This window comes from Eutrigla gurnardus (genome assembly GCF_963514095.1).
Source record: "Eutrigla gurnardus genome assembly, chromosome: 5".
Classification (NCBI taxonomy): domain Eukaryota; kingdom Metazoa; phylum Chordata; class Actinopteri; order Perciformes; family Triglidae; genus Eutrigla; species Eutrigla gurnardus.
The window spans coordinates 25522992-25794140 of record NC_139919.1 but is presented as its reverse complement, the minus strand read 5'-3'; the positions used below and the strand labels follow the sequence as shown (position 1 = coordinate 25794140).

The following is a 271149-nucleotide window of genomic DNA, read 5'->3' as shown; positions in this document are numbered from 1 at the left end:
CCCTTTCTCTGCTGCTGTTTCCCCCCATTGTGGGACTAATAAAGATGATCTTATCTCGAAAAAATTTTATTAATTAATGTATTGCTTTGTTTATAAAATGTAAATAAATAGTGCCCTTTACAATTAGTGACATCCCTCAAATATCTTTTGTTCAGACCTTAAATTATTCAGTGCACTGTAATTCAAGACAAGAAGCTGAATAAAGAGTACTTTGTTACAGTATACCGCTGAATATTAGGATTGCGGCTGGTATCGAGCTTGTTCTAAAAGAGGGACTAGATAGATAGATATGAAATGTGATCTTGTGTTTATATTCTACATGTGTGTCATAAATGCTCACACTGAAATGAGACCGGACTCTTTTTTAGCATCATATCGGAACACAAGAACACAAAAAAAGAAAAAGAAAAAAAAGAAAAAGTAAAGTTTAAATATCTGCACATAACAAAGTGTTGTTTTACACTTAACATACATTGGAAAAGAGATCTTAATCTCAATGATACAGCCTGCTGAAATAAAAATGTAAAATAGTTTATGCACGACTTTATGATGTGTTGAATTGTTGAGTGTGGGTGAGCTCTTTGGACTTGAGCAGGCTGGAGTGACTAATCTATCAGTGATGTTGTCTAAAGCTCCCCATTGCTGAGGGGCTCATCATATTTTCCCTGTGAGTCCTCCTTCAGTCTACTGTGCTGCCATTAACCACAGAGGTTCAAATATATCAGCGCTTCCGTGCACTTGAGTTCACACTCTCTCACACGCACCCGTTTGCATCTTGTCCTCTCCAACCTTTTAAAATGAGTTGTTCTGAGCCATCGCGTTTTACACTTTCACTCAAGGAATATCTGCGTTTATTTGTAACACGTAATGAAACAGCTATTCCAGTTTACTGCAGTCCTTAGTGCCTGTTAAGAGTTCAGAGAGATTGTGATACAGGTCAATAATTCACAGGATATATTTGAAAGGGTTCTACAAATAATGACGACTTCATATGGAATTAATGATGTAAATACAATGAGATCTATAGCTGTCGTGTATGTGCATAGAGCCAACTCCACCAAGGTCATGGACTCAGTTAGCCACCCGAATAATGTATGCACTTGTGGCAATGTATGACATTTCAGACAGGGAGAAGGGGGCCACATTACATATGTGTCATGCCATACATATAATAGATAGTTGGTGTTTCAGTGTTGTATCAACAGCTTGACGCGACACGTATAATATACCCTCAGTCACAGCCTTATGCAACATGCATATTCAGGCTGCAATCAAAGATTTTCCATTGGCTTGAATGAACGATAATCTCATGAGGTATTAGGTTAGGGACAGAAAGCTTATCCAAACTCCCTCCCATCGAACATGCCCAGACAGCCACAATGCGGCTCAAATGGTACTTCTATTATGGCAACAATAATAGATACAGTGAAATAGCACGATCCCTTTTGATCAAATTCCGTTGTGTGACGGGAAAGATTGAATTTGATGCATAACATATTTGGCTGGCGTGGTCCCGGAAAAATAACACATCTAGACATGAAAAGGGAAAACATGTGAGAGCACCTTACAGAGTGTCCATGCAGCAAACAGGAGTTCTGCATGTGAGCTGTCAAAGTTGGGTGGTCAATGTTAACCTTTGACCTGTTGTACCCAAGATACACTTGACAGCAGCATTTGCACATTCACACACACATGCAAGTGCATATTAACCACACCCTCAATGTTAAGGAAAACCTCATATGTGAGGTTAAGTGGGCAATGTGTGGGCTGTACACGGAGCTTTGTACTTCCCCCTTTCTTTCCCCACCAGTGTTCCCAGGCTAACAGCTAAAGCTATGGCTATCTGGCCCTGATAGTAAAGGTCTATATATAGAGGGACCCTGTGACTGATCTGGCTGTTAGTGTCAGATTCCAGACACACTCATCCGTCCTGGCTGGATCAGCACCTGCTGCTAACTATAAACCCACCCACCCCACCGCAGCCCCCAGCGCCGGCCCCCTTAGCACAGCTCACACAGGAAAAGCCACTGTCCAACCAAACCCCAGCCCAGAGAAGAAGACCCAGGTTAGACTCTGTAAGCAATTTCCTGGAGGCCAGCTCAGAGAGGAGGGGCAGAAATAGAGATGGGAGCGTTGGAGGATGTAAAGGGTCTGAGTGAGATGCCTCTCTTAGCTTTTTCTACTCGAGCCTGATGCATGGCCATGCCTTTTACATTCTGAAGTGTGGCTCTGGCTGTACAGAGCTGCACAGTCCTGGATGGGGTCTTGTGAATGTGGAACTTGCTGTGGATTTTGAGAGACACTTGCAAATATTGCAACACAGAGGAACTCCATGCCCTTGGGAAAACCTCATCATTGGCCGAAGGTACAGTACCAATCGCTCTGTCTTTCTAAGCTTGCATATGGGGGTAGGTTCTCTTTCTCTCGTCACCGTCACCAAGGAAAGTGGAAAGTCTTGACAAAGGGCATATATCTGGCAACGCTAACCTAGACATTATCAGTTTCCATTTATGTAAGATGAATCAATCTCAGTCTTTGTAATTCAAAATACGCTGCACCTTCTTCTTCTATTAAACACATGGAGATCAACGGAATACTTTTGGTCATCCTCCAGTGAATGTTTATTTTGTGTTAAATGCATTCATTTCCAGATGCTAGCTACTGCTTTTAAGGGCAGAGTGACAGCTATATTTATGATCTGAACCCCTTTTGGAGGTGTACAATTTCTCTGTGGGCAGTTATTCTAAATTTCCTAAATTTGCAGTTGCTAACGAAACCAGGAAAAACAAACCAGTTTGGCTTCGATATGATCTAATAATAAGCATTTGCCTCTTAATGATATTCATCAGTGTTACTGGTGATATAAATGAATGAGCTACACACCCTCCAGGTGACCATATCTTATTTCCAGTCCAGGATCAGAGCCCAGCGCAGCCTAGTGGAGCAGACTGGACTGGCCACAGTGAGAATTCGGAGCTTGTGGACGAGCGATGGACAGCTGGACTCTACAGGGGGACAGCTACTCCTTCCTGCGCAGTGCACCCCGCCACAACTTTTCCCTGTGCCATCGCGACGGCACCCCCAACCACGTCGAAATCTTCGACATCATCAACGTCCCCAGTGAGCGCAGTGCCATTTCAGAGACCACCTGCCTGTGTGACATTTTCGGAGACGACTGTGAGTCACCCTCCCTCTCGAGCAGCCCTGCCGCAGGGGCTTTTGTCCCTTCCCAGAGGGAGGTGGACGGGACGGCTGCTGCATCACCTCTGGTGGATGATCTGAACGACTCGGCCTCTTACCACACAGCACCGGGCTCCAGTGAGGGAGAGGAGGGCTTTGAAGATTCAAGAGAAAGGCTTTACAGCCCCCCGTTGCAGAGCGAGTCTTCAGGGAGGAGGCAGCTGGAGGGCGAGGGACTGAGCTCAGAGCATCCAGAAGTTTCTGAGGATAAAAGCGAACATTTTGAACAAAATAGTAAATCACCAGTACGTCAGCTTGATACAGCGAGCCCATTGTCTGAAGTCCTCTACACTGGTGAGAGCACCCCCTCTCCTGGATATAACAGTCCCTATACCCTCAGTACAGAGGGAAGAGCATCATCCTCGTCTGCTTCCTCAGTTGAAAAAAGATGTTCACCGTCATCACCTAGTCCGAGACAAGCTCACTCAGAAATTGAACCGGGGAGAACCAGTTCCACTCAAAGACCTCAGTCTTTATCTCGAAGTTCATATACAGAGCCTATAAACTGTGTCAGATCTTCCTCCTCTGAATCAGTAAACACCAACTCAGTGGCACAAGGTTCGCCCGAGCCAAGGAGCTACTATAATCGACAAAGCGACCCCTCACCTGACTCCACATCCATCTCAAACCAATCTTTGGATTTTACAGAATCACCCTTTGAAGCCAGAGCATCTCCTTCATCCAGTAGAACAGAGTTATCATCGCCGTCGAGAGGAACACTGGCCTCTCCTGAGCTGAAGAACAGGACCTACTCCCCTGATACTCAAGCATCATCTCCTTTTTCTGAGTTAAGAGGGAGGGTCTCCCTGCCCGATCTCCTCAACAGAAGCCCCACTCCTGATATTGCAGACTCTCCCCACACCCCGGAGCTGATTTTAGATCCTTCCACTGCAGGAAGAGGCACCACCACCACTCCTGAGGGCTACGATACAGGGTTATCAGCTGAACCTGCTCTATCTACACCTACCCCACGATACACACCTCCCTCGCCTGTCATTTCAATAGCAACATCTCCCGAGCTCACGGAGAGTAGCATCTCACCTGAATTGAGACACGCAGCTCCCTCACCCGGCCTGCTCAGTGCTGCCTCTCCGGCTAACAGTGGGAAGAGAACTCCCTCTCCCGACCCGTCGCCTATATTAAGACAAGTTTCAACCCCGTCTGAAAGCAGGACCCAGGTGTCCTCATCGGTGGTAAGTTATAGCTTATCTCCATCACCTGGAGTGGCAAGCAACAGCTCATCCATAGAGCACAGACACACTGCTCCCTCGCCCGAAATCCGGATTACAGCATCCTCACCTGAAGTCAGTAGGAGAGAGTGGTCTTCTGACGTGGAGACAACGTCGGCATCTCCTTTCCTCGATCCTGACTCAAGAAGTCCCACTTCGTCCCCTCACATCACAGGGATTTCTTACTCTGTTGTTCAGCCCGAGGACAGGAACACTCCCCCATTTCCTGAGCTCTCTCGTCTCTCCACCCCAGAGCCTGATCGGACGGCCGTGTACCCCGAAGCGAGGAGCCCTACCCCAAGCAGATACAGTGTACACAGCAGTACAGCAGAGTCCACGGGGTCCAGAGACTCACCTCATATATTAGGCTTCACAAGCTCCGTCCTGCAGCCTGGAATACCTCACCGACCCAGGTACCAGACGCCTTCACCTCAGCCAAAGCATCACTCTTCCTCACCTGTGCCAAGATATCAAACCCCTTCATCTGACAAGTATCAAAGTCCGTCACCTCGGCACAGAAGTAGAGATCCGTCCCCGGCCGCACTATCTCCTGGGAAGAGGTCCCAACCAGCAACTCCTCCTCTAAGAAATACACCTAAGGTTGAGGAGGAGACCTCTTCAGTTGCTTTTACAGATAAACAGTACCCAACCCATTTGGCAAAAGAGAGTGTGTCTCCCTCATTTGAATTAGGCGACAAATCAGCTGAAATCAAAAGCAGTTCACCAGCGGCGGTAGTTCAATCACCTGTATCTATTTCACCTTTCTTAGCTGAGAAAAGGGCAGAGAGTTTACTCAAACAACAAAACAGAGAGAGTGAATCAAGCCTTCAGGATAACTCAAGTGTAGCCTCCATCTTCCCAGAGGAAAAACAAAATATTGGCCCCACCTTTGTTCAGAAAGAAGACACTTTTAATAACACCCCCATCAAAATCAAGTCTCCCTCCCCGAATCTTCTAGTCTCTACGGACAGGAGTCCAAATATTTCACTTGTCCGCAGGGCTACATCTAACTCACCTGTGCAGAGACTGGAAACCCCCCCGCATCAATTCACCACTTATTCCCTAACTTCTGAAAGCAGCGGCTCATTAAAATCAGTTTGTACACCTGAGACTGCGAGAAAACAGCCGTCGGCCAAAGTAAGACGTGAAAACCGAGAGAGGAAAACGGACGACATGGCCCACCATGTAAACAGAAGGCGGACTCCCTCTCCGCCACTCACAAGGTTCACACCTGTCCACATCATAGCCCCAGAGAAACCGTACAGACAGTGGCAGAACATGAGCCGGAGCCCCTCTCAGGTCGTGGCATCCTCGCCCAGTGGTCATTTAAAGACAAACAGGGGAAGCCCCAATATTTCCCATGTTGACAATAATAGCCAGGCCCATTGGGTCAGGCAAGGTAGGCAATTGGAGATAGAGAGGGAAATGCGGCTGGAGGAGGATAGAGAGGTGGACAGGGTGAGGCAAAGGGATAGGGAGATGGAGAGAGAGGGGAAGAAGAGGGAGGAGCGGGTTCCTGAAAAGGGGAAGGGCATGCAGGGGGACGCCAGTTACAGAGGGGAACAGGTTGAGCTGTCATTCAATGCCAGGAATAGAAAAGGTCCTGTGAGTCGCAGTGCAGCTCCCACAAGCAGAGAGACCCGTCAGGGACTGCCAACAGTGCATTCCTGCTCAGAGAACCTGCTTGCCACCAGACAGCTACAGCAACAACAGAGTCTGCTCAGACCCGGCAGACGGCTTCAACCTCCTGCAACCCGCAACAAGAGCGGCGTTCCCGGACGCGTGGCCGCAAACAGGCCCTGCCGGAGTTCCAGCTCCAGCATGGGGAGCGAGCTTGATGAGGCGGACGATGAGGTGAAGTGGTTTACAGACTCAGCTTTCCGCAGCCTGTCAAGCCCGGAGGTAGATTACCTCGACATGTACAACTCCAGCCACCGCTCATCTACCAACATTTCTCAACCATCCACGCAGGAGAGCCCGGCTGGGGTCAGCGCCGCCTGGCCAGCCTATGCTGACTTCAGGGGCTCTGCTCCCAAGCTGGACAATGATGAGCTCTCCTTCCAGCATCCACCTTGCTACAACTCAGATGGTCTCGATCCATCGAGGCGCTATGAGATGGGCAGCTTTGAGTGCGTAGACGTGGCCGTGGAAAGAGAGGACTCCAGGCGAGCGAGAAGAGGAGTGCCAAAAAGACAGATCCAGCTGAAGAGAAGGAGTAATGCTGAAGGGAAGCAAGATGAGAGCAGTGAAAATAGCAGCCCAGGGTTACCAGTTATGGGAGAAAGCCCCTCTCTAGAGAGTCATTCCAGAGAGACATTTTTAAGACAACACAGTACACCAGCAAAGATGCAAGAATGCTATCCTTCCGAGCGCAGCCCTGAGCCCATTCAACAAAAAGAGAGAAAATCCAAACTCCAGAAATCGACTTCTTTGGATGAAACATGCACTAAAACCAAAATGGCCACTTGTCTCATCAAGAGCGTGTTGTCCAAGAAGATGCAGAGTGTTGACAAACAACCTGATGACCTGGCAGCAGAAGAAGGAGGCCCCACTTTTGAGGACAGCCCACCAACAGAGAGTGCAGCGGCACAGCTCAAAGAGTCCCCAAAACCTGACCCGCATAATCTGAGTTCCAGCCTTCAGTCAGATTGTAGTCTTTCATCCGAGGGTCTCCCTGCGAGAGGAGAAGCAAGCACAAAGGATGAAGCCAAGCCACCGAAAAGCTTTGCAGGGAGATCCAGTAACAGGCCAAGTTCATCTAGCAGCAGCCGAAGTGTTAACTTCTCACAGGCCGAGAGTGAGGAGGCAGATTCCCAAAGCAGAGCGGCAGCCTCATTAAGATATGAAATGAGATCGCAATTGAAAGTGCCACTTGATAGTAAACAGACGACAACTGGACGACAACAAGCAGATGACAGTAAATCGCGGGACGGAAGGAAGGGTCATGACTCAGCAAATACCACTGCCGGGACCTCGGGAGCTCCTTCTCCCCCGGCAGCCAGCAGCCCGCGGGTCAGGGTGACAAACAGAGAGCAGGAATGTGAAAACACAGAGGACCATAAACAACTCCAAGGCAGTGCCAAGGGTGCCTACATGTCACAAACACAGGAGATTTCACTCAAAGCCACGGGGAAAAAGAAAACCTCCCTAAATGTCTGTCTCACACCCGAGGCAGAGAGCAAACCTGAGGCTTATTCGCCAGATATAAAGGAGGAAATATTGGAGCCTGGTGTACATGAGAAGACAGAGGAGGAAGAAGGAAATAATAAAGCAAAGGCCCCCATTCACAAAGTTAGAGATGTGAGGCGGCTTGTAAAAAATAAATATAATCTGTCCTTCAAGGGAACTCGTGCTGCAATGCCATCAAATGTGGATGAAGAAAGGATGGACATTTTCAATGAGGAAAGGAGGGAAGAAGTCATAGCACAAGATGAGAGGGAGGTAAGGCAGGAGAAAAGGAGGGAGGAAAGGGAAGAGGAGGTCAGGGTGGAGAGGAAAGAGAAACCAAAAGAGGAGGTAAGAGACTCCATGCCTCCACCTCTTCAGAGCAAAGGAAGCCCTCTGTCTTGTCCACAGCGAATGCAAATACAATACAAGGCCGTTTGCTTGAAAGAAGACAAAAATAAAATGTTGCGCAGCAAGAAAGACTCAGAGAACCCAGGAGACAAACCCCAGGCCTCTCCGAAGCTCGTCACACAGGTAAGCAGGGAATCAGCCTCCAATGCAAACACACTGACTAACACAACAGGAGGTCAACATGATGAAAAAACGGCTGCAGAAACACAAGAGAATATGATAAATATGCATGACGAGGACAAACCCACAGTGGTTAGAACAGACAGAAAACCTCCGATGCTCGGGAGCCTCCCCAAACAGCCCAGTAAGGAAAGAGAGGTGTCCACTGCAGTAGTGTTGATACGGGATGGATCCACCAAGACCAAGACACCTGCATCTCCAGCTCAGGAAGAGATCCCCACCCTACTCCAGGCCCAAGCTGCCCCACCTTCACCTGGAACCCCCGGCAGCAACCCTGTCAGCAGTGGCCACTCAGTGTCCATGTTATTAAAGGAGAAAGGCTACCAGGCTGACATCGGAGCAGTGGTGGGTGACAGCCAAAATCCACCAGGAGATAAGGAGGTTCCGCGTAAGCATGTGAACTGCCTGGAGATCCCCCTTCAGACTCCTACAGACGGAGGTCGCATCGAGTCTCACAGAGAGAGGACGTTCTCTTCCTCGTCCACCATGTCCGGCCCCTCGGCAGCGTCTGACTACACAGACACCCCGACAAAAACCGGAGAAGATGAGGGAGTTAGCACTAGGCCTATAGTAAGAGATACAGCAAAGCAAAATAGTGCCTCTCCGCTAAGGAGTACGCAGGAGCTAACTCCGCCTCCGGCCAAACAGAAGGAACTTGGAGATTTTGAAGCTGTGAAAAGACTAGATCCGACTTTCCCCCCACGGTCCCCTGCAGTAAGGAGATTCAGACCGCAGCCGATTGAGGTTAAGTCGCTGTCTAAAGAAACACAGAAACAAGAGACGCCAGGAAGTAGCAGGCGTCAAACCATTGAAGTTAAATCCATAGCTAAAACCTCTCCAGCAGTGCCTCCAAAACCGAGCTGCAAATTTAAACCTGCCGATTTAGGAGGGATGCCGGGTGAAGCACAGAGACCGTCAGCAACAACATCGACTGTAAAACCGCAAGTTGAGGAGAGGCCTCAAACAATTGTAGTGTCCTCGCCGACAATTTATAGAAAGATCTCCAGCGAGTCCACATCAAACTATACAAGAAAGCTAGCTGTGTCTGCAGTGTCCAGCCTCAAACCTCCACCTTGCAAACCGGCAGCAACCGCCATCACCAGCCTCTCGAACCAGTCAGCAGCATCATCAGAGACGGAGGAGTCGAATGACAGAGGTCAGCAGCAAAAGCCAGATGCCTTGCCTCCCAGCTCTAGATATACACAAAGACCCACAACCTTAGCTACGGCTCCACCTTCATCCACGGGGCCAGGTTTAACCTCACCTCCAGGTCCCGTGTGTGACCCCAAAGCGAACCCTGTCCCTGGATCTGACTCAGCTGGAGCCAACCAGCCAAGCCAGTCAGCTATAATGGAACCAGAGAGCCAACCACAGTATCCCAGAACGGCATACGCTCATGAGCAAGCTATGCCGGTAACTTCACACAACACAATACAACGGGCAGCTGTTTCCACAACACAAGTGCCGGGATACACACACCAGCCGTGCCGCCGATCACTCTCCAGCGAACGCACCCAAAGGGCAGATGACTTGCATTTTTACGCCTCAGATGACCCCCCGAGCTACGATGAAAGAGAGAGCTTCAGTCCCCTCCTGCTCCCAGATCTGACCCATAGGAGGTCAAATCGCTATCAGCCCTCCTCCCGCCCTCCTCCTTGCTCCTGCACGGCTGGCTGCCCTTCCCACCCCGGTCTCACCCCTCCTCATCATCACCGCAGCCCCCATAACCTCACCCCTCCTGCCCCTGCACACTCTCCAGGCCAGGCGCTACCTTACCAGGTGGCTCAGCCCCCACTCCGCCCACACCAATGCAGACCTGACCCTCAGTCAATGAGCTACCAGCACGGCTCTCCCAAACCTAGCCCTCTTGGTTCGAGCCAGCCACCGGCCATGTACCAGCCTCTCCACCAGCCTCCTCCCTGCCCTCCCCACCCCTCACTTATGCAGGCCTGCCCCCCCGACCGCCCATTGCCCCCACCCCAGCATATTGACCCTCGACGAGCCACTGTCCACAGATCCCCCCAGCAACAGCCGCCAAGCATAGCTGGGGTTCCTTATGGCGATCCTGGCCACAGCCACTCTCCTGCCCTTCCCCCCATGGATCCCCAGTACCTGTGTGGCCCTCAAAGCCTGGGGCCTTCCTATGGCTCCGACTATGGGGGTGACAGCTCCAGTTTGTACTCAGAGAGTAACTATGGTCAGACGCCTCGCAGAGTGCTATTGGATCCCGAGACAGGGAAGTATTTTTACATTGAGGTGCCTGTGCAGCCGCTGAGGAAAATGTTGTTTGACCCAGAGACCGGCCAGTATGTGGAAGTGCTCATCCCGCAGCAAGCGATGTCACATTCAGGCCTGTATCCTCCCTCAGCGGCCCCCTACCCATCTCTCCACAACCCCAACATGTACGCTCCTGCTCCACAATACATGCCCTATGCAGCTCCTCCTCCCCAAGCCCACCCCCAGGCTCAGGCTCAGCCACAGCCACCCCGATATCCCGAGGCCTCTGCCGCTGCGTCAATGCACACAGGTGGGCCTGGGATCGGCTACAGGAATACCTCTGGTCAGGGGCCCAAGCCAGAGCCCCATAACCATCCACCACTGGACCAGAACTACCTGGACAGTATGTATTATGTCCCTACAGGGATGAATGCGAGCCCCAATCCGACTCCACCAGACTATTACCACAAACATCCCCCCAACCTGCCCCCATCAGGGGGGAAAAGGTCCTGAAATAGAGGACAGAGGCCGCCGTCCTGGAGCCCGTTGGGTTTTAAATACACAGTGTATAAAGGGGGTGTCTAATGTTAGCCTGTAATGTTATTTGAGTTTTCACATTGCATTTTAAGACAGCAATTCTTTGGTTGTTGTTTATTTGCTGCTGCTTGTTCCGTGCTACGCTGCTTTAAAAGATATATGATTCTTGCGTTAACTGTTTTGAAAACACAAGAGAGTAACAACTTTTTTTTATGAGGTTTTCTTAAATCTAAAATGATCTATTACAATTTTTTGTCACTTTTGATACAGGGTAATATCATATTGTAAGTTCACCAGTAAGGCTAAGGCACTACAAATCAATGGGTTTACTGATTTACTGGTGTGTGTACTTTAACAACAAATATCTCCAAAAAACTTGAAAACACTGTTTTGAAAGAACCTCATATTTATTTTATTATTGTGTTTCTCGATTCTTGGATGAGTGAGTTTGTGCACATGATGTCTGCTACAACAATGCCAATAAAATATGTCACATAGGAATGGATCTGTCCTCTCATGCCTTCGTCTATTTGTCTATAAATTTGTTCTATAGTTCACTATTTATTTAGTGAGATCATGTAAATAGGCCTAGGCTAGTCAATATAATTAAAGAGAGTTTTAAGACCTAATTTAAAGTGACTAAGAGTTTCACATGCATGTGCACAGAAAATGGTACTGTCACACTACATCAATGCACCACATTTACAAATATATGCCATATAAAAGAGGCTACAATGTTGCAACAAATATCAGTTTTAACAATCAATGAAACACTCTCATTTCCAATTACACCTGAAGATGCAAAGACTTCCGTGATAAATTGTGTAAGAAGAAGTTATTGCAAGATATTTCCACTATAATGCATCAAATGTTTGACCCCTCAGCTCTTTATCTCTTTGCCTTAAGAGGGCGCTATCACTATCACAACAGCAAAACTGCTTCATTAATGTTACTACATCAGTGTTTTTTTACACTGAATTGGAGTCACTAGGTCAAATGACATGGACATTATTGAAAAAAGTTATTAACTCATCATTACTATTGTAAGCCACAGAAACCATTAATATTCAGTATAGAAGAGGTGCTCCCTGTATGTGACTGTGAACTTGTAGCAGTGCATTATACCACCCTGACCACTCGAGGGTGCCACAGACCATCAGAGCAGCACAGGAAGTCCCATCCTGAAGGTATGTCAAAATCGACCAGCCTCTCCTGAGAAGACCCAGTTTAATGATCTCCTAATCAAAACCTGACCCTTTTAACTGAAACCAGAGCCCAATTTGTTAGCACAGAGGGACAAAAGTGGTCTCCCCTTTCTTTGATGTGGATGGCAGTAAAAATAATGAGAGGTCTGACCAGTAGCTGAGATGGGAGGGGGGAGGTGGGGGGTGCTGGTGTGTGCATGTGCCTGATTGAACAAACCACTGTTTCATGAAAGAAGTAACCCAAAGGGACACATCTGGAGGGGCCATAACACGGGCTGCACCTGGCAAAATGTGTGGTGTCTGTATGTGGTCCTGAAACCGCTTATCGTTAGGAATGCTGACTGAATCAGAAGAGAGAGGCTGTGATGTCTCTCACAACAGCCAATGTGTTACTAAGGAGGACACTGAACTCGTGTAATTATGGCAAATCATTAGTGAGAAGAAAGGCGGCCCCCTATATCATCAGTAAAAACATAATCATTGCTCAGCGACAGCATGTAACAACAAAAACACTAGCGATAGCACCACAGGTCCAACTAAACTCAATTCAATTCAAATTGTTGATTGATTGCTGGCAGAAAATAAACTTGGACTCAATCCAGCACCGGGCGACTTCCTGCTGGTCAAATGGAATGTTTAGCCATGTCGTTTATTGCCTTGATCCTGTATTGTCACAACCGGGATAATGATTACGGACACACCTTAGGAACACACACACGTATAAACCTAGCGGCACACCTAATGCTAAATCTTTTCCAGACACACACACTTCCACACACCTTGGGTCTGTTCCAAGAGGCCATCTTTTCTGAGTAAAACCCAAACCCAGACCCCTAATCCGAAAAAAAAAGACCTCTTCTGCAATAATTAACGAAAAAGAATCCACCAAACCTCCTCCACCTGTATGTATTTGTCTCCAAAATTAGACTATCTTCCCTTCAGGACAGTGCTGATGGCTTTAACTTACTTGTACTACAACAAGTGTTTTGCAAAATAGTATATCACTATAATAATGTAGCTTTCTCTCAAATAATAATTTAACATTAATCATCATTTTCCAGACGCATCCTCCTTCATCATCTGTGACTACGCTGAATTCCAATCAAATGCACACACTAAACAGACGCCATGACATCACCGGGACGGCTCTTTCCAGTGCGTCTGTTATTGTTATGGTTTTGTGATCGTTTTTTTTTTTTTTTCTTTTCTACCCCACAAAGTGAGGACACACGCGATGTAGGCGCCCCATCATGCATGCCGCACCCAGGAGTGAGTGGGTGGGTTTGACTCCCGGAGCCAACGTTTGATGTGGACCCACTGGGGGGGGCTGATTGGCTGATGGAAAAAAGTCCTCTCCACATTGTCTTTCTGGTATCAGCGATTTAGAAAAGAGTGGGTGGCATGGGCCCGGCGACTAGATAACAGAGCAGAGTTTTCAGTGATGATAAGTAAGTTGTTTGGAATAAAATGTGTAATGTGCTTCCTGACATTTTCCAGCGGGTGCCCTCTGCTTGTGCGGCCAGACATTCGATGTCAACAGTTAATAAAAGTGAAATTCTAACCGATGATGACTGTGTCTCCGACTCACAGACAAATGAAGGAGCGTGTTGTGTGTCAGTCAGTCTGTCCGTGACTGCCTGCATGTGTGTGTGTGTGTGATGTATAAATCAAAGGGAGGAAACCGGATCATGAGGTGAGTGTGTCCCTGTCAGACGTGGATATTAGTAACCTCTGTCTGGCTGGAACCCTTAACAGTGAACATAGAGAGGCCGGCTCAGAAAGGTCACCAACAAATAAATACATTTTCACAACACCTGTGCTGGTTTGTAGCGGCGTCCACTTGTGTCACAGGCTGTGTGCATCTATGAGTTCCACCTGAGAGAAATGTTGCCCTCTTAGCATCTCAGATTTATGAATAATTTTAAGTAATTCAAGAAAAAAAAAGAAGAGAAAATCAGAGTAATCTTGCAACCTTTGGATGTATCTTGTGACCAACTGGGAGGGGTCCCGACCCTGAGGTTGGGAATCATTGCCATAAACTACATAACTTGTGTGCAACCAAAGGATCACCGACTTTCATCCTGAGGAAGATTGCATCTGAGTTATGAGTGTGATTATGACAGACCATAAAAAACACATCTTTGTGAAGTGTCGTTTAACAAGAGACCCCAAAAAAATAACTCCACTGTATCACAAAGGTTACCTGAGCGCTCAGATCAATGCCCATAAAAGGCCATTTACTCCAGGAAGGAAGTGGGCGGGGTCACGCGCAGCGCGCACGTGTGTGCTGATTGTGACAGCGGTGAAGCAAGAGGAGCGGAGATAAGAGAACACCTGAAACCGTGCCTTCCGGCATTCACCGCGTTGCATAGCAACCACCCAGCATAATACTCCGTGTTTGGCGGTTGGACGTCAGACGTCCCTCTCTCCACTAGGTGGGGCGCCTACCTGTCTGACTGTGCAGATTTCTACCTGTCATCTCCGGTGTTTGCTTCAGGCCAAACTCCGGTAGTAATATTCATCATCCAGACATTATTAAGCTTTACGTGACTCACTGCGGCTACAGTAATTACAACATGTCTTCCTAATTGAAGAAAAAATAGGGAGTGTTTACTTACTTTTACTGTCACAAGTAAAAAAAATCAGTCATTGTAGAAACGGAGTAGAATCAAAATGAAAAGTCCTGATAAAATGCAGCAGAGCGGAAGCTGCAATGACACAGCAGGTGATACCGGAAATGATACCTCATGAATGTCACTGGGCCACTTCAGGCCCAATCAAGCACTAAACAATTAAGGATCACAGGCGGCCTCGTCATTAATCAGCGTTACTGTACCTGGGAAGCGGCATCGACCTTAATTAATGACTGATTCCTCATGACGCATCACCACGGTATCTGTGAGCTGAACAGCTGTGGCACGGCGGGTCTGGCTAACGTGCTAAATGCTAACATGCTCCTGTGGCCTCTAACGGTGACGTCACCATAGAATGAAGAATTTGTAACCTCGGTGTGGTTTGTGGATAATCCCGGATGTGATGGTAAAACCTCATTCAGCTAAAAAAATAAAATTCCACTGGTTGTACTGGGAGTGGGACCAGAGAGGCCAAGTGGACTGTTATACTGGGACCAGAGAGGCTGAAGTGGACTGGTTCTACTGGGACCAGAGAGGCCAAGTGGACTGCTTATACTGGGACCAGAGAGGCTAAGTGTACTGGTTATACTGGGACCAGAGAGGCTGAGTGGACTGGTTCTACTGGGACCAGAGAGGCCAAGTGGACTGCTTATACTGGGACCAGAGAGGCTAAGTGTACTGGTTATACTGGGACCAGAGAGGCCGAGTGGACTGGTTATACTGGGACCAGAGAGGCCGAGTGGACTGTTATACTGGTACCAGAGAGGCAGAGTGTACTGGTTATACTGGGACCAGAGAGGCCGAGTGGACTGGTTATACTGGGACCAGAGAGGCAGAGTGGACTGGTTATACTGGGACCAGAGAGACCAAATGGACTGTTATACTGGGACCAGAGAGGCCGAGTGGACTGTTATACTGGGACCAGAGAGGCCGAGTGGACTGTTATACTGGGACCAGAGAGGCCGAGTGGACTGGTTATGCTGGGACCAGAGAGGCAGAGTGGACTGGTTATGCTGGGACCAGAGAGGCCGAGTGGACTGGTTATACTGGGACCAGAGAGGCCGAGTGGACTGGTTATGCTGGGACCATAGAGGCCGAGTGGACTGTTTATGCTGGGACCAGAGAGGCCGAGTGGACTGGTTATACTGGGACCAGAGAGGCCGAGTGGACTGGTTATGCTGGCACCATAGAGGCCGAGTGGACTGTTTATGCTGGGACCATAGAGGCCAAGTGGACTGGTTATACTGGGACCAGAGAGGCCGAGTGGACTGGTTATTCTGGGACCATAGAGGCCAAGTGGACTGGTTATACTGGGACCAGAGAGGCAGTGTGGACTGGTTTGAGCATGGACGAGGAGCAGACTGTGGAGGACTTGATGGTTCTGTTCAGACAGGTGAGTACAACGATTATGCTGAACTGATGAGATGCTGAAGAGAACTTTAACATCCAATTTGTTGCCTAGCAACGTAGTAGTTTATGGACGCTGCTTTGCCTGTGTCTGCTTTAGTGATGTTTTATTGTTAGTATCTATAACCGTCTATCATGTATCAATGAAGGATTAACATTTTACAGTGGGGTGCTTTATGCTTTTATGACTGCCAACCATTCCATTAAAATCAAGCTGGGCAGTCTCTTTTTTCTATTACTGATTATTGATTTTGACCAAATGCTCAATTACACAGAGAAGCTCCAGCCTGAGATTGCTGTCATATGAGCTACAACGGCTACATTCTGACAGACTATAAAAGATGTTTTCATTTATAGTGGAATTCATTAGTCTAGACTAGTCTAGTCCCTTTAGTGTCCCAGGACCCCTCATGTCTAGGGAGGAAATTGTTGCTTATAGTAGGCCTATGAGTCTAGCCTTGTCTCAGAGACCGGGGAACACACACACACTCACACACGCCCACTCACATACACAGAAACACACTCGTCGAGGATGAGGTAGCCAGAAAGTGATGTCATAGCCTGATCACTTTACCCGTCCTCCTCCTCCTCCTCTTCCTCGCCGGACCTGGATGGCAGATCAATGAGGAATGGAAGGAATGAGAAGAGGAAGACTTGAGTGTGTGTGTGTGTGTGTGTGTGTGTGTAAATGGCGAGAGAGACAGAGAGACAAGCTGTTTGCTGCCTCCATCCTGAATCACTCAGAGCTGATGACATGTCTGAGTTCATATTGATACCATGCCATGTCAGCTATTTGTTTCTTAAAAAGCATCTTCATATTGAGTTGGACGGCGGCGTTCGCCCACATTGGGCTGCAGCCAACTGCAGAGAGGTCTGGCAGATATTAACCATGTGGGGAATCTCCTGGGAATCAGCCTTTGGTCTCGTTCACTGGTCAGGTCCGTCATAAGCTGCTGCGCGGGTCACTGCATTCCTCAAGCATGAGGTCAAAGTTATGAGTCATACAAGGGTGGCCCTGGCCTCGCAGGCCATAGACATTATACTTTTAATAATGTAACTATTAGAGGTTATAATCACAGTTTTCAGTATTCATGTTTCCTTCTTCTCTCACTTGAGGAATGCTTTAGAGGACTTGACGCGTGACGAAGCTGCGCGGGTCATCACCGAGGTGTCAAACGGTAGAGAGGCGGATGCCGGCAGAGATAGAGGGTGACACATTGCCGGACGAGAAAAGGCACAGAGGTGGACGTCACGCTTTGTACTTTGTACGGGTCATAAAGTTTAACACTCATTGATTAAGTGGGTCAAAGTTAACGAGTAGCACTTCTTCAGGAATGTAATTTTGTGAAATATCTCAGTTATAAATATAAACACAGAAGTCAGGATCTAATTAACAAACCCACACTTTTACGAGAACAATAGGAATAATAGATTGATGGAGCCTTGTTTTAAAGAACAAATCATTTCTGATTTCTGTTCCCCATCCGTGTTGGTGCTATGAGGCAACACCTGTCCTCTTGTAGAGGGCATTCAGTAGTCAAGCCTGCTCTCTCACTCCTTATAAGTGTGAGCTTGTGATGCTTCTTTATTTGGTTTCCTTCCCAGCAAACGGTGATGCAACCAAGAACGGTAACATAAATGTTCAAACACATCTTGTGACACTCATGAACATTTCTTCAATTTTTGGATTGCCAGATTTGTTTTGTGGGGCGTCCAATAGATAAGGAGCAAACACCAGCCTTTATTTGGAGATGTGTTTGTGGCCAAATTACATTTAAATCCTATATTCAATTTAATTTTAGATGTTTTCCACCAGCTGGGTGCCACCTTTGTCACTCCTGTGCGAAGTGATGTTGTACATAGTGTTCCTGAAAGCTTTTTTCTATGGAAATGTCACTGATATAACAGCAGTAAAACCACCCGAAAAAGAGCTGAAGGACACTAAAAAGGCTCCGTAGAACTGAGGCAGCCCGCCACACTGATAAATTCCAACTTTAAGTGACTACTGCTCTTAAATGACAGGAGTGAGCCCCTCAGATTAGATCTAATAACCACTCTTATCCTGGCACTCGCAGTAACCACAGGACCAGCAGCAAGCATTCACACAAACAATACATGCAGGAAACTCCACTTAATAGTTTTGTTGACTAGATGATTTGTCATGCAGGGCTTTGCCTCTGGGTTGTTTGTGGTCGTATCACGTAGGTGTTGTGTGGTGAGTGGGGGGGTTCCATTCCTTAGCCACACTGATGTTTTTTGTCAGGCAACATATCAGAAAAACCCAAAAACACAGTAAGTAAATGTTTTTATTCTGAAGACGTCACACATAATCTCCCATTTGAGGCCTGTGACGGTGATTTTCCCCCCCAGAAACCACAAGATAGAATGCAGAACGTCTCCTATCAGGGTTTTGAAGTCGGCCTTGTGTCAGGCTTGTTATTGTGTTGATGGGTGGAGGTTCAGTGTGATAACAGATTAATAAGCTCTCTGTCAGATCTTCCCCCTCGGCGCTAAGTGGCATAGCTACGGCTTTGATCATTTTTTTAATATGACATTGACGGAACATGCAGTGCCAAGCGTGGAAAAATAAACACCAGTCAGAAGGGTATGTTTTGGAAAATGTTATGCAATTTGGCGCGTGTCCATACAAACAATAGACCCTTCTGATAGTTTGAGACCTAGTACAAATAGCACAGGTACAGATAATGATCATAATGGTGGCTGAATTCTATTTAAGCTGCCTCTTCGTCACACTGTCATTGTTCACTGTGACACCTGAATGAAATGTTAGTAACACCTCTAACTTCCCTACTACAATAAGTCAAAATCTGCTGTATAAAAAGGCCATCATCTTCTAAGTTCCTCCTACTTTCCGGACATGTGTATGTTGAATAAATTACATCAAATATATACCATGCCGTCGTCTTCAATGCACTATTATTTATGCAAAGTCTGCACTAATGGATGTCAATGCAGCTACAAGATCTTATTTCAAGATTCTTAAGGGTTTCTTTTGGTTGTTTCACCAGATTTGTGGCGCCGTTGTTAAAAAAAAAAAAAAAAAAGTCGAGCTCCTCCGTATTTGTTCCTCTTTACACTGTATTTACCATCAACAACATACCAAAAAGTTGGGTAACAGTATTTTGCATTTTGCTACAAATAACCCTGTGGAATTTTTGACCACTAGTGGCACTGTGGAGCATGTTTTAATGGGCGGGTTTGTTTGTATCATGCATGCATTCATGTACTGTGTAGTATTTTTTTTTTAGTGGCTTGGTAAATGTGTTATGCTTGTGAAAACTGTAAACCCTCAATGTAAACATAACTTTTGTTTGTTTGCAAGAAAATTCCACAGGGTGCCTTTTTATAAAATGTTTTTTCCCTTCAGAAGATAACATATGAGTCTCGTAAAATGTTGATGTGTCTATACTTTCTCATGCGTTTGTAATCATAGGTGATGATGCAGTATACAAGTCAAAACAGCAGTGCAGGGGGAAAAAAAACTGAGACATGTTTGGGTGTAGCACTGCGAGTCAGCAGGGTGAGTGCAGGCGGAGAAGGCCTTCTATTGTTGTGGACAGAATGGAAAGTCTCACAGAGCCAGATTCCATCCTACCAGTGCGGTCATGGTGGCAGCACTCCGATAAGCTTCTTCTGAACCATTCTCAAAGACTCTGTTGTCCCGTTCTGCCCGATCAAAATTATTTCCCCCCTTTTGAATACCTCCGTGGCCTATTTTCAAACAACAGCGCACAGATTCGACGGTGGCGCAGTGTCCCGGGGCTCGTCAATGCGCACATTGATGCCCGTTTGATCTGATAAGGCGTCTGTATTGACAGGTCACCAGGTGGGAAGAGTGACTGTTCCTTTTGTTTGTATCGACTGCATGAAGCAGATTTAAAGTCACAATCGCACCTGAATGAACTCTTGAGCGCCACACCAACATCACCGCCTCTCCACTTGCGTCACGCTGGCCGTCTCATTCCACAGTATCAGTGCATTCGAACACAAAATCAGAGTTTGGATGGAAACCATGGCAATGACTTGCTACCACAGCAGTGACTCGCCACCACAGGCACCGCAGCGCTGGGCAAAGCTTCTGTAGACAGTTGCACAACCACAGTGTTTTCCTCCACTCGTCTCTTAAAAAAAATAAATGTATTGCTCTATGGTTTCTATGCTTTGGACCATTGCACTTTGTTTCATTACAAAATGCTTTTCTAGCCCCTTTTTTCTGTGTGAGATATATGCTACAGCCTGTCCAAACAACAGTTGAGAATTGAATCTGTAAGTATTTATTTTGGATATATATTTAGCTCGTGACCACCGGCCTGGATCATGCCAACCATGCTAACTAGCTGGGGCAGGGCTATATTTACAGAGTGCTGGGCATCCATCATCGCAATGCAAAAGCACAGACAGGCCGAGAGCGAGGAAGGGAAAGTGTGGCCCATCAGTCACCACAGTCCAATCCCAGGGCTTGCTTATTTAAAACACCTCACAATTTGACCACAACAGTGCCACAGCTCATGCCGTACTACCGGACCTACAGCCGCGCAGCGCTGAACTCCTGCATCCTCCACTTTCCGTCATGCTGTCAAATGTGCATACCCTTCCTCGTGCTCACACTGCATGTTTTTGCATGCATGCAGATGTGCATGCAACCCAGACTGGAAGGTGTCGGATGACCGAAAAAAAGGGCAGGAGGGAGGGGAGCGGGACGAAAGCTGATGATGAGACCTGGGCTCTCTGCCCTGGCACACTGCACCTGAATGACATCACTCACAGACAAAAAAACACGTCAACTGTCAAATACAAACGGGATAGACTGTCTGAGACTGCAAATAGACGGCCAGACAGACAGCCTGCTATGACGGATAGTATGAAAGCAGACAGACAGACAGACAGACAGACGGACAGCCACAAGGTCAGGCAATGACTGACATACAGACATGCTGCGTCACTAGTCGAGACAGACATTGGCTTTCCTGCATTATATGTTTTACCCAAACATATGTGCATATATGTGTGTTGTTCACATGGTGGTTGTGCCTTTGCTTGGTCAAGGGACGCTGACTGTGCACACATGCTCTTTGTTAAAGTTCATTTCTGGGAGATGCCCAGTACAACCACAGTCTCCTGCTGCTGACCACTGAACAGTCCCAGTGGAGCAGTCGGGGCTTAAGTACCTTGTTTGCCACAATAACCATTGTTGAGGTAGATGACAGTGGTTGTCAGCCATCCCATGCAGATTTTCCCAGACCGTCGGGGGACTTGAATCGCATACAAAAACAAACCTGAGCCCCCGTCCTGTCACAAGTTGCCCAGGTTTGCGTCCAACTCTCCGCTCCTGAGAGACCGCTTGCCCTATGTGTGGACGTGCACGTCTGCTTGCTCAGGCAGCGGATCGTATAGGTTGCACCAATGCCCCTGCAGCATGGGGTCCGATGGGTTGGCATTTTCAGCATGGGGCCCAAGTCGTTAGCACATCGGAGAGTGGAGAAGAAACCCGCCATGTAGGGACTTTTGTCTGTGAGCTCAGAAACACTGAAACCAAAGAAGCCTCTCAAATCCCCCCAACTGACCGCCTCTGGGGTATTAATAACACACACCCATAGACACACTCCCCGTCCAACTACTGATTAACAAATAATCCCGAGCAATGTTTTTATCCCGATGAGTGCTGACGAAAGGTGTGATTGCATGCCCAATCGTTGGACCGTGAAAGTGAGGAAAAACGGCACCGTTTCCCTCCTGCATGCATACGGTACACACTTTGAACCCTGTGCATGGGGTTCATGTTAACGGCGGGGTCAAGTCTGGGCTGTGATAAGGGTGTGTGTGTGCAGTTTAATGACATCATGTAGATTTACACCCCTGCTGTCCGTCGTCCCCCTGACCATGTGAATGCACAAGCCTCCTGAATGGTGAGGTCATGATGGTCTGTAGATCCGTGTCATGGGGAGGGGGCTGCTAAAACCTTACGGCTGCTAAATGTGTCTGCTAAATACAGCCGTAAGGTCGGGGGGGGAAATGCTGTCTATGCTCACCCAGTATACTGTATGCTATGTTTGCTTACCCCACCATCACCTTTTCTCTCCGACACCTACTGTGTGCATGATGCTGGTTGCTCAACTTCTTGTGTGCTTTCAAAGCACTTCGATAAAAATTGATTGAGTGAAGTAAATTGAGCGTTAAAAAAAAAAAGCCAAGATTGAATTGGCAATAAACACGAGTCACAGCTGCTCCAGTCGGTGAGCACTGTTTTATTTTACGATCTCTGGGCTCCGAGCAGAGACGACACACACAGTGGCTCAGAGACATTAGGTGCTACATATCGTGCAAGTGTTGATAGCTGTAATCTGTGACGTGTGCGTTAGCGTGGTATCAGCGGTGTCACACAAACAAAAACTAAGAGCAAAAGGAGGCGAAGAGTAAAAGTGTGACGGCGAGCATAAGTGTTCCATAAAAAGTTTATTGTTAAATCTGTTGTTTTACGCCTCTTGTGTTACTTTGGAAAACTACTCCAGCTGTGCTGTTGGAAAGGTACCACAGACGGGCCTCCGGGAAGACAGGGGAAGCCTGCGCTGCATTCCTGAGTCATGAGGGGGTGTAAGCACTCGCCGTGATGTCATGACAGGTTGATAGGTTGTGCTCGCATACATGTCCAGACAGAGCACCGATGTCAACGCCTCACCACACACCTTCGCCAGAGAGGACCAGTCTATTACCTCTACACGCTGTCAGTGGTCTGATAAGAATTTATGTTTGCTAAGATTACAGCAACGGATATGATTAATGGAGATGCATTAAGACGGAAGTTTATCTGTAAATAAGTCAAACAAATTTAACATGATTTGACGTTCATGGTGCCCAGAAGGTAATGACTTTGGAACATTTTTCTTTTGTGTTTTTTGAGTGGAATTTTTCAACAGCTATTGGATGGATTGCCGTGGGATTTCGTAGCCTAGAGATAGTTATGTTGCCCTCAGGAATGACTGTAATAAGTCTGGCGGATCACTTGATTGTTTCCTCCAGCACCATGATTTGGTAATGCTATGAGTTAGTCAAATAAAAAGGGTTATTGCCAAATACCTGGAAAAAGTTCCATCTTCAGGGGTGCTTTTAGTGCTTATTAGCAAATGTGGTGAACATGCTAGCATTGTCACATGGAGCATGTTACCATGTAATGTATATAAGAAGAACCATGACATCCCCATTGGTTTATGGAACAAAACTGTTTCGAAGCCTTGATTTCGGCATTTTGGCCATCCCCATCCTGTTTTGTTTTTTTGCTGGAAGTGTCGCATGAAGGTGGAGCTAAGGTCAACCGAACACTGAAGAAAATGTTTTAAGGCGACCGAAATGTTAACGTTTCTGAATGGAAAACTCACTGTGAAAGACACCAACAACGCCATGGTAGCAATCTGTCAATAACAAGGTGGCCACACCCTGGAGCATACCCTTATTTATCGTCTATTTTATTGTAAATGGGACCGTAATTTACTTAACGAACATCTTGCCGCATTGTGAGAAGACTTGAAACCAGCCATTGAGAACATAAACTCATGTTTACTGAGGTAATAAATCAAGTGAGAAGTAGAGTTATTTTTTCATAGACTTCGATATAATCGGACTACTTTTTTTAGTCGCCGCCCCTTGATTGCTATCAGCACTTCAAAGTTAGCTTAACATTTCAGACCCGGAGGTTGCTGTCCGATGCTGACCTTAACATTTAGGTCAAAGGAATGCTGTGTTGGTGGCGATGGTAATCATACTGTATATTCACCCCAAACGTCAGATTGTTAACAGTATCATTGTAAGCCTGATAGCATGCTGACGTTTGTATTTAGCTCAGGGCGCAGCTGCACTTCCCCGAGCAGCAGCTCTTCTATATAGAGTGTTGGTGCTGGTGTTCGTGATGATCGAACGTGTGAATGTGGCTCTGATGGGTGTGGACTTATCGTTGTGGTGACAAGTGCACCGTGTAATATTGGTGGTCGAAGCAACATTTTGTCCCAATATCTAAAATGTCAAACCCATACCATTCCCACCCTCGTAAATACAGGCGCTGATGTGATGCGTGATGCGGGTTCGCCTCCGTCCCATCAGCTCCTGTGTGTCTGCTCGGATTGGTTTTATTTCCAGCGTCGTTCACGTCAAACAGAATATGTCTTGTCTCCCGCGCATCCTCCGCATATTTCACATGATCCATGAGGCGCAGCTGAGACCGCCGCCATATTCCCTCCCTCGCAGGATGTGAGTGTGGTCCACGGTAGAAAAACAAACCAACGCTATTTCATCATGGGAGGCATCACTCAGTCGAGGGAACCCAGGCAGACAGACTCGTCTTACTCGTCACAGATGCTTATTCTTCCCCTCTTTTCTCCCAAATCAACACACTTCTGTTCCATGTGTCCATCTTATGCTGGCTTGTGAAAGAGTAAAAGAAACCACACGGTCCCAAAAAAAGAGTCTGCAGAGTCTAAAGAGCACGCTTATGTTGGCAAAATGCACCATTTAATTATTGGGCTTGTTAAAAAAAAAACGCTGTGTCTCAGGGATTCCCCCTCTCATAGTACGCACACACACACACACACACACTGAGTGACTGCCTGGCTCGTGTGCAGAGGCATTTTAGTCTTTCAAAAGCAGCATTGTGTGAAGGTCAGGAGAGTCTGTGGAATGGAGATCTATCGTTGTGACATTCTCCATTCTGTGAGAAAGGCTGGACAGCCAGCTCCTGTTACATAGGCGACAGAGGAGAGCTGGATAAAAGGCAACGTGTGTGTGTGTGCGTGTATGTGTGTGTGTGTGTGTGTGTGTGTGTGTGTGTGTGTGTGTGTGTGTGTGTGTGAGTGTGTGTGTGTGTGTGTGTGTGTGTGTGTGTGTGTGTGTGTGTGTGTGTGTGTGTGTGTGTGTGAGTGTGTGTGCATGTATATGTGTGTGTGTGTGTGTGTGTGTGTGTGTCGAAGCCAGAGAGCATTTGAAAGACACTGAGATTCTGATCTTATTATGACTCTCTGTCTTTCAGACGGATCAGAGATGAGTAAGCAAGACACGGCGATAACGGTGATTTCATTTCTTCAAGGGATGTCTTCAGGGAAACGCCCATCCGTACTCTCGGAACACAAACTTTTTTTTTATCCCGATACTGGTTCTATTAAATATTAACGAAACGAGGTTATGGTTTCCCCAGCTTGTAACTGTACTCGCAGAAACATGAGCTAATCCCGATGATGCTATCGGTTCAGTGGATTTGTACAACACAGCGGCAGAACGCTGCAAAGTCCAGCGTGCATCCGAGACTGCTGCCACAGTCCAATGTGACATAGGTCAGGGTCTGAGATATTGCTTGTGGTTTGCTGGGTTTATTTCATAACGGCTGGACTTTGGGCATCTTTGGAGACAAACGTTTAACAAATGATGTGTCAAAACCTTGACTTTATTGTGTCTGCATGGCTAGATAAGTCTAGGGAAGTCACAACATATATTGTTGGGTAAAAGTTGATGGCGATGATGGTGATTTTCAAGAAATGAAACCACAGGAAGTATGTTGCAAAGCAAGTCGAAGGAGAACCACAACCTGCCCTTTTCACTTTCAGTCCCTCACTTCCTCTTTTCTTTATTATTTGTCTCTTTACCCTCTTCCACTCCTTTCCTTTCTAGATATTTCACCACGCCGTCTTTTCTAGTAAATGATCCCTCTGTATATTTCCAGGTTGGCGGCAGGTCAACTGCAAATATTTGCATAGGACTGTCTCGGGAATAAGTTACAGGAATGGCATGAGCAACGGAGAGCTGACAGGCGAATCGGTATCAATCTCTGTCACTGAGCTTCACTCCGGCTGCAGTTACGCTTTTCCTTTTTTTTTTTCCTGAGATCTGAATCCACCAAAATAAATATGTGGTCCATCCGCACATTATATATTCATGACCTATGCCATCGCTGTATTTTTAGATCAACGCCTCAATGAAACGAGTGTGACAAGATGGAGTTGTGCAATCCGGGAACGGTGGTGGCAACACACCGTTGCATGGCCAGCGGTGCTTCCTGTAGGTGTGTCTGAATCCATTCAACATACCTGAATCACTGGCCGATCCCGCTCAGTTTAACACAACCCTTAACTGTAGATTAGTCCACTAGAGCCCAGACGAGTTTTGTGGTAGTCTATTTAAATATTTCCCCTCTCACAACGTTGACTTAAGCTACGATAGCTGATAAAGCTACGCATGTACCAGCTGGGCTCCACCCAGGAGTTAACAGTTTCTTAACAGTCAACATGGTTTCACAGTTGTGTTAAAGCTTATAAATAAACAAGGGGAAGCTGTAGATTAGGGAGTTTTTAAAGGATGATTACGCAGTTTGAATTATGGGCCAATGTTGAATGCAGTAATTCTGGTGCGGCATTTTGATCTCAATGCCAACAAAGAAGTATTCTCAATTAGCTTAACCTCTGATTTAGTACAGTATTGTACAATTTAGAGTCATTCGTCATACTTAATTGAAAGAAAAACATTGTTTTTACGAAACAAAGTGGAAATATGCCAGACTTTTTCAGTTTTCCGGGAGACTTTTATGTTTCTATATTGAGGAACATTAAAGTGTTGGTTAAAAAAAAAGTCGGAATTTAGTTCCGAGTGGTTCTTTAAATACACAACAAGTGGGTGAAAGGCAAATAAATTATGATTATTTGACTATGATATGCATCTCTGCCTCCGACTGTATTCCACCATTGTAATATCCCTCTGAATTGTGTCACATGGCACTTTCATAACTGTAACCGTCATTGCATCACATCCCTCTCCCGAAGTGATGCAATGACAGTGAGTCATTAGCTGTTTGTCGACGGCCACCGGGGACCCTGGTTCAGGTTTATCAGGTGCCCCTGCGATAGTTTCACTGATGTGGTGAATGGAGATGCCAGACATACCTGACATGCATATGCAAGGCCGGAAACCAACACATGTTATGGAAACTATTTAGATAATCCACGGATTGTAATTAGAGGAATGCTGTAAACCTCAAAAATATTCCATCCTCATGCAAGACATTCACAAGCGCTCTGCTCTTTGTCATAGTTAAGCGCGTGTGAACATCTTGTTTACGCCACGTTGTTCTTCCGCTACACTCACCAGCTGCATCAGTGTGAGATCAAACTTTAAAAAGCATTACATGACCACAACAGGCTCTTCACCTGGTCCTTTTTCACCCTGAAGAGCCAGAGAACACAGAGGTGTGTCAACAGTCATCAAAGGATTCACTGCTGATTCTCTTTCATGTCGGACAAAAGCGATTAAACTCGGCCGCCGACTCAAAGCTGCTGAAAGCGTTTCTGTGGCGGTGGAACATTCCGGGAGGGAAACGTGATAGGTTTTGTTGGAAAAAGGAGCTTTGAAGTTACCTGAGTGCCGCGGCCTCATCACACATTTACTCGGGTTACTCCAGCTGGCTCCAGAGGCCGGCACATACTGAGGCCGCACAGAGAGAGCACAACAAAACAGCCAGCTGCTTAAAAACTGAGTTAACTCTGTGAGTCATTCCTTCTTGTGTAAATTCTGCTCCATTCAGGACTTATCTTTTACAAGCAGTGGGCCCCTGGCTACCCTTAGCACACTTCCCGCCTCGTTTCAACGCCGCTCTTGCCTCCACGCCTCATCAGCTTCCTGTGTTTTCCTGTCACAACCTGCATTAGAACAGAAACACCGTGTGTCAGAGTACACGTGTGCGCTGTATGTACGACCAATAAAAAGGGTCAACCACCTGTAAAATCTTACCTTTCATCAAAAACACATTATCAAGATTCGTTCTTCCATTGATTATCAACCGCTTATCCCGTTCAGGGTCACGGGGGGCTTGGAGCCGATCCAAGCTGACATTGGGTGACTATCACTAGGGCTGACTACTAAATACTAAAATCCCAACATTTGTAAAAGTGTGTGCAATATCAATTATCCGAGTGTGATTGATGTTTAGTCATCTGCGGGGTTGGGCCTCCATTCAATATCAAGAGAACAAGGATTTAATCACAACCTTGTCCACTACGCTGTGAAGCCAGATGTTAAGTCACGTTGGTAGTTGGTAACGTCTGTGAGCCAACGGCAGTATCGGCAAGTAGCATGCTAAAGTTATTGTTAGCAATATCATGCTAGCTGGCTAGCTAGCTGCTCAGCTTACATTAACCAAGCAAGCTAATTGCTGCTGTTACGTAATCAATGGCTTGGGAAAATATAGCTAAGAATTGTATAGTTGGTTTGCAACAAGGCGAAAAATTTAAAAGGTGAAACTAACTAGGATCAGTAACGTTAGTAGAAATCTGCAGCAGCTTATTTTCCACCATCACCTCCAGCATTAACCCCACCTCTAGCCCGCGAGGTAAGCAAGACTTGGTTTGCGAACGGTTCAAGAGTTGTTGACGCTCTGGAACCAGTTTTCCTGACCGAGAGCCGGTGTGGTTTGGCTGTGGAAACGCGAAGAACTGGTTCGAGATTAGGCACCGCAGGGCTCTCAAGTTTTTAATTTAGTTTTGTAATTTAGTGAGAACCTTTTGGCAGAAGGTACGTGTCCACAAGCAGCGTTTTGTCCACGCTTCCCATTCATTGTCTATGTAGGAAGCCGCGCAATGCCTTCATGTCACGGCGAGTTTCGAGAGACGCGGCACCGCCTCCCGCAAGCTCTCGAAAATCTTTTAAATTGACCGTTGTTGATCTAAAATAAAGACGGATTCAGCAACTGCATAGCTTATGTCTCGCAAAAAATGATTTCAGAAACACATTTCGGTGAACTATTTTCGTAAAATAAGAGAAAGTTTTTTTAATTATCCCGGTAATTTGTCTGCGTGAGAAATACTAGATGTGGCGTGTGAGCCCAATGCTTGAGACTTGAGAGCCCTGGCACTGGCTCCTGCTCGGAGCAGAGGCAGATCCAGGTGATGCAACATTGCGGGCAGCTAGCAGCTAGCAACCTGAGAGGGCACCCATCCACCACTCACAACAGCCACGCCCTCTATTATGCATAATTTCAAGCCTGAATATAATTTAAAAGGGTGAGCCATCTGAAAATTCACCTGGGGAATTAGAGCCAAAAAAACTTTTTTTGTACCAGGCTGTAAACGTGTTCATTTCTGCTGTGAGGTTGGGCATTTTAACAGTGGGGCCAATGGGGATGGACTCTCATTTGGAGCCAGCCTCAAGTGGCCATTTGAGGAACAGCAGTTTTCGGCACTTTACGTTGACCTAATTTCTCAGAACTGGACGTCGCCGCTTGGTTAGTCACAGAAATTAAAGCCAAAAATGATGCTTAAATTTGCACAGCTCATAGGCTCTGTTAGACATCCGCATACCGCCAGTTTGTTTTGGTCACAATGACTTGTCGGAGCTTGTGTTTGCATCCTTTTGGGCTTAAGGCAAAAAGTAAAATTATTACCTAAACTGTCTCTTGTGAACTTCCATCATCATGAGTCTCCTGTGCAAGGGATTATTAGTGATAAGGGGCATGCTCACTTTTGATTTTACCTTCAAAAGTGGTTTAGATAATCTAACCCTCTCAAAAAATGAACCCCAAGTTATGATAAACTATGCTTTCCACTTAACCCCAACCTTCAGCTAATCCTTGAATATATCCTTGGCCTCTGTACATTCTGTAACAAACAGTCTCTTCATATTAATTGTAGCAAGTAAATTTAAAGAAATTACCTTAAGGTTGAATATATGATGATGAATATCAAAATAAAACAACAACATCAAGCCATGAAACAAATGGCAATCTCAATTCTATGCCGACGATGCTTAATGGCTTTCATTAAATTATAATTTTTTTTCCCATTGGCAAGTCTTTGAAAGGATCTTAATACATACATTTACCATCACTGAATAATGTATCCAGGTTTAAAAGCCTTGGTGCCTGGCCGTCTAACATAACACTGTTACATAGTAATGTTGCTTAGTAATGCTTGGCATGCCAGCGGTGTGTTGGCTGAGGTAGCAGCATACTTTAGGATATAGTAAGGCTCTCGTGGGATTTTACACACATTCCATAGAAACAAAGCAAAAGCTCGTAAAGCAAACCCTCCTTGACGGGAAGCTCAGCTCTTAAACCTTAAGACATGAGCTGCCTTTTGGCTTTGGAGACTAAGCCATCAAAAAAATGAAAAAAAAAAAAGTTTCTGACTGTATTTGTAAAAATACTGACATAAAACTGAAAATAGCCACTTCCCATCGCTTGTGCTGTACGTCAGGGGATTATGGGAAAGTGCTGCCACCATGCCAGTGGCTCCCCCATTGTGGCATTGTGTTTACGTCTGAGTATAGTGTGTCTGTCTTCAAATGCCCAAGCGGGGCTTAGTTTTTCCATGTATTCATTTAAAGGTCAAGAGTTCTGCAGTAAAACACAAAGATTTCTTCGAGCAGACAAAAACGCTGGTTGAAAAACCCCCCTCGCTTTTATCCTCACTACAATCCCACTTCCTCACTTCAAACACTTTGTTATTTCAGCTTCTTTGTGTTTATGGAGGTCAGACTGAAGATCCACTGCTGCACGGGGAGCTCCTGAAGCCATATCCTCTTAACTTGTACTCTACTATTAGCTCCAAAAAGTCTATAAACATCAGCCGTGTTGGGTTTATAGGTTTTTAGCTCAAAATGATTATGCGTCGAGGGCCCACCAGCATTTCCATGGCATCGCTGCAGCGGTGATCTCACCGGGCCACCCTCTCTTGACGTCTCTCCGTTTGTCACCGCTGACGGCCTCGGCTCCTCCGCTCTGTTCTTCCCTTTCCTTCTCCCTTAGCCGGGGCTGTTTTCGAGACGACACAGGAACTGGTCAGGGAGGAATGCGGTGGCACAGCAGCGTGACACAGACGGAGCACCCACGCGGACACAACAGAGGGAGGTGGAAAGAGCGAGGGGGAAAAGGTGCTGTGCGGTGCGGGGGGAGATACAATGAGGACTCAATGAGGTCGCTGGGAAAGCGCGTTGAAGAGAGAACCACATTTTGCAGCGGGTGCCGTCATTGTACGGAGGAAGTGAGGACACTAATTCAACCACAAGGAAGTCATTTTTCTGAAGAATAAGTCTGAATGTGACACATCCAATCAGTGAACTATGACGTTTTATAGTCTGAGTGTGATTTTGAGGTGTACATGCAGGTGTGAGCATCCATGTTTCATTATATTATGGTTCGGGGGAAACTGAGAAATCACTTTTGCCTCATTAGTTTCTCTGCATCATCAAAGGAGGTTTGAGTTCAGCTCCTGTTGTGTCGAGTAGAGGCCCAATGTTTTCAGGAGTAATGACTTATGTGTGGAACAGGAACTGATGTGGTCATGTGGTGAGAACGTACTGACAACCACGGGTCGTTCAGCTTCTCATCTCATCACACATGTCTGAATATTCACTACAATGATCTCATAACCCCGAGCGGGAAAACAAGAGAGAACACTGGACTTTCTAGACACTTTCTGCACCAGCAGTTAGCAGTAATGACTTTTACTCTGTCGAGGTGTGGAAACCAATGGCAGTTTCTCCAACCACACTATAAGGCCTGGTCTATTTTATGTAAAGCATTTCCATGGCAGCTCCTCCGTGATTCCAAAAAAGGTTCAGAGTGCACATCTATTCTGGGGCAGGATCAAAAATTAAAGACGCAGAATCTGCACTTAAAGCCGTCGGCGTGCTCCCCCGCGAAAACCTGCCATGTCCTCTGCGGCCGTGTGTGCACTGACCGAGAAAATGTTGCACGCAACAGGCCTTATTAAGCCTCTTGGTGGTGTGTATGACAGATCATTAATGATTTTAACTTTGGGAGGACCAAAGTGGAGCCCAAAAACCATCACCTGTTGGGAATCAATGAAAAGCCCCTATAAGCTTCCATTTTGAGAAAGATGGAGATGGAGACTTCATTCTCTGCTCAGGTAGACATAACTCCACAATATCTTTAGGTAGTGCATATTGGTTTGCTGCTATATTAATGCGCTCCTTTAAATGAGTACGAACAACTTTAACCATTCGCTGAAAATGTAAATCTGTTCCTGCCAATTCACCAGCCTGCAAGCTTTTTAATACACTAGTAAACAACTGGGAGCTAACTTGTGTGTATAATTTAGTTAGTGCTTAATATACTGTGTGTGTGTGTGTGTGTGTGTGTGTGTGTGTGTGTGTGTGTGTGTGTGTGTGTGTGTGTGTTGATGTCATACGCGACAGCTGTGCACATAAACAAACACAAATGTTCAGACATTAGTTTCTATCCCTCCACATCCTCTTCTTCCCCCGGTTCCCTCTTTTGTTTATTTTTAGGTCATTTCAAATTTAGTATTTTTAGTGTGTTCACCGGTACTTTAGGCTGCTTACACCCACTCCTAAAAAGAAAAGCCTCTTTAAATAGCACCACTGACAGACAGACGGAATAAAGAGCGCAGCTATGTTGGTACGCGACATGGGTACTGGGAAAGAAAAATGAAAACAAAGAACAATCTTTGTGTGTATGCAAGAAGAGGCTTTTCTTGGGTGTGTAAGGTCAGCGGTGTAGCAGCAGTGTGTGTGTGTGTGTGTGTGTGTGTGTGTGTGTGTGTGTGTGTGTGTGTGTGTGTGTTTGTCTGCCTGTGTTTCCATTTGTGGTGCTTATGACTGTGCAGTAATCAGCCAGGAGGAAGAGCCTGTCAAAGCGCAGACAGTGTATCTCCCGCTGGCCAGAGGATCCACCCGTTTTCTCACACAAAATAACACACACACACACACACATACATACACATACATGCATGCAGGCTGTAGACAACAATGTGTAGCGTTCAGATTACAAAGCATAAAACTGAAAAATGAAACCGTTCACCGAATGGAATGGGTGAGACAACAGTGCAGCACTGTTTACCGTGGCACAAATAGACACAATGATCTTGACAGAAGAGTTATTTTTTGCCAGCTGCGAAGTAGCCTTGATATGGAGATAAGAGAGTGGAAAGCTGTGTCAGAGAGGACAAAGTGGAGAAATGTGCAGGGCAAGTGATTAGGGAGGGGTGAGATAAATGTCAGTGAAACAAAAAAAAAGAATAACCAAACAAAAGTTTAATGCCAAGTTTTAACAAAGGCTGCTGTTGTTGGAAAATCATAGGGTGTTCACTTTAAAGTCTCAATCAAAGTTTTCAACCTCGGATGTTTGAGGTTGTCTGACATTCATAAATTGGAGCTATAGCTGCAGAATCTGTTGTTTTGACTGTTTATATAGTGGTTGTGACTTAATAAACGTGAGAGGGGAATCAGAAAAGTTGATTTACTTTAATTGTTGTCAAGTCCTTCCGCTCTACAATTTAAAAGAGTGGTTCCAACCTTGTGTTTTTTGGGATTATTATTTTTTTGAGCTCCGTTTTTGTTCACTTTTTGGATTCTGGAAGACAATTATGATTAAAATGTGGTGCTGTCAGTCATAGACATTAATTAATTAATTAATTAATTAATTAATTAATTAATAGATGCATTAATCAGTGTTTGGGCCTCCTGGGGGCTGAACTTCCCAACAAGCTAAAAACCACGTACGTGTGTCACCATATGGCCTTGAACAGTTGATATGGCTAACATGATGGCAAACATCCAGCAGACATGGAGCAACATCCGCATTCATTTCATATGTAAGTGCAATATTCACCGTCCTTGTTGCTCTGTTTTCATCTCCTCCAACTCCGGAAGGAATGCTGCTAATTACTCTACTATGATGATTCTGAGTCTGTCCCCTTTTTAGGTACATTTGATGAACTTTTTTTCAGTGCAGTTTTAAATACATATACATTATTCATCAACTTAACACTTAAAAATCAACAAAATGCATTACATCTTGGGAAATGTTGCTGTTGGGGATATTTTGTCTCCGTCGTTGACTCACAAACTCCGATAATGTCGAAGGAAAAATGCAAGACAAAGGGAATATTATCTCCCAGCTTTCACAAATAGAAAAATGATAAGAGACCGACACAATTGGAAAGAGTGTGTGCGGTCCCAAAGATGGCTGACTAACCTTGACCAGGAAAACGCTAACCTCACCCTAACTGTCTACTGTAAGCTGACTATGACACACGAGCACACACAACATTTCTTTTCAGTCCCACAAAGGGAGAAACATCTGCAATCAATTACTTCCACCCACCCAGCTATAGAATTCAATAATGACTGTGAAATGCAACTGCAATTTGATTTTATGGTGTTGTTTTCCCTTTCGCCGCGTTGCTCTCAGTAACTATAGCGATGGACGGCAGAGGCTGGCATGGACACGGTGTTCGATTCGCTGGTCACAATGGAGGAAAGAACAACTTCCACCATTACTAAGTCCGCTGGATGCTCGGCCGCGGGTTTACCCTCCCCTGCTTTCTCTATATAAGGTGCTATAATGAGACACTACACACACAGGAGTGACAGGAATGTCAGTGCTGGACAGTGGCCAGTACCTCCTCACTCTGCTGTAACCGCTCCACAGAGCCGGGGCCCAGCAGGGAGCCAAGTGAGTCCACGTTGAACCCAGCTTTCTCAAACAAAGAAACTTGCGGTGCGGTGATGTTACTTCCTGGCAGGCCGCAGCTTCCCTTTGATGTGGGGCCTCCGTTTGGTGGACGCGGGGGCGAGGCGATACCCCACCGGGGATGGACTTAGGTCGGAAGAGAGCGGAGAGGAAAGAGGGCCTATTAATGAGCACAGAAGCAGGAGGATGTTGTGGTCTGGTCGCAGTGCGGCCGCCTGGTTTACCAAACTCGTTTCCTTACAACCCGGGGCTTCTGCAGCGCCCGAGTTGTAATCGCTCGGCGGCTCCTGACCCGAACGTGAGGTCAAAAAGGGAAAATAAACAGCGCAGATATGTACGGAGTGTTTGAGGAGGGACGGACGTCAGTTACATGTCAGTGAGGAGTCTGTAATTAGGGTGAAGGAACTCCCAGAGTCGCAAACACACCTGCAGTCTTCAACAATCACACCACTGTCTTAGAAAAGAGAAGTGAGGCTTTATGCGGAGGCAGCTCACATGTGTGTGTGTGTGTGTGTGTGTGTGTGTGTGTGTGTGTGTGTGTGTGTGTGTGTGTATATGAGATAAAGAGAAAACGAAGACAGGTGTGGATGACTGTGATTTAATTCCAGAGGGGACAGTTCTGAACTTTATAAAAATAGCTTTAAAAACGCCCACAATCCGTGCGGTTTCAAGTTTTAGTGCTCTCAATGAGTCCTGGAGACGTCAGTCAGTGTCACTGCCTTTTGTAAAAGGGACTGAAAGAGGCTTTCACTGCAATTCAAAGACCTCCAATGAGGGTTCAAGGGTTACATTTCACTTTGAACCTGAGACACAAGTCAGCCCAAACAACCAACCACAACAAAGGTTGACCTCTTGAATGCTTTTGTTGACCCCTGATGCCTCAGGTCTTCTGAGGTAATAGTCTGTATCCTTCTTGTAAAACAGAAGTTCCCTCTCAGCCAAGTTGTCTTTTTTAAGAAGCGCAAGCTCCACAGAACTGCCTCCTCCGTCACTTCTCGCTCGTGTCAACACAAGTTAAGCGTCAGCCAACTTTTGCATGAATGAGGAGAACTAATGACATTACCAGCAGTCGCCCCGCCTGTACTTTGTGTCTAGCTCTAATGAGCAAATGGTAAAATGCTAATATGATTTATATAATTAAAAATAAAAAAAGAAGTTATTTGCGTCGTGTGGATAATAAACGCCGCAGCGCTTCAATCTTCACCTGGAGGACTCCCGTCAGCTGCTGGCGTTTGCCAATTTGACACGCTCAATCAGCCAAACCGCAGCTGATAATAGACGAGGGTTTGCAGTGCCAGACGCGGCCCGATGGTCAGCCGCAGACACTCAACAACAACCCCGCCGCATCACCTCACAGACCGCCGTCGGCCTTGCTGTGCCAGGGGCTCTTCGGATGTTTGACGCTGGTGTCGAAGGTTGTACCGTTTCGATTGTAAGAGTGACTCCGGCTCATCCGGCTCACAGGAAGAGGATCAGAGAAGGTATCAAAACAACAACTGCACCCACAGGGATGTGTCACATTCACATGGGGGCCCTATTGTCCCCCGACAAAGCTTTGGTGCAGTCACATTCCCGAAATCCACGCTGGGGAAGGCAAGGGGGAGGGGGGGTGAAGATATTTTTCACACCGAGGCACAAAGCCTCTGAGCGTCGGCCTCCGTGACTCACGCATGGGGAGGAAAAGGGGCTGAGTAATCACAATAATAACCGCCATCATCCTGCTGTCTCGACAGTTGCCGCTAACCGGGACTCCTCATCCAATCGGCACACTGATACACAGGCAGATCACTCCTCGAGATGACACTCTACTGCTGTTGAATCAGCTGTGTTGTTGCGTGCGTGTGTGCTGAGCACGCTAATAGTGGTGTTAGTAATCACTCCCGTCTCTCAGCTAGTAATGGAGGATGATTTCTTTTCCAGCATGGGGATTTCACATGCCGTGAGTCCACAAAAGTGGTCCGCTGGGGGGGGGGGCTTGACTTCACCGGCTGCGTGCGGCTTGTTGATAAAGACGGAGGCCAATCTGGATTGGGAGATTAGCTGCTGTGTAATGGGCAGAGATGAAAACTAGATGTCATCTGTCAGGCCGAACGAGTGCTTCCATGGGCTCAGCCCTCTAGGAGTGTGTGTGTGTGTGTGTGTGTGTGTGTGTGTGTGTGTATGTGTGTGTGTGTGTGTGTGTGTGTGTGTGTGTGTTGGCAGAGGGAGGTCAGGGGCGCGTCTGCCACGAGCTCAGCTCCTCGCTCTGAGAGAAGCCATCATCCATGACCTCATCTAAGGAAAAATCCCCCTCTCTCTCTCTCCCTCTCCTGCCTCCCTCTCCTCCCTCCTCTCCTCCCTCTCCTCTCCTCCAGCAGCTGAGCTGTGAGCGTTGCCCCTACATTCCTGCTCTCTGAACAGCTCCCACACTGTCTCGAGGCTGCGGCAGGAGAGAGGGAACACACAGAGTAACAGTGGGTGGATGGACAGATGGAGAGCAGCAGAGGGGAAAGTCTCACTGAGGTCACGGACCCCGCTAATAACCCGTGGGCTGCTTGGGGGGGATGAATGAAGAAAGTCAAAAAGAGGGAAAATCTTTCCTCCGTTTGCTTTACATTTTTCCGGTTCTCGTCATAACCGTTCAATCATACATTGAGCAGAAGGCCGGGTGACACCCTGGACACCTCGCCAGTCAGTCCGACACGTTCAAACAGCGGCGGCTTGGCGGTCCACCGCGTTGGTCTAGACCAAAATAGGTTAGCATTTGAGGTTTTTAGTGAAACGTCTAAGCTGCTATTTGAAATTTGGTTATTGGACAGCTGAATCAGTGTTCTGTATGTGTATGTCTGACACTGCATTATATGGTGGACTATTATTGGGTCATTCAAATATAATATGCACTTTGCATTTGCAATTTCTTTTAATCAGAGAAGCAGGAGGACATGATTGAAATGTTATTGCAATGCTTTTCCATTTTTCACATTTTTATTAACATTTGAAGCAGATTTAATCTTTTTTTTTTTGTCAGATGAATTGATATTGACCTTTCCATTTGTATTTAAATTGTGACTTAAATGATGCAACTTAATGTTAAATAGCTTTTCCATTTTCCTAGGAAGGACCATGAATGAATGAACAATTTGAATTCAAGATTTGACCCGTGATGAGAAAATAAAAAGTCAATGAAGTGTTTCTCAATTTCATTTAGTCCACCAAATGCTTCCACGGCATTCTTGTTTTATGGAAAAACATTTTTGGGAGGGATGGGAGCATTCCTCTCACATAACTAAGGTACATTTAGGTATTTTTCCACAAGGGAAATCCCTCCAGTCTTCCCAGCAATACTTTTAAGGATCAAACTGAAACCATGAAGATGAATGTGTTTGTCTTGAGGGTGAGGGGGTTGGGACGGTGGGTGGGTGAGGTGTTCTTACAGTTTCAGCAGCAGCCGACCACAGAGGAAACACAGCAGAGAAGAATGCATGGGAGCCCACTCCTTGTGGTAACCAGAGCACGCTGCCGTCTGCTCTGACATCCGTCCGCCTCTCCTTTGTCATAAGCTGCGGTATCGGCCCGCTCGACTGGCCAGCACGCGTTGGGCTGATCCTCTAAGCCAACATTAGGTGCTTCTGCACACACGCACTGGGCGGATATGGGAGGAGTGTTGGACTTTTTTTCTCATATATTTCAGAGAACTGCAGGGCATACTGTAAGCAGAGAAAACAGATGAGTCAAGCATGCAGTCATCCAGCCTTCCTGTCTGTTTGTCGGCCTGCTGTTGTTTGTGTGTTATTTTTATAGCTTCTGTGTGTGTGTGTGTGTGTGTGTGTGTGTGTGTGGTAGAGATCATGGCGATTAAGAGAATGGTCAATTACATCCAGTTTCTCCCCATTGCTTTCCCCCCCCTCCTCTCTTCCTTCCTGCATCTTTACCTCGTCCCCTCTTAACCCAACGCCGGCCCTTTCTCGCTCTTCACTCTTCTCCTCTTACCCAGTAAGTAACGCGATGCCACCATCAGCCTCCTTGGGGCCTAAATAGACCTCAGTGAGAATTTAATAGTGTGACCATGATACATAACAAGTGTCTGTCCAGCAGGGTGACATCAGCAGGGGGGAATCTGCCGGTATCCCTGCCCAACTGCCGCTGGCATCGGGAGCGAGCGGCACCGAGCCGAGCTGCTTTTGCAACATGACGAACGTAGCGGGCAGCAGCAGCAGCGTCGAGCTGCCTGGGCAGACCCCGTCTTTTGGGGGATCCTAAGCAAAGTGAAGATGTGAATTTTCTTAAAACGACATCCTTTCAGCAACAGGCGTTTGGTGCATTTACATTCTGCGATGCAAATACGTTGCAGATGGCCGCCATTTAACTTGCTAAACCCGCACAGAAGTAAATTACAAGGCATAATGCACCATACATAATGCACTTATCATTAAATCTGACTGTCTTTAATCTTTTTTTACGCATGCTTTCTTTTCTTTTTTTTCCATCCATAGACCACCGCAAAGTCAATTATGATTCTTCCTATGTTTTATTTTTTAAATGCATTTCGTTTTTATATTTAAACTTTCCTGGAAAATCTGTGATTTCATCATCATGTAAATTCTATGGGCCGAGTTGTAACTTGCAGCTGGGGCCAGCAGGGGAAACACTTCTGCACATGTTCAGTGGACCACGAACACCGGAAGTAAACTCGGAAGCTTTAAAACCACTAAGTCTTAGCAAGAAGGCCGATAAGTAAATGCACCAAAAAGTATTACTTTAATGGGGTATAGATGGAACTTGGTCAATGCTTTAAAGCGTCAGACTATGATGCTCTACGTACCCAGTTTTGCACGTGTCAATATACGCTTGTTATTAAAACCGATAAGTTAGGTTTAGGAAAAGAGTGCGGTCAACGTTAACGTGACTGACTATAGACTCAGGTGACCAGCATCTCATCCGGTGTCATGTCACTAATGACACTGACTAATTGGCCCCTCCGCCACATGTGTTGACTCTCTCTCTTTATATGACATCAGTCGCTCTGCCCGTAACGCCACAGATGGGGTGCGTCACACGCACGTGTTAAAGCGAGCGACCTAGCCGTGTTACTTGGAGATACAGTTTGGTGTTACTGGCAGCCCTCGGAGGCAGCGGTTCTTTTACGAGGAGCAACATTTTTCATATTTCCTTTGTAGCTTTTGCTGCACTAGTTAAATAAACCCATTTGAGGTTAAGAGCTGCCGTAGTGAAGGGAGTGGGCATGACTCAAGAATGACCAGTTTTTAATCTAACAAATGAGGGGTGTTGGTCAGTAAGTAAATATAGTCTAAATTAATGAAAATTAACTTTCATTACTTTATTTATTTTTTCCATTTGTAGGCTGCAGATACCTTTTGTGGCTTCCTTTGCCCTCATCAGACGGCCTCTGAGCACGTGTCTCCTTAGGGAGAAAAAAAACGGCCGACAGGAAAAGGATGAGGAAGCGGAGGAGGGAATAAGGATGTCAGGAGGACAGGATTACAGCATAAAGAAGGTAGTTCACAGGAACTGAAGGGTAAATCAAAGTAAAAGACCAGAGAAGGAAGAGCTATAATAGGCAGTGACAGAGTGACGCCGCTCCTCTTAACTCCTTAATCTTTTTTATCCACATGCAGGCGAAGACAAGTCTGCACCTCTTAAGCAGAAGTTCTCACCTTGACCCATTCTCCATCCTCCCTCCGTCTCTCACTCCCGCTCTCGTGTTACCATGCCGACCTTATCTCTCACTCCCTCTCTTCATTCCTGTCATCCACGCCCTCCTCCTCATCCCCCTCCTCCTCCTCTTTGGCCCGTCCCTCAGCACACAAACGGGATGACCGGCCGTACAACACACTGATCCGGTCGCAGCTTCTTTTTGTCCTGTGGACAATGACTGCATCACTCTCACCACCTCATCAATCAGGCGTGTGCCGGCATATCAACTTGACAGGAGTCGTTATGGATCGGAGTTACGTGCTCGCGTCAGGCAGACACACACATAGTTCTGGAACTTCAACATCCAAACAGATTCAAACACACATTAATTTCAGGTAATAACGTGTTCCTGTTGATCAAATCCGGTCAGAGAATAATTATATTTCCAACTGTTGGCGTGCGCACTTCCATATCAGTGGAAGAGGAAACTACCCATTGTTGGTCCTCAGCGGGGCAGGAAGCACCTTTCACAACAAACTCACCCTCCTCTCACTGATTCGACCCAATACCACCACTGCAGCATCGGATATTACTCAAGTCTTATTTGGAAATGGATCTCTGCTTCTGGATTAAAATATTTTCAAAAAGAGGGAAATCTAGAAGTATACAACCTAATCAGTACAGACAAAACACCGCACTGGTGCCGAATCTGTAATCAGCAAAGTAGGTGATTCTACTCTGAAGAAGCTTCCAACATACAAAATATACTCTTTATTTCCAAATACCTTTAAAAACATCACGACACACAAAGGAACCTACAGCTGAAGTTTGGTGTTAAGATCTGGTGCCAAATCGAAAACAATAGCAATCTTTGTGGTGGTGATTCCCACGGCAAAAACTGCCACTTCCGATAGATTTTGGCCACCCTGCAAGGAAACGCCTCCCGATCCGTGGAAATATCTTTTTGGAGTATCTCTAGGAACGTTTAACGCTCACAGAGGAGAAGTGATGGCGGAGCCGTTACTGTGACCCTACAAGGAAAACTCAGGGAGCGGTGCGGCAGCACTGATGCCCGATGATGGGCCATCACGGCGGACGTTATTTCCTGGCTGAGGTCCACGAGGGCCAGTGAGATGGAGAACGTAGCGAACTCCCTTCTCTCCCAACATTCTGGCTCTTTGGTGGCCATCAGGCCCGGGAATAGAAGCTATGTGAGCATGACTGCACGGCACTATTTCTGTGTGCTCTGCTACTTGACATTGAGAGGCCGGGATTAGGTGGCTCCACTACTGTAAATGACTAGCTCGCTGTCACACATACAAACACACGCAGCACGCATGAATGTGTACGTGTGACAAATACAGAATGGAAAATGAACTACGTTCATTTGGAACTGAGAATCTGTCATCGTCGGCGTATCGACGCCGTCGCTGTCTTCTCAAAATCATACGTCTGCAAAATATCAACTTTTCATGAGTTAATTACAAAAAAAAAAGTATCTTTCAGATAATCCAATGGGTTTCTACATGTTTTTCCTATAACTATAACACTTCAGCCTTTTGAGGCTCCAAAAGGAACTGTGCAAAATATGAGAACATCAAGTGATGTCACTCGGCTCCAGTTTTGACGAGCAATAAAAGCTTGCAGAAACATTATTTCTCTAGTTCTGTTGCATCAATTTTGATATATATATTTTTAAATATATAATATGTGGCTCAGTGGGACTTGTGGGTCTTTCTTTAAACCCGGTTTGAAACCCTGGTTCCTCCTGTTCGTTGAATTACTATTTTCGCAATCCATCCATTTATCTGGAAAAACAACTAAATCATCAAATTTGGAGATACATAGTTTTTAAAAGACAGCATCTATATGTGAAAGGGGATATGTCATGCTAATGTTCAGGTTCATACTTTGTTCCTTGGGTTTCTACTAGAAAATGCTTACATTTTCAAAAACGCATTATTTTTCTCATGGTGTCTGTTTGAATATACCTGGATTCACCTTCTGTCTAAAACGCTCCATCTTAACAGCTGGCACTTTAAGACCCCCTTCCCTAATAAAGCCTGGTCTGCTCTGATTGGCTTGTGAGAAAAACATGGAGCAGCTGAGCAAAGGTAAGTTCTCAAGCCATGGGTGACATACTCAGTATAGGCTAATGAGAAATCACAATGTTTTTTGTGGCCAGATACCCAAATGTATGTTCACAAGCATATAGACTGACATATAGGCATCATATTCTGTGTTTTTGATCGGTTTAATTCATGTGAACAACTATGCTTGCCTCAAGTTGAAAGACAAGTCATTTAAATGGAATATCGGCCATTCAGTGAGTTTATCTGCTAGAAGTGCAAACTGAGCAGCTGTTTGTTTTTTAGTTGCGCAGTGCTTAAGTCCTGAATCAGGTACCACACCCTTATGGTTCGGCTGAACATCTGTCTTTAACTACTCCCATTCCACCAGTGTGAACACTCGAGTCCGGCTGCATCGTGTTTGTTCAGTATATATAGACGGTATGGGAATCAAAGCCACGAACAACCATCCCATAGCAAACATGTAAACACTCCTGTTTTGCTGTTTGTAATGTTTTCGGTTAACCCCCTGAAGCTCACACATACCCAGAACCAAGGCACCCCACACACACACACACACACACCCTTACCCACACAGTGTTGGCGTAACAACATCCGTGTAGGAGGTGACTTCAAGGGGGTGACTAACATTTGGCTGGGTCTCAGCCTGCCTTTGAGTCCAGCTGGGTCTTTTGACTTTCCTTACCCCCATTAAAGCTGCGTGCGGCATACATGACAGCATTGTTGCATCCTGCTAGTATTTGCCGTATGCGGTCTCTCTGAACTCTGCGGCACTCCGGGGCTGGTTGAGTGTTTCAGATGTTATACCCTGATGGTGCGTCTTTGAACGCGACATCTGTTGGCTGTGTGAGTAATGGCGTGCGGGCGCTTGTGGCACGATGTGCTGTGGCTGAAACATCAGGTGTTCCCCCCTGTCCCCCCCCGGCCCGCATGCCGGACACATCTGCTCCCCGCGGTGGCGGCGAGCAAGTGGTGACCACACTTCATTATGATTGATCGGTCGATGAGTCGTGTTGTTGTCAACACATGAAACTGATGATGTCTCCTTTTACATTCGGTCCACATCACACACTCTTGCAGCTGAAGCCTTTTGAGGATCGGGAGGGGACTGCGCAGAATCGGATGAATTTGCTAGAGTGATGTAACCGGGCGCAAGTTTTGAGGAGGAAGAAATGTTTGCTGAATAAAAAGGTTGTTCCGCATCGATTTTGATCATTTGAAGGACATATTATGGTGCGGTTGTGGCTTTAACGGGTGTTTTAAACCACATTTTTGTGCTCTCTTAACATAATCATCTAAATGACAATAATTTGTTAAACAGTTAAACACAATTGGAAATAAATCATGATAATTAGATTTAAACAAAATAGACTCGGAAGGCTTTCTGACTTTGTATCTACTAAAAATATTTGTCTCGTGAGCACTGAATAATAGCACTAATGGCCAGGATGCAGGTGCTTCGGTTAAGAGCGGTTGCACACATGTCAGACAGGGGAAATACAAATATTACGTTTACTATAATTAAAGCTCCTGAATGGGCCGAAAGAACACACTGGTGTTATCATTATCCGGCTACTCCGACTCAGGAAGCGAACCGAGGGGCAAAAAATAAACTTGACCTTACTAAACAGAGCGGTTTGACCTTTTTATGAAGTAAAAACTACTAGGAGTCAACAATATACTGATAATCTTTTTCTTTTATTTTTGCTCTGGAAAAAAAAAAAAAAAATCACATAAATAAAAATCACTTCAACACTGCGGGGACAGGATTTGAAAGGGTGGAACACTTGAATTCACATTTTCTTTTTTTCTTTTTTTTTTTTGCTTGACTGACAGCTTAACATGGATCTGAAGGAGTTTCTCCTCTAAAAGGGTGATAAGACAACATGACAACACATTCATACCAAATTCTTGCTACAGTGCATTCGATAATCAAGTTGTTTTTAAAGGTTTCTTAACAATACAGTCGCTGAGTGCAGTTTTTCCTTTTGTGTTGCCATTTATCGATACAACGCATCGATCTGATCGTATGACACAGAGGCAGAAACTAAGCCTCGTGTGGCTTTAAGATCCTCAAACCTGAAGGATCAATTAGGCTGGGAGAGAAGCCCCTTCCCCATTACCACCACTGATGTGCTTTTGAGCAAGGCCCTGAGCTGCTAAGCGGCTGACAGATCCAACTACTTGCACGGGGCAGCTTCCAGCCGTGAATGTGAGTGTGAGCAGGGCTTCGCTCTGAGAATAACTTAAACAAAAAAACAAAAAAATAACGATCATGTCTATTCAACGATCAATTTATTCATCACAGTGCTATTGATCATCTAAGTGCCAAATTCAAAAGCCAGAAATTAGATATAGTTACGCATCATACCTCTTTTCATGAAATACCGAATATATCTCAAGGAGCTTCTGCATCGTTTTTGCTTTTTTTTTTCTCTGTTTCATAAATAAATATCGTCCAATAAGAAATATAAAAACAACTGTAACATCATTATTTTAAAAACGGTTGAAGGTGGTTAAAATCTCTATAAATACAGTTAGCTTAAATAAATAAATTAAAATTATAAATATACCGTTTACTGTACACAAAAGAAAAGAAAAAAAAAGAGGACTTGTGCAGGAAAATACAAAATGCTTTTGTTAAAAATCTTTTTTTCAGTCTGAATCGGCCTCTTTTCACACAGTCAAGAAGCAGCAAAGAGTCTAGACGTGTTCCTTCTTCTTCTTCTTCTTCTCCTCCTCGTTCCTCTCCGTGCTCATCACATCTCAAGTCCATCCTCTGGGCCGTTAGTATTCCAGTTTCAGGTGGGCCGACTTCTTCTGAGGCCTTCAGGAATATATGTTCACCCGCCCATTTTTTTTCATCTGAACGTCTAGCAGAGGGGTCAAAGGCGGACAACAACCTCTGTTCCCTTCTTCATGTACGATCCTTTTTCCCTCCAGGACCTCCTTTTTTTCGCAGTTCACTTCTCTTTTTCTATTTTGAGGTAGAATTTCCACATCTTTGCCTAGCGTGACAAAAGAAAAGAGACTCAATGAGTAAAAAAAAAGGCGTATTTTTACGAAGAAGAAATAATAAAAAATGAAGGTGTTTGTCAGTTTGTAGCCCTATTTCTCACTACTCACCTCTCTCTTGTGTCTCTTCAGTGGTTGGACGCTAACCCTAGTTTGACCTTCTCTTCATTCTCTACATCATACGCGCCTCGCTTGTGAAACCTGCAATCAAAAAAAGAAAAAAAGGAGCTTGTTTAGACTATTTGCTGTGTCTATCTATGAAATAAGTCTCTAGAAAAGCCCTTTTCCTGTGTGTGTGTGTGTGTGTTGTTAATGTTTGCCAACGAAGCTTTGAAACGTACCTGAGCAACAATAAAAGGCCGATGATGGTGAGGCAGACGGACGACAGCACCACCGCCACCACGGCCAGCGCCGTGGTCCGGTTGTAGCCCTCCGGCCGCTTCTCCAAGGGCAACGTGAAGAACTGACACCTCTCCCCAGAGTAACTCGGGTGGCACCTGCACACAGGAAGTGAATGGGTTAACATGTTGTTGGATCCTGATCTGGAAGACGGTGTGTGCGGGCAGGTTGCATAGACACTTACACACAGGACGGGGCGTGGACGTCCCTCAGGTACTGGCAGGTGCCGTGGATGCAGAAATCTTTATACTTCCTCATGCAAGGATTCCTCTTCTTCCCCTTGCCTTTCCCCCTCTTTCTTCCCTTTCCTCTTCTTCTCTTTCCTTCCGTGCTTTCAGTCTCCAGGATGGGTGACGGGTCTTTGGGTTTGCTTACCATGGCGACTAAAACAAAACAGAGAACATCATTTATTTACACCCTTTTAATAAAGGAAGCAGGTGGTGATAAATGTGAGAAAAATGACAAACTTACTGCGTGGCAGTTCCAGGTAGTCTCCAGACGCGTCGTCTTCGTACTCGTCTTCGTAGTAGTAATCCCCGTACTCTTCCGCCTCGCCTTCCTGACCGTACGACGCCGTGGTGGCGCTCATGCTCCTGCTCGCCTCCTCCACCCTCCTGGCTTTGGTCGTGTCCAGGTTGATGACGGCCGTGTGCCGCTGCCTGTCGCTCTCATACCTGTCGACCGCGGCACCGCTGGTCGATCTGGACACCACTGGAGGAGAAAATGGGGGAAAAAAAGGGGTTAAATTCTGCAGTCTTTAACAGAATCAGTAAACTCTTCCTCCAGGGGGACGATCAGTGGATGCAGGTTAAGGTGCCAAGGTGGGATGAACCTCTGTTGGCAAGTTGAAACATGCACAAGTTGCTCCAGGCAGGAAGCTTTTTTTTCTTCCTTTTTTGGGGGTGGGGGGGCTTTTAGTGCAATCATGCTGATCCCTGTTAGGAAACGCACAAGCTCAGATACAGAGCAGGGGCTGCTGGGTATTCACTGCCTTGCTCCAGAGCACTTCGGCAGAGTGGAAGCTGTCTTGAACTAGAAAGTTAGCCCCTCCCTCAGAGAGGGTTAGATTTGTGGGCTTTGGAAGTGAACTGTAGTGTGTGTGTAGGGGGGAAATAGAAGTTGGCATATACTCCCTGTGTCTACACACACACACACACACACACACACACACACACACACGAAATGCATGGACAGACAGTTAGCTAATGTCAGGCAAGAATACGAGTTAAAAATAAATGTATCCAGTTACATAAAGCATGCTCTAAAATAGAGGGATGACCACAGGAGCTCCCGAATAGCCTGGCATCGTGAAAAAATAAACGCGTCGCCTTAAAGGTTACGAGGTTTACGAGAAGACGCGCTGGAAGCGGCGCGGCCACGCTGGAGACGTTTACGCTGAAAGCCGAGAGAGGAGGCGGACAGGTAGACACACACACAACACAAGCGAACATAAGATATGTTTCACTCACCCAAGGTGTGAACCAGCAGAAGCACAACACTGAAAATCCTCATGTTGTTTCTCCCAAAGAGGAAAAATCCCAGTGATTTTTTTTTTATTCTTTTTTTTTTAAGGTGGAAAAATAAGATGGTCTACAAAGTTGTATTCCTCCCACTTGTATAAATATTCCGTCCTTTTTTTTTTTTGTTCTTTCTGTGCGTGAAATAATTCCGCCTGTTTTGCGAGCAGTTGGCGTCGCTTCAGAGGAGTGGTGCGTTCAAGGGTGTTCCAGTTTGCGAGGAGCGGAGCGAAGGAGCGTCCCGACAGAGGCACCGCGGTATTTATGGCCCTCCTTCGCGTCACCACGCCTACAGAGGCTGCTCTCTGCACTGCAGGGAAGATACACACACATGTGGAGCCCATACTGTACAAAGTGTGTTAGAAAGATAGAAGGACGTCCATTAATGGTGTATTATAGGCTGGACGCAGTAGTGTATCTAGGGTCACTTTAAATAAAATTAAAGAAAAGTACTCCCCGAATACATTTGGAAACTAGTTGTATGGCTATTTTAGCAATGATGTAATGAACCTGTTGACACCAGGATTTTCTTAAAGCTTTCATCAACCTGAAGTTGTTAAAACATTAATTTCTCATTTCAGTGTGTGTTACTCTGATTTATCTTGAAAATAATTCAGTATTTCATGTTTGGCAATATAAAACATCACAGTGCTTTCGGATGGATGGATGGATGGATGGATGGATGGATAGATAGATAGATAGATAGATAGATAGATAGATAGATAGATAGATAGATAGATAGATAGATAGATAGATAGATAGATAGATAGATAGATAGATATGGTCTTGAAAGGTTTACTATTACTACAATGTAACAATAACAATAATAATGATATTATTATTATTACAATGACTTAATCTTTACCCATTCATTCACAATTGCTGTCTACACTATGGCTCTTCTTCAGTGTTGTTGAGTCCAGTGATTTAGGGATATAGAAACTCACACAGCAATCTCGCTCTCACACAAACGTGATGTAAAACAATTAGGGTGATGTTGTAAACTGGCAGACACACCTGATAACACAGTCTAAACTGGGCTGGTGGATTTCTTTATGCCTAGAAATGATAAAAAAGCACCTTGTAACAGGAGCCACAGGCGAGGAACGCACAGATTGTCTGCGCCACCCCGTGGTTGATTTAAGAACTACATCACATCTGAGAGGACTACAGAAGAACTTCACTGGGACTTGTTTGGACTTGTTGAAGAACTGGCCCGAAGTCACTAATCCCGTTTGCTCATATATTGAATGAAATGTTCAGGAAGTTCGGAGATTCCTTCAAGTCTTTAAAAAAGTCTTCATAAATTTTACTTTCAACTGAGAAATGTTGATGGTTTCTTAGTTAAATGACGATATGTTATTATAGGAATAATGTAATGGATGAAAAATGTGTCACTATAGTCAAAAAGTCGGTAAAACTTTCACTTTTGAGCCAGGACGTCTTTATCCACCATAACCTCATACGCATTAAAACTTAAGTAACAAGAATGTGATTGAGTTGAAAGTTAAGATATACATTTGTTTTCATATCGGCGACCAGTGCATCATGGAGAAATACATCCACAGTGAGAAAATTATCACGCAAGAAGAGGTTGCAGGCGTGACTCTTATCACCCATTTTCCAACCAGAAATCCCGGCTGTTGGTCATTGGGAAGCACAACCAAACATCACACCTGCAGTTTTCCTACTGCAACATGTCAAAATGTCTCCTGAAGGCCTTCTGTGCTGGCTTTAGAGTGGGTCATGGCCTCAAGATTAGATAAAAATGCAGGACTTTTTAATGCCTGCCCAGTGCGCCACCGCTCCAGGGCAGTAGGTGGCGGTAATGCGCTTTGCAACCTAACTTCGTAACCGCTAATCATTTCAAAGAAGAAGAATAAAGTTCTCACAGCGCGCGTGATTGCTCTGCTGTGGTCACGTGGTTTAGTCGGTGGGGCGAGGGGAGGGGGCAAACATGGCGGACGAGGCAGGGGAGGTAAACACAGCTGTGGAGGATGGCGAGGCTGGGAAACAGCGAGACGAACCCGAAGTTTCGGCCGCCGCGCCCGACGGCGAGTCCGTCGAAGACGACGGGCGGGACCGGACAGAGAAGCCGGCTCCGGCGGCCACAGAGAGCAGCTGGTCGGCGCCTATCCTGTCTCTGGCTCGGAAGGCCACGGAGACGATTACTAGCGGAGTGAGCTACGCTGCTGGTCCGAGAAATCCCTCACAGGGATCCGCTGCGAGCTCCACGTCGGGGAGGGAGTCCGAAAGTGAGCTCAACGACACTTCAAAACGGCTTCCGGGTAGGCGCACTCCTCGGTTTGACATACTTAAGTTATACGACGTTACAAAGTTCATCTCTCTCTCCCTCGACTTCCTCTTGGAAACGAATTGTCAGCTGTCAAGACACATGACTTGAGGAGCAAAGCATCGATTTTCATGGTTTCGGTGACTGTGCAGAAGATCGCGCTGCTGACTCCGGCTGTTTTCCATTTTACATGTTGTGTTTATTCTGCATGTCATGGATACGAACTCTCCTCCAAGCGCCTGCGTCTGTGACCGATGCAATTGCAATGCTTCTCTTTTTGTTTTGCTCTGTCATTGACTTGCAATAACAGACTTGACTCAACAATTGTGCAACAACTGCTGTGTTTTCATATTTATATTCTTCACATTTTTTTATATTTGTTTTTTTTCTACTTGCAATGACAATATCTATCTATTCTTTACAGTTGTGCCCCCCAAAGACCCCATGGCAATAGAAAGATCCAACCTCCTCAGCATGATGAAGCTGAGCATCAAAGTGTTAATCCAGTCCTCCTTGAGTCTGGGCCGGACGCTGGACTCGGAGTACCCTCCTCTGCAGCAGTTCTTCGTCGTCCTGGAGCACTGCCTCAAACATGGGCTGAGAGGTGGGAGACATGCTGACCTTTTCAACACTATGACATTTTAGGAGCGCCGTAGCAATCAGGAAATTACCTTCTACACCATGTTTTTCAGCCAAGAAATCCTTCATTGGCCAGACCAAGTCTATATGGGGCCCTCTGGAGCTGGTGGAGAAGTTGTGTCCAGAGTCTGTTAACATTGCCACAAGTGCCAGAGACCTGCCCGGCATTAAGTATGCTATTGCAAAAAACATTTTCCAACATACCTACAATATAAGATATGCTTAACACCCATTTGATTAATGGCTGCTTTATTTTTTTCAATATTTTCTCCTTTCAGGACCGGCTTGGGGAGAGGTAGGGCGTGGCTGCATTTAGCCCTCATGCAGAAGACTGTAGCTGACTATATGAAAGCCTTGCTGGATCGCAAAGATCTCCTGAGGTTAGTAACCATGATAAGATGTGTGGGCTTAATGTAGCCCGTATTTCATACAAGAACTATAAAATGTTCACGTGTACTTCATGCGAGTTAATTTCCCACAATTTCAATTCATTATTTTTCTTTCCAATGTCGTCTCCTAGTGAGTTTTATGACTCTGGAGCATTGATGATGGAGGAGGAGGGAGCAGTGATGGGGGGACTGCTGGTGGGCCTCAATGTAATCGACGCTAACCTCTGCATCAAAGGGGAGGATCTTGATTCTCAGGTGAGTGGCGACAGGTTTTGTCAGCTGTTGCACCTACAAATAATTTAGGATACACAGTGATCCGTTTTTCTTTCCCATGTAGGTGGGAGTCATTGACTTTTCCCTTTATCTGAAAGACCCTGTCAACAGCGAGACTCCAAAAGAGTGAGTTCATGCTTTTCAGATGAATTGAGCATCTCACCTGCCTCTTGTCATGCTTTAAACTACCTATTGTTCTTATACTAGTCTGAACTAAATTGCTTTGTTCTTTCTCTTTCAGTGATGCTAAGATGACAGCCATATTAGATCAGAAGCACTACATTGAGGAGTTAAATCGGCACCTAAGTGGCACGGTCACTGACCTTCAGGCCAAGATGGACTCTATAGAGAAGACCAACAGCAAGCTTGTGGAGGAGGTCAGTCAGTGTGTGAACTGCTCTGTGATTGTGCTTGTACTTGGTGGGTGTGACACATTCTTTTTGGATCGCGCCAATTATCGATCTAAAAGGAAGCCATTCCTCTCTAATGTGTCCTCTTTCATCATGGCATCTTTTGTATTCGCCTCGCTTCACCTCACTGACGAGCGTTTGATGTTCCTCAGCTGACGGCGGCGACGGACAGAATCAACTCTCTACGGGAAGAACAGGAGCAGCTAAGAAAGGAGAATGACACCATCTTGCAGTCCAGCCAGAAAAAGGAAGAGGTCAGAAAGCAAGTTACTGTAACTAGACCACTCCTGATCTTAAAAATAAATGAATAAAAAACACCTAAATTGTATGCTGCATTGTGTTTTTCCAGGCAGCCCTTCAGGACAGCCAGGTGGAGCTGGAGACGTACAAACAGACTCGACAGGGCCTGGATGATATGTACAGTGTGGTCTGGAAGCAGTATAAAGAGGAAAAGCGCATTCGCCAGGTCAGGTATCAACCGGCTCAACACTGATTGTCACGCATGTCAGACAGAAGCCAGCGGCGTGAGTGTTGATGAGACTGTAGAACTGATTTTGACTCATGCCTTTCTGTGTGTTTGCAATGCTTCAGGAGCTGGAGCGTGAGTTGGAGCTCCAGGTGGGCCTGAAGCAGGAGATGGAGGTGGCCATGAAGCTGCTGGAGAAGGACACGCATGAGAAACAGGACACGCTGGCAGCCTTGCGGCTCCAGCTCGACCAGGTCAAGACTCTTAACGTGCAAATGTTCCACAAAGCCCAGGTAGATACGCATGAACGCACCTTTTGATTTTCTCTTGCACAGCCACTCAGACAGAACGCACATTAACACAACTCATGTGGCTTTTAAGGATTCAAAACAAGAGGCAGAAAAAAAGCAGGCGGAGGCCGCGCAGCTTGAGCAGAAGATGGATGAAATGGAGAAAGCCATGATGGAATTAGAGCAGAGGTATGTAATGTGCGTGTTACTCTTTTTTGAAATGACATTCCTTTTAAATGAGTAATTCTTCTTCATGTTTGTTTGTGTCTCACAGACTCCAGAACTCGGAGCAACAGCGCAAACAAAGCGACCAGTCCGACAAAGACATGAAGGTTGAGCTGGAAGGAAAAGTGGATGCTCTGCAGAAACAGCTGACTGGCCTGGATACACAAAGGTTAAGACACACACAGTTGGGAAAATAACATGAATAAAGCACAAGTTCACAAACTATAAAAACAGAATGCATTATACAGAAGGAGAATTCAGGAAGTATGTTTGACTGATGTGCAGTTCATTCATAAAAGTATCCGAGCGTGCGCTTCATTTAAAGATCAGCTCCAAGAGTGACTTTATGTACTTCCTGTATCCTCTTAACTGGAGAGGAATTTGTCCTTCTGTGGTCATTTCCTGTCACGGTGCACTAGACGTGCTTGTGGCTCCTTCACATCTTGAGTTCCAACAATAAAAGTGTAACAAAGATCAAATATGATCAAAAAAACTATATGTATAATTATAAATCTGAATTATAGCCCAGGACCAATTCATTGTAAGTATCTGTATGTGGAAGCTGTTAGCTTTTAACTTACATCAATCTTACACACATTAAAACAAACTGGCATAACACTTTTTTTTACTTGCATATATCAAATATATAAAAAAAACGTTTGTACGGTGTAACTTGTCCCCATCTCTGAATTTTATATTCCAACAGTTCATATTTATTTCAACATGTAGTCCTGCACACACACACACACAGGCTCATCCTACCAGCTGGGGTCCTGGCAGATCCCACACATACTTTTTTATCAGATCTCACAGGTGCTTTATTCTGTCATTCCAATTTCCCATGACTTTGCCAATCAATCTGCTCCTAATTACTTCATATCATTCCTTTATATTTTTAATAATTAATTAATTAATAATGTTGTAATGAGTCCAGTCTTTACAGTCTTTCCAAAAAATGTTTTTTCCCCTTCAGGTAACATAATTACGTAAGCAATTTTGCAAAGATTTTGTAAGGAAAGAACCATCATGGGGTCCGCAGTAGTATTATGTAGTAGTAGCGGTATGTTGGCTCTAAGAACATGTTCCGTCTCTGTTTACAGGCTGGGTTTGGAGAACGAGCTGCGCACTGAGAGGGAACAGAGACAGAGCCTGCAGAAAGCTCTCCAGCGGGAACAGGACAACAGCATCGAGCTCCGCACACAGCTGCAACAACTCCAGGGCCTGCACGTGGTCAGTGTTTCTCACTCACACACACACACACACACACACACACACACACACACACACACACACACACACACACACACACACACACACACACACACACACACACACACAGGGTTCAGGTCAGTCAGCTCTGGAAATGATGAAAAACGGTGGTAACTAAGGAGTTTATACGTAGTATCTACATTCCCCATGCAGACGTCTTGATAATGACGGGTCAGTCAATCTGATTTTCATGAATGAATTGAGAACAGTCTGTATAACTTCCAGACACAGGCACAAAATAACCACTTCACAAAAGGGGCTTCTCATAGAAATGATTAAAAGCCTTTCTCAGAGCTGTCAGCACAATGTTAATCCATGTTAATTCCATCTAAAACCTATTCCAGGATTATTTTTGATAAGATGCTGTTTGTTCAGAGTCGTTCCTGTTTTAATGTTTGCATAATATTGCAAATAATATCAATATTTGCCTCAGCAAAACATCGCTAATCCGATTGAGGTTTTCTCAAAAGTGGTTTGAGCAAATGGTAATTCTGCACAGTGTCGTGATGTCATGGTGCTCGTCTCCTGTGAATGAATATTGCAGGAGCTGCAGGATTTGAAGCATGAGAAGCAGCAGCTGCAGCAGAGATGTGGGCAGCAGGAACAGGCTCTACAGGAGATGGGGCTGCATCTCAGCCAGTCAGTACTTCTCATTTTATCAGCTTTTTATTTTGTCGTTTAAAAAGTGTCTCATGTCAAGTGTGTCATCTTTGTCAAAGGTCTAAACTTAAGATGGAGGACTTCAAGGAAGTCAACAAAGCTCTGAAGGTAATATGACATGGTGAACATGAACAAATGATGCTATGAAATATGAACAGAATCCTTACAAATAACGTGTTGTGCGTTCATTGCTCCCATCAGGGCCACGCCTGGCTGAAAGACGACGAGGCCACTCAATGCAAGCAATGCGTGAAGGAGTTCTCCATCGCACGCAGGAAGGTTAGCGAAATAAACTCTACAGCAATCTGTATGTTCATCTTGCACGGCATTGTTAATGAGGAGTCCATGTTTGTTTCACAGCACCACTGTAGGAACTGCGGCGACATCTACTGCAACAGCTGCTCCAGTAACGAGCTGGCCTTACCCTCCTACCCTCGGCCCGTGCGGGTGTGCGACGTGTGCCACGCCCTCCTGCTGCAGAGAAGCTCCTCCACAGGTTCCTGACAAAACACCCACAAGCTTAAATGTTCCCACGAAAGCGTTCGAACTCATCCACTATGATGTTTAACTACTTGTAAAATGTCATCAAATCTGAGGAGAATGTGATTTGGTGTTCCGCTTCCACTGTTGCCTGAAATTCAGGAACATTAGTTCAGCTGTATTAAATAAGGGGGCGTGCCCTTTAACACTGATGGGGATGTAGTTTATGAAGACTGTTGAGTTGAGTTTGCATAGAGGTTGAAATAGTTTAGCATATTTATGTTATTAATGTTTCTTTGGGCCAGGAATGACATCAGTTTGACAATTTGATACTTGATCAACGGATCCTTTTAAAGCTTGTGTAGTTTTTTCTAATTTCTAATTCAAACAGTGAATGTAGATTTATGTTAATTAACTCCCATCAAGGAGAATGTTGGTTTCTGATGAACCAGCGTTCTACACTTTGTCATGCATCTACTCTAAAACTATTTTACCGCTTTGGCCCCACTGCTGAAGAAATGCAAAATTGTTGTGTAAATTACTGAATGTTAACAAATCTAACTATTTTAGAATGTATTGTTACAAATGGGGGGGGGGGGGGGTCATGTCAACTGCTACTAAGCCATTTTCTTAATTTGGGGAATGATGACCAAAAGTTTTATATCGATATTTGATAAATGAATAAAGCCTCCTTTTTTTGCAATGCTTATTTCAATTAGATATTCCAGACTAGTTTATTCACTTTTTGCACGGGAAATACAAATAGCATTTGAAGCAGTAGAAACCTTCATGTCGGCGGATTTTAAATTCACATGCCTTGACATAGCCCTCATCCAGAACAAAAACCCACCCCAACCGTCAGTCACACCGTAAGAAAACATAACATGCTCTGAACACGTGAAGTCTCAAATTCAGGTGAATTTTACACATTTTAACTGGAAATTAAAAAAAGAAAAAAAAAAAAAAAAAGGTCTAAACACTATGCAGAAGGTGAAACAAGGTCTAAAGAAGATACCAGACACTTTCTGATTATTTTTTTTTTTGTTCATGCACTCGCATGTTGAAACAAGTATTGACGCCACCAGCACATGAAGAGTGGACCTCGGGGGAACAGATTCTGGAGAACAATAACACAAATACGGCACACTTCTTGGTAATGAAAATTCAAAGCACGGTTTCTGTAAATGTGTCAAATGTGTTAGGAATGGGGAAGACAAACAACGCTTCTCTCCGACGCCGGATGATCTCACTTCTCTCCGAAGATCATCCACTTAAAAAAAATACAAACCCTACCCCCCCTCCCTCAATATTTTGGAAACAACCTCACCTGACCCTACTCTATGTTTACTCAGTGAGACTTTGCATTTCCAGTCCTTCCAGCAAAATGCTGAGTTTAAAAAAAACATCAAATTAAGAAAAAAGAAAAATCTACATTCCCCATCCCCCACCCAGTCCGTTCATCGATCCTCTGCTTCCTCCTCCTCCACCGCCGCCATAGTAACTGCTTCCCATTCCGCCCTGGTTACCTAACAAGAGAGAGAGAATAAACACTATAGGACCGTGGAGTTCATACACAGAAACAAAGTTTTGTTCACTGTGGTGCATATTGATACTTTAGTGCATTAAATATGAATGTACAAGAAACCTATTATAACAAGATATGACACTCACTGTAGTCACCGTAGCCGCCCATGTTGCCCTGGCTGCTGTACCCACCCGAATACCCTGAGCTCAGCTGGCCACCGCTGTAAGATGACTGGTTCCCTGTAGAGAGGACAGATCAATGGTTCAGGAGGACGTCACACAATCCTTATTATTCCACAGATGTATAAGATATGAAGATAGCCAAAGATCAAGGCCACAAGAAATGTGTCCAAGCATTTATCCAAACACAGATGCCACTAGTCTCCCAGCGTCCACTGAAACTCACCCATGCCACCCATCATTTGGCTACTGTAGGCTCCGTTACTGCCACCTGCTGTTGAATTCAAGAACAGCTCCACATAGCGGTGCTCTAATGGGGGGGGGGGGAAAGAGCGAGCGAAATCATGACCGTCATTATAAAAACGTCTTTATGCAAGGGAGGAAGTGGAAGAGATCGCTATTTCAAACTCACGCATGTTGGCTTTGTCTTTGGACATGGCGGCCACAGCATCCTCGTGTGTTGCAAACTCTACATCTGCCTCGCCGGTTACCCTGCCGTCTGGGCCGATCTCAATGTGGACCCGCACTGGATTCAACGGCGAGAAGAACTGAGACAAACAAATAGATTAATTAACACATTTGTTAGACACAATAGTGCTCAGCATTTCGGTAAGTTGGCCGCTAAGCAGATATTTTGCCGTCGTTCCTCTGACTTACATTGTAGATGTCTGTCTCTGTGGCTCTGTATGGCAGGCCCCTCATGTGGACACAGTGGCCTGTCGTGCTCTGGAAGGAGGAGCCGCCGCCATCGCTGTACCGTCCATCCGACACACCTGAATATTCATAAATCGAGATTAGCATATGGACTTGCATTCAAAATCATAGTAATTCCATTGCGCCATGTTAGCATGATGGGGTGCGTAACTATCAAAAAAAAATTGCACAATGTCACTCCATCTGATTTCCAGTCATTCAGTCACCCACCTCCTCCATAGCCGCCGCCGCGACGCATCCTCTCATAGGATCCCCCTCGGCCCATCATGTTGTAGCCACGACCACCAGAGGGCCGGTCGTAGGGGCCGGGTCTCTGCATGCCCATGGGCTTCCGCTGGGGTTCGTAATGGGTCCGCACCTCAGCGCGGCTACTCTTGAAGATCTCAATGTACCTGAGAGCATAGAGATACCACAGTGAGGGCATGGAGAAGAGACCAGCCCCGGCATGGCTGCATTTTCTCAATACTGATGAAACTGAGCTATGCAGATGCTGTCATGGTGGAGTCCACAGTAGTAATATCTTTTGAGTGCTTAATGCTAGTTGTAAAGAAAGTAGATTAAAAGGAACTTCTTAATAACTAAGCTGTCCAAATTGATAAAAAGCCTTATTAATTGTTTACACTATTCTCCTAGTTACCTGGAAAGTGAGTTAAATATCTGATGCAATCATCCTGTTTCCTTGCCATGACAGCCATTTTCCTGGTTTAGAGGGACAGAGAGGGCTCCAGCCTCACTCTAAGCATTACCTGTGACAGTGGGCTCCAGATCCACGTGTACAGCGGCCCTCTGATTTTACCACCAGGGAGACTCCTTACCATTAAATCAACCTGGACTGACGTTTAGTGCTGAGACACCATTTGTTCTCAAAATTAAGCATGTACTCTTAATTAGCGGTTCTTGTCGTACTTGTGAATGGTGCCCAAGCACTAATCTTCCCATTGAACATTGTGAGTGTGTGGCGTATTGGAATCCAACATAGCAATGTGTGTATTACTTACAAATATGCTTTAATTAGCCAAGATTCGTGTAGTGTCCGTTTTTCATTTAGTTCAGATGTTTAGGGTGCACACCATAAGAAAAGCAACTTATCCAGCCAACCAACCAACCATCCCCACCTGTGCCCTATTCTTTCCTTGTGTTTCTTTAGAGCCTTTTCAGCTATATCCTGTGAAGCAAACTGCACGAAGGCCTCCCCCGTACTCCTCCCCTGGATGTCCACCGGCAATGTTATCCCATTTGGCACGATTTCCAACCCTTCAACCCAAGGACAGATAACCCCAGCAGGGGACATATTAAATCACATGCCCAATCACAGAGAGAACTTTCTCTAAAGAGAGAGAGAGAGATAGAAAACTTATGGAAAACTCTACACATCATCACACATACCAGTTCAGTTTTTAACCAGTGACTGGCCATTTAAACGACCTATATTTACTGTATTTCGGGGATAAAATAGAAATGAGAGGATAGAGGAAGAGAATGGAAAGGGGCACTGTGTGGGACGTCGGGCTAGTATTGGTGCGTTGATGAAAGAGTAAGAGATCCTGGGGGGTGACATGAGTTAAAATTACCGTTTGCTCAGTAGGAACTAATCGAAGACATACAGTGTATAGAAGAAAGATGCATTTAAAAAGGTGTGAGTAAATGGGGGGGAAAAGAAAATTATATCAGGGTAAGAGACTGTCTAATCAGTGATGAGTGAGACCCATTCCATCATTAGTAAATTACCAGTAGTCAGACAAGTTAAACATTTAAGTACGCCACAACCAAAGAAAGGGGGACAAAAAGTGATTAAAATGTACTTATGATGGATATGATGGGCAAAGATGGGAGAGGGTGTTTGCATCGCAGTCTGCCCTTGATCTAAACATCAATAATTCCTCCATTTAAATGTCTAACTAGCTTATTTGTCTCACTGAAAACATGAAATTTACTATTTTATTATGAAAAAAATACACTAAGTTATAATCATTCTCCAGTTGCATATGGACCCCCTTGTTAAATTAGACGCAAGAATTGGTACGTGTCCATAGGAGAAAGGAAACAAGAAAAGGAAGATGAAAAAACAAACTAAAAAAACCCCAACTTGACACCAACATTACATTGAGGAAGTTTTACAGTGAACCACTTTTTCATACCTGAGAAAAACTGTACAATCTCCTCCTTGCTGCAGCCAAAGGGAAGGCCTCGGAGCCGGACGAGCCCATCTCCTGCCGTTTCTGGACAGTTTGGACCAGTGTGCTTCATGACCCAGTCCATTTCGACATTGTTGGATTTAAAAACTGCATCAAAAAAGGGACATAACCATCAGCCATCACAACAGGAAGTTCACAAATTAGTCACTCTGTAATGGAGTTCCCACTCAGATTTGCTAATAACTCAACTATAACATCATCTCTTGTTTTCTTCTTAGGAATTATGACAAAATGACAGAAATAGATTATAAAATCTACCACAGTTTCCAGCCAGCAGTGACTTGCATTCACATTCAAAGGAAAATGAGACGTACATTTAGAGTTTCGGCCACTTAGTTGCAAACGACATGTGCTACCATGTGATGTGGCTTGAGGGTGTGCTCACAGCATTTCCACCAACTATCATTTTGACTGTTACATAACTTAACCCTTTCAGGGGGCAATTGTATCTGATTTTGGTGGAGCTCTGATAGACAGACTAGTATTTCATTTGCAGCTTCAGGAGAAGGAAAACAATTTTAGTGTAAGCAGTTGTACACACCCTCTACATATCTGTGACCCATGGTTTCTCTGTCCTTCTTCACAGCAATCTTCAGGTCTTCCTCCGTCTCCATCTCGACAAACGCCTCGCCGCTGGGACGCCCCTCTCTTGTGTAGGTGAAGTGGATGCCACTTCCGTTGGTGATGATTTTGCACTCTGCGTAGGAAATGTATATATTATTAAAACATTTCTTCAATCGTATTTAAAAAGTGTAAATAGAAAAGAGAAACACCTACCTGAGAAAAACCTCTGTACTTCATCCACCGAGCAGGACCAAGGGAGACCCCTGATGCGTACTACATATCCCTCATCAGCCATGACTTTTCAAAAATACCTGTAGGAGAGCACATAATGCATTAAAATCATAGACACTTCCGGTTTCAAGTCGCTTTTTCAGTGAGTCGCGTGTAAGTAACGCTAAATGTTAGTTGGCAGCGCCCTCTTGCGGTCGTTTGCGAATGCTAACCGGTTACTACATTGAAAATCTCGATCAAATGGGTTTCCGCTGATACCAGAAACGTTGTATGAAAACATAAATAGCAAGCAATTGTCAGAATTGCCTAATTTCCCAGCGCTCTTCCGATTAAAAGAAAAAGGGCAACCACTTCATAAAAAGCGCGAACACGGAATAACGGTATTAACGTTAGCGCCACAACAACGTGTAGCAAAGTTAATTTAATTGGAAAGAAAACATTTCTGGCGTTCGTGTAAGAGTTCGCAGAAGTTAAATTACGAGTATGTGTAAAGGATCTCATTGATTTTCGACCGGGTGCGTGGCTCTGAGCACGCTCACTACCGCACCCAGACACAAGAACAAAAGCGGCCCCCTCACCCGACGCCATGTTATTCGGCGTTCACAGTTAGCTAGCTCTCGCGTTAGCACTCGCTAACTATCAGTATTATGAAAGAATCCGACATTCAAACCGATATGTTATGCTATCAAAGTATGCAACGTGAGCACTACATTTGAGTAAAACCAATCAAACAATCTTTGCATTCATCAAATTACCTGATACAAACGTAGATACCACACGCCGGAGTATGTATGACCAGACCTGCGTGATGCAGCTGAAACCTTGCTGTGGGTTGCCAGAGCTCCGGAACGTCCCCCTTTTCAGAGACCGCAAAACGACGCACTTAACTAATCATCGCCTCTGTTCCAAACTGCAACACAATTACGTTACTCAACAGGATCGAACATTTCTAACACAATTGTTACCCATATTGTTATCTTGTTGTGTTGTGAATGGCATCAAATTCAAATAACCTAGAGCTTGCTAATTATGCTGTAATGTGTTAAAAACGTATTGTTAAAATTGACCGAAAGTGTGGGCCTTAACATAAACCTGGCAACCCATGCGTCCACGCCCAAAAATGATGACGTTGCCACCCAAGGCCCTGGCTGGCCGAGTGCGTCTCCTGGCCAGGCCTTCAAATCCAAGTTAACCTGTTAACAGTGGTTAATAACTTGTAATGCTGTACGGCTTCTTTTAAGGTAGAACGTGTCTACGTGTACGTCACGTTTCACAACAAGGCCGAACAGGGATCATGCTCATCTCAACTAAAGAATCACGAACAGTAACCTAGTTAGCATAAGCATTATTAGCCTTGGCTGTTGGTTTTGGTGGCAAATGTGACTAAACGACCATCTCTTTCAAATTTGGAGGGGAACAAGCAGCACTCACTTTCTAAAGAGGGGTTTTTTGTGTGTTGTGTGGTGGCAGCCCCGAAAGTAAGCCACATAAACTGTAGGTCACTTGATGAGAAAATAAGTTTTCTCTTCCTCTAGCCACTTCAGGAGTGCGCCCTTTAGCAAGGCACTTTACTTCCTCCTGCTTGAGAGAGGCTGTTTAGTGGCCAATGGCAGGACAGTATATTAATTGTTTCTTCCAGGAATTAATTTGTGTAGGCCCATCCCAGAGGAAGAATGTCAGAAATTCAAAATTATATCAATCCAAGTCATGTAATTAAGTATAATTTTGAAGCACTGGTACTTAACTTGACTTTTTTATTTTATACGTTTCATATATGCTCCTAGTACACATTATTTTAGTGGGAATGTATTACTTTGCAGTAAGTCAAATATGATGCATTTTTGTATATTATGCTCCAAAAGAATATATAGTTAGACTTGCCAGTGTTTGGAACATCTACAAAATTACAATATTACATGATTATTATTAATTAATCAATTTTTTCACATTCTACAGTGCATTCACTCTGATATAGGTGCATTTGAGGTAATATGTGTTTACTTGTACATTAGAAAAACTTTCAAGTGCAGGTGTTCTTATGGGGTATTTTTATACTCTAATTCTGCTGCTTATTAAGGATACAAATAAATCTACCAATACTGAAACATGTATGACTATCAAAAAACATGTTGAAAAGAACTTGGATGGTCACACATAATAATTCAAAAATAATCAACAGTGTCAATTTGCTATATGTAACTGCAAATGCATGAAGCTGATTTCTGTTATCTTGTGTTTTCACAGAATTCAGTGATCTTTTTTTTTTAAATGCATCACAGATTTCCTAGGGCGAATCCAAACCCATTTTCAAAGACACTGACTGTTTGATTATGCAATCAGGACAGTTCCACTGGTCCATCGATGAAATGCACCTCTTTGAACACAGACGTTGTATTTTTAACTGATACAAAAATATAAGTAATAATATAAAGCTACAAAGGCGTTCTAGGAACATTTTTTTAATGAGACATTTTAGGGCCAATTGGTTCATGACAGACAGGTGCCTAAAGTCAGTGGCAATTAAACCACACAAAGTTGAAACCAAACATTTACCAGGGTCTGGGCAAAAAAATCTATACATTTTGGGTACTTTAAACTGAACTTTTGCACCAGAGGGCGAAGTCAAGGAAGTACTTTTTGGCCTTAGTGGTTCGGAAAGTTCTTGGTTTTTATTGGTGAAGTCACTGGTGAAACCCATGTGTTTTTCTATTACATACCCCAAATCACCTCATCAGGATATCATCGGGTTGTGCGTTGCTTATTTGCAGCAAAGCAGCAATTTTAAATAACAAGTGTGATCGTCATCCAATGTTTTTTCTTGTTTTTTTCTCTGTGCGGGTATATGTTTTGTCTCATATCATTGCATTTTAAAATATCCGGCTTTATTTCTTCTAATTCTAATCTTATTCATACTCACTAAACACATTAAATCCTTAAGTTACAGCATATTATGTACAGTGTGAGGTTCAGTTACTGATATTCATTGGCATATGAAATCATATAAAATGAGTCATTAACATTTACAACAGGTGCCAATTTATTCTCACCGTCGCTCGTCTGTAGACGCGATCTCTCATTAAGAGTTTAAACTAGTAACGTTAGCTACCAGTTAAGTTGGCCTACCATGTCTTGTCTTGACGTTCGTTCTACAGCCTCGTGATATTGGTAAACCTAACATGACGTTGCGGTCTCATGTTGGACAAGCGTTAACTTTGACCAATTGCAAACGGCGTTTTTTCCGGCTGCACCAATAGGATCGTCAGGATTTCCTATAGAGGCGGTCGTACTGAGAAACTGTGCGTATCGGGTTAGGTTGTTAGAAAGTTAATGGCTGGGGGAAAGAGATCCTCTTCAACCCTCGCTTCGGGAGAGTTTCTGGATTCCCTGAAGTGAAATCACACAAATATCCTTAAAGAAAGGGCCTGGACGGACGGTTAAGTCAACGACTAGCTCGTCAACACACGTATCGTGAACAGAAGTATGCAGGATGCAGTAGCCGGGACGGCAATGCTGACGGACGGCTTCGAGGACGAGATTGACTCGGTGACTCCTCGCTCCCCAGTGGCAGGGATGGGGGTAGGAGCGACACCAGGAGGAGTCGGACTAGGGGGCATTGGGATTGGTGTAGGTGGAAAGAAAGTGCGTTTATACGGCGAACCTGGCGGACCTGCAACAGAAAGACTGGATTTCAAACTAGCGGCCGCGGCCGTCCTCTCCTCGGGTCCAGGATCCGGCAGCGACGAAGACGAGGTTTCAGAGGTAGCTACGTTAAGCTAAGCTAGTTAGCTAAGCCTAACCAGAGAGCTAGGCAACATTCCTCTCCTAGCGCGAGCTGGCTGCTAGCTAGCGAATTAGCTCGTAGTTGGCAACCACCCCCTCCCAGGCCGCTGAAATTACGTAAAATAAGCCAACACTTTAACCAAACAACACCTCTTGCCGCTCCAGATGCTTATGGAGTGTTTGATACCGATCATGTTTGGTGAGACACGAGCAGTTGTTCACGCTGAGCGGCTGAAATGTTTTATTTATGCAGCGCAGGCTGTGACCAAGGCCTAGTTCGGGTGGAAGCGACGACGGCCTCGCTCGGTGCTGTCGTCTCGCAACACCCCATCACAAGTTTGCAGCTCTTCCAACAGCTTTCCAGCCGCAGCAAATGGAAGATACCCGTAAACCAGTGGACGTACACGGCCGGTTGACTATCTGCCATTTCGTAGTTGTGGTGCAATTACGTCACTTTTCCCAAATCATGTAAATGAACTCCGATCGTACCTCCAGCTAACTTTTCGATACGTATAGATTAGTAATGCTTTCCCCCGCGGAACTCCACCGGGTTTTTTTTTTTTTTTTACAGTTGGTGTTGACAAATACATTTTTTATTATTATTCCACTCTATCGGTCAGATAGCCACCATCACTGTGTCAACTTGATTTGCGTCGTCACAGTTGAGAGCAGCTAGAGTTCACGTTGAGGGGTGTCCAACTTTTCAAATGCTGGCAGTACACGGGGACAGGTGTGATGGCATCTCGACCCCGGCTAAACATACTTTTAAACGTGTTTTTAATATTTACTCGGATGGATGCAAAGATCACACAAAAATACGCGTCGCTATATCACACACGTGATATGTCATCCAAAAAACCCACCTTTTTTGTGACGCGACAAAACCACCTCTTGACGGTGACTTTTCACAGAATAGCCAAAAGGTTTCCGTGTCATACCCAAACCAGTTTCAATGCGCGTTTTGCCAAATGTCAATGGCTGTTTTGTGATTTTAAGACCTGTCACTCGTGCTATTGTCATGTAATTCTGTTTGCACGTGTGTAACTGTAGCAAACACAAGAAAGGGACTTGCCCGACTTGCCAGATAGCAAATGTACGATTTGCACAAAGGTCTCAGTTTAATGACATTCTCATGGTCACGTCACATTCATTGTGATCTAAAAGGTGTTGCAGTATTTACTGTCAGAAACGCTATCGTCAAGGCGTTATGGGTGTGGAGATAGAATTGGCACGGCTTGGCAGTGCACAATACCTGTTGAGCCGTCTCTATTATACATAACTAATATCTGACCAAAGATGTGTCTTAGCCACAACGGTCAGAATGTCAGCTGGCGCTAATGTCAATATAGTCTGGCCATTTCTGTCTGAGCATCAGCTGTGTGCCGGCAGGGGAAGAAAATATCAAGTTTGACAATTGCATCTCGTGCAGCTTAATTGAATCAAATTGCAAATGTGTGTCATGTTTCTTAGCTCGCCCAGCTTACTATATGAGCCTTTAAAGGGAGCGTTTGTTGTGGTGTTTTGCTCCAGTGGAGAACTCACTGCTCTGGGCAGTAGCTAAAATCTGAGCCCCAGGATTAAGCAGATGCCATTATAGGCCTTTCCAGCTCTCTGGATACCAACACTCTGGGAACTGTAGTTCATTAATAGTGGAGACTGATGGCCATTGTTGATTATAAAGGCCTTGGTAGAACTACATCCCCCATGGGTTGTTTTGCTCTGCGTCCCTATCGTATAGCTGAATTCCTGCACATTGCTGAATGCTGACTCTCTCCCAACATTTGCTCTATGGGCCAGGCCCAAAAAGCCTGCTGCAGCTTGTGGATGGACAGAGACAGTGATTGTTACTGTATTTGTCAAAGGTTGTTTTGCAGATGGTTTGTAATGTCTACAAAGTCCTATAATTGTTTTAAACTCACCTTTTATAGGTAGGCTGTCATATTTGCCATTCTCTTTACACCTAGTCTACTGTTTATTTGAAGTGTATTTTTATTTATTTAAAGTTATTAACATTTGAAACAAGCAGTTACTGTCAGTGCAAAGTTTAGTTGTGTTTTTGCTTAGATTTAGCAATGTTTTATCTGTTTATATTTACATCAGTAATCTGCATTTAGGACATTTCTCCACATTTAATTGTGTGCAGATGAAGAACACAATTGTAATTTCCACCTGTAAATTAACAGCTACACATAGAAGTTAATCAGTTATTGCTGTTCTGGTAAAATTGTATTATGTTGACACACTTAGAAGAATAAAATGTTTGTAATACAGACTGTGGCGCTGTACTGTGGCAGCTGACTCTCAGCTGAATCTGTGTGTGTGTGTGTGTGTGTGTTGGGGTTTTAATTCCTGTCTGTAGCACTTCCCATGCTTTGAATCTCTCATCCCTGTTCTCCTTTTTGCCTTTCCTCTGTTGAAAGAAACCGTAAATAAACAAGGGCAGCATGCCTGGTCTTTTTATAGGTGATGTGTGTGGGGCAACTTCTATACCGATTAATGGAAATAATAAGTGATATATTTAGCAACATACTACATGTTTCAATGTTTTTTTAACACTTTTTCATGATTTTGTTGATCAGCAACTAAAATGATAACAGCTGACAAAAGCTAATTATTATTTTTTCTTCCAGGTGGAATCATTCATATTGGACCAGGAGGACCTGGATAACCCCATCATGAAGACAGCTTCAGAGTTGCTGTTGTCCAGCGCCACAGATGGAGTAGATTTGAGGACTGTCGATCCAGAGACGCAGGCTCGACTTGAAGCTCTACTGGAAGCTGCAGGTATGACTGCTTTGTATAAGCTTAATTTAGCTGAAGACTTGACACATGTTAATTTGTAGTTGACCAGTATGTCATCATTTGGCCCCACCCATTTGCTCCAAGCCATCTTAATGGGTGCTTTAACATACAGTAGCTTTGAGTAAGTAAGACCACACCTTTCTGCCTCAGCCTTTCCCCCCCGTATCCCTTTCAAATCCCAACAATAGTTCAGGACTTCGTTTGTAGAAGGCTTCAGGCTGAAATGGCAATAAGAGAACCTGCTGGTTCTGAAGTGTCATATTAACACGCAGCGTGAAGGTAATTTGGGTAAATTAGTTTGATCAGAACTTGTAATCTAGGTGTGAGAAGGTCTGTGTAGATTAATCCATTAGGGCTGGGTGTCCTGGCCTCGTTCGGGCTTATGAACATTACCGGGCAGATTAACGCACACTTGAGCCTGCACAGCATGCAGAGAGCCTTTGTTGAACGGCTAATGGCTAATCTCATTCTATTCCCCTTTCTCCCTGACTATCTGGAACTGCTCTCAAGAGTTTATCTATTTATTTAAGATCTGTAACAACTTCCTTAATAATAATAATAATAATAATATTGATTTGTGCGGCCTCCTATAGTGTTATTGTATACCATAAGCTGAGAGAGAAGTGTCTGTGTGTCACGGTTGTGGCAGGACAGCCTCTTTTCATTCCATATATCAACACATTAGCCAAATGCCAAACCTGTCGAGACCATCACCATCGACGATGCCAAGCCTCTGGTGATGTTTATGGGTTGTGGATTAAAGGCAATTGTTTATTGCGTGAGATTCACAACCAATTATGTTTGAAGTTATTTTAATACATTTAGACCCCTAAAATTGGGAGATAAGTTATGAAAAGGGTTACGGTAGTGACAATGTTATTCTGTAAACATGCTGTAAACACCTTCAAATAAAATCTGAATTATGGCACACCTATTGTCATAGTTTCACTTTCAATCCACTGCGCTGGATTTCAGAGCCAAAACAACAAAACAGTTTGACATTGCCCTGCTGCTTACTTATAATTGCTGAGCTTGAGCATTTTGTTCTTGTGGGGAATGAAGAGAGGGTGGCCAAACCTTCGAGCACAAAAAATAACTCATACTCTTCTCTAAGTGGATATAATTTAAATAAATCGATTACAGGTCATTATACAAAGTAATACAGAATCAAACCTTTTAAAAGAAAGGAGTAGGTTTGCTTTATTTTAATGTGTAGATAATATTAATGACACCAATTGCTGCTCAAGTTTAGGCTGTGTGTACAGTGTACACCAGTGTGAGATGTGTAGGAAAATATACAGTAAATATCAGTTTAGGTGTCAGCAGATAGTCGATATTTTAAAAAATTGTGGTCGTGATCTGGTTAAAAACCTTGATAGTGACACCCCTAATCATTTGATGAATGAGGTTACATTTGGTGAGGGATATTTCTTTTTGATTTATCAAGCCTGTTGTAAGTGTTGTGAAGACTATTTACGCTCAGTAATACAGAATCAAACCTTTAAAAGAAAGGAATAGGTTTGCTTTATTTTAATGTGTAGATAATATTAATGACACCAATTGCTGCTCAAGTTTAGGCTGTGTGTACACAGTGTACACCAGTGTGAGATATGTGTAGGAAAATATACAGTAAATATCAGTTTAGGTGTCAGCAGATAATCGATATGTTAAAAAATTGTGGTCATGATCTGGTTTTTTGATTTATCAAGCCTGTTGCAAGTGTTGTGAAGACTATTTACGCTCAGCAGACCCAAATATAACAAATGCAAGATATGTCATAAAAGTCATCATAGATTATAAATGAGAACTACTGAAACTCCTTACCACACATGGACTAATATATTCTATTCTCTTGTTAATAAAGCTGTAATATGATGGAGAGAAGGTCGCCGAGGTGAACAAAAAAAACCCCAAATAAAACCATAACACGAACGATTAAAAAAAAAAAAAAAAAATCTGAAAATTAACAAATTATTATTGAAGATTGCAGAAGCCTTCATCTGAGTGTAGTTGTCTTAATACATGGATATATTTTACCTTTGCAATGTTTAAAATGCTTTTGTTGGCATTAAATATGTAAATATGTTTATTACTGAGGTCATAGTTAAAGGTGTTGACGTATTCAACGGCATTATATTGAGAGGTGTTTCAATTATTTTTGTCCTCCCTGTTTACATACATGGGAAATCTAGTCATCAAATCAATCTACTACAACAGCATAACACCTCCATGAGTGTCAAAAAAAACCTGAATATTTATAGGCTTCATAAAAATAGACTTTATGGCAGAAAAGATTGTGCAGGTGCACCTAATAAAGTGATCACAACATTTTTTTATAAAGGTATGTAAGTGTTTTTAGATTTTTCTTTTGACAATATCAAGCAAAAACAACAGTTGTTTAGATGTTTTTGTTGCTCTGCAAGCTGAAACCAAGCTTGCGTTGTCTGTAGATCAATTAGTAAGTCGACGTGCACTTCCAAATTGAAATGGTCCATTAAAATTCACACAATCTGAAAGCGATGAAAATATTCTCTAAGAGGATGAATATGGGATGAATATGCAGAGCAGCACTGGCCACTTTTTTTTTTGTAAGAATCCAGTGGTCATGTTGCTTTCAGCAGCAATCGACCAGGTGTGCATAGGTGTAAAAATAGGCTTTCCCCCGCATGTTCGGTCCTCAGTAATAACGGTCCTGCTTGCATCACTGTTTGTGCTCCCTACTGAGCTCCGTTTGCCTTTGTGTTGCCAGCATTGATATGCCATGAGTTTTCAGAGAAGTGTGACAGAAATCAGCATCATATTCTGGACAACAGCCCAGTTATACACTGATAAACAGACTCTCCCTGTCGTGATGAGCAATTATTTACCCCACCTTTTAAAGACAATTTGTATTAAAATATATATTTTACATTAAAATGTCCCATGTGGAGTTTGTGACCACTAGTGGTGATATAGAGCAATGTTATGACGCGCATGGACATGGAAAAGCTTGATAAATGCATTATCTGGTTGTTGAAGTCTGTTTGAAAAGCATGTTTTCTTTAAAATCGCCAAAATTACAAGCCGAATAAATCCTTAGTTGAATAACGCATGATTCCGTCGACAGATCAGTAAAACAGAGTTTCTTCACAACGAATTAAAAACAAAGAAAATTATTAAATCTTGTGTTTATCAGAGATGTGCTCATAAGAAATCCTAGGCGATAAAAAAACAAAACGACAGATGAGTCCTCAAAATGACACAATTTATCATAACAACAAATGCTTCTGAGGAAAGGAAGCCAAACCAAAGCTTAAAATAAGCCCATTTCACAGCAGCCATTTTGACAAGTCATCGCAGGGTAAAAACAGGAGTAATTAATAATAATGATTATGACCCTGTTGCAATTAAGTGGGCCAGGGCCCTGGTTTTGTGTATGCTGGCTCACTAGAATTGAACCCTTCTGAATTTGATCAATTACACCTGTGTTTACTCCGTTATGATTATCAGTTATCAGTTGAAAAGTGACCCATGTGAAGACGGCTAATGCCAGAATTAGGCTGTTCCACATTATGAATGTAAATGTCTCACTAACGGTTGTATGTTCTGAAACAAGCATCTGGTTTCTACACCTCGGCAGACACTTTATCGTATCCCACCTTAATACAAGATCATGTTGTCTGTGTAAACATGCCAAAGTTTTTGGGCGAGTAGTGCAGGAGCAAGTGCTTATGGGTAAACACTGTACAGCCTGTTCATCATGGATATGGATTTGAATCAATAGATTCAAACACCTTTGCCCTGTGCTGTTACAGGCCAAGGCAGGTCTCACCCAAGACACTTTATGTGGTCATTTTAAATAGCTGGAACCAGCAACAGATGACATATATTTTGATAAATATGATAAAAGATCTAGATCTTTATTCCTGCCTAAGTGAGCCACTGCTACACCAGAAAGTCCCTTTATAGATTGGCAAGTAATTCATTCATGTTAAAATAATAGATGTTATGTCAGAAATGCAATGAGGCTTAAAGGGGACTTGCTTACATTTTGTGCCGGTTGTTCTCAAATAAACATCGACTTGAACTTGTAATTAGCAACTTGACTGAAAGTGTTTCTTCAGATTGCATAGTGTGTGAGCAGCCTACTGTGGGTGTAGGCGGCGGAGTGGCTAGCCAGTAACGCGTTTCAGTTGGAGCACAACAAAAATATCTGCCTGTGCTCCAAGTCACAGTCTTGACCTCAGTGAGAGCTCAGTGTACATGTTGCTCTCTCAAAGCACCTCAATAGGGGAAGTTATTTTTGTTAAAAGTGTGATACACACCTTTAGACATTTACAAATAGGCCTTCCAAAACAAAAGGTTAGAAAACACGGATCCCCGTCAAATGGTTTTGTTTTCATTTGAGGTATTTACATTGTCAAACCCCAATTTTATGCTTAGTCTGTTTTGGTTCAGTGAACTACTTTCATGATACAGCACAACATTAATGATCAACTTCCTTGACCTCTTGTTTCCCTTTGCCTTTGGGACTATTGTGAAATTCTAGTCTGAGAGCCGTGCTAAGTTTAGAGAGACTCACAGGCCTAGTGGTGAAAACAGAGGAGGAGTGCAGGGACTGGAGCTCAATGAAGCTGGAAAGTTCAAAGCAAACGCTTTTTTTCTTCTCTCTTGGCTTCCTTTTTTTTTACACATGACTCAAAAACCTACTTTGCCACACAAAACACAAACACCCGAATGGTTTCACTAGTTGGTAAATGGTCTTTATTCTGAAAGAGATCTTTCAATGTCGGCCATGTCGACAAAAGCAGGTTGTTTTTTTTGTGTCGTCCTGCTTTTTTTCCCCCTTATGTTTCCCTCTTTGCCTTTTCTCCTCTTTCATGACGCACATACACAAACATATGGCATTTTGTTTCTCCCAGTTGTGTTTTTCTCTCTTGTTGACCACTGTCTTCAGTTTCTGTTTCTCCCACATTCACTCCCACTTACCGATCTGTAATTCACCCAGGATGAGGCTTTTCTTTTTCTCTTCGACCAATAACAGCCTGAGCCTAAGTCTACTAGACTATCAGACTAACATTACCTCCCTCACTGTATTCATCCAAGTTCTGGTCACAGATCTGTTCTTATCTGAACAGTCACATAGTAGCTCAGCAGATATTGTTTTGTACCGTTGGCATCATTTTGCAAAATTTTAGGAGTTAAGAATCATAGACGATGTATTGAAAGCAGTGGAAAAAATAAGCCATATTAACAAATGCTTGTGTGTGTTTTCTGTGTGTGATTTCCCCCCCCCTCCCCCCCTTTTCCTCCTTGTGTATGCTGCTACTAACCCTGGATTGGATTGGCTGGACTGGACTTGCTTCTTCATCTGGTCTGGTGTGGTTGTGCTCCCCATGTGGTTTGCCTTGCCCTATGCACCTCTGCCCTTTTGGTGTTCGCCAGGCATCGGTAAACTGTCAACTGCCGATGGTAAAGCTTTTGCAGACCCCGAAGTGCTACGGCGACTGACGTCGTCTGTGAGTTGCGCCCTGGATGAAGCTGCAGCTGCCCTAACCCGTATGAGAGCTGAAAACACACTCAACGCCGGCCAAGCCGACAAGTATGTATCTCTCCCATACCGACACTGGCGTTATGCCAGTTTGTCTTGTTCACGGTCTCATAAAGTAATGAATTATATCCTCCTATAGTCACTCTGTTCTCTGACAAACCTGCCTTGCAGATACACTACGTCTTTGTTTGTGTAAATGTCAGGCGCATGTGTGTTCACCTGTCACAGTGGCAGTAATTGTAGCAGTCTGGTTATTTTCAGCCGTAGTTTAGCAGAGGCGTGCTCGGATGGGGATGTCAACGCTGTACGCAAATTGCTCGACGAGGGACGGAGCGTCAACGAACACACGGAGGAAGGGGAGAGCCTTCTGTGCCTCGCCTGCTCGGCCGGCTACTATGAACTTGCACAGGTATGTGAAAGCAAGCTGGGAATGGGACTGGAAGATAAAATCATGTTTATTGTGGTGACATCCTCCATGCTTGTTTCTTTTAAATATCACTTCATCATTCATCCTCAGGTCTTGTTGGCTATGCATGCCAATGTGGAGGATCGGGGCATCAAGGGGGACATTACGCCACTTATGGCTGCTGCCAGCGGAGGTTATGTCGACATCGTCAAACTGCTTCTGGTCCATGGGGCAGATGTAAATGCACAGTCCTCTACGGGTAATTAAATTTCTCTACCGTTATGGTGATTTCCTTTACTGCCTGTGATTTGCACTCGGATTAATCCCTACGCTGTTTTTTCCAGGCAACACAGCTTTGACGTACGCGTGTGCTGGTGGCTTCGTGGATGTGGTGAAGGTGCTGCTGAAAGAGGGTGCTAACATCGAGGACCACAACGAGAACGGGCACACACCTCTAATGGAGGCGGCCAGTGCCGGCCACGTAGAGGTGGCCAGGGTACTCCTGGAGTATGGCGCCGGCATCAACACACACTCCAATGAATTCAAGGAGAGCGCTCTCACACTCGCCTGCTACAAAGGTCAGAACTCCAATATGGTAGCTGTCCCGTCGATTGCCTCGTTGAGGTTCTGTGCCAATGACGTTCTCTGTGCTGATACTTTGTGTTAAAAGGTTTAGAAAAGGGTTTTTTGTTTGTCCTCTGCAGGTCACTTGGATATGGTGCGTTTTCTGTTGGAGGCTGGAGCAGACCAGGAACATAAAACAGATGAGATGCACACAGCACTGATGGAGGCGTGCATGGTGAGCATCTGACCCAAACCGTTACCATTGTTTGATCTAATGTTGTAGTTTTATTTATTTATTTCCATTTTGACTCAGTTTTAGTTTGAATTTAATCACAAACATCATCAAAATTGGCATATTTCTTAGTCACATTGTAATGTAATATTCAGTAATATAATTTATTAATTTGATCAGATTACTGATCCAACATGAAGACCGATTTTAAAAGTTTCTTGGCATAGCATTCAGTGTACTTGGGCACTTCTTGTTTTTTTATTTAAATAAATGAATTAGTTTATATCATTTTTATCATATTTAAATATTCTTTTATTGACATTAATGACACTATTTTGAATTGTAAGGAATATCCTCTATATTCTGTATTCTCGGAGTCATGCAGCACGACTGTATTGGCTCAATGGAAGAGTGATCCCACATATTTATTCAGGTGCTTATCTCTACATTCTTTGTGTGTCTCGCTGTCCCAGGACGGCCATGTGGAGGTGGCACGGCTGCTGTTGGACAGCGGTGCGCAGGTCAACATGCCAGCCGATTCCTTCGAGTCACCCCTCACCCTTGCAGCCTGCGGAGGACACGTGGAGCTGGCAGCTTTGCTCATAGAGAGAGGAGCCAACCTGGAGGAGGTTTGTAAAGAGACTAGAGACTTAAACAAGTTTGATAAAAATCATAATCTACAGGTGCAGTTCTTCTTTCTTAAGTGTGAAAATATGGATAATTTAGCTCAGGGTTTGAACAGTTGAATCATATTAAATTGGATACTTAGTTGCTAAAGTTGACATGTGATTTCTAAGCACACAAGAGACAATTTTCATAGGTTAGTTCATACTATGTCCTGGTGTTATCTCTCGAAAAGAATGGGAGCTCTGGTCGCTGTAGACCAATTTTTGATTCCACACACACTGCAGTAGATATTTTTCTGTGGAGAATAGCCTTCGAATGTTCCGACTCATACTACCCTGCTACTATTGGAATACATTGTCCTGAATAATGTACCACCTATAGTACTAGAATATAGATGGGATTAGATTCAATGTGAAATAATTATTTATTATCTTAAATTTCATTGCTGTTATGTAAAGCTCAATAAAAAAAATGAACACGCTTATCGCAGCAGATCTGAACACAAGATACCCGGCCAAATATCATTGCTTCAGGTTATTGTAATCTCTCCTCTACCACCACACATTTTACATAAAGATGTCGACTACAGTGCCAGCAACATCCAACTAGTGGGGTGAAAAATTCCATCCGGAGGGAGCGTACACAGACACAAAAGACGAGCACAGTTCAACAATACAGAGTAATCTTGCAGTGAGTCACACTGGGCCCCTGTGTTTTCTTATCTGCGGCGCCTCTGTTGTTTCCAGGTTAACGATGAAGGCTACACACCTCTGATGGAGGCAGCTAGAGAAGGCCACGAGGAGATGGTAGCACTGCTGCTGGCTCAAGGTGAGCAACCTTTGCTCCTACATATTGGAAATGGAAAGTTAATGTTGGATTTTTGTGACGAAATAAGATAATCAAGAGTGTAATCTGTGAAATACTGACATGATTTGCAGCTTTTGTTGTAATTGCCAAAAAAGCATGCATGTTGTGCACTTTATGAAAGCAAATCCATCACTAATCACTAACTGTTCTGTTGTCCAGGTGCTAATATCAATGCTCAAACAGAGGAGACCCAGGAGACGGCTTTGACTTTAGCATGCTGCGGAGGCTTCTTGGAAGTGGCCGACTTCCTCATCAAGGCGGGAGCCGACATCGAGTTGGGCTGCTCCACACCTCTAATGGAGGCTGCACAGGAAGGCCATCTGGAGTTGGTCAAATACCTACTGGCTGCAGGTGAGCTTAAAGCAAAAAGGCAAGGAGCTGAAGATCTAGGAGATCAAAGAGGATGCGTAGCTACATTTAAAAAAAAAAAAAAAAAAAAGAAGAAAAAAATGGGCCTACCACTGTGGTAACAATCCTAATCTGTTGTTTTTGTCATTCAGGGGCAAACGTTCATGCCACAACAGCAACGGGGGACACAGCGTTGACGTACGCGTGCGAGAACGGACACACAGATGTGGCAGATGTGCTGCTGCAGGCTGGAGCCAATTTGGTACAACATACTCTTCAATCCTCTTTGTCACTTATAATTGGCTCTTTGTTATACACTTCTGCAGTGTCTGTTCAGAACAGGCCCAGTGCTTATACAAACAACTTCACACAACGCTGTGCTTTCTTTGATCAATACACCTACCATAACATTGTTGCATCACACACTCCAGTTGCAGCTGCTCCCGGTCAGAAAAACCAGCGGTTCAGGGTAAAACACACCAGGCTGGCGAGGGTCAAATCAGCTGTAGAGTTATCAGATATTTAGATATGAAAAATGTTTTTTGTGTTACTATACTACCTCAAAATAACTTTTATGCAACTCTGCTGCATATTTCTTACTGTGTTCTTCCACTTCAGAGGGAAACTCGTACTACTTTTATCTGACGGATACATTGCACTGGTTACTTTGCAGATTCAGATTTGACTCACAAAATATACCAATTCAAATATGATGCCGCCTTACTATTAATTATTCTATCAAGCATCATATTACAATTTGAAAGCTCCACCTTAAAGAGATGTTCAGTTTAATTAAGTACATTGTGCCTCTCTTTCACTCTTTACTTGAATTATAAATTAGAAAGCAGGACTTTTACTGTGCTGTATTAATAGTTTTACCATTAATAGTTAATCGCTTAGCCAAAAAAAAAAAAAATTGAGTACCTTTCATCTACCGCTGCCAATACTGGCATTCACATTTAGATAAAAGGTGAAACGTAAAGCAAGATTGCCTGGGCCCCTCAAATGATGAAATCTGCCTCTGAAAAACACACCTTGGTCGGTTAAAGTTGCAGTCAGACACATCAGTAAAAAAACACTTGGCTGAGGTAATTACTAAATAGCTGTATTAGTCAGTTGTTTTGAAATAACTACTGTGGTTATAAAGTAGAGCACGGGGCTATTTGTCTGGTGGGGGTGTTATTAGTGTTTTAATTTAGTATCAAGTCATAGATAGTCATATATACAGACACACACACACATACCAGGGAAATACAGTCCTGCTCGGGTTTAGAACCACTGGTGAAAGACTTAGGTTGTTAGTATCTACTAACATGCTGTGTCTAAACTAGATTTAAAAAAAGCCCTCCGTGTGGTCCCCAGCAATACACCCACCAAGCGTGAAGTAGATCAGATGAACAGTTCTCAAGATATGCCAAGGACATACAGACAGACAGTAAGCCCGGGCAATAGGGCCAAATCCTCTATCTCAATATAGGTAATTCTATATCTAAATAACGATTAATATACTGTGATATGAAAAGGTATTGGTAATTCAATAAATGAATAATCTATATGAAGTAACCACATGATTTCTTATACTTAATACTAAATACTTGAGAAAGTATGGTATCGTTTAAAGTAGAAAGTAGGGTTTATTTTGAATCTAGATAACATAATTATCAAATTATTTATGAGTTAAATTATCATATTTAATTATTGCCCAGCCCTAACAGAGTCTGTGCTTTATAGTTAGAGTTTATATAACACCAGAACCAGAACAGATGCATTATGAAGTCCTTTGTGTGCAAATGTTAACTGATCAAATTGAGCACAGTCTATTGTGTGAAGCAAGGCTTGTAATTTTGAGAGCTACAGCAGCAGTTTTCTTGTTGAGTCACATTTTTTCTGGACAAATATAACCCAACTCTTTTGTTTTATGTCCGGACCAAACCAAGCTTTTAACAGACACGTCTTCACTTTGCCTTCCAGGAGCATGAGTCTGAAGGGGGGCGGACGCCCTTGATGAAAGCAGCGAGGGCAGGACATCTCTGCACTGTACAGTTCCTTATCAGCAAAGGTGGGTTATTGACTAGCTGTTCAGAGGAACAAGTAAAATGGACTTTATTCAGAAATGGTTTTTGCCTAAATCCACCATCAATCAATCTTTCAAGCAGGTTTGTAAATTCAGTGCAGTGAATTTAAATATGCACTTTTCTTTACCTAGTATAATTATATGGTCAGATCAAAAGCTTAACATTGATTTGACTAGAAGATGCTTCATCCTGGGAGGATTTGCACTCGTGGCCTAATAAATGAAAGTGCTGAGGAACTTTTACAAGTTTTTTTCTTAATGTTCCCCCATGTATTTTGCACTGATGCTCTTACCTTTTCATGAGTGATAACACTAATTGAGTACTTTTATTGTAAAATGTGCACACTTAAATTTTCTTGAAACACATTTTTGTGAATGCTTCCCATCCTAATGCAGGAATACCTTTTCTTCTTCTTCTCTTGTGTAGGTGCTAATGTAAACAGAGCTACTGCCAATAATGACCACACAGTGGTGTCTCTGGCCTGTGCTGGAGGACATCTGGCTGTGGTGGAGCTGCTGCTGGCGCATGGGGCGGATCCTACACACAGACTCAAAGTAATGCACACTCTACATATAGATTAAACCAGTTGGTAGTTTGATGTGTGTAATAATAATAATAACGCATCATTTTTCTTTTTAGGATGGTTCGACCATGTTGATAGAAGCTGCTAAGGGGGGCCACACGAATGTGGTGTCCTACCTGTTGGACTACCCCAACAACATCCTGTCTGTCCCAGCCCCTGACCTCTCCCAGCTCACTCCCCCCTCGCAAGATGCCTCTCAGGTAAATACAGCAATACAATATACTTTTTAACAATGTTCTTACGGGAAATTGATCTGTTTTTAACTTAAAAGTAACATTTATTCTCCCCGTAACAGGTTCCTCGTGTCCCATTCCAAGCCCTCGCCATGGTAGTGCCCCCTCAGGAGCCTGACCGAGCCCCATCAAACATCGCCACGCCTCCACCCGTCTCCAGCAAAGGTAAAAAGTCCCGTCGCCCAGTCAGTGCACTCACAACATGGAGTTGCAGACGTGACACGACACTTAGCTGTTATCTCCCCAGTTTTAAGGTATTTCATTGTTAACCTATCCTCGTCCTCAACTTCTTTGATCGTGTTCGTTCTTCCAGGTGTGTCTAAACAGAGACAAGCAGCCCTTCAGCCCGGTGTCCCTAGCTCAGTTGGCAGGGGGCCTGAAGCGGAGCCTCTGCCGCCCTTCCACTTGTGCCAGCCTCTAGAGTGCATTGTGGAGGAAACGGAGGGAAAGCTGAACGAGCTGGGCCAGAGAATCAGCGCCATTGAGAAGGCCCAACTTCAGTCGCTAGAGCTCATTCAGGGGGAGCCGCTCACCAAAGACAAGATCGAGGAGCTGAAGAAGAGCAGAGAGGAGCAGGTATAATCCATCAACCATTTAAGATCTGATTGCCTTTTGAAATCTTGTTTTTAGGTCTTAAAGTAAGATGGATGTTGCCTTTACAACAAATTCACACTTTAGTTGGTATTTTGCATGCATAGCACTGTATCAGAAGTTAGTCAAACATGGATGTGGCTGTCCCCCCACTTAGGTGCAGAAAAAGAAGAAAATCTTAAAGGAGCTGCAGAAGGTGGAGCGTCAGCTGCAGCTGAAAACACAGCAACAGTTCACCAAAGAGTACATGGAGGCGAAGGGTTTAAAGGAGGATCAGGAGGCCGGACAGAGCCAAGGCCCAGGCCCGGGTCCTGGAAGTACGACATCTACTCCAGGGGCGCTTCCCACCATCACAGGTGCCCAAGTACACACCAGCTCTGACACGGATGAAGAGGCCAACAAAGACGGGGAGCAAGAGGAGCAGCCAGGGGAGGAGGGGGATGAGGTGAACCTCTCATTAATCTCGTTTTTTTTATGTTATGTTAGTTATGAAATACTGTTAAATGACACTAGAGACTTAAGGTGTTATCTAAACTTTTTCAGGAAGAGGAAGACGATGACGAAGACGAGGGCTCAGAGGAAGAGGGAGATGGAGATGGAGAAGAGGACGATTACCCTAAGCTTCCTCAGGTGGGCACAATCCTCTACAGGGATGGGCCTCAGCTGCCACAGCAGCCTCCTCTGCCCCCTTCGCCACAGGCCCAGCCCCAGCCTCTCCCGCTGCCTCTCCAGACTGCCTTTGTCCCTATCCAGCCACTGCCAGACTACAACCCTGCAGACTACCCGGGAAGCACCAGCCCAGAGCTGCAAAGGGTACTGGTGGGCCAGCAGATGCTGAGCCAACAGCAGCAGGGTCAGGGTCAACAGTTGACTGGGTTAGGCCCAGGGATGATACCTCAGCAGGCCCCAGATGGGCTCATGGTCGCTACACCTGCACAGACGCTCACAGACACGCTGGATGACATCATGGCAGGTAAGTGTCTTTGCAGAGATTCTTGTTGAATGGCATCAAATAAAATTGTGTTAAAATCCTAATGTTTTTAATGCCTTTTTTCTTTCTCTATCGCAGCTGTGAGCAGCCGAGTGCCCATGCTGAACACTACAACCTCGCCCACACCCCTGTCCCAGCCACCCACGCAGATGCCCTCAAACGTCGCCTCGCCCCCTTCAGTCCTGCCCCTCTACCCCTCTGTTGACATCGATGCGCATGTGAGAAACAATGCCAGTTCTGACATGATGGAGACCTTTAAAATGACAATACAATTGAGTACATGTATGCAAAAAGTACTCCACTCCAATAAGAGTTGTTGTTTTCCCCCCCACAGACGGAGAGTAACCACGACACAGCGCTGACGCTCGCGTGTGCAGGAGGACACGAGGAACTTGTGTCTGTCCTCATTGCACGAGGAGCCAACATTGAGCACCGGGACAAAAAAGGTATGAGAACGGAATAATAAAATAGGCATAGGGTATTATGAAAGATGGGAGATATCAATTAGATTTTAATTCATGTTAAGTGCCCCAAAAAAAACTCCATATTCTCTCTGATCTTCCCAGGTTTTACTCCTCTGATCCTGGCTGCCACTGCTGGCCATGTAGGAGTGGTGGAAGTGCTCCTGGACAAAGGGGGTGACATTGAAGCTCAGTCAGAGAGAACCAAAGACACGCCCCTCTCCCTAGCCTGCTCTGGGGGACGCCAGGAGGTTAACACATTTTCTTACAGTTTACCTTCATGATGACATTTCCTTCAAAAGATGTTTCCTGTCTTTAACTATGCAACTGTCATGTGTTGGTCAGGTGGTTGAGTTGCTACTGCTTCGGGGAGCAAATAAGGAACACCGCAATGTTTCCGACTACACGCCTCTTAGCCTGGCTGCTTCTGGGGGTTACGTCAACATCATCAAGATACTCCTCAATGCCGGAGCTGAAATCAACTCCAGGTGAGTGACGAGCCTCGTTTTTCACTTTGGCCCATTGGTACGAGTGAAAAATTTCCACACATATTAGGTTCATTATCAAGTTCATTATAAAGTCATTGATTTGAATATGATAACATTGTTCGCACTTTTTTTTTTAACCACACAGTGCTAAAGAAATAAATGGTCACCCCCAAAAGTTAATAGCTTGGTGATTAACTTTGTTATAAATAAGGAATAAGGCAATAATTTCAACACCAAGGGTTTATAACTGCTTCTGTTCAGTAAAACTATCATGTGTACCAAGGCAAATACTAGTTGAGTGTTTTATTTTTGTGTAAACATTTTTATTTATTTACTCTCTCACCAGGACCGGTAGTAAGCTGGGAATCTCTCCTCTGATGCTGGCAGCCATGAACGGTCACGTACCGGCTGTGAAGCTGTTGCTCGATATGGGCTCGGACATCAACGCTCAGATTGAGACCAACAGAAACACGGCTCTCACCCTCGCCTGCTTCCAGGGCCGGGCTGAGGTCGTCAGTCTGCTGCTAGATCGCAAGGCCAATGTAGAGCATCGTGCTAAGGTGAGGAGTTCGGATTATATTCACCAGAGCTTTAGTTGCCGGACTTATTTAGTTAAATGTGTGAATCTTGCGGGCCTTCACTGGCTGAGACTACGATGTAACTGGCCGTCTTGCTAAGTAACTTCTCACTTCATGCAGACTGGTCTTACTCCTCTGATGGAGGCAGCCTCGGGGGGTTATGCAGAGGTGGGCCGAGTGCTTCTGGACAAAGGCGCCGACGTCAACGCTCCCCCTGTTCCCTCATCCCGAGACACTGCCCTCACCATTGCTGCTGACAAGGGCCACTACAAGTTTTGTGAGCTGCTTATCAACAGGTGAGAACTCTTGGGTGTTTCTCTACAGAACCATATTCTAGTTTTGTCACAAAGCACCATATTAGCTGGTATCAATGCAACGACAGGTGCTTTTTTTTCCCACATCACGTTGTACATCTTGATTGCTGGTGAGGCAGAAATATATAGGCACGCTTACTTTTATGATTTAAACCAGGCCAATAGATTCAGCCTGATGCCATCTGCTAATGTATATTCTACCAGCCCTTTTAGCTGCACTACCTTTATGTGACTCATGTTCCGTTCTCTGCAGGGGTGCCCATATCGACGTACGAAACAAGAAAGGGAACACTCCTCTCTGGCTGGCGGCAAATGGTGGTCATTTTGATGTGGTCCAGCTCTTGGTTCACGCCAGCGCTGATGTGGATGCAGCCGATAACCGCAAGATTACCCCACTCATGGCTGCTTTTCGCAAGGTGCGGGTTTATCAAAACACTTGATTGTTAGTGTGTCACGCTACACTTTGGCAAGCCTCTGTTTTACTAACCGTTTAACTTCACATTTCAGGGTCACGTGAAGGTGGTGCAGTATCTCGTGAAGGAAGTCAACCAATTCCCATCAGATATTGAGTGCATGAGATACATCGCCACGATCGCTGACAAGGTAGCCTGAATTCCTTTTCAGTCATTGGTCTGCCACATCTGGAATTGACAGATAGCAGAGCTATAACACCCGCTGTTGGTTTCCTGTTGTTGCAGGAGCTGTTGAAGAAGTGTCACCAATGCATGGAGACCATTGTCAAAGCCAAAGACCAGCAGGCGGCCGAGGCCAACAAGAATGCTAGCATTCTCCTTAAGGAGCTAGACTTGGAGAAGGTAGCGTCAGACCCCATGGCTGTGCTTTGGGAGGTTAACGGTTAGTGGACAAGCATGGTGTTGATACAACTTTGTGTTGTGTGTTCCAGTCCCGAGAGGAGAGCAAGAAGCAGGCCCTGGCTGCTAAACGCGAGAAGCGTAAAGAGAAACGCAAGAAGAAGAAGGAGGAGCAGAAGAGGAAGCTGGAGGAAGAAGAGGGCCAGAAAACTAAGGAGGACTTCTCTGAGATGCTGGAGCAGAAGGAGGATTCAGCGGATGGTAACTTTTTATGACTTTTGCGATAAGTTAAGAGACTGCAACAATGTTTTTGAGTCGTCTAAACCATAGTTATATTGTACTAGTATTAAGAAGCTGGAAACCGTTCCTATTTGAACCACCTATTCTCCCTTTTTCAGAAGAAGAAGTTCCCATTGAGCCTCCGAGCGCAACCACCACCACTACCATTGGTATATCAGCCACCTCCACCACTTTCACTACAGCTTTCGGAAAGAAGCGAGCGAGTGTGGCCACTACCCCGAGCACCAATCGTAAGAACAAAAAGAACAAGACCAAGGACTCGCCCAACGAACCCATCATATTACAGGACCCGCAGGTGAGCACTGCTGCGTTTAACGATGATGTTGTTTATCTTTGCCGATTCATGATGTGCTTTCTAAAAGCACCTTTAATCTATGATAAATAACACAATCTGATGACTTGTCTTCCCTCTAGGTTGCACTAGCACAGCACAAGGCTGACAAGAACAAGATCCACGGTGAGCCGCGGGGCGGGGGCGGGGGACTGACGGGGGGCAACAGCGATTCTGACCCCTTGGATAGCACCGACTGTGCCAGTGAGAGCAGCAGCAGCGGGGGTAAGAGTCAGGAGCTCAACTACCTCCCTGACCTCACCTCCTCAGCCTCCTCCTCCTCCTCTTCCTCCTCCTCCTCCTCCTCAGTCCCCTCTTCAGGAGCAGCCCAGGGCCTCCTGCGTGGCCTAGAGAAGAGACACTGTCCTCTGCCGCAGACTGATGGCAAGGTGGACAACAAGGTCACGGTCTCCATCTCAAAAGCAACACAAAAGTGAGTCCCACGCGGAACAGAGTGAATTCATCAGCTGATTTATATTTCAGTACATTTTCCAAGATGTCAACCAACATGATAAATAACAGATTACATCTTCTATTATCTTGCCTGTTTTGTCACAGAGCTCTGGACACAAGCGACTCCACCTGCAACTCCTTGCCCTCACCGTTCAAGACCATGGCTCTACCCATCACCTCACCCAACAGTAAGCTCAGCCTCACAAGCCCCAAGAGAGGCCAGAAGAGAGAAGAAGGTTGGAAGGAGGTGGTCAGAAGGTACATTATATTTTTGTATTTGATCTGTGGTTCTTAAAATTCTGCATGGAACACGTTTCCTTTTGAGGGCCATCTGTTAATGTAAATTACCATAAGTCATGTTGACATTTGTATGGATGCATAGCTAATGAAATTTCACCGTCTCTTGAAGATCAAAGAAGCTGTCTGTGCCAGCCTCTGTTGTATCTCGGATCATGGGCCGAGGAGGCTGCAACATCACAGCCATCCAGGACGTGACAGGAGCACACATCGACGTAGACAAACAGAAGGACAAGAACGGGGAGAGGATGATCACCATAAGGTAAATATAATGCACTCTGGCGGAGCACTGCAGCTGGATTATAATGGTTGGTTAATCGCATAAAGCATGTAAGCCCCTCCTGGATGATGTCATTCGTTCCCCCCTGTGCTAGTCTTACAGTGCAACAGTCCAACGCTGGATTTGTAGAATTAAGGGAAGTTAAATATGTTTTTCCTCTCAACTTCTCTTTATGGCATTAAATGTGATGAAAAACAGGCACTATAACTGCTGAGCAGTGCAGGATGAAAATGATATAAAATAGGCCTAAAATTGTCTCAACAACGATGTTGGGGAACATGGACTCACTTCCACATGCAGATCAGAAATATAAAAGAAATGTTGACAGGGCAGCCAGATTCCATTCACACCAATGAAAGTGTAGCTCGTGGTGGATGTGGTGCCCGCATCTTTGTCCAACATTGTTATGGTAAACAGTAACCTGCACATTGGTTTTTGCTAGTCCATGACTCACAGCGTTTCCCATGTACTTAGAAACTAGAGTCGAGATAAGAAGGCTGATTGCACATGAACAATGAGGCAGCAACGATAGCTTAAACCCACTAACAGAGGCTTAAGGAACTGCGTTGTGGTGGACCATTGGAGAAACCGCTTTTTGGTTAAACTGAGGACCTGAAAAGGGACCATACTTGCACTCACCAACACTTTTTTTGGGTTGTTCTCTGGTCTGTCACAAAACATTTCCAGAAGAACATGTTCTGATTTGAGGTGTGCTTTGTTACAGAGGTGGAACGGAATCGACAAGGTATGCAGTTCAACTGATCAATGCTCTTATCCAAGACCCAGCCAAAGAGCTTGAAGACCTGATCCCGCGGAACCACATCCGAGCCCCAGGCTCTAAAACGACCTCGGCTTCCTTTGCCAGTACCGCAGGGGCCACCAGTGGGTCAGCTGCTGGGCCAAAGGCCCTGAGCTCGTTGGTCACCTCCACAGGCGTCTCGTTCCAGCCCTCTTCATCCTCGTCTTTACCTTCCTCTCAGGCTGGGGGAAAGATTGGGAAGGGGCTATCGTCAAATGTCAGACAGCCCTTCCCTGTGTCTCTACCGCTGGCATACGCCCACCCTCAGCTGGCTCTACTGGCTGCTCAGACCATGCACCAGATCAGACACCCTCGTCTACCCATGGCTCAGTTTGGTGGCACCTTCTCTCCCGCTGCCAGCACATGGGGACCATTCCCTGTGCGTCCTGTGAGTCCCGGCAGTGCTAACAGCTCCCCCAAGCACAACGGAGGAACCAACAGCACCGGAGGCCAGGCTAGACCCAACTCGAGCCACAGTGAGCACAGCAACACAGCCAGCTCAGGAGCCTCAATCACGACCACCAACACCACCACCACCAGTGCTCCTAACACGTCTATAGCTGCAGGCTCGCCTCATACCCCTAATCCTACTCCATACAACCCCCAGCCGAGCATCCCCACTCCTTCCTCTGTCAGGAAACAGCTCTTCGCCCCTGACCACAAGCCTGCTGGTGTCGCCCCTGTGTGTGTTTCTGCTGCTTCTAGTTGCAGCAACGTAGTACGAGGCACGGGTTCTCCTGCACACCACAGTTCTACAACTACCGCTAACGCGCCTCAGCAGACCGTCGGACCTATCACGCAGTCCCCCATCCAGCCTAAAACGGAGCTCAGTGCCGTCGCCACTCCTGGAAAAGACAAGCCCTCTCTGTCTGTAGAGAACCAGGCTGTTTCTGTCAGTGAGAGCATCAACTCGGTGGGTTTCGCCCCCGCCATGGCTTTACCTTCCAAGCCAGAGCTTCGACAGCAGTTACCTCCTCCCCCCTCCTCTGTACCATCCACTGAGGCTCCACCACCGCTCCTCAACCCACAGCCCAGCTCCCACCACCCCTCGGCACCTCCTCCTGTCCTCTCACACAATGTTGCACACCCCAACAACACTGTACCCCACTTCTCGGCACCTGCACCCAGAGTCTCCCATCGTATGCAGCCACCAGGGCCTTACTATTCCCTTCCTGAGCAGCAGCAACAACAGCAGCAGCAACAGACGCAACAGCAGCAGCAGCAGCAGCAATCTGTGTTCGTGCCCTTCAATCCTCAGCAAGAACCCCTGAAACAGACCCAAAACCAGACGTCCCAGCCCACAAATTTGCCTCCACAAGGCCAGAATCAAGCTCAAGCCCAGGCTCAAGGCTCCCTTCAGGTCTCTGCTAACCTGGGGATGATTAATGGTTCCCAGATGCAGCATGTGGCCAATACAGGCAAACCTCAGCAGATCCCCCCCAACTTTGGTCCTGCAGGGCTCTTCAACTTCAGCAGCATCTTTGATAACAACAGCCAGGTGAGTTGAACTGACATTTATAATATGGACATTAGCCTGACATCTTGTTGTACTTGACTCCACGATGTAGGAGGAGTTTAAATAGCTGAACAAACTAAACTGTTTATTTTCTTGCTGTTACATGACATAACAATTAATGCCCTACTCAGTAATTATAACTTGGTCATCAATTGTGCTCGCCTCGCAGGTCGGAAACAATCAGGTGTGGGGTGCATGCCACCTACCAGCTCGATCACCTCCAGAGCAGTCTTACTCGGCCCCACCAGCCTACATGAACATGGGCCAGATGGAGAACATGATGCCACCACCTCCTCCAGACAGCTCCAAAGCCCCTGGCTACCGCTCTGCCTCACAGAGGATGGTCAACAGCCCAATCGGTATGACTATTATTCATTATTATTAATGAATCCCTTTGAGATTACGAATAAGTTGTTAGGAGGAATGTAACTAAAATATGAAATCATGTACATGTGAGCAAGGTAGCATAGTAAACGCGTCTTGACAAAAGGCCAAATGGTGAAGTTTTGAGATAGTTTGCTTTCTCATGTGCTCACTAATGAGCTTAATGTAATTTTCTGCACCCACAGCGTTGACCAGCTATGCCACCAGTATCTCTGGCAACCCTGTGTATCTGCACGGTCATACACCAGTTGGCACACCCTCATTCAGCAGACAGCACTTTTCCCCTCACCCATGGAGTGCATCCACATCAGGTACTGGGCTCACACTTTTTTCATTGTGATTTTATTTACACAATAACCCCTTTTTTTAAATTCAGGAACTGTAGTTTTACTGGCATATTTTTGTTTTTAGCAATGCTTTCAAATGTGTAAATCGGATCTGTCCCTAACTATTTCCTGTACCGTCTTTCCTACATCAGGTGAATCTCCTGTCCCGCCTCCATCTACAGTGTCGTCCTCGGCCCTTTCCACCTCTGCTGTGCCCCCTCCTCCCCAACCTAAGCAGGGCAGCTCCTCGCAGCAGGACCGGAAGGTTCCCCCACCCATCGGCACAGAGCGACTGGCCAGGATCAGGCAGACGGGTTCCGTCAACCCACCTCTGCTCACCACCAGCTACACGGCATCTGTTGGACAAGGAGGCATTTGGTCATTTGGGGTCGGCAGTGCTTCGGGTAAAAGCAAATGCACATTTGGTTTTTTTCCTTTTGTGTTTGTTAGAATTAGGAAATGTGCCTTAAACACAACCACATACTTCAATCTGATAACAGATATCTATTAATAATGCCAACCCTCTGTGTGTCTTCATACAGAGGCCATGTCTGGTTGGTCCCAACCCCTGATGAGCAGCCACATGATGCACCCTCAGCTGCAGGCAGAGCAGTCGGCCTTCTCTCAGCACCAGCCCATGGAGCAGGATGACACAGGCATTGCAAACCCGGCTAACAACTACCAACCTCAGCATTTGCCCAACAGCTACATGGACTTCCCAAAGGTACCGCAAAGCCATAACTCTAGATGAGTTTATCCCCGGTCCATCCTGTGTACATGTATTTCACCAATCACGTGTTATTGTCTGTTCAGGGGATGCCTATGTCAATGTATGGAGGAACCATGCTGCCCCCTCACCCTCCCATGGCAGAGGGGCCAGGGGGACCAATGTACAATGGTTTGCACGCTGGTGACCCCGCATGGAGCCCAATTATCAAAGTGGTCCCAAACAACGCAGATAACCCTGACCCACAACAGCAGGTAATGTCCTCTTTTGTTACACTTAGGCCATCAAATTGTGCTTAGAATTAAACTGCAGGCTTGTATTTCTGCCATTCATCAGATAGATTATTTGGCTACTTTCTAACATACCCCTTATTATCCTCTCCTCTCAGGTGTGGCCTGGTACCTGGGCACCTCATGTGGGCAATGTGCACCTGAACCACGTCAACTAGACAGCGTCCACAGCAATCAAACGCACACAGCATGACCCACAGCGCAAACATGAAATACCAACTGAGGAAAATGACCGAAAATAAGACGACGAAAAAGAGAAAAACGTTAAAAACATGTTAACTTTAGTAGAGACCTGAGAGTGCAGAGCAGAGGTTGAAGAATTGGAAGTTCTCATGACGCCATTCTTTGATGTGCCTATCTCAAATAAATAAAGAGGAAATTGGGTGAGAGCTGTTATCAGTGGTCCCAATGATGCAAACAAACATGCGCGATCACCTGTCCAACAGGATCCATTCTCTGCGTAGTTTAGCGATTTTGACTTAAACCCACATACACCGTTCTTGGGCTGAAGGGGGCTCAACATGAAGTAGCTATTTAAACTTGGCCCAGAACTAGATGATGATTACCTAAAGAGAAAGAGAAATCAGAACCTTTTAGAGTGGTAAATACATGTATAATTGTTTACATACTAAAAAGGGTTAAAATGAGAGTAAATTTCATGTCGTATAGTGGCTCTACTTTATGTAGCCTGTATTAATGTGAAATATTTACCTTAATATTCAATAAAAAGATTGAAAAGTACGTGTGTGCTGTTTATGAAACGTTTTTCTTTGATACTTCTCTATTATTCTTTCATGTTCAACACTTTGTACACATTTCATGAATCACATTTATTGACTCCCTTTTTGGAGAAGCTGTCCAAACTGTATTTAAAGAACAATCATATTTCTATTTGAGCAATGTATGTAGTATTTATAATTTAGATGTTTTTATATTATTATTGTAAGCGTATAATATGAGAGAGCTGGGAGGACTTGACTGTCGGGCCCAATTGTGCTTCAATAGGATCCATCTGTTAATGTGATCTGACCTCTGACCCTGAACGCGGATGCTATTGGGGACATGAAATACATATACGCAAACGTTCGAGGCCAGATTACATGTTATAAATCCCTAAATACATCACTTGAGACTACTGTTATTTGAGATACAGTGATTATTTTGACTCTGAACTATTACCCAATACTGCCACTTAGTGGTAAGAGTGGGGATTTGTTATCCAGAGATCGGCAAACATTTCCACCGGTAAATTAGTATTCAGTAATCTTTCTGTCTGCAAGAAACGGCTCATGATAAGCGTAATGTGGGACAGGACATCATAGATTGCAGGCCTTTTTATTTTTATTAGTGACGTATTTGCAACATCTTTGTGTACTGTCGCTGCAAAATGTTTATCCCAGTTGCCTGTTTTATATTCAGTTATTTAGTTAAATCAAATAGTTGCTACAAAGGAATAATGTTTTTACATGGGATTTTTTAAATTATATCCGTATGATCTTCCTAAATGCTGAACCAAACTGGTTTTGTACAAAGACTTTAATGGACGTGTTTTGTTGCACGTGCAGGTGGCAGACGCCAGGGGGAGGTACACCGATGCAGGACTTTTATTGTGAAGTCCGAGAGAAAAGTATAACCGGAAGTGTAGGTCTCAGGTTCCATATATTTTGGTAGACATGGCGGGGGCAGCAGCAGCATCGGTCTCTGAGCAAACGCCGAAATCATCGCCACCAGCGTTCGTGCCGTTTGACTTCTCCCAGCCGCCGCTTATTGACGGCTTCAACCCTTCGCCCAAAGTCAAAGATGAGACCTTCAAAGAGAAGTTCTCCAGAAAAACTAAGGAGAACCCATTCGTCCCGATAGGTGAGTTATACAAGCTGGGGGTACACGGTTATACAAGTACAGTACAAAGCGTCCTCCTTGGTTTAAGTGTGGTCCGATCAATCGTATCTAGATCTACGTTAGCATTTAAAGCTCAACCACACTCACGGAAAATGCTAACCTAGCAAGATTAAATCGGAGAGGAAGTAGCGTAGCTAACGTCTTTCTACGTTTGTCACAATCAAATCAATCTGTGAGCGTCATCGATTGATGACTTGCTTATATTTTAAGGTGGAGGGAGTCGTGTTAAAGTTGTTTTTTTTGGCCGTGCCGTACTTTACTTTGAAAACCCGACGAGCCGCGTTGCCCTTGATGAATATTTTCAAGGTTCATGTAACCCAAACCACTTAAATTACATAGAAATGTTTTTTTAAGAACTGCCCGTTTCAAATAACGAGATCTCCTTTGTAATATAAAGTGTAGGATAACAATATTTCTAAATGGTTGAGTCTCATAACGCCCCTAAACTCAATGTATTCCCATTGCATTGTTTAGTGGATATCTGAAATATCAAAAGAAACCAACAAAACTATCTGCAATGCGGGGTAAACATAACTAGAATGAGGGGGTAAAAGCGTTTTCCCCCTCTATGATTTGGGTGAACTTACCCTTTAATGTCGAGATCCTCCATCTTTACAAATGTGACCCTGAGAGCAAGCAAGAACTGGATGTACTTATTGGAGTATTTGTTTTTGTTGACCTGCCCAAACCCTGGGAATTGTCCTGTTAATTAGTTGTTAATTTGCTTTTTTTTGTTCTCTAGGTTGCTTGGCAACAGCAGGAGCACTGATTTACGGCCTCCGTGCCTTCAATCAAGGGAAAACCAGACAGTCCCAGCTTCTGATGAGGGGACGCATCTTTGCTCAAGGCTTCACCGTCGTGGCCATTATTGTCGGTGTCTTTACCACGACTGTGAAACCCAGACAATGAAGACCACTTCAACACACCTGCCAGCGCCCGTCCAGCTCGGATCATAATCAGTGGATCAGACCAGGTGCAACTTGGATTTGGACTTATTTTACTGTCTGAATGAACTCTATAATAAATCATGTTTCCAGCATTGCTCAGATGTTAATGCCAGCGCTGTTTATTGTTGTTTGGAAATGGTGAATTTGCTCATGGCGAATGGAAGAACAAAGTATAACTGGCTCCTTACCAGACCGGGTAGGCAAGCTGGATTTTACTGTTATTGTGCAATGATAGTATTTAAGCCAAATGCTGATAAAGATAAATTATATGCTTCTTACTCTCCTGGAAGGATGGACATCAAATGTTCCTCGGTTTTGCCACTGAAATAATCCAACATAACCTTGCTGATTGTACATTTGAAGCCTTGTGTGTATTTTGAGATAAAGCATCACACTCACGCCTGTATTCAGGTGACATCTATTCCGTATAGAACCTTTATTTCACAGAGTATTTATTAAAAATCAGTGTGGAAATTCACTGTGAACAGTTTTTTTTATTTTTAATGACCCGGGGTGAGTAGATCTAATGTGAAGGAGGCTTCTATATGCGCAATATCCATCTTTAACACTCAACAGACTATTCAATTTCACTCAAATCATCCAGATGTTGTACTAGGAATGTGAAATCACACTCCGTGTTGCCAGTTTTTAACTTTGAAATGCTTACAATTGTGGGTAAATCTCACAATAACACAGCCTTCAAACAGTTTGAGCCTGAGGGCATCTAAGGATGGATGTTTGCGCCGAGCCACACATAATTACATCATTTTTGTTTACCCCCGCATCAACGGGACAAACTGGCATTCAAGTGATTATCTCCGGGGCCTTTAAATGGCAGCGGTCTACGCTGGAAAATATGTAAGCACAAATTAATTTCAGTGATCGTACTGATTATTTTTCCAGTTCCCTTTTTTAACATTCACTTGTTTCAGTATTCATAATGTCCAAATAGGCAACATGTGAAACAATGTGCAGACATGACTGTTGAAATTGACACCTTAGAGATAATTGTTAAAAAAAAAAGCCAAAAAAATTGATGTAACACAGAAATGGTGCTTAAAACGTATGCTGAGAAAATAGTTGAAATGAAAAATTGCACAAACCATCACGTGAACTCTGAAAGTTTAGATCTTTGGTTGTGATTTAAGTTTTTTTCTGCTGGAATCGTGCCTAATTGAAGAGGAAATCCTGTAAATAAGAGCCACATCAAAAAGGCCACAAGCTTATGCATTTGAAAGAGAGAGAAAAAAATATGCCAGCAATGTTAAATATGGTACTTCGGGATATAATACAACGAATGTGAACACAGACTGCTGATAACTACATTTGAAAAGAGGCAAAAGTGGTTACAATCTACTTCGCAATAGTGCTTAAGTGTTCGACATTGAGCAAAATGCAAATTTTATAAAACAACTAAATTGTGCATCCAACATTGGCAGAGGCATGCAAAAAAATTAACCTAATAATTTATAAAATAAAGGGGAAGGAAAAACTTACAGTAACAATATTTTCTTAAATATAGCAGTAATAAAATTGACCAGCCAAAGGATGTCGTAACAATAGAGCAGTCCTTCATCTTCTCACAAGAGACGGAGATTAAGAATATTATTTCAATAATATAGGCATCAAGAAAGGCGGGAAGTTGTCAAAGGTTATAAACAGACCAGGATTTTTATGGAAAAGGGCATACAAACTCTTCTGATGCATTAAGAGGTTAAAACTCAAAAGGCAATGTTTCTAGAGCAAAGCTCTCTCCTTTGCGACCTCCTCTAGCGAACTAGAGGGGTCTGTTTGAGAGAAATGAGGACAGAACGCATACGAGAAACATCCTTTGCCTGTTTGTTGGTTTTCGGATTGAAGTCACAGAGACGGGCTACTCTCTCCCACTCGGATCCTGGGCTGGTGCCATCGCTCTCTGCCAGGAAAGCCTCCTCTGATGATCTACGGGTGGGAAAGGAAACCAGGGAAACAAATGAATGAGCTTTAACGTTTCAGAAGAGCTTCCATAACAGCTAGTCCCGTCAGAGCCAAACGTGGTGCTCAACCACAAAGTTCAAATCACATGAGCAGCACCATCCACACCAACTTCATGCGTTGCTTTAAACCAATCAAACACGTTGTTGGAGACATGTTTTAAAATGCATTATAACCTAAAGCCCATCTATAACCAAATACATATGAAGGAAATACCAAATTGAACCTTCAAAAACACACTGGTAGGTTTAGTGTTTGGTCATGCATCAGGAGGAAATCAACTAATAGTCATTTTCTGGGGTCGAGCAGACAACATTAAAAAAGCGTAAGAATTCTAAACCTACACAAAGCCTATAACATCAGAGTTAGGCTGTTTGTAGAAAGCCTTGTCAGCACTCCTAGTAAGCAGGCAAGGCCAAGAAAGCAGGGGAAAAGGAGGAGAAAGGAGAACAGTTTCAGTGTTAAAGCAACAATAAGAGAAACGCTAGGGCCTGCATTAAAAGGATCAAGTAAGCGACTGAGAAACAGTTCTAATGAGATGGGAATACACGTTTTTTAAAAGGACTAAGACTGAATTGAAAATATATAACTGCAGTACAAGTACAAGCTTGGCTGTAGCGAGGATGAAAACTGTCTCTGCTGTTTGCATTCCTTCTCGTTAGCCAGTTTCCTGTTTTGTTTTCCCGACATTCTAACCGCACACACTGGACTAATATCTCATCAGAGAATTGTCTCTCAGTGCTTTCATAGACACCGGGGGGAGAAAGAAAACTGGCCAAAACTAGAGCAACAGATGCAGAGTAATACCGTGCCAGACTTGGACAGAGTCTGTTGGAAAGTGTGAGAGAAGAACAGGGTTAGATTAGTCAAAGAAAGGAAAGGCTGGAATGGTTTTTTTAATTGTTTTTCTTATCATAATGTACAATATTGACTGCAATCCAGACTAAAATAACATACTGTCTTCTTGTAAGGAACAAACAAATTAATTCAGCAATATTATCCATACTTTTAAACATTAAATTGTCACTCATTTAAAAAATGTTACTGGTTTTCACCGAGAAAAATTATAATTATAATATGCCGATACAACACTGAATCTGATAATGTGAATAGACTGTGTTCAGTGTAGTTATTACAACGCCATCACATCATGGCGACAAACCAAATGCCACGCGACACTAACCTGTTGTTAACCTTGTTCTTCTCCATCTGCTCATTCTGATGTACATGCCAGTCCTCCAGCTCCTTTTTGGCTTTGTCCCTCCACTCGGCCTCTGCCTCCTTGGATGCCGAGTCTTTTTCCAGGAGCGACAGCAGAGAGCAGTACAGTCAGAGAGTGTATAGCAGAATGGAACTGACATATCATCAGGTGTGGAACAGTTATACGTGCTGCCTCATTTGTCTTAATGAGGCTCATAGCTTGTAAAGCAGGAAGTGCATTGCCCCTTGGTAGCTCTGCTCACCTAGCGCTTCAAGGCGTGCCTTCTGCTCCTCCCTCCACTTGCGTAAACTCTCCGGCTCTTGCCTCTGAACATCCACCTGGGCGATGGCTGCATAGTTGTCTGTTGGGCCATTGGACTCCTTTTTGGAGGACAGAACACATTTACACTATTATATGAATATTTAAAAAAAAAAGTGCTATTTGACCCAAAATTTGAGAGGATGTTAATCGCATGACAATACAAAATAAATAAATAAATGATGTGATGGCGTTTAGAATAAAACACACACAAATGTATAGACTTTGCAAATAATGACACAATTAAAGGATCTGCTCCTTCTCACCTGGAACATGTCCCCATTCACTGTGGCGGGCTCCTCCTCCCCGAAACCGTCTGACATTGTCACAAGAAATAAACAGGGTTTAACGTTAGAATGGACTTCTTTAGAGTTTCCCCCAGTTAGCTGCCGCTCCTCATTGAATCTTATGCTCACTGTTTATACGTCACCAGATGAACGTTACAGATACACCTCAGGAAAAATGCAGTAGCACCTGTTCGGGCGCTATTGCTGCCCAAGAAGTTAACAGGGGAGTTTTTCCTTCCCGGAGAAGAGTACAAACAGCTAGCCATGTTTAGCTAAATCACTGATAGTAACATTAACGTACATACTTGGTCGTAAATCAGACGTTACATCGTTTGTAACGCGTAACAGCGCCAAATGTGTGTGTGTGTGCTGAGGAATAAACGTTACTAACGTACGTTACCGGCGTGCGAACAAACCCACTAAGTTACCCTTGAGTTAGCTAAGCTACAGCCGGCTAACTTTCTCATCGTAAATGAGCTAACTCCAGTGCCTGGTTGTATATGTAGCGATATGTTAGCACCAGCAAGCGATGCTGTTGTTAACGTGGAGGGATTGTTCTCTAACTGACGTTACTACAAGTACCGGCACACACACATCAGCTAGCTCTAGTTAGCTAGTTGCTAGCCGAAGCATCACATTAGCACTGACGTTAGCTCGGTCGCAAAACTTGCCATAGTTGACCGGCGTCGGCTCCGGCTCAGGCGGCTGTTCGTCGCCGCCCGCTTCTTCCAGCGCTCCGAATCCGTCCGCGTCCCCGTCCTCGTTTTCTATCCCCGCTATCTCGCTCTCCTGCTGGGCCAGGAAAGCTGCGGCGGGGTCCTCCTCGGTCGGGTGTGCGCCGTTGTCAGCCATCTTTCACAAAAGTGTTTACAAGTTTAACTGAGCTTGGTTTAGCTAGCTAACGTCCAAATACCCCCAAATTATGCCACCGGTACCGCGACGTTAATATTATCTCTTTTTTTTTTTCACTCCAACATCGGCTATTGCAAGTAGATGACTGCAGGCAACGGGGCAAATAATGAAATCGCCTGTAATAAACAATGCAAGCTTCGCTTTCAGGCCCTCACTGATGATTCATGATTTCTTCACTTGTTCAGCACTGTGATGATGGAACAGGGCAGCACCCTGAGGGTACCAGTTCCCTTTTGTTGCAGTTTGTCGCCATCTGCTGGCCGTCTGCTGCATGTCCAGTCACCAGGCCTACTAAATGATCATCGCAACTCAGGGTTATCTGTTTAATGTTGCTGTTACTTATACCAATGATAAGAAATATCAACACGTTACATTTTGTCAATGAAAATAAAGTTTAATTCTAATGTAATAGAGAAATCAAGGACAAACACGGCATTGTTTATCTATAACATCAGTATTGAAGAATTATACAAATCAACTACCTTGATTAAAGGTAGCAATTATATTGTCCATTACAAAGTCTGACTTTTTTCAAAACCTCGTCTCAAATCAACTTTCCAAAAAATAATTAAATAAATAAATAATGTATAGTAATATACTATTTTAATATAGTGAGAAACTTTATCACTTATTATCTCAAAATGGTGATTATAAAACTGACTTTGTGTCGCAAAAATAATGAGAGTATCTCAGAATGATTAGTATTTTGAGACATTAAGTAATTATTTCTGAGATACAGTCATTATCTTGAGATAAAAAGGCATTATTTTGAGATACTTAGTCAATATTTTGAGAAAGTTTGAGAATTGTGGCGGAAATGTCCTTCCATACTATTGTGATATTACTGGATGTCCACGCAACAGCCTCCTGCGGATCATTTCGCCCCGAGTATTGAAGCGAAGCAGCGGCCCACGTGACTCGTGACGTTCCAGGCGTCGTACCAAAAAAGAATTTGAGGGAATGATCCCGCTGTTCACCGAAGGGGATCCGCGGTGGCTTCCTGACGTTCGCTTCAAGGAAGTCCAAAAGTTAGCCTACTTACCGACCGACTCTTTTTTCTGTGTGGTATTAATCCGGTAGACTGACTCGTGATGTCTGGAGAGGGACAAGAGGTGAGCGAATTAACGTGTCAATACACTTGAACGCATTCCTTCGTGTGCGGAGTCACTCTTTTTTTTTAAACGGTTGAAGTTATATGTCTTGTGTTTGTGTTGAGGTTTACCCCTTTTTCTTGCTAGCTGCTTCCCAAACCACCATCCGGTCTGTTAGCGGTGAAAACTACTACTTTTTTTTGTTTGTTTGTTCGAGACACTTCTTTCTTCTTTCTTCCTGTTCTTCTGCGGTGAAGGTTTTAACGTATTGTGTCACCGGTCTGTCAATAATGGCTGACTTGAAATCAATTAAAAGTAAGCTACGTAAAGCTCACAAACGTCTAGCCAGACCGTTAAATTTCGTCTATTTGAGGATCTCACATTAACTTTAGCAATATTACAGTGACACCGTACATTATAAATAGCAAAACCACAAACAGGTTTAATATAGAAGGTGGTGTTTAATTAACTGAAGAGCTCGAAACGATCAAAATAATGAATTTGCTGTTACAAAAAAAAAAAGAAGAAAAAAATAAATCTAACATCCATTACCTGTTGCTGCCTTTTCTCCCTATTGTCTCTTAAGATGTCTAATCTTCTTATAATTAGATTTTCTTGGCTCCTGGATTTCACTATAGGAGGTATAATATGAGAAACGTTTGAGGATGATTAGGACTGTTTGTGCAATCTTGGAAGTGCATTGACAGTCTTGCACATAAACACAATAAATCGATACAAATGAAAACTCTGAAAATGAATTTAATTAAATCGGCAGATTTGCAGGCTTTGTGGACCGTGGGGTTATTTGGAGTGGTTGGTTGCTTTTGTTTAAATAGTATTTTTGACTATATTACTATTTATTTTCTTCCTTCTATTATGTATGGACCCCACTTCAGTTTTTACTATATGTGAGTTCCTCCTGTTGCTTTAAGAACTTGATGTTAAAATATAATTGCTGGTTTGGTTGTACTGTGCTTCATGCCCTCCATCAGGAATGTTGAATTCCATAAGCTTTGCTTCAGTTGTGGCCGCTTCTCGAGTACAAAATAATAATGCATTGACTTTGATGTTGAGGATTTTGCCAGCATATAGAGGTAGTTGACGTTACCTCTCCCCCGTCCTCCTCCTTACCCCCCTCTCTCTGTGACTCATGTGGGTGTTGGGCTGAAATAGTTTGGTGTAGTTTTACATTCCTTATATAGCCTCCGAGGAGGGAGGAACGGCTCGGGCCCTGCCTGTGTCACAGACAGCGTCGGGGTAGGGTTTGCCAACACGGAGAGAATCTGCTTGCCCTAGCTTACTGACTCTCTCGCTTTCTCCCAGGTCTGGGCTAACGGCCAGCCCTTAAAGACAAGGTAGGTTTGCGTGGTGGCGTCTTGGGAAGCCAGCTGTGTGTCTGGAAGAATAATGAAACCTGGTAGAGCTGAGGAGGAAGTGGAGGAGGTGGTGTGTTAGGGGGTGCAGGTACTGGGGTCAGTGGTACAGCCGTAACTCGCAAGTGACATAGCCCGATGTCTCAAGTTACCTTTGGATCCTAAAATTACCTGGTTATTTCATGACGTGACGATCTATGCCAGTAATCGGTTCTGTTGAAGTTGTTTCACACATGCTTTCACAAATTATGCAAAATATTTCAAAGTGTTGTGGGCCCATTATAGGTCACTTTGAAATGGTTGACTTATTAATTGAATACAAGAAGAAAGGAGATAACGGTTGGAAGCCACTGCTCTTCTTATTGGACAGTAGATTTATGATGCTGATGTTGCTCCACGGTAGTCCTTTTTTGCATTTTAGTAACGTTTATACATTCTGAGTTTGTATGATGAAACATGAACCTTGTGTCCCTGTGGCGGATGTGAAGTTTTATTATTTTGTGAGCCATGCCATTTTAGTTTTTTAATTAAGACTTGATGTAACATTATAAACGTAAAAAGAGACAACTTCAGTGTCTGTTTCTGTGTGGAATGTGTGATGGATATCATGCAGACGACCGGCAGCAGATAGGATCATTTTCTGGGCTTTCTGACTAATTAAGACATTGTTCCTTGCTCTCTGTTTCCCAAGGCTATGAGCGTTTACTCAGTGACCCTCAGCGGCCCAGCGCCTTGGGGCTTCAGGCTGCAAGGTGGCAAGGACTTCAGCATGCCCCTCACTGTATCAAGGGTAAGAAACTGTTTTGTTATTGCACTCAGCTTTTGTACTTCTCTGCATCTGTGCTCATTTGCATGTTGGATCATCTCATCCCTTTTAAGCTTCTATACTTCTTCTGACTGATTGAGTATCTAGTGATAGAAATGTGCTTTTAAGAGTTTGTAAATGAAGCATAAAGTTGAAGTTTTCTCACTAAGTGACTGGCTAGTTAGCTGGCTAACATTAGCTCGCTAATTCCTCCATGTTTTCATGCTAACTCAACACTGGTCGTTGCTCCCCAACACAAGGAGATTACAGCCATAAGGAAAGCAAATGGCCGCTCCAGAGACGGAAGTGCTCAGATTTTCTCTGGCTGAAGTCAAGTTGCTGCCCGTCTCTGTAGCTGGCGCCCATTCTCCTCCCGTTGAAGTAGTTTCCCTGTGGCACGGAGTGAGGCGGCGCGGTGTAATTCTTGTCTCAGTTGTCGTGTGAATATAAGTGAGTTAATCAAATTCAGTGCCCCATGCCATATCACTATTTTCACAGCTTTCGTCATACGGAAGTGGGTGTGGGTTTCACCCCCATGCCCTTTTTATTCGCCTTCGTCTCTGGACAGGATGAAACATGGCAAAAAGAAGGTCACATGAAAGTACAAATAACAAATCCCAAAAGACGTCTCCATTGTTCTTTTGTAGATGAGTTTAGATGGCCAAGCCAAATTATTTTGAGTCTGGTTCTCAACCTCTTCTTCTTCTCCTCTGGTTACTCGTGGATAACATCCATGCATAGCCAACTGTATTTGCTCCACACCAGTTGATAGAAACATGCCTAATTCACATTATCTTTTTTGTGTTTTTTATGTTGCAAAAGTTTGCTTAATATAAGTTTGATAGTCTTTAGACTGTTCATTTTCCTATCACTCACTTTTTATGATGCACGTACCAACCCCTGTCCAGTCTGTCTTAATATGCAGTACCTTAAGGATTAGTAGTATTAACAGTTCATGCCATGTTTTGTTTGGCAGTGCTTTGTACTGTCCGTGTTAGGTCACTATAACACTGGATAAATTACTGTTGCTATTGAAGAGAGCAGCGGCCGCTTTCCAGGCCTTATAAGTGCAGCGCTGCTTTGCCTGACAAACGCACAGACTCACACTTACAGCCACGCACGCATGCGCACACACAAAATGATTCCTACATTGCTGCCAGCTATTGCACAAGCAGATCCGACGTCTCCATTCCCCACTGTTACATTGCTCCCTTAGAGACTGATGTATACATTTTAGACTGCCTTGCATTCGTAAATAATCAATTATGTTCAATATTTGCAGTTTGAGTTGGTAGATTATGTATATCAGGCCCCGCATAGCCTTTCAAAACCCTTTTCAATTATGTTTATTGGTAGCTGCATAACAAGTCAGTTATAATGTAACATTAAAATAATAAAGCTGTGAAGGAATAACACTATTTTATGTTGTTTTTATTAGTGTGGCTTAAGGAGTCTACAGTGTGCAAGTAGCATCGCGTTTAGGTGTGTGCAGAGTTGACGTAATCCCGTGGCGAAGGAAGGAGTTATCACCAGCTTTGTCAGTACATGTCTTGTATCCGCTCGGCTCTCTGGCAGGCAGAAACACAATGTTCCTCTTGGATCTATGTCAAGAAACATATTCCCCGTACCCATAAAAGACCTGACCTAATTGAACCGATTTATTTGACGAATTGCTCGCTACAAAACAGGGATTTCTGGTGGGAAATAGCTGTTGACTTTCCGTCTAGTCGGGCAAGGTGTACTGTCGGGGAAGTGTCAGTAGGTGTGTCTGTAGTTGTTGTTGAATTATCTTGTTTAATCAGCCAATGCAAGATGCCAGTTTTTCTGCAATCCATTTCCATTATGCATGCTGATTATTTTCCTTGCTGACAGAAATATGGCTTACATTTGCTGTATTGCAAAGCCTTTACCTGCAGTCTCATTACATTTTTTTAAACCCAGGTTTGTCTTAGCAGCTGGGTGTAAAATTGATAATGGCCCCACAACCCTGTGCTGCTATGATTTGAGCCTTAAGGACTGGCCAGTGGCTAATATCTTCTAGCTTGTTCCAGCAGTCTTACCAGGCCGCAGGGTCCAGGAGTTATAAAGATGTGAAAGGTTGTCTTTCTTTACTTCTCAAGGACTGTTTGCTCCCTGTGCCTTTGTCATAAAAGACTGGACAGTAAATCACACGGTCGCGGAGGATGAAAACAACACAACCAGGGGATGTAAACATGAAAGATGTGCAGTATCCCTTAGTAACAGGAATAAAAGTCAGGCCTGGCCTCTCTCGGCTTGGATGAATTTAATGGGTGGTCTTTCCTTACTGGTCTGTAGCTGATGAGATAAGAATCTCAACCCCAGACAGCCGGTTTAAAAGCTATTGCACAATGAGGAGCATGTGGAGTGACGGGACAAAATGCTCATTAAAACACTGTAAGGAAAAGAGATTGAAAGCGATAACTCCGGAAAGATCAATGCCTATAAGTGTCTTTCGTAAAGATTAGATGACAGTTAGTGTTGTCGGGACCTCGTGGTTATTTAGTTAATTTGAGTTTGATCGCACTGTGGCAGATTGCATCATCAATAACCTCGTAGTACAACATTTACTCAGTTTTTTTTGTTGTACTGTAGAGGGAGATTCTGACCATCTTTGTATTGATTTGGAAGGTTGTGGGTCTGTAACGGCGTGTGAGAGTGTTGGTATAAAGGTTCCCATTCTCTATGGATGCTTGTTTCCTTCCTCCTCCGTCTGCAAGTCTAGAATGCTATGCTTTCTCAGCATTCCTGGGATTTTTCTTGTATCCACCCAGTCGCTGCCAACAGACAATCCTCTTGTCTCCTTCTATGTCTAATTTGTCTTCCACGTTCCCTTTTCTTGCGCATATAATGGACTCCTCAACAATCTCACTGGAATACTTTTCCACTGAGATCAGAGGAAACGAGACTTCGCCAAGACAAACTGTTTAGTCACTGTGTAAGGGGGGAAAAATAACTTTTTGACCTTAGCACAACAAGAATACACCCATTTATCATCTGAAAAAATATGTACATAACTTTAATTTGAATCTCTTTAATATTAATATCCCACGTTCCACTTTTTCATCTTCTTAGCCTTGTGTTGGTAGATAAACAGGAAAAACTTCAGAAAAATAATAAATTATGAAATGGAAATGTCTTTCTCTGTTGGTAAAATTACTGAAACGTCATTCTATTCCTTTGAATCCTACGCTGTGATACTGGGCACGACAGTGTGTCTTCAGACTCTCCTCCCAGACTGGGATGAACGTAGGATGGTTGCTGCTTGGCACTGGTAAACTGTCATTTCTGTTTGGGTTGGAAATGTTATGTTATTCATATTTAAAGGGGTACACCAGCTATTTAGTAGTGCACGTCAATAACGTTGGGAGGCGTGTCAGAGGGGGATCTAAAAAAATAATTAACTGCACTGATAGCCTGATTTTAGGTCCTATGGATCAAGCTCAAAAAACAGTGACTCCTACATTTCCCATAATGCAGCCCAATGGAGCAATCTATTGCAACTGTTGATTCTCACACCTCCAGTTGGATTTCTGTTTTTAAATTTGCATTATCTGAAACCAAGCTGAGATGACCCTTATGATGTCATCACTCTCTTTGAATGCTGAAGGCAAAACACAAACGTCTCCTCCTATGAAAGCCGACCTCTGAAACCCAGTTGAGTCGTTTGATCCTGCCTCCAGAAACCGCCCACTGTGTCTTAACAACTTTTGTGCCAACTTTTTTCTTGAATTTCTTAAGAACTTGAGAGGTTATACTTAAGTAAAATTATATATCTCTTGTCTCTTTATGTCTGTCCCAACATCCTGTTTCAAAAGGGGAAGCCTAACATTTAGGAAGCAAGATGTCATCGTAACGTCGTTTCATTGCTGTCTGAATTGAGTTTACCCGAGTCTGCGGCAGCCCTAGATCCTGAGTTTCTCCATATATCAGTCCCAGATCTTGTGCCATCGCAATTCCATAAACATAAGGATACCATAAAGGAGCCTCCTGAGCACCGTCTGGCTTCTATCTACTAACACATGTCACAACACAGAAATCAAATGTTCGGAGGAAATTGCGGATGATGTCAAGTCAATAAGTGAGAGACGAGATGCGATGTCTCTCCACCACCATAACTGGATGTGTCATCCTCTTTTATTCCTGTTTCTCTCTCTGTGTGTGTGCCTCTGTCTGGCTCGTAGACCATCTGTTGCTTTATCACTTGTATACTCCTTAAACACTCCCCCTCTCTCATACATGCACAAACTCTGGGAGGAAATGAGGCCTCGTTGGAGGGGAGAATTAATAATTCAGGGCTTACTGATTGCCCTCGGGGGACGTTTCTTGTGCGGCCAGTTGGATGCGAATGTCTTATGTTGTGATCGGTGCAGCAGTGTTTTAAGGTGACTTAGTGCTAGGTGTTCCACTGCAGCAGTTTCAGGGAGACCACATACGTGCAGGTTTGGTTTTCCATTTCTCAGAGGGATATTTATGGCTTTGCATCAGCTGTGCTGTGTGAGTGATGTAAGGACAGACTGTCTCTCGGCCCCCAAATAGCCGTGGAAAGAATAAAACTGAGTTGGTGCAGAGTTACACGGCCATTATATCGTGCAGCTGTAGATAAACTTTTTTTTTTTAATGCGTTTTACCAAAAACAAGGGTAGCCTGCCCGGAGCGAGCATGAGGCCCTGGCAGACCGTGTCAAGGGGAGCACTTCAAAGGTGAACCCAAGACGTTGCGTTTTGAAAGGTTGGACCATGCTTTGAAATTTGATAGCATACCAAAATGACTCTGCGACTGTGCTCTGCCAAAAAAAACGGCTTGACACAGGCTAACTGGTAGGCTAACCTCTGTGGTTGTTGCACAAACGGCATGCCGTCGTTGTGAAGTGACCTGCAATCATATTTGCACAGATCCATTTATGACGGGATGCTTCTCGTTTGTTTTTGTCAGAGGATTTGGCCAAATCTAAAAACCATCCTTGTAATATCTGCTCACAACTGCGACATTCTCTGGGATGCCTGCTTGTTGTGAGGGAGAAGTGCGGTGTGTTGCCTTAAGGGAACATGTTTTCCAGTGCCCTTCGTCATATTGACGAACTGCTGGGAAGGGTATAGGGTTTCCATCCGCCCCCCTGCCATGCAAAGGTCTGAGCACAGCAACTTTAACTGCTGCCTTCTCAAGTGAGGGGAGCAGCTGCACCCTGAACCTGAGCCAGGAGCACAGGTGTCTGCGTCCGTCAGTAACAGACACACTGCACTGTCAGATACAATCTGCATCTTGTTTTTAAGCTCTTTATCTCACCGTTGCATAGAAGTCAGCCGTTTAGGTAAATGTTGAATGATGGTGTGTCATTTTAGAGTACATTTAAGGCGGGTGATGAGTCGAATGCAAAATAAGCATTTATGAGTGAGGTGGCCTCCAGAACAGCATTGGTGCACCGTGGTAGAGATAATCAAAGTCTGAAATTCTGCTTCGTTATTTCCATATTCTGCAAAACATCAAGTGATCCTTGTGCTCTGAATGACAACAATCATGCTTTCCTTTGTTATAACTTTCTTTCCTGCATTCCTCTTTAATTCAAAGCTTACATTTTTACTTCTTCACCTGTCTGTATTTCCAATGTTATTTTATTAAAATAGAATCACTTTGGCTCTTTCCACAGACCAAAAGTCCCACATCACTTCAGGGTTGGCTTGCGATAAATTTAATTGCTCAATTTAAATCTCATAAAGAGTTTTTTTGTATTATTCTTTCTGAAAAGATGACAAACTGATGGGGTTTTCTCTTTTCTATGCTATCTATCTATTACTGCACTGGCTTGACATTGCAACATCTCTTTATATAACAGATTAAAAAGCTACAGATCCTCTGAGGCTTTGACAATGCTTTCGTGGCCAAGGCTCATGTGTTGTTGTTGTTTGTTGTTCACTGCTAATAAAAGCATTGTTTTGATTTTGGTCAAATGGCAATGTGTTCAAGTTTAACAAATCCAGTGGTAAAAAGGGGGTCTGTGGCTCTCTGTAGTGAGCCTCGGTGGCATTATGCCAGACTGTGCCCCGGCTCACAATGTCACTTATGTCATCTCTTACATGTTTCTCTCCAGTGCACGCTGTTCAAGCTCCTTCGATTTCTCCCTAAACTGGATGAATTATTTCTTTCTTAACTCTTAATTGCTTCCAGTGCATGCAAATCAAAGCAATTAAAGTGATGTTTGAACTCGGCTGTAAAATAAGTACAGCGTGGATTGCCCCCCCGAGGAATGCATTTCTTTCTATTTTTAGCTTTTGCTGCTTTTCTGATTCAGGGTAGGCTTTAACTTTGTTGTCTTTGTGGGGTGCGTAGTTGTATATCAGCCCCCGAACCCAGTTTACAGAGCATATTACCTCCCCGCAGTGTTTATGTTTAATGTGCAGAATCAAAGCGGCGAGAGGGATGGCTTAGCTGAACATGGCAGAAATCTATCGATTGAACCGCTGAGTCCTCCAAGCTTTTGATGAGCTAACATTTGCAGGGGATCCATGACATCAGAGAGTAATCCTAATAGTTTTTTTTTTTTTTGGCCAGAAATCCAGACACTTGCTCACTTATCGAATTCTGAACTCTTTGTACTCCAGTTATCTGAGACTTGGACACAAGTCTCGGGTTTCGTTAAACCGCATGGACAAGCTGACTAAGCCCTTACCAAACACAATTTGGCATCTCCGCCCTGTATATTAGTCTCCCATGTGCTCCAGAAGCACCGTGTGCATGTAGAAAACGATTGCCACCTACATAGATTATGTCAAGTTCTTCCTGTCGGTAACGAGACTCCAGCCCTCTGCTCTGACTCAATATGTCTGTGACGGCCCGAGAGGAGGATGTCAGTGACTTACCTGTCTTGTCTAGATGGGTTGTTCCAGTAAATGATGTGACTATTTGTAACATATGGCTCCTGTCTGCAGCTTTCAACATTTCCTTTCATAGTCACATCTGCGGCAAATCATACGTTGATGACTGATGACATCATGATGACCTATAATGCCTGTTCCCGACAGTGTTGAGTGAAATATCTCGGCTGGCTTGTCAGCTCCAGACACACCGACTCCCCGAGTTGATTATTAAGTGGCGTTAGCAGACCTTGGCTAAGCATGCATTTTGCTTTGAATTGCTGATATATTTGCGATAATGATGGGAAATGAAGTCCCACAATGACACTTTTTTCCCCTCATGTTTTCGTTTCGAGACGTGACCTGCTGACTGGGGCTGCAAGACATTTGGAAGAAATATTGCAGTATTTTTCAAAACTTTCTGCCCCGGTTGACAGTCTTGCATGGGGCTGCTTTAAAGCTCACAGTCGGAGACGCTTCCCGACTTCACCCTGGGCTTTTCCTCGCTGACCTAAAAGAGCCGGTTGGGCACTCATGGAGGAAATAATGCCAGCCAATGCCGGGGGAGAGGATCCTCTGACCCACTCAGTTGAATACCCTGGCAGACGCGGACCCCACCTGTTGAAGTGTAAAAATATATACGGTGCATTATGAGACCGTGGCAGGCCTACCTAGACTGTAGGTAATTCATGGGAAAACAACGTTTAAAATGAGATTTGACGATAAGAAAAACATCTCACATGACCTGCATGTACATATTGTGATGCTGATGCAGAAACAATACGTTGTGCAACCAAATATGTTGCATGTTTGTAATTGGCCAATTAAATGATCAGTAGCTGTGTTATTTTTTTTTATAGTTACTATTAGTGGACTTCTGTCCTTGGAGCTGCCTGTTTTCACCCCTCATGTATCTCTAACTTCTGTCTGGTTTCTGCCTGTTTTCACCCCTCATGTATCTCTAACTTCTGTCTGGTTTCTGCCTGTTTTCACCCCTCATGTATCTCTAACTTCTGTCTGGTTTCTGCCTGTTTTCACCCCTCACGTATCTCTAACTTCTGTCTGGTTTCTGCCTGTTTTCACCCCTCATGTATCTCTAACTTCTGTCTGGTTTCTGCCTGTTTTCACCCCTCATGTATCTCTAACTTCTGTCTGGTTTCTGCCTGTTTTCACCCCTCACGTATCTCTAACTTCTGTCTGGTTTCTGCCTGTTTTCACCCCTCACGTATCTCTAACTTCGGTCTGGTTTCTGCCCCTGTGTGTTCTCTTTTTCCAGCTGACCCCAGGTGGGAAGGCAGCCGAGGCTGGTGTCGGGGTGGGAGACTGGGTGGTGTCCATCAGTGACACCAATGCAGAAGACATGACCCATGTGGAGGCACAGAACCAGATCAGAGCAGCAACAGATGCTCTCACCCTCACCCTCAGCAAGTAAGTCATTTGACAATTTATTATGAAGCTAAAACACTTTATCTCTGTCAAACACAGCGGCATAAATCACCACAAAACGTATATCCTCCTTCCCTCTTTGGAGAGATAAAATGCCACAATGTCCTTGGAATTTGCTTTGGCTGCAAAACACATTATTGAAGTTATCAACACACACATTCCATTATTCCTTTTATCCTAAGGTTTAGTTTTAGGTTTAGACTTTAGAATTTCATTTTCCTCATAAGTCACAACCCCACTCGTATTACTGTAAAAAGTAATTATTTCTGCTTGGGGAGGTTATGTTTTCAATCCACTTTAAATTTCTTTAAACTTTAAATGGATTTTGATGAAAAGTTAGTCCATGATACAAAAAAACGAAAACTTAGTTTTAGTAGTATAGTATTACCATATGGTCATTTCTAAAGCACTTGCTTTTTATCCATTAATCCTGAGACTTAAAAGAAAAATAATTTTCCTCGATTCGTGGTCGCAGCACCTGTCTTTGCATAAAGGTGTGCCCGATTCCACCCACATAGATTTCAAATTTATGCACACTGCCTTTTTTTTTTATCACTCTTACAGATTGTATCCAGTCTTCACAGCATTGGTATTGTGCAAAGCAAATCTGGGTGATTTATATTTATGTTTTGACATCCCACACTGCTTTCTTACAAATGCTAATGCTGGCATGGCTTGGTTGAAACAAATTTGACAAACCTATTTAATTAAATGTGCAATTGCGACCATATTCATAAGGCAGGTGTGAATATAATGCAGTTTGGCTCTTAGATAACGAAAATGGACAATTAAACCCCCCGATTCTGCATTATCATCAATATGTATGTTGATTTCGACTCAAATCTAGATGAAAGTTAAAAACATCATAATTTATTAAAGTAACAGGAGGATTGTGCGGTTGGAGGTGTGTGCCCTGAATTCTCACTAACTTAATATTGCAGTAATATTCTGTTCTTAGCATCCGTAAGAAGGAAGAGCCGGGGTTAGTAGTCTGCACTTTGCAGTCTTCGCTGTCAGGCGGATACACTGAAAATGGTTTATTTAAACCAAACAAAGACCAGAGGAGCCATGGGTGCCTTAAATTATGCTCCCACTTATTATGAAATTACAGAAACTCTTTCCTTCAGATTAAAACACTTTGTTGTTACATGTGAGCCAGAATGGGGGGAAAAAAAACGTGTTATTTCTTTTAAATTTAGCTTGAGTTATTTTAATTAGCTCTGGATAACTCACAAAAAGACAGCACTCATACCTGCTCTCATTGCTACTGCCAGAAATCCCTTTACTGACAAGGCATCTCTATAGAGTACAAGCCAAATGTTTCATCAGGAGCCTAATTATAAGAGAAAGATTTTCCTCTCCAAAAAAGCTGGAACCGTGATGAGGCTTGGGAATATCAAAAATATCAAAAAGTAAAGAGGTTGTGATCCCTGCTTTAACACTGCTGTTTCCACATCTAGTTCATTTTTGTCATTGCCTGCCAAAAGATTTGTCTGTTCTGATTTTGTTGAGGTCGTTTTATTTGACTTTTCCAGGCGAAAACAGCCAGAACATAAACTAATAGTTTCAAATGTCGAGATCATAGTGGAATCATTTTGCTGCATGTTGTTCCAACACATGCCTGGCGCCTCTTGCATTCATACAACATAGATCTCTCTGCACAGAGCAGTAAATCCAGCGGGCCTCGTTAATGTCATTTTTCAAATGGGTTTAATGGTGTTTTTTTGCAACATGACACTCGGAGACAGGAGCTCGACTTTGGTATTTCTTAGTGATATAAAGTGGAGCTGCAATGATAAGTCATTGCTTATCCATTAGTCATTCGAAGGTTTTTTTTATATAAACAAAATAATGTATCTATAATGATAAATGATAGTAATAAAATTGCTTTCCTATTACAAAACAAATATTGATACAGACAGATAATGGTGGTATTGCGACATGATGTGTTCTCCTAAACCCCTAAAAAATGTAAAGGAGCAAAGATTTATCAATTTGGCTTGACCAGAAAAGCGTGAGAAGTATGATGGTGTTGGGAACATTGTAGGGGAGTGTTTTCACTTCATGTAAGCTAATTGCAACCCTTTTGGTCACCTAGAAATGTCTTATTCAGCATTCGGTCATGCTGAGCTCCCCCCCTACCTCTCGTGTTACTTCTGGTTGGCAAGAACCAGCCAAGACGGCGAGGAGCAAAAACCAAGATGCCAACAGCCAAAATGTCAAACTCAAGGCCTCAAAATGGCAGTCCACAAAGCAATAGGTGACATCATGGGGAATAAATATATATATAATATATACAGCTACAACTGTACAATTTAAATCTCAGTAATTCTTGTATTTTTCAGTATATAACCCCCTCCTGTGGCTTCACAATTATTTATTTTTAACCTGCAATGGGCCTAATTGTCGAGGTCGTAGAGAAGAGAGAGAATAATGGAGGAAAGATGAATTAGAAGAGGGGGTAGAGCGGTACAGAGGTTTGTTAAACTTGGGGGATCAAAGGCAGATTTTTGAGACGGGGAGTAAGATGCCAGGGCTTTGTAGAGAGCTGCTGCCACTGCAATCTTGTAAGTAATAGGTAGTCCTATAAATATTGCAGCACGTGATTATCATGCCCAGAGATAACGAGAGGTTGTGGTATTTGCTGTCAAATAGCTGCGAATTCCTGTACCGTACAGCCAACAAAACACATTGCTGATGTTGCATGTATTTATTTATGTATTTTTGCTTTTAAAAAGAGGTCACAAGCTACACTTCAACCTAGGAAATGCCTTAAAAGGAGTGTGTGTGAGGGAGAGAGAGAGCAGGAGACTCATGGGTGGGGTATTTTTTCAGAGTGGAAAAGCAAAGGAATATTCCGAGAAGAGACAGCGTGAATCTTGTTGGCCTTTGTGGCGAGGGGATAAGTGAAAGAAAAGTGATGTCAAGCTTTCTGCTGAGGGGTGGATCGGTTATCATACTTGAGCCAGATGTGCCCCCCCCGTGTGTCTAACAGATGTTCAGAGCTTTGATGATTAATGACACCTTGTTAAGATGTAGCCCATAAACCTAACTTGAACCTGGGTTAGGGTGATTCTACGAGGCCATACCCGGCTGCAGAATGGCAAGGAAGCATCCTTTTGCTGTTTTCTACTAAAACCTGCAAATAAATGATGTAAATCTTATTTTATGTTTAATCCTAGCTCTAATCATTGCACTGAAAGTTTTACTGCAGTTATTTCCCAGTAGGTGAGAGATTGTGTCTCATTTAAGCTGCATTCAGCCGTTCCATGTAAGAGGTCTTCTTCTTTAACCTGTATCCTCCATGGTGTGATGTAATGTTTTGATAGGCCTGAAGACAAGTCAACATGTTTGCTTAACATCAGCCATACTTTTCCGTACTCCTCATCTATTTATCATCTCCATGTGGAGTACAGCTATTGTAAACATTTCACATTCTTCCACTTGTTTTTATTCCCCAGTCTCCTCTTCATCTCACCTTCTTTTGTTATTATATTGTAAGACAGACGAATATTCTTTTCATGTAACACTTCTCAGAGAAGAGCTATTTATTTGTATTTTGGCTACCATCCAGTTGCCTTTATTATGTGGAGAGGAGGACAGCTGCACGGTGATGAGATATGGTCTATTGTTTGGTTTAGTGCCTCACTTTGTTCAGCACCAGTGATCACTTGGTGTCTCTTTTAAAATGGGGTTTATCCAGAGCATATTATAGGGAGTGGAATTAAAAAAAAAAAGGGGCCAATTTTTCAACTTCAAAGAAAGGAGATCATGTAGCAACTACAGGGACACACTAGGTCCATAATTCAATGTTCACTGTCAGAGATCGACCTGCAAGGTTGCGGTTGGAATTTTATCGGTGATGTGTGCAAAGCTGATTACGCTATCATGGGAGGTTTTTGAAATGAAATGAGGCAGAAAATGATCTCATAGTGTTCATATTCAGTTTCGGCACGGGTCAAACTTGGTCCAAGCAAACAAACTTATTCCGCGAAAAAACGGTGACTAAAAACCAACGAATGCGGAGATGATTAAGTCCAGTTTGCCGAAAATGAAAACAGTACGTAGCGGCTGTCATATAAATTCCTTATAGCCCTGCTTTTTAAGAGTGTGTGCGTAATCAAATTGCGGCTTAAGGCGAGCTGAAGCACTATGAATGTCAAATTGATTTGTCTCCCAGAAGTGTGACACGCACAGACATGTCAGTGTGCCTTCCCTTCACTCCTCTCCCTCTATCGGCACAGCCTTGTTGTCATCCGGTCTTTAACGTGGCTGTATCAGTGGTTGAGCAGGCGGCGGCGGCGGTACCGCTTATTCATTTCTGATTGACGCAGGAAGTGCTGTCCATTGTTTTGTTGATAGTGCAGGAGGACGGCAGCGGTTATATTCAGCTATTTGAGGAGCCAGCAGCAATGCAAAGCTGGTTGCCTCCATGTTTCAATGTGTGAAGAATCTTTTAATGAACCGTCTGCTCCAGTCAGCAAAGGCACCGCTGCAATGTGAATCCTGGGATTAGTAGTTAAGGAGTGTACCGCACCGTGGCATGTGCAGTATTCTTAACTGGGTGGGTGAATCTGCAGACAGACTTATGTGAAATGTAATAAGGTTTTGGGTGTTTATATAATGCCACCACACAGAAAACCTCCGTGTTTTTACTACGTGCTTCTTCTCTCCCGTCATTCCCGTTGCTTGTAGCGTGCTTGCTGATTAGGTTAAGTGTTGACATGTGGCTGTAAGGGGGACTCGGGGAGACGGCGTTGCTGTGGAGTCCATGGGGCATTTCAAACGCAAGCAAACATGAGCAAACAAGTCCACTTTAACCTGATTATCTAAACCACATGTTGAGATATGAAACAAAAAGTGAAGTTCCCACCAAACTCTAAATAACCTGAAGATTCAGGGCTACAGTTGTTTGTAATACCTCCTTGTAAAACAAGGTCTCAAGCTGAGTTCCTGCAACTCCCTATTTAATCTAATTAAGCTTGTACTTAGAATATTGTCTTAACTAATGGGAAGCATTACGGAGTGACTTTTTTCTTCATCTTTGTGCAAATTGAGGTGGATATTTGTATCTGTTTGACTCATTTATAATAAGCCCTAGATTTTGTCATTGTAATTTAATTTAGTAGAATGTGTAACACAAGAAACATTGTGTAGTTTTGTATCAAAAGGGGATTCAACATGACATTTGTCGACCATATTTTCCTTTCTAATTGAAACATTTCAGACTTCTGTGGTTTTGAAAATAACGGTGAGTGAAGTGAGTCTATTGTAAGTATGTAATAACCGTCCGCGTCTCTTCTTTCCACAGAGCTTTCAAAGCGGGTGGAGATCAGAAGGTAAGACTTAATTTGTCTGAAACGCTGAGCTCACCTCCGTATGAACACTCGGATGCTTCTTGGCACGGTCTGCTACGAGACTACAGTGACATTGATTGAATTTGAAAAAACGTCCTTTAATCATTGCTCACAATTGGCTTCAATAGTGTGTCGTGTCACTTTGTGTTTAAATTCATCTGATTCACTCGAGTCAACCGTCGAGCTCTCGCAGAGTCCGTGCACCGTGCGTTAGCGAAGCATCAGTGAGTCACTAAATGAGTTGTTTGCTGGATGGGGTGTTGTGAATATTGCTTTTGTTGAGTTTGCTGTTGGTTATTTGGCGATGCCTTGCACAATCCCCGAAGCCAGGGTATTACTGATGCGTTTAGTTTCACTGTCAAACCTCTCGAGTGCTACTCGCCCAACTGATTACAGAGCGAGTGCTACGACGGTGTCATGAACTGCTTTTTTTTTTTTAGTTAAACAGCAGGAGCGTAATACTTTTCACAAAGTCAATGTTCCATTTTAGTAGGTGCTCTTTTGCAGTCTGTGCATAATGCTCAGTGAGAAATCTCATTAGTGAGCCACGTCAGTCAAATATGACAATTTCTCACTTTTTTTTTTAAACCAGCAGTAGCAGATTACTTTGGCCAGTCTGTGGCAGAGTGCCAACACAAATAAATTGGCTGTGTTCACACTTCTCAAGCACTTCTTCTGTGCACGGAGAAAAGCCTGCAGGCTTTGACGGATCTGCTCCTTCAGCCCCGAGTAATAATTTGCAATAAAGAAATATCGGCCGGCGCTGGAAGCTTTCTTTATATAAAGCTTGGGATTGTGCAACAGCAGGAGGACCTTTTTCACTGTGTGTCAAAAAAAAGAAATGTCTAACCGCATGTTGTGCACTGTGCTGCATTGTCTCCCTCTCCCACACCCTCGTAGGACTCACTTGCTCCGGCTTCTGTTCAGCCAAAGTACTCCTTTGCCCCCAGCACAACCATTAACAAGATGGCGAGGCCATTTACAGCAGGTGGTGGTAGTGCCAACTCAGGACCTGCTATTAAACCTGTGGCCTATTCCCCTAAACTTAACACCCCGAGCTCACAGGGCCGTGCCAGTGTGACGCAGCCACAGAATGGGTAGGTGGAGAAATAAAACTCTATCCCCTTCGGTGCCACAATGTGAAAAATGTTGTTTTTAATGGTTTTTCTGATGTCTCATTATTCTGTTTTTTTTTTTTACACTAAACAGAAAATAACTCCTTCAGGATTTTCCAAACTGCATTATGTCGACAGTTTACTTCAGTTTGTTGCCAAAATTGTGTCACAGATCCTAAGAAACATTTCATAGAAGATAAACATAATGTATGCTGAGTCACTGCTGAAAATCTACTTAATCACGTCACTGTCTGCCAATAATGTAACAAACAAGACGGCAAGCAGATGATGACTTTTTTAAAAAGCGTATGCTATTGGTTTATTGCTTAAGACACCATTAGTAATGAGCTGCCATTATCGATTGTATCATGATAGACTGTAGGATGATTTGGAGGAGAAGGAGACTGTCAATTATTTTGTCAAAACAGACCTAAATAATTGTCGGCCTTTTTATTATACAGAGGAAAGCAAACGCTTGGAGCATAGCAGGGCATATTAAGCTGACATGTGCATTCAAGCTGGCTTCCCCCGGCTGAAAGACCTCTAAAGTGGAATTTATCGGATGACAAAAACTGTTTTACAGATTAGTGAAGGACGTGTCAATACAATCAGTTACAGTTTACAGCCCTGTAAAATCAGTTTTTATTTATTTTTCTCTCTGGTTATGTTTTGCCCTTTCTCAAGTTTTGATCTATTTTTGTACATCTAGATTATTCTTTTTGGGTTTTTATCATCCTCACTTTGTGTGAGTGTGAGAGAGAGACAAATTCCAAAAAGAAAGACTTTTTAAGCTTTGAGAAATGCATACTTTCTTGCAAGGCAATCCACCTTTTCACACTGATTTGCTGTTCCACAGATGGGTTATTGACTGACTGTGATTACTTGCATCTTGCGTCGCCATTCAGTGCTATGCTGGAAAGAAATGGCAGAATGCATTTTCAAGTCCAGTATCTCTCAGCAGTTAGACGCTGTGTTGTTTATTATGGTCCTCTATTTCCCTCTTTGTAAAGCACATTAGTCAGAACAGAAGTCATACCTCCGGTGATGCATTTAATCACATATTTTGATTTGCAGTATGCTTAAAAAGAATTAACTCTTGTGGTGATGATGAAAATTCTGATTTTTCTCTTAAAGTCAAAGCTGCGAAACCAACTAAGATGGAGCCCTTCTCATATGTCGTCCCTCAAATACATGTATCCGTTATTTTGTAAAAAAGGGAATCTCAAGTCCCTCCTTGAAAACCTAATTGATCGGTTTCATTGTGAATTATTGGAAAATCCAATTCCATCTGCCTCAAAACATTTAACTCGGAAACCAAGTTACTATCGTCTCTGCTGTGTATTAAAAATGAAGTTACTGCTCCCATGACAAAACCCCTGATGCAATAATTACATCAAACAAATGCCAGATTTTTATTTTGCCAGTGTTCAGGTTTTACGAGGACTCCAGGAATTGATCAAAATTAATTTAAAATGCCCCATTAGGTAGTAGTGTGGCGTGAAACGGTCTTCAAGGCTAGGCTGGTCTGGTTCCTGTAATCTGTGTCATGGTAGCGGCAGCATGGTCTGACTGCAGCCACTGAGCTGTGGCCCATCGGCTGCTTTTAGCCTCACTCACACACATTCTCAGCAGAATTTACTGCCCTGGTGCTCGATTATTTAAGCAGCCGTACTTGCTTACTCTGGAGAGGGCTCGCATGTTTGAAGCTTCTCTGCAGATGGCCGAGAGCCATTCCTCTGGCCACTTTTGAAAAGAACGGAGCCCTAATTATAACTGTCAGCCCACTTTTGATGAAGACATTGTTGGATTTCTCCAGACAGTAAACTGTTCAATGCACAGAGCACGCGTCTAATGCGTCTCGGCCTGTCATATTGAAACAGGTTTCTGTGTGATGTTGTTTGCCCAGCGCTTACCCTGACATCACGGTGCGTCACTGCTGTGGCATTTATCGCCGTGGATGCGGATTCAAGGAAAGAGTAGAATCAGGGGAAGGTTTCTTTCTTTTATTTTTGGCAAATGCCGGAGACTTTTACATAACTCTGTAAAGCATTTGTGCACATGGGTGAGAGGAGCCTTGGGCAAAATGTTTTGTGCCAGTCATTTTGGGTCAGGGTGACACTACATGATTTGACAGACAAACAATACCTTCTTTCTCTCACAGATTCTCTTGATGATAACCTCTTGCATGTTTTCTGCATCCGACAGCGTGTTTGGGCTTTTGTTGTGCACATCCTCCACCATATACTGTATCAAAAATGTTCTGGTTTTCCTTCTTCAAAGCTGAACTCTGACCTGTCTCTCAATTTCCTCCTCTTCTTTTAATGCCACAGATGGAAACTCATGACAAGTTAGTATATTTATTTCTCTATTAACGGTCCAGATAAAGTAATGTCTGCTTGATTGCCTTTTTAAATTGTCATTAATTCCATCAGTAATTCCCATCCTTTATTACAGTGTTTTTTGGGGGTCTTTTTTCTCTTTGTGTGCCTGCAACTCTTCAGTGGTTGCATATTTTTACTGGTTGTGAGCAAAAAATAAAAAATCTTATATAAGAATTACATTAGTGAGATATTATGCAAGTCATTGACTTATAATTATCCAATCATTTACAAGAAAAAAGCAGAGATTAGATCCCAGTTTATGTCACAACCCTGCAGGTTAGGAACCGTAGCTACTACAGTCTGTAACCATCTCACTCTTTTATCTCACAGTTGCAATCAGGAAAAAAAGCTCTTCATTCATCAGGATCTCTTGCTATTTAAACGTCTATGACCCCTCTTTCTGTCTGTCTCTCTATGGGAACTTAATACACTACTTGTATATCTTTATTCTACAGGGGTGAAACCACTTACTATGGTGATGTGTGCCGAGAGTCCAAGTAAGGGGCAGCTGCATGCAGGCTAGTTTGTCAGCTTATTATGTTAATATGGCAAGGCTAGATATAAAGAGAAGAGTCGACGCTCCTGGGTCGAGTCACAGAACGGATACAATAGGAAGCCAGTTTTATTAGCAACCTTTCATCACCTACTTGCTATTTGATTAATGCACGCTGTAGTTGACCTGCAACCCTCTTGAAACAACGTGTTGGAAGTGAAAAGCGCTTTTTTTGGTGCTGCTTCTTGATTTTTGCATTGAAATAAAAAAGCTTTTGTTTATTCCAACCAGGCTAGGTGCTTAAGTCTGACAGGTTTTCTCCCATAGATTACCGTGACCGTTACAAATATGATCTCTAATGTGGTAATATCCGTTTATGAGCGTCTACAGTGTGCCCATGAGAAATCTTGAGTAATGGATATCCATTAGATCGCTTATTGCGTGACTGTTCTGCTTAACGTTTAAGTTTGGCTTCATCTGTTCAGGATGTCCTCTATTTTCAAGGTCACCCGATTTAAGCTTAGGTTGGTGTGAGTGGTTGTTGGTCCCGAGGTGGGATTTGTGTTAACCTGCGCCTGCCGTGTGCTGCTGCTGGGTGTGTGTGCAGGCACGGCCTCAGGGTGGACCACCTGCCCGTCTTTATCCCCAACGACCGCAGCAAGAAGAGGCTTATCCAGGACACGGAGGACTGGCAGCCCCGCACCGGCACCACCCAGTCCCGCTCCTTCCGCATCCTGGCTCAGCTCACAGGCACCGACTTCAGTAAGTCTGGGGCGAGGCCTGGCAAACCCAGGGGAGTGAGGCGACGGAGAGCCGTGGGTTAGGGGTGCGCTCCTCTGGTCGTCAGGATTAGGTGTGACTGAAGGCCTGCAGAAATGATCAGATGTGCTCTGATCATAGTGACAGCAGAGTGACGGGCCTCAACTGTCACGTGGCTGCTGTCTTCAATGACGCAGCTTTCCTCATGACTGTAACCAGTCTGACAAACATATGTACATGTTTATTACAGAGGATGTGTGGGAAAGGCACCTTATTTTTAGTGCATACTATTACTTAACGTGTTTGTGTTGGCGTGCGATCAGCTGTTTGTCTTTTGAAAAGCGCCTTATCCATCATAAGGCGTGCTAATGTGTGTCTCTCCTGGATCTCTCAGTGCAGGACCCAGATGATGAAATCATGAAGAGGTCCAGGTAAAAACTTGAGCATCATTGATTTGAACACACGTTGGCCTCCTTTGGTCAGAAATGTGTTTGTGTGTGGAAGCTTGAGGTTGGCAATTATTTTAGGAATGATTTATTAAACCTAACGTGTTTGAATCTTGCTGTTTTTTTTAATTACTGGCATGTGTAGTGTGATGTACATCCTTTTGTATCATTAGAACTATAATCTGCTTCCTGGCGTAGTCATTCATATACACTTCTTTGTTTTCCTCGCTGTGAGACAGATTTACCGTCCTCTTGTTTGTACTCCAGCTAATAAGCTAGCAGCTGTTAGCTTAGCTTCGCACAAAGACCGGAAACCGCGAACCCCGTCTCCGTCCGAAGGTAACAAATCTCACCACCACCGATCCACTTCTTCTCAACCGCGTTAACTTCCTGAAGTCTTGTCATTACCGTGAGGTTGCCAGGCAACCAGCATCACCCTGATAAGATATAGCACGACACAACGCCTCTTGAAACCACAGTGTTTTATTTTTACACTTTTGTTTTTGTATGGATAAATAAGGATGTCATGTTAATTAGTGAACTTTAGAGGTGCTGATAGGTGGTTTGTGTTACCTTCCGACAGAGCCAGGCTAACCTTTTCCCCTCCGTTTCCAGGCTTTGCACTTAGCTAAGCAGCTGGCTGTTTTTAGCAAACAGATACGAGCGTCAATCTTCTCATTTAACTCTTGGCAATAAAGTAGATCAACATATACATAACACATACCTATCATATTCTGACTCCTGTTAGATTTCTCTGCTACTTTTTCCACCTTTTGTGCACTTTTCTGCTCTCATGTTCTTATTTATTCTCTCTCTCTCCCACTATCTTATTTCCTTCCTGCCTATCTCTGTTTCATATCTCCGTTGCCTGCGGTCAGGGAAAAGTTCCTCACTGAGATTCAGAGTCCCCGTTATGCCCGTCTGAGGGACTGGCACCACGACAGGTCCGCTCGCGCTCTCAATATCAAATCCTGAGCGACATCCTAGACGCCACGGGATGCAGAGCCCAGCCAGATTCTGCTAGCGATAGCCACACCGCAACGACCACGTGACGACGATGCCGAAGATAGCCGACCATCCGATGGCAGTTAAGCAATTCACCTTTCAGATACAGATGAGGTGAAAAAATAAGTTTTGTGGTGGGGAGGAAAAAAGAAAACCGAAAGTAGATGAAACCTAGCCTAGATGACACAGCCTAAAGTGGAACCTTGCATACTGAGCCTAAGTGTAAGATCTCCCTCTGAATCTCTGACTTGATGATTGTTGACAACCCTGTGGACCACTGTGTCTGTGGCCCTATTTTCCATTTCACACTGTGCTACTTGGAGTTAAGCGGTGGGAAGGTGGGAAAGGGGGGCCTCGGCAGTGGGAAGCGCCTTTCTGTTCATTCTTCTTCTTTTGATTGTGAAGTTCAGACCCTCCATTGAACTCTGTCTGTCTCTTTCTCTCTCTCTCTCTCTCACTCTCTGTTTCCATCTATTGAGTTCTTCATCCTAGAGTTTTCATTTGTGATCCCCTCATCTTGTAGGCTTCTCCAACTATTGAGAAAAAGGAAGCTAAATCTGTACTTTTGTTTTTTCTTTCTGCTGTCATCAAAAATACAAAACATCTGGAAAAAAACAACAATGCCTGCTTCTCTGTCCTTTCTTGTTTCCTTTCTTCTTGTTTCTTCAGTTTTCAAGCCTTTCAGGATAAATCTCTTGATATCCAACTCTTCTCTTTCTTTAGCTGACTCACAACAACTTCTGTATTTGCTTAGTTAACTGAAGAAAAATGATTTATGTAGAAGCAGGTGTTTCCTCGGTATTCAAGCAGATCTGAACTAATGACGAGCCTTCTCAAAGATCTTTACTTACAGCATCGTGCAGTCAGGCGTAGAAACAACACATGGGCATACACACATGTATCTGTATTCTTAAAGTGGTGCACGGTGAGGACTTGCAGCCTTTAGTCTCAGATAAAAGTATGTTCAAAGTTTAATTCCTGCAGTACGGTGGTCTTTAACAGAGAGAAAAGACTGATGCAAAACCACTTTTCATCAATACCAACGTATGGAGATGGAAGGCAACGTGTATATAAAAAACTGAATGAGAAATGCTCATTATTATGTTTTAAAATAAATAAAATGTGTGGCATCAGGAAACTATATAGTTGTTGCTATTTTAAAGAGGAAATTAGTATTTTTCACATCCAGAAAAATGGAAATAAATCTAGCTCTGGGTTTGTCATTGGTAGTTAAATTGCTATACGTGGTTGTATTACGGAATAAACAATTGTTAAACGTGTGACTGTATAAAGTGGCTTAAACTAAACTAGTCCACATTATTGTTCACACCTTTTTGTCAAATTTATCAAGTTAGCAGATTCAATAATGAAAAGCATGTACAATTACAGCGTCTATACACTAATAAGAAAGAAGGGTGACAGAAAGCTTGTTGCATAGATACATTATATACACTATATTCACTCGCCCATCCAAATCATTGAAATCAGGTGTTCCAACCACTTCCATGACCACAGGTGTATAAAAGCAAGCATCTCAGCATGCAGACAGTTTCTACAAACATTGAGAAAGAATGAAGAAGATGGTACTATGATAGGATGCCACCTGTGCAACAAAGCCAGTGAAATGTCCTCCTATATATTCCACAGTCAACTGTCAGAAGGATTATAACAAAGTGGAAGCGATTTGGAACGACAGCAACTCGGCCGCAAAGTGGTAGGCCACGTAAAATGACGGAGCGGGGTCAGCGGATGCTGAGGTGTATAGTGCACAGATGTCAGATGGCTTCTTTCTCCTAAAATAAAAACCCGCTCTCCTCTCCGCTGGATGCTGAGCTGCCAACAACCTCCTACTTTCCTCATTTCTCCGGTCGATGCATCCCAGGGGAGAGGAAGCCGAATAAAAACCCAGGTGAATCTGAAGTCAGAGATGCGAACAGGTGATGTCGAGGAAAACTTCCATAGGAATATTGAGGTGATGCTCCTCAGGATGTCCAAAAGTCAAAGACAAACCAAAAAAAAAAGGCCCTCCTGTCTGTGCAGGAGGGGGAGGAAGAGGCTGAAAATGTCAAGAAAACATGATGCAGGCTGCTCCAGGTGGGAATAAGCAGCTGTAAGAGGTGGTGCTGCAATTTGCACCTGCAACCTTCAGTGGAGCGAGGTGCAGACAAACACCTCTCAGAGGTGTTTGAGAAGTCGGCACCGCTGGCCTGTTATGTAGGGCAGCACAGCAAGGGGGTGTAGGGCTGCTCCTTTTGGACCAGGATGTGTGGTTTTTACTAGTTTGCTGGGGTCTCAGAAGGCACGCTAGCCAGTGTGTGTGGGGTGAAGGGCAGCTGACCCAGGGTCTGTTTGTTAAACAGGCTGAAGCATGTTTGTCCTGTGTTTGACCCCCGTCGCCAGAGATCCTTCCCATCCAGCCTCCTCTCTTATTATTTTTGCCGTAGTTTCTATCCTAAGATCTCCTGGCAGGAAAAGGGGTCTTACCATTGTTCATTTAGAAAGATTTTACAAAGATTCCTCCCCGTCAACAGCCCTGCAAGCCATATTTCTGCTGTTGCAGAGGGATTTAATGCCTTCATTATTCAGAGTATGCTGTTGGAAAATCAGACTGTTTTTTATTCTTCTTCTTGCGAGATCGCTCCCAGCTGTAAGTCTGACTTCTCCTGCCTCCGTAGCTTCTCGTGTCAGGTTGTTGAGCTACATATGGAAGTGTAATTGATAGACAGACGTATCCTGACACGGGCGATGCTGCAGAAAAAAAGGCTTCTTCTTTTTCTTCGCAAATGAGAAATGATTTCATCATCTTTCATTAGTGTAGTGTGGGTGGCAGAGTTGATGATGTAAACATGATGGATGCCCAAAGCAGTGTTATACCCCCCCCAAAAGATCAGAGGTCTCCAGAGCTCACTTCCTTGGCTCAGAAGTTGTTTTTTTTCCTTCTCAGTCATGGTTTGAAGATTTTCTGAATATAGTGACACATGCTGCGGGTAACAGGACTTAGAAATGTAGAAACAACTCTTCATTTCAACAGTTCTGCACATGAAGGCTCGACGAGAAACTCGCCTGCATCCAGATCTGACGGCATAGAGCGACAGATTTTTATTTTTTGCCCGTGAGTGACGTCAATCAATCCCAGATCCCTAGGTTTCTGATTGCTCTCGTTAGAGCGGCGGCTCTTGAACCGTTTGTTAATGTCTTTACAGAATGCACGCCGCGGTATCTACTGTTCAGCATTGATCACTTGAATTACACGATTGATTTTTCTCTCACAACAGCTCGTGTTGTCATGTAAAATGGCCTGCGAATCAATTCCAATTCTATTACAGTGTATCTTTTTTTTTTTTAACATTCACCTGAATCTATGCCCCCCGAACCCGAGTGTCTTGCCACAACAGGTGAGAAATCCATGCTAATCCTGTTGATACTGATTCATATTAATGATGATGATGATGATGCTTATGATCATTCACGCGGAACGTTATCTGTGGCTCAACGTAATGAAGACGGCCACGGCTGCTGATATCCAAACATGACGTTCGCTGAGTGGTAACCATGGTTACTGAGGGGTGTGTGTGTGTGTGTGTGTGCGTGTGTGCCTTTTTCTAATTAGTCATTTCCTCCCCACAGCCTTGAGCCAACTCCCTCACCTGCCAAGGCCCAGGCAGCAGATAAACCAGATGGTGAGTTTCTGCTCCCGCTGCTGCGTATAAAGAACCCCAGCAGCATCCAGCGCCGCCTGTGCTAATAGATTCTTATTAAGTGTCAATACATGAGCATCAGCAGCAACACCGTGACGCACAGAACTCATGCAACATACATCTGGAGGAAGCGTGGATATTACATAAAAGTGTCCCCATTGTGCAATTATTCACAGCAAAGTTTTTCTAAGTGCTGAAATTCCCAAACAAATCTCCATATTTTGTTGTTTTTTTTCCCCGTCCCAGGCTCCAAGACTGCTGCAGCGGGCCGTAAAGGGCCTTCCTCTCGACCACCGTGGGTCACTGACCCCAATTTCGCCGACCGCTTTCGGCCAGACAAGACCAGCACCGTCCTGACCCAGCACCAGCAGCCGGTCCAGCCGACGCCGATGCAGAACCGCAGCTCCATCCTGCAGGCGGCGCAGCAGGCGCCCGAAGACAGCGGGAGGACCCCGGTATGCGGCGCCTGCAACAAAATCATAAGGTGAGACCGCACAGCCGCATCCGTGGGTGACAGCTTGAGTTATTTCAGCGGAATAAAATGCTCCCAATGTTTGCTCCTGTTAGCTGCGTTGAGTGATGTGTCACTTCTCTAATATAGGCTTTGACAGACTGTATGTCTGCAGCAAATGTAGTCAGTCAGCATAATGAATACAGTTTGGAGATTTTATCACTGGAGACGAGCATAATGCTGACTTTGATATAATTGAAATCTCATTTCAGAGATAACAGAGAAACCTTAGTTGTCATTCTGGTCACTAATCCAAGAAAAACAGAAGAGCTGTTTCTCAGTAAGTGAAGGTACAAAGTTCCCAGTAGAACTAAGAAAGAAACAAAACATGTCTCCTGCTTTTGGAGAGCAATGTGCTTTTGATGCGTGGTGTAAGTCATGTTCCCACGTTTCCATTGGAGCTGTCTTTGTTTTTCCCTGTTGAAGTGGAAAGCGATAACAATGCCTCTGATGTGCTGTAAATGTGTGTGTGTGTGTTTGTGTGTGTGTGTGTTTTTTCCAGGGGTCGGTACCTGGTAGCGCTGGGGCGTTCTTGGCACCCGGAGGAGTTTACGTGTTCACAGTGTAAAGTAGTCCTGGAGGAGGGGGGCTTCTTCGAGGAGAGAGGCTCCGTCTACTGTACCAAGTGCCACGATAACCGATACGCTCCCAACTGCGCCAAGTGCAAAAAGAAGATCACAGGGGTAAGAAGCGCACCACTGTGTTAAAGCAAAAAAAATCAGAACACAAAGCAGAAACATGGAAGGATTATTTTTACACTTGAAAGGGGGCTGCTGTTTCAAAGTTGGCAGTCTGTGATTTCTCTGTACAAGAATATATGGATCTACAAGGTACTCCAGCAACACTAAAATAAACTAAATGTACAACCCTTTCTCCCCTTTTTCTCAGGAAATCATGCACGCCTTGAAGATGACCTACCATGTCGAGTGTTTCAAGTGTGCGGCCTGCAAGAATGCCATCAGGAACCAAGCCTTCTACATGGAGGAGGGCGAACCCTACTGTGAGAAAGGTGAGAAATTCAACTTTTACCAAACTCCCTTGGTATTTATTTTATATAACAATTGAAAATAATAAAACAAAAAGTCATATAAAACAATATTCAAGTAATTGAAATCTCTGGAACAATGAGAACATTATTTTCACCCAGATTTGCTGATTTCATTCGTTGTTTTAATGATCCAGCGATACCACGTGTGCCTTTAAATTAAATTATGTTAATATGATATGATATGTACCCTAAATACAGGATAAGCGGTAGAAAATGGATGGATGGATGGATATGATATGTAAATGTCCGCCATAGTTTTACAATGTCACGCTTGTGATCGGTCCATTGAAACCATCCAAACACCTGAAAAAAACGTCAAATGCTCCCGACCCAGGTATCTGGAGGAAAATAATACATATAAGTAATCATAATAATGTGAAGACATTAGGATCTAGTTGGAATAAACAATAATATCTCTGAGTTTGAATGTCCTTTCTCTCAAGGACTGCATACTGTAACGTCTGAATGAGTCAGAGAGACAATGTTCCCTGTCACACATTCTTGAGGCTTCATAAAAGAGATGAAGGAATCTCAATGGTGAAAAATCCTCTGCTGGAAACAAAGGGAGACGTCCTTTAAATGTGGTTTCTAGAGGAAGAATGGAAGAAAGAACAAAAAAAAAAACTGCAGCAGTAACCACAATGACTGGGCAAACCTTGACACCCACAGAAAGCCCAGTTTTAATAGAACATTTTATTCCCATGCTTGGATTAAATACAGGCAGGCATTAAAGGTAGTGCTTTAGCAGAACATTTGAAACACTGGCAAAAGAAAAAAAATCCTTAGTGTGCAGATTGATTTGTTCCGGTGGCAACTGAGAACATATCAACCCACGTAAGACCCCCATAACTTGGTGCCTAGTGGAGATTTACGATACATGTATAAGGCTTGATCCCTGTGTCGAGTGCATGAATGAACAGAGCGAGAATGCAAGTTTGTGATCGAACACATTTGATGAAAGATGTGCTCCGCTTTTCCTTTAAATGGATGCTGTAGCTTAGGTGTAGTTCAGGGTACATAAGAGGAAAAATACAGCCAGCGTGAGTCAGAGGTCTCCCGCCAGTGCATTTTTCTGCTAAAGTTATTGATTAAAAATAGAAAATAGCTCCAGTTTTTGCTTGAATCATTTTCAAATTTCTTCATCAAGCCATTTGTAAAATGCAGCGTTGAATGCGGGCTTTGACACGAGCCTATATAATGAATCTGCTGACGCGTGCCGCAGTCAATCATGAAGTGTGATGTTCTCATCTGCTCTAATCTATTTAGCTCCAGTTTACTTCATACGTTTCTCTATTGGATTTTATGAATGGTGTGATCTCTCCTGTTGCGTCGTAAATGATTTAGCGGGGCGCCTCGCTTTCTCTCGCTCACTACCGAGGCTGTGACGTGGCTCCGCCGCTTTATCAGAGGCGAAGCCAGAACCTGAGTACTCACACTCTGAATAATGCCTTCGGCGCTGATAAACATTCCGCCGCCTCAGCATCTTTCAGGGACTGTGCGGCTCTCACCCACTCACTCTCGAGGAGCGGCGGCAGCAGCATTATAACCTGACACTTTCCACCAGAGTCCTTGTGATGAAAGAGACTAGCAAATCCAGTTAAGTATCTGGAGCAATTTCCCCCCCCCCCCCCCCCCCCATCCTAATCTGTGGAACGGCCCTAACGTACAGTGGGTGGACAAAATAACACAAACAGCAAAGTATCAAATGCCCAATGAGGGGTGTGGTTGCATATGACTCTGCTTTAAGAGGAAAATCATCAGTTCTTTTTAAAAAGATGAGGTGAAAACCTGTTCCACAGGCCGGGTCCCAGATCAGCCTTCAGAGGGTTAAGCGTTTGCATACGTTGACTGTAGAGGATGCTCGACCTGATCTCCCGGATGATAAAAGCCCCTTTTTTGAATTTGTTGAATTATGGTTTATTTTGATGGATATCAATTGCGTATAACCTCTCCTCTCCTCTCACCTTTTCCTCACTCCAGACTACGAGAAGATGTTTGGCACCAAATGCCACGGCTGTGACTTTAAGATTGATGCCGGCGATCGGTTTCTGGAGGCCTTGGGCTACAGCTGGCATGATACGTGCTTCGTCTGTGCTGTAAGTCATTTTGATTGATATGGCTCCCTGTGGGTCTCTCTCTCTTTGCCCCCCCCCCCCCCGTCTCTTCTGGCTGTCCCAGCACAATGCCACCTGAAAAATCTCTGCCTCCATCTCTGGACCTCGAGCTTTCCCCCTTCCGTCTCCCTCTCTTTGGCCCTGTCACCTGCAGTCTATCACTCTCTCAATCTCATTCTGTGAAGAAGGGGAAAGTAAATGCAGTCAAGTAAATAATATGTGCCAGCTCTCTGGCCAGTAGGATGCAGTGTAAAATTCACATTGGTGGTTTGAGGTCTGATATCTACTCCGCCCTGGTTTCCCAATCTGTCTCTCTCTGTCTGTCTCCTTTCATCTTTAAAGCTCTGCCAAATCAACCTGGAGGGGAAGACGTTCTACTCCAAGAAGGATAAGCCCCTGTGCAAAGGCCATGCCTTCGCTCCAGTGTGAGAGAAGGAACATCATCTTCAGAGGAAGTAACACTTCACTCTCTCTCTCTCTCTCTCTCCCTGCTCTTTACACCCCACTCCACCCTCCAGCACACTCGCACACATTCCACATCTCCCCTTTGCCAACCACACACCTAGTCACACTCCAGTCTTTTTTCCTTTCTATCCTACAGACTTTGTTTCTATAGTTGAGGCCGACTGTTACGGATACTTAACTGTGCTGATAGGACAGTTCACATGCTACTGCCTGTAATACCAAATGCTGTGTTGTATAACTGGAAGTAGTCAAGGAATTGTTTCATGTCATCACTAACTTGTAGACTTTTAAATAATATTAAAAACGTTAAAAACTGCAGCTGGTGCATCTAGACTTAGTCGTTAGTGAGGAACTCTTACTAATCTCATTCTTGTTCAGTCAAGTCGGTATCTTCCAAGGTGACTGGAGTCATTTGGCGTTTTAATAATCTAACACATTGCAGTTATGATCCACCTCTACTCCTGGAAATAAGCGTGGCCCCATCCGGGCCCTGGCTCACTCACCGCGGTGCCTATTAACCTAATGGGGGTCCAGTCAAGCAAAAGAGGGGTGTCCTATTTCTGCTTGACTGGACCTCGGCACCTCTCCACAGAAGCACCGTGTGCTCAGACTTCCCCGGAGCCAAAGGGACAAGTGAAGTAGGTAATAACTGCAATTGTTAGTCGTGCAATAAACCTCGATTACTTGTTTAAATAGGCACACGTGAGTGACAAAGAGAAAGTGACATTCTTGTTTTTAAATGTCCCACTCCCTCTATCAGACATTAAAATGTAAGAAAATAAACCTTTTATAGCGGATTTTAATCCCTCATGTTACTACGATATTGTGATTATTCCTTAGAGTACTTTCAAGTCATGGTTGAATTTGTATTTATGTTGCTTCAGAACGGGCCTGGAAGTGTTGGGTTTAATTCCACTGTTGGACGTTACACAAATAATTTAGTAATGCCAAACACTGGAGCAGAAAAGTGGGCTGAACCCATCTGTAAGATTTTTTATTGACTGATGTTTAGGCTGTCTTTGCTCTGACCAACACCTGCTGCCCACCAAGAGGACAATGGACTTGCTAATGTTTTCGATATGTTCGAAATCAAATAAATAATTTTACAATAGCCTTTTAGTCGTCTGAATTAATTCCTTTTTTTGTTTTTTTATATATTCAGAGGGATGTCTAGTTTGAAGCTTTACAATATAAAACAAACCAGTGATATATAACATTTACTAGTACATGTATGGCCCTTTAAAAAAAAAAAAAAGTATACGCAACACCAGTGAATGCTTCAAGTGAGAGATCCAGTCCTTGATTTAACAATATATAATTTATTTACAACAATTTCAGGTTGAATTACTATACATACCTTTCTGAAATGTCATAGATAGATATATATACATAAGGCCAAGTAAATACTTGAAAGCACTTAGAAACGAATTTCCAAAATTCTACCCACAAATCCATATCATTGTCCAAAAAGTACAGAAAATCTCCTTTAGCAGAAGTTTTTTCCATCGCCACAAAAGTTTTGACAACAATTTACATTGACGATAAGGAACACAAAAGTTAAAAAAAAAAAAAAAAAAAAAAAAAAAAAAGATTATACAATTGCATAAGCTGTGGCATGTAATAAATACAGCATTTTTGACTTGCAGAAAGGCAAGGAACATTGAATCAAGGAACAAAATAGAAAAACCATTCACAAGTACAGAAGTCTATTGTTCTTGTGACAGGGAGGTATACACACACCCTGTCACACACACACACACACACACTCACACGTCCTTGACACTGAATAGTAAGGAATGAGACAAAAAGTACAGTTGTGAAATGTTAACAATGCCCCTCCATAGCTCGGGGATAAACTTAGAAGCCTTTTTAAACGAAGCGCGTGTGTTACAGACACAACTATCAGGCCCAGACTTCATCATGAAGGGAACTGTATTCATCACAGACACAGTATTTGCACATTTGTTAGAGTTGTTGGACAAGTTAGATGTGAAGATAGATGCTGAACATCCTGGCGGCTGGTGAATTACATTACTGAAAAGTGCTTCGACAACACATCCAAGACAATGACGGGGGGTGATAAAATTTCACACACACACACAGTCTGACTGTACAACTGCCATGGCTCATCTAAACGTGCTGTGTCAACGTACTGTCCCGAGTACGGATGTCCTCTTTTCCCCAATTAACCTCCAACACAGCCCCAAGTGTGTCGCTAAGCATTAGCGACTATTTCCACCTTTTGTAGTTAAATGCTGCGTAAAGTTGGAGAAATAATCAGGTAGACGTATGCAGGGTAAGGACGAACAAAATGTGTATAGAAACTTCCTGGAAAACAGTCTCTCAACCCTTAACACTGCAAAAAAGTCTTCACTGCTAGATCGCCAAAGAACAGTATATAGGCAAACACGTCACGGTTTAGACTTGACAAATGCTGCGCCAGTTAAGTGTCTTTTTTTTGTTTTTTTTTTGGCTTCATATTAAAATATAATTTACATTTCTTTACAAAGTGATAAACCGACGCACATTACCGCTTGAACAGACAGCATAAACTTGCCTCAGAGACAAAAAGCGAGGAAATGGAGATAAAGAAAGGACTTTTGGACTTTCAGTCCTGCAGACTTGCTCTACGCTAGCCGTGAGGGAAAACAACGCTGAAACAATATCCAATGGACACAATATGATCATGGAGTGGACTCAAATGATAGTCATAAAACTTTGGTTACCAATTCTGCTGATATACAGTATGCAAAGTGACAGCACACGGCCGGCATAGAAAAAGTATTTACATATTACATGTGACGATGATCCATTTCAACATGAAAAGATTTATTTAAGGTGATATCGTCATTTTGTCTCAAAGGGGTTTTGATCCCAGGGTGTTTTTTTGTTGTTTTTTTTAAAGTTAATTTAAAAAAAAAAAGGGGGGTAACATTTTATTTTATGGCATCTCTACATCAAATTGTACAGGGGCTCGTAAAAAGTTGTTGGTCAAGAGGAGGCGTGTTTTTAATAGGATGAAAAAGAGCTAAAGGGTGCTGAGATGCCAAACACACACAAGGTCACTTCTAAAAAAAAAAAAATAATAATAATAAAAGTGGGGGGGAAACGCAATACGTACTCTTTCTCCAAGGAAACATAGATGTACATTCCAAATATCTGACAATCGTAGAAGAGGCTCCAGTTAGTGTTAAAGGTTGAAGCCACAGGAGCTGGTGGGATGGGCGCTGCTAGCTGTTTGAATAAGAAGGGGTTTCATAAAAGGGGCTCTCGTTTCGAACTTTAACAGACAACTTCACATGCAACCCTGAGGCAGACGCAGAGAGAACTATGGCTAATTTGGAATCGCTCACACCTTTTTCCAAGTACACTTACTCAAACGGCTTTAAAGATACTACGTGTATTCATGTTGCCAGACCTGACAAATGCATACGGAAAAACAAATCAATTTAAAGGGAAAATTCACCATTTTTTTTAATTGCATCCATCTGTCAAAGTTAAGGGGTATAGGAGCGGGGAAAAAAAATAGTTCTCGCTGTTGTTCTCTGTATTTCTGGGACTCGGCTACACAATCTGTTCTTCCTTCATCCAGTGACGTGACGTTGCTGGAGGCGAAGGAAGAACTACACGGCGCTAGAGAGCATCGACTGGTGGAGCCTTTGCTCAAATTGCCCTCCGATGCCGACAGAAACGCAATCATTCAGCTGTTTTTTTTTTTTTTGTCGGACGCTAACCCGGAGAGAGGAAGCCGTGGGTTACTTTGGAGGAAAGTTTTATCTTCACTGGGAGAGACCTTAACGACCCTGAAGATGCACTGGAACAAGACGACCAGGACCAGCAGGGAGATTTTCTGGGATTGTTTTTGCTAATTTAACGACCAAACCAGAGTCGCCGATTGTCGGAACGTTGGAAAGGCTAACCAAGACATGTTTGGTGAGTTTTATTTAGTTTCTGTCCAGCACGGATTAAACGTTTTATTACGATCAGTTAACAAGGCAAGTAAGCCTGTAAGAATATTCCCTTCATCGACATTTTGTTTTCCGCTTACTCGTTCAATAAAGCCCTCACCGGGGAATTTGTTTCTTCAGTGGACTACATTTACCATCAGCACTGATTGGACATCCACATAAAAAGGTGGCAATTTTCCCTTTAATGCAAAATATAATAAGCAAATGCTTAGTTGCATGAATTCAGTTTTTGCCATCCTGACTAGAAATGGCAAAAAAAAACAAAAAAACAAAATCCTTTCAAAGCATCTTTTGTGAGCAGAGGCGTGACACTATGCATAAGCTACTCTAACTTTCTCTGAGAGACAGGCGCTTCTTTGATGTGGAAATACCGTTTGCCACACAGCAAATATAGAATTCCCACCAACATTGCTTTATGAATCATACAAACAAAGCTGCACAACAACCCCCTTTTTCATCGTGAGTAATCTGGTGAAAGATTTAGAAGAATTTGTTTTCTGATTTTCTGTGTTCTGCATTATTCATGTGGGATAATAAGCCTTTTGACCAAGCTTTTATGTTTAACATCATGTAACAGGGGGGGGGGAATGTCATTTCAGAAATGAGTTGTGGCGACATTCAGTGTTCACATATATGCAGCTAGAACGCCATTCGGCCCTATGGCTCCTTCGTTAGCGGTGGGATTGGAAACGGAGGGGAAAAAACGACACTACAGGACGTGGAATGAGCTGGACGGATCAAAAATCACAGGCTTGGAATAGAAATGGCTTCTGAAATATGACTTAAGTGAAGAGATTATTCACTCCTCCCTCCCAAAAAAAGTTCAAAGAACCCAAACCCCACATTTATTGATTTCGAAGCAGGGGAAGCTGCGAAGCGTCTCGCTGAATCAAGATGTTACATTCACAGTAGTGACACCGACTGGACTAAAAAAACAAACCAGATGAGACTTGAGGTTTTTGGTCCTCTGACATAAAATCTATTTTAAACACTAGGTCCATCCAGGATGGCCCACAAGCTGTCTTTATAAGGACACAGATGAGACGGAGACCTATATAGGCTCGCTGGGTTTGGGAGGGGACGTTCACAGACCCTAATAACGTCGGATACAACCAAACTGCCAATTGCATATGTCGCCCCCGTTCTCTTTAACCTGAAATTATATTTAATATTTAATGCATCTTATTTGGAGCACAATATTGGCCATCAGTAATAACATTTACCTTTTGCACATTTCTCCTTATTGGCCATAAATGGCCTATTTATATAATAGGCGTGAAGTCGTTCGATGTTAGATTTAAAGAAGAACCGGGGTGGACTAATTTAACTTGGATGGAAAATAACGGGTATTTTCTTGACTGAGTTCATGAATACATTTCCCCAACACACACAAACTGTCATTTGGTCTGTCGTTTAGAGATCTTTACTCTGTTCGGTGGGATTATAGGGACTCAATCCTACCTAAAGCCTTATATCTTCTAAAGTGACGAAGAGAGGGAAATGGGGACAGCTCTGCTCTTCGATTCCTGCTGCTGTGAGTGTTGTTTTTGTGTGTGTGTGTGTGTGTGTTCTTGTGTTCTGTACTTTTCCTCTGTTCCAGTCTCTCCCCCGTTTTCTGGGTTAGCACTCGCCGTCAGAGACCAGGAATATCATGGCTTCTTGTTTGCCAATGTCAGCCATGACCGTGGCCAGCTGGTTGATGTTGCCGCTGTGGAAATGCTGCGCCTCCCACAGGTCCAGGATCATAGAGGTCGGGCTCGCTTTGGATGCAAAGAAACTCATGTGTCTGCAGAGGGGAGGACAAACATTAAAAAAAACAACAGCCAGGGAACAATGAGTTTGTGCACATATCAGAACGGACAGTTTCTGATTTCCTCTACAATAACAGAGTCTTTGGAAAAACCTTTTCAGCCGCTGTTTTATAGCGGCCACTGCTTCTTGTAACTCCATCAATGTCAAGTTTTATTATGTGTTATATCGCTACATCCTGATATTCTGCGGTGGAGCACTAAGTAAAAAAATGATAAAAGGCAGAAGAACACAGCCGAGGCCCAGAAAGTGCCATCAAATACCGAATCTCAGGCAATTTTCATTCGAGGCTTAACGGCATAAGCCTCATTCCTCTTTGTTTGATGTTGAAACTGACCCTAAATCCCATATAGTAAATCCTAACGCGGACTTTTCACTGTTAAGTCGGAAGTGACCTTTTCCATTTTAGGAGCAGAACCTTTACGATCAAACCAAATCAATGACAACAAAGCTGTGGTCCCAGCCAGCTGTATATTTGATGTTGAGTGGGACCTGATCCCCTCAGTACCACGGAAATGCTTGTTTGATTTAATGGCCTTTTTCTGTTCTCCAAATGTCTGGGGCTTTAACTGTTATGTAGAGCACACATGACAAAAAAAAAAGAAGAAGCGAGAACAGCGTAAACCCTCAAAGAGGGATGTGTTGTGTGACGAGAAGCTCCCCCAAAAACACCCCTTTTCACCTTGAGAAAGGTCAGACAGAGTCCATTACTTCTCCTCGTATCTCCTGTTTGTCTAGTGAAGCGTTCTGTGATGGTTATAAACATGCGGCCGCTTCGGCAGCACTGAAAACGCAGCGCCACTCGGCTATTTTGAGTCGATTGGATTTTATAGTGCATGGCGTCTTCCCTCTGCGTCGGGAGCACGACAACAAGGAGTTGGTCAAAGAAAAAAAAAATATATATATATTTATAGTCTGGGAACAAACCTCTGTGTCATTATTCAGATAAAAAAGACAGAGCTTAGCGTCCGATGTGTCAGCCCCGCTTATTCACCTCTCTGTGTGAAACACGAGCTTATCTTGTATGGCTCAGACACAGCCGTTTGCTCAGTCTTAGGAGAGAAAAGATCAAATAAAAGGTTCTCGGCATTTTAAGTTTTATTGATTGGTCCCCGTTCCGCTGAGTCCGAACGCTTTACACAAACGCAGAAATGCGGCATGACAGGATGCCAAGAGGGGGGGGGGGGGGGGCTGCTGCCATTTCAGGAAAACGTGTTGTTAAGGACGGATCAAACGGCGGAGCGCTTGTTCCTTCCCGACGTCTAAATGAGAATTGATTATGTTGAGTAAAACATTGCTAATTAAACCTGTAGTGCATCAATTCAATTTGGGATTAATTGGGGTAAATAAAGTTGATTGGACAAATTAAGTGCACGGGGTAGAAATTAAATTGGTGGGAAGATCGATGCTTGGCTCCTTTCTGTTACAGGTACTCCGGGGATAAAGTACAGGAACTGTGAGGATGAATTGAGGTCGGCACGGATCCAAACCTATTTCGTCTTTTCTTCGCCGCTGATGGCCAGCGAGCGTGCTACCTTTCCCATTATAGCTGTTAAGCAGAATGGAGCAGGTACAAGTTTAGCTGCAGACTTTAAGCTGCTTACCGGTTCCTGAGGGGGGAGGGGAGGGGGGGGGAGAAGAAGAAGGGGGTCGTGTTTTCTCCCAGAAATGATAGCTGTATCCATCAAGTCCACATTAATCCTGTAATGGTAGCTGTGTCAAATGAGGATTAGTTTGCTAAAACCGAACTTTGTTTGTCTGTATTTTTTTTTTAAACTGACTGCTGTGACGCCGTTTATACCGACACAATTAGAGGAGTCTCATAGTAACATGTTAACCTAAACAAGCCGTGTGTTGAGAGTTGTGCTGCTGTGCAGACGCTATTCCCGAGGGGGTTTTGGGATAAATGAGGCTCTGCTGCATTTCTTACGAGCCTTTTGTGTGAGCTGCCTCTTTTTTTTCTCCAGCGCGCTCCACCGATCGGTGATCAGACGAGGCATTATGTCGTGCAGTCGGCGTGTTTACCTCTCAAGTTTAAGTCTTTGTGCTAGCATTCTCCAGTCGGCTCCGTTGGGACAGGGGGCATCCAGGCTGCTGCAGATCTTCTGCCTGATGAGGTACGGGATCTGAAAGGCGCTGGGCCCCGCCAGAGCCGAGGCGTTGCTGTCCATGAGCAGGAACTCGGAGTCCAAGGCTCGGGTGTCCTGGTGAGGAACGACAGACCACATAGGAACCACTCCTCTCATGGATAAATGAAAGATGCTGAATCATTTCTAAATCGGTTGCTGTGCCGAACGTTACCTTGGCGATGTTAAAGTCGAGGCTAAAGCTTTGCCCCTCCCCCTCCACCTGCCACACGCACAGCTGGCAGGTGAGCTCGCAGGTGCTGAGGCTGAGCCGCTCCAGAGTGAACGTGCAGTGCAGGTACCGCTGGGAACCGTTCCAGATGTGGTAGAACGGGATCTCCTGCAGGAAGAACACGGCAGCCGGCACAGTTAGAACATGTCTGAAGCACGCCGCAACAGGACCGCCCGCCCGCTATACGCCGAGATCATCATTAATTACACGGACGTGAGCCGCCAACGTCGGGTGAGAACGGCTAAATGTAAGACTGACAGCAGCCGGGGAAGTGGGCGGTTATTGAGGGAGGGAGTCATCTTTAATAATAACACCATATCTTTATCTCTGCATGCATTTTCTATCCATATTTTTCAGATGATTTCACATGAGTCAGCCTGGCGTTGCAGGTGTGTGCTGTGCGTTCCTGGACAGAGCTGAAATGCCACAGCTCTCCTTTTGAATAAACACATCATGTGACATACAGATGTATGTCAATGCATTATCGCTCCCTAGTAACGCTGCTGAACAGCACCTGCCGCTGTCCACCCGGGGGGTGTTCGGTGCGATTTATTCAAGGGTGACAATTTCTACATCTTTCTCTCTGTTGCTCCATATTCATGCCTCATTTGCATATCCCAAGAGGAGCAGAGCAGGAACCCTGAAAAAAACAAAAAAACAACCAAAAAAAGCAACAACGGGGGCACACCAACTCCTCACTTCACCCCTGGGTTCAACAGCTGACAACAACTCAGAGCCTCGGAGTGAAGTGGGGCTGCAGATCACCACGGTAACCAAACGGGGGCACTGTTACCCAGGGAGATCGGCGGGCGGAGGGAGCCGGGTGAAATGCGAAAGTCTCCCCGGGGAGACTGGAGGCCTTTTTGGTCCACACTGCTGAGAGGGGAATAACACTTCCAAATGAACAGGCACAGTCCGTCGGAATAAGCTTCTGTTCTGGGTGCATTGTTGCTGCCGCTGCCTGCTCGGCACGGTGTTCTCTATGGGGACCGTGGTGCTCATAGAGTTACAGCCAGAGCTTTTTCTAGTTCTTTTGATCGGTCCTCGTGTCGTTGCCACGGCTGCAGTGCATCGGGCCACGCGGGTGTGGGGCGGTTCCAAGAGTCAGGTTGAGAAGTTCAGGTGTTTACATACTGCTCTATATTTCATCCCGGCGGCAGAGAATCAATCAGCTTGCAGCTCTAGGTTAGTGAACACGACCCCAGCTCTAAACCTCGAGCACAGAAGCACGGCCGGACAAAAACATGCACGCCACAAAAGCTTCCCTCGACTCCCAACAGACGACTTAAGTTGCACGCGGCGCCGGGAATGGGAAGGTTATTGGTCGCGGGAGTCCAGCAGTCACAGACCGATAAACACTCCTTTTGTATGAATCTTTAAAAGTGATCAACTGAAGCCAAACCAAAACATATTTAATTAAAAACTCTGAAGCAACTAAAAATAAAAAAAAACAACTTTCCAGAGGGACCCTCATTATCAAGTTGTTTTCTGAAGAACTTTTGATTACGCCGTAACATTGCTTTTGCAGACACATAATTCATGCTTCTTTCATTTCTCTGGATGGCCAATTTAAAAGAACTTGAGACATGGATTTAAAATTAAGCATACAAACAAACACATTAGAAAAAAAGCCCTGGAAGTGCTGACGCACAAATTTGACCGATTCAGCCAGGCACCTTCTATTACATCTCCGTGCTCCCGCTCTGATCCGCAGCGACTCCCCCCCCCACCTCCTCCAGGGTCGCCCCCCAACACACCTGGTAGCCGGCGAGCAGCTTGCTCCTCCAGTGCGCCTGGGGCATGTCGTGGATGGACAGGCGCAGGTTGTGGTAGCTGTCTTTGAAAAGCAGGACGTGAGGCTCGTCAATCAGCCGACCCCCGAGCTGCCGCTCCATCTGCATCACCTCCTGATGAAAGAGGCAGGGAGAGGCGAGGCGTCAGGGCTCAGAGGAAACACATTTACCACCACAGGCGGCAGAGGTAAGTGAAAACGTGCAAAACAATCCATAAGTGTGTACGTCTCCCGTTTACAGCTCTTTTTTTTACAATGCATCACTCACACAGAACAGTACTGTTTGGAGAAATAATGTGTCTAGAAGCAAACACACAGAGAGGAATAGAAAAACCAGACATGGGTAATGGTGGGAACATAGAGGCTTCTCACACACAGCGTGAGCATGACGCAGGGCTACATCTTAGGAGAGGAAGATAGTGTCCCTGCATGCGGCCACAGCAGGCTGGACCGACTTGTCTCCGCGGCGCTTTAATGTCACCACAAGGTCGATCCCCCTGCCTCGGTGTGTGTGTGTGTGTGTGTGTGTGTGTGTGCGCGCCCTGGCTTCCAGCAACTGCATTAGCATGCAAATGCTGCAGCCCTCCCGGCCTACTAGCTACCTGGGCTGTGATGAAGTAACTGAACGAGCCATTAGTCAACTGCTCATTGTTCTCGCATGGTGAATCTCCTTAATTTCATTTTTGTTTTCGTGCCAGGAGAGATTTGTAAATGCATGCTTAATATTTTAATCTCTGTGGGACTTGCTCAGTGAACCATTTGTTGCCATCCAAATGACCATCTGGAATGGGATGATAATATCCGCTGCATTTTCCTCTGATCTGTCAATTCATTTCGGATGCTTTCGCGCTGCAACAAAGCGAGGCTCCCGATACTTTGGATGGCGTTCACATGTGCTAATTCTCGTCAGAGGAGCATATTACAAGAGAGGGGAAACAGAACGGTGAAATTAGGGGTGTGAAAAGACCTCAGAAATAAGATTTGTTCTTTTTAATCTGTCTTGAGGAGGAGAAACAAGATGGCAGCAGAGGCAAAAGAGGCAGCCAGAATGTGCCTGGGAGTCAAGGAGACGTAGACAAAGGCGCAGAGAGGGAGATGTGTATAGATAGCAGCGGCCTATGTTTTGCGCTGCGTGTCAGCATGGTTGCCCAGGATATGATTTCAGAAAAAGACATCTAATTAAGGTGGAGAATGGCAGTTATTTCTATCTGCACAGCACAGATTTGATTTTCTGCCCTCTTTCCCTGGAATGAGCTAGACTGATTCCAATTATGATGGAAAGGAAGCCGTTAATTATCCATTTGGAATCTCTACCTGCTTTTTGTTATTTCACGTGCCCTCTCCATCACCGAATAAGCACTTTTCCGGTTTCCCGCTCGAGAATTCCCATATTTGCTCAGTGCAAATGCTAATTTCCGCGCTCCTTGTTCACACAAATATTATGCCCCCCCCTTGTGATTATTCATCTTGATGCCGGCGTTTCGGTTCATCCCGAACACCCAAAATGCCACAGCGCATTAAAGATGTACAATGATCCGACTGTATGCGAGCTAGCTGGGAGACTGTGCTGGCTGTGCTGCCGCGCCGGAGCCTTGTGATGTTACCCAGCCCACTTACTCAGAGTGGGGAAGGTCAGACAATGACTCTGAATCAAAGCGTGGAGGTCTAATGAGCTAATAACAGGGGGCAGTGCATTCTCGGTAGAATTAAAAGCCCTCTGCTATTATGTCTCTTACGCAGACAAAAGGCACATTAAAAGGGCTTCCTGAGCAACACGGTTCTTAAGGACAATTATTTGTTGAGGCCGATTAGCATTGCAAATCGGGGGCCTGCTGGACTTTGATCGGGTCTTTGACCTATATCAGCAAATCTCCAGGTCTGCTAGCGAGGAAAAAAGCAACGCCGCATGCCAATGACGTTATGATCAACATATAGCTAGGAGAATGAATACTAACTCGGCTGTCGAGCAGCTTGTCAGGTTTGCCGCTGACGCGGCGGGATTACGATCAAACAGGGTCTAGGACATGGCAATCCTGCTACCTGACAGCGACACCGAGGGAGAAACGCACAACGCCGGATGATACACTTCCCCCTGTAAAGTGTGGACAGGTCCTCCTCGCCTGTGTGTTGTTTATGTGCGCCCGGGTGCCTGTGAGTGTGTGTTTCAGAGTGTGTGTTTTGTGCAGTGTTTCAGCATATGTTCTGGACTGAGAGAATAATGGCCCTCTTTACGCCCCATTATCCTGTTAACAAATGACAATGTGAGCGAGCTAATAGATGAGAAGCTAAATTTGACCGTATTATTTACTCTTTCTCGGGGAAAACAATGCACGGTTTTTGAATTAGTTTATCAAATCACATATTAATCACCAACTCCGGGGCTAAATTGTGTTTTTCAGCCCGGCGGAGAAAAAGATAACCAGAGCTATCCCCCTGTAGACACCCTAACCCCGTTAACAACTGTGGGAACATTAAGATGCATGAGATGGGGCGAGAAGTTCAAGTACTGCAGGAGAAAAACCCCTTTTGTTCTGACGGAATTCGAGATAGCCCGTGGTGTGTGTGAAGACTGTGAATTTAGAGTCGGACGGAGCCAAGACCACCCCCTGACCATCAATGAGGCTGGCTAAAGAGAGTGAGATAGAGCAGGGAGGAGTGAAATGAGTAGGAGCCAGAGAGAAAGGCAGCTTAACATTTGTGTCTGCAGGTCACTAGAGTGGCCAGCTTTAGTAGGAGAGATAACAGGATTACTGCAATCATGGCCACAGTTTTTCTATGACTTCAACCCCCCTTTCCCCCACCCATCACACATCTCCCACCCCGCTGCTCACCCGTCCCCTCAACCTCTCGGCTTGGACCGGAGCTGGGACCGTGATGGACTTGGGGGGGGGGGCTCCACTGGGGAAACAAGAGACACACATACAGCTAATCTCTTGGGGCTGGTGCTGACAGAAAGAGGTTAGTGGCTGCACCAAACTCTCCCCTCGCAACAAAAACAGCCATCGGATGCAGGAAATCAAAAGTATTAGCGGAGGCCGATATAGAAATATATAAAAAGGGGACTACTTTCCTCGCAGCAAGGTCAAGCTACTGCATGTGGTCTTGTATTGTTCTGGTGTTGGTGTGTAATAAACCGATTAACTTGAACTAGCTGTGGGATTACAACTAGCGCTTGATCAGTTAATTAGTCAAGCTACATGTCATCTGAAACGTGGAGAGATGCATGCCTTTAATATCCTCATAAACTCATCCTCACCCCTCCACTCTGAGCAATCTCCGAATCCCCGTGTGTTTTAAAAATGTGCGTCCGTGGCCACGATCCATTTCCAGAGCTGCTCTTTTCAAGCAAATGCGTTTGTTTATAGAGAGTAGCCTGGCTATGTGGGCTCCATAAATCTGTGTATTTGTCAGCAGGATGTGACAGGCTTTTCCTCTCTGACTGAGAGTCTATCAGTCTGAGCTCCAGTGGCCGTGCCCGCTACAGTCAACTCTGATTAATAACTACAAATAGAAGGGACTTGTCTGCTCAGTTATAAATGGGGACTGCGTTTGCAAGGGAAAAAGATGCACATTGGGCTTGATAAATCACAGGGCGGGACGGGAGGAAAACAGCACACGGGAACACAGAAATATAATATGGAAACAATTTCTCTGCTGGGCTCGGTGATAAAGCTGACTGTCTTGTTTAACTTAATGCCAGCAATTACTGGGCTTCCGTCCCCCCCCCCCCCCGAATGTCTTGCCAGTAACTTTTCTGATGGAGAGATCAGAAAACCTGTTTGTATTACACTCTGTCCATCCTGGTTTGCCCTCCTTTGATAAATAAAAGCAACAAAAATATATATATTTCTGCTCAAATGTAGCTCAGGAGTTGTGAAAGGAAAACGTCATGGCAGAGGGAGCACATAAACTGTTTATGAGCCCTTTTACACGCAAATGAGAATAATAGCTTGAGGTCAAACGCCATATAAAAGACTCCAGGGGTCACTGTTTAACCAGTTGGACATCAATTAAAAGCCTATTAAACACTCAAGCACACATTTTTACAATCGAGAGACAAAACACTGAATGTATTGGCCTCATTACGTGGCTATTGATGAAGGAGTAAATTCTGGAGTCTGAAATACAATACTTAGAGTACAAAAGGGAATTACCTCAAACATGTTCTGCCCCTTTAAGGAAATGTTAAGGCTTTTATATGTCATTTAATTCACTACAACAGGTGCTTAGGGTCTATAACAGCGCTAGCGGCTCAGTGAAGCTCCACGTCGGCACAGCAGTGCTTTGAGCTAAATGATGTTAAACAGGTATAATGTTTACAACAACTTAACTCATTTGTTTATTTGAGGAAAAAGTCAGAAAAGTCAGAAAGAGTGATCCTCTGGGGACATGCTAGTGATTATATATTTCAGTCTGAACCAATGGTGGTGGATCAATATGACTAAATCTACTAGATTAGTATTTATAATTGTCCCTCAAAAGCACTCGATATAGGAAAACAAACCGACTTTAACCTCTATTAAAAAAATCAATCTGACAGAAAGTGGGCGGTTTCATAAATCATTCTATGTTGTTGTTGTTGTTAAAGTACAGCAACACAAAACACAGACATGTGGGTGGAAAGGAAGAACGTTTGGTTATCAATAAGCACCGGGATATTTTGTTATTGTCCACCATGGAAGCGGTTTACTGAGCATTTTATCCAAAGTTGGCAGATTTTAAATATTGCAGCTAAATACATACATATACTGTGTGTATACACACACATACATATACTAAAAAGATGCCTGGGTTGGCACCCTTCCAATTTAATTAGAGGATGCTGTTAGGTCTATCTCTGTAGTGAATCAGAGGCTTGGTTCACTGCAGGTGTTTCAATCAGTCGTGTGATGGCAGAACATCAGTGACGCTTTCCCACAGGTCTAGCTGGGAACAACTGAGTGCACAGCACCAAATGCAGATCATGTCTCCTCTGCTGCTGCGCCAGCCTTGGCTGGGCCCATCAAGAGTGGGACACACATTAAATATTAACTTAATTGGTCCCGGCAGAGCCCTGCTAACATACGGCAAGCATCAGACGGAAATGTCACTGTTTCCCCAGAGCCTCCACACACTTAGGATCAAAGACAATAACATTGGTTCTAATCTGCTGTAATTGGGAGATAAGAGATCGCATGGTGCAGCGTGCATAAGTGTGGGGTGCATACGTGTGTGTGAGGGAGTGTGTGCACGTCATCCTCGCTGATGGAGGGCTTGTCAAAGAAGACTGACAGCCAGCTAGGGGACTGGAGGGAAGAGCTCACTATCCCGTTTGGTTTCCACACTCCTTCCCTGCCACTGAACAGCCAACAGGCAAGGCAGGGACATGCCTGTTCTCTAGTGGCTTTTCATCTCCCATCAAAAGTACAGCCTGCTCCATGCATAAAAAGTCGACTTCTCGTCTGAAAATCCAGTCGCGGAGCCTTAGCATAGCTGCTGTCATTACATTTACATGTGCCGAAGGTGTACTGTACATAAATTGAAATATATTTATTTTAAAATGCTGCAGTGCCACGCCGTCGTACCGCCGACTGCTTCCCCACACTTCGATTAACTTTAATGCTATCGTGAAAGTCTAGTCATAAATAGTACATTTTAAAGATAGCGATTAGTGATTAGGCTGAACCTCTCCAGGGAAGCTTAATCTCCACTCAAAGTGGTTAATGTACTCGCCAAATGAACTGCTCCCTCCATAATAGCACCAAGAGCAGTGTGGAGTCGAGATTACTAAAGAGTGCGGGGGCCACGTTCTAAATCACTCACTAAAAAAGTACAAAACCCCGGAGACGCCGTGGCTTACCGCAGGACCGGGTCGTGTGAGAGACGGGGAGCTAATGCACTCAAGGGCGTCGAGGGAGCCACAGAGTATGGCAGCACAAGTGCTGGAGTCAACAAGCTCAGATGTCCTTTTCCTGGCTAAGAGATCGGGAGAATAGCAGAACAAGAGCTAGCCAGAGGGGGGAGACGCACACAGGCGATAGAGGAGAGAAAGATTTTTGTACCAGCAGCCCTCCTGCATCCAATACAGGATGCGCAAGGTCATTTCAGCAGTCACACTGCAGCAAAACACCACTGGGTCACCAGACAATCGGAATATCTGAAGACAACTGGAGCATTACAACTGGTTTGACAGCAAGAAAAGGAGTGATATCTATATGGAAAATAAAGCATGTGCTTCACAGAGCTGCATCCAGGCTTTACTTCCTTTATGCTCTGTTTGAAATGTAGAAGACGGGGGCAGAATGGAGCCACAAAAAGACGGATGTGAGCTTGAAGAGTTGTTTTTTTTTGGGTAATTCTCACTCCACAGCCGGAGCCTGTGCGCACGTTCTCATCTTCATCTCCCTGAATGCGACAGTGCTAATTTCAGCTCGAGCCCCCTCTGCGATCCCGTTGTTTGTGTCCCACAGCCAACCGTAGATGAACCTCCGCACGAGAAGGTCAGCCATTACAGCTGGCAAAAGTGGACTCGAGTGGGAAGTGGCTCTTGTGACTGGTGTCAGACGGAGAGAGGAACAGCTTGTTGAGAGGTGCGGGGAGAAAAGAGTGAAGAGCACCGGGGGTTGCTGGGAAAAAAAAAAAAAAGATTGGGGCAGGCTCTCCTTTTAATTTACTAATTAACCATGCAAATGAAATCTTAACAGGCTACTCAGAGGCAGTCCTCGGGGGAGGGAGGAACGCATTAGCGCTTGATTATACTCTGTCCATGTGGAGAGCAAAAAAAAAAAAGAGAAGCGAAATATGCTGTTGAACAAAGTGATGGGAAACTTCTTGGCCCACGGCAGCCAAGCGGAACTACTGACAGCATGAAAGGAAATTAAACATCTCTCTCGGCACAAAAAACACACTCAGACGTTCTACTGTATATCATGATCAACGCTGACAAATGCATTGTTTCAATAGGCTCAGGAAATCACACACCATTCAACTGAATATAGTCTAATCAGGCCTGTGATATTGTTCAATTTTCCATGGCAACGGCGAACTCCTGCATGCCTGATTTCTACCAACCTTCCAACGTGACGAGACAATGCTATCACACGTAATAGTCCGCCCATCACTCACGTGATGCCGGAGCGCTCGACCCGTGCAATCTCACAATGAGAACGTGACAGGCGTCGCTGCATTCGACCCGGTTTACCTTGAAAACGTCTTGTGTGTCATCCATGCAGTAGACCCTGATGTTGTACTCCAGCGTGGAGCAGTACGCGTCGGAGAAGAGCACCAGCCTCAGGCGCTTGGCAGCGCCCATGTGCAGAGACTCCCCCACCATGGCGAGGGTGCCCAGCTGCTCCGAGAAAAGCCAGCACGTCTCGGCCTCGAGTTGGCAGTAATAGGGCTCCGACACCAGCTCCTCCCCCATCAGCAGGACGTCCTGGAGGAGGCGAGTGGGAAGGGAGGGGGGGAAAAAACAACAAAAAAACAAGGTGTAAATGGAAGGTCAAGCACCCAATTTATGTAGGAGGGAAGGGCAACGTGTTTGTTTGGGTACCTGATGTCTGTATGTGTGGATGTGTGTTTGTGAAGGGGTTGTTAAGGAAGGAGTTTGGCGCAGCAGCAAGGTCTCAAACTCTGTCCCTCCTGCAGCGTGACGAAGTAACATTTAAGACAAAGGTCTGTAAGGTAATGTTCAATACGTGTCTGGGTAATAGTTTGGATCAGGGGGGGAAAAGAACTCTTTGTTCTTGCTTCAGATTCCCATTTTCACTGCAGCACACTTACTCCATACTGACATAAAGACACACATTCTATAGAACCCCATCAATTTATTTAATAATGCATGAACGAGGTACTCAATTGACATGAAAGGAGACTCGAATGGATTCCTGGCAAGAATAGATGGTGCTGGAGAAAGAAAAAACTGTAGAGGTGCAGTAAATATCGGGTTTGTTAGGATTTTCCGGAATTTCCTTCAGCCTTTGAAACTTGTTAAGGAAGTTGAAAACAACCTGACTGCTTATCTGCACAACAACACTTTTGCCTGATGGTGACAAGTGAAAACACCAAAGAATTAATTGGCGCTCTAATTTGCCAATTTGGAAAAAATAAAGAGCGATATAAACATGTCAGAGAAGCATACTGTCTCACAACCGCGTCTCCAATAAAGATGACAGACCTGCAAAAGTATCCCATCACAGGACGGAATAGCTTTATGAGATAATTCCGCCGCTCTCCGGGCTAATTTGATGGGGACAAATTGGACCCAAGGTGACAACATTTTCTCTAAAATCCCATCATGCCAGTTGACTGACTCCTCTCATTACCCAATCAAGCTGAAGAGTGCATTCCGCCTGCCAAATGCCCGGCAAGCCCCTCTAGGATCGATTCAACCAGACACCATCTACATCAATAGAATTAGTATTGACACAATTCATTTGCGACGCAAACCACAATGGAGTCTCACTTTTTCCCCATCATCTTAATATTTCTTTCGAAGGTGGAGCGGGGGAAGCGAGGTGGCTCGATTACGCCGCTGAGCGCTCGACTCTACGAGCAATTCATTTCTCCGGCTCCTCCTGCTGCGTCTGCACGTCCACGTTTCGCCGTCTCTTTATGTCTTTCCCATTTTCGTTTTCACACTCTTGGAGTTGCTTCCGCTCTTAATTCCCCCCCGTCCACCTGCCGCTTTTTCCCCCTCCGTCGGTGGACACGCAGCCGGGCCGTTGGGCTATATTTGGTCTGGCGGATGATTAAAAGTGGTGGTCTAACCTCTGCCTCAGACAGGCCAATCCATCCCACAGACACCCCACCGCCGCCACACACGGGGAGGCTGAATAATTTATGCACAATATCGAACATGAAAGAAGACCTACTCACACTCCAAAGCCCACCAGCACCCTTTCCAATCTCTCCGGATTGCGAAGATGTGTATAGTGCCTCAAACCGCATTTGTTTGCAGGAGTCTGTGTGTGTGCGTGTGTGTGTGTGTGTGTGTGTGTGTGTGTGTGTGTGTGTGTGTGTGTGTGTGTGTGTGTGTGTGTGTGTGTGTGTGTGTGTGTGTGTGTGTGTGTGTGTGTCGACACCAAACGTTCCTCACAAGTCTATCCTATTGGACTCTGTTCTGGTTACTTTCAAATTCCATGGATGGAAAAAACGGGGAGGTAACGCTGTAATTGGAAGCAGCGGTCAAAAATGGTCAAGGAGCACTCAGGAGAGTACTTTGAGGATCAGTAATTTGCTTAGAGAATTTCTGTTTTGAGGAACATGTTGCCTAGCAACTCTTGAGCTGGAGAGAGCCAGTGCTTCCAGGCTTTTGTTCCAGCCCAGTGAGAAAAAAAAAAAACCTGATGGACAATATAATTTAACCACTATAGAATGGATGACGAACACGGCCGCCATGCAAGCATTGACAGCTTCCTAGTTGCAAGTCTGTACTTTTTCCCCCCTAAGGAGAGCTCCTATTGACTTCAGTAAGACTTAACAAATTCACCTGGTGTCCACTTTGTCTTTCTATGTGGGATTTGTGCCGGAGTTACAGCGCCGTCTCACCTCCCAAGTGCCCTCGTAGTTCTGCTTCTTGAGGCGGACGGCCCAGTTATCGAGGCATGCGTCAGAGCAGTGGTCCATGCTGAGGATAACTGGCCGGCTCAGGACCACCCCTGGAGGGCCACAACTCACAACGGGGCTGAGCAGGGTCTGGCAACCGGCCAGGGGTAACCTACACCAGGGAGGGAAAGAGCGGGAGAGGGGAATGACTCCCGAGTGCTTTTACTCATCGAGTTAGTAATGCGAATTTTACCGATCACCTGCTGCAAACGATCTAGCAGCTTTGAAACAGAGATTAAAGAACGTGTCACAACATGCTACAAACCACTGTGTCTTGTGAGAGTGAATGCAGCGGGCAAGATAAACAGCGTTTTTCCAAACAATTCATTTAAGTTAAATAGTGCACAGCCTGGTAAAAGGATACGTTATTTATTTACATCCCTCCTCCACAGGACTGGCACAGGCTCTTAAGCCTTTCTTAATGGAACAGTAGAGCATCAAAACAAACAGCCTAGTGGCATCCGGGGGAAGACTGCCAGTTAGGCAGTGTTAAAGAGACCCACCTTAAATCTTCCTTCCTCTGAACAGTGAGATAAATCTCATAGATCTTCCCTCTGGGGATGGCCTCGGGAGGAATGAGCAGGCTGATTCCTAATGCAAATAACAACAAAGGGAGAGAGAGCGTGGATAAGGAAGAGGGGGGGACAGGCTCATTTGTTCTGACTGAACAACCCTTTTGTCATCTCACAAAAAGGGAGCCAGCCCACTCAACAAAACTGTAAAGCTGCATAAAAAAACACAAAAACAAAGCGATTCTGAAGGTCAGAGGCAGCCTCCGTCAGGTACAGTAGATGCAAATCTCTGCACCGGCAGCCGAGGCGGCGCACGTCCCCACGGTCAACAATTAGCTGGGACAAAAGCGCACGCTGCATCGCGAGTCGAAATGTCCTCCGTCTGCCACCAAGTAGATAATTGAGACCATGGAACAGACTACTCAAGGAAAATTACACTTCCCTGGGAGAGTGTGGGAATGCACCTTGGAGGATAGAGAGAGCTATTGAGGTAGTTTGAATGTTGCGGCATTAGTGTTGTGATTCTCACGCCAAAATCATCCACTTAGAATCCTATTCAAAGTCTGGTACAAACGGCGACTGTGTGACACAATACGCACCGTCTCTGCATTGTAAACGGGCTCTGTTTACCATCAAAAACATCTGTTTGCGTAAGGCGAAGGTGCCTGAATGCTCACAGCCTTGTCTGAATCTATAAACTGTCTTGCTTTGAAAGTGTGCTAAATGACAGCGTATCTCCTCTGAGTGGAGGCAAGTGCTGATTTGTTTTTTTATTTTTTTGTTTTCTGTGTCCCAGCGAGGAGACGGGTGCCAATGCGTGGTATAGCCTACATGGCTTTGAGTTAATCCATGCATAAAATATCTGAAAGAGAGCGGGAGAGAGGTAGTGAGAGAGTGATGGCAAGGAAAACACAAGAAGAAAAGTACTTTTTTTTTTCTCCCAAAAGATGCTGGCTTACTGGCAATGTCATCGGCTAATCTGGACAGCAGAGAGCCAACTGAAAACACTGTCTTCTAGTATAATTATATAAGCTCTGTACTTAGCTAATGTGAAGATGGGAAGCTAAAGAGGGGACTAATGATGGTGGGCTTTTAATATATTTTATCAGACTAATCTTTTATGGACTATCTCGATTCCTCGGTCCATGCACTTAGTACACAACTGACACTTGTGGACATCGGCTACAAATTCAAAGCTCCGTTATAAGTGAGGTGGCTAATTGGAATACTTTGTTCAGGGTTTCTATTCCGGGAACCTGTTAGAGTACAGTGTGTTTAACTGCACACTCTTTTCTTTAGTTAGTCATCTATCAATCTTTTCAATTATTCATGCTGTAAATGTAACATTTTACATTTGCTTTTTTTTTTTATGAAGAAGTGAGCCTTTCACATTTATTTTTTGTCGTCCTTGTAACAGTTTTTAAACAGCTTTGTGTCACTGAGTGAAAACCAGATTTCACTAAACTGCATTGTTTGAAACTCTTTTCATTTTTGTTATCTTTATACTTTGTTTATTAAATGGTCCGGGTCGATTTCAACAATACGATGAGACGTTGTATTATGGGACTCAGCTGGTCAATTCTCCTTGTTTGGGTAAATGTTCTTTTTTATGTTTTAAAGCAATGACAATGTCTGAAATGTGCACTGCAAATAAAAATGTTTGGTGATGTGTTATTGTTTGGAACTTTTCTTGTTTGTTGGAAATATAAGAGAAAATCCTACAGAGGCTTAATATAATCTCCGGCCTTCCATAACACACACTTACAATGGTATCTCTACAGAGAAATACTTGCTGTCAGATTTGTTTTTTACTCATCTTAGAGTTTTCATGATTTACATTTACAAAGGGCAGTTGGAAGCAGCAAACTGGTCTGGATTAAATATTGTTGCCTTTTAGTTTTGGAGCTGTAAACAAAAATACTTTTGGGCTGGTAGGTTACTGCACCTAATGTGTATAAGACCATATCATAAAAGTAAATGGGACCAAAAGTAGCCTTGTCTTGATAGTAGATGTGTTTGGCAAAAAAAAACAACAACAAAAAAAACACAGTATGTCATGTTGAAAAAAGTCAAATTATATAGTATGTCGAAAAAAGTCATGAAAAAGTAATGAAATAGCATGTAGAAAAAAGTCATGAAGAAAGTCATCGTTTAGTTTGTCCAAAAAAATAATAAAGTCGTTGAAAAAAGTCCTGGAAAAAGTCATAGTATAGCATGTGGAAAAAAATGAAAAAGTACTGAAAAAACTCACAGGCATGTTGAAAAAAGTAATGAAAAAAGTCCAATTATAGTATGTCAAAAAAGCCATGAAAAAAAGCCATGAAAGAGCATGCCTAAAAAAAGAAAAAAAATCATAGTACAGCATGTTGAAAAAAGTCTGTCCGAAAAAGTCATAGTATTGCATGTCAAAAAAAGTAATGAAAAAAGTAAAATATCGTCTTCAAAAAAAGTCACGAAAAAAAATCATAGTATTGCATGTTGAAAAAATTCATGAAAAAAGTCAAATTATAGTATGTCGAACAAAGTCATGAAAGAAGTCTGTCCAAAAAGTCATAGTATCGCATGTCAAAAAAGGTGATGAGAAAAGTCAAATTATAGTATGTAAAAAAAAGTCATGAAAAGTCATGAAAGAGCATGTCGAAAAAAGTAATGAAAAGGTAAAATTATAGCATGTCAAAAACGAAAAAAATGAATGAAAAAAAACCCAGCAAAAAAAAAGCATATTCAAAAAAGTAATGAAAAAAGTCAAATTATAGTATGTCAAAAAAGTCATGAAAAGTCATGAAAGAGCATGTCGAAAAAAGTAATGAAAAGGTAAAATTATAGCATGTCAAAAACGAAAAAAATGAATGAAAAAAAACCCAGCAAAAAAAAGTAATGAAAAAAGTCAAATTATAGTATGTCGAAAAAAATTAATGAAAAAAAAACAGCAAAAAAAAAAGCATGTAAAAAAAAGTAATGAAAAAAGTCAAATTATAGTATGTCGAAAAAAAATTCATGAAAAAAGTAATGAAAAAAAAAAAACATGTAAAAAAAAGTAATGAAAAAAGTCAAATTATAGTATGTCAAAAAAAAGTCTTGGAATAGTATGCCTAAAAGAATGTGTCACTGCTTTTTGTGATGTGGTTGTACAATGATGTACATTGTTTGCAGGATGACATCACCAAAACTGTCCAATGAATGGGTTACATGTCAGTCCATATGACTTCATGTGTATAGCTCTTAGTCTTAGGCGTATAAGTATTTCTTGGTAACAGTAAATGAACCTTAGCAAAGAACCCACCTGTGTTGGGGATGGTCAGCCTCCCGCCCAGGAAGTTGAAGGTCCCGTAGGAGGTGTTGGCCACGTCGCGGGGCAGCGTTTTAAAGTAGCTCTGAGTGGACAGCCTGCTCACGAACTCAGCAGGGTCCGAGTTGAGCTTGCCGTTGTGCAGAGTGTGTGAGCCGTTGGGAAGCGGGTCCAGCAGGGGCCCGTTGGTCATGGAGAACTTCCCGGCGGTGTCGTGGCGAGAGCGCAGGGTGCCTTGGTAACTCGTGGTGGTCGTCGTCAGATCGGGTTGGATGGTGAGCAAATGGGAATTCTCTGTTTCGACATAAAAAAAAGAAAGAAAAAAACGGACAAAAGCAAAAACGTGTGAAACTCTGTGAGCGGCATGGGGGCAAGGAGGGGCTCGTACATCACAGCGACAGACCTCACACTCTCCAAAAGCACACACAGGAAAGACACATGGTGCAGAAAAACAGACGACTCACACTCTCACAACACAACTTCCACACAAAGACAGTCAATTTCCATCCCGCCTCTCTCTCTCTCCATCTCTCTCTGTCTGTCTGTTTAGCAACCACACAATCAATTCCAAACAGAACTCAGATACAGCTTAGCACAGAGAATGTATAAAGGCTTTTTTTTTTTTTTTTTTCGCAGTGAATCACAGCCGCTGTAACCCAGTTCCCCATCTCCATCCAACTCAGACAGTTGTATTTCTATTACTTGCTGGTAAACCTCAGAGGCTCCACACAGGCAGTAAACAGAGTGGGTACATTTACTGACAATGAGGTGGTGGCGAAACATAATGTGTCAGGCGGGCAAATAAACAGCTTGTACACGCACACACACACACACACTCACAGTATAACACATCTTACTTGGACTAAAATAAAAAAAAACGACTGAAAACACATCCACAGCACAACCGCAGACAAACAGGATCAGTGGTAGATGTAGATGAGTGCCGCACGGTCACGGTGGGCAGACGGACAGACCGACGGACGCACAGAGGAGGGTAGAACAAAGAACAGTGTCCTACTGCTGTGGGGGGGAGGCCTGCGTGGCCGCGGTGCCCACACACCTGGCTTACTGGGCTTGATGCCCATGGGCTGGAAGCCAGTGGTGAGGATGGAGGAGTCCGCCACGTCGGCGTCCAGGTCCTCCTTCTTGCGCCGGTAGACCAGGACCACCACGATGAGCAGCAGGGTCAGACACAGAGCCACCGCCACCATGCCAACGTAGAGCGCCACGTCCTCGGCGCCGCTCACGGCTGCACGGGAGAAACGGGAAAAGAAAGAAATCATTAAGCACGATTGTTGAAAAAAAAAAACTCCCCGAGGAAATAAATGGCAACAGCAATGTGGATTCTTTTTAAAATCCCCCCGTACAAAGGTCTCACTCGAGGGTCTGGTTGAGATGTTAATAAAGGATATGAAATTAATTGCACACTCCTCGCCCCACTACCTGATGCTGCTTGACTTTGATGCTTCTCCATGGTCGGTGTATTACCTCCAGAAGATAGCAAAGCAATGTACTGCTGCCGCGGGGGCAAAATGTATTTTAGCCTCCACAAAAATCTATATCTCTTTAAATGTACGTTATATTTAGAATGGTGGATACATGCTCTGCGCGGCAGTACAATACACTTTGCTCGCTGTCTGTTTGTGTCTCCTGTAGGTAATGCACTGACCTCATACAACCCCACTTCAAACCCCCTGAACTATCCCTTTAAGAGAGCAAGCACAAGCAAACGCCTAAAGTTTCAAGGCCAACCTGTGAACTGAAAAAAGGAGAAATACCACATATGTGAAGCAGGTCTGCAGCATTTCTGCACATATTTTCTCTCTTAGCACACCCTTGTGAGAGACAAAAAAATTAAGGATTTTAGCACCTCTCATTGCTCTCAAAAGCACGAGAGAGAGAGAGAGGAGCGGGAGCATCTTTCTCCCCCGAGAGTACAATGTGAAGATGATGATAGCTAAGCCCGGACATGCATCAGCGTTTTGTGTGTGTGTACGAGTTGTGTGTTTTGCAGCAGAATGGGATTTGCTACGGCTGTCTCCCTGGGCTGAGGGGAATGTGGTGGCGGAGGTGGAGGATGCTCCTGGGGCCTTTGTGTAGGGCCATTGTCCCCGGGAGCCACGGGGGCGTAGCGCTGTCAGCTGTAACGCTGTCAGGACGGGAGAACAACGGCAAAGGTTAAAGTGCCGCAGGCTGGCGCGTGGTGAGTCGACAACAAAAGGAGAAGGACAGGAAGCAGGCGGAGGAGAGCGAACGTACACTAGTGAAGATCGGAAAATTAACAGAATTTAACACTAACGGGGAGGCGGCATGTGCGATTTACATCAATGAGCAGCAATAATATGTGCAAAAAGATTTGTGTCAAAATTAACCTGATTAACATTAATAATGATTTTTTTTATTTTTATTATGATTATCTCCAAACTGGCACGGTGCCACCATTGGAAGCATTGATTTGACACGTTTTAATTGGTGTTAGTAAATCTGTGATATGAGAATGGCACAATTAAATTAGCAGAGTGCTAACAGCCAAGTTTTAAAGAGAAAATGGTAAAAAAAAAAAAAAAAAAGTATTCTTTTTCTCCGTTTCACTCTCATCTCTAGTCACTTCTTTTCATCCATTTGTCCTTGCCTTCTTCTTTTGCCTTGAAAAAAATCCATTTCTTTGGACAAAGCCGCCTGACAAACCCAAGTCTTTAAGAGAAATGCCAGAATCTATTTCATGGATGATTATCTCAGTACAATCTGATACCTTAAGTAGAGGGATTATATGCCGCCGGGCTCTCCGGCTGCATATTGTAATGCCACACATCTCTTGACATGCAATCAATTGTGAATGACTGGCTGGAGATAAACACAAGTGCATTTCGTTCTTTGCGTTAGCACATCTGTACAGAACAATACGTGGAGACTTGCTGGGTACATACGCCGTTCCTCCACCTCCACCACCCATTCTCTCCATTTATCTGCCTCTCTGACTCCCATCCTCTCCCCTCGGGGGGAGCATAGAGGTGCTTAACTGTAAGCAGCCGGGCTAAACCTTCCACCTTCCACAACAAGCTCCACAAAAAGGGGGGAGAGACTACGGTTGAACCCCTCATTAAAGTTCCCAAAATCCAATTGTCTTGGCGAGTCAAAAGGCCAGACGAGGCTGTGATATTTGGATTTGTAGCGCTGCGGTCTAACAAAGAGATGTGCGGCCTGACTGGAGACAAAACAACACCCGTCAGCAAGGAGACAGGCCAACTGGGTTCTGCTGATTGGATAAACATAGCCTCAGATTGGGCCAGTCGCTGTTTACTTTCTGAGGGCAAACCAAAGGCACCTCGCTAACCTCGGATGCAGAGATCCAGTATCTCTGCTCCTCCCTTGCACACACACACACACACACACACACACACACACACACACACACACACACCGTTCAACTTGCAGCCAGACAATAATGTCAGTCAATCAGACAACTCTCTCTTCCTCCCTGCCTCTCTCTCGCCTCCATTCTGTCTGTAATCTCTGGTGGCTTATCGGAGCATCGCTGAGTGAAGTTTTATCTGACCCACCAGGTGTCAGAGTGAAACGATCCCGATGCTCACTACAACCCCGACCAGCCAGTGCTCCCCCCCCCACCCCCACCCCCACCCTCCCCACCCATTGATTTTCATGATACGAGCCAATAATTGAAAGGACATCCATCACACTTTAATTGACATAGCTAATCAGGTTTTATAATTGGATGGGCTTTACTTTAGTCCCCCTCTAGCGCGCCCTCTCTTGCCCTCTTTTTCCACACAGATTCCACCAATTTACCTCTCTTCCTCTTCCGCCGCCCGTCATTCTCACTTGATGTAATTTGCTGCCGAAGAACTTTTGATTCTCTTTGTGTGTGACCTCCCTTCATGATTGACACCCGCCTGCGGATAATCTGTGGATGTGATGAGCTGTTTTCACAGTTGACCCCGGGCCAATCTCTGTTTGTTCCCCTCTCTCTGAGCTCTCGGTTCGGCTCCTCGGAATTCGCTCCAGGGCCGGCTGGTTAGGGATCAGTTTCTGACTTGAGATGGGGGCCGGGTATGGACTTATAATTCATCTCCTCCACCTGGATCTCGTTGAAGTTTGGACTTTTCGCTGCATTGGCAGTCAGCACGACGTTCCCCGCCCCGAAAAGTCCTCAACTCTCTCTACCTGCTCCCTCCTCTCTCTCGCATTGATAAATAAAAGCGTTGCAACCTCCTGTGCCTCCTCCCAGGGCATTTATCAAGAGAGCTGAGAATATATTTCATCCCATGGCCAATCCTAGTCACTCGCCTGAAGATGAATAACACAGCAGTTCTTAAGGTCAGGGAAATATGGCTACTAAAACTCTCAAAGTGAACGTGACCATTACTATCTCAACAATACAGTCGTCCCATCCCTCAGCGGCTCCCGGTGAAATACGGCCCCAAATAAATGTTCGGCCATTTTTCACACAGCCTGTGACCCCGGCTCTGACAAACGAACCCGTGACGTAAACATCAGCTCGCTTCCGCAAAACCGCGTCGCCTCCCAAAGTCAAAAACAGACCCGTTCATAATTTGATGGTTTTATCATTCGTGACGCCAGCAAAAAAATGGGATGCTGCCGCAAATTAAGATCGTTAGCTTCATTACACACATTAAGCCGAATAATTGTTTTTATGTTGTTCTCATTTTGTGTCTGAGAATATGAATTGTATCATTTTTCTCACTATCTTTTTTTTTAGTGCCCTCTAACACCTGTCTGCCATTTGGGCTCTGGCATGCAGCCATGTATTTATTATTTCCATGCACAGATTTTGCGTAGCTCCATTTTTGGCTTCGCTTGTTTGCTTTATGAAAATGATCCTGCCTCGGTCAGATCTGTTTGTTTGTTTTTAGCTGCTGCACATTGACTCTCATATATGCAATACCCAAAACAATAACCTCATTTAAAGTGCGCCGTTCCTGACTTAATGAGGGGAGATTAGAGATGTTTGTGAGGTCCAAAGACAAAGAACATCTTTAGTAGCGGAGTAAATACTGCTCACTCTGCAGTTGAATTGTTCGATTACACTGGAGAAGAGAAGGGTGCCTTTTGTTTCAGGGGGGGGGGGGGGGGGAGTTTTCCATCTCAGCTAATAGCCTGCAGACATGGTTGAAGTATGGGAGTTGCTGACAAGCCAAAACCATCTTGCTATTTTGCTTATTATAATACTTCACACAGCCGTTGTCTATGGAAACACATCTGCTGGGAACAGATTGGGACAGGCATTCTTCTGAGGCCAGCGCTCCGCTCTGCACTGTCAGTGTAAATACTGAGTGACTGTCTGTGTGTGTGTGTGTGTGTGTGTGTGTGTGTGTGTGTGTGTGTGTGTGTGTGTGTGTGTGAACAATGACTGGCATCTTTGTGTATATATCTTGCCTCTCTGGGGAGGAGCTGCTGACCTTTGATGATGGGCCGACTGAGCTCCCTGGTTCACTGCAGCAGCCAATATTCAGCTATCGGTCAACACACACACACACACACACACACACACACACACACACACACACACACACACAGACACACACACACACACACACACACACATACACACACACACACACACACACACACACACACACACACACACAGCATACAGTAGCTCTACCCAACCCCCCAGCTCTCCATGCATCGGTCCATCTGATCACGTCAAATGGTGCAAGATACATGATTCAGTTTATTAATTCACTGGCCCATGTTAACCAAATCCCCATTAAAACCCACTGTTTATCATGCAGATCCGCCACGGAGCACACTATTTATAACGTTTTTTCCTCCGTGAGACGCCACCCCGAGACTCATCGCTTCTCGTTGTGGAAGCTGCGATGTCTTTCCCGTCTATGATATATCTGCGAGGCAGTGACGGAGCTCTCCCTTCATGTCCATCTGGTCAGCTGTGGACCCTCGTGGAGCCACTCAGCTGCCCGCGCTTTGTGGGTTCCTCATCCCGACAGTACACATGCCCTATTAATAATAGAACACGCGGGGAGTGGGGAAACAGTACTGATTTACACAAAAGAAAACTAATTTCACATTGGCTTTGTAGTTATATAAACACAAACCGCATGTGTGTTTTTCACGGCTAATTTGACCTGCGACCCTCTACCTGGCAGGTTTCCCTGAGCTCGCAGAGCATCACGACAGCGACGCAGGTGAAAAGGTTGTGTGTTTTTCTTTAACCGCGGGTGTCATATCAGTGTTTATGAGAACTGATTGTCTAAAAAGGTCACACGGGTGGAATGGAGCCATTAATAGTCCAAAAGGCAATTCTACTGCCAAGAACAAGTGTCTTAGGAAATGGACATCTTTACGTCCATCTATCACAGGAAACTGGGGCCATAAGCAGGCATAAAATGTTTATTTGATCTCATAAAAAGAAGAAGAGGAGGACACTCCTGCTCCTCATGCCAAACTGGAAACTGTATTCAAAAACAAAAAAAAATCATGAAGGGAAAATCCTTTCCCTCCCCATCGCCTCTACCTAAATGCAGGGGCTAATAGATGCTAATCCTCTACACCTATTCTCCATGTATTGCTTGTGATCTACTTGTTGTAATTGATAAAGGTCACAAGATTGAACTGTTTTTTAAAATTTCGGAATACATTTTCCACATCGGTGTGTCGCAAGTCTTTTTCTTAATCAGATCAGCGTTTTCTAGGCTGCAGCTCTCAAATGTTTTTCCAGGCTCATTTATTGATTTTAAAATGTCGATTTTCCACTCATCAGCCCGGCTGTAATATGCTATAAATGTAGAACTAAACTGCATTTAACTCATCTGGTTGCAGAAAAGCGGTTTAAAAAGAACCAGTCGGACGGTGTGGTTTGTGGTGTGTGTGTGTGTGTGGTGGGTGCACTCACTCTGTGGGCATTGCTCGCTGGTGCAGTTTAGAGACTGGAGGTCGTGCCCCTGGCACTCTTTGCCCCCGGTGCCAGGTGTGGGCTGGGTGCACTCCCGGCTCCTCCACATCGAACAGTCTGCACCGCACGCAGACCACTTGCTCCACTCGCTCCAGCCTCCGTCTACTGCGAACACACGTAATAAAAAAAACATGGGTGAACACACACACACATTCACACACACAGCTGCAAAAACTCCAACTGATTTACTTCAAACACTTATATATTAGTTCACAGGAATAACTATCGATCGGAGAAACATGCTGAACAGTCTCAATAAAACGAGCTAGAACTCCTTCTTACTAACAGGGGGAACTGTAAAAACTCTACACAGTGAGGTTGAGATGGCGGCGGTGTAATTTGCGTGAGAGATGAGGGGAAAAACTGGTAGAATACTCGCTCTAAAATGGAAAGCTGGTCGGGAAAGCATCGTAAAGACATGCAAATCCACTTGCACGCACTCAAATCCAGCAGATACGCGGGAGAAACCAAAGCGTGTAAAACTGCTGAGGAGAGCCATATTGTCTCTATTCTGCTTCCTTTGTTTATTTTTAACATGGAAATCAGATGCAACCAAAGCTAAACCCCACTGGTGCTGTGGCCTGGTGGACCCAGCTGTCACCAAACTAAATCTGAACTGGGAGAGAGAATCTGACCCTCGGGGAAATCGGCCCTCTAGTCCGCCGCCAAGCGCGTGTGCTCGTATGTTTAAATGTTCTCCTGAATGAGAAAACAAATCAGCCTTTTGCTCGGTTTTCTTTGTCAAACACGCGGATGCCGTGGCAACGTGGGCATTACCTGCAGTGCATTCGAATGCAAGGCGCCATACAGATGGTATTACACTGAACAGAGGCGAATGTACATTACACCTGCAGCGCATTTCTGTCCGCCACAACTTCAAACACCACCATCAACTGGAGCAAAATGAAACAAATGGAAATGGGCCGGTAATTGTTCTGCGCGGGCCCGGCTGTAGGAAATATCAGCAGCTTTACCACACGCAGAGAGGGAGACCATTTCACAAAGGTGGGGGGTAATATGGCTTTGTGGCGGGTTAGGGAGTAGAGGGGCGGGGGGGGGGACTAAGGGCGACTGGGAGTGATATTGAGAGTGACACAGCGCCAGGCCTGGGGAAGGTTACCATGGGGCTAATGGGAAAAAGAGCAGTAATGAGCTCTCATGGGGGGGAAAAATGCCACTGTCTCGCTCTTTCTCTCTCCCAAATGTAAGGGTGAAGGAAAGCAGACAGGAATCACCAAAGCTGCACATACACATACACACAGAGCACCAGCACACAGCAACACCCTCCTCCTCCTGACTGACCCAAGGGCACGGAAACCTTAGTGCTCATTAATCCCTGCAGTAAACAGTGCAGGGGGCGTGACCCGGAGAGAGCAGGTCTGACCCGCTGCAGGTCAGACACTTCCCTTAATAAAACACGAGTGTGAGAGTGACTTCGGGCGGGATGATTATTATGGCATAACTGTACCAGTGATGAGATTATCTGGTTGGACAGCCAAACTGGACTGGCAAGGCTAAAAGGGTGCTGTGAGCGTTTTTAAGGCCAGAGGCACAGGTGTGTGAATTGGACTCCGTTTGTGTCCTCAAATGATTTCTAGACAATGTGTGTGTGTGTGTGTGTGTGTGTGTGTGTTGGGACGGGATGCTGACACAGCTTGGGCCTCTTTGCAGTCAGATCCGTTTGGCAGAGAGAGCAGAACCAATCAGATAATTGTCCTTGTTTGGCATTGAGTGGACCCATCCGTGGGCCAGTGGGCTGATTATCCAGGCTGGGAACGGGAATGATTGAATAGCGAATTACATCCTAATGAATATATTATGTCGCCCCTCAGTTTATCCACACTACTGTGAAATAAAAAGAGATGAGATCAACATCTGCCCTGATGAGGTGATGAAATTCTACTTCTCTTTTTCGCCACAAAGCAAGACTAATGGCCATGCAAATTCCATTTTCAAACACGGAGATTGAAGGGGGGAGGCGCCGCTCGTGACAATGTGGACGAGACACGAGCGCCGCCATCCAAGTCTGAGGAAAGTCAAAGAAAGATGTCGATGCATGAACAGTTCCTGATGGCCTGTCTGACTCAATCTGAGCACATGTTGCAAATAATTCAGGAACAGAAGGAGGCTTTCCACGGGAGCAGAGACCAGAGACGGTTTTGGACAGCATAAAAGGAAGTGGGGAGATAGTAAGTGGTTACAATAAATGCAGTGAAGCAAGAAAATTGACAATTTCCTTTATTTCCTTCTTTTTTTTCTCTTCGTCTTCTAAATTTAAGGCTGAAATCAGAACCAACCTGTTTGCTTTTTTCCCCCCAAGAATCCACACAAGAAAATTGTTATAGGCAGCCACCGTTTTCCTTATCAAATCCCCAAGAAAGAAATTGTTAGCGCACCGCAAAAGGTGCCACAGCTGATTTTCAATCATGCAGCACCACAGGTTTGAGGTCAGGCAGGTCCTCCGAGGAGGGAAAGTAATACAATAGCCCAGTTGCAAGCCCCCATTTGGAAGTGTTGTAAGGGAGGGGGGAGCAAAAGGAACCTGGCCATTCTTTACAGGTCAGTAGGAGGGCCTGTTTGGGTCTTTGCTGTTCAAAATGACAAGGGCTGCTGACGGACACAGTCCGAGATCATCAGACACCTACGGTGTTTTCTGTGTCCTTGAGGCGAACACGAGGAGGTAGACAAGTACCACTGAGACCAGCGGGCTGCCCCTCTGCTCCCACTGTCCTGTCAACACACATGTGCCCAGTAACCAGCCCTAATCCCAGTGTTCAAAGACCGACGGCAAAAAAAAAAGGCACATTAAAAAGCACGGACCCATGGAGGGGGTTGATGGCTTCGCCAGAGAAGTGGGTGATGCAACGGAGATTAGTAACACTTATTCTCTATTTCTGACACATTTAAAAAATCTGATTTCCGTGTTTGGTATGTCGGCAACTGCACAAAGCCGAGTCTACTCCCTTATGCTCACTAAAACCGCTAGAACAAACCAAAAAATGCGACAGAATGAGATATGAAAGGGGTGAGCCAAAACAAATGGCACAGAATGATTAAAAACAGCCCTGATGCGAGGCCGTCACCAGATGGCTACCGTCTTTTCGCAGCGAACTAAAGTGTTTTCTCTCACATTTATTAGCCGTGGCCTCTATTTATTCCTTGGATAAAATATGAAGTCTCCAGAACAATCTCTAATAATATCCAGGGACGCATGAACGCTCGCTTCCAAAAGCGGAATAAGACACTTGCCTGCAGAGCATCCAGTAGACATACGGCCGTTAACTTGCATGTGTACAACACAAACATGCACAAACACGCGCTTACAAGCGCCAATACACAAATGCACCAGCCGCGAGTCTGTTTATTTTCCATCTCATAGAAATCTCAAGGCTCCTCTGGCGAGCCTGAGGGATCAGTGCAGTATTTAAATAATTCACAGGAGTTCGAAATCTCTTTAGGTTGTTTGCTGCTCTCTTAACACATCAGCCACGCTTCCCCCGCCGTCTGTGTGATGCAGGTGTCGACTGTGTCGCATCCAGAACCGGGGACTCACTATTCGCTGTTGGCTCAGGTGGTGCGTCTTTGTTGGAAATGTTAGCGTGATCTGACATTTCGCCATGACTGTTGGCTCCGACCACAAGTCGGCGGCGGGGCAGAGTCAATGAAAGAGTGAGGGACGGACTGCAGATTTATTTTGGGGTGCTTCAGCCGCATATGATGAGATGGATACAAAGGGAAGAGGCAGAGAGAGGAAAGAGAAATGGAGATAAGCTCTTGCATGCTGTAGTTTGGCTACTCGCTGTCTCGAGTGTTGATTTGCTTCTGCTCTGAGCCTCGGGTTTTAGCCTCAGCCTCCTCATCCTCCTCCTCCTCCTCCTCCACAGCTCCCTGTGTCTCTCCCAGCATGAAGCCCATCTGATCTGCCACACAGGCCTCCATCAACTCTCATTAAAACACTTTGGAGACTTGGACCAAAATACAGATGAGCCTCTAGCTTCCACACTTTCCAGATGAGAGGTGGGAGCTCACGTTTGGATAAAAGAGTCGTTGTGAGCAGACGTGTGGAGGGTTCTGCTATTGAAGGGGCCGTGGTAGACGGGAGATGGGAGATGGCATCAGTCTGTGGAGGCTCGTATGAAGAACGTGTGTGGAAACGAGTCTCGGCTCCGAAGGAATAATGCTACTTTTTTAAATGTGGAGCAGCACATGGCCGTCGGCGTTTTCAACAAGAAATATATATAGACTTAGCCGGGCAACGCGGAGTCAAATTATAGCCTTTGCATGTTGTTGCTTCCAAATTTAAATTGATTTGTTTCCAGCGAAAATTCATTCAGTTGACAGCATCTCTTTATCCCCGAAGGAGAGTACGGCAAATCTGTGGGACCATCGATGTATTTTAGACAAAACAGAGTGCAACCGCAAATTACAAAGAATAAGCAGCCAAAACAACCAGATAGATTTTCCTGTTACTCATTTCAAAGACCTAATGCTGGCAGCTAAATGTACAAGAGAGCCTATAATCAACGAAGGATCGCAGTCTAGATAATTAATGAACTCTTGAAACAAGACCAGAATTCAATCGCATGGTGTTTAAAAAAAAAAAAATTCATCTAAAAAAAACAAAACAAAAGGCATTCAGGAAAAACACTCAAGGATGAATTAAAGCGATGGTTCCGAGTAAAATGCACCCTAGGTAATTTCCACCATGACATCCAGCCAAATACCCCCTCAGAAGCATTTTTAGCGATGGTCAGCATTGGTCAAGATAGCCGCTATCAGCTGAATGGCCTAGTACTAGCGCGATGGTACATCTTGTATATCTGGTAAATTACCCCAATAATAATGCATGGAATGTGACCAAACTTCTGCAGTAGTACACATAGGGTCTGTACTCACAAAACGAGGCATTTGAAAGTTTGGAAGTACACCAGGAGTTTAGTTAAAACAACACTTGCCTGATAGCTTCTATCCTCCGCTGCTAACGCTACCGCTGCGCCGACGCCACTTCCGTGTTTACCCAGCTGTTTCCGTGACACTTGTCAACACTTGTTGACCTGATTATACAAGCATTTATAAAAATTCAGTGAAACCTTTTCATACTCTCGCGTGAAACTCGCGTCACGGAAACAGCTTGGTAAACACAGAAGTGACGTCGGCGCAGCGGTAGCGTTAGCAGCTTAGGATAGAAGCTATCAGGCAAGTGTTCTTTTAGATAAACTCCTGATGTACTTACAAACTTTCAAATGCTTCGTTTTGTGAGTACAGACCCTATGTGTACTACTGCAGAAGTTTGGCAACATTCCATGCATTATTATTGGGGTAATTTACGAGATATACCTGTACCATTAGCGCTAGTGCTAAGCCATTCGGCTGATAGCCCTATCTTGACCAATGTTGACCATCGTTAAAAATGCTTCTGAGGGCGTATTTGGCATTTTACTCCGAACCATGGCTTTAAAAGGCTTTTGAATCCAATTGGCAGCCATCTAAATAAATAACATGATGTCTATCTGCAGCATTACACGCTCCCCATGTAACGAAGTCTTTTTCATCTGAAATGGGCTGAAATCAACTGTGAGTACAGTGGGTCCGACCTGCGAAGGCCACAAGCAAAGTGCTAATTAAAGTTGTTTTGGTTCTCTTTGCTAGGCTGACCTCATCTGTTCCCCGCTCGCCGACCGTGACTCCGTGTGAACGTCTGTTCATGAATTCAGTCTGGTGAGTCATACCTGTGTTAATCATGCATTTGATGAATCAACAGTGAGGATTCAGATGTATTGAGGGGGGGGGGGGCGTCGATGCTGGGCTCTGTGTGTGTGTCGGGAGGGTCAGTTCATTAACCGAAGGTACCACTTGTGGATGGTATCGTCCGCAGGTTTTGACCGTGGTGGATCCATCTCCGGGGTCCGACATCTGGGATGTCTGTGGCACTGCAGCGTCTCATCGAGAGAGAAAAAAAAAAAGAAGTTCCTTCCTTCCCAAACTGTGTTCACAGGATACAATGCGATTTCTGTCACAGCACCCTAAGGGTTGAAATTACACTCTTTCTCCTTGTGGGGCGAGAGAAAGACAGAGGGGGGCGGGGCTCAGTCTAACAATAGCGGCTTGGACTGACATTAATCTCTTTAAGCTCATGGAGGTCAGTATCCTGCTTTTGCTGTGGGGAGGGGGGTGGTGGTGGGGGGGGGATGTCAAGCATCCCTGGACACTCCTCTAATTCCATGACTCATTGCTCCCGCGCTAATAATTCCAAATCCATCCAGATAGCGTCCTGACGGAGTGCCAAGCGTTCGCCGTGTTCCCTTTGTCTTCCTTCCTCGTGCCGTATTCCAGCGGGCCGTGTTACTTACACTCACGCTTGACATCTAGTGATGTCTTTACATGGGAGACGTGTAACCCGACGCCCGTGATTCACTGAGGAAGATAACCTCTGTTTTAGGCAGGGAGATGCTGCCGTTGCCAGAGGTGTTGGATTCCCCTCTCTGCTATTTACCGAGCGTGGGAGATTCTCTTCTCCTGCGGTCAGCACTGCTGCAGAGCCCCGGTTATATGTTCACAGACAGATATCTGCTGGCAGCTAAAACAGCGAGCTCTTGTACACATTTCTTTCTTTCAGTTTTCTTCCCTGTCACTCTGGGCTTTGTTCCTGCATTCCTTACGCTGGATCTGATTCCATCTGTCTCCATCCCTGCTTTCACCACACACACACACACACACACCTCCATTTTCCTGTCGTGCCCGCTCTCCCTTGCCATCCCTCCCTCTGTCAGGGGGCTAATGCAGGACTGCAAATGAAGCAGCTTGACTTCCATCTCGAGCTACCGGGGATCAATATGTGTTGCTCAGTATCAGGCAGGACACTCTCTGCCTCTCCCGACGCTCTCACGAGGGAGAACAGGGCGGGCAAATGAAACACCCCCAACTCCTCGCACGGAAACGTGGCACGCCGGCCGCCATCATTCAGCCTCTTATTGCCCATATTTACTACGCAGCTTGCCCGGCGAAAGAACAACAAATGCACTCGCCGGTCTGACACCATGCCATGGCGGGGACCATGTCTCTTAAAGCAGACAGCTCTCTGAAATAAAAGCAGGGTCTGCATGCAGCGCAGCAGATAAAGAGGTGTGTGAACAAAGAGCGGACGATAAATCACTTTCAGGATGAGGCCTCACTGTGAAGACTAATAGACTCTGACATTGCAGTGTAAGCGTTCTAATTGCAAGAAACAACAGAAGCACTGACATCTAAGGAGAAGGACCTGGGTGCTGGAACAAAAAAAAAAAAGGCAGCCAAAATAAAGATGAATTGATGACTTCGAGATGCAAAAAAATGCAAAAAAAGGAAGCCACAGGAAGCCAAGCGCCACAGGACAAACAGGGTTGCCTGGGAGTTACCTGGACAGGTGGCCACGCAGGCACTTTTCTGGACGTTCTGCCCCTCACAGGAAGTGCCTCCGTTCAGTGGCGTGGGGTTGGTGCAGCTCCGACTCCTCTTCTGCCAGCCACGCCCACACACGGCACTGCAGGACGACCAGGTGGTCCACGTGGACCAGCCGCCGTTGACTGTCAGACCAGCGCCCAGGGTGGAGTGGGTGAGGGAGGGAGGGGGGGAGGGAGGGAGGGATGGATGGATGGAGGGACAGAGCAGCCAGGATTACCCGACATGCATCAAGGAAAGAAAGGTGTGCTGCGCTAGAATAACCTGCTGTTACACTCTTTGGTTCGGCGCCGCGATGTGAACTAATGGAAGAACGAGAGCAAAGAGGGGGGGGCTGCTTCCTGTGTCCGAGTGGGAATCACAGCCAACTGCAGCGAAAACAAAATGGCTTCAACGGGGAGCAGAAAATAACACGACAGCTTGCCATCTTTGACCTTATCTCTGACGGGGAGACACAATTTCGGCAAACATATCGAGTGGACATTTTTAAATATCGCTCTGAAATTTCCCCGAGGTAGGCGAGATAAACAAAAACAGATAATAATCACTGTTGAAGAATAAAATAAATACTATTTAAAAGCAACAACTGTCATAAACGCATAAAAAAAAAACATGGAAAGGCACAAACTTGTGAAAAATAATTCTCTCTTTGCTGTTTTTGTAATTAAAATCGTGTCTTTCACACATCCACCGCTAATTTCACACGTCATTATTCAGCTCGAGTATTCTTTGAATCATAGAGAACAACACTGTTGTTTATCAAATATTTATTTTTTATATTTCAGACACTGCAGAAGCGTGTCTGTTTATTTGCACATGGCTGATATCGCTCGATCACGTCAGGTGATTCCATCAAAACACGGCGTTTTAATTCTAATCAGCTCCTTCCTGTACACCCTGCGTCTGCCTCAGCCTACAAGATACCCAGATTCCTGATTTATTGACTTGAACATCACCGCCGTTCCCTCTCTGTACATACTCCCTCCTTAATTCCCCCCCCTCCCTCCCTTACTCTCCCCTGTGCGTGTCGTGGCTGAATCATTTCCTCGCCGTCTCTATGCGATTGATTGCCCACCACGGCGAGGTAAATTGCCAGGCAACTCGGCCCTTGATTACCTCTTAGCACAGAGTGCAGTCACACTAGCCGGGCCTTGTTAAAATACATCACCGACCCCCCGTTGAACCCCCTTTTGAAAAGTAGCAGTTATTATGACTTGCTACAGCTAGCAGGCTCGGCTAGCTCAGGTAAGGAAATTGTTCTTCTCTTGCTCCTCTTTTTTTTCTTTTTAAAGAGACCACTGCCGTTGACATTTAATGGAACTATTACAAGAATGGCAATGCATTAGTCATCTTGTCAAGAACATAGATTGATGTGAAGAAATGAAATTGCGCAAAGCAAGCCCCCCCCACAGCAATTTGTTCATAATTTGTCAGGTCTAAGAGTGAAAAGCATTGTTTGACGATACAAGAAAAGACTAACAAAAGCAGTGGGAATGCTCTTTGCCTACGCAATCACTTCTCTCGCAATTTCTTCATCTGCAGAGCGAGTCTTTCAACAACAAGCTAATCAATTATAATCACCGGTCGGAATTATTTTTCCTCTTCTTTTTTTTTTTACCCCGGAGGCTCGGAGGAGTGTATGATAATATGTGTTTTGACTGCATGCTCCACATGAGCACATTACATTTGAAAGCGTTCACCCTGAAAGTGCACCTTCATTTTCAACTATACTCACGGTCATACGCCGCTTTCTACATATTCTGTTTGTTGAATTTTCAAAATTAGTATAAAAGGAAATGGCTTGATGTGGTTTGTCAAAGATCTAAAAACACAGTGATCTCTCTTAATGTGGATTCCATCTACATTATTAAATATTGATTTAATAATGAATTAAAGTGAAAACACTGAACAAGTCAAAGAAAAAGGAGGTGTTTTCTCACTCTAGTTAGTCCATCTAATATATAGTGTACACACATTTTTTGGGGGATATCTTACAGGGAGCATTAAACTGAATTTTCTTATAAATTGCAGATAAATGAAGAAAAAAGCCACCTTTAAATCATTTTATAACAGAAGAAAACACTGAAGAGGTGTACATACTCCTACATAGTGCTGTACATTTCTGTCCGTCATGTAAAGATACAAGAACTCCTGTTCTGACAGCACATCACAGTATCGGCTTCTTCTGGCAGCCTTAACAAAAAACAGCCTTGGTGTCAGACATTGTGCCAGATAATACATATTTCATACGCACCAAAGTTGCTTTCATGATGCGTTCCCACGTGATTCCCCGGATTGCATGTAGCCGAGAATGAATTCTGACTGTAACATATTCAAAAACTTAAAGTAGTGCCAGCAGGTCAAGGAACCCTCTATGATAGAAAATATGCTGAATTTGAATAAAGATCCGTATTATCTAGCCAAGTCATTATTTACAGTTTGCTATTAATTCCATTCAGTGAAGAAGGAAGATGGCAACACTGAGATTGGCTGCTGCCAGCGTTGGCACAATGGCTGCCAGTAACATTTTTAAGTTGTGCTAATTAATGTGCCGATACACCGATATGTCAATATGTTACTATTTATGATAGTGTTACTCATTGTTAGCTGATGAATAGAGCTGACTCATCCTACGCAATATGCTGTAAATTGTGATTAAAACGACGCTGTACAATCAGAGTGTGATATTTCACCTGATAGGTGACGTGAATGCAGGTTTCTTCCATGCAAGAGAAAGGTTCATGTGGAAATGTGGGATAAAGGAAGCAACATGCGAGCAATACACGATTCATTTAAGGTGGTTGTATATTTAGAAGGTTGTTGGACCTCCAGACCTGTCATTACCCTCAGCTCTGAGATCCGCTGAATGCAGTCATCACCTACCGTAGACCAGGACCGTGGCGGAGGTGCTTTTGCGGCGAGCGACGATGTTTTTGGCCACGCACGTGTAGTTGCCCGTGTCCGCCAGCCGGGCCTTTTTGATGACGAGATTGTGGTCAGTCGTGATGAAAAAATTGGGGTCGGCCGCCGGGTTGATCACATCCTCGTTCCTCTGCCACTCCACCTGAAAAATATTTTTTCAGAGATGAAAAAAAAAATGTCAGTGTATTTCCATAGAAACCGTCTCCCACTCCAAACACAGCTGAACAGCAGCCTGCATGCTGGGGATTAGAGAGTTGTACATGGACAGGAGAAGCAGTGGGGTATTTCTGTTGTATTTGCAATCAAACAGACCAAAAAAAGAAGAACAAATGTAGCTTGGTATGATACCGATACGCGGATGGAATTAATACATCTGTAAACCCTACTTATTTTAATATTAATTCTCGTCGTCTGGGAAATGTAGCTTCTGCGCTCCTAGCTGCTGGAGATCTCTCAAGCTGCCGGCGGTCTGAGAGTGAAACTGATCATGCTTTTTGTAGTTTGTGTGCCCTCTTGCAGAAGCCAAAAACTGATGTTATTCTTTTTTTTGCTGTACTCTAAGATTGGTTTGCTTGTTTTCTTGCTCTCACTTGACCTTCTACCGCCTCGAGAGTTGCTCCGGTATGGCAACATTGTTGTTGGTATTACTGCCAGTTGTGATGCCGCATATAATTGGGCGTCTCTTCCTCTCGTGCTCCGCTGCCGTTCTCTCCCACGGTGACTTCTGCTCTGATGTTCTTTTCTGTTGAACTGCGGTTGGCACCTTCCTTTCCCATTTCGCTGCAAACTGTCCCCGCACTGTCGGGCTGTGATTGGCTAGTCTGCGCCTCCTGGTCTCCGAGCTGTCTGAGTGGCTGGCCTAACCTCCTCTTGTGTTGCTATTAGAGCGGTTAGTGCCTATCTGGGACTGGGAGGACACAGCAGACGAGGTGGCCCCGGTCTGGTCCTCTAAGCACAGACACACGGCCGAGCGACGTGGAGAGAGAGAGTTGAGCAGAGTGTATGAGAAACAGAGGACATGGAGGGACGAGAATGAGATTGGGAGAGAGAGGCAAATAGACCCATTAATTATGGATGGGCCTTTAGAGATGCCAAACGAGGAGTGAAGCCTCCGAGCCTGTTCGGAGTGATGTGACGAGACGCTGTGATATACGGCTTCTTAGAGATGTAAGAAAGATAATAAATCAATAATGGGGAATAATTAGAGGTGTAATTTATCCGTGCAGGATTGCCTTTTCCCCGGCGGAGCAGGGAGAGATGCTGGGGGAGCTGATCCGGAGCTACTTTGTTTGCTCTTTGTACTCCCGGCGAGGAAAGGGTAAATGGATGGGAGATGCAGGGGCCTATAAATATCTCCCGTAGCCGTGTCTCACCTCGGCTTGTGGCACTCCCTCGGGGGGATGGCAGCGCAGTAACACCTCCTGGTCCAACGCTACCTCTTTACCCTGCGGCTCCTCCTCAAAGTTCTTCCTCAGGTCTGAGGGAAGAGAGAGAGAGACGGAAAGAAACACAGCCAATTAGGGATATTTGAAAGGCTTTGTGAGGTTAAAGTGAAATACTTGGTGATGTTTCTAAACTTTCTTGGCTGTTGGAAATGTGCACCCGTGGCCCCGCTGAGCATGTTGCACTCCAGTTGGCCCCTAAGCTACACAGGGATCGGTGGCACCGACCATGTTGCTTATTACGGGCTGCCTGGCTGGTTTAGAGATGCTTGTCTGCTGCCAGAGGGGCCCAGCATCAAGCAAAAGCAATTGCATTACCCCCTCACTCCTCCCCAACCACCCACTCGCCTCCATCCAGCATCCACCAGCCTCCAAGCTTCCATCTCTATGTAGCAGCCACAAGAAAACACAGCCCCGAGGCTCCTGGACAAGAGCTCCTGCAAGCCCCGGCTGCCTGCATGGGGCTTTACCAAACGTCTCATTGGATACTGGTGCGCCAAGTCCTGCTATATATTTTCCATAAGCCCCGGCTGTGAATTATACAGGCAAAAAAAAAAAAAAGTGGCAAGGCTCATTTCTTGCAAGTGGAAATAAATGCAAGGCTCATGAGGTAGACAGGGAGCTGATTGCTGGCAGGTCGCAAATGTGATGTGTGCACCCCGGGTTTTAACTCGGAGCAGAGCGATGTGTTATTGTGGAGGAAGGGGGCTACGGGTGGGGCTGGGAGCCGCCGGTGATATCCTTTAAACAGATGTTGAGCCTGTCCTGACTAATCATACTGAGAGGAACGTTAAGACCAGCAGAGAGTTTTGCGACATTCAATTTAATTAAAGCCGATACAACGGGACTGGGGGAGACTTGAGACATAACAGTCCTGGAAGGCTCAAACGTATGCATGTGTGTGTGTGTGTGTGTGTGTGTTTGTGTGTGTGCACAAACGCGTTGTTAATGAAGCATGTGTCCTTATCTTACATCGAGCTTGTCGAGCTCTCAAACAAGGTCGGATAATGAATGTGTGTTTTCAAAACGTCTGGTGGTTTGGAGACGGTGCTGCGTTCAGCTCCGTCTGGAATGATGCATATTTATGGAGGAATTAATAGGCAGAATCTTTTAAAATAATCAAATGTAAAATGGCTTCTTCTAATAAAGCTTTTGAGGCTGCGGCGAGGGATGTGTCTGCGTTCCCCAGACAGATTTATGATTGCTGCACAGCAATAAATTTCAAATCTGTTTTTATTCCAGTTACTTTCATAGGGATCATTGCTGATATACTGTATCCAGTGAAAAATATGCTCATGAATACTCAAATTTAGTGTTCCACTTTCTTTCTCTCTTTTTTTTTTTTCTTTTTTTTTTAAGACTGCCTTCAAGCAGATGCATTACGCTCTGTTTCTCCCTGCCAGGGTTGAATATTTACTTCTTAAGTAGAATCGCAGGAAGTTGATTTAACTAAATTGTAATCGCAGTAATGCACTGCGGTGCACAGATCATAGTGGCCCCGGGGCTAATTGTTAAATGAAAGTTAGTCTCCACAACCGCCCAAAGTGGGGGGAAAATCATCACGGGAGTATCCTCTTATTACATCCCGACACGTGAGCACCTTGTTAGGCGGCGTTTGCATCGGGGGATGATTGTGTTTAAAGTGCACTCACAGGCGATCCTGATGAACGCTTTCTGGCTCTTCTGAGTTCCGGTGGTGCTCCACGCCACGCACTGACACCAGTACTCGTCCAGGCCGAAGATCTTCTCCACCTGCTGTCTGGTGATGTCGATCGTCACCTGCATTATTGGCAGCGCTGCGAAGCAAACACAGGAATAACTGTCAAAATGGTGAGCGGGGGGGGGGGAGAGGGGAGGAGAATGAGCTCAGGTTTATCCCCATCAGCTTGTTTGACGGCGCCGAAGAATGAAATGACCATTATACTTCTCCACGGAGAAGAAAACAACTGAATCCTTTAGTGCATTTTGTCCCTTGAACTAAACCGGTAAAGTAATTTTAAAAAAAAACAAAAAAAAGGAAGCCAGGCAGAATAAACAAGCGGAGAGCCATAATCATATATAAACAGAGTGCTTGTTAACTGAGGAAAATGAGAAGAGAGCCTCACAGCCATCCTCGGTGTAATTTGGAAGCCGTTAAAACACCCAACAGTTGAGAAGGAACAAGGAGGCGCTAAACAAACACTCCACCAAAACAACAACACTCGGCGCGTGCTGCTCCTCTATTAAAGCCAGGAGTGGGAGAAGAGAGTTCACAATCTATGGAGCAATCCCACAACAGTGTTGATATAAGTGAGGCTGCTGTAAAGCGCCGGCGAGAAAAAAAATAGCTTTATTGCTTTTCAAGAAGAAAAGTAAAGACGGCGCGTCTCTAAACAAAAGGAAGATTGGGACCAAATCCATTCTGCTAAACCGTCCAAACAATAACGTGTTGTCAGAGTCCTGTCTGTTTTGATATTCCAGATGCAATCCTTCATTTCATTTTCCCTTGACCTTTTATTTGGGACCTGTAATCCAGAGGTATTTTTTTTTTTTTTAGATATTGAGCTACGCCCTTGATCTCGGCCATGTGTCCTACTTTCTCCACTCTGATGAAGAGATTGCCGTGTTTCCCCCTCAGCCCTCTCCCCGTCTCATCTTTTATCTCTGGGGTCTTCTGGAGAGGAGGGGGTGTTGAACCTTTTATACGAACACAGAACATTTCACAGTCACAGAGGACACATCATCAAGACCGACCGGAGTACAGTGGCATATACAATGCCTTGTATTTAAGTCTCAATGGAGAGCCGCTTTTCCATTTCCATAAAAGGCGCTCTGTGACACTTTTACACTTCCCGAGCACACTTGATCCGTCTGCAGGGATCATGGCGAGCTCCAGACTGAAGTTTGGCTAAGTAGCACCTATCAGGCTATCAAACCTCTGCAGTAATTACAGAAAGCACTTCTGCTGCAATAGAGTAGTCATCAAACCAAAAATGGATTTTTCTTCTTTTTTTTGTAAACAATTTGAGGCGAACAACGTGAGCTGTTGGGGGCGAAACACGGAGCGGCACTAAGTAACGGGCGGACCGCCCACGTCTCATCATCTAAATGCAGCAGATTTCACTATATCACCACCAATGGGACTACATGTGCAGCAAACGTATCCCGTAGCGCCACTTGGTCCATCGAAAAACACCCCATGGGTGCAACATTTCCTCAACATGCTCGTCTCTGCAAAAAGGAGAACAAGTGGTATTTGTATGTTCATATTGGCTTTAAAAACGCAGCCAAAGAACTGTCGGGAAAGTCTGATTTCGTGACTTTTTTTCTCCCTCTCGGTCGCAGCTCTTCTGTTGGATGTGTGTGTGTGTGTGTGTGTGTGTGTGTCTGTGGTAGAGGCTGAGAGAGCACCTAAATGCTAAAACAAATGGCTAAAGTAACAAAATAGGCTCTACAGAGAATGAACGAATGGAGCAGAAGAAGCCCTTCCTTCCTTTGAAACATGGCAGCATTTTGCTTTCCTATAAAAAACATGCATCTTATACGTCTTACATACAGTATGCAATCCAAGAACAATATGGTCATCAGTTTGTGTATTCTCCACACAAAAAATCACCCGTAGCATCGACAGAAAAAAATGAAAAAAAGTCGAATGCAGCAGTTTCTTCTTGGTTTCCACTTTTATTTAAAGTACATGCAGCAATGTGCAATTTACATCTCGTACACAAGGGAGGTGTTATCTTTTGTTCGTTTTTTTTTTTTGCTTAGGTTGGTCATTAATAAGATCCTTGAAGAAGGTAATGCATGCTATATATAGACACAAACTAATAGTGTGGACGAGAGAGAGAGTGAAGCTCAATCTGCCCTCACGCCTGAAAGTGAAAGGAAACTAAATTGGGAGATAATGGCATGCTTGAATATGACAAATAATGGAAATAATGGCCCTGAATTAGTCTTAGCTCAGCAAAAAGATTTGTCTGAATTCCTTTTTGAGTACATATTTTGAATTTCGTCAATAAGCCCCGATCTACTTACAGTAGGAATTCATTTGATTAATGCAAATGTTCCCTTTTTCTTTGAGTTGCAGGGTGAAAGGAATAGATCCGTATGGAGATGCAAAGAATGAACAATAGGAAGCTGAAGTGAGAAATCCTAAGAGGAGCAATTTGAAGGTCTGCTTGCCAGGGTAATTGCATTCCGTTTCCTTATCTCTTCCTGTCTCCATAATTACCTGCTTTCTGTGTCTGACACCTTCCAGTAACACTGCTGCAAGTCACTGTCCAATTTCACTCCAATTAATAAGTAGAACAAAATAATCTCATCACATGGCGAAAGAAAATAGGACTGTAATTTTAAAAGCAGGTAATAATGATTGGACAGGCTGCTATTTCCTGTTGTCTTCCAAAGTCTATTTCACTGGGGGGGGGGGGGGGGGGGGGCTGCAAGCAAAACTTCAAATCACTCACAGGCGTCTGATACGGCAGCTACGCTATTGATTCATAGAAAAAAAGCCACGTCTTTTTAAAAAGCCACGACTCAATTATATCAATATCGATTCATTATAGTGAGCTCCGCTGCCTCCAAGGTGTTAAGAACTAAAAAGAGGAAGAATAATTTACACTTCTTCTCCTGCAAAAGATACTGAGCGCGCACTTAACATCCCTGTTAAACGCTAATTAAAACATGACACGATTCCCCCAGCCGTCGGTTTGATCCGCGGCCCATTTAGAAATGAGCTCGTGTCCCAAACCTCAGTGAAATTACAATTTTTAAAGGGTGATTATGTGATTGACACTGTGTGTATTCTGAGTTTACAGCCCCGGTGAGTTTACTTCTTTTTTTTATTATTGTTATTATATCATCCTAGTTGGCTACACATCTCAAAGCTTTGTTACGTTGCCCTGAAAAGAAGAGGTAATGTGTGCACGGAAACACAAGCAGAACCACCCATTCAAGTGTCATAACCTGAGCCGATATTACTAGTGAAGACTTTTGTAATAAATACCACTTGACACTCAAACTCCCTGTTTGGAAAGGCTTGATAAATAAGCGTTACATGGTCTTTGACACATTGATACCACATGGTAACTATATGGTAACTCTTAGTTACACACACACACACACACGCACACACACACACAAAAGTAGAAAAGCACAGAATATATAAATAAAAGAAGTAGGGGGAACATTCAACAACTCCAGTTCTACCTGGTTCGGGTATCTCTGAAACTAAACAGAAAGTATGGTTTATTATCTCTGCAGACAGCAGCTGTAACAACACTGAGTAGAATACAGAAACCAGAAACCATCTGTCATGGCAGAGGAGAGTGTTGAACTTACATGGATGTGGTTGTGAATCAAGGTTTGCATGGACAGAAATACATCCTGCAGAGTGATGATAAGTTCAACAAGTTCATCTCGGCCAAATGTCCAGGTCATCTTTGGTTCACTAGGTTTTATTAATACTTTTAATACACAAACTACTACAAAATAAAAGCTCATTGCCCTTCATCCAATGACTCTAGCATCTAAAAGCAGATTACATCACTTTTCTATTTTTAAAAACACGCACGGAAGCTTTTCAACCCCGGTCAGTAGTGCGTGCATACATGCTGCATAAAGTCCCAACAACCACCAGCAATTAGATAAACTCTTTGTTGCCTGGGCAAAACTCCGGGGGGGAAAACTACAAATCACTCACCCCTACTTGTAAAGATTAACTGCTGGAAGTGCACCGTAATAATAGAAGAATGCACCAGCACCAGCAGTAGACAACGTTTAAAGAGATTTCAGTGAGTAAATCAAACCGACTCGCACTGTAGAAGTGTGGGGGGAACGAGTGTAGTCGACACGTACCTCCCCCCCCCCCACATTCCCAAAAGACTCCCTTGATGTCCTGCGATTCCGTTCACACGCACATACACAGTTGTATTAATCAACAATGCGAGGGTAAAGCAGACGGAGAGCAACGCAGGGCTCGTGTCTCTCTCTCAGGAGCATCCGTAAAAAGCATCCGGGCTGTGCACTCCGACAGACTCCAAAGCAAACACAGCGTTCTGCCTCAAGACTTCCTGAGTTTCTACAAAAAGGGAAAGGAAAGGAATAAAAAAGTAAGTGGATAAAAAGACGGGAAGAGACGCAGAGTTGATAATCAACTGACCTTTCTATAGTAGGATGAGGAGACAATAGAGTGTAATAAAGTATTACTAAACACACACACACTTACTGTAATGTGCTTTATTCTTAACTGCAACAAAAAGAAAGAAGTCAGACTGACAGACAAGAACACAGACATCTTTGACACACATGTGCACGTCTGTCTGCACGTCTGTGTGTGGATAGGATGCATTTCCCCTTGAGCCAACACACACACAGGGTAAACATCATTGGACTCAATCCCGGGTGAGTCGATATTGGGTGCTCGTCTGAGTGCGGGACTTTATTTTTCCTCTCTCGCGCTCTTGTTTTCGCAAGACTGTGACCTCAATTCCATAGGGGTCATTTGCTTATCAAAGGCAGGGACTGGAACTTGCAGGTCCTGAGTGTGTGTTCATTGTGACCAAGGAAATTCAATTAGGCGGCATCCCTACTGTGTGTGGGGCTGGGATTCATCAGTGGATATAGGGGGGGGGGGGGGGGGGGGGGGATTAGGGTTTGGGTCTACATCAGGGGAATGCACCATTTCAAGGGAGCGAGTTCACAATGGTTGAGGGGAGACATCTCAGACGAAGGCTTTTAAGAACGCGCTGTCTGCACACACCCTGGCAACCAGTCAAAAGCATGCTCTAAGTGTTTCATTTCCTCCCGCGGTACTTCTTTGTACAGTATGGCATCAGTGTCATCACAGGCATTCGTGAGCGCAGGGTTTTCTTTTCAGGGAACCCACAATGCGCTCTTCCCCAGACCTATTACTTTGCCTTTTAATACACGGAAGTAAGCCTGACACCAAGCCAAGCTGTCAAAATAACTACTTTGGAGCTAAACAGCTGAAGTCAGGCTACGAAAACACAAGTTACACAACGAACCCGTGCAGCATTTCCACGTGTAAATAATCCAAAGTTAACCCCGGAGGTCACAGAGCCAAGGGCACAACTGCTTTATCATCAAGTGTTCAGACTTTCATTACCATGTAAAGCAGCGGGGTGATGGGTGGCCCACGCTGCCTGACGTGGAGAGCCGAGAATGGCAGGTGGCGCCATAAGCGTCTGTCTTCTAACAAGGATAACGTGGCCTTCTGAGTGAGGCATGGCTCTATTAAACAGCATGAGAGATGGCAGCAGGCGAGGGAGGGAGGGAGGGAGGGAGGAAAGGAGGGAGGGAAGGGGAGGCAAAAAGAAGCCCGAGTTCACTGGGGATACAGTCGTCGGGCCTTCCCATTCAGGGATGATGGGGAGGGTTGCCGCTCGAGTCAGTGGGACAGCGTTCTGGGTCAAGGCTCTGCCTCCGGTTATGGCCAGCTTTTCAAGAGCTTCTTTTGATTGAGCTGTCCATTTTCCACAATGAATGCACGCTGCAAGGCCCCTTCCGATGCTCCCGAATGTCGTTACAGATTATTCATGGCTGACAAACAGGCGAGCAGGTAGTGCTCCAATCAATCCGGGCTAGGTTCAATCCAATGCCACTCCAAGGAGACTGAGGTGAAGGCTCGACGTGACTCCAGGCCTCCATCCCGCAGTCAACAATAGGAGATTCGGAGCTCAGTCACGTGCATTACTGCGATTACGGTATTTGTGATTATCCATATTAACGTATTGATGTAAGATTAGCTCTCACGGTCTCTCTCAACCTCTCACAGCTTGCAGCTAACGGCGCTAGCGGCGCAAACAACGGCAACAGCTGTAACCGCAGTATGAGCGCAGCTCGGATCACAACACACACAGAGGGAGTGTGACTTCACAGCACAGGATGCCGTTTCTTCACTATTCACACTGCTTGTACTCGTTTGCTGCTATATTAAAGTTCGGAATATCATAAAGAGAACCTTTAACGTCCACAAATGTTTCGCAAAAATAGTGTTCACACACTTTTGAGGGTCTGAAACTAAACTAAATGAATACAAATATGCTTATTGAATGCAGAAACACCCACCATAAGCTGAGAGGTTGAGACACGCCTGAGTGAATTTTCTGCAGGCAACGTCTTAGCGAGAGGCCAGCTGAAAAGGGATTTTTTGATGGAGCCTAAACACACTTCATCCAAGTGCTGGATAAGGCTTCATCAGCTTAAAAAGGTAAGAATAACTACCTTGCAAAACAAGATATCAGAGCTCACATCCTGTCCAACCGGCCGTCTAAGGGTTAACGGTGAGTTTATTTAGACCTCAGAAGTGCACGGCAATATGTGAGGGGATAAGACTTTGAGTGGAAATCGTTTGAGCGCAGCAGTAATAATGAATACATAAAATGATGTACACACTTTGCATTCCCCGTGAGAGTGAGATCTTCACCCCGCGAGCAATCTTACTGCCATATTTGTCACAGACACAACGCCGCACGCGGGATATCACAACAACGCGGTGTACAGAAATGGTTTTAGATGCACAGGTGTTTCGCGGGTTTGCCGACGTGATAATGAATTGATGCATAAAATAGCTTTTTCTTCCCGCGTCACACGACAGACGAATAAGGGCATCCATTTGTACGTTTGTATCCGGTCGCCGTGGAAAGCCATAACGGATTACATCAAATGGACGTTAATTCAAAGCAATGGATTTTTCTATTTACATTGTCCCCCCATAATTAGTTTTCCTAACCTTTCCTTAATAGTGCAGATATACACACCACGCTCCCTCGCAGAGGCAGCGCTGTGATTTACCACAGTGCCCTTACCAAAGTGCCCTCGTTGTAATTACTCTCCATCCAATATCCTGACCCTGATGATTGGCAAGAGCTGAATGTTCTATACGCCACAGTCTTCAGGCTGGGAGCGACTGGGAACCCGCTCCTTTATCTCCCACACACACCTTGTCCTACCTCAAATGAGAACAAGTCGGAGGTGAAGGCCTTGAGCACTTCGCTTCTGCTTCCATTACATTCTGCAGAGTGGGAGGATCTGATAGAACGTTACCCACATGAAAGCCCTGATAATTTGCTTGGGCTGACATGTTTCTCGCCCTCCCCTCCCCTTCCTTGTCTGACGTGGCCTTGGGCACTGAAGTAAATAAGGAAAAGCGCTGCAGGTAAGTCAGCCGTGGATCCCATCTGGATGCCGAATGCTCTGTGCCATACAAATTGCATTAGGGTCCCCCCCTCCTCACGATTGGTTGGTCCCTCCTGGGCCTTTGGCCGGCACTTTTTTGGGGTAATCCAATGAGTGTGTGGGCGAATGTAAATATTAAGCACAACAACAAACAGCCTGGGGAGCATAGTGCCCCCTTCCCCCACCACATATTTGAAGTACCGAAATCGACGCCTGTTATTGTAATAACGCACGCCTAAGAGTCATGTTGCATGATAAATGAACATGTCTGGTTTCTATTAGCGCTAATTATTATTTCTCCTTCTATTTGTAGCTTTGATTTAAAAGATAAGACAATTTGTAACTTGTTTAAATTCAATATCCTTCTAAACATCTTCAGATAGTAATTTCTTTTGTAGATTTTTGCAGAATATTTTAGCAAGTACTTTTCAGCTACACTTCTACCTCAATTTGAAATCTCATTGCATGAAAATCACTTAACGTCCCGAAAAACCTCCACGTGGTCCGTGTCAACACTGTGCTGTGATGTAGATGCAGATAAAGGGCTGTTACGTGTCTCAGAATCAATCTTCCTTCAAGATGTGTAGGATAAAGTAAAAACCCTCATGTTTTAGCTCGCACCACCCTCGCAACCATGACACACAGCCGGAACAGCGGCTGGAATGGGACGTACTTGGTAGCTTTATTTTATAATAAAACATTTTCACAGTATAGCCTCCCCCACCCGATACAAGCAGACGCCAAGAGGAGAGCAAAAGGAAATGAAAGAAACTATTTTCACTGTGTAGCATATCTTGTATAAAGAAAGAAATAAAAAAACCTTCCCAGTTTTAATCTGCTATCTGTCTAAATCCCAACTTGGCCCCAGAGGTCATATGGTGTTGAGTCCACTTAGCTCTCAATCCAACGTGGACCACATTGTTGGGCCCTAAATCAACTATAATGCGACGCATGAGGGGTTGAAGTGCTACAGACCGAACACGGAGCGAGCCTTTAAATATTAATTTCTTTGTTCAAATGCGACTGGATTAATTATTAATACAGTAGATGCAACACGGAGAACTGTGGGCTTTATAAATAACCTGACGCTGAAAATTGAGAAAGTGGAGTGAAAGTAAAGAGCGGACCCATGAGCTTGAGTCGATATCAGAGGTACCAGATGTTTGGAGTTGGAATAACGCGAAGAGATTATTATTATTACTATTATTATTTTGCTAAAGGGGAGAACATGTCGACTTGAAAGTCATGAAGATAAGCGATGATGTTCTAAATATTTACAATTATTAGATTAGAATTAAAACGCAATTAATTGCCATTTTCCGTACCGATTAATCTCTCTCTTTCTTGATTAAGTAATTAACTATTTTGCCTATTAAATATTAGAAAATTGTGAAAAATGCCCTCAGGCCTTCATGGACAAATTCCCATTGCGTTGTCCAACCAAACCTATAGAGATATATAAAATACTATCATATAAGAGGAAGAAAATCATCACATGTGAGATGCTGTAACCAATGCAAATTCACTCAAAGTGACTCAATTAAATCTGTAAAATGAACGAGCTTGTAGGGAAGTTAAACGACCCAGTTGGCACCGACAACATGCCGATTTCTACTCCAGGATCAAATATGTACTTTGAATCGGCCGACGATGGAACTGAAACTCGAATCCCCGCCCTTTGACTGCCCTTTAACTACACGTCGCTTTGAGATCAAACAAACAAACATCTTCAGAAAAACAAACTCTGGATCTTAAAACAACGCGAACGAATGAATTATTAATTTGAAAAATCTCATAAAATCCTCCAGACTGCTTCCTGATGGCTCCCGGAACCAGGAGCGCTGCTCTTGTTGTCGGCACGCCTCATTGAACACCCGCTCCGCTCAAAAGGTTTCTCCCCCCCAAACACGTGCCGCCGCCACCGTCGCCTCTGCATTTTCATTCTCAGTGCGTTTGCGGTCGCCGCGGTGACCACACGATACCCGGCTTCGGAGTGTTACATGTGGGCAGGAACCTGCTGATAAGCTACTTGGGATTTCATTCCCTGAAACATGAGGCGGGGTGCGTTTGGCCTGCTTGTTTATTCACTCCGGCGCCCATCTGAGCCAAAGTCCAGCAGCCTGCACACACAGGCTGCTCCTTTAGACTGTAGAAAATAATAAAAGGCACAATCTAAAATAGCCTTTCGGTTAGAAACGCAGCATCTCACCTGTTATTTGTGACGTTTCCAGAGAAAAAGCTCCCGTGCTCCTTTTTCATTTTTTACACAGCACTTCACGGGGGACGTCGGAGCCATTCTTCTTCTCTCGCGGCATCGAAATAGTGTTTTTTCACGACGCCACCACTATATGCCATACCCAGGACGCCCTGCAGCTTCTGGTTTTAAAAAGGAGAACGGTGAGTTGCTGTTTGTTTGAGGAGTCTGTAAAATACCTATAGTGAAAGTCTCCTCGGGGGCCGAACACACAAAGCATTAACTGTCAGCAACCGAGTTCCTTTCGCCGATCAAAACATCTCCATGGACTATTTAGCTGTCAGCTCCCTCACTACACTTCCCAGCTCCACTATTTTTAAATGAATTTGAGCAGAGCAGGTGTTGATTGGCACCACAAACTCCCACTCTGTGTGTCTCTCTCTCCGTCAGCACGTCTTTCATTTCCAAAGGGACGTGGAGGTAAGCTGAGAGAGGGAGTTATATTGCAGTTAAAAATGTAAAACCAGGGAAATTGATCAAAGGTCACAGCATAGTTTACCTCTCTGGGTCCAAACGTGTTAAAACAAGATTTTTCTTTGAGGCTCATTGTGCAAATTTTTTTGCAACTTCGGCGTCTGTTTGCTCGGCACAAGGGGTGACGCATGGGCCGCGTTTCATTGCAGCATAAAGACCACATTTTATTCAGAAGCTTAGAGCACAATATTTCCATGTGGCTCCGCGGACCAAGACGCCTTCCCACATAAAGGAACAACTACCACTGTGCGCCTTTGGAAATGGGAGTCGAAAATGCATTTGCAAACTGCTCTCCCTCCCACTGCGAATATGAAATGCTGTGCACCGCGTAGCCGAAGACAACCATTTCAAAAATGCTGAATTCCACACGATCACACGGACTTGCAGGACTGTATTGATAACAGGTCGGTCTTTACCAAATGGGGTAAATAAATAAGTTACGAAAGAATGACGACTAACCGCGAACTAAAAAGAGTGAATGCATTCCAGCTTCCAGCAAGGGCACAGCCCTTTGTGAGGCCTGACAATACGAGAATTACTTTTGAGAAAGCGAAGCGCGGCGCTGACGCTGGATATGTTTTGCTGGGAGGACAAAGGCTGTGCGTGTGGGAGATTGGAACGCCAGCGTTGTTTGACAAATGGTAATTATCTTTTTTTCCACTTTTTTTTGTCCCACTAATTGCAGTTAATTTTTGAAATTCATTATTCCTGCATGTCAAGAACCGACTTCAGAAGTGGAACAAACCGCACCTACTTCAAATTTTCAAAATAAAACCTAAGAGTTGGCCTTAAAGCGGGTCTATCGGCGAGATCAATCGGCACAGCTGGTACATTTTTAATTCTGCCTGCCTCACTTTACTCCCGCTGCTCCGTACACACACGCAGTTATCTCAAGGCCAGACGAGCGCAAGCTTCAATTAAATCCACTTTGACTCTCACTCTGAGGCGCGCTGCTCTGCTTTAAGATGGGCCTGCATCCACACACACAGATGCAGACACACACACACACACACACACACACACACACACACACACACACACACACACACACAGTGTTGACCCGCCTGAGAAGCCTAATAGAACATGTTGGCAGATGTGTCACGGGAACAATTCACCTTGCCATCTGTTTTTCGGTGCTTCCGTCGCCAAATCCTTCCTCCTCCGTCCCGCAATCAAGGACGGGGATGAAATACAGGCCCCATTATGGGGAAGCAGCTAATAATGCATTATCAATTAGTCCCCTTGGCTACTGATCGATGGCGAGCAGGTGGTTCAAGGCCATTTTGTTCATTTAAGGGCTATATTGTCCTCTTCCCCCCTGATTCTCTTATTTGCGTCTGTTCATTACATCCTGGCTTACAGGGCTGTCAGGATTTTTGCTTAAACTGCAGCGGGGGCCGTTTCTTCAAGACTTCATTAAAGATCATGTTTAATCACCGTTATGAGGCCCCGACGCTATTAGGAAGACTCTGTCCTGAACTCAGCGCAATTTTGACAACAACGGAGCTGCACATGAGCGTTTTCTAAAGGCGTTTACCTGCGTCCATGTTGTTAACCTATACAGGACTGAGAAGAAACTAAATGTGTGCAACAGACGGAGCGGAGGGTGGGTGGAAGTTGGAGCCAGAGCGCTGATTGGCTGCTTTAATACCACAGATATTGAGGTATTAAAATAAATAAGTTGCAGATCATTTTAAGCTAAGCCGAGCTTATCTACCCCTCGGATCAGAAATTGAATACATCACCACATTACAATCCAGGATCCAGTCAATCAGAAAATACATATTTTATACAGATGAATCCCTCGGCGGTTTGCAGATGCAGGGGTTAGCCTTGTGGCGCCGTAACACATGATTAGTTCTATTCAGGAAGGGATGGTTTTAAAAGATTTACCGACGACGTCACAGCTGTATTTAGACCTCAAAAGGATTGACGGAGGACAGGAGCTGATAAAGCTGCAGGTTATAGGAAGGGGTAATATCCCCTTATAGGTGAAAAACATAAAACAATATTCAAGAGTTTAATTTTGTGTTCAATGATTCCACCGTGAAGCCTGAAAAATTCACTTTCACAACGTACAAGGCAAACGTGTGGCACGCGATTAGTTTTCTCCATCTTCTGCTCTCATTGTGGAAGCCTCGCCGATATCCGGTTCAATCAACAAAGGAAAATGTAATCTGCTCGCATCTTTATAAAGGCAGTCGTGGTCGCTTTATTGAAATAGGAATGTGAAATGCATGTATTTTCCACCTGAGAGGGCTCGCTGCCGGGGTGACGCCGCGACGCGCGGATCAACATCGTTTCCATCAATGCCGTGCAGATGAAATGCAAACACAATCAAAGCCGTCCGGCCCCCCGTGCGACAATCCTCCGCTCAAAATGCCAATCTCCCTTCTCTTCATCATGTGTCTGATGAGAAATCATAGTGTGGGAGAATCTCCTAATCTATGCAAACACACTGTCAGCATTGATTTGTTTGGAGGGGATATGTCTTTATTAGAAGTCGCCAGATGTCTCTCGTTCCTCCCGTCCTATAACGGATGACCTGGGAAAGACGCAGAGCTGGGCGAGGGGGGGGGGTGGGGGGGCTTCGGAAGGGGAGTCACAGCCATAACAATTGAGATAAGTTACTGAGGACAAGTAATGAGAACCGATAGACTCGAGGATGGATCGATACCGGACATTGATACCAGGAGAGGAAGGACAAATTGTGACATCTCTTTGCCTCTGCATGTTCAAAGGAGCTTCAGAGGCAAGTGTGTGTGTTACTACTAGTGTGTGTGTGTGTTAGTATAGACCAAAGCATTCACAGCATACAAAGGGGCGTCAGTAACTCTAACTGTAACCGGGCTGAACACACAGTCGGCGGCGGCAGCTCCTTTGTCTTTCCTGCGCCGACTCGGTTTCAATAAACAGACCTGTCTGATGAGGGCAGAGGTCGCGCCGGCTGTAGATGGTTATCCACATGTCTTCCAGAGTCTCGAGCGGCGGGCAGTCTGACGGAAACATGTCTGCACTTCAGAGCCGGGTCAGTTATTAACTCCAGACCCTTCCAGTTAGGTTGACTTGTGTCTGCTGGGAGCCAACGCGCACCGACAAGGATGAATATTGACTCTGCAGCGCGGCGGAAAACCGGACGAAAGGGCCATATTTCTGATATTACTTCAACCCAAGAAGGTGAAGGGATTATCGATTACAGCTTCCTCTCTCTTTGATCACTTTGTTTTCCCCCATTTGATATGCTTTGGTGAGGAAAACGTGCACGGAAGACACATTCCCAGCGCGGGTATCAGCAGCAGACGAAAAGGCTACTTAGAGTGATCGGGCGTTTGGAAACAGTCGAGTTTCATGTAACGCTGAAATTCATCAGATGGAGAAAAAAATGGTAATAAAAAACAGTAGTCAAACACTTGCAATGTTAGCAGCATTAGTCGCCATGTTGAGAGCCGTGTGGAGTCACTGGACAAGCTCTGAATTTCATATTTCATATTAAAAGTTGGACAGGGACTAATCTCGTTCATATTATTTTGTAGAAAGTGGTAAATATGAATAGAGCTGTCTATTAAAGTATGTAATGGTGTGGTATCAGCTTCTTGTTATATTGTAATATTTCTGTTTATTCCAGTAAATGAAATATGATGAATGAATCAGGATACATCACATCCATGCAAACATAATAAGTCCAATATTGCTATGAAGCAATCTGAATGCACATTCGGGTGATAAAGGGGAAGCTACCTATTTAATGTTATGATGGATTCATTCCTATCGTCTCAATGTGTATCATCAGACATTCAGACCTATCTGTAGAAATGTGAATTGTTGTTCCGTTCAATAGATTTGGAGCTGTAACGCTATTATTTTTTATATAAATTGGTCAAATGCAACCTTCCTCTGCCTTGAACTATCTGCATTCATCTTCATCTTTGATATGTAAGCATCTAGAAGTGGTGAAAGAGCTTTTCTGTACGCTGCTCCGTCTGCCTGAAACCTTCCACCGTTACTGTAATCTAAAATAATAATGTCTTATTTTGGTCTCCCTTTGTGAATTTAAACCATTGCTGTAGAAACTGGGTGTTCTCTCTTCTGACTGCTTTTTATTTATTTATTTCCTTCCAGAATCTCAAGGCATTCGTCTCGGTTATTGTGTTGTCTTAGTTATTTGTATGGTTTCCGACAGCTCTTGGCTTGATTGAAGCTATCTTACATGGTGGTATTAGAAATATTAAATCACAATTTCAGAATAGCTTTTCTGATTAATTCTGATTTTATGGCATATTTTTTTTGCCAGCCTCTTAGTCACAACACTCATAAAAATGATATTTTTAATCTTGATGAGGCTATCCCCATTAATTAAAAGATTCAATATAAAATAAATACTCTCTAATCCATATTTTTACCCCCGACATGTTTAATTGATGGTCATCAGGCAACTTAATGGCTTGAGAAAATCAAACAGAACATCTCCGTGGATTGTGAAACATTTTCTCGAACAATAATATATTTATGACATTTGGAGATACGAGACGTCTGCCTCTTTATAATCAAACTCTGGGTGTGCTTCATTGCTGGTCTGCTGCTCGTACATCAGAGTGAAGGAAAGATTATTATTATTAGCAGAGCACATGTGAAAACCATCTCCAGCAGAGACTCTCGACTCTGATGTGTCCACATGCCATTTCCATTATTTTACTGTTGGAATAAAGAGCATTAATTCCATCCACAGCTTGACTTTAATTAACATAACAAAGGAATGAGAATCCCAATCAGTTCGAACACGCCGGCCGACGAGGCTGAGGAGCTTTTTGGTCACGTGGGTGCATATAATTATTAATATTGTTAGCCGTCTGTGCTGATGGAGGGAACGAGCACCGATCCTGCTAAGTGCGGAGACACGGCGCGAGCGGAGCGGGACGTTTTCTTTCAGATACATTTTGAGAAGGTGTTTTTTTTCACACAACTTTGCTCTCCGAACTCCTCGTTCCTCGAGGCGTGGTGTTGATATCGGGCAGCTTCTGGTGCGACAGAAGTCCTGGTTGCTTGGCAACAGGTACGAGTTTAGAGTCCGGTGTGACTGTGACGACCAGGGTGAGAGGACAGCCTGCACACACACACACATACACACACATATACACACACACACACAGCATGTTTCATGCAGGAAGGGGGATTAGAAGAAGCCATCAGTAAACTCCTCAGGGCAGTGCTGACATTAAACAGCTCAAGTGTTTGAGAGATCGATGTGGGTACCTTGGAGCCGCCATAACTCTGGGCCGCCACGTGTCCCGTCATCACTGCCCCCCACATGTGACGCATTCCACATCAAAGGCAGCGAGACGGCAGAGTGGCGTGGAGAGCGGCGAGGAGGCCTCAGAACTTCACAGGGTTTTTCCGAGAGACGGAAGGCCCTCGCTGCTGCTGCTGCTGCGGGGGTCCCGTGGCACCCGACACAACAGATTTGTTTCACAGACAAATAAATGCTGACTCTAACGGCTCATAACCACATGGCAAATGGTCCATCATCATTAAATGTTGGCACGGCAACATCGCACTGGTGATGTGATGTTCCCATAAACACCGCAGTTTATGGGGCACAGCGTGTTCTTTATACTGACAAAACACAATTCATCTCGTCGCATCAAAAGTTGGGCAGCTGACGCAACAATGTCAATGCTTTTTTTAACTAAAGTGTTTCTGGATTTAAAAAAGAAAAACGTTTTAATATGAGAACGCTTCGCTCCGTGTGGAGAAATCTAACCAGATTCTCCAAAACCTCTTATTACTGAAACCTTGTTTCCTATTTACATGATGTTTAAGAAATCAGACTAGAAAAGTAACGAAGTAATGATGTCTTATTCCTGACTCGTTGTTAAACTCCACTAAACTATGAAAAACTACGAATGAAACAACACAAGGAGGAAGATCGCGTTGGGAATCGGTCAAAAGTGTTGACTCGCTGACAATTTCTCCTTTATGTTCTAAATCCATAAGCGCTCCCTTCTGTGTTCATTTTCTATCCTCCAAAACAGGAACAACAATCAACTCTTTTACTGCCATTTTGTACCGGGGCCTGATTCCAAAATGACTCTTGCAACCGCGCGTCCAAAACTGGTCGGTGAAAACCAATCAACAAATACAGCCGCAGATTTACACTCCTCTATCTCCCGCCGTACGAGGGGAGCTGCTCGCATACCGCAGAGAACTGGAAACGGAATCACTCGCCGTGCCTCAAAGTCATTCACGCAGCAGAGAATTTGGAAAATCATATATTTTCCTTATGAGACGGGAAAAGAGCAGTTGCAGGAGTGAGCAGGAACACCAATCAAAGCCTCAGTATGGGAGATGATTTGATCAGAAATACTCGCCCACAAAACTGTCGGATTGAATCGACACTTAAGAGTTACTTCCCCTCCCCGTGACGTTTTACAATTTATGCCTACATTTATATTGGAAACAGAGTGTCGTTCCCTTTTTTTTTGGGCTCCAAATCACAGCTTGCATTTGCATATCTTCGTGGCGTTTTATGTCGTTTCCACGTTTCTTCGTTCCCAATCAGCTGTCAGACTGTTGAATGGGTGGTTTTGAAATCGCAGATCGCTGCTGAATCACACCACATCAGTGTCATGCATGTTTACCACGCTGATGGCGGAGGCGGAGGTGTAGGGGGGGAGGGTGGGGGGGAACACAACAGAGAGAAAAAAACAAACAGGTCTCCAAGGTGATCGAGGGAAAACGTCTGAGAATGAAACCAATATGCTTATTATGAGACTGGCAGGCTAAATAGGCTGGAGGACGAGCCAAGAGCCTGATGGAGCACAGTAATCACCGGCAAATTGCAAACCTTACTTTCAGCACGCACACACACTTTGCATAATGCATCTATGGAGTCGCACATGTCACATATCCAGAAAGAAAAAGTGAGAAAAAAACACCCAGCAGGGAGCTCAATTTAAAAGAAGGAAATGTATTATTTGGATCATTATTTGGATCACTATTTGGCACGTACCCGTGGCTGGGTCGACGGTGCGCTCAATCAAGTGGTCGTCCTGGTGAACCCACTCGCCGTTGCACTTGAAGTAGATCTGCGTGGCGGGGGAGGAGCGGCAGGTCAGCGTCACCGGCTTGTTCTTCACGATGAACTCGTCCTCCGGCTCCACCAGGAAGTGAGGTAACAGGTCCGTGAAGGCGGCGGGGAGCGTCGCCGTGGCGTGCTCAGAACCTTCAGGAGAAAGGGGGAGAAAAAAAAATGTTTTAGAGGGATGTCAAATAAATAACGCTTTTAAGTTTTCAGGTTGTCATGAATTTAGTAGACATCAAATATCTAATGCAGGGAGGCAACGTCCTTTGAGAATGGCGACTCGAACGCTGCAGAAAGACGGATGGACAGACGGAGCGGAGGACAGACGGAGCGGTATTGAGGAGAGTTGGCAGTGACGGAGCTTGGCCTTGTGTGTGTGCTCTTGGCTGGTCAGGGGGGTAGCTAAGTCCAGGTCTTTACTCCAGCTCTTAATCACAGCCCTTTAACATCACCGCTGATTGACCGGCCGCCGTAAATCCCATCTCAGCGTCTAGGCCACTTCACACCGTGTTATACGGCTCCTCGCATTAAGCAAGACAGGGGGGGGCAAGAGGCAGGGGAGGTTAAAGATGACTGACAGCTATACTATTGAGCTAAAAATCCTATATATATAGCGGAGGCTGTTTTTTATCCCTCCAGAATCTGATGACATATAGGAGAGGTGGACGGAGGAAGGGGAGGGGGGGGGGGGGAGTCCTTCAGGGGGACAATGCCGCGATTTACAGCAAACTTTTAAGCTTGAAAAATGCTCGACACAAACGCTGAATGACACAATGGAGCCCGCAGTGCAAACTTCCTCCACGGACGCAGTCTCTCTCGCTCTAAACACATCAGCTTTGTGCGGGAGACGGCGAGACGACACGGAACGGAGAGTTGGAAGGAGGGAAATAACCTCTTTACACCACTGACACTCAGGGGAGACCAGTAAATCCCAAAATAAAACCCCTTTAAAAGGAGTGTAATATTAATTTACTGCCCTGAATCCAATATGGCTGACAGATCAGACATTAACAACCGTCTCCATCACTCCCTGTGCAGCGGGGAGAGGATGGGAGTCCACATCTCTCATAATGAAACTGCAACACTCGCGCTGACCTTTCTCGCCACTCATCCTCCCTCGCCCCGGCCTTTTCGTTCATCCTCACAGCTGCGTTCGCAGTCTGGCATAATATCACGTTGCGTCATAAACACCAATCTTTAGATAAAGACATTATCTGTCAGTTCCTCCCCCAGCACACATTATATTAATGCCTCTCTTTCTTCCCCTATTTTTCTTTTACCCCTGTGTGCTGACTTGCTAATTCATCAGGATGAGATAGTGAAGCGTGCCGCCGCCGCCGCCGCCGCTGAACCCCATTAATGTTTCGTGTACATGTTTAACTCTTAATGAAAACTAAATGTTCTGTGTCCAATGAACGACATACATCACTCGCTGACACTTTTCCCAATCACATTTTAATTTTTTTTTTTTTTGCAACACATTTGCAGGAGGGAAGAAAATGTCATTAATATGGCGGCGCCCTATTCAAGACGGCGTTATTTACTATGTATGCGAGTGTGCTTTTCTTGTCTGGCGGTGTCGAGGAAAAAGGCCACAGTTCAACATGAATGGTGAGTATAATTGCTCTAACGGAGAGCCAAAACTTTTGCTAATAAACAGCGTGGGGACCAGGAGGTCATGTTGTTTGGAAGTGTGCTGGTCCTAATGATGGCGGCTCCTTTTCTAATGGGCCGGCTTCCAGCTCCGTGACCGCGGCCATTAGCCCCGGCTGGGCTGACCCTCTGTACTCCCCGCAGACGCGAGACGACAGCTCACTAAAACAGTGGGCGAGACTCGCCTCGCACCTGCCAGGTTAATCATCTCATAGAGGACGGATGATGTTGAAACAGAGGGGGAAACAAGAGGCCACCTGAGACGCTGACGAGTCGGAGGGAAGCCTTGATGAGCTGCTGATTCTCGTTGAACTCGCCGCCGGCGGCTGATTTGCAGGGGTCACATTCAACACCGACCCTCAACTTTTGATGATGTTTGTGTGTGTCTGCATCACAAGGAGGGGAGGGGGGGGGGAGGTCAGCCTTCCATTTTAGTACATGCACTCCAGGTTAATGAGGTTAAACACGTAATTTCTTTAGAGAAGTAAATTGTCATTTTATGGGAGGGCATTCCAGTCACGCACCGCTTTATATCAAACCCTTAATGGAGGGCTGATGCGTAGTAAATTGGCTCAGATTATTGTCACGACACAATGTACTTCAAAGTCAACGTGCACGCGCACGCTCGCACGTGCACGCGCACCCGGGGAGTATCAGCCACTTAACAGACTTGTAGCGGGTCAATGCACAAATCAAATAGACATACAGCAGCACTATGGCCGCGGCATTAGAGTCCAGTGCATGTGATTGGTTAAAGCAGCTGTTAATTGCCTACTGCATCTCGGCCATTTGCCAGATTATGTAGCACACACACACACACACACACAGAGACACACACACTCCCTCGCTGATCATTGGGCCGATGAAGATGATTCGATTGATGCATCATGGGTGTGCCGAGGGCCCAGTAACCCTTACATCACTATCAAACATCATCGTGAAAAATAATCCAGGAGAATCATTTTGGTTGTCGTATTTTTTTTTTTCTTTCTTTTTTTAAAGAAACGCATCAGGTTGTGACCTGATATTTGTCTGCAGCTGCTCTTCTCTCCGGAGACGATCCAATCATTTGACTGACCTAAAACGCACACACAAGCACACAGACACAACAAGGGTGCACCAGCTGTCGGCGTGCTGAGCCTCGATGTCCGGGGCAGATTTCCCGCCACGCACAGACTCCCCGTGTGTCAAGCGTCCAGCTGACCACGTCGACTCCCAAAGCAGGGAGCGAGCACATCCACAGGAGGAGGAGGAGGAGGAGGGGATGATGAGCTTATGATGCTGTCAAAGACAAGCCACTCTAAATATATATTTACATTCAACTTTATTGTCATTGAGTACAATTACAGAGACAACGAAGTGCAGTTAGCGTCTAACCAGAAGTGCAAAAACAAGCAGAATAAATAAGGATATGCATGTATGAACAATATAGACAGATATGTGCAGTGTATTACAGTTTATAAAATATGTTTTTATATTTGGAGGGGAAATGTTACATTCCTGTAACCGATGTAACTGAATATACACACACCACTGCATTTTAAAAAGCATGCAGCTTTGTTAACGTCTTTTGTTACTGTCCATCTTCAATATTTCATAATGATTTTTACTTTTATGTCACTTACTGTATCACTCTCCTGGTATCTTTTCTGTGTATGCCCACTAATCTTATTTTGAGATGAAACTTGTTTTCACTTCTCTGCTCCGTGTCTTCCATACGGTGGGCTTACGTCGGTAAAATAAGCATTTATTCTTTCAATTCCCTCCTTATTATCTACGCGGAGGACGGGATTGTTGAATGCACCACAGTGTGAGGATGTCAGCAGGGACAAAACCATAGCTGGAGAGAAAATAACCCTCTTTTGTGTTTCTCCCTCATGGCACCAACACATCGTGTGCCCTTTGGAGCCAATTACATTTTTTTCTTTTTTTTTTTTCTTTTTACAACGTCATGTCCCCGAAGGAAAGCATCATTGAGCAATCACTGGGCATAATTTACATCACAGTGATGAACAGCAGCTATAACAAGTGCTTTATGACACCATCAGCACCTTACAATGTCCTCTGAAATGAATTCAATTAAAATCACTATCCGGAATATTAAACCATTTCATGTTTAGCTGCCATTAACAACAAAGCCCGGATCAAATTTGTCACAACCACTTTGTTGGTTGATGTTTTGTTTTTTTCTTCGGTTTGCTTAAGTGGCTCTCTGGATGCGTTCAAACCACTGAGTACCTTCGTTTTTGTAATCAGTCTAAATGTATGGATAAGGTCGTGGAAGAGGAGCGCTGTTCATGTGTGGCTACTTCCAACACGCCTCGGGCATTAACAGTGGCAGTGATCAAGAGAAGCAGAGATGGGATGTATGAGGCGAGCGGGAAAACTCCATCAACAATCATATATAATGTGGAGCACGGCTGACTGATGTATGTTTGTCCCCAGATGATAAATATTTACTCCTCCACATGTCTGGCATTCAGGAGAGATTTTTCAACGAGACAACCATGCTCCCTCAACCGCACACACACTCTCTCTCTCTGTCAAACACACCTCCTGTATAACATACACACACTTATTGAGCTGCAACACACACATATATAGACCGCTAGCATGCAGGAAAAAAAAGAGCTCCTCACAAACAGCTTTGTCTTTCTCTCGATCAATGAGACACAGAATTATGCATGCAAACAAAAACGCAGGTTTACACAGAAAATGCTCAAAACGCCAATACACAACATCCCCAGTTATTAAGGCTGGTCTGGAAAACAATCAATCAGTGACAGTGAAAATGCACTTGTCCTCTGATGCATTAAATAAACATGTGGGAGACGTGGCACCCATGGCAACCGAAACTTCATCACATCACGTTTGCATCAGCGGTGAGACTTAAGAGCGGGGGAAAATAAAAAAATAAAAAAATGAGGGAATGAAGGACAGGAGGAGAGGCGGGGGCCGGGAGGACTGAATAAGTAAATCAGTCTCACGCATGCCACACATGACGCTATTACAATCTTCTCTTATTTAAATGAATAAGGAAATTGGCTGCTTAGCATCCATAGTGATGCGCGGCTGTACATCCGTGTGCACATATTAATGCAGGACACTAATAACGTCCCCGACGTCAAGATTTCCATGAGAGATGCGTTCCTGAAGCTCGGGTCACGTTGTCAACTCTGAAGAAGGATTGTCATCAAAATCCGGCGACATAAATCATCTCCACTCAAACAGGCGGCACTTTAAATGATTAAATGTTGTTTTTTTTTCTGTTGTGATGTTGTTAAACCAAAAAAAAAAAAAAAATTGGGAGCTGTTAGTTGTGTAAATACGGCGCATAGCAACGCCATTAATGAGCCTGGTACCTTTGAACAGCTTCTGCTACATCTGCTGATTCCGGTTTGTTGATTTGTATTTCTTCATTTCTCTCCTGTCATCTATTTGAAGCGACGGCTCAGCGGGGGGGTCCAGGCAGGGGAAGGAACTCGGTGGCGTCTACCTTTGCCACCAGCGCTGACATTCCCCGACACCGTCGCTTGCCTTTCAAGGCGAAGCAGGTCTTGAAAAAAAGCGCATTTGCCTTGAAAACCCTGCGAGACCATTTTAAGCTCCCGTCACCGTAAAAGAGCTGACATTTTGAGAACTGTGTTTAGGTGACAGCAGGCTGCGTGTGTGCTAGCGTGTATATATATATATATATATATATGTTTGTCTGGGCAAAATGTGAGTAAACGCCTCGGCAGCCGGGAGACTGATTTCGTGCACATGAGACACGTTTATCTCTAACCGTTTAAATGGCGGGTCGGACCTGCGATTCAGGTGCCACGTTCCTATTCTTAGAAGCGCCATTAACACGCCGTGGACTCCAGATTGGAAGAAAACATTCGCATTCATCACTCAAGGGCCACAGCTGACGCTTTGTCTCCGTTCACTTCCAGATGTTTCACCTTCTAAAGCAGCGCTTTAATCTCTGCCTTTCGACTCCTCAACCTGCACGGCGTCATTCACGCCTTCACTTTATTAAAGTTGCACATACGCCGCCATCTTTCATTACACGTTTTAGAAAAATTAAGAATGATAGTGTTTTTCGCCGCTTTATGGAGAATTCGATTTTTGATCGTGGCCTCGTATTAAACAACAAAATTCCTTCCGGAGATCGACAAAGATCAAGTTGGAAATGTTCTTTGAGTGTTTGGGTCTAAAAAAAAAAATTATTTATCAAAACAGCTTTGTGAAGCTTCAGTTTAGATATTTTATGCTAACCCCGATGTATAAGGTCAGCACAAATGAGCAAAAATATTGAGCTAGAAAAACAACAAAAATCAAAAGATCCCTCTATAGAGGTTCTTAAAAAAAGAATCAAGAGGCTACAGAACATTCGGAGGAATCACAAAGCAGCGGATGTGAGACACACTTGATGGATGCGGCTCATTTTCGAGTTGGAGTCAAAACGTCTTACTGGAGAAAAACTGGGGATGTAAATGACTCAGATTCATCAAAAGCTTCGGCGCGTGTTTTTTTTCCCACAGTCACAGAGATTTAAACACATATTTGACTTATTAACTACACACAACCCTCTAAAGGAACCGGAGGCGACCCGAGCCGCCAGGAGGGGCGAACGCTCTCGCAGTCTTTGCCATCCGAGCACACGCTCGTGGATTTGTCGTCCCCTCGTGCCTCGCCGGAAACGAGGTTATCCGGCAGCAAGGTGATTACAGGAGCCGGCGTGGGCACGGGGAAGAAAAAACGGAAACGCAGGCAGGGAGGAAAAAGGAGGCATTCTTAAATCTTTGAAATGGAGGGAAAATACTTGGAGGATGGAGGAAGGAAAAAGACAAGAGACAATTTAGATTACCAAGTTAATCCTTTAATTACCGGATATGCCTGGAGCGAAAACGAGAGGTTTCACACACTGCATTTTATTCCAACTGCAAAGACCGGCGCAATGATCAAGAGCCATATAAACCTTAAAATAATGGAATGTCACCATCGCTGGTAATCTATATTGTTTATGATGCTGGGGGGAAAAAATGGGAACGAAACACTAGAAACTGTAATTGTTACTTTGAGAGCTTTCCAATTAGATAAAGCATGTTTTCTCTTCCAGCTGAGCCTTGCCCAACGTCCACATGGGGAAACACCAGTTAACAGACCGTCCCCCCCAAAAAACTCGTTCAATTTGGCAAAATTACAAAAACCAGCTGAGTGTATAACCGCTGATAGAAGTTACTCAGTCTGTTCTGAAGGCTTTTGACACAAACTGTTGGAAACGTGAAGTCCCGGTGCGACACTTGTCAACCACGTCAACCTGCCTCGTCCTCCTCCTCCTCCTCCCCGTCTCATCACTTACCCTCCTCCCAATAAAGATCCGGCTGCAGAGAAACGGGGGCCGACTGGCGTCGTCTAATTAGTGTGACGGAGCATGGAGGCTCCTCAGCATCAGACAGAGAATTAGAACACAACACGGAAGATGTGATCCATAACAAGGCTGAGATAAAGCATCACCTGTTCAACTATAATTACTGTAACAGTACGCCCGGCGCCAACTTTCACATCTAACAAACCGCCAGCACTTAACTGTGGCGGCGGTGTCACCGGGCTCGCTAACAATCTGGTGCAGAGGTACAGCAGAGAGAGGGGAAGCTGTCGCTGGTCGGGACTCGTGGTCGTTTGCTTTTACTCGACCTGCGACGCCGCCGTTAACAACCCGGTTAACGCCATTAAACTAATTTGCATACGGACATGTGATCACAACGTGGGAGGAATTTAGATCAAAGGTCTTCGACATTTTCAGGCCAAGGACGCCCGAGGCTTATAGACCCCCTATAACATATGGTATAATATTGTGTTTCTTATCAAACGGGGCCAGTGATAATGTGCACTGCCATGTATAACAGTACTTTAATGATGTATGTATACAATGCTAAGCCATTCAATTGACAGATTGATCGATTTTGGCATTTTTAGGTCACAATTTCACAACATAACATTAAATAAACATATGTTGTACTCATGTTAAGGTGTATTTTTGGACATATTTAAAGTTTTTTAGATATATTGACCGACCAAAAGGTGGACACCGCCAACGCCACCCCAAGAACAACGCGGCTAGCGTGGTGAAAAATCTGCTTTTTGCTCACTTAATGAGCCGTGAAACTACAAACGGATACGGCGCTGGTCTTTGTATTTCCTACATCTCCCACGTGCCGGAGACTAATATCAAATGCCAACTCCAGGCCTCGATAATCCGTGAATATGAAAGGGAGTTATGAATGCCGCAGCCGTGAGAAATGAAGACATGTGGCAGAAGACAAAACGTGCGAATCGCAGCGTCACATGTTCACAAGTGGCGGAGTCGGGATCCAGAGGCTCCGGACGTCGGAGGGAAAATATAACCGGGAATAATATAGATAAGTGTTGAACCAAGACAAGAAATAAAAGACGGAGCCGGTTATCTGATCTGACTTTCCCCCCGCAAAGCAAAGCACATCAGAACGCCACGTGTGTTTAGGGTATCAGTCAGAGGCAGACGCTGGCGAACGGAGGGGGAAACTCATTCCAACCCGAACAGATTTCTGATTATTCTCTCCATTTTTTCTAGTATTTATATTTCTCCAGCACCTTCCAGTTCCTGACATCACAACCAAAAAAGCAGAGACTCGTGTGCGTGACTTAGCGGTACATGAATACAAATCAGTTTTAGGAGAGGCACATCTTTCATCACTCCAAAAAAAAAAATGGGGCCCCGGAGTGTGTGACAGTAGCCACATGCAGCAACCGACAGCAGCTCATGCAAACAACAACAACAACAACACGACGCAGCCGGATAATGTCCCATCAAAATCCCAGTGACGGCAGCTGGTTCGACAGCTTTCGCCTCCTCACTGGAGCATGACTCACGTCACTTGGCCTTTTATTGGAGCGCCAGTAATCTCTCCTGTGACTCCTCACCGAATCATATACATTAAAAGTGCTAAAAATCCGTAGAACATACAGTAAAGTGAATAACAGCAGTAATCATGGAGACCAATGAGGTGAAATATACACAGAAACCCCTAGGGGGTCTTTTTTTGTAACGATTTGATTCGATTAGATTCTGTAAACCACGATTCGATTCAGTAACTTGTACCCAGAATTCTATATCCATGAAATAAACATGCAATAATGCGAGTGAGACTATCTGTATTCTTCTGAAAGGTGAAAAATAACATATTTATTCTAGAAAAAAGTAGTCCTGCATAATATTTTATGCTGAATACAAAAATGTAATGCTCAGTTATTTTTTTTAACATTTTTCAGTAGACTACATGCTGGCAGGGGAGAGAATGTCTTAAACATATTAAAACATTAATCATAATTAAGAATCGCGATTCATACGATTAAATGCAATTATATCGATTATTGGTGAAGCCAAAACGATTCATTCTATTTATTTATTTTAGCAGATCGATTTAGTTGAATCGATAGGACTGACAATCGATTAATCGATTGATCGAATGAATCGTTACACCTCACCTGGCGATCCCAATAAAAACAACCTCTCCCTAAAATGGAGCTGATGTTGCTACTTGTGTTTTCCACCCGAGCCGTCCGATTCCTTTTGCTTTAACAACGTGGAAGCCGGTACGAAGGAGACGAGGGGAAGACGCTGCCCCCACTTGAGCGCAGAGCTTGTTCTGCCTTAACCCGGCAGATCAGATGGAATGTTTTAGGCTTTAAGCTGCTTTAGGCTCCGACGGCCGATGCATACAGGAACGGGATTCCCCCACACCTGCGACACACAGAGTCCTGCGCTTTGTTTGGAGAAAATAGATATTATCTTACATCATTCATTTACTTTTAAGAGACGTCTATAAAAGAAAATCATGTCGGTGGGTTTATAACGTTTTAATGCAGAAAACCTGGAGGGAAATTACGGGCGATGAGAAACTGTGATCAGCAGGAGCAATTTAGTCAGTCACAGATGTTTTTATATTTCCCAGTGGGGGGAGACATTTTTAAAAGGATAAGCTGGGTGATATTCTTTAATTTGCTTAGTGTTAACAATTCCCCCCCAAAAAAACCCAAAACTTGACAGACTAACGTTTATAGACTATAGTCGTATAGTTTTTGGATACAAACATCCTGATTGGCCGGCTACACGATGCAAATGAGCACGATTCAGTGGGTGAACACGAGCTCCTGATTGGAGGAGAGAATGACCTGTAAAGTCCACTAGAGATGACTTAGCAAACATAAATGACATTTTCTAAAAAAGCTTAAGCGTTTCCTAAAGAAGCTGGGTAGTGTAGTTTTAGCCTAAAATGATTCAAACAGGGATAATTAGCGTATTTGTTGGGGGCTCCTTCCAGTGGAGGATGAATGCGGCTCAATGGAGGTGCTTAGTTCAACACGCTTTGAGATGAGAAGATTACTTGTTAATAGGATCAATATCGGTGGCTTTAGTTTCATATCTTTTGCTTTTGTTTTGGGATTTGTTGACAATAAGAAAGTAATGAAATTTAACACGTAGGAAGCACTTTGAAGGTTGCAGCCGGTCCACGTGGTCCTCAGGCTAACTGCTCCATATACGGCTACTGCTTACAATATTCAGTGGTTGGAATGGCATTGCAGGGTCTCCACGGAGATACTGGAGTATTGTGTACATCAGCACCACTCCGGTACCTGAGCACTCAGTTACTTTGCTGCTCTCCGGGGAACGCGAGGCTGCCTGTGTCGGAGGCAGATAAGCAGCTCGCGGGGATCCTCCTTCCCGGGCCGCTCCAGCAGCTGATGATCTCCTGACAGATGACGTGATGAGGCGGGACAGCGCCGCCACGCTGCTAATAACACCTCACCGCAAATAAGGGCTGAAGACATGCGCCATCTGATAACAAGGGAGCTGCTCTCGTCGTACAGGAGGTGCTGCGAATTTTAATCATCATCACCCCTCTTCTTAGTTTCTACTCTGCACTCTGAGCTAATATGATTTGATATTTTACCAATGCCTTTCTAAATACAAAGTGAGTAGCGGACATGTAATGGTAAGCTAGGTCTACAAATAATAACCTCTTGTGACCCGACTGACGATGTTTAAAACTCAAATTAAGTTTAAAAATTCTCCATGCAAACTTTTTAACACGTTATTAAGTAGTTTACTCTGCCGTGTGCTAATAATGTCAGGATGTAATATTTCCCAAAAAGTTTTTTTTAAATAGGTACATAGTACAATTACACCAGTATAAAGCAGGGCCGTCCTCAATTAAATCTCAGGCTCTCAATAACAATCTGCCTGAAAAATCACCACAAAGCGACTCCCAAACCGGTTAAATGTGTTCATGTCGCTGTCAGTGGACCAACGTGGTCAGTGCAGTTGTAACAACAGACCAAGCTGCGAGGGAAATGATATGAATCAACACAATGGTCAGCGTTTTCTTTCCCCTCTCACTCACGGAGGGGTTGCGGCCTTATTATGCACAATATACAAATTCTTCAAGCCGTCCTTGAGATCCTCCAATTGAGACTCCCTTTCAATGTGTTAGCCGTGTTAATAATGAATGCTAAGAAAACACCACGATGACAAATTCACACTGTTGCTTTGTGATTGTACATGTTGAGCACTAGACCTTTCTCTCCCGAGTTCCCTCAACAATAGCGACAATAGCTGGTCTGGATTTTTCCCCCTTCCCATTCTCAGTCCATAAAGAGCCTTCGTATCATGGCCACGCACTATATCGCAGTGACGGAAATGGCTTTCACATCCAACCCAATAATGTGCATGAACAATGGCGAGGCATTAGGTGACCGGCAATACATTTCTGAAAAGAGGCACTTTGCTCGAAGAAAGTACGCCGTTAGAATTCAAGCTCGTGGAGTCGTGGGTCGGTCAGCCGCTGCGTCTAAAAAATGAGAAGAATAGGCGGGAGGGGGGGGGGGGAAGATAATTATCTAAATTAATAAGACCACTTTTTTTTATTATAAATTCAGCATGTCACCTTGTTCTTTCAGGAGCGCTGTATCGAAAAAGAGAGTCCTTGTGACTAACTGCAATTACGTCTTTTCTTGTTTGACTGCTAGACTAGCAGGGAAATGGAGGTCTCAAACTATGGACTCACCCTGAGAGGATGTGAATGTCATTTGGATAATGGAGTGGTGCTCAAGTGTTTTGGGGGAACTGCTTTGAAATGCGAGGCAGGTGACGACCATGACAGGCTGTGTACAAAAGGGAACCTACCCATGGATTCGGTGTTAATAGCAGTTCAGACTAAACTCAGCATGACGGGCCTTATTTCACTCTAACATCACCGCTGTCTAAATTACAGCCCACTTCCTCCTATAAAGCAGGACATTGTATGACTTTCAGGTAACCCGCCTGCCCACACATCACGGAGAATGTGAAGCAGAGGAAACAACTGAACTCATGCAAAGTCTTTTTGTACTGTAGCAAACTGTGAACCAAACTAAATCCTGCTTGCCGCCCGCTTGATTTTTCCGGTTAATGACGGGCAAATTGTCCGTCATTAAGCCTCCATCTCTCGTCAAATCATCGAGTATCCATTTATTTTCCCCTCACTCCCGTTTGTCATTATCAGCAGGATGAAAGTCTCACCTCGAAAATCAGGCGACAGTTTGGAATATATTTTAATGCGCGTTTAAAAAACACAGTTGGAGAAATAGATCTGTGTTCATGTCGGCGTCTGCATCCGCTGTGAGAACAGAACGCAGACGTTTAGCTTAAAGCTCAAAGACGCCGTCGACTCCACATGCATGTTATTAGCTACAATACTAGAGTGACATTTTCCCCCAATTTAATCCACCGCCGTCTACATCAGACGGTTAGCAGAATAAGAATAAGAATAATAGAATAAATCAATAAAAAGTAAAAAATGACGGTAGAATGATAGATAAGACCTATTAATAAGGGAGGCAACAGAAACAACAAACAGCATACCTCGGGGCTACAGTGCTGCTGCCAACATTCAGAGAGTACAAATGAATTGATAGAGTACAAATTAAGTGATTTTATTATGCACACTAAAAAGAAATGTTGGAATCTATTAAACCTGGCGAGTGTAAAGTAACTCGAACCAACATCCATGGGTTTGTGTTATGCACGTCGGTCGGTATCAGCACACACTCGAGGGTGACCGAGACAAATTCCTCTTCACATGAATAACATGATGTTTCATATGATTAATACTGAAGTGTAAATGAAACGACTTTCTATGGTTAAATATGAGGCGCCGCAGTGGTTTAACACAAAGGGAAAAGATGGAGTGGTAAACAACAAAGTGCAAAATAAAGATATTTCAGACAGGATTATGTTTCACACACAGAACTGTCATGTTATTTTCCCCGATTCCTACAATCTCCTGGACAAATGACTGACTTTAAAAGCACTCGTCACCACGTCTCAGCAGTTAAAAGCTGATTGTATCCGCTGTTCTCAGATTTTAGGATCAGAGGCTCTCTCTTTCCCTCTCTCCACTTTTAATGACGAAACCTCACCGATAAAGAAATACTGCGGTATCGTCTATTAAACACTTTGCTGCTTTAGTTCCGTAATTAAATCCACATTTGTCATAAATTTCCTGTGGTTATTATCCCGCGAGCCGCATTAATTGAATTTCCGGGGTAAATGGCGAGAGCGTCAGATCCGCTACGCCGTTAAAAACGCACACCATTGTTATCATTACCGTTATTGAACTACTCATTTTGAAGATATTAGCAACATGTAGTTGAAAACTATTCACATCAAAGGGTGTAATAATCTGTTTGAAGTCACATGTCTTACATTAACGTTGTAATAACTCATTAACAAGTTTCATTTTTTCTTCCTGGAGAAATTACGACACACACACACACACACACACACACACACACACACACACACACACACACACACACACACACACACACACACACACACACACACACACACACACACACACACACACACAGCTTACAATTAAATTCCTCTTTGTTCCATTCTGATTAAATGAGAGCCTGACGCTACTTAATGATACACAAGGTCACCAGTGAAATGAATACGCTAAATGCTGACATGAGACTAAGTATATCTATATATGGTATGAAGCATCACATATCCCCATGGCAACCTGTTCTATGTGGTTGGTCAGCGGTGACACTGAGGCACGGCGGCCACCTGGCCGCTCCCTGCAGTCGTCGGAGAGAAACGCTGCTGGTCGAGGTTACGAATGTTAGTCTTTGTGTAAAACAGCCCCATTTTGTTTTTGCTGTTGTTGCTGTGAAGGATCAGAGATCCGATGTCCGGGGGCCAGCGACCCCCTCCCCCCTCCGCTTCCCCATACCCCCTCCATCGGAATGACAGATTGCCTATTTTTCCATCACCTGTGCCGGGGCCGGGGCCCATGACACCTGCTAGACGAGCACAGTTTAGTGCTCCCCCTGTCAGCTAACGTATGGGTCTATTGATGTGCTGCGACTGGGCCGGGCCGATCCCACCCAACACGCATTAGGGCCAGCTGTTGCGTCTCATCTGTCTCCGCGTGTGCCCTGATAGCCACAAACAGACAGTAAACACAGGCTGCTCCATCTACCTTCAAACCCCCCCCCCCACCGTAATTTCCCAGCCCCTCGACTAAATGACCGGAGAAGTGCCGGCTTTAATGGAGTCCGAGAATGTGGGGCTGATGGGGGGGCGGTAATTGCGGTCTTGATTCCACCCCGTCTGAGGAGCTAATTCCGAGATGTAAGACTCAGCGAGGCTCAACAGAACGGTCTGCCTTAAGAGTTAACAACGCGACGTAAACACAGCAAATTGCATGCTGCCGTTTGACGCCGATGATTAAGGTTACAGGAATCAATAATGATTATGGTGAGTGCATGAAAACAAACAAGGAATTTGATAAAATATGTGAAAACCAATCTAGACTCATCAAGTAATTACCTCGGGGGGAAGAAAAAAACAGAAATAAAAGCAAATACTGCACATTCGCCACCAAACGAGATTTCGTGGATTTCACTGCACTCATTACGTTGAACCAACAACATCAGGGAGGCGGGGAGACTTCCCACCCCGTTGAGAAAGATGAGGGAGACGCCCTTTTCAAAGTTTGAGCCCATGAACCCCTGAAAGGTCTGTTCATGCCCCTGCCGGCATGAATAATCACCGCCGGCTCCCCTGTAATGTGCTGCGGATGATGTATTGGGCCACATTTATTACTGCTCCGCTTCCACCTGGCTAGGAGCAGCTAGTCCTCCATTAATATAAAGAAAAAAACAGGCAAGACTTCTGCACAGGCAAAGACGACGGGCTTATATCCACCGTTAAGACCCCGTGACCTATTTGGTAAAATAAAACTATCACGCAGCGCTCTTATTTTATTTTGATAACACATCGTGATGTAGAGTTTCCTTCGAGTCTGTTCCGACAGTTCAGGTCCACTTGCGCTGCTAATCCTCGTCCACATTCACGTGTCTCAAAAGATTTCTGTCATCTCAGCAGGGAGAGAAAGCCAACAGTCCAATCAGGACACGCTACAGGCTTTAGCTCGTCGACACATGTGCGGGACGGCGTTGTTACCATTGAAGATTAGTCCTGTCCCGCTGGATAACACATTCTCATTTGAATGGTAATATGGGATTAAAATTACCAGCACTTCTCAGTGGTTTTTACAGGATTAAAGCACCATTACATGGCATCCTTTAGCTGTCAAACTCATTGTGCAATCGTGCCGTTTAGACAAACATGTCCGACGACTGACATAAGGGTCAAGCTGCCGTGTAAATACAATGTCGGCTCATGACAGAAAAACACTAAACCAGACGATAATGGACGGGATAAAACACCCAAAACAGCAGCCTGAGGTTTTATATAACAGAAGAAGAAGTGTGACTTTTGGCACCATTTTCTGATAATGACTGTTAAAAATGTATTCCAATTAACTTATGTGGAATGGTGTGTCAAAAAATCAGAACATTTGGTGAAAAGCAACACTATTTTTGTGCGGGGATGAATAGTTGGGAGCTGTGCTCCGCTGCAGGAATCCGTTCCAGCGTGTTTGGCAGACGCACAGCAGCTTTCACGTGGCCCACCTTCTCACGCCGCCTCTAAAAGGTTGCTGCCTTTTCTAGCTGTTGCTCTCCCTCCTTTCATTTCTCTCCCTCAGACACTATGAGCTGCAAGAATTGCAAATACAGCCCAGAAGTTGGATAAAGGTCAACATTGTTAAGTGCCTGCATGTATGTGGGAATAGCCTTTTATTACACCACCTAGTACTGGTGTGGAGAGCCTTGGCCTCTCACTATTCTGAACCGACGTACATCCTTTCCATTCCTGCAGCATGGGTCGCAACGTGAATCAATTTATGCCTATCCTCTGCACGGAAATGACTTATTTTGTCCGATTTATTACAGTGTCATCCTATTGCGAAAGGCCCGAGAATTCTTGATTGAAATCATCGCCACCGGGAGAACCTGGCCAACACCCTCGGAGGAGGCTCTATTCTGAAAGCGAGTGAGTCATTGATTTTCAGCCGGAAATCATCAAGGCAATTCCGTTGTAAATGAGAAGTGTGGAGACGGCGAACGGTTTAGTTCAGCAGGATATTCAGTTATCGCCGTATTCTGTGTTCTATTAGAGACGGGGCCGCGGCGTCCAGCTATTTTTTCGAGCTTCGTGGTTAAGTGAAGAGCGGTCACTCTCGGAGGGAGCTGCCTTCCTGTGCTCCGTTAAAGTGCAAATGGAAAGCACCCTCTAGTGAGCAAAAAAAAAATCCAGAAGAAATAATCTTTGCCAAATATAAAAACGAGACAAGAAGGCAATAACATCCTGAACTCGCAGAGAAATCCTATTGTGGGCTCCACGCCGAAGGGTTGCTCTATGAAAATGAGCCGCTTTGATGTTTGATTAAAAAATATTCTCTCTTCTTTGAATCCCTTAAAGAATTGTTGGAAAATTAATAATGCCCGATTTAGAAGATTTAATAAAATAGGGGCTAACAGCGCAAAGACAATTTAATAAAAAATACACAACATAGTACAATTTACAACAGTGGATTTGACATCTTCATCGGGATATAAACAGCTGCAAATTAAATTGTTGAGTGAAAGTTTTGTCTGTTGAGGACGACGCATAGCTAGACTGGAGTTACATCCAAATAGCGAAATCATTTCGTGCCAAAGACTCCAATTAATCACAACATTTCTTTGTCACATGTCAAATTACAAACATTAGTGGGGACAACACATTGAGTGATGACAGGAAGCTGCAGACTGGAGAATAAGGTGTCTGGCTGACAGCGAGAGGCAGAAACCCTGTTCTGGGTGTGGATGTCCTTGGTATGGAAATGTCGTTTGAGGCTAAAGATGATAACGGGCTTCTGCTTTGTCACCAGGTCCGTTTTCATCTATCTATGTAAAGCATTGGGGGGGTAAAAAAAAAAAGGTCAACTTGGAGCTATAAAATAGAAAATGATTTGTTTTCTCAGACAACACATGAAAAATGCAGGCGGCCAGCCTTTTATGATTATGTTTGAAACTCAGCCTTATCTGGAAAAATAAACTCTTTTTGGTGCAAAAACCACCAGTCGGTAATGTCTCAGACCTGTTGGGACTTCAGGCTGCTTTTACAACTTCATATGAAAGCACATTAACCCTGATGACTCGGAGGAATCCTGATTCACTGTAAACATTTGTGTCGGCCTCTTACACGTCCAGATTAAACAACTGATTGACTTGGCGGGCCCGAGGCTACTTGTTATGGAGCTGCGATGGCCCCGGCGCCAGAACCTGTCAGGAGCAAGCGAAGGATATTTGCCTCAAATGTCCAAACGCTGGAGCACATCAGTAAATAAAGCACTCGGCCGAATCGAGGTACATTTTCAATGCGAGAGGAGCCGTCGGCAGGACAAAGAGCCGGGCGCTGCACTGCTCTGTGGTTTATCCCCCGCCTGGTATGAACAATAAAAAAAAAGCTGCCACCGCGTTATGGTGTGTGTGTGTGTGTGTGTGTACACAATCTGAGTGCATGTGAGACTGAATCTCCCGAGCAGCTTAAGTGAAAGTGATAATCAGTAGAAACAGCGTTGGGCTTCTCTCAGGCCGCGTCCAACGATCGCTGGGAATTCATTGCTCTCTCTGGCTGTCAAGCAGGAAGAGGAGGAGGAAAGTGTATTTAAAGGATTTCCACAGTCCTTAATGCTATTTATTACATCTCACCGGCTGCAGCGAGGAGTGGTTACACGTAATTGCGGCCATAGATCTCTCGGCCCCCACGAAGACAACCAATCAAGATGGATCCCCCCCTTCGTCCGTTCGCTCGGATTGACCATGAGTGAAACCCCGGCGACTTAGAGGACGGGACGTTATTTAACATGGACCCGGAGTGACATTAAGGAGCATTAGGTTCCGGGGTTGTTAAAGCACATGTCACACTCTAAAGGCATCCATCTGCACGGCGCTGGCTTCAATCAATAGATAAGTAATCGGCTGCAATGAGAGCCAGCGTGCGGTATTACTCAGCGACTGTCCTGGAACAGCCCCGCCGCCGCCGCCCAGCAAGCCGTGAAGCTCCGAGCGGGCAGCTCCATCACCGGGGAACTTATCTTTCAGCCGAGCACGACGGTATCGACAGCCCACAACTGAGAGCACCTTTGTATCGGCACAATCAAGTCAGACGGATTGTGCTTTTTCATGTCGCAATCCTTCCCCCCTGCTGTTAAGTCAATGCGGCGAATTAAACGTACAACAACTTGCCTTCGATATATATATGCATCATTTCAATGTCGAGCTCCGTTAACAGAATGGGAAACCTTGGTAGCGGCTTCGCCAGATGTGGTTTCAGTTAGTGACTGTCATTTTTCAGAAGGCGCTGTGAGACGCGGCACCGGAAATGATGGGATTGCGAGCGGCGGCGGATGAAGCGGCTGCGTGGGAAGAGGACTGGAATCAGTGAAGTTGCAGAGGTTGTGGAAAATCGCAGCGTGGCGTTTATTTGAGGTCGCTCGTTGGAAATTCACTTTCTAAATATTAGCTCCTCGTTCTACAAGCATGTCTCATCATGCACAAAGCCAGCTCCATCCTTATATCTTAAAGCTTAAAGAGATCTTCAACAGGGGGTCCGGGACCCCTAGGGGGTCTGCAGAGTTACTGCAGGGGGTCTGCAAAATTATTTGATCGCAAAATTATTTGTATGTCCAAAAAAACACCTCAACATGAATACAACCGATAATTGGCAAATATAAATCTTCCTGTTTTTTTTAACATTATGTTGTTTAATTGTGACGTAGTAAGAAAAATAGAATTAAAATACTCTCAACAATTATTATTTAAATGGCTTAGCATTATACATTCATAAATACAAAGTACTGCTATACATTTAGGCTGCACTACACATTATTTTCCCTGTTTAATAAGCAACACACTTTTATATAATATGTAATAGGGGGTCCATCCAAGCCAGCTGGGTCCTTGGCCTGGAAACTGTTGTAAAGAATATGGCAAACGGTGTGCAAAATGAAAGTATTGCAAACTTCAGTCCACTTCTGTTCTGTTTAAACCTCGAGCTTAAACGGGTTAATCTAATCAATGCACCGCTATTTATAGACATGTTCAAATAAAACTTATGAGATCACTCTTGTACAGACACTAAAAGTAGGACAAAAGTAATTCCTTTCCTCTTTTGGGTAACCTATAAAAAAAGGTCAGCGTGTGTGGGAGATGAGTTTCCGACTAATTCAATTGCACACACTTTACGGCCGTACTTTACATCACGTAATACTACATACTCGCTAATGATCCACACAGAAGCTGCAAATGATTTGATAATGTTTGTTTTAGCGCCAACATAAGCGCTAACAAGCTCCTCGGCACAATGTAGCTTATTAAGAACAATGACCGCGTAGTGTCAGAGAGAAATAAAAAAGAAAAGATAATGAGTTCTTAAAAAGTTCAAAAGACTGGCTCCTCCGCTCCACTTTGACTGCACATTAAAACCATGTATCATTAAAACACAAGAGCCAGAACTTTGATCTCGACTTTTATGGAGAACAGTACCCGAAAAATAACAATATAATGCAATAAAAAAAGCAAAAACACTGTTATGAAACTGCGAGAATGCACTTTAGATGACATATTATTGATTATTTCACCACTGGACTAAAACTTTGTTCATGCAGCTTGTGGTATATGCGTATATATGAGTTTGAGAAAGCAGTTAACACGTCGTCGTGTTTGATTGACGCGACGGCCGTCTGACGGAGGTGGTGCCTCGGAGCTGAGTTCTGTGCGGATTCAGCCGTAGAGAAAATTGAATCTTATTCAGAGTAAATGGCCTCAGCTTTGTGGGAAAAACAAAACCCTGACATGAATTTAACAATCAAAACAGGGATATGAATAGCTTCTGAGGGGAAGGCAAAAGGTTGGCTAATGTGCTTCCCTGCATAAGAATGCAATCAGTCCTCACATGTTCTGCATACTAACGTCCCTCCCTACAGATGTGATTACGGCGAGCTGGAGCGGTCACACTTAGACATCAGAAGTCTCAAAAAGCGTTGCTCAGCCCTCGCCAGGATGCAAAGTCAAATCATTCTCTCAGCAGTTTGTGTCTTTTTGTCGAGAGATACGCCCCCTTCCTACGATCTGCATACGGCGTGCTGATAAATCAAATTAGTGCCATGATGTTGACGGGGGTCTCCCGCTGCGATCCCTCTCAACAGACGTGGACAACAGCACAGCTGGGAGCTGCTGTGCACACCAATCTACTCTTCTGCATAACAAATATATGCGGAAGATTCTCTGAAAAGAAAATGGAATATTTAATTTCTCATTTGAGTGGATTACCAAAGCCCGTGTAAAAACTCGCTGGATTATTCATGAGGCGAGCAGTGCCGAGTACAACGTGTACGGTTGCAAAACGAGATCACTTCTGCCTCGAGTGTCTGTGTCAAAGACACCACTTAACGTTTTGCTGTATCGCTCACTAATTGCTCTTTATTCAGTGTGTGTTTGTTTACTTCAAACAAGTTCGAGATAAAAAGTGCAAATTGTACATTTTAAGGATTTAGTTCAGGACTTCTACGATTAAGATCGACTGAAGAAGTGAGAAATCCTCATACTAATAATAGAAAACTTGGTCAAACCAAAGCCAGCAAGTGTTATATATTTAAGGAGATTTGAATTACATCATTTTAATCAAATATATTTGTAAAAGAAAATGCTTCACTTGACATTTAAACACTGTTTAAGAAGCCGAATAGTGAAACCCTACACCTTTAACATCGATCGGCCCTCTTAAACAAACAATCTGACTACATTTTTATCATGTGCTGCTCTATTTGGCATATTCAGTAAAGACGTGTCATTCTTCTGGGGACGGTGCAGATTGATTTTTTCGGCCGGCCTGCTCTAAATATCCGCCTCGTACAATAGACGGGCCACAAAGGTTATTCTCTGGGTAAGCGCGCCGCATTCAATAACCGCTTCAAGACATTTAAAGGAATTTCTGGGTGCGATTCTGAAAACTATTCAACGGGCCTATTGTTGCCCGTCTGGCAGCTAATGGAGGGTCTTCTCTTGTTCGGGAGGGACGCTGTGAAATTGCATTACGACGCGCTAATGTGAGGTCACGATTAACGCGAGACAGAAGCTAAAAAAGACCTCAATCCAGTTTCTTTCAGTAGAACACCCTCCTCCACCCCCCCTACACTCAGCTGGACAGTCTTACCTGAGCTCCTCTTCCCATACGTTGCACAGATTTGATCGCTGGCCATTTTTCCAGCTCATTAATGAAGACCTATGCTGCATTTGTAACGAACGTGTCCTAGTTGAAACACGATCAAGCTTCTGGCCCTCGCTGAGTGCTCTTCAGATGATTGCTTTCACCTCTGTGGTCGGCTTCCCTGGTGCGGCAGGACGAAGCCACCGTCGGAGATGGAGAACAGAAAGGGAACCCTAGCGCTGAAACCTAATTATGAAAGGATTCTTTTTGAAACACTAGATGGGGAGCGTCCAGCACGGGAGATGTAAACGTGCAAAGAGTACGTTTTAGGAATTAGATGTGAAGAATTTGAAACGCGTGACATTTCGAGTGTTTCATTTGATAGCAAACACTGAAGGCTTCTTCACAAGATTTCATATTTTGAAAACGGCACCAGCCTGAAAAAAAAAAAAACCCCAAAGTAAAATGGATCCTGATTCTTTATGATGCAGCAACAAGAGCCCTAAACAGCCGAGAAGTCAAACATTCAGAGGCGCCTTTCAGACTAAATCTAGCTGCATTCAGACTCTGCAGATGTGGCTTCTGCTGATGCACATCAGTAGCATTCACTAGAGGCAGGATATCAATGCTGACATCCATTTGCAGCCATACTCTCTGTGCCCATCATTCAGGGTTTATTGTCGCCAGCATGCGCAGTAATTATAGCTGCGACTGTGACTTTTCTTCAAGTTTTTATGGAGGTTTTTTCTTCTGGGTGAGTTTGGGTTGAAGTTGTACCACAATATTTTCTCAGATTTTTACATCCATTTTTGCAGTATTTAAATGGATAGTTTGACATTTTGGGACTTTGTGTTCTTGTTGAGAGTTAGATGAGAAGTTCGATGCCACTTTCTCTGCCTGTGTCTCACTGTAGATAGATTAAATTAGTTAGTTTAGACAGCTAGTCTCTGAGCAAAAACAAGTCTAAACCATTTTATCCCTTTTGTTTTATCCAAACACAAAAAAAGTGAAAAGAACAATTCAAGTGTCATCATCATTTTACCTACATATTGAGTATTCTTATACCCTTCATAAACAAAGGCACTCGTCTGTGGAGAATAACTTTTGGATATTATATATTATACAAGTATCTTAAGCTGAACAGGACATCAAGCCCACTTAATACCTCCAACGGGGCCATTAACGCAGTGAAATGACTATCTTGTATGTGACAGACCCGTCCAGGAACGCTCGTTTGCAACTTTTAATTCCACAAATGCACTCCAAAGCTGTGTTTACGAGCAGCCGACGCGCCTTCGGTGTGACAGCTCAGAAGCAGCTTCCTCACAATAAATAGACTAAGACTGCATATTGACATCAAATGTACGCTACAGTCTACTTGAAAGCTCTTTAGAAGTCCAAGTTAATGCATGAGTTCAATTAGAAATGTATCTCATGTGTGTTTCGTGTATCGTATGCCATCGACAGGGAGGGAAACACAATAAAATGCACATATTGTTGCGTTGCTCTAACATAGCGAACCACGCGCTTCCTCTCTCGTGGACACTCCAACGCCGGACATCGATACTTGCCCCCTCATCATCCGCCAAGAGCCGGCTGCGATCGCCAGAGATCCTTTTTTTCTCTGCTTTTGAAAGGAGTGGTCAGCAGAAGAATTGCCCAGTGAACATCACCGTTAGTAAATATGTCAAAAGGCCTCAGTAGCAGCAGCAGCAGCCAGAATAATAGAGGGTTGTTCTGTCATGACGGTCACGTACGCCACTCCTGCTCTCTCGCTTCTAAAAGCCCACTGAGTGTGGGGTCGAGCTGGAGGATGTTGTCTTATATGCATTAGTGTACGTGCATGTGTGTGTGTGTGTGTGTGTGTTGGTGGGAGGGGTGCTGATGTCAGAGTGAGGCACTGAAGAGGTGTTGGCATCCCACGCCGGAAAAAAGTGTGGAAATTTGCAGAGCGGAGAGAATTAGTGACTCCCTACTGGGCCAAACGGATGGGTGCTGAGAAAAACAGGGAGGAGGGGGGTGTAGAAAATGACCTCGGAGGGAAGAGAGGAGTGAAAAGAGAGGGGCGGGAGAGGATGGGTGGGTGGTGGGGGGGAGTAAAAGGGGGAGGGGGTCCGCTGGGAGAAACAGAGGGATCCAAAGGCAGGTCACCTTCTCCAGAGAGAGCAGCTGTGAACACTCTGCCCCTGGAAGGGGGGGGTCACAGTCGAAAGCTCTGTGTCTTCTACACACCGATGCCCAGATTCCCTCCCTCTCTCGCTGGCTTCACCCTGCACAGGTCTGCAATAACAAAGCCAATTAAGAAGCCCAGGAGAGGAGCTAACGCAGTCTCACAGTCGCCTCTCGCTGACTTGGCAACCAGAATTATAGCTCAAGAGAGTACCTTTCAACATCGAATATAGAGAATACCAGCAATTACCCGTGAATACCTCCATTCTCCAGCACCGTTCCCCGCCAGCTGACGGTGGTGACTCATAAAGCCACTTTCTTTCTTTTTTTTAATTTATCCCAAATGCATGCTAACCCAGCGTAATGAAATAATGGATGCAACAGCATTAAACCTTGTGTTTTAAAGTGTAGTAACCTTAGTGGAGAGTGTTATTTTGTCATGATTTGGTTTGCCGTGGGGCCGTTCTAATGTACCGTTTGTGCCATTTTCAGGTGGCGTTTGTTTCATCGGGGTTTCACCCTGTGATGTTGTTGCATTCGGCAGCGAGGATCGATACCGTGGTTTTGTCCTGCGAGCCACTTGATCTCTGCTGCGTGTCCTCTATTGTCCCGGACTACAGAGCAACATGATGTCACTCAAACCTGATGTGTGCAGACGAGGCCGCCACACCTGTGTGACGCACTGCAAGGAATCTTTGGAGTTTGTTACCTCAAGCATCCACTGATGGCTCAGGTCACAAAGGCTGGTTATCATTTCTCGCTATATATTCCTTCTGTTCCAGCAATTGCTTTCAGATTGTCTTTCTGTAGAGCAGCCGCTCCCGTAGAAGAGGAGTGATTGTGAACAGTGGATGCAGGCTTAGATCCTTTTCATGGGTGGCCAGGCTCCGGCTACGAGCTCCTCGGTAACTGTCATCTTGTGTTTTTGAAATCCCTCCCGGATCGATCGTACTAAAAGCTCTAATCTGATTGTTAAAAGAGCTGATTTGACAAAGCTCTTATCAAACTGATTTAAGTACCAATCAATACTGCATTATGTGTGGGTGTTTTTTTTTTTTTCCTTTCACGGATGTGGCAACTTTTCCAAGGACAGATTCGGGAATGTCTATCACCTCTAAAATCCAACACTAAAACATACCTGTGTGGGGTTAAACACACAGTTCCTGTAATCACAAACTCTTACTCTCTTCCAGGCTTTGATATCTGGCTTTTCGGAACGGAGCAGAAAAGTAATAATGCATAATTGCTCAAGTATGGAAATGAAAACCAAAATAGTGTCATTTTTTCCGGTCGCCGTCTTAACATTAACTGGGTATCTACTGAAATTGGCTCCATGTTCCTGTGTGATTGTATTTTTCAGGATTGGCGTAATGGTCCATGAAGAGTTGTGTAGTCCCTCTGAAAGGATCATTTCTCAGAAAGAACGCAAACGCACATCGACAGCAATTTCAACTCACTTTCCCTCCTCCATCTTTTTTTTTTGCGTCTTTTCCGTATTCATTCCACACACGTATTCAACATTAGAGGGCAAATAAATTGATTGCCAGCAGCTGAAGACACTTATCTCCCAGCGAGTCAGCTTTGCACTAGAGACCCCAATACCAAAAACCGGGAAGCACTTCATTACATTGATGCTTAACAGTAGAGAAAAAAAAGAGAGAGAAAGAAAACACCAAAACACTGGCACCAGCAAACTGTGGTTACAAAACACACCAGACGCACTAAGATCAAGACGGAGTGCGACACAATGATCAAGACCTCTGGGCTAAACTGTGTTCATTAGTGGCAGCAATGCAGAATAAATGGAGCTGCTTACTTATTCTGCGAGCGTCTCGGTAAAAGCTCACAGGCAGGGACAGGGCTAGCCTTAGCCTCATGCTTGCCTGGGTAGTGATGGCCAATTAAGCCCTTCTCTGATGAACCATGCACAGGCCCAGCAAGCAATTAGGAGGACAGGAGTCTCTGCTCATTACCGCCGCAGACTGCCGAGCATTGTCCTGCGTAACGCATATCTGCAACCATGATATTCCAGGGACGCCTTTTTAGTTGTTGGTTTAAATCACAGGAAAGTGAATTAAAAAAAAAAGACAAACTGTCCCGCAAATCGCTGCTATGGCAACGTCGGCGCTTGACGAGCACCGGTGGAGAAAAGCTGTTTGTGAATTGTCTGATTTGACATTCAGATTTGCCTTTTCAGACGCGATTCGTCAATATGGCGCTGATAACCGGTGCAGGAGTTTGACGCGCATTAATGCATCAGGAGTGGTATTGTCTTTTGAGTGACAGCTCGCTGCCTCCGGTATTGATTCGGCTCAATATTTTGGGATGCAACACTTTTGCGGGGAGGTTTAAAAAAAAACTCTAATCCAGGAAGCCAAGACAAGAGAGTGTTATTGTAAATGGAAGAGGAGTTTCAGGATGGGAGTCGGGAAGGAGAGGAGGAGGGATTCTTAGAGATAACGGTGTGTATTCCTACTCTGCAGCAAACAGACGGCAAGATTCATCTTCATTAAACATCGGGGGGGGAATCATTTAAAGATATGGAAACATATGCTTCTATACAGGAGCTTATCTGATCACATCATAAAAGCAAAACCATTTTTAACAAACACACCTACCGCTGACTAATGTTGTTTGAAAGAATCCTGTGATGTTTTCTTTTTAATGTATAAAAAGAAGGAATAAACACCTGAAAGTGAAGCCGTAACATGCCAAGACAGGAGATGACTTTTATACTACACGGCACTTACAAGTAATTGTATGCTAAGAAGCTGAAGTGCAAATAAGTGTGATTCATTTTTAAGTGCTCTGTGTTTATACAGTACTTTAAGGGTATTATAATTGTTTGCTTTTGCGCGGAGCTGGGGGCAAGGATGGGATAAAAGAGAGCCAAAGGTACACTAAATAATAGCAGTGTGCAGCAGAATTACACCGAGGCGCAGAGAATAACATAACCCCGCTAATGTCGCTGCAGACCCCAGTCTCGCTGCTAAAAGGCTTTCGCTCGAGCCAAAGCCCTCGTGCGGTACGACCATCCTTAAAACCGCCGAGCGCAGGAAGTCCATTAAGTCAGTTTGGAGATTTTCCTGCTCTCGTGGCAGCCAATCCCTCTTTACCCCCCCGGCAGCACATTCCCCATATCCGGTGGTTTGCACCAGAGGCAGGTGGCACTAAATACTAACCATATGGCTGCTGCTGTTAGAATAACAGTGAGGGATCAACTCTGATGGGCACCGACTTACGCCCGGACGCGCAAGCCGCCCAGATGTGCCGCGCTCGCTCTCTGTTAATACACATGTGGAACCGGGATGGCTCAGCGGTAGAGTTCCGACCCTTTCTGCCCCATCTCTCTCTCCCCCCTTTTCACTCTCACTCTCTCAATTAAAAGGCAAAAACGCCTTAAAATACACATGTGGAATAGGTACACTAATTACAACCACGTGAGAGGGGGATTGTGGGAATTTAAACTCTGGTAGAACAGCCGGGTAAGTTGTGAGGAAAAATCAAAAAGCGTGGGATGCTCATATAGATCATCATTAACAGAATGAGATCATTTATATCACAATAATAATGGATCATTTACATCGTTTGGAGGAGATTATCGGTTATTGCCAGATGTGCTTGTGTGGCGCGTAGGGGGGGTGGAAACACGTTGAAACGATCATCACTGAAGATCACGAGCCGGCTGCGGTCCGCCACGCGTGTGCAGGCGTTTCTCTGAAAAATCGTGACCGGTTGTCAACGCGGCGTTGCACTGTGATGGAGATCAATGAGAGGCATTCATCACCTGAGGATGGGCGCTGTGTGGGTGTACGTGTGATCTTTATGTACAGCCCTTTTACGACTGAGGGAAGCGTAGAGGGAATAAGGTCCACGCGAATAAGAAAAAGAACAACACAGAGTCGGCGTGCGGGGATGTGACCGAGCCCCGGCGCTGCGAGGCCGTCGGTGTGAATGTGCAGACCTCGTTAGATCCGACCGCTGGGAGTAATACGTCCAGAGAAGCCATATGTGAAGCAGAGGCATGCGGCCCCTCTCGCCAGGAAATTAAATATTTCCCCCTGGAGGCCGATTCACCAACACCCAACCTGTGGAAGCCCTCACATACATGCTTTTACGCACAAACAGATGACACAAATCACATTTACAAGCTGTACGGTAACCGGGTAGCTATTTGATGAGTAATTACACATGATTCTGCATCTCAAACACACACACATCGAGCGCTTGTTGGCTCTCCAAAAGCATCACAGCCATAAACTGGCGAATCATAAAATGCCTCTGTATTAAAGCTGCACAAAGACCAAGAGGGAGGCGGTCGGTTAAACAACTTGGAACACGAAACACTGGAATGTATCAAATAGCGGCGGCAAAGCAGCAACGAGCCGTAGAGCGATCCATCCGGCGACAACACGAGTGTCAGCCCGGCTGGAAAAGAGACAGCGGAGCAACTGAAGTAGGCTTATGTTGTAAACAGTCATCATTTTGATTAAAAAATACAATTCCTACCCTGAGAACCTGATGTAAAATATCTGAAAAATGAGAAGTAGGATGAAAGTGGACGGCAGCTGACGTTCATGCTTGAGCCACAGCATCTGTACTTTTTCATGGCACAGTGAATAAACTGCCAATTACACGCCGCCTTTTCATCGGACCTCATTATCTTCATTCCTGAGACTCCAGCGAGCATTTTTTTTTTATTTTTTTTACAGAGACTACAAACATGCAATTAATTTTTCTAAAAGTAGCCTCTTGAGTGAACTCACTGGGACGGTGACTCAAAAAACGCGGTCCCGATCGGCCCCTGCTAAGTTTTGATGGCTGGTGAATGACGTATGACTGAATAGCGGCGCCGTGTCCGGGGGAGATAAGAGCGGAGCGCATTCATCAACACACGGACATTAGCATAGGCTGTCGGTAGCCTGCTGCCTCTCCCACTGTGCGTTGGGACCGGCCTACCTGACGCCCAGCCCCGGTTCTGCTCGGACAACGAGCTCCGGAGGGCTGGCGTGGATCCAGCTCAGACCGGACGGCTAAGAAACTGGATGTTGGCCAAGGTCGTCTGTGGACACTCCCGTTAATTGACATATAGTTGAGTGACAGCACGCTTAATTAAAAAAATAAATGAGCAGACTTTTCAGCGTTTCTCTTCCTAATATTCACCATATTCCTCAATGACCTCAAAAAAAAAAAAGGATGTTTCGGTTAATTTTGCTTCAGATGGCCCAACAGCCATTAACCGGCTCATTTGCAAGGAAGAGAATAAATAAATGCAAATAGACGTGAAATACAAGAGGCTCTTTCCTCGCTCCGTTGACTCGATGAGCTTTGCCACGGCGCTATATCCATCCAGTTTTAATGTTTTGTGTTGCAAAATGTCTTTTTATTTCATTTCTGTTGGTTTAAAACATCCTGCCGCCCTGCATTAACGCCCTGCAAGAATTAAGTATCATTTCTCTTTTATGTCCTCACGTCTGGGCTCGTATAGCATGAGAGGCTAACGATTCAATTAGGAATCAATGTGCCCTCAGCTCGGCTCTTCTGATCGACCCTGAGAGCGAATGTCAGCTGATTGGCCACTGATCAGCTGATGCTCGTTCCCAATCAGCAGATATCGGTTTTAAAAGGTTGATCAGGAGAGCTGGCATTGATTCCTAATCGAATCATTAGCCCCTCAGACATAAGGGCGTAAAAGAGAAATTATACTAATTTCTGCAGGATATTTGATAGGAACATTAGTAAGAGACGCCTTCATTGACACCTTAATCAAGTCATTATGACAGCACGTATGGGTTATAACTGCTACTGGACATTATTACAGTATTTAACCATTTCCCCGTATACACAGTTCTAAAAATCAGACCGGCGAGAGTTCATTTTCTTATTTTAAAAAGACCGCAGGACAGATTTACTGAGAAAATGACGTTGTACTAAATGTGCGCCAAGGTTTTCCATTGATTGATTCAACCACAGTATGATTCACCGTCTGTTTTAAGGCATCAGCTCATTCTGCAGTCAGCTGCTGGACGGAGACCGTTACTGCACTCCAGACGCACTCCTGCCAGGGAAGCAGAGCTCACGAGATCAGGTCTACAAAATAAATACTCTGGCCAGCTATTAATCAAGATATTATCATGCTATTGTGATAATATATTCTGAGGTTAATATCTTAATATATGATTATTAATGCATCATGGGGAAAAATACGTAAATACAGCTGAAATATATAAGGAAAACGTATAATCAATATCTGTTAACATGTCTCCTCTTTACTGCGCCATTCTCCCTTAATTGCAGGCAGAGAGAGGGAGAGAGAGAGGGAGAGAGAGAGAGAGAGAGAGAGAGAGAGAGAGAGAGAGAGAGAGAGAGAGAGAGAGAGAGAGAGAGACTTGCAGACACTCTCACAAATTAAACTGCAACTCCAGTCTGGTCCACTAACTGACACACACACACATACAGCACGTGTGTTTGGGGGAAAATGAGTCACATCTGTGGTGGAAAAACAGCCTTAATAGCCTTCGCAAATGTGGCCCTAAGTCTCCAACCCCGCCAGAGGCCCCTGGAGGCCCCTAAACCTAACCAAGTTTGATATAAGCTGATTGAGCAAGGAAGTGAGCAATTAACACTGATATCCTCTGAGCCCTAAACTCCCACTAGCAGGGCCGAACACACGGAGTCGCTTTGTTGTTGTTGTTCTATGGAAGCTCCGACCAACAATTATTATCAATTAATAATGATATTTAAGTGTAAGAAATCCTATGTGCATACATTTTTAAAGGGCTTTTCAGATGAGTATTTTTTTAACTGCGTCTTTTTGTTTTGGTTCATGGATGTGGTAGAATTTAAAACTGCAAAAATAACATATAAAGCAAGTAACTATTTGAATAGGGGGTTATCATTTAAGCGCATATTTAAATAAAAACATTGAAATAAGTCATTCTTGAGAGAACTGGGCTAAATATTTGTGTCCTATATTTGATAAATATGACTTAATAGTTATGGAGAAAAGGTAGGATTAGACGAGTGCAAACGTCTTCCTGCTCCATTTTCGGACATGTGATAGTTAATTTGTTGTTTATGAGAATATAAAGCGTTTGCTATGTGTTCATTTTATTTGTCATTGTTTGTTTTCCATTTGCTGTTGGAAATAAACTGAACTAAATATTAGTCCTTAGTCCAATTAGTTTCAAAACTGTGATTTAGATATAAAAGTAGACATCATGTAAAGCCTGTTTTCACACTTACAGCAATGTAGTCATCAAACTAAAATCACTACAAATAAGTGCAGAGTTGTGGTAAAGATGTACAGCAAAACTATGATTTAATCTAACAAGTCATGAGGAGGTGAAACACAACATCATATAGAATCACAATCAGCTCCATGATGCAGTACAGTAGTGAGGATGCTTCCACAGTAAAGCAGCTTGCAGTAGAGAGAGTGGTCGAAGAAAGAAAAAAATCCATAGACGCACACTGTTGGGTAACACTGCATCTCAATGTCTATCACTTCATTGTGGCTGAGATTCAGTCAGAGCTGAAGACCTCCGTGTTCCTCTCCCAGAAACGGGACGCCTCGTGTCAGCGCGGTTTGCGTGGATGTCTAACGACCTCGGCATCCTTCTGACAGAGATGTCACTATGAAAACATTCGGCGCCGCCTACGTCTTAGAAATGCAGAGTTCATGTCTAGAATGAAATATTTATCTCGTAGATGTCTCGCAGGCTCAGCTTCCACCTCTTACCCCGCTTGATATGTTTGCTTAGCTGTACGGCTAAGCGCTCCATCCATGCCACATTAGGTGCTTGTGTGCCACAGACGCGCCGCTTTAAATATAGACATTTCAGCGAAGACGCTTCCACATCAGAGAGGCATCCATTCTGCCTGGCGCTCGCCCTCCCCTTCGACGGCGTGCTATCAGCATCGCAGGATAAACAGATACAACCCTGGGGTATTGAAGTGGGCAGGAATATTCAGTAGCACATAAAGGGCTGGAGTCGGCGAAGGCCTCCTTGGGGCTGGTGCGCCTGATCCACATCGAGCTGGCTTACTTCCACCTCTGGATCACTTCACATACCAAATAGAGGACGGCTACATTTCCAAATCCAAAGAACAATAATAGAGAGCTGGCAGTTCGGAGGGAGGCGAGGCAAAGTAGTAAAAGGTTGCCTTTTTCCCCTTTTATGCACACAAGCTCCGAATGATCCCGACTATGATCTCACCTCCTCTAGTTTCTCCAGCTCCGCTGTTCAATACTGCATGCAGAAGATCCCCGCCCCCACCGACCGCGTGTCACCGGGGTGTCATCTGATGTGCACCTGCACTTAGCCACCATGCGAAGGGCATGACTAAACGCAGGGCTTGATCCCGGGGTCCTGGTGCCTTTTAGATTTACATTCCATTAGACGGCTTGATTGAATCCACCTTCCCCCCTCCCGCGCGCCCCGGCTCCCCGGCCAAACTCTGCTCGAGCCATCAGCAGGGGGACCGACCGGGTCCGTCGAGGAAAACCAGACGCCACGAAGCGGATGAGCCACCTCTGCCCTAATATTATGTGATGCATTTATTTTTACCCTTCCCCTCCGTTGTGAATCAATGTCTTTAATCTGCCTGTGACAGAACTCTGCGGGATATTCATGTGGGAGGAACACAGTTCATAAATAGCATCTAGAAAAGTTTGCCTTCTTCTAAACATTTGAAGCCGACCTCAGTAGGAAGAGCTTCTTTTGTTTCTCCCCGCAGCCTAAACATTCTCCACAGAAAAGAATCACGCTCGGATCTGCAATCAGGAAATCACTACCGCGACTATTTAGCACATAAACTGGATTATTTGTCTTTTTTTTTCCTTGTTTGCAAAATGAAATGTCACCTTGAACTCAAGTCCGCCATCATCCGCCAGCCTGTCTCATGTTGCCTTTCTTTCACCTTCACACACTTCTGTTCTTACACACTCTGCTAGACTTTGATGGATCTCCTCACAAGGAAGGAGAACAACGGGGAGTTTTTACTTTGCCATCAAGTCAACACACTGCTGCACATTCCTTCATAAACAAAACAGTCACACAGTTCAAAGGCTCCTCTCAAGTAGGCACTGCGTTTTTACCTTGACAGTCAATATTTGCCATGAATACCTTGCTGAATAGCTATTAATTTGCTGGAACATCTTCACAATATCGTCTCGAAGCGTATTAAACTGTTTCCTCTTTAAATCCAGAGGACACAGGGCAGCATCATAGCAAACCAAGCTGTCCTCGGAGGGATTTTCCCTGTTTTATTAGTTTTCCCATCGTCTCCAATCTAACTATACAGCTATTCGACTGAACAGAGTTATCTTGTTTGCCGACAACGCTTTTGTCTTTTCTGACTTCTCCGTGAAATTTGACGAGTGGAAAAAAAATGATGTCAATCATATTTCATTCTCTTTAACCTCCATAAAGTTTAACTTGTGAATTATAGAAATTACTTTTTGAATAATGCAGAAAGGTCCCACTTGCTTCTCCCTCTTGGGCCAGACTCAATTTATTATCTTCATGCACCATTTGATAAAATACGTGGGAAGGTTGGAGCTATGCAACCCAGTTTAACCTTTTGAAAGACGGCGTTGATCTTTCTCTCGGGAATTTCAGGAGGTTGCACGTAGAAACCAGGACGGCATGAATATTCACCTGCCGGTGCTGAAGCGATTCCAAGTCGGCTGTATCATCGGCCTCGACCGCATCGAAGGACGCCGGTGTGCTTTCAGTCTCGTCTGTGTCATTAGTCTTCCAGTCATCCAATCCGTCAGTCAGCAGGGTCGGAACCAGTCAACATGGACATCTGTGTGACAATAACGTCTTTGTGTTCGCAATATAAATTAAATGTTTTATAATTAATAGCATCATACCTACAAGTATCTATCTCTCTATCTGAATAAAAAAAGAATTACCGGAATCAATTAATTTCCATGAAACCAGTGCAATCTGTGGATTCGCTCACAGAAACGGAGGCAATTTGTAGAGTTAAAATGAAATTACGAGGCCCAGCAGATGGATAGGAAGAGACTAAAAACAATCTATTAATAAGTTCAGTACTATTTGTTGCGTTTCTCAGTTTTGCATCATTATTGAATAAAGCTTTTTTTTATTTTCTCTGTCTTATGTGATGAAAGAATGAATGAATATCTTATGAATATCTTTGAATATATGAGTATATTTAGGTTTTAGGGTGAGGATCACAGAAAACATCCCCTTTAGGAAGTTGTGATGGATGAATTTTACGTTTTTTTTTTACAAAATGTTCACTCAATTAAAAAAGTAAAAGGATGAATCACGCATTTCTATGAGGTGAAACATTTTAGTGTTCATGTCATTGCGTCCACCCTTGTATATACAGTGAAAATCATTCCTTGCGAACCAGAAGTGGACCGTTATCGGGAGCCGTAAATCCTGAGGTGAATCCTACAAAACGGGGTGATATGACTTCGGGAGGCAACATCCCTCAGGCGAGAGCGCGGCTATGAGAAGATTATGATACACGGCATTTACCCCAGGGCCTGAATAAAAGATATATGGTGGCAATTTTGATTTATGATATTTTCTTTTACGTGGTTGACCTATGTGCATTAACAGGCATTAGGAAACCATTACTCAGTGCAGAAGGAAAGTCTCTTGCTCGCTGTTTGTTGGTTCTTTCGGGGAGCTGTAACGGACGTAAATTAATCACGGGCGCCTCGCTCAGACGCTCGCTCGATGCCCAGAATGAATAGCAACGTCACGGCGCCGATATTGAGAAGCTTGTTTTGTTTTTGGGGTTCTTAAGACGATGATTTCCTCTCTTCGCGTACAGTATATCTCCTTCAACTCCGATGTCACTGCCTTCATTAAAAGAGGTTAATTAAAAGACTTGGCTTTATTCTGAAGCAATTAACTTTACTTCGGTTTTATGCTATTTGCTTTCTCCGACTGACTGAGTGCAATTTGTCTAATTAAATAAAAAAAAAAAAGCATTATTGGAGACAGTCAATATTATGAGACGGTTTTAGCAGTTGTGCGTGCATACTGATCGGGTTAAATAACAGTCAACATATCAAAAGTGGAATCGCTGTGGAGCCGCTTGAGGTGACGAGAGCCTTAAACCCCCTGCAGCTTCACTTGTGTTACCGTGTGAATACCTGGGTGTCCTCCCATTAGTGTCTGCCTGCCTGCAAACATTTTAGCTAAACACTGGGATTAGTGGCTGTGAGTCCATGTAAAAGCAAATCCAGAGACCTAATAATAGCTTTAAGCTCAAATCCTTGAACCGGGTCCCAGTGGCTCAGAGCAACCCCCACCGAGGGTCCTGATCCCCAGGTTTGCGTCTGTAGGGGGGGGCGGACAGGTGCATCATGGTCCACGGGACCCGGGTAAATGTTTGTTCGCGGAGGCCGAGCCCGGATCACAGTCACGACCGTGGATCTCTGATTTACGACGCTGGATTTACTGCCTATCCACTGCAATTACATACAGCCAGGCAAGTGTGCAAACAAAGCCCCGACCGGCAGACATTTTGTGCCCTCGGTAATACGCACCATTGGTGATAAAGTGAGTGGGATGATCCATTTATGACTACTAAGTTGTCTATATTAAGTTCAGCATAAATGTATAAATAGAAGAGTGAGCTCATTAGTGGGACTACACAGTTTTCTATTAAATATTATCGCCCGTCCCTCTGATTTGTCCTTTCAAGTACTTACATAACCAGAGGAGGCACAAGACGCATCAATAAATCAATACATCTCTGCAGCACACGCGGTGCTATTCTACCCATTTAATTACCAGATCCTTTTTGGTGGAATTGTTCTACATGGATGAGGCATGTTTGCTGATCGTCTCTTGCCAAGAGTGAATAAACAGGAAGATCTAATCGGGTTAAATTGATAAGCCCTCTATTTCCTTCATGGTAGAATTTCTGGACTACAAAGCATCTGGCTTAGAGCTCAATGTGTCGGAACTGCAATTCTATTGAGTGCATTTTTTAAACAGCGTGCAGTCGCTGGAGAATAAAGAATCACATATTTGTGTGGATATCTACAAGTGTAGGCCTTCCTCCGGCTCTTATTTGTGAAGGTCACTGAAGGTAAATCACAGACAGATAATAAAAAAAAAAGTCCTCTTTGTAGTTGAAAAAGTGAACTTTTATTAAAAAAAGGGAAACACCGTTTGCTTGATCATTTCCATTAGGAGGAAAAGCAGCTGGAGGAGGAGAGGCGCCGCTCCTGATCCTTGGGCTGATTGAAATATGCTGCTCATTAAGAGTCCATTCACAAAATTCATGAATCACATTAAGACAGATGACAGTTGACTCACCTATAAAAAGGTCCCTCCTATTAACGGACAGATAGCCCAACTATTGTACTAAAGGAAAAATGGCTCAATTTATTACTCCCCCTCATATGAATGCAAATGGAACGCTAATCAATAAGTCCCAAGTTCTGACGCGCCGCTAATGTTAAGTGGCCAAAGAGAAAAAGTAACATAAGCATTAATATAATGGCAGCAATGATTAAGGATGTAAATTAACGAGTCTAGTGTAAATAGATGATAACGATCACATGCAGCATACCCAGTACTTTGTTATGAATCTGAAATAGGTGTCGTGCTAAATGACAACATAATGACAAAATGACACCATAATGGCTTCTGCACTTAACTGTTAGTCTGTTGTAAACATCCATGAAAGGACAATAAGTGCAATAAATTAAGGAAATATAGAAGTCAAAGTCAAATTTTGATCACTTTCCCCTCTTTTCTCTGGACATTATCTCCAAAAATATGAGTTTTTTTAATAAAAAATAGTTAAAAAGGACAAACAGAAGACATAATACTTCTGGAAACCTCAACAGAAAAAGAAAATGGTGACAAGCCAACCGGAGCACAACAGCAGCAGGAACGAGTGAATGCTGGGAGATTCAAGGTGGCTGCAGAAAAGAGGAGAAGTGAGAGATTTATGCTAAACGTGTGCTGACTGACAAAGCAATGTCTTCTCAAGGCTCGGCAGGAGATCGGCCTAAATCCTTCTCATAAATTTTATATTAATGCCAGAGGTAACCAAGGTTGTTTTTCCCCCGTATTTCTCCAGGTCCATTAAACACACCTAATATATTTCAACATTCTCCCATTTCCCCGTCTAAGTAGCTCAGCTGAATTGCAAAAACTTGTACATAAGAGAATGTTTATTCCTCGCAGAGTCTGATGAGACTTCAGTGGCTGTGCTTCTCTGTTGAGGTTGACTGGTTTAAAGATAAAAAAAAAAGCTAACACACTCGCCTTCCTCTGCACCTGTAGGTACTGTAACCTTGCCATTTCAGGAGATAATAAGACGAGCTGTCTAAGTGGGGAAGGGAGGGAGCGATCTCTCTCAGATCTCTGTTGTAGTTTATACCTCAGGAATAAGGATTCAGCTTAATAACAAGCAACGCAATCTTTTATCCGCCGGAAAAAAAAAGGGAGAGCTGTCTATCAGTGTGAGAGAAGGGGAAAAAAAGGTGCACTTGTGTGATTTGTTAGCTTCTGAGCAGTGCAGGTGCTCTCCTTTCACACCTTTGACTGGCCTATTTTAAGACGTGGAGATCTTCCCCTCCTCCTAACTCCCAATACAACGGAGTAAATCCCAATGCAACCGACTGCAGCCACTGCCATCAAATATAGTGGCTACCATGGAAACCACCCTGAACTTGAGTATCAATATACCGCATAACTAGATGAACACTAAAATAGTCTATATCCCCGGCCGGCACGCCGACTCATTAACATAATGTGCAACATGAATAATAGGGCGACACACAAGTAATGAGTTCTTCATCCCGTAGTGAGCAGATAAAGTGTGTTCCACTGTTGTTCACTGACAAACCGTATTAGCGGATCACTTAGTCACCGGATAGGAGAAACCAAAAAAAAAGAGGGCACACAAGATGCCGAATGTTTAAAAAGTATTCTGCAAACTGCGACAAAAAAAAAAGTACAACATGGATGTCAGACACATAACGCAGTCAAAATGGTGGCTTACTCCTGCCACGCTCACTGGGAAATGGAGAAAAACATGTCTCCCAGCTAGACAGGAGCAACAGCGGTGGTTTGATCTCTGCTTGAGCTCCACTTTTCAATTGCTAGTCACAAAGATGTAAGAGCGAAATGTCTGGCATTTAACAGCCATGAAAAATAGTCATGGAGGAAGCTGGGGAGGCACAGACGGGCGACTTTACTCTGAAACATCGCTGTCGCGGTTGTCAAAAACACGCTGATAGACAAAACATGCTAATAGGCACACACACACACACACACAATTAAAAGCAGCTCCGGAGACAGCAGACTGATTGTTTATCTGCATCGTAGCATAGAGAATTGAAATCCACAGCCCCAGATAAGACATCAATCTTCCTCAGTGGGCTGCGTAAATAAATCTGATTACGGACAGAATCATTTCCCCTTTAGAATTGTTTTATCTGCTCATTCCATGGCTCAGCACCAGATAACTCGGAAAGTGCTTGGCATAAGGTGGCTGCCCGTCTCACATCACCGTCGGAGGCCTGTTGCCAGTGGGAGGATATATATATATATACTCTCCATTCAAACCTCAAAATATCTGAAAAAGAAAAAAATCTATACAAATCTTGCATTGCCACAATTTTATAACATCTTAGAGCTGTTGAGATTGGAGATAATAATGACTAGCGACTGATAATCGGTGGAAATAAGGGTTAATCTGCCATTATTGGTTCAATTAATCAATCAGTGGTTTGGCTAAGAATTGAAATCTGAAATCAATTCTTTAAAAACAGTAAAAATCAATCGGATAAAAAGGGAATCCTGACAAATGAGGAGATAAATCAGCAGATACTTGTTTTCTTCTAGTTAATAAATCTTTTTCTTGCTGCAATTTGCTCACAATAGACTCACCGTTTGTGTATTTGTGAAAAGGGTACAACTTATTTTTATTGTCAGAATTTTCATGGCAACTATTGATTCAGAACGCCCTTCCAAAATAATATAGTACTATGAATTCTACTCTTTTCAAACACCAACCTTGGTTTTTTTGTTATTTATTTGAGAAAAGACCGGAACGGCGCTTTAAGTGAAAGAGATTTACCCATCTTAAATGAAGGGGAATACATCTCATGGACTAATTGAATCTCAAGTAAACTGATCACAACTCCGATAATGAGACATGGCGATGTCAAAACATATTCTGATTATGTGCATAATTGCTGTGAAGTTCCTTATTTGCGCATCTGAAAGAATCTAAATGATATGTACTGTAAGTCGTTCCGACTGAGCGTCAGCTCGTAATTTCAATACATTTCAAGCTTCTGAATATTTTATGGAAGGAAGAAAAAAACAAAACAAATTCCTCACAGATTTGGATAAATGAGATAATGTAATGCCAGAGTGTGCTAAGCTTTTACACACTTCTCAACAAATCCTACTGTTTGTTTTCCCATTGTAATGTGTTGGAATCCCTTTCATCCAAAACAGATTTGTTGGCGTCTCCCTGTTCGACGTGATGAAGCATTAAAAGGCATTCAGACTGACATCGGTTCACTTGTGTGACCTGAATAAGCCGAGAACAGTCACTAAAAAGGAGTTTGGGCGAATCAGACAAGCCAGCAGGCCGAGCACATCTGCACCCCACGAGCCTGCATTCAGCAGACAGCCACGGTGACAAAGCATTCCCTTAAAACACACCAGATAAAAGGCTAATTTGGTCCCAATTTTGCTGGAGGGACGCTTATCTCCAAATTCAAATAAGGTCATAAGGAAGAGAAAAAAAAACGTCACAGGGCCGCTGATAAGATTGTGGTGGAGAAAAAAAGGCAAAATAAACCCTGTAACCTCTCTGAAATGAGTTACGGTCCGGATCCTTGTAGATGTGGTTATGTCTCTTATTGCCATTTACCTTCCAGTGAGGACAAAACATGAGTCACCACAATAAAAAAAGGCAAATAAATAAGTGATGAGGGCAATAAAAAAGGAAATGCAGAAGTTAGGCTTATCAGAAAAAAAGAAGGAAAAGAAAAAAACGCCAGACACATTTTTTACTCTCAAACAACCATGATAAGAAAACTGGACTTCAGTGGAAATAATAAACATGAATCATAAATCATCACAGATTAGATGTTAGCATAATGTACTGTGGCGTAATCTCTTCCGCAGCAGGCGATCCTAGCGTTCAGAATTGATCAGAACCACTGCCGGGTGTGTTTGTAGTCGTGGGGAGAGAAATGTGTTGGAAACGCCTTCAGTATCAGTGCTATATGGAGGTTAATGGTAAAGAAACCAAAAAAAAAAAGAATGATAAAAGTTTAGGATTCATCAAACTATCTGATAAATGATGTCAGGAAAAGGACAAAAACTGTCAGAGCTTATGAACTAAACGACTCGGATCTCGTTCATGTCCTGCCAGCAATGAGCCGGAGCGGGGAAACTGCACCGTGAGACAGTAATGAAAAAAGTGCGTTTCCATCAGCTTACTGCTTCACCTGTCTCGAGATGAAGGGGGGGAAATGAACGATCGCTGCAACGGAACTGTCTATCACCCACCATCAGAGCAGGATACCGAAGACAATGGCGGATCACATGCTCACCTCCTCCTCCTCGAGTTATTGACATGTGAGAAGTGACTGATCGCCTCGGAGGAACCACTTGTTAAGTATCATGTGGAAAAATGTATCGCACGGGAAATTTGCTCTAGATTTTCCACTCCTATCAGCAGATTGACTTCTGGCGAATGTGTAGCTTTACTGCACCAACCAATGAGAAGTGATTAGGGGCTGACCGTTCTGCAAACATGAAAGGTTGATAGATGACTGATCGGTTCTTGGCGTTAAGTAACAACAACCCTAAAGCAAGATAAGGTCATGAGTGGTGAATAGAAACCGAAACCAAGGCCTTTATTAAGGTTGTCTGGTTTCAAACAGCGAGACGGTGGCGAAGCGGTAGACTTGAACTTAGGGCTTTAAAACTCTCTTGAGGTCCTTTTCTTTGACCTCGCAATTTGTCACTTGATACTTTCTGTGTTTACATTTATCTGCTTGAGATTTAACACAGCAGCTTGATTTCTCCCCAAAAGAATTGGCTCCACTTCATTTCTTTCCCCGTTCAGTTGGAGTTTACAATCATTTACAGACATTTGATTTAGCGTGTTTCCGAATCCTGGCACCAATTGGTACATTGAGGAACCAAAAACTATGTATAATTAGAAGCATAAACCATTTTTAGGACAGTACAAGTTTATGATCCAGTGATTACATGGAATAAGACACAAGAACATTTCTTGACAAATACTGGTTCCAATCATGAACAGGTACTCTCATAAAGATTCAGTCTTCATGCCGAACTCACAGCCGGTACTTTTGGAAAAGCTCGTGGATGACTCATCGATTCAACTACTTTGTTGGATCAGAACGGAAGTAATCCACCGACGTAAATACATTTTTCATAAGCATTGCTGCGGTCAATCACGTCTGCCTACTGTTTTGTGGAAAAAAAAATACAACCTAATTAGCCCACTTCAGTTTTTCCTACTTTGCACAAGTCAGAAAAGTTCAAAGCTCGATCGTTAATCACTGGCTGCGTAGTTAAACGCGTGCAGCTGCAGAAAAATTATAATAGATTACAACAAAACACACAATCACAGATGCACGAGGAGGAAGAGGAGGAAACGGCAAACTCTCTAAGCCGGACAATTTCTCACAGCTGCTGCTTGCTAGCATCGACGGCAACCGAGCCGGAGCGACGGCCCATAAACTCAGACGTGAGCGTGAGTGCTAGTTCCTCTTGTTTCGTGACGTAATACACAGCCCAAACACGAACCACTATAGAGGCTGCCACACCGTGCATGATAAATGATGATAATGTAAATGACTATATGCCAGGAGAGTGAATTGGTTGCACCTGTAGGCCCGTGGTCATTTGTTTTTATGATTGCCATGGGCTTAATGAGGAATAGGCACCCAAGCCTGGTTTGTTTTGCCCTTAGTGTCGCATTATCTGACTGAACTGTCGATGCTGTATCACGGCGAGGTTTATTGGATTTAGAGACCGGGGCTGTCGCGGTTTTACACCTCCACCTTCTGCCGTCACGGGTGCTGATCAGCATTTCCTTGCACACCGCGAGTCACCCACAGCATCCTCATCTTAAAAACCCGCCTGCTGCGGCGGAGACGGGACATGCTGGTGTTATGGTGACGATTAGCAAAACACAATGGGTGATTAGTGGGCACCCATCAGGAGTAAAGTAGGACATGCAGCAGCCTGTCACCCTGGTATTACAAGAAATACTGAGATACACTACATTCAACTGCTGCTGCAGGGATTTGCTCCCATTTAGCCAGTCAGCTATTAATGTAAAGCAATTGGTGTTGCAGTTCATTCCAGAGGTGCACGGCGTGGTAAAGGTCTGGTTCTATGCAGGCCAGTAAAAATCTTCACCACTAAACTTTTTTCGATCTCACTTTGTCATAAAAAGAGAAAAAGGTCCTCCAGAACCGAAGTCGGAAGTGCACTATTGTCTGTTCAGCGTATGGATTGCAGGATGATTTTTATCTTCTCTTGCCTCTAAACAATATGAAATAAAACAGGGAACAAAAATTGATTTAGCCTGGTCCTAACTCATTTACATTAAACCAATGTAATGGTGCCACGTTTCTCTGAATCCATGATTCGATTTTAAATTTTACATTTTCTTTCCAGCACTGACTGCTATGCCGTTGTTAGACGACGGAGTCTTGATTCAACTCTGATTTATGCTCCGGCACATTGCTTTAATTAAAATGTCTAACGAGAATAAAGGTTGCATATCCCCGTAAGCTGTAACATTACGATTCCTTCAATTAGAACTTGGGATGGGTTTCCCATTTTGCAGGTCCGGTCTACAAACTAAACCTGTTGCAAACTGTCTGAACCAGCATTTGTCATGGCAAATCATTCTGGCAAATCTAAAAAGGTGGCGTACTTAGCGACGGGACACATTGATCTGCATCTGGATCCATCCAAGTGTCAAAGTCATCTTCATAGCCAATTGCATAGCGTGGTAGCAAAGCTGCGGTAGTAACCTGTCAACCACACGGCCGCCACGCCCTCAATCATACCCTGCTTTATTGTCTATTTTACTCTATTTAACCATAATCATGCTGTATTGAAAGAGACTTGAAATGAGCGATTGAGAAGTAGGGTCATAATCGCATAGACTTGCATGTAATCGGACTTCTTTTCAGGGGAGTCGCCCCCTGATGGCCAGCAGAGAGAATACAAGTTTAAGGCACTTCGACCTTGGCTTCACTTTTCAGAACTGGAGGCTGCTGCCTGGATGAGACATGGCAGTTAGTCTCAAGATAAGATAAAACATTTTGGATTTGAAGATGACGAAAGAAAACCGAACAGGCAACGTGTAACATGATTCCGGATCCCTCTCTGCTTCTGATTCTTATTTAGTGTTGGAAACCCAGGTTAGAGGAGCATTACCACCACCAAGTGGACAAAAAGTACACACACTTATGTGGACAGGAGTGTCCACACTCTTCTGGCCACCTAGCACACATCCTTGCTTACCAGGTGCATAATGAATAGGTATTTTCATTACCAGGAAGACAACTCAATTTGCTGGACTCTGAACACTGCAGTCACCTACTTTTCAGGGCCACAGGTAAGCTGCTTACTCTAACTCCACCTCCCAAACCGGGACTACAAAGTGAGGGATAATTCAATAAAGTGCAGCGCTCAGAAAGATCATGGCTTCTGGTATTTCACCCCCTGCGGAGCCACGACACCGCCTGAAATCTACAATGACAAAAATGGCAGCTGTTGACTGGGGACGCTGCATTGAGGGGGAATCAGGTCCCCGACGCACAAACCCATCCCGGCGCTCCCGCATCATCGCAGTGACAGGACTCAGGAGGCGAGGACTGACACGGGAGGGAGAGGGAACGGGGCACATTAATGTATCATTCATCAGAGCTCCGCACCCTTGCCTCTGCTGCAGTATGAAAACATAACTGTAATGAAAATCTTATCGATCGGCGTCGCTTCCTTTTAGACAAATTGCACTGTTTTCTCTGCCTTTCAATTGTGCGGAAGGCAAATGTAAAGAGCAAAGTTGAAAGCCCTGGAGACAATGCTCCATCATGACAGGCGAGCCTCGGATCAACTTAAGCCTTCTGCAGGACCAAAGAAAAAACCCCCAAGATGGTCTTAAAGACATGAATCGGCTAATTCATTATTGTAGCCAATGAATAAATTGGCCAGTCAAGCTTGTTACGCGGGATACAATTGACTCAGATTATGAAAAAGAATTGCAGTCATTTTTTAAGACTTGATAAGATAATGGGTACAGCATGTGCCATTCCATTTAAAAAGGGGGATTTTCAGCAGATGTTAAATATGGGGCAAAAAAAATGGCATTTCTGCTGTGACCAACAGCTTTTCTGCAGTCTGTTTAAGTTAACGTTCCCTGTCACCCAGAATGAGGAGCACCTCCCTCCCCCCCCTTAATCCACCTCCATAACTCTGGAAGCAGGGGAGGCCTAGTGGTTAGACCATTCCTGCTTTGATATGCCAACACCCCTGCAGAAGTGTCCTTGATCAAGCAGCAGCTGTAGGGGAGCTGCTGCTGGGCTGCAATGCAAACACACAACTCTCTGAGGAAAAAAGCACAAAAGGCTAATTTCAAAACACCATCGCTCATGTCAGTGCATCTTTTTTTTTACTACTTTTACTACAATGTTTTATAATACTGGACTCAGAAGCATAAATCCTGAGACTCTCTCTCAGAACCATCTCCTCATACGAGTGGTCATTGGAGGGGAAAGTACAGAGAAAAGAAAAAACTATTTCAAAAGTAGTGCAACGCCGCCGGTTACGCAGGGCCCCGAAGGAGGCTTTTGCAGAGCTAACATGCATGAAGTGACGAGACAGACAGTGAGTGTGGATAACCATCTTACCCATGTGCAGTCCTCCTGCATTTCTAAATTAAAGATAGGGAGATAGCGCCGCCACAATCTGTGCTTGGCATCACCATTCACTGCTGAAGTAAAAAGGGGACCTGGGGGAAAATAGATCAGCCCAGCATCTCAAGGGGTCAAGGGTTTTTTAATGAAGTCATATCGGTGATGCCCGGGTGGCGTTTATGGAGACGGGCGGTGTTGCGGTTGCACTGTTACAACTGGCACTTTCATTACTCAATATGATAGAGGTATCAGGCATAGGGATACTTAAATATCAGTATGATAAATGAGATGGTTAACTGAGCATCTAAACCCGTAAACAAACTGCCAACTGGGGTGATTTTGTTTAACTCAGAAACCTTGAATCCTACCGCTGCGAGACCACCTGTTCATGGCGAACAACAACACGTGTGGGCGGGGACTGTGTGAACAATTCTATTTCTACAAACATAGCACGAATGCCGCTTTGAACCGAGAGACGCAGAGAGGATGGCAAACTTTCTGGATCTTTACTCAAAGACTTGATGAAACAGGAAGCGGTGATGGAGCGGGCGCGTTGTGGTCGAAGGCTCGGCCGAGGAAATAAAGGCATCAGGGGAAAATGAAAGAATAAGCCAGAGTTGAGGATAAACTGACACAGGAGCTTTGATAGCAATAACCCGACATGCAGGGGGAATTACCCGGGGTATTACAGCTAAACCTGTGGGACTCTGCCGGAAGAAACCTCTGACCAACATACAGCTGTGACCTGGGAGATATGGGAGGGCCACATCTTGTGGTTCTAAATATCTGCAGTGCTTCTTTTTTTTTTTTTTTTAAATGATATAATTCAGTGATGGGATAACTTTAAAGTCTGTCAGCTCCAGCCCAGAAGAGAGGACCTACTTCTCGACACTGGGAGGGCTTACGTTTCCAGGCTCGTGTTTTGACTCCGAGTGTCATGGAGACGCAGATTTAGTGTGACAACGCGGATGCCAAGTGTTGTACTCCCACAATGCTTTGCAGAAACATGGCACGCTCAACATTTCTGACTTCGCACACAATATTCCCCGAGACTTGAATTAACAATGTAGAAAAAAACATTACCACTCAAAACGTTAAAAGAAAACTGGCATTTCTCACATTTTGTTTTCGGAGGCAACCTTGGACAAAAACCGTGATGCTGTCGAACGGCGAGTTCGACTACTTCCTGTGGAGACTGACAGCCAAAGTGGTGCATTACTGTCAATCACTGTTCCTGTGTTTCTTTTGGTGCTGTTAAAATAATGAGAATGAAAAGTAATGAAACGTTTTGGCAAATGAGCTCGTCTTTGAATCCAATTAGCTTCGGCTGAAACCACCAATGACATTTCTTGATATTAGACATGCTAGCAAAAAAGACCACTGAGATCACCAAAAAAAACTGCTTTTAATGAAGTTCGTGGACTCATAATTAGCGATTGTAGTTTAAAAAAAATGTACTTAATGCTGCCATGCTTCATCACTGTCTTAAAGTGTTTTGTGTCCACACCAGAGAGAAATATCCAGCCGCTGTTAAACACATTTCGTTTGCCTCCCAGTGACTCTGTGACAGCGACTAAGATTAAATGAAGATCAAGTCAGTGCTCTCCTGCTGTTGGCAGCAGTAAAAAAAAAAAGAAAAAAAGATGCCATTATAGATTGATTACTGGCAGGATAATGCAAATTTGCATATAATAAAAATTAATTCAGAAGCGAGTGATTATCGGGTGAAAATATTCAGTTCAGTCAATTGAATTTATTTATTTCCATAGCCACAGGAAAATTACAAATTATTCTTCATAACATTCCATTTAGTTGTTATTCTGCATGCGGTTTTGTTTTGTTAACACGCTCACCTTTTGAATTTAACCTCATGAATAAAACAACGCAGAAAGAAAGGGGGGGGGAAGCAGAACACACTAACATTTGATTTCCCCCCTTATCGTTGCTTAATTTTAATGGTTTTAACAGCCGAACACAAGAATAAAAATGACAGTATGCATGTGAATAAACACTCTGTAGGTGTGTGTGTGTGTGTGTGTGTGTGTGTGCACTCAAGCGTTTGCTGTGCTATTCATTTGACACTTTTTTCTCTCCTATTTGTTGAAAGGAACCGCCAGCTTAGCTTCAAGCGCATCACCCTATAATTGTTCCTTGGTTCATATCTGTCATGACACTTCTATAGGTCTGCAGCCGCTGTCACAAACCGCAGCCTGCAGCCCCAAATGGGGGTCGCTCTTATTTTTTTCCCCTTCAGTATCTCATACAACCAGCCTTTGTTCCTCGTAGCGCAATCTGGAGTTGCCATTAGTGGGGAGGGAGACAGTGATGTTTAGTGACAGCCGACGACTCCTCTGGTCAAGAAAGTACCCTAGAGTCATCGGAGTGTCACACACACATGCACACACACACACATGCATACACACACAGCCTCGACTCCCTGAGTTCACCTTTGTTCTAGCTATCTGAAAAGCAGGGAGCTAATTGTGTGACAGGGGGTCGGGTGGGCAGCGCCCACGACAGCCCGAGTCGAGCAACGGCGTAAAGCTGCCAGCCTTTCTTGTTGAACACATTCCAGGAGAATCCAACACAAAAATTAGCCGAGTTGGAGTTGGGGGAGGGGGGTAGGGAGGGGGTCTCATTTTGCTGCAAGTGGCAGTTTTTTTTTTTGTCTTTGTGTTCCGTTCATGACTATTGTCATCACATTTTAGAGGGCTGAGCTAAAAAAAATAAAAAAATAAAAAAAACATGCAGAAATTCTGCAAGCGGCTGGGTAGGATGATAAGAGAGGAGCTACATGGCCTGTTTGGGAGCTGATAACTCAGACTCAGCGTAAATCAAACACCTTCTGGCGATTTCAAATAATTTGTACAGTTTGGGCATCATGTGTTGAGAGGGGATAGAAGAATTCAGGAGGAAGAACGGATCATGCCTCAGTGCCCCCAAATGAAAATGCTGCAGACTTGTCAAATTATATATTCCAAGTGAGACGCTTATGCTCTGATTTACCACCATTACTGTGTAATATAAAACACATTTTTTACACCACAAATTAAGTACAACTGCAGAGTCTCCAACTCCTCGCCGCCCCCCCCCCCTCCTCCCCGACCGCTTCCATCACAAATGTTACATAATATGAACACGTTTAATTTCCTCTACCAGCAGATCCACAATGAGTGAAGTGTTGACTCCTCTGTGGTTATTTAACACAGCCAAACAAACAAAGTAAATCAGCTTGTGGCTCATTTGTGGATAGCGTCATGTGGAGACAAGACCACAAACCACTCTATAGGCAGTTAATGGGTTTACTTGGCTGCCTCACACTTGTGGGACCTCGGGTCCAACTGTTTGCTTTAGGCGCTGGCAATTTCCAGGCTGTGGAGGCTCTATGCATCAGTGCTGGCTTAACACAAAATGGCAGCCTGTTACAGAGGATGGGCACAGATAATGCTTCAGTTTGTGTTGGGTGGGTGGGTGAGGGGGGGAGTCGACAAATTAATCTCCTCAACCAAAAGAGCGCTACTTAACTTGATGCTGGAAATGTGTTTTACCATTTGAAGTGTGAGTTTTACAGAGACGGGGCTGACATGCAAGAGCAGATAAAAATCATACTTCTAAATGATCCGCTGTCAAGTTTCTCAGCCGCTTCTAATGTGAGAGCTAAGGTGTGCTGTTGATTATTATAATGGAATCTGAAAGGTAGGACAAGCTTGATAAAAGGGAAGCGGAAGGCTTCCGGGGCAAGAGAAGAGTGCCTTTGTGAGATCTTAGAAACGTTATCCAAGTAGTGAAAGTCCTTTATTCATGCAAGGGACTGGTTTGTTTCACAGTTTCCATCTTGATCCTTTGAACACGAGTGCGAAAAAACCTCTCTTTCAAATCTGGACAGGGACTTGAAGACTTTTGGTAGCAGGGGGCGCAGAGATGAAATACTTTTTTTGTGTGTAGCAAATGATCTTCTTAAAATGATTACTCCGCTCGTGAGTAAAAAAAAAAAAAAAGCTTAGGATTTTACAGTAACTTTTCTGCAGAAAAATAAATAAATAAATTCATCAAAGGGGGGGGGGGGGGGGGGGGGGATAAGTTTCACAGTGACATGTTCAACAACAATCTGACTCAGCCAGAAAAAGTTATTATTTAATCATTACTTTAGTGAGAATGGCAGAGCAAAGCCATACGCGGTCTATGTTGCAGACCAAGAAATTAGAAAATAAGCCAAATTGCATTTGGCTTTGTGATGATTCAGCCTCAAACCAATCTGTCCAAGTGTTCAGACGGGTTATTTAAAAAAACAGAAATGTGATTTTAAAATAGCTAAGTGTGCGCGCCGTCCAATCTCCAAACAGCAGGACTGCCATTACACATCGCCGGGGCTGATTCAGGAAAGTGGTCTGAAGTCTGGCCCGGGGATCTTGTGAAAGACGGAAAAATAAGATGATTCACGGCACACTTGAGATTCCGACTGAGGGACAGCAGCAACAAAAAGGAAAAGGGTGCTCAGTCAGAGCCAGAGTCGAACACATTAGTCCTCCTCCTTTTGTCAAACGCAAGCTGGCTCCACCACACAAGTAGACACATGGCAAAACATGCTGTAGATATGTACTATATCATGATTTCAAGGGTAGGAGTGGTTGTGTTGATACCGTGTGCTAAAAAATAAAAAAAAGGTAAAAGGACACTTTGTTTTACTCCATTTCTCCAGCTCCTCATTAACTATTTTCTCTTGCCTTATTAGTTTCCGCCGTTCTCTCTGCTCATTAGACACCAACACAGAGAGGAGAAGAGGGATAACCTTCGTCCGACCCTCAGGTGGCTGCGGCCCAACGCAAGTCAGGCTCCGCATCCCAAACCAGCCAGAGAGAGCCTGTGGATTAACGTGCCTTTGTAAAAGTTGTTGAGGTTAATAGTAGTTGTTGGTGGAGATTAACTGGACCCGGTCCTCCCTTACTAACCCCTGCTGCGCCGCATCAGGCCGGCCCAGTGGAGCCCCCTGTGGTGCAACGAAGGTTGGACCAGAGGAGCAAAATTAAAATACATCTAGTAATGAAGCAAAAAGTATAATACTGAATTAATTATATTCATTCTAAAAGGACTACATAATTTGTCAGACCTTAAAAACACCGGCTGTTGACGTTTGCGTGGGTAAGAGTGTTCCAGTACATATAAGGACATTCCTGTATTACCAGCCTGTGTTCTCTTACTATGCAGAATAAAGCTGATGTTTGATTACAGGACAACCGGGGACACAACAGAGGACAACGTTTGAAATCCAAACCGTCTGTCAGGTTAGATCTTTATCAGCGTGTAGTTACATGAGACGCATTTGATAAAATGGAAAAAACAATGGGAGTCGCGCCGACTCGCGAACGTCGGGGAGCACAGATTTTCACATATTGACCCCGATCGACGCAGCTGCAGAGGGAAAAAGCTCGACCCCGTTTGCTCCAACTCGATATAAACTCCATTGTCTGGTGTCATTACCGTCACATTTACATCTCGTATCCAGAGTGACTTACAATGCTGCTCAGTATTCATGGTTAAAGACAACAGACGAAGTGGAGATTGGTGCGTACTTGGACATACTGCAAACGTCACAAACGTTTGATATGAAGCGATATTAAAATTTATCAGGATACTCAAAACCAAATCCACAAGGCTTTGGACTGGAGCAGATCATTTTTCACCGAGTCATAAACGGTTCATCCCAATTGACTTTTCAGCTCCAATTAGATTGTCAAACCTGGAATAATTGAGATGAATAATCCTCTATAGTGTCGTGGGTTTATGAGTGATGAGAGGTTCTGAATTGGGAGTAAAAAATGTGCTACGGCGAGTCGGAAATAAAGGATGAATAAAGTCATTAGAGGAGCCGTTAACAATATCGTATGAACTGCGCGAGTCAGAGGCCAGCGTGCGTTCAATCACTGCTGGAAATTGGACACCAACTCACATTCGTTTAAAAAACGACAGCCACGTCGAACAAATAACTCCCCATATTCTTGTTTATTGGTCACCAGATGTCTGCCCGCCCCCAACGCATGTTAGGCAAATTAATTAAACGAAATGAGCCTTCGTTGGTTTAACTGAATGAGTTGAAGAGCGCCTACTTCCGAAAGAAGCTCCATTACAATCAATAATCTGCAACAAAAAAAAAGAAGCACTTTCAAGTCTATAAGCATACCAGCAAAATACGCATTATTGAGTGTCCAATTACGCTAAAGGAGCATCTGCTCGGCCAGAAAAGTGGAAGCGCTACAGTATGGTGACATCATACTGTCTTTTTGACAGAGGAGGCCTGAACACTAACAAGAAGAGCGATATATCTTCTCCTATCCACCCACACCAAGTTTCTTGCTGATGTCAGTGTATATCCGTCAGCTGGCTGCACCCAGCAGACTTAACCCAGGACTTATTGTGTGCACTAATGAAAGGTATGTCAACATGCTGTATATGTGGCTGAGGATTCATTAAAATAATACACAAAAGACACAAAGTTTAGACACTTTTTTTTGGCGTGTGAACATGCAAATGTATTTTTCTAATGAGCAACATGTTCCACCGGCTATCAGATCAGACCGGGTGTCGGCAGTTACAAGCCTGAATTTACACACAAATATTAAATATTCACATCTGCTGCCAAAGACCGGCCTTGAATAGAGACGCGGATCTGATCGCCCATCTGAATATGACAACTGAACAAACTCAATGGCATGATGAAAACCATGAGATGCAGTTGAAGGTTCTGGTAGGAAAGCTATTAAGTGGATTGAGTCAAGTTTTTTTGGCTAAAAATACTGTTTGCATTTGAAAAACAATTGATGAAAAAAATGTATGCAGATGTACATTTATCCTTCTAGTACATTATTAAATGCATGCTTTAGATCTTGCAAAGACCACTAGTTTGGGTTAGTAATTCCAATTTAACGGAAAATATTACTCCGCTGCTACATCATCACATAAATCGCAGGTAGCGAACACAGTGGCCATAACAGCGAGAACTTAATTTCAACAAATTTATAATTCCAACAGTTGGTTTACGAGTTCCTCCCACAGGCTTGATCAAACATTCACCGGCGTCAGTTTTCAAAGTGGATTACGGCAAGATGTTCCCTCCATGAGAATAGTACATATTGGTTCTTGTTGCCTGCCAGCTCTTAACTGAAGAAATCCAATATGGGTGTCTAATGATACAGTAAATAGTGCTCGCAGTAGTCCAATAATTACCAACGTAGCCTGCCGAAAAACCACGAGGGGGAAGAGAACTTGACATGTTTACCAGGGTTGTATGGTGGAACAACATTTATTTGGAACAGAAAAGTTTTCAGATTCACCATTTGTGACATAACATCATATGTCTGGACCAGAATATTCAAATATTTGGATATTTTTATGTTGAGTAGGCTTTCAGCTTAAAATATAGCTATTCAGGTATTCATTTTTCAAGTTTTTTTAACCAATTTGCATTACAAAACATGCATTAAACACACTAAACATTCTGGAAAATTAAATCAAAATACAAACAAAAGATATGGTAGAATCCTTTAAAATTACTGCCTTTAAATGTAAACATGTGTGTCGTCCGGAGAAATGTCTGGCTGAGCCCATCCCGAGTCCTGTCATGGAGACGAGCTAAGCCAGATCCCTCACTGCCGTCCCTTTATTTAATTTGCAGATTGTGCCGAAAAAAAGGGGCAAGCGGAAGCCTATGCAGGCTGCATTACCCACATTACATTACACAGGCTTGCAACAGGGCACTGCTGAAGAGGCTGTGCATCATCCCCGGAGACAGGAAAAAAAAAAAAGTTTAGTGGGTGATGGAGGTACGTCTACGTGGCATGAAGCTCCTGAGCCCAAAAATGATAGTAAATGATTACTTATTGAGGTTCTATTGTTAATATTTTCTGTAAAATACTATTTAGAATACACCAGTGATGACTTCCATTCATGATGATAATCTTTTATTTCTCTCTCTGGCTATAAATCTGACTGAATGCTCCATATAATGCGGAGCACAATGCCCAAGGCCCTACACTATATTAAAACTGAAATCATGGTCATTCCAACCTATAACCCTTCCGTCACTCCTATCAATGATTATTTTAAATGAGAGTTCTGCTTTCTCTACTTCCACTTAAATCCTTGCCATAAATTCTGCCGGGAAAAACAAGATTGGTGGAGACAATGGCAACAACACTCATCTTTTTGAAACTCAAGCACTAGTAACAAGAAACTGCTGGTATGAAAACGCACTTTGATCGAACATGAACGTCTTGTCAGCGGACATTTAAATCTATACAAGATATAATCAAGTGCAAGGTATGCTGTAAAAAGGGAGGGGGTGTAGCCTCAATAGTGGCTGTATCGGCATGATTAATTCTATTGGAGTAAGGACCTGAATGTGTTTTCTGTGAGCCTGGTGTTCCTGATGGCCTTGCCAAGAAAATCTGCTGCTTAGCTTTAAGCTTTGAATCCGTAATGTTCAGACCTCATTTCACATCGGGAAATGGTTTGTTTGGGAAAAACAATAACAGAGGGACCTACATAGATCAGAGAGGCTGTTCTCTCGCTGCCACACATTTAGGGGGGGGGGCATGATAAATGGTTCATGTTTTGTGAGAATCAGCTTTTGCATAGTAAAATATCAGAACGACTCTGTGATGATTTCAGGAAGCAGCGAAAGGAGGCGGCCTGATCTTTCCTTCCTTTACACGTCTCCGGAGCCAAAAAAAGGTGACACAGATGCCATTAGTGATGTTTTTATCAATAGTGAATTAGTAACACGCTCGCTGCTAAACCCAGCATATTCTAACCTTACATCCCACGACATGCTGCCTGGGCTCCAACGTGCTCCGAGAGTCAGCGCTCTGTTGACTCAGTTAGATTGCTTGCCTCAGGCGTCGGTGCCTGGACACATACACATAATTAGGAAAGGTCACTGTGCCTCCTGTCTTGTCAACAAAATCACTTCAAGATGACAAATTCTAGCTGAGGCTGAGCCAGATCTCCATCGGATACCCTTGCCAATCAAGCACCAGCAGGCCCCGTCTGCGTAGCCTTAGGTGATTTCTAATTATGTCTTTTACATACCGCGCTAAATGAGGGGCGAGCATAACAATGAGCCATACATTCGGTTGGAGGTGTGTTTCTCTTCAAGGTTGAAGTAGCTGTCGAGTGTCGTTATTCCGTGACTTCAGAACCGCTGAGAATCATTTCCCCTTTATATTAAAACAAAAATGTTACCTTGGATTTTTAATGGACAAAAAAAAGGGGATTTTTACACGTTGACATTAAAACTGATAAAAATCCAGAAAATGCCAGTTCACATCACGTGACCTTCGCACCTTCTCGAAAAAAATGTCTTTCCCCACTGCATACTGGAGACTTTCCATCCAGTCTACTGCATGATGAAGTGGAAGTGGCTTTCACATCGCTCCCTGGTGGCCTTACTAAAGAACTATTAATCTATGGCGCTCCACATTGCATTCAGATCTGCTCTCCCCAGCCACCACCCAGCCTGAAGTAAAGGCCAGGAGAGGACCCAGAGGACTGGACACTCTCTTATTATGAGCTGCACCAAGACACCTCTGGGTTTCTAAGCGCTTCCTCTGACAGTGACTGATGGCCAATTAACCATTTGGAGAAGAGTATTGATCACTTAGAGAACAGGAAGGACTGTGGAAAGCCTTCGAACACACCACTATTCTCACTGTACAAAGTGTAGCGGCCAGACAGCACATCGGCTGTAATAAAAACAAACATTATGGGGCAAAGTGACAGGCTTTGGGTCACACAAATACTGCATTTAAGGCTAAGCGCACATGCCGAACGGTGTGACATATCTGTTTTCTGGGAGTGACAAAAGGTAGAAGATCATTTTCCAAGAGATGATGGGAAGGAAAGTACACTAATGTGCCTTTTGGCAGCCTCGGCATCTCTTCTATTGCGATCGACTTCAATGACATGAGGCTTCAAGTGTCACATGTTCTTTGCCGAGGTGAAATTGTTTGCCAGCAAGAGAACACGAGGATCAAGGTCAGCGTCGCATGTTCATTCTCTCCAGGAGAGTGTGTGTGAGAGAGGCATGACCCAGGAGAAAGAACATTCGATTAGACCCTCCACAGAAAGAGCTCGGTTCTCAGCTCAACGAGCTGATCCAGACCCCCACACTGGTGGCTCATGTGAGGTTATGCGAGCGCCGGCCCAGGATGGTTAGCAGCGACACAAACACAACAGCAGGGATTGAGGGCAATCTACCGACTGCTGATACCATGTCGGATACTGTGGTGGCTTTGTGAATTATGGTCCAGGTTGCCATTGAATGCTTAAAAAACCCCAGTCTCACACACTCACAACCCCATTACCCAATAGGATGGAGGCTGGATCAGAGAATGAAACCAGAATAGATGCAAGCACACGCAGCATGCCACACCTGTTGAGGAGTCAACATCAGGGATCATAGGAAGTAAATCCATGATAAATCAAGCAGAGACACCAATAATATATCAAGGCTACATGTATACAAATACAAAATGATAAAGAACATGCACGTCTTTAGAGATATAGATATATAGTATGTATGTTATATTCCAGAAGAGTACAGATGACAGGAGGGCCAAGCATTATGGAAGATATTTTAGCTCCAGATCATTTTGCATTTTGAGTACAACATTTAAATGTATAGTAAATTCAGCATGACGCCCAGGGCTAGTAGTTTGATTTATTCTCAAAAGTTCAACATTAACTGTTGACATTTTGTCTTCATTTAAATGCAAAAAAAAAAAACTGAAACAAAAATCCTCCTCCCACTTTTGATTTATATTTTCTTATGCCTTGCACTAAAGCTTAAAGTTCAACCTTATACTCGACATTTCAACTTTATGTTAACTTTATCCTCGAAATGCTACATTTTAAAAAGTCCTCACTCAGTTTCGTCCCCCTTGGCCACCGCTGTTACAACTTTTTGCAACTGGTGTGGTATGAACATGTATTATGCGTTTAAGGTGGCGACTCTGTATTTACAACATGTCTGAGGTCGAGACGGGAGATTAAATCGTTACACAGCATTAACATCCTGACGGGAGCTTCTTGGCGAGCGATTTATTTCAACTTTGCCACATTCCCATTGAAACATAGGTTAATCTCATTGCCCATCAGAGGTGAAAGGTCAAATTTAAGCTGCCCGGATAGAAAAGCCCAGATAGTGACTACGGTGTGCCGCATTCCTGGAGGGAAAGAGCCCAACTTCCGCCCTAAGCGCTCTCGCATAGACCTGAATCATAGAAATGGGGTAATTGAAACAAAAGGGCAGATTTTGACAGAGATGTAGTACCTTAGCAAGGCCTCTGCACAGACTGCAGAAAATAACACCTAACCCTCCCCTCCGTAAGGTTCATCCTCCACGTGTCCTCGGCAATGCCTGTGTCCTTCCTTTACTCCCAGAGATTGCCATTTGCAAATGATAAGCGCGGGGACATAGCCTTCTGAAAGATAAGGCGCCTGGGCATTTGTCACCAAATGGAGCGTGCTCCTCCATTGTTTAAAGCTGACCCGTGTTGACATGCACTGTTTACCTTTTACTCATTTATGCTGAACTATTATCTTTGCCTCCATTAATCACAGTAACTCAAACGGAAGAAATTGCATTTTGGAGGGAAGACGATTCATTCAATTTGTCCGTTTCCTTCAAACGAAGTGACAAGACGGAGAGTGATTTTTCAAAATAAAGCGATTCATTCGATCAGCACTGTCCTTCAAACAGGCAATTCCAACTTTTCCTTTTTTCCATCGTCACGTTGTCCCAATTCAAATTCTGTAAGCAGCATAAAACTCATAACAATCATTTGTACTCCTGAGGAGTGAAATAATTTAAATTTTTTTACCCTGGGTTTTTTCCCCCTGAAGTGTAATTGCCTCCTTGCGTGATATATTCTGCATTTGTACATCATGCTAATTTACTGGGTGAGTATAAGCCGTTGAGAAAATTATTAATTATATCGAAAAGTTCCCTCCCCCAGTGCACAAGTCTTCCCATTGTCTGTATCATTTGAATTCATCTCCCATGACTAGAGGGAACAAAAACTCTTGCTGGTAGTAAATTATCACTTCCGTCTGAAAGACCACATCCCCGCAAATACATGGCCATCATTTGCCATGCATTAGCTATGGGACAGAAACGAAGTGGTTTTAAATTCCTTTGACCAGAAGGCAATTTCCCTCAATAAATTATGTTAATTTCAGCTTTCGGTCTCCTTATCGCATTCTTTAGCGAGTCAATGAGGAGAGACAAAACTGGCTGCCAGAAAACACAACTCTGGGATGATCCACATTGGGATGATAAGAGACTTCTGGCAAAAAAGAAGCCCTTGTATTACTGTACAAATAAATGTGGAATCCCAAATTGCTGTATTATGCAATAGAGTTCTGCTTGTTGTCAGTTAATGGCCGTCTCCTTGCATCATCAGCGAGGTTCACGTCCCCGTGGGAATTGCTCAGAGGTGACTGTTCACACGATTGGATGGTACCTGATACCAAATCCCATGCTCCCTCGATGAACCACTCAACAATTGCTTGGCAACGCTCTCATTGGGCGACGGGGGGAAAACAAAAAGAAAAATCCAGAATTTATTCTCTCTGCATGGATAAGCCGGCGCTTTTGATCATCTTTACTGGAGTAAATAACAAGGGACTAACAACAGACTAACAGGGCCAGTTTAAATAAATGGGGAAACAGCAGCAACGTGAGATGGAATAATCTGCAGACCTCACACATGTAGCAGATAAGCATGCATGCAAATCCTCGTGGAACCCCCCGCCCCCTCTCTCTCACACACATACACACACATAGAAGTATGTTGCATACTGAAAACATCAAGCAGTGCACACACACACACATTCACTCACTCAGGTCAAGCAGTAGAGCTCTTTGTCCCCGAGGCTGAGAGCATACGACCCCCTCTGCCCGGCCCGTCAGATCACTCACAACACAGCGAAAAAAGGAAAGTGCTCTGCTAGCCCAAATCTAGATTGACAGGCCTACCTCTATTACTGACTGAGTTATGTTTCCACGCAAAAAAAAAAAAAAAAAAAAAAGACAAGTCGGCTTTTGGTAGAGACAAACGCCGAGTCAGCGCCCCTCCTCTCTGCAGGAGGATAGCTCAGACGGAGCTCAGCTGAGACCGTCCCGGCCCCCGATGTCGATAGAAGTGGCTACCAAATTAACTTGTGATCCATTGCAGGTCTGAACTCACGCTGTCCTATAAAGAAGTAGCCGGTGAGCTGTGGTGGGAGCTCGTAAGGATGCTTGTACTGGCATAATGTATGATAGAGAGTGACGGGCGGAAACAGGGCGGAGGGGAGCCGACTAGAAATGTGATAGAGAAGAGAATAAAACTTGATTTCACCCATATAACTATTCATCTAGTTTATGAGCTGGTTTGTTGCTATGTGGGGGTCACAGAGGGGCTGGGAACCCATCCCAGCATGCATTGCAGTGGAGGGCAGGAAAAGACCCTGGATGGAGCTCCAGTCCACCACAGAGTGAACAAAGAGGCAGACAAACAGTATGGGAACTGTGGGAATCGAGAGCTTTGGCATGAAGCTGGTCTTTTCGGAGGAAACGAGAGCACCAAAAGGAAACCAGCGTGACCACCATAACCGAGGAACTTCTCCCTGTGAGTAAACGCCCCCTGAACCACCAATCCGCCCCCCCCACCCATGCAACCCTATCTGAATGTATCCGTTTCAACATGCATCATAAAATGACTCGTGAATACCACCGCACTGGCACTTACTTAGCTTGATACATGAGGTCCCCCGAGCATGACTGTTTATTTAATCCTAATATATTCATAATTATACACTAATTAATGCGGGAGAAAAGCCCTCTTAATTCATCATCTCTGTCCTGAAGCAAGAGACACAATTACACCAACTTTAACATGTTTGCCTTCTGTCCAAAGCAAGGTTAACAGTTCGGAAACGAGCGCGGGGCAAATGATGTGTGAAATCCTAACTGGTTTTTTTTTTCCCGGATAGGCTCCTCACCAGCTGCTTCCAGCGGCAAGGGCGATATTTGATATAGAGCACAAAGGGGGGGAAGAAATTTGTTTTTTAAGATACAGTCAAATAAAAAGGTCTGGACTGTGAAATGGTGCATTGTGGGCATTAAGGGAAGTGATTGCATTGATCAAAGCATTGATTAAACCGACTTGGCGGTGCACTGTAAGAGTGACCCGTGATATTAAGGGTCAGCGGCCAGCGCTCTTGCTCGTTATGTTGAGTTGTGGCGAGAATTAAACTGTCATTTGCACAAGCGTCGTGGATACACAGCCCGGGATTTGATGTTTGAAGTCGAGGAAATCTTGAAACTGCATCACAGACTCACAAATGGCTTATGTGTAGCTGCTGAGAGAACCTGCTCCCTGCACTGGAGCTGATTCTTTTGTCCATCAACGCACATTTTGCATGCCATCACGTCTGGCCACGAGGCTACATCATGTAACGTAACTCATCGGCGCGTGCAGGGTGGGGGCGCGTGCAGGGGGGGGGGGGGGTCGTCCACCAACTCCGTAAAGCTGTCACCGTGCAGGGAATGCAGCAGGGACGAGTCCCGGTCGGGCAGAAACGTGGAGTTTGGATGCTCCCGTTCGGACGGATGAATGCGGGCTCTGAAGCCACGCAGCTCAAAGATGCAACAACACAGCCAGCGAGGTGATAGTGCACTCCTCCTTCTGATAGATTCGCCCCAATGATGTGTGACATATGGAAAAGGAGGATGTCACTGCGTTTTATTGTTCCGCGGGCCCCCGTCTTGTTAAAAGCACCAGGTATGGCTCTTAACTTACAGTCACGACAGTAGGGGGGGAACATACGCGTGATATCGTGCTTCAAATAAAGCCCCCCATTAGCAACCCGAGAAAGGTGGAGGACGAGACGTTTGGCACCCCAAGTTTTAACCTTGGTTGACACGTGCGAGGCGACACCGCGCCGCCTTGAAGGTTGCAAGCTAATTGGCGTTAGTGCTGCTAGCGAATTAGAGAACAATAACAAGCGACGCCAACAAAGACGCGCTCCGGCACAGTGGCTACATTCCTGCAAAAAGTGAAACTTGCAACCTTTTTTATTTTAATTTTTTTTACTGTTTCCCCTTCATACAAATATGCATCAGCAAAACCCCCCAAAAAAGGCGTAAAATGTGAACTCACCGGTGCAGGTGAATCCAGCGAAGAGGAGCCAGAACGCAGGGAGCGTAGCGCTGAACCCGCAGCGGACAAAGGGGCCCGGGAGTACGGGCATCTTCGTGCTCTTTTTATCGCCCCAAGTTTCGAAAAAAAAGACGGGGAAGCAAAAGAGAAGAAAGACTTCTGCCTTTTTTCTCTTGGATCTGTTAAGGTCCGGAGAGTTGTCCTCTAGTAGCACTTGTTCACACACGCCCAAGTCTGTTTCTCCTCCTCAACACATATCCGCGCGCCGTACCGTGGCCATCAGTATCCCGGTCGCGCGTCTCCGTTGCTCAGAACAACGCATCACAGGTGTGGTAAATAAACCGCCCGCCTCGCTCCCAGCTCGATCACCGTGCCGTATCTCTCCCAAAAAAGCCGCTATCCGTCCGCAGCTCTCTCTCTTATTTTCTCCCCCCTCTCTCTTCTTCCTCACTGAGCCGAGCAGAGAGGCAGTTTCTCTCGCTTCTTCTCAGTTTGCAGCCCCTCGCGCGAGAGAATGCCTTCTCCTATCGCAGGGATGGCGAGGATTGGCATCGGAGTAACAACATCTGCTTGCACAGCAATGCTGGACTGTTGAGAGTCAAGGCAAGGAGGGAGGGGAGGGGGGGAGGGAAGGTGTACGCGGCGACGGAGCGGCAAAACCAGGAGCGGATCCTGCACGCTCTCCGGGACCGGAGCCGTCCTGATGCCCCTGCTGCTATACGTTATTTCCTTCAGGCAAACATATTTACATATAAGCGCAACTAACCGCGCGTCGGCCACGCGCCACGGGATGGAAATGATTGCCGTCCGCGTGCTCGCAAAGTGTGCTTTTCATAACTTCTTGCCTCGCATGGAAATGATGGATATGACATCCAGCTCAGCGCGGTGGGAATCAGATGGGCGCTTTGCATACAAATCCACGCAGATCACATCTGCATGTCATTGAGTTTCAGTTGCATGTGCCCCTGCTTTGTCTTGGGGGTTTTGTGCGTGTGCGTGTGCGTGTGTGTGTGTGTGTGTGTGTGTGTGTGTGTGTGATGCTGCAGTACATCAGTGACGGACACACAGATGAAGAAGCAGGAGGATTAGCGCTCCCATGAGGGTGTACACCTGTCAGCAAACTCAGACCAGGATGTGACTTATGTTCCAGATAGCTTTTCCCTTATTTTCCAGGGGGGGTGTCAGTGGAAGGATTTTCAGACTGTTCAGCCATGCCTTTTTTTTATTTTTTATTCTTACTGCACTGCCAGAATCAACAACAGATTATTAATACACTTCAGATGGGGAGGGGAGGGGGGGGCTGGTTAGGGAGGGTTGTGTCTTTGTTTATCCATTTCTCCACTCCCACATAATAGTCAGCAGAATAATAAGTGGAAGTGCAGTGCCGGACCACTGTCTTACCAGCTAATTATGGGGCTCATGTAGATGGATGATTCCTCAGATAGAAGCTCAGCTATTATACAAACTCATTAAGCCTTTTCTCTCCATCCAGCCTCCCTTCGCTAAAGGTCAAAGTCGCAGACGGGAATGACAGAGGCGAGCTCAGACATGCATAAACACACACAAAAACCCCCACAAGCCATACAGTTCACCATAAAAAAAAAACCTGACGGCCACTGCCAATGTGAGGGGCTCAGGAAGGCGGGAGCGCGGCGGCAGCCGAACCCACCAGAATGACTCAGCCTTGGTCACTCGCGACGTTGTGCTCATAATGATCTCCCTCATTGTGCTAATCTGCTCTGTGTGCTATCAGGCGCTGCGAGTCGGAGTCCTTTCTTTCCGGGAAAAAAGGGCATCCAAGCTACATGCATTTCAAATGAGGATGTGAGAAGACATGTATAAATGCACAGTCAGTATTATCCTCACACAGGGAGGAAGTTCAGCTTCAGCTGTTTTAAAAGGAGTTATTCGAGTGTGGGGTTTTCTTTTTTCCTCACTATGATGTTTGCTGAGTCAAAGCGAGCCTCGGCCTCGTCCCTGACTTTTCCTCCACCGGTTCTTCTGGGTCCAGGATCCTGTTTTGCTCCCTCAGACGCGCTGCGATGAACGATCACGTCTCTTTGGGGGGGTTGACACATTTAGTTGTTTATCGATTTGTGGTGTTGTAATTAATTTTCTCCCACACCAGTGGCTTGAGTTACAATATCCTGAGACTTGAAGCCGCTTGTTCTCCCGCAGTCAATCACCAAACCAAGACAGAACCCCCGTTCCTCATGTATCGCCTTGAATTATTCACGGCGGCTGTGATCCAAAGAGACCGGGCTCGGTGACCCGTCGGTATTAAGAAACCATGAGGCTCATTCGTATGTTGCGGATTGACATTGACGTCGGGGGTCACTCCGTAAACTGCTGCAATTACAGGCGCAACATGCGCAGCCTATAAAGACAGCTGATTCACCCGCTCGATGGCTATCGATCCAATAGAGGTGTCTAGCATGAAATTAATATTATTTATTGTTTACAAACAACACAGAAAGTCCCTTGAGGAGGATGCAGTGGAGGCTCTGACTGTCTGCAATCCAGCACAGACTGGAGAGAGAGAGAGAGGGTGTATCATCTTCCACCATGACCACAGCTTCACAGCCTATTGTTTTGTTTATATCAAATTAAACTGCAATGCTACTCCAGAGAGATGTAATTGACCGCAGTCTCAGATTAAATGACTGTAAAGATCTTAATAAGCCATCAGCGGATTGCATATTACATTGCAAACCACTTATGAGGAATGCAGTCCAATGGGAAGAAAATTGAGGGTCCCCATTTGCATGCCACAGCATTTTTAGCCATTAATTACCATGCAAAATGATGCCGCGTGATGATCAATAGTGTTATCGGTTTAATTAGATATTATTGATATGGGTTGGTTGGCGAAATTAATTGGGATTAATGTTGAAAGAGTAGGTATTACTCTCTCTCTCTCTTATATATACACTCAACAAAAATATAAACGCAACACTTTTGTTTTTGCTCCCATTTTTCATGAGATGGACTTAAAGATCTAAAATTCATTCCAGATACACAATATTACCATTTCTCTCAAACATTGTTCACAAATCAGTCTAAATGTGTGATAGTGAGCACTTCTGCTTTGCTGAGATAATCCATCCCACCTCACAGGTGTGCCACATCAAGATGCTGATCTGACATCATGATTAGTGCACAGGTGTGCCTTAGACTGTCCACAATAAAAGGCCACTCTGAAATGTGCAGTTTTGTCTCACAGCAAAATGCCACAGATGCCACAAGCACACACATGTATATATATACACATTTATATATATACAGATCTGGTGGGAGCTTCAGCTCTCAAAATACCAATAAATATGTTATGATCTGGATATGCTATGCACAGCTGTGACTTTGTTTAATTAAATTATTTCGCACACAAGTGGAGATAAAATAGCCGCACAGTGCGATCTCACCGAAATCTTGTGCAGCTGAGTGAGGAGCAAAGCCAAATGAGAACGAGAGATGGAGATTTAAAAAAAAAAACCGGAGAGGCGGAAAGTGAAGGGGAGGGTGGATGCCGATGAAGGAGCCCACTGAAGGTCTCTCATTTCAGCAGCACAGACTGCTGATGAAGCCGAACTTCCAATATCCCACTACTTCAGCTCTGATGATTTCTCAATTTTACAGATATGGCCCGAGAATGTGATTTGATGAAAATGTCAAATGGGATAACCACCAAATCATATGAAATGGGCTGCATTTTATTCCACGACTATAAATCAAAAGCAGACACTCTAAAAATTAAAGTTGATTTAGTGTTTTTGATTCAAAGTACAACTCCGCCGACTTGAAGAGAAGACACCGTGTCCCGTCGTGCCCCTTAAATTAAGATTTCTTTTTTTTTCCTTTCACGCGGATTCTCCACATTCTCTCTCTCTCGAGTTCAAGAGCCGAATCGTTGGAGGGAACCCAGGCGATGTTGGAAAAGTACGGCTCCGAGAGTTGTTTCCAAAAGGGGGGAACTCGCACAATTTATTCATGGAATGCGTTTCCATCCCAAACAGATTCCCCTAATCTAAAACACTGTGTGAGTGTTTGGAAATATATGATGATTTCATTTTCTCCCAGTCTCAGGGTCATAAATAAATTTGCATTCCGTCAGCAAAATGGACTAACTGACTTGTAATCCATCAAACCCGCTGCTTAGCCCTTAAACAGTTCAACACATGGTATTCAGATTTTTTTTGTATTTGCCCCCCCTCGCTGAATTGCCTCACAGCTGCTGTTCTCTAATAGGTGAGGAGGAAGAAAAAGGAGCACTTACATTTTTAAGACCTCATAAAACAATGAAATAAAGACGGTAAATGAACCCCCGTGAATGGCACATTTCCATGCAGACTTTAATTCCGAAGGGATGCATTTGCACAAGGAATCCATTTTGTTTACCATTTTCAATGTAAATGTCACGAAAGCTCAAAGAAAGAGAAAGTCTTGCGGCGGCTAATCGCGTCTAAATGAGGTGTGATTTGCTCGGTAAAGATTCAGCAGAAAAACAACATTTGCATTCTTTCCCCCGTTTTTAAACGATATCCTATAAATTCAAAAATCCTGTACGCCTGATAAATAATAATAATATTACTTTATTGGAGCTAACTTGGAAACGGAGCTGCTGGAATACTCGCTATGTGACAGTCTGTCAAGCCAAAGGAAGTTTTTCTCCCCTCCTCCACGTTCAGTTTCTCAAACAAAAATAAAGGGTTTCCTGAAATATGCTTCCTGGGCCGACATTCTCTTGTTGTCGTGAATGTGACATTGTTTAGCGTGCATGGGAGAGGAGACTTTGAATGATGCTGAATGTTTTATGACTCCCTGCTTTTGTGTCAGTCCGTTTCCAGTGCCGCTCTGAGACTCCGAGAGGACGACGTCATCTACAGCTGCTGGGATCTGGCAGCCGACTTAACATTTCAGGGGCTTCGTTTCAAAATGCCACGTATCCACCCTGCGAAAATGTTACCTGAAATGTAATACTAAAGTTCAATCTTTAAAAAAAAAAAAAAGAAATATGAGAAAAGTTTTAGATCAAAATGCTTGATTCTGGGCAAAAACATAATGTCTCTATTAAAATGATTTATTACAAAGATAGATGGACTATCTGCCATTAGCAATGAAGTACATTTACTCAACTGTAAGTGCAATTCTGAGATACGATTGTGACTTTATACTACTTCCACTCCACTGCATTTCAGATGCAAACATTGAACTTTTTACCCCTCTAAATTTCAGTTATGGTTTCTTTTATTACGCCATTTTCTCCATAAAGAGATGATATTATAAATCGGGGCTTCGACTAATGACTTTTTTTCATCGTCATCAATCTGATGTCGGAAAATAGTCAAAATGCCAAATGTCATCTCTTGTCTTATCAGTTAAAAGTACGACGATAATAGAAGAAACACAGCAGAGAAGCCAGAGAATGGTTGGCTTTTCTGTCGAAAATTAATAAATCAGTTATCAAGAGAGTTGCCAAATAACTTTGTCATTATCAACTAGTCATTTAAATCCTATTATGAACATGATATATTGCTTTTTATAAAAAACTACCCCACTGAACAGAGAGTTCAGATTAGCTGCAACATTAAAATGCTGCTTAATGAATCAGTGATAATAAACTAATGAGAAACAAAATATAATGACAGTGACGGAGGATTTTCTGTCTCCATTATGAGTACTTTTACTTCTGAGAATCATTGCTTACTTTTGCTCAAATGTAGGACTTTAACTTGTCTTCTAACGTCTTCTACCACGGCCGTTAATAAACTTGTACTTGTACACACTTTAATGAGCACTAACTGTTTGTTGCAATTATGCTGGTTTTACAGAACAAAAATCCAAATAATCAAAAGTTGTATGCTAATAACTGTCACTTCACACCAGTTATCTATTTGTAACATTTTGTTTTTTTAAACCCAAGGTGTCACATTTTTATTTCAAATCCAATGAACCATTTAATTAACAGCAGAGACAAACGAAAACACTTGCTATCACGAGCACATGTTCAACCCTCCAAGAAGAAGAAGAATCAGGGCAGAATGTCATCTAAACAAGAAAACGACAGGTTCAAAAAAGAAAATGGTGCAAAAACATATAATCTTGACTCAAACTGAAAAAGTAGTGACCTTCGCTGACTCGAACTATCCGCTTTACGTGAGCACAAGTGTCGTATAACAAGAATGAATGAGACGTGTATTTGTCACATCACAACTCGATAATCTCTCGGACGTTTGACGTGCAAACAGATACAGTTACTACTTTAATGGAATGAATGGATTTTTCTGTCACACAACCCAGCCGGTTCAATGACACTTTAATTAACTAATATTTTCTGTAGCTACTGTACGAAGGGGAGGGGAAAGGGGGGGTTGATCTACGCCTTTTTTTGACGTCGCCCTTAATGTGATCCATTTCTGCCTCTGACTGCATTCGTCTGAAGGGGTTTCATAAAAAAAATAAACAGAGTGGACAAAAGCACGTATGTGTTTACACCTCTATTTTGCCTCCGGGGCGTCCGTCAGGGCGAGACGTCCAATCTATTTGTCGGAACACATTGTCGGAGAGATGTCGTGTGATGGTATTGACAAGAGACCAATCGGGAGGCGAGTGCACATATTGTTCACTCTGCACACATCCTGCTCATTCAATTCTGGGAAATTGCTCTGCCTCAAAAAAAAAGAAGAAAAAAAAAGAAAAAGGTTGTCATTATTTTGTCACTCAGAGTCCCAGGTGACATTTACAGCAAATAACCTCAGCGGCTTAAAGAAACACCACGGAGGAAAATATGAAGCTGCGTTTTCAACCCGAAAGAAGGTGTCCGAGGGAACGCGGTGTAAAGGAAACGCTAGAAATCCAAGGAAAAGGACTCACATCACTTTGATTTTAACCAAGACTTGTATAAACTTTAAATGAACATTAAATGTGTCTCAGTGGAGAATTAAATGTTTATCTTTCACTAAGCTCAGTTCCCCACAAAGACTTATGTCATGGGACATCCATTTCCTGTTTTCCCACAAACCACATGTTTTTTATGGCATCGCCTTGACAAAGACGACTGTAGCATTTTTTTCTCAAGGCCATGTGATTATTTTTATACTATGTGGTGAGTTTTACAGGTGCCATTAACTTGAATTAGCTGAAATAACAACAACAGATTCCTCTGTGAGTGCTGCGCTCGTCATTCCTGTCCGGTCCCTGCCAAGACGGCAGATGGCCGCGGCGCCCAATCGAGCCAATTCAAGAAGATGCAGCCTCGAATTTGATGCCGGATCATGGTGAGAGTGTTTTTTTTTCCCTCCCAATTTCTTCTTCTTCTTCTGTTATCTACACACACCCACTTACCCACCCACACACACTCAGCTTTCATAAGGTTATCACAGGAGGCGCACTCTCACAGATCACAGAAATTCTACAGTTAAAAAAGCCTCACGTCCCACTTAATATTGACATTGGTGAATTTTTCGAGCAGGGATAATGAGTTTTTTTTTCGCACACTGAACACATCACTCACGACTCTTAAACTAGATACATCATATCAGAATATTAATGGAAAGTGGAGACGCTGACCCCAGCTGAGCGGCTAAACCGCATGGTGCAGGTCAACAGGCATTGATGTTACAGGCCTCATTCATTAAAGGCAACACTCGAGCCTCCTTTAGGGGGCGAGTCTCTCCCGGTGTGAGTCACTGTAATAGACGGCGGCTCCACCGATTAAGACATTTCAGAAGCACATCCCCCAGTCGGATGAGGGATATAATATCCTTGGTGTAATGCAGCATGCGGATCCGTTAAGGCAAAGTGGTAGAAATGACTAATTCAATTAGGAGTGCAAAAGGACATAAATCAAGATGCTCTTTTTTATTTTGTTTTTGTTTTATAGAAGACATAAAATATATCGTTGACCTCATTGCTGCGAGGTTACGAGACACTAAATATTTTTTGGAACTGTAGATCAATTAAAATGATCTCTTATGTTGATTTTACGATGCTCTTAAACAATTCACTTTGTTTTATAACATTTTTTCCCTAATTTATGAGAATTGCTTCAATAAACGTGACTTTAAAGACGTTTCACAAGTCTGCTGGACAATGACACGTTGCTTTTATTTGGGGTTCAATGAACTCAAAGATATGATTAAATGTTGTTGTTTTTTTTCATTTTTGTCATTGATTTATTGGAGTTTTAAAGTTCTTTACAGTAACCTTCTGGGATTGTCTTTTTGTTCACGCATAATACATATTACACATAAAATATTTCCTTGATTGGTATGAAAATAATATGTTTTGTTTTTTGTCACCTGCATAAAATGTGCATGCCCAGTTTGTGGCAAAGTGAAGAGTTAACACTTCAAAACCAACTACATAGATTTACATTAAAAAAGTCTGAACACATGTATTTGAAGAAAAAAAAATTAAATTGCAAAATAATAAATTGAAATTGTTTTTTCAGTTATTGTCAGAAATAAACTTTCTCAAATCTTTGTTCTTTTACTTTATAATTGTCCATGCCCAAAACATAAATATATAAAATATACTATATACTATAAGAACATGCAGACATTGAATATTTTAGAAACATATCTAAGGAAGTGGTTATCTCCAAGAGTCCGGGAGTGGATCAGAAACAAATTAATAAATTCTAATAGTAGTAAAGTAGAAATCCGAGGCAGCAGACACACAGGGACCACAATTAAATGAAGTCTCAAACTGCATCTTTGCATCTTCATCTTTTCATTCACGGATGCATTCAAGTAAAACAAATATTCCATTGTTGAATTGAAACATAAATTACATTCTCATCAACACATAATAGGTAGACTGATTCCAACCCCCCCAACAGTTAGCCTATCAAAGCATCATTCCACATGCAGCCTCTTGACGATGAGAGCATCTTTGTTCCTAAAACTGGAACCATTCAGCGGATTCACTTAGTATGCATTTGAGAGTAAACATGGTTCACAGCAGACAATCAGAGAAACCGCACTGTACTACATCTCCATCCGTGAGTAAACCATCTTCACAAATTTTCAGAAGAGGTTGCCTTAGTCGAGTCGGACCTCCCAGCAATCATGAAAAATAAGGCAGTAAAAATAGTTCAAAGAGCCATACAGCGGTTCTCAGAAAATCCCTTTCATCATTTATCTGCTGAACCTCTCCATCAGCAGAAAGTGCTTCAGCCGCTCTGTACCATCATCACAAACAAAGACAGATTTAGCCTAAAAAAAAAAACATAAAGTGTGTTCCTTCGAGTTACAATCTCACTAGCCGGGAACCGTAATGACTATTCTGAAAAAGCTCTCCCCCGATGGATGTTGATTAAGTGTTGTTACGGCAACAATGGGGCGTGATGAGCTCCGCTCGACGCCTTAAGCGCTTTACGTTGTCAACACCTGAAGCGATGGATTAGTAAAAGCCTTAAGTGTGGGTTGTCTGAGGATGGCGGCGTGACATATTGTTAAACGTCCGCCAGCTATCGAGCTTGTGCGGTATCATCCGGGTGGAAATTGATGAATGATGCCGCTTGAAAAGGACTTGTTTAGTGAGTTCAGCGAGACAAGCTGTCCCAAATAGATTCAGAAGATCACATGTCAGCAGGATACAGAGATATTCTTACTGGACCAAGGTTGTATGTGTCAGAGAAATGTTATCCAGCTTCCTGACGGAGTTCATTTTTCTCCCTCATGCGTCTGCTCCTCCTTTATACGACGGGGGAATTCATGAGACGGCATGACATATCAGGACAGGAGCTGCAGTGGTATCTTATACTGCATATGCACAAAGGCTTCGGGGTGTGTGTGTGTGTGTGTGTGTGTGTGTGTGTGTGTGTGTGTGTGTGTGTGTTAATGTCGACACACGACAGTGAAGTGCTGTGAGCAAATCCAGGCTCAATGTGAAGCTAATTAACAAAAAAGAAAGAAAAAGGTGAAAGGTGGTTGGCTGCTTCTCAGAGTGTTAATGTGAATATACAGGTTACACATCTATAAATAAATAAGTTAATAACATACCTGTGTACAGTGTGACACAATGCAAGAATAACATTCCAATAGGAAATATGAGTATTCCGCCATTATTAGTCCTCAGTCTAAACAGGAATATTACGCCTCTGAGACGCCAACGGAGGTCGTCACAGAGCCGCATCAGAGGTGAGACGAGGCGTGCTATCTTAACGCTCCGAGCACCCGAGGCGGAAAAGACGTGACGTAGTGGAGTCGCGTTACCAAGGCGACGGCAGATTTAACCAGCTCAAATCGTAGATCCGAAGAAGATAATGCGTTGGAAGTTGCTCATACGAGGCCGCCGTTATACGCATCCACATGTTTATGATGCACTTCTTCACTTGTTGAAGAGTCACGTAAATATGTGAGACGAGCAAAAGTTCACCTTTTGTAGTTGTTTTGATGCATCGAGCGAGTCAGATTTCCTACGCTCATTGAATACGTCACTGTGGGACGTCCCACTCCTTTCACAAACGCAGACACACAAAGTTTAAGTTAAAGCATATTTTGACTCACTTTCCCGCCATTATGGCGGAATCGTCTGTGTAAAAGGGGCTTGTGTCTCCACACCATTTGTCGGGGACATTGTCTTCATCTCTCATATATTACACACTGTATATTTTCCAGTCGGACATGCAGAGGATTTTAAATTTAAAGTTGCTATGAGTCATTGATTGATTTATGGATTCCTGGTGCAGACAAATCTCAAAATTAAACTTAACAAAAGCCTGTCCGTGTTTTCCTTTTTCTAAACTTGGGATCTCATAAATCATATCAATATCGCTCAGACTTTATTGCAACCGATACAGTTTTTTTCTTGTGCGGCCTGCATGAATCACAGGGGTGGTGAGGAAAACACAATAGTTTGTCTGCTTACTGTATTGTGCGATAAACCGTGCAATGAATGGTTTATGGTACTCTTTAATGGAGTTGTAAGCTGCTATAAAGATAAGCATTTACAAATGTTCATGGACTCAATTATAGAATGTAATTCATTATTCACTAAATGTTCACATCCGCTTATGAATATATTATTATTTTAATTAACAAAAGGTATATGCTGTTAACTGTGGATGTGGTGACTTGACTTAATCAGTGACTCAGAAAGATTTCTCCACAACCTAAAGTTTTCTTATTAAAGTCTTTTTATTGCTGATTTACCAACGATTACTAAAAACCTATGAGCCTAATATTAGCGTTTCTAATGTATTCTCTCTCTTCTCCACATGTTAAAGTGAGATTAACAACACGTCTCAGTCAACACTTAAATACTTTAAGTGAGATTGCTTTCCATCACACAGTTAGTTAACATTCCAATCACTCACAATATGCCATGACAACAGAAAAGTACTCCAGTGATTGACGACATCAAACTGAGGGTAACCATAGCAACAACACCGTTTTCTTACATGTTACTTATGTGTCACGTTACGTTAAACTCACCGGTTAAACATAAAAAAAAAAAGTCTGCTTCCTGCTTTTCAAATGGGTGCAGTGTGTGTTTTTGTGTGTGTGTGTGTGTGTGTGTGTGTGTGTGTGTGTGTGTGTGTGTGTGTGTGTGGATAGATGCGTCGTCCTTGATTTGATGGTAAAAAGGAGAAGAAAGGTTGAATTCATCCCCGGTAATGTTGACTGTGAGCAAAAGCAACACCTGAGACCCGGAGCAGTAAAAGGCTGTAAATCAAAAGGATTCCACCATTAGTGACAGTTCTCAGTCTATTAAAACCAATATATGCCACTTAGTGTCGAAGTTACAGCCCCATCTGTGTGGCATTCCTGTGGCCTGCATTAACTCGCTATCTCATAAATCACATCAATACTGTCGAGACTTTAACACAACTGACAAACTTAAGGGCTGATTCAATCTTTATTGTGCGGGCTGCATATCACAATGAGTTATACGGAGCGATGCTAAAAACACTCCGGCGCCATCGTTTGCATACCTTGTGAAAAGGTGCTATATGATGTTCTCCCTCCGTATAGTTAAGAGTAGGTGAATGCAATATTTAACTTTGGTTAATGTTTGATGGGATGGTGGTGGTAACGTGTATAACGGGGGTTTTCTACATTCAGGCTTACGGGTTACATAATCATCAAATTGGCCAGTGAGGCTTGATTAAATGTCAAATTAAACGCATAAGAGTCACGTGACCCAATCCCAACAATGTTTACGTAACCTGACAGTCAGCCACGGTCCAAAACCCACAGTGACAGTGGTCCATTTGGTCTTATTTTGGTCTTTAAAATATAATATTTTCATTTTTATTCATGTAGCCTTCGGGTTCTAGCCTTTTTTTCATTTCTGAATCATGTTTGAGTGAGGTAATCTATCACCTCAAAGGCTGTGACTCACAGTGATTCTGGTTTTCATATTTTATCAAGAAAAGTGTTGAGGAGGAGGGAGGGAGGGGGGGGGGTGTCATTGTTGTGATTATTGTAACGCTCGTCTATAAAGCTAAATCCTGTCCTCTGTGCACGCTGCAACACATGAACTGGTGTGGGACTATTTCATGTGGCGGCGACATTGTGATACGTATGAATGTCCAATTAAAATTGTATTTAGGAGGCACGTAATCTTTGCTCTCAAATTAGTTTTATTGGACTGTCAAATGACTTTAATTACCTTTACAACTATATATCATGTAACACGTTCTAATCAGACGTCCTAATTTAAATAGCATTGGAGTTTAATGTGCTTGATTAAAAAGAAAGAGTAAACTCAGTGTTCGGAGGTTAGGCGGAAGGCGTTCTTTCAGATAAAGCTTCCAGCTACATATTAAACCCATGAAATATGTTGAAATGAAAGCGATAATAAAAGGTGCAGATGGTTGAGCATTGTCATGAATTAGCACTTTTAAGCTATAATGTTGCTTCATCCGTCGTGGGGATCGAGGGAATCGTGAGAAATACACCACAGTTTGTGTATTCTGACTTTTAAAAGACACTTACAACATAATCGATAATGTTTTTGTAGTAAATCACAACACAAAAAAATTCCAATTATCCTTCTCTCGCCGTATCAACCTTCCACATCGACGGCGTGTCGAAGGTCCTGTAAGAAGCCGTTGTGTCAGCAGCACGAGTGTGCGATTGTGATCTTTGAAAAAAAAAAAGAAACACTTTGTCCGGTGTCTCACTTTCGTTCTCATGCATTTCACATAGCGAGTGACCTCAGAGGGTGGATTTATGATTGAAGTCCCCTGATGGTAGAGGTGACTGGATATTGAGTCTGAAACGCGGTGACAAGTGAGTGACACGTGCTGCACACGCAGCAGGACGGCTCCCAAACAACATCAACAATGCATGCGACGGCGGTGACAACAGCGAAAGCCCCTCGGTGTCTAAAACGCCATTTTGCATCCCAGATTACACCATCCAGAGCTAATGACGCAAAGAATAAAGTGTTTTTAGGGTGTTATTATACAGCACAGTACAAATAATTGCTCTTCACATTACCCAAGAGCATGAAATTATGGTTTCGAAAAAAATATATGTTGGGAATACGGCAAAGTTATAAGATTAAGGGCTTTGGACAGCATCATCTATTATCCAGAGAGAGGGTGAGTTAAGTGAACAGAAAAATAAGTGCTGTTTCAAGCTCGTCTGAGCCAAGCCCAAATTAACTACTAACAGTTTGACCTACTTCATACCCAGCAGGCCTGATTTTTTTTTTTTTTTTTTTTTTTGCTGATGAGGCCAAAGAAAAAAGCTGCATTAAGTGCATGGAAAGAGGCTAGTCGTTTGAACAACAAATATTTGGAAAAAAGTGAATAAACACATAAATAACCTCAGATGACCTTTTGAACCTCGGCCTTTCGATTGGCCATCTCCTACTTGACAAATCACGCGATACGAAAGAGTATGATGCTGAATCGTATTGATTCATGTATTGTATGTATTGAGTCATATCTGCCTTAATATTCATGTTATGTATAGAATAGCACTGGTAGTTGTGTCATGGCAAACATTACCTGAAATAAAAAGACCCGACACAAACCTTGTCAGTCCGCCCCTCTGAGGATAATCTATTTTTCATGGAAAGGAAGCCGACGGGGATTTAATTTGTATTACTGCCAGGCACCCGGTTAGTGTCAGATCTATGAAAAACTAATATTAAACACAAATGTGCACACACACACACACACACACACACACACACACACACCCCAGAAAATAAACAATGTTTAGGAAAAACAAACACCGCCGCAAGCCCGGAGAGGAAATCGAGGCTCAGAACTAAATTCTTGGATGTGGCGGCACTTTCCCCTAACGGCAGCCCAATCTGCTGGAACCTATCCCTGTGGAGGATTTCTCACGAGCCGTGTGATGTTACACACACACACACACACACACACACACACACACACACACACACACAGACACACACACACAAACACACACACACACACACACACACGTATGCGGTTGTTGGATGTGTATTCATCAGACCGTGGTGCCATTAGGAAAAACAGGTTAGCGTTTTAAGGCCATCAATAAAGGCAGACATCCATCAGATGGATGTTATGCACGCCTCTCTGAAAGATCCCGTGGGGGGGAAAAAAAAACAACAGCTTTTTAGTATTCGCAATGATGTCTCACATCAAAGGATTTGTTTTACTCACCACCAGCGTGACAACGTTACAGTAAATAACCCCATTATGCTACCGTGTTAAACCTGCTGCTGGAATTCAGGTTGCAAACGCTCGTGGTCAGATGAGAAACGCTCAACTTTTTTTTCTGTGATATATTTCATCAAGGGGGGGAAGGGGGAGGGGGATCCCTCCGCCTTCAGCACATAGGCCAGGACGTCCTGCATTAACCCTGTTAACCTCCGAAGCAGCCAGGAACGGCACAGACCACATAGTGTGTATATAACAGGATGGTTTTTTTTTTAGCACCTGTCATTCATCACACAGCAGCTCATTTCAATATTGACTGAGCGAGTTGGGGCATGATTTACAGCACATGTCACTTAGCAACCACCTCATTGAGCTGCTGTTCAGGACCCGCAGTGTACTGAAAGTTACCACTCAATTATTGTCACCGCACAACGCCGTTTTACATGTCAGCGTTCCACTTCATTAGGCCACATATTAGCTTTATTATTGTGTAATACGTGCAAACATTGAGCTAGATGTGCTGTTTCACTTTTGACAGTGTGATTCGTTTATGTTATTAAATATATATTAGACAACCTTCGGTCCTGGATGGGCAATTATACCAAAACCCCTAAGAGGAGATCTAGTTGGTCCCTTTAATAACCTGTTGATTATAAGTGATATTGACAAATTACAGAAAGTTTCTGATAAGTAAAAGGTCCGTTTTCTTCTGACAGCATCTTCTTTGCTTCCAAACGAGACTAATCTGGAAGAAAGTCTTGCAAAAAAAAAAAACCTTTCCATTTCCATTCCAACATATTAAGACTAATAGCAGTCCTTCTAGACTCCTGATGATACAATTTGAAATGGGCATATCTTTATATTATATTTCCCCAGCATAGATTTATAGCTGCAATGGAGAGTGAATATTCATTTAATTGTAATTTTCTTGATATTGAAGCTTCACCAGTCCTGGTTTCTATGGCTGTCTAGTTTTAAAATGTAGGCATTGCAGAAGACTTTATAAAAGAAGTGGATGTAGTCATTGTGATGTCACCCATTGCTTTGTTATCTTACGGTCGGTTGGAAATGACCATATTTGGACTGAAGAGGAGCGACGGGCGGATCTGATGAAGATAATCGGCAGAGCAATGTTTACTGAAATAATGAATCAAATAAGAAGGAGGGTAATTTCCTCATAGACTTCTATACAATCGGACATCTTTTTACAATCAGAGGAGTCGCCCCCTGATGGCCAGCAGAGAGAATGCAAAGAACCAGAGGTTGGCGACTGAGTTAATGCGTTGACTGACAGATGTGGAGGGATCAGAAATAATCTCTGTGATCAATTAATTTTCAATTGATTTTACTCCTCCATGGAAGTGGAGTTTGGCGATTGAGCCCCGCTCCCTCTCTTTGACACGAGTTGCATTCGGAGTAGAACCTGAAAAATCGAAATTCCAGGGCAAGCTCACAACACCTGGGGATTCTGTTCTCACAGCAGTTTTTCTTTTATTCAGATCAGACAGATCCCCAGATCACACAATTCATTAGGTCTAATTGGCAATACTGGTATTAAAAATAAGACTTCACTGTGCATCTGAAAAGTAGATCATGAAGTGGACCTAAAGAAGAATGAACAGTGAAGGAAATGTTCAAAATGTTGTCGAATTAAAACTGTGTTTGATATGAAGAGATCTGGTATTGTTGAATATATTCACGTTATTCAGGTAGTATTGATCTAGTAGGTTTGTTTGACCTCATTTCAGCACCAGGAGCTGTCCAAAGCTTCCTTTCAGTAAGACTTGGGTCTTATATCTTTGTTGTTTGTCAGCTTGGATTTATGAAATCTTCTGCTTTGACGTCAGCTGAACAGGGAAAATTCAATACTAATTTCCAGCCCTCAGTCCACTGTTCTCTGACTTCTGCCTTAAGAATAAGATACAACTAACAAATCTGTGTCTGTCTTTTAGATTGATCTCTGGGCCTGATGTTTTTGACTCCCCTCGCCCGAGGCTGACCTCCACTTTGGCTCCAGGGCTTACATTAACTAAAGGTTAGGGATTCACGCTTGAAGATCACAGCTCAGGGTTAATATCAGCGGACCACAAACAGCATATGAACCGAGATGTTTTCGATCCATGCATTGCTTTTGTTTTACAGTGACAAAAAAGGCTAATTATAGCAGTCTTCCATTGACCTTTTGCTAAGCCCCACCCTCCACTGCTACACTGTCGAGCTGTCAGAGGTACAATGGAGCCCACACTGTCACTTACTGCACCACCAGAATAAATAATATCCCATTTTTAGAAAGAAAAAAAAAGCAATTTCTGAGAGAAGCAACCTCTCCTGGTAACAAGTATTACACAAAACGACTAGGTCGAATTCCACAAAACCAGAAAAATAAGAAAATCTGAAACGACTACATGAGAGTGTTTGGATCTAGTTGTCAGACCCTGGTTGGAGGTGGTCGATGCTACGCTATGTTTGGCTAGTCCGCTTTCGAGGTACGGGACTCAGCAAAGGGTCAACATGAGTTGGATTGAGTAAACACCAAGCCAATATTGAAACATCAAAATTCTGGGTGTATAAACAATCATCAGTTCCTCTTTATGCTGAAATCAGACACAAAAACAGACATTGGATGCACTGTGAGTATTTCTACTGTTGAATGCACTAGAAATATGTCAGCCTGACACAATGCCACCCAGAATTGGACCGGCCATCCTGGACCGCTCTTCTAGCGCCTGGCCAACCTGGACCGGCACACCTCGGCGAAACAAAGACTGGGTTCTAACGATGGGCCAAGGTGAGTGGGCTGCAGGTCCAACGCAATCCGAATGGAAACACATAGTCAGAATGTCTATAGCTTCTTGCTTTTATTAGATAATATACTGACAACATTGGTTATGATTGATTGAGAGGCCCTCTTTCATTCCCAGTCCATCCCCGTTGTCTTCCAGCAATCAAACAAGAAAACGACCCCATTAATGCCATTGTTGTTACCCGCTGGCTTTTTGCCTCCTTGTTTTTACCGTCGTAAATATCATTTGTGCTCAACAGGTCATAATTGCCAAACCGCTGAGCTGCTCACACCCACAGGGGCCGGCCGGCACAGCCACCAACAAACAGCAATGAAAATGTCGTTTTTCCAACTCAACAACAACTCAAATCACAGGCAATCTGTTCCTCACACGTGTGTCCTTGTTGATGTTGCTGTGCCAAACAGGAAATAGGGGTTTTGTTGCCTGAGCCCACAAAGTCACTAGAATTGATTAAAAATCAGCCTTAAATACTGCGATCAGTGGGATTCCCCTTATGTCGACATATTGGTAAAAATGAAATAAATAAAGGAACATTAGGTCCAGGCAGAAATATCCTTTCACTCAAACTCACACAACCCTGAGGCAAAACAAGTCATAAGAATATGACCTTTGAAAGTACTTTCAACTTAACTCCTTCTAAGTCCTGTCATGGTGTATTTCCCTGGGCGTGCGTTATTTTCTGCATCCACAGACATTTCTATCAAAGGAATCTGAGATAAGTAAAGCAGCAAAGACACCTGCCAAAATGCTGCGTAGCGCGTAAGTAAGCGATGTTTTCAGGGTGTGTTTTCCGTAACACGGCTGTCAATTTAGGCTGAGTGTGTGCAAACGGAGAGGAGATATGAGTCAGTGAATTGTTTTCACTGTTTTATTGTGTTACTGAAGTACTTAATGAATATAAATGTTTTTTTTTTCTAAGGAACATGGTTGGTGGAGCTGTCAAGACTCATATGAAATCTAAAGAGAACTTTCCTGTGAGATTTTTTTGACCTTGTTTTGAGTCTCTTTTTGTCGTTTTATTAGATTGTAACACTTTACTCCTCCATGGAGTCGTCTCATCCTCTCGCTCTTTGGCGAACGATCCCCGCTTCCTCTTTTGATATCCGTCGTATTCGGAGTAGAACCTGAAAAATCTGAATTCCAGGGCGAGCTCACCACACCTGGGAATTGTGTTCTCACAAGACACAGTTTTTCAAATTCAGATGAGTTCCCCCCCCTCTGGAATCTTGTGGCAGGGGAAGTGTAATGTTTTCAGTGAAAGTATGGGTTCAGGAGGAGCGGAGGACGTCTGGGGAATTTCCAATACGAAGGTAAAACGCTTGGCCTCAAAAAGAAAAATCCCGGATCCGTGTTCTGGAAGTCATCACAGGGGGGCTTATTAAAAAACATTCCTCTTCGGGGAATCAACAAGGATATGCAGCGAGCTATTTTCTCTCACAGAATTCAATGTTATGTGCCGCAGCGGCAGCTTGGAGCGTCTGGAATATTTGGCCTTGTCATTACGAGCCGACTTCACCAGCGCAGCCGAGAAACCCATCGTGAATAATCAATCGTGGGGATTTTTCCATTATATTCCATAAAATTCCTAAATGTAAATGTATAGATCACTATCACGGTGGAAAAAGTGGAAATCTAAATTTAAATGTATGAATCCTACACATTATTTATGCAACCATTTCATAGGAGACCATATGATTCGTGATTATCTTATTTAAAATTATTTTTCACAAAAAAAAGGATGCTAGCCTGCCTGTCCAGCAGTTAAAAAAATCCTTCCAAATCTTACTAATTCACGTTATACCTCCCCTATATATAAAAACGAAGTTTTTTTATGCTAAGCTAAGCTAACTTGTGGCTCTAGCTTCCTATTCGACACAGAATCTCTCAATCTTCTCATCTTACTGTATTTCCCAAAACGTCAATCTATTCCTTGAAGCACTGAAGGCTGTATTCTGTAAGAACGTAGTTTTAGATCTGCAACAAGGAAGGGAAACAGGAAAATCAAAACATATCTGGCCATGGTAAAAGCACTATTGTCAAAGCCTGTGGATGCTGTTGAAGTTGAGGACTTGACTGAACACTGTCATTAGACCCACACAGTGAGAGACTGGAGAGCTCCGGAGCCCAGCAAAACAAACAGACACGGATCCGTGTCCTGTGGACGTGTTATTACTCCTTTGCCTCTTTTGCAGCCAACCACCTGTTCCTTTGTTTACTTGCCAGACTCCTCATAGATGGAATAATCTTCGGAGACAAGGGGGCTTGTTCTATAGCAGACATAATACTCGGGCTAGAGCCTGCTGAAACTCAATCTGCAGCAAGATTATGGCACCAAAAAGTCAGCCGCAAACAAACAAAATACGTATTTCCATAATTAATCAAGTGCACATGGAAGAGCTTCACGTTCTCCTTGTACACAGAGATAAGCTGCCGCTTGTTGCAGAATTTCAATTTTCTGGCCTCGAATCTTCCAGTACATCTCTGTTGTTGCTTCACATGAGTGTCATCCAGCATTTCTAATATTTTATTTATCACACATTTTGTTTTAAACCATCATCCCAATGTTTGCCGACTGAATCGAGCAACATATTTGTTTAGTTTTTCTTTTAGAAATCCCTTGTACTTAATCTGCTGCACACATTTAATTAAAACCCTTTGTGACGTTATTTTTTTTTTTTAAAAACATGCCTCAGACAAGATTTCAAAGAACAAACAGTGAGTCGGTGACAGACTGCTGCTCATTGCTGCACTCTCTGGTTCTCCTGCAGAGTTTTAGAGTTTATCACCTGCCATGCCTGCGTGGCTTTTGCCGCTGAATAGCTGGGCTGTGATTTCCTGGCAGGGATGCATCAACACATCTCCATCTTTAGCCTTGTGAAGTCTCACGCATGGTGTTGGAGAGCACCCTGCAGGAAAACAGCACCCATGTAAACCCCCCCCCCCTCCACCCCCACGGCTTGCCTTGAGAACACCCTCCTGTTGTTGCTCCGGCAGTGAAACATCTTTAAATGCCAGAGAGATGTTTCTCATTGAAATGTCAGGAACACCAGCATTAATGGGGGAGTAAAGGTTGGACCATGACTTCAATAATACTTCTACTTCTACTGTATCACAGTCGAGCAACTTTTCACACAATTGTACAATACAGTATAATTATCAATCATCACTAACGTACGATAAAATGTCCTTTTATTTTAGGCCACTAACAAATGACAATAAGCCAAGTTCAAGCTGTTGAATACTTTTATCCCTTGCTGTTATTTCCTGAGCTTAAAAAATATGAATTTATGTATCTGAAGGTTTCTGGATCACAACAACAATATGTTGTTAAAAAAAAAACTTACAACAAAAAGATCACGTTCAGATATCTGTAAACTATTAAGCAAATAGTTAGCTGCTGTAATTTACTCACATGCAGTGTTGCCAGGTGAGAAATGTAGGGTTATCGTACCAGAGACATAAAATTATCGTATTTTGAGGGAAATTATCGTACACCCGTCATAACCAAAATAACAAGTCTATTGATGCGGTATAGTCACTCTAGTGTTGAATAGCGTCTAACATGTTCACTCATTTTCAGTGCTTCTTCTTCCAGACTGGCTCTGCTTCTTCTTAATTTTATTAATTTTTTTTCCTCACTCATGGGGCGGGCGCAGCCGACTATTCAGCCAATCATGGCCGTTGTTCTGAGGCAAACGCATGTCACTCGTAGCTCACATTTAGAAAAGCACGATTGGCTGGAATTTCCAGTCAATCGTGAAACAGATGCCTTCAGATTCACAAAAAAACTCTGACAGGCTGATTACAACCAATTACAACCACACATTCACGGAATGGTGAAATTATCGTATTTCTGGTCTTTTTTGGGATTATTGATCGTACATCGTACAGAGGGCAAAATTGTCGTACAAATACGATAATTATCGTACACCTGGCAACACTGCTCACATGTCATAATGGCAGCATGTGCATTCTTTTCATTATTTTTTCCAAATATCAATAACACTATTTTTATTATGGTCACCAAATCCCCTGAAAAGACCCGAACCATCGATCAATTCCCCCCGCTGACGAGAGCCTCCGCTGTATTGAAATGCTGATGTAACTACTTCCTCAGGGCCACTGACCTCCGCTGCAATTATGAAAAACACATTCATAACTGTTTGTGGTTACAATGATCATGGCCACTGCAGTTCATTTGAACTCAATCCCACATTAATAATCCTAATGCTGTAAATACTCCCTAGAGCACCAAATGTGTATAATTCTGCAGCTGAAAATAGTCCCCAAGGAAAGTACTATATCCTGTTTGGGTTATTGATTTTTTATTTTTTTTACTTACTACAGTGTGTGCCAATAATTAGCATAAATCATTTAAAGGGGACACATCATGAGAAGGTTGATTTTGCTTGTACACATTCATACCCATAATCTATAACAAGCCCGCTTTGACTCCCCTTCCTGTCACATGTCGGATCATTAAAATACACCCGCCCCCATCTGTGTATCTCCACCCCTTCAGAAGTATACCTTTCCTAAAAGTGCAAAATGTTCTTCCTCACAAGCCGATCAGAGCTGGGTTTCTTCTTAGAGAGGGGGGGCCTTAAAGGGACAGGCGCTAAAACACAGGCATATTCAGACAGAAAGATCATTTTTTTACATTTATGCATATAAACCCAGAACACAAGAATGAACCTGAAAACGAGCAGCGATTTGACTCGTTTAACATTCACGCCTTCGCTGTCTTTTTACTGATACGTCTTGCTCTGTCAGCATAAAAAACACTGCTCAGACATAAATGAGGCATAAATCAGCACCGGTGTCAGGGCCTTATGGAAAAAATACCATATGCGGACTACAGCGGACCATGTTACAAGAAAACGCTCTGATGTTAGGCGCTTCCCTGGTGTGGTGGAAGCTCGTCCTGTGCTGTTTTGAGAGAGAGAGAGAGAGAACAGAACCTTACGTAAGCAGCAGAGAACCTGAGATTCTGCTGGAGACATAAACGCCGACTCGTCTCGCTGGAGAGACAACTTGTTTCTGTGCTTGGTAAAACCCATCCATGTATACATCTTCAAACCCATCAGATGCTTTGTGGGTTTATTTCCAGAGTGCGCAGTGTTTGCAGACAATCTCCACCACAAGTGCTGCTGCTGCCAATATATTTGTGACTTCTTTTTAGGGCTCGAGGCTGGAGACGAGCAGGCGGAGGAGTCAGACTATGAAGAGACTTTTGTTGTTGGTGGTAAGCGATTTCTTAACAATACGAAAAATATAACAGTCCTCCATCTTTATTCATCAAAGGAAAATTGCCAGCATCCTTTGCTGTATATTATTTGCGAGCATCGGCCTCGTATTCACTTTTCATCCTCATCCCCTCCCTTGATATCAGGCTGTGGCGCTGCTGTCAACTCGTATTGAATTTGCCGCCTGGTGTGACAATTGGACCAAATGACAGCAGCGCTGCGTAACAAATGGAAATCGCCCGTGGTTACATTTTAAACTACAAAAATACTGTATATAGAGCATTGTCAGCACACGCTGTATTCATATGATCCCCCTTGCAATTTTGACTTAACAAGTGCGCATCTCTCCCTGTCTCCCCTGATCACAGGGAGCTGTCTTCAGGTCTGTTTGAAATATGGTTAAATCCCGCTTGGATGTGCAGTCGTGGGGTTACAAGTAAGAACGTTGGGGCGATATAAACATGAGCCTAAACAAACCGCTCGGTGTGCTGAGCTGGTGCAAAACTCACTCCGCGTGGCCCCATTTGCATGGATTCATTGCTGATACAATTTCAGAAAAGTCCCGGGAAAAATGTTCTGTACATCCTTGACTTATATTTGGACCCAGGCAATCAATAGGAGCAGAATTATGAGGCAGTGAAGCGAGTGATTTTAATCTGGGACTAAATATCCAGCAGTGGATTAGTTTCAGACAATTTCATACCTCCAGAGCTCTTCATGAAATATGGATAAGGTAGGGGAGAGAGAGGGGGGGAGGGGGGGAGGATTATGAAAAATAAAGGCATTTTCCCAAACCACCTCCTTTCGATGGAGGCCAGATGAAAAGTTTTACAGATGGGCAGCTGGAGGATTTCTAGCCACTTTGCATAGCAGATGCACGGTCTCCCACAGCCTTGGTTTGGGCCCCAGTTTAATTAGAAAGACCCCCTGGTAAGATACCTTTCAACACTGACGACGCAGTTCGGAAAACATGCCCAGATTTCCCCCCTCATTGTGAGGAAGTCTCATGGTCATTGCTGCTGATGAGCGCGGGGCAGGCGGGGAAAACAAAGAGACGCGATGCGAAAAGATGCGAGGCTCATTTCCATGCTGCGGATCATT

General features: G+C 44.1%; 9 protein-coding genes across 21 annotated transcripts; 5 read left to right on the top strand and 4 right to left on the bottom strand.

Moving 5' to 3' along the window:
• Nucleotides 1-2063: 2063 nt before the first annotated feature.
• LOC311013798 (uncharacterized protein) lies at nucleotides 2064-11467 on the top strand. The gene is made up of 2 exons (XM_084010001.1): nucleotides 2064-2365; nucleotides 2912-11467. The coding sequence occupies exon 2, from the start codon at nucleotides 2991-2993 to the stop codon at nucleotides 10953-10955; it is 7965 nt and encodes a 2654-aa protein (XP_083866127.1). The 5' UTR covers nucleotides 2064-2365; nucleotides 2912-2990; the 3' UTR covers nucleotides 10956-11467.
• A 32659-nt stretch (nucleotides 11468-44126) lies between these two features.
• Nucleotides 44127-47616, bottom strand: hbegfa (heparin-binding EGF-like growth factor a). 2 transcript variants are annotated; one of them, XM_084009793.1, is made up of 5 exons: nucleotides 47331-47616; nucleotides 46333-46572; nucleotides 46046-46244; nucleotides 45804-45959; nucleotides 44127-45455 (listed from the first exon to the last, which is right to left on the bottom strand). In XM_084009793.1, the coding sequence occupies exons 1-5, from the start codon at nucleotides 47371-47373 to the stop codon at nucleotides 45425-45427; spliced, it is 669 nt and encodes a 222-aa protein (XP_083865919.1). In that variant the 5' UTR covers nucleotides 47374-47616; the 3' UTR covers nucleotides 44127-45424. The 2 variants fall into 2 exon arrangements, with proteins under 2 accessions (XP_083865919.1, XP_083865918.1); XM_084009792.1 differs by lacking the exon at nucleotides 44127-45455 and adding an exon at nucleotides 45584-45663 and having other exon boundaries at nucleotides 47331-47615.
• A 1709-nt stretch (nucleotides 47617-49325) lies between these two features.
• rufy1 (RUN and FYVE domain containing 1) lies at nucleotides 49326-55645 on the top strand. The gene is made up of 17 exons (XM_084010564.1): nucleotides 49326-49666; nucleotides 50096-50275; nucleotides 50364-50481; nucleotides 50589-50690; nucleotides 50831-50954; nucleotides 51037-51098; nucleotides 51214-51349; nucleotides 51535-51636; nucleotides 51732-51848; nucleotides 51974-52141; nucleotides 52230-52327; nucleotides 52413-52532; nucleotides 53464-53593; nucleotides 54177-54271; nucleotides 54352-54400; nucleotides 54494-54571; nucleotides 54653-55645. Exons 1-17 carry the CDS (start codon nucleotides 49336-49338, stop codon nucleotides 54794-54796), a joined length of 2154 nt encoding a protein of 717 aa, XP_083866690.1. The 5' UTR covers nucleotides 49326-49335; the 3' UTR covers nucleotides 54797-55645.
• Nucleotides 55646-55801: 156 nt separating this feature from the next.
• hnrnph1 (heterogeneous nuclear ribonucleoprotein H1) lies at nucleotides 55802-61034 on the bottom strand. The gene is made up of 11 exons (XM_084010565.1): nucleotides 60936-61034; nucleotides 60163-60260; nucleotides 59927-60082; nucleotides 59329-59472; nucleotides 58306-58444; nucleotides 57401-57582; nucleotides 57134-57249; nucleotides 56889-57024; nucleotides 56703-56786; nucleotides 56444-56536; nucleotides 55802-56298 (listed from the first exon to the last, which is right to left on the bottom strand). The coding sequence occupies exons 2-11, from the start codon at nucleotides 60242-60244 to the stop codon at nucleotides 56201-56203; spliced, it is 1230 nt and encodes a 409-aa protein (XP_083866691.1). The 5' UTR covers nucleotides 60245-60260; nucleotides 60936-61034; the 3' UTR covers nucleotides 55802-56200.
• A 2446-nt stretch (nucleotides 61035-63480) lies between these two features.
• ankhd1 (ankyrin repeat and KH domain containing 1) lies at nucleotides 63481-88906 on the top strand. Of its 4 annotated transcripts, none has more exons than XM_084010045.1 (39): nucleotides 63481-63939; nucleotides 66591-66744; nucleotides 72187-72343; nucleotides 72554-72701; nucleotides 72810-72957; nucleotides 73043-73276; nucleotides 73403-73497; nucleotides 73968-74123; nucleotides 74868-74949; nucleotides 75148-75339; nucleotides 75489-75598; nucleotides 77308-77395; nucleotides 77838-77965; nucleotides 78051-78194; nucleotides 78290-78392; nucleotides 78541-78803; nucleotides 78976-79263; nucleotides 79362-79791; nucleotides 79888-80027; nucleotides 80144-80255; nucleotides 80376-80521; nucleotides 80616-80758; nucleotides 81105-81318; nucleotides 81457-81632; nucleotides 81904-82066; nucleotides 82158-82253; nucleotides 82349-82465; nucleotides 82555-82723; nucleotides 82861-83057; nucleotides 83177-83526; nucleotides 83652-83804; nucleotides 83956-84105; nucleotides 84848-86420; nucleotides 86608-86797; nucleotides 87008-87133; nucleotides 87301-87552; nucleotides 87691-87872; nucleotides 87962-88129; nucleotides 88264-88906. In XM_084010045.1, the coding sequence occupies exons 1-39, from the start codon at nucleotides 63661-63663 to the stop codon at nucleotides 88321-88323; spliced, it is 8076 nt and encodes a 2691-aa protein (XP_083866171.1). In that variant the 5' UTR covers nucleotides 63481-63660; the 3' UTR covers nucleotides 88324-88906. The 4 variants fall into 4 exon arrangements, with proteins under 4 accessions (XP_083866171.1, XP_083866170.1, XP_083866169.1 ...); XM_084010044.1 differs by having other exon boundaries at nucleotides 73962-74123; XM_084010043.1 differs by having other exon boundaries at nucleotides 72539-72701.
• Nucleotides 88907-89812: 906 nt separating this feature from the next.
• higd2a (HIG1 hypoxia inducible domain family, member 2A) lies at nucleotides 89813-91489 on the top strand. Its single transcript, XM_084010569.1, has 2 exons — nucleotides 89813-90025; nucleotides 90807-91489. The coding sequence occupies exons 1-2, from the start codon at nucleotides 89839-89841 to the stop codon at nucleotides 90971-90973; spliced, it is 354 nt and encodes a 117-aa protein (XP_083866695.1). The 5' UTR covers nucleotides 89813-89838; the 3' UTR covers nucleotides 90974-91489.
• A 689-nt stretch (nucleotides 91490-92178) lies between these two features.
• Nucleotides 92179-95881, bottom strand: cltb (clathrin, light chain B). 3 transcript variants are annotated; one of them, XM_084010567.1, is made up of 6 exons: nucleotides 95463-95881; nucleotides 94771-94820; nucleotides 94449-94566; nucleotides 94169-94280; nucleotides 93793-93813; nucleotides 92179-92952 (listed from the first exon to the last, which is right to left on the bottom strand). In XM_084010567.1, exons 1-6 carry the CDS (start codon nucleotides 95641-95643, stop codon nucleotides 92781-92783), a joined length of 654 nt encoding a protein of 217 aa, XP_083866693.1. In that variant the 5' UTR covers nucleotides 95644-95881; the 3' UTR covers nucleotides 92179-92780. The 3 variants fall into 3 exon arrangements, with proteins under 3 accessions (XP_083866693.1, XP_083866692.1, XP_083866694.1); XM_084010566.1 differs by lacking the exon at nucleotides 93793-93813 and adding an exon at nucleotides 93330-93383; XM_084010568.1 differs by lacking the exon at nucleotides 93793-93813 and having other exon boundaries at nucleotides 95463-95877.
• Nucleotides 95882-96655: 774 nt separating this feature from the next.
• Nucleotides 96656-127790, top strand: pdlim7 (PDZ and LIM domain 7). Of its 4 annotated transcripts, XM_084009065.1 has the most exons (13): nucleotides 96656-96815; nucleotides 98859-98957; nucleotides 107118-107269; nucleotides 112599-112626; nucleotides 113545-113741; nucleotides 117241-117395; nucleotides 117787-117823; nucleotides 122471-122523; nucleotides 122788-123025; nucleotides 123555-123735; nucleotides 123941-124061; nucleotides 126081-126196; nucleotides 126557-127790. In XM_084009065.1, the coding sequence occupies exons 1-13, from the start codon at nucleotides 96795-96797 to the stop codon at nucleotides 126641-126643; spliced, it is 1485 nt and encodes a 494-aa protein (XP_083865191.1). In that variant the 5' UTR covers nucleotides 96656-96794; the 3' UTR covers nucleotides 126644-127790. The 4 variants fall into 4 exon arrangements, with proteins under 4 accessions (XP_083865191.1, XP_083865188.1, XP_083865189.1 ...); XM_084009062.1 differs by lacking the exons at nucleotides 117241-117395; nucleotides 117787-117823; XM_084009063.1 differs by lacking the exons at nucleotides 96656-96815; nucleotides 117241-117395; nucleotides 117787-117823 and adding an exon at nucleotides 97991-98149.
• A 454-nt stretch (nucleotides 127791-128244) lies between these two features.
• On the bottom strand, nucleotides 128245-247506 carry unc5a (unc-5 netrin receptor A). Of its 4 annotated transcripts, none has more exons than XM_084009058.1 (16): nucleotides 247385-247506; nucleotides 187660-187872; nucleotides 170401-170544; nucleotides 168680-168783; nucleotides 167268-167448; nucleotides 164342-164509; nucleotides 156888-157052; nucleotides 151011-151241; nucleotides 149987-150286; nucleotides 146695-146782; nucleotides 146135-146303; nucleotides 143787-144020; nucleotides 136572-136721; nucleotides 134758-134922; nucleotides 134482-134660; nucleotides 128245-132433 (listed from the first exon to the last, which is right to left on the bottom strand). In XM_084009058.1, exons 1-16 carry the CDS (start codon nucleotides 247473-247475, stop codon nucleotides 132268-132270), a joined length of 2748 nt encoding a protein of 915 aa, XP_083865184.1. In that variant the 5' UTR covers nucleotides 247476-247506; the 3' UTR covers nucleotides 128245-132267. The 4 variants fall into 4 exon arrangements, with proteins under 4 accessions (XP_083865184.1, XP_083865185.1, XP_083865186.1 ...); XM_084009059.1 differs by having other exon boundaries at nucleotides 151053-151241; XM_084009060.1 differs by lacking the exon at nucleotides 164342-164509.
• Nucleotides 247507-271149: the final 23643 nt, after the last annotated feature.

Bases quoted from the DNA above. Each gene is read 5' to 3' on its own strand.
- cltb (XM_084010566.1), bottom strand. From the start codon at position 95,643: ATGGCTGACAACGGCGCACACCCGACCGAGGAGGACCCCGCCGCAGCT. The intron at 94,821-95,462 runs GCAAGTTTTGCG...TGACAATGTCAG, and splicing joins GCCGACGCCGGTCAACTATG to ACGGTTTCGGGGAGGAGGAG. The intron at 94,281-94,448 runs GTGAGCAGAGCT...TCCTGGAAAAAG, and splicing joins GGCACGCCTTGAAGCGCTAG to ACTCGGCATCCAAGGAGGCA.
- higd2a (XM_084010569.1), top strand. From the start codon at position 89,839: ATGGCGGGGGCAGCAGCAGCATCGGTCTCTGAGCAAACGCCGAAATCA. The intron at 90,026-90,806 runs GTGAGTTATACA...TTTGTTCTCTAG, and splicing joins GAACCCATTCGTCCCGATAG to GTTGCTTGGCAACAGCAGGA.
- rufy1 (XM_084010564.1), top strand. From the start codon at position 49,336: ATGGCGGACGAGGCAGGGGAGGTAAACACAGCTGTGGAGGATGGCGAG. The intron at 52,142-52,229 runs GTAGATACGCAT...GTGGCTTTTAAG, and splicing joins AAATGTTCCACAAAGCCCAG to GATTCAAAACAAGAGGCAGA. The intron at 52,533-53,463 runs GTTAAGACACAC...CTCTGTTTACAG, and splicing joins ACTGGCCTGGATACACAAAG to GCTGGGTTTGGAGAACGAGC.
- hbegfa (XM_084009792.1), bottom strand. From the start codon at position 47,373: ATGAGGATTTTCAGTGTTGTGCTTCTGCTGGTTCACACCTTGG. The intron at 46,573-47,330 runs GTGAGTGAAACA...TTTCTCCTCCAG, and splicing joins TCTGCTGGTTCACACCTTGG to TGGTGTCCAGATCGACCAGC. The intron at 45,960-46,045 runs GTAAGTGTCTAT...TCCTGTGTGCAG, and splicing joins GTCCACGCCCCGTCCTGTGT to GTGCCACCCGAGTTACTCTG.
- hnrnph1 (XM_084010565.1), bottom strand. From the start codon at position 60,244: ATGGCTGATGAGGGATATGTAGTACGCATCAGGGGTCTCCCTTGGTCC. The intron at 58,445-59,328 runs GTATGAAAAAGT...CTTGGGTTGAAG, and splicing joins GATTGTACAGTTTTTCTCAG to GGTTGGAAATCGTGCCAAAT. The intron at 57,025-57,133 runs GTAAGTCAGAGG...TGTTTGTCTCAG, and splicing joins CAGAGACAGACATCTACAAT to TTCTTCTCGCCGTTGAATCC.
- unc5a (XM_084009058.1), bottom strand. From the start codon at position 247,475: ATGCCCGTACTCCCGGGCCCCTTTGTCCGCTGCGGGTTCAGCGCTACG. The intron at 187,873-247,384 runs GTGAGTTCACAT...TTTCTCCTGAAG, and splicing joins CGCTGGATTCACCTGCACCG to GTTCTGAGCACGCCACGGCG. The intron at 157,053-164,341 runs GTAACTCCCAGG...GTGTGTTCGCAG, and splicing joins CTGCGTGGCCACCTGTCCAG to TAGACGGAGGCTGGAGCGAG.
- pdlim7 (XM_084009065.1), top strand. From the start codon at position 96,795: ATGTCTGGAGAGGGACAAGAG. The intron at 107,270-112,598 runs GTAAGTCATTTG...TTCTTTCCACAG, and splicing joins CTCACCCTCACCCTCAGCAA to AGCTTTCAAAGCGGGTGGAG. The intron at 113,742-117,240 runs GTAGGTGGAGAA...GTGTGTGTGCAG, and splicing joins GTGACGCAGCCACAGAATGG to GCACGGCCTCAGGGTGGACC.
- LOC311013798 (XM_084010001.1), top strand. From the start codon at position 2,991: ATGGACAGCTGGACTCTACAGGGGGACAGCTACTCCTTCCTGCGCAGT.
- ankhd1 (XM_084010042.1), top strand. From the start codon at position 63,661: ATGCAGGATGCAGTAGCCGGGACGGCAATGCTGACGGACGGCTTCGAG. The intron at 77,966-78,050 runs GTAATGCACACT...TTTTCTTTTTAG, and splicing joins ATCCTACACACAGACTCAAA to GATGGTTCGACCATGTTGAT. The intron at 81,633-81,903 runs GTGAGAACTCTT...CGTTCTCTGCAG, and splicing joins TGTGAGCTGCTTATCAACAG to GGGTGCCCATATCGACGTAC.